Below are 225,901 nucleotides of genomic sequence, written 5' to 3'. Positions count from 1 at the left end.
AAAATCTTAATAACAAAAATAAACGTTGGAAAGAAAGGCTGTATCTTAAAAATGAGAAATTCTGATGTAATATTTATAAAAATATTAATATTAAAAAAGTAAACATAAATTACTTTTCCAACGTTGAATAATTCTTTACAAAAGCATTGAAACATCTCTAATCTTGAAGAGAAAAACCACTTCCTTGATTGATACAAGCACTAACCAAAAAAAAAATAGAAAAAATATTTTATCTAAAAATTAATGCCAGAATTTTTATTGAGGATACAATATTTAAGATAAATAGCTAAAAAAATTCTCATTATGTTTAAAACAAATTTGATGTTATTTACCATTATTTATTTTAAAAGCTTGAAAGAAAACATTTTTGCTAAAAGATGCAACTGTACTAAAATTTAAAATAAATGCAACAAAGGAAGTAATTAAACATATTTTATTTCCATAAACAATAGCACATCATAATATAATAATGACCTTAAGAATGATAAATAGTAAACTTACATATACATTATTTTCTAAAAAATTTAAGGTATACTAAACCTATTAAAATATCTATGTGAAATTAAATGTATAAATTAATATTAAAATGTTTCTTAAAAACAGAAATATATCTTCTGAATACTTTCATGTAGTGTTTAGCTACAAAATTTTTCTTATTCTTTATTATGTTAATGAAATTCTAAACATTAAGTCAAATGCTGGATCTCAGGCTGAGTTTGAGAATATTAGCTGTTTTTTAGGATTTCCTGCCCTCCAGTGGTATCTGACTTAATATTTTCATTGCACTTTTCAACATCTCAAAAAAAAGACATATTTCCACATTTACATTTTGAAATTATATCACACTGTATGGCAATATCTAGTTTTTCTTCTATTACAGATTCACTCTCTGTTTGTACCCATGCATCACATCTTGTAAGCTGCAGAATGCAGTCATTATTGGCTGTGTTTTGCAAGATGCATGCTGAATTATACGGAGACTGTGGAGACTCATCTGTATTATTTTTCATTGAGAACTGGTGAAAATTCTCATTTTGTTTGTGAAATCTGGCATTGTTTTTAATAATTCTATCACACGGAAGTTTTCCCATGCTTCCCATGCTTTCTAAATAAACATTATTAGTTGTTTCTTTGATTTTGATGGATGTCCTATTTGAATCTTCAATTTGATGCAATATTTGATCTTCATCTTCAGAAGGCTAAAAGCAATTTAGTAAATTTGCTGTAAATGATGCTTAAATTTTTTAAAAAACAATCACCTCAAAGGAGACATTCTTAAAATTCACTTAGAAAATTTCAAGATATAGAAGAGACTTTGGCAGGTGGCAAATCAACTTAAATTTTTAATTTTTTTAAGTCAAGGAGGTTGTAGATTTTAAAATGACATGAACAATAATAACCCTTGAATCAAAAATGCAAAAGTGGGAGTTCCCATGGTGGCACAGTGGTTAATGAATCCGACTAGGAACCATGAGGTTGCAGGTTTGATCCCTGACCTTGCTCAGTGGGTTAAGGATCCGGTGTTGCCGTGAGCTGTGGTGTAGGTCGAAGACGCGACTCAGATCCTGAGTTGCTGTGGCTCTGGCTTGGGCAGCTCCAATTTGACCCCTAGCCTGGGAACCTCCATATGCCGTAGGAAGCGGCCCTAGAAAGCCAAAAAAAAAAAAAGAAAGAAAAAAATGCAAAAGTGCTAAAAAAAGAAAAGAGGACTTTTGTCTCTGATTAGTCTCCATAATCAAAGGTTATAACCTCCTCTACTTTTTCACATAGAGGAGATGATATATAACACATAGTATCCAATTACTTTAACAAAGTGAAGAAGCAGCATGACCTTAAAAGAAAAAGCTAACATGTGCAACTTGTCCTAATATTCATTCACTTACTTTTAAGTAAAAGAATAGCTATATTATCTGTTTCATTGGCTCAGTCTCAAAAAAAGATTAAGAAGAGTATCAGCTAACAGGAAATGAAACAGACAAAAGAAAAGTTAAAACAGCAAAAAATACCACAACTGTTACATAAAAAATCAAATTTTAAGTACTTTTAATTGATCTAGATTTTAACTTAATAGCTTGAATTTTTCAACTTCATGGAAAGTTTATATTTTAATTATTAAACTAACCAAAACTCTCTTAATAAAAATCTTACATAAAAGTTGATTATTCAAGCTAAAAATAAAAAGTAAAGTTAACACAAAAAACCTAAAATGATGGGAGTTCCCATCATGGTTCAGTGGTTAACGAATCCGACTAGGAACCATGAGGTTGCGGGTTCGATCCCTAGCCTTGCTCAGTGGGTTAAGGATCCAGCGTTGCTGTGAGCTGTGGTGTAGGTTGCAGACGCTGCTCGGATCCCAAGTGGCTGTGGCTCTGGCGTAGGTCAGTGGCTACAGCTCAGATTAGACCCCTAGCCTGGGAACCTCCATATGCCGCAGAAGCGGCCCCAGAAAAGGCAAAAAGACAAAAAACAAAACAAAACCTAAAATGATGTAACCTAAATGTCCATCAAAGGAATGGATAAAGAAGATGTGGTACAATATATACAAATATACAATGTAATATTACTCAGCCATGTAAAAACATGAAATAATGCCATTTTGAGCAACACAGATGAACCTAGAGATTATCAAACTAAGTGAAGACACAGAAATAAAAATATCATATGTATCACTTATATGTAGAATTTTAAAAAATGATACAAATGAACTTATTTACAAAACAGAACAGACTCACAGACTTCAAAAACAAACTTTTGGGTTACCAAAAAGGAAATGTGTCGGGAGGGATAAATTGGGAGTTTGGAATTAACATATACACACTACTATATATAAAACAGATAATCAACAAGGACCTACAGTAAAGCACTGGGAACTCCACTTAATAGTCTGCAATAACCTATGTGGGAAAAGAATCTGAAAAAGAATGGATGTATGTGTATGTATGACTGAATCATTTTGCTGTATACCTGGAACTAACACAACATTGTAAATCAACTACACTTCAATATAAAATGAAAATTAAATTTAAAAAAAGATGCCCTCAAAAAGAGGTGGGGGGGGGAAATATAACGTGAGATATAATAAGCACCAGCTGATTGGCATTAAAGTGGGAAAAGTAAGCCCAAGAAACAGCATTGAAACTGGCTGGGCACAAATTAGAGAAAACAAGATCAATACATATATTTATTCAAGAAATAAATATTCATTTAGCATTTGCAACGTGAATGAGGCAGACATGGTTGCTGCCCTCCTATAGCACACATTCTCACAAGTAGAAATGATGTTAATTGAATAATTACACACAAGCATATGTAAATATAAGTTGAGAAAACTATCAGGAGGAGCAAGTAGGAAGCACTTTTGAGAGCATACTGAGGGGACTAATTCAGATTGAAGAGCCAAAGGGGCTTTCAAAAGAGACATATTTAGACTGAGACTTAAAGGATAAATAACAGTAAGGTAGAGAAAACAGGATATATAATGTTCTGAAGCAAAAAAAAAAAAAAAAAAAAAAAGAGAGACCAATAAGCTAAGGAACGTGGAATGTCAGTATGTGCAAAGTATGGTGAGAAAGGGAGAATACCACAAGTTGGAAATGTAGCCAGAGGAAGAGGTCACAGGTGACCTGTAGCCACTGTAAGAAGTTTAGATTAGATTCTAAAGTAAAAACAGGAATCTATTGAATTGTTAAAGATAGAAATAATATTCAATTTAAGTTTTCAAAAGATCACGATGACTGCTAACTGTAGAAAAAGTGGGGTAAGACTGGAAGAAGAGAGATCTCTTAGGCAACAACCACAACAGTCTAAAAATAAGACGATGGTAACTTAGGCTAGGATACTAACACCAGAGGTTGAGAGAATTAGATAAATACTCAATTTATTTTGGAGGTAGAATTGATCGGATAACATGATGGAATGAATGTGGTTAAGGCAGGTGAGACAGCAAGAAATGAAAAACTGAAGTTTCTGGTGTGAGCAACTGAGTGGACCGCAAAGGTACCTACTAATGAGGGAACTATCAGAGAAACTGATCTGGGGAGATCAGGGAGTGTCAGTTTGGGCTACAAAAATGAAAAGATTTTTATGAAATATTCAAGAAGATATCAATAAGAAATTGGAATCTAATTAAAGGTCTGGGCTAAATTCATGAAGTTAAGAATTATCATCAACCAAGTAGTAGTATATAAGGTCATTGGAGCATGTAACATCATCTAGAATTCCAAGTGTAGGTTAAGAAAAGGGTCTTGGTGCAAATCCTAAACATTACAACATTTATATACAAACAATGGTTGAAAAGAAGTGGGCAAAGGTATAAAGTAGCAGAGAGGTATGAAAGAAATTAAGATAATGCATATCACAAAAGCAAAAGAAGAGGAGTTCCTGTTGTGGTGCAGTGGTTAATGAATCTGACTAGGAACCATGAGGTTGCAGGTTCCATCCCTGGCCTTGCTCAGTGGGTTAAGGATCTGGCATTGTTGTGAGCTGTGCTATAGGTTGCAGACAAGGCTTGGATCCCTCGATGCTGTGGCTCTGGCGTAGGCCGGCGGCTATAGCTCCAATTAGACCCCTAGCCTGGGAATCTCCATATGCCATGGGAGCAGCCATAGAAAAGGCAAAAAGACAAACAAAAAAACAAAAAGCAAAAGAAGAAAATGTTTCAAGAAAAGAAAGTAACCATTTCTACTAACAGTATTAGGAATTCTTATAAAATAAAAACTGAAAAGTATCCAATGAATTTGGCACCATTAGAAGTCACTAGTGTCCTTCCTTAGTAAGAGTAATTGGGACAGCAAGCTAGAGACAAAGGCAGATGAAATGAAGATAGAGAATTAATGGAGAATTCCAGTTAAATGTGATTTGTGAGAAGCTCACTCAGAATACTATGTCATCCCAATTATTCAGACTACTGTTCCCACTCAGCATTAAACATGCCACTCTAATTATTCAGATTATAATCATATTTTATAGTTTTCCTTGTATAGGCCTTGAGACTTTCTTTTTGTTATGTATTCTTGGTTGTTTTAGGTTTTCAATTATTACTAATGGATTAGTTCTTTTAAAAAAACTTTTTGGAATTCCTGTTGTGGCTCAGGGGGTTAAGAACATGACATAGTGTTAGTGAGGATGCAGGTTAGATCCCTGGCCTACTCAGTGGGTTAAGGATATGGAACTGCAGCAAGCTGTGGCATAGGCATGCAGCTGCAGCTCTGATTTGACTCCTAATCTGGGAACTTCCACATGCCACAGGTACAGCCATTAAAAAAACAAAACAAAACAAAAAAAAACCCCCCACAAAACCCTTTTAAAAGAAACACGACTTTATCATATACATATACACACACATTTTGATAAGAGCAGCTTCTGTAAATAACAATTCACCATCTTCATAAACATAAATGAATGATGCTTATTTACATTTTAATTTACTTTCTTCTTATATTTTTAATATTTTCAATTTTTGTTCACATTTATTTCCCCTATTTATCTCAATTAATTTTTCAGAATGAGATATAAGCTATGAAAATAACAATTCTAAATTAGCACAGCATATATTTTTATTATAATTGGTTTACACTGCTCTCTGTACAGTATATATTAATAAGCACAAAAAAAGAAAATGCTTAACTTACCATCTCTGAACTAGAACTGAAACAACTATCTGTTGGCATTGGAGAGTAACTGGTAGTTTGACTACTCTGTGAAGAATCAAGATCTGAAAATAAAACATTTAATTTGTGAAGAATGGTATTTATTTATATATAAATATATATATAAATATATAAATATATATATAGGCAGAAGACAGCAGCCAGTAAAATAAGTTTAGCTAACATACTATAGACCATTTTAAAGTGTGCCAAAGCCAAAACTAGTTAAATTTTTGGATACTTGGCGGCTTGCATGTCTGATGGTTTTACAGGTTTAGTCTACACATAAAGGATGTACATCTATAAGTAAAATAGAGGAAGTAATATAAGAGAAGAAAGGAGAACAGAGAAAGTTGAGTTGACTTTTATCCAGTACATTAACTACTTTTTATGAACAAATAAACTTCAAAAATTTGCTAAATTTAAAGTGTCAACTTGAGGGAAGGAGGAATAAGCCAAGTTTATGAGGTACCAAATATTTGCTAATCTAGTAAATGAATCTTCATCACACAATCAAAACTGTATTTAACTTATAATATGATTTCATAAGTGAAGAATTTTAAAACATTTAAGCATTCAAAATAATACTATTATATAATCTATTGACATTTGATACTGTCTATGATACTGCTAAATTTAATTTTTAAAAAACTATTTTAAAAATCAATTCAAAGTATCCAAAAGATTATTCTTTCATTATCTGCTAATTATGTTCTCTTAGGATTATAAGTAAAGTTTAAAAATGGGCTTGAGAAGCAGGCCACGACTCCCTAGAATGCATAATACTATAGATCAACAACAGCTTCAACCATTCCTCTCCTTGTTTGTAAAAAGGATTTGCTATACAAGAAAAAAAAAATAAGCAAAAGATAATGGATATCAAATCACATGTCCTCCTAAATACAACAGACCATGAGTACTACGTATTCATGCCTCAGCTCAGAATCAGGCCCTCTGTAACAAAATCTAACTAAGTATCAGCTGGGAGGTAGAGAGAACTTAGGTGAACTCAGTTACCCTTGGTTCATCACTCTACAAGGAATTTACACTCTCACGAAGCAGGTTCTCATCAACAGCAGAAAGCAGAGTCCAGAAAAGTGACCAGGAGGATTTTACTAATAATATGACCTAAGGGCATTCTTCCACAATAAGGTTCATTCAGGTCAGAGGTACAAGTAAATCCATAGTTATCAGTTGAGAAGACAAATGTCTGTTAGAATGAATTCTTACCTCTAACAGTGTAAGAAAGAACATGTAGATTAAAATGTAAATTCAATACTTATTGAGTAATTTCCTTATAAAAGTCACTGTAATAGTTTTGAGGAAAACATGGCCACAGTGCTCAAACTGTTCAAAATCTTGAGATGGAGAAACAGACACTTTTTTTTTTTAATGGTCACAAAATTATATGCAACAATAGAAGTCATAGAAGGTACAAAAGCAATAAAGATCTAACTGTGATTAGCTCTAGAGAAAGAGACTTGGTGAAGAGTAATAGAGAAAACACAAATATAAAGAACAGGTTTTGGAAGATGAATAAACTTTCCTGAAAGACAATATGAAAAAGAGCATATGGAATAGAGGAAAATAACACGTAAGAGCACACTTTGATATTAAATGAATTTTAGACTGTCTACAAAGGCACATAATTGTAGAGGTATTAAAAAGGGGTGAAACTGTATGAAAGTAAATCAATTAGGGAATTAACTCAGTAAAAGTTATGAAGTGATGAAGATCTGCACTAAAGCAGTGACACTAGTGAGTTCCCATTGTGGCGCAGTGGTTAATCAATCTGGCTAGGAACCATGAGGTTATGGGTTCGGTCCCTGGCCTTACTCAGTGGGTTAAGGATCTGGTGTTGCCGTGAGCTGTGGTGTAGGTTGCAGAAGTGGCTTGGATCCTGCATTGCTGTGGCTCTGGCGGCTACAGCTCAGATAAGACCCCTAGCCTGGGAACCTCCATGTGCCAGGGGTGCGGCCCTAGAAAAGACAAAAAGACAAAAATTAAAAATAAAATAAAATAAAAATAAATAAATAAATAAAAATTATTAGGTGAACCAAAAAAAAAAGTTAAGTTTCAAAAAATATAGAGTTGCTTCAATTTGCAGACAGTTCAAAACCAAGCAATTAGAAGTCTTGTGATATCACACAAACAAAAAAATTCAGGATAAAAGTTACCTCTAGGGGGCGGGATAGGAAATGCAATTGAGAAGATACACAAAAGAATTGATTTTGTATTATTTCTTAGAGCTACAAGCTAAGGACAAGGGTATCTGGGTTTTTAAATTATTCACTAAGTTTTATATATACATTATATATACTCATTATGTATAACGTTTGATAGAAAACGCAATTAGGAGTTCCCGTCGTGGCGCAGTGGTTAACGAATCCGACTAGGAACCATGAGGTTGCGGGTTCGGTCCCTGCCCTTGCTCAGTGGGTTAACGATCCGGCGTTGCCGTGAGCTGTGGTGTAGGTCGCAGACGCGGCTCGGATCCCGCGTTGCTGTGGCTCTGGCGTAGGCCGGCGGCTACAGCTCCGATTAGACCCCTAGCCTGGGAACCTCCATATGCCGCGGGAGCGGCCCAAGAAATGGCAAAAAAAAGACCAAAAAAAAAAAAAAGAAGAAAATGCAATTAATTTTAAAGAGCCAATTGCATCATATTATATTCTAAGAGATCTATAAAATACATTTGCTGGCAAAAATCTATAAAATACTTAATATTTAACTTATTTACATTTCAATGTCAATTTTTTAAAAGATAAAAATTCACTTATAGTTATACTGACAGGTTTTCTTAGCAGATGTTGCCCCGCCTTTTAAAGAAAACATTCCTCCTTCTTTCATCAGGATCTAGAAGGAAAAAGTTTAACAACTCTTAAGTATATGCAATAATATCCACTTTCAACTGTATCAATTAATCTTAGAGCATTCTTCTTCGTATTACTTTAACAGATGATTTTAAAACCACAAAGAAAAATTTGCCTGTGATGAACAATAAAATGAAAGAAAATTTAAATTGATTTAGAAACAACAAGCAACATAATCAACATTTACCAAGAAGTGGATTACTGACAAAAAGAAAGTCTTCAAGTAATCTTAGCAAATCCTGTTGAAAAAGGACAAATATATTATAGCAAGTTGAATATCTATTTTGTTATTTTTTTCCAATTTTTTAACTTGGATATTAGTTCATTGTCAGGGTTTTTTAATAATGATTTTTATTTTTTGTATTATAATTGGTTTACAGTGTTCTGTCAATTTTCTATTGTATAACAAAGTGACCCAGTCTCTCTCTCTCTCTCACACACACACACACACACACACACACACACACACACACACATTCTTTTTCTCACATTATCCTCCATCATGCTCCATCACAAGTGATTAGATATAGTTCCCTGAGATATACAGCAGGATCTCATTGCTTATCCACTCCAAATGCAGCAGTTTGCATCTGCTAACTCCAAACTCCCAGTCCATCCCTCTCCCTCCCTCTCCCTGTTTTGCAACCTTAAGTCTGTTCTCCAAGTCCATGAGTTTGTTTCTTTTCTGTAGAAAGGTTCATTTGTGCCATGTATTAGAGTGCAGATATAAGTGATATCATGTATTTGTCTTTCTCTTTCTGACTCACTTCACTTAGTATGAGAGTCTCTAGTTCCATCCATGTCACTGTAAATGGCATTATTTTGTTCTTTTTTTATAACTGAATAGTATTCCATTGTGTATATACATCATATATTCTTAACCCCATTCATCTGTCGACGGACATTTAGGTTGTTTCCATGCCTTGGCTATTGTGAATAGTGCTGCAGTAAACACAGGGGTGCATGTGTTTTTTTCAAGTAAAGTTTTGTCCAGATGTATGCCCGGTAGTGGGATTGCTGGGTCATACATTAGTTCTATAGTTTTCTGAGGTACCTCCATACTGTTTTCCATGTGGTTGTACCCATTTACATTCCCACCAACAGTGTCAAGGGTTCCCTTTTCTCCACGCCCTCTCCAGCATTTGTGATTTGTGGACTTATTAATGATGGCCATTCTGACTGGTGTGAGGTGGTATCTCATAGTAGTTTTGATTTGCATTTCTCTAATAATCAGTAATGCTGAGTATTTTTTCATGTGCCTGCTGGCTATCTATATATCTTTTTTGGAGAAATGTCTATTCAGGTCTTTTGCCAATTTTTCAATTGGGTTGTTGGTTATTTTGCTGTTGGGTTGTGTAAGTTGTTTGTATATTTTAGAGATTAAGCCCTCATCAGTTGCATCATTTGAAACTATTTTCTTCCATTCCTTAGATTGTCTTTTTCTTTTTTTCTTTTGTTTTTATGGTTTCCTTTGCTGTGCAAAAGTTTGTCAGTTTGATTAGGTCCCATTGGTTTATTTTTGCTTTTATTTCTGTTGCCTTGAGAGACTGGCCTAAGAAAACATTTGTAAGGCTGATGTCAGAAAATGTTTTGCTTATATTCTCTTCTAGGAGTTTGATGGTGTCTTGTCTTATGTTTAAGTTTTTAAGCATTTTGAGTTTATTTTTTGTGCATGGTGTGAGAGTTTTTTCCAGTTTCACTGAAAATTAGAAACATGTAGAACTGGACAGCTACATGTAAAAGAATGAAATTAGAACATTCTCTAACATCATACACAAAAATAAACGTGAAGTGCTTTAAAGATCTAAATATAAGGCCAGATACTATAAACTCCTAGAGAAAAATATAGGCAGAACACTCTTTGACATAAATCACAGCAATATCTTGTTTGATACACCTCCTAGAATAATGAAAATAAAAATAAATCAATGGGACCTAACTAAACTTAAAAACTTTTGCACAGCAAAGGAAACCATTAAAAAAAAGAAAAGACAACTCACAGAATGGGAGAAAATTTTTGCAAATAAAGTGACTGACAAAGGATTAACCTCCAAAATACACGAATATCTCATGGAGCTTTATATCAAAACAACAAAAAACTAACCAAAAAAATGGGCCAAAGATCCAGGTAGACATTCCTCCAAAGAAGACAGAGAGATGGATAAAAAACATGAAAAGATGCTTAACATCACTAGTTATTAGAGAAATGAAAATCAAACCTACAATGAGGTATCACCTCACAATGGTCAGAATGGCCACCATCAAAAAGTCTATAAACAATAAATGCTAGCAAGGGTGTGGAGAAAAAGGAACCCTCTTATGCTGTTTGTAGGAATGTGAATTGGTGCAACCACTGTAGAGGACAGTATGGAAGTTCCTTAAAAAAAATAAACATAGAACTACCATATGAGGAGTTCCCATTGTGGCTCAGTGGAAACGAACCTGGTTAGTACCCATGAGAATGCAGGTTTGATTCAGGCCTTGTTCAGTGAGTTAAGGATCCAGTATTGCCATGAGCTGTGGTGTAGGTCACAGACACGGCTCAGATCCTGCATTGCTGTGGCTCTGGTGTATGCCAGTGGCTACAGCTCCCATACAACCCCTAGCCTGGGAATCTCCATATGCCGTGGGTACAGTCCTAAGAAGACAGAAAAAAAATTACCATAAGATCCAGCAATCCCATTCCTCGGCATCTATCCACAGAGAATCATAATTCTAAAAGACACATGCACCCCAATGTTCACTGCAGCACTATTTACAATAGCGAAGACATGGAAAGCAACCTAAATGTCCATCAACAGAAAAATGGATAAAGAGATGTGGTATACATGTACACTAGAATATTATTCAGCCATAAAAATAATGAAATAATGGCATGTGCAGCAACATGGATGGACCTACAGATTATATAGTGAGTGAAGTAAGTCAGACAGAGAAAGACAAATAACATATGATATCAATTATAAGTGGAATCTAATAAAAATGACACAAAAGAACCTATTAATAAAAAGAAACAGGAGAACCTGTTGTGGCTCAGCAGTAACGAACACAATTAGTATCCATGAAGATGGACGTTTGATCCCTGGCCCCGCTCAGTGGATTAAGGATCTGGCATTGCTGTGAGCTGTGGTATACGTCAGCAGCTATAGCTCTGATTTGACTCCTAGCCTGGGAACTTCCATATGTCACAGGTGTAGCCCTAAAAAGAATAAATAAATAAATAAAACAGAAACAAACTCACAGATTTCAAAACCTGTCTTAATGGTTACCATAGGTGAAAACATTAAGAGGAGGGAAGAAATGGGAAGGTGGGAATACCATGTATACACTACAGAATAAATAGATGATTAACAAGAACCTATTGAAGAGCACAGGAAAATCTACTCAACAGTTCGTAATAATCTATGTGGCCAAAAAAAAAATGGATATATTTATATGTATGACTGACTCTCTTCACTGTATACCTGAAACTACTACAACATTGTAAGTCAACTATACTCCAATCGAATTAAACTAAAAAGAAGAGATACAGATGGCCAATGGACAAATGAAAAAACACTCAACATCACTGATTATTAGAGAAATGCAAATCAAAACTACCATGAGGAGTTCCCGTCGTGGTGCAGTGGTTAACGAATCCGACTAGGAACCATGAGGTTGCGGGTCCGGTCCCTGCCCTTGCTCAGTGGGTTAATGATCCGGCATTGCCGTGAGCTGTGGTGTAGGTTGCAGACGTGGCTCGGATCCCGCGTTGCTGTGGCTCTGGCGTAGGCCAGTAGCTACAGCTCCGATTAGACCCCTAGCCTGGGAACCTCCATATGCCATGGGAGCAGCCCAAAGAAATAGCAAAAAAAAAAAAAAGATAAGAGCAACCAGAACTCAATAGTAAGCAAAACAATAAAAGAATTTAAAAAAACAAAAACAAACAAAAAAAAACTACCATGAGATACCACCTCACACCAGTCAGAATGGCCATCATTAATAAGTCCACAAATCACAAATGCTGGAGAGGGTGTGGAGAAAAGGGAACCCTTGACACTGTTGGTGGGAATGTAAATGGGTACAACCACATGGAAAACAGTATGGAGGTACCTCAGAAAAATAAATATAGAACTACCATATGACCCATCAATCCCACTACTGGGCATATATCTGGACAAAACTTTACTTGAAAAAAACACATGCACCCCTGTGTTTACTGCAGCACTATTCACAATAGCCAAGGCATGGAAACAACCTAAATGTTCATCGACAGATGAATGGGGTTAAGAATATATGGTGTATATACACAATGGAATACTATTCAGTTATAAAAAAAGAACAAAATAATGCCATTTACAGTGACATGGATGGAACTAGAGACTCTCATACTAAGTGAAGTGAGTCAGAAAGAGAAAGACAAATACATGATATCACTTATATCTGCACTCTAATACATGGCACAAATGAACCTTTCTACAGAAAAGAAACAAACTCATGGACTTGGAGAACAGACTTAAGGTTGCAAAACAGGGAGAGGGAGGGAGAGGGATGGACTGGGAGTTTGGAGTTAGCAGATGCAAACTGCTGCATTTGGAGTGGATAAGCAATGAGATCCTGCTGTATATCTCAGGGAACTATATCTAATCACTTGTGATGGAGCATGATGGAGGATAATGTGAGAAAAAGAATGTGTGTGTGTGTGTGTGTGTGTGTGAGTGTGTGTGTGTGTGTGTGTGTGTGTGTGTGTGAATGAATGACTGGGTTACTTTGCTGTACAGCAGAAATTGACAGAACAATGTATATCAACTATAATGGAAAAAATAAAAACCTAAAAATTTTTTCAAAAAGTTTTTTAAAGAAAAATATGTAGAGATTAATTTTTCTCAATTAGATATTATTTAAATCTTGGAGAGAAAAATCAGCCCTTTCATATTTTATATACTAATTGCTAAGCAGGTTTCATTCCTTACATTTTATGTTTACTATTTATATAGAAGTGTTATAGTTCATTTATTTCCACTTTGATCAGTTTTCCTAGGGTGACATCTCTAGTCCTTTGAATTCTGAAGTTCTTCTATGTATCCCCATTTCTCTAGTGATTATCTTCCCATTTTTAACAATCATATTTAAGCCGTATTCCTCTACTATTTTAAAATCAAACAGGTTGCAGTTCAAGACAGCAATGTAGGATTCTGAACTCACCTTCTCCCATGGCATACTGACTCCATAGCTACACACAGAAAAATTTCTTCTAGAAGAATCCCTCTCCTCACAAAAAATTAACCAAGAGACTCCTAAACACTGACCAAGTGAGAAAAAACCCACATTGAAATGGGTAGGTGATGCTGAGACTCAATCTCAGACTGTTCTGAGACAAGTACAGTAACCCACAATTAGGAAGGAACTCAAAACTCAAAACTTCTCCCCGAGAAGCTAATGGTTTGAACCTCATAGTTGGTGCCCGAATTTCTAAGACCTCACCCAAGAGCTGAACCTCCAAACCATTAAACTTTGAAAGGCAGTGGGATCTGTGTCCATGAGATCCACAAGCCTCCAGCAAACTGAGAAACAGTTCTTAACAGGGTTGCACAAATTCCATGACTACTCTCCAGGGCCTAGATCAGAGGTAGCCCATGAGTCTCTCTGTGAAAACATCTTTTAGCTTATCTTTAAAGATGTGGCCTAAAAGTCTTCTAATTAAACTCACATCTAAGGGACAAGTGCAGTCCTCTCAAGAGACCTCATAGTCTAGGCACTATCTTCATGCTCTCCCTCTGCCGTGCTTCAGGTTGCCTCTATCTCCCAGAAAGTAGTTTGTGCACACATTTGTTCTCCTATTTTTGTGACTTCTGCCCAGGGGATTCTCTGTAATTGCCTGGCTCTGGTTGCCAATGGGTCTTACTTTTCAGGTCCCATGGCACTATAACAAATGGAGAAAGAGTTCTTAACCAGCAGCAAACTAAAACACACTTCCAATCTTTCTGTGAAAGAGGCCTATTTGCTTAACTTAAATCAGCCTCAGTGATGGCTTCTAAGTTGACATACATTTAGAGGAGTACTGAAATACTTTGCAAAGACCACATAGCCCAGCAGGCATCATCTTTGCACTTTCCCTCTGCCCCATTCCAGGATACTGGTGTGGATTAAGGTTGGTGCCTGCCACATCAATAAACAAAGGATGTGCCAGGCCACCTGCAGTAGTAGACACTGTAGCTACTACCCCCAACAAAGTACACCCTGAGGGGATTCAGGATAGATAAAACAGAATATTGGCCCTAAAGAGTTAAGGTACCTATTGAAAGAATGATTTCAAAGAGCCCAGAATCCTGGATATTCCTATACACAGAAAAATGCTAAATTCAATAACTTGAGATATCTATATATTTTTTAAATTAACAGTAAACATGGTTCAAGTACTTAGCATTTTTTTTAGGTTTTTTGCTTTTTTTTAAAAAACTCCTAACTCCCGGAGTTCATGTCGTGGCGTAATGGAAACGAATCCGACTAGGAATCATGAGGTGCAGGTTCGATCCCTGGCCTCACTCAGTAGGTTAAGGAGCTGACATTTCCATGACCTGTGGTGTAGGTCACAGATGTGGCTCAGATCTGGCATTGCTGTGGCTGTGGCACAGGCCAGTAGCCATAGCTCCGATTGGACCTGTAGCCTAGGAACCTCCATATGCCACAGGTGCAGGCCTAAAAAAAGAAAGAAAGACAAGATAAAGCTTCAGAAAAAGACCTTAATGAAATGCAGATAAGTGATTTGCCTGATAAGAGTTCAAAGTAATGGTCATAAAATAGCTCACTGAGGTAAGGGAACAACACATGAAGACAGAGAGAATTTCAACAAAGAAACAGAAAATATAATAAAACATCAAACAGAAATCAGAGCAGAAGAATATAATAACTGAAGTGAGAAATGTAGTAGTCAAAAGCTCAACAAAACTTCAGCTAAAGAAATGATCAGAAGCTGAAAAGCTTTTGCACAGGAAAGGAAACCAAAAAGAAAAACAAAATGACAACTTACAGAATGGGACAAAATAGTTTCAAATGATGCAACTGATGAGGGCTTAATCTCTAAAATATACGAACAACTTATACAACTCAACAGAAAAAAACCCAACAACCCACATGAAAAATGGGCAAAAGACCTGAATAGACATTTCTCCAGGGAAGATATATAGATGGCCAAGAAGCACATGAACAAATGCCCAACATCCCTGATTATTAGAGAAATGCAAATCAAAACTACCATGAGATACCACCTCACACCAGTCAGAACAGCCACCACTAACAAGTCCACAAATAAAAAATGCTGGAGAGGGTGTGGAGAAAGGGGAATCCTCCTGCACTGTTGGTGGGAATGTAACCTGGTACGATCACTATGGAGAAGAGTAAGGAGGTCCTTAGAAAACTATACATGGAACCACCATATGACCCAGAAATTCTACCCTTGGGCATATATATGAACAAAACTGTCCTTGAAAAAGACACATACACCCACATGTTCACTGCAGCACTATTCACAGTAGCCAAGGCATGGAAACAACCCAAATGTCCATAGACAGATGATTGGATTAGGAAGATGTGTATATATATATATATATATATATATATATACACACATACACACAATGGAATACTACTCAGCCATAAAAGAGAACAAAGTAATGTCATTTGCAGCAACATGGATGAACTAGAGACTCACATACTGAGTGAAGTAAGTCAGGAAGAGAAAGACAAATACCATATGATATCACTTACATCTGGAAGCTAATATACCGCACAAATGAACCTTTCACAGAAAAGAAAATCATGGACTTGGAGAATAGACTTGTGGTTGCCAAAGGGAAGGGGGAGGGTGTGGGATGGATTTGGAGTTTGGGGTTAAGAGAGCAGACTATTGCCTCTGGAATGGATAAGCAATGAGATCCTGCTGTGTAGCACTGGGAACTATGTCTAGTCACTTATGATAGAGCATGATAATGTGAGAAAAATACATGTATGTGTAACTGTGTCACCATGCTGTACAGTAGAAAATTGACAGAACACTGTAAACCAGCTATAACGAAAAAATAAAAATCATTTTATATATCATATATATATATAAAGAAATGATCATAAAACTTAAAACAGGAAGATGAATTTATCCTATCAGAGCTGCTAAAAAGAAAAAGGAATATGAAAGGATGAAGACAGCATAATAGGACTTAGGGGACAATAACAAGTGAACCAACGTTCACATTATACCAGTCCCAAAATGAGAAGAAGAAGGACTGGAGCTCACCTTCTTTCATAAAAACAACAAAATTACACCCGACTGCTGAACAACCTTCAACCAAATGGACTACAAACTTTCAAAAAAGATATCCAACTCCAGAAGAAAAAGAGGAGGCCACATCAAGACAGTAGGATGGGCGATTATATGATATAAGCAACCCCATACCCACCGAGTGGGCAGCCCACAGAATGGAAAATAACTACATCACAGACGCACATACAGGAGTGAGAGTTCTAAGCCCCACGTCAGGTCCCCACATCTGGAGATCTAGCACTGGGAGAAGGAGCCAGGAGCATCTGGCACTGAAAGCTAGTGAGGTTTGTGCACAGTCACTCCAAGGGACTGGAAGAAACAGAGACAACATTTTTGAAAGGTGCACACAGGCTTTCATGTGCACTGGATCCCAGAGCAAAGGAGAGACTCCATAGGAATCTGGGTCAGATCTGACTGCAGGTCTTGGAGAATCTCCTGGGAAAACAGGGGTAACTGTGGCTTCTTATAGGGGAAAGACATTGGAGGCAAAGGTCTCAGGAATATTCATCAGCATGTGGTCCTCCAGAGGTGGTCATTTTGGGAAAATCTGGCCCCATCCATCAGTACTGAGAATCCCCAAGCCAAACAATAATCTAGGTGGGATCACAGGCCCACCCACCAGTAAAAAGGCTGTCTAAAGACCCCCAGGCACACAGCCGCCTCTAATCTTATACAGAGACAAAGCCCCACCCACTAGAGGGATAAAAATCAGCCCCACATACCAGTGGGAAGGCACCAGGCCCTCTCATCAGGAAGCCTACAGCAAGCCCCCATACCAACTTCAGTCACAAGGGGGGCGGACATCAGAAGCAAGAGAGGCTACAACTCTACTGTCTGCAAAAAGGAGACAACCCCAAAAACCTATAAAAATGAAGAGGCAGGGAACTATAACTCAACAAAGGAGCAAGGAAAAAAAAACCCAGAAAAACAGCTAAGTGATTGGAGATTATCAGCCTCCAGGAAAAAGACTTTAGACTGATGACAGTGAAGATGATGCAAGACACTGGAAATAAACTGGAGGCAAAGACTAATAATTTACAGCAAACACTAAGCAAAGAAATACAAGATTTAAAACTTTAGCAAGCAGAGATGCAAAATACAACAACACTAATTAGAAATTCATTAGAAGCAACAAACAGCAGAATACAGAACAAATAAGCAAGGTGGACAGATTATTGGAAATCACTGATATGAAACAGAAAAGAGAAAAAAGACTGTAAAGAAATGAAGACAGTCTCAGAGAACTCTGGGACAAAGTTAAATGCACCAACATCAGTATTATAGAAGTGCCAGAAGGAGAAGAGAAAGAGAAAGGGACAGAAAAAATATTTGAAGAGATAATAGCTGCAAAGTTCCAGACATGGGAAAGGAACCATGCACTCAAATCCAGGAAACACAACAACTACCATATAAAATAAACCCAAGGAGGAACACCCAAGACACATAATACTCAAACTGACCAAAATTGAAGACAAAGAGAAAAGACTGAAAGCAGCTACTGAGTAGAAACAACATACAAGGGAGCCCTAATAATGTTATCAGCAGATTTTTCAGCAGAAACTTTGCAGGCCAGAAGGGAGTGGCACGATATACTTAAAGTGATGAAAGGAAAAAACCTCCAATCAAGATTACTCTATGCAGCAAGGCTTTCATTCAGCTTCGAATGAGAAATCAAAAGCTTTACAGATAAGCAAAAGCTAAGAGACTTTAGCAACACTAAACCAGCTTTACAACAAATACTAAAGGAACTTCTTTAGGCAGAAAAGAAAAGGCCACAACTAGAAACAAAAACACTGAATGACAAGGCTCACCAGTAAAGGCATATATACAGTAAAGGTAGGAAATCATCCATGCAAAAATATGAGACATTGTGAGAAGAGGAGGGTCCAAGTGGTAATGTGCTTGCAATTAAGAGACCAACATCTTAAAACAATCTTGTATATATATACATATTCCTACATCAAAATTTCAGGATAACTGCAAACCAAAAATCTACAATCAATACACACACAAATTTTAAAAAGCAACTAAAATACAACACTGAAGACAGTCATAAAACCATGAGAGAATAAGAGAAGGGTAGAAAAAAGAGCAACAAAAACAAATCCAAAACAGTTAATAAAATGGCAATAAGAACATACATATCAATAATTACCTTAAATGTAAATGGAAAAAATGCCCCAACCAAAAGACACAGACTGGCTGAAAGGATACAAAATAAGACCCATACATATGCTGTCTTCAGGAGACCCACATCACTCCTAAGAATACAGACAAACTGAAAGTGAAAGGATGGAAGAAAATATTCCATACGAATGGAAATCAAAAGAAAGCTGGAGTAGCAATACACACATCAGATCAAATAGAACTTAAAATGAAGAATATTACAAGAGACAAAGAAGGACATTACATAATGATCAAAGGATCAATCTGAGAGGAAGATATAACAATTGTAAATATATATGCACCCAACACAGGATCGCTTCAATATATAAAGGAACTAGTAAAAACCTGAAAAGGAGAAATTGACAATAACACAATAATAGCAGGGAACTTCAACACCCCACTTACAGCAATGAACAGATCAAGACAGAAAACCAACAAGGCAGAGTTTCTGTCATGGCGCAGTGGAAACAAATCTGACTGGGAACCATGAGGTTGCAGGTTTGATCCCTGGACTATGTTTTCCAGCGTTGCCATGAGATGTGGTGTAGGTTGCAGACGTGGCTCAGATCTGTGTTACTGTGGCTGTGGTGCAGGCTGGCAGCTGTGGCTCCCATCAGACCCCTAGCCTGGGAACCTCCATGTGCCAGAAAGCAAAGAAAAGAAAAGAAAAGAAAATCCACAAGGAAACACAGGCCTGAAATGAAGCATTAGATCAGATGGACTTAACAGATATTTATAGGACATTCCATCCAAAAGCAGAATACACATTCTTTGCAAGTGCACACAGAACATTCTCTAGGATTGATCACATCCTGGGCCACAAATCAAGCCTTGGTAAATTTAAGAATATTGAAATCACATCTAGCATCTTTTCCAACCATGACACTATATGACTAGAAATCAACAACAAGAAAACAACTACAAAAAACACAAACATACGGAGATTAAGCAACTTACTACTAAACAACCAATAGATCACTGAAGAAATCAAAGAGGAAGTTAAAAAATACCTAGAAGCAAATGACAACAAAGACACAACACTCCAAAACCTATGGGATGGAGCAAAAGCAGTTCTAAGAGGGAAGTTTACAGCAATACAAACCTACCTCAGGAAACAAGAAAAAGCTCAAATAAACAACTTAACTTTATCTAAAGCAGGTAGAAAGAACAGACAAGACCTAAAGTTAGCAGAAGGAAAGAATTCATAAAGATCAGAGCAGAGATTGACAAAATAGAAACAAAGAAAACCATAGAAAAGATCAATGAAACTAAAAGCTGATTCTTTGAAAACATCAACGAAACTGATAAAGCCTTAGCCAGACTTATCAAGAAAAAAAAAAAGAGAGGGCTCAAATCAATGAAATTAGAAATGAAAAAGGAGAAGTTACAATGGACATCGCAGAAATACAAAGGATCCTAAGAGACTACTATGTGCGACTATATGCCAATAAAATGGACAACCTAGAAGAAATGGATAAATTCTTAGAAAAGTACAATCTTCCAAGACGAAACCAAGATGAAACAAAAAAGATGAACAGACCAATCACAAGTACTGAAATTGAAACTGTGATTAAAAACAACAAGCAAAAGTTCAGCAAACAGAAGTCCAGGATCAGATGGCTTCACAGGCAAATTCTATCAAACATTTAGAGAAAAGCTAACACCTATCCTTCTGAAACTAACCCAAAAAAATACAGAGAAAGAACGTTTCCAAACTCATTCTATGAGGCAACCATCACCCTCATACCAAAACCAGACAAAGATATCACAAAAAAAGAAAATTTCAGACCAATATCACTGAGGAACAAAGATGCAAATATTCTCAACAAAATACTAGCAAACCAAGTCCAACCATTCATTAAAAGGTTTGTACATCATGATCACATGGGATTTATCCCAGGGATGCAAGTATTCCCCAATATCCACAAGTCAATCAGTGTGATACATGGCATTAACAACCTGAAGAGGAGTTCCTGCCATGGCTCAGTGGTTAGCGAATCTGACTAGGAATGATGGGGTTGCGGGTTCAATACGTGGCCTTACACAGTGGGTTAAGGATCCAGCATTGCCATGAGCTGTGGTGTAAGTCCCAGGTGCCGCTCAGATCCCTTGTTGCTGTGGCTCTGACACAGGCCGGCAGATAACTCCGATTAGACCCCTAGCCTGGGAACCTCCATATGCCAGAGGTGCGGCCCTAAAAAGGCAAAAACAAAACAAAACAAAAAATGTGAAGAATAAAATCCACATGCTCCTCTCAATAGATGCAGAAAAAGCCTTTGACAAAATCCAACACCCATTTCTGATAAAAACCCTTCAGGAAATGGGCATACAGGGAGACTACTTCAACACAATAAAAGCCATATATGACAAACCCAGAGCTAACATCATTCTTAGTGGTGAAAAGCTTAAAGAATTTCCACTGAGATCAGGAACAAGACAAGGATGTCCACTCTGGCCACTACTATTCAACATAGTTTTGGAAGTCCTAGCCACGGCAATTAGAGAAGTAAAAGAAATAAAAGGAACCCAAATTGGAAAGGAAGAAGTAAAACTATCACTATCTGCAGATGACATGATACTAGACCTAGAATATCCTAAAGATGCCACCAGAAAACTGTTAGAGCTCATCAATGAATGTGGCAAAGTCGCAGGATACAAAATTAACACACAGAAATCAACTGTATTTCTATATACTAACAACAAAAGATCAGAAAGAGAAATTACCATTGTATCAAGAAGAATAAAATACTTAGGAATAAAGCTACCTAAAGAGACAAAAGACTTGTACTCTGAAAATGATAAGACGCTGATGAAAGTAAGCAAAGATGACACAAAGATGAAATGACATACCACACTCTTGGGTTGGAAAAATCAATATAATCAAAATGACTATACTGCCCAAGGCAATCTACAGATTCAATGCAATTCCTATCAAACAACCAAGGACATTTTTCACAGACTGGGAACAAAATATCTTAACATTTGTTTGGAAGCACAAAAGACCCAGAATAGCCATAGCCATCCTGAGAAAAAAATGGAGCTGGAGGAAACCAGGCTCTCTGACTTAAGATTATACTACAAAGCTACAGTCATCAAAACTGTATGGTACTGGCACAAAGACAGAAATATAGATCAGTGGAACAGGACAGAAAGCCCAGAATTAAACCCATGCATCTACACTCATCTAATCTGTGAAAAAAAGGCAAGAGCATACAATGGAGAAAAGCCAGCCCTTTTAATAAGTGGTGCTGGGGAAACTGGACAGCCATGTGTAAAAGAATGAAAGTAGAATACTTCCTAACACCATACACAAAAATGAATTCAAAATGGATTAAAGACCTAATTATAAGACCAGATTTTATAAAACTCTTAGAGGAAAACATAGGCCAAACACTCTCCAACATAAAGCCACAGCAATATCTTCTCCCTAGATCCACCTTCTAGAGTAATGACAGTAAAAACAAAAATAAACAAATGGGACTTAATTAAACTTAAAAGTTTCTACACAGCAAAGGAAACCCTAAACAAAATAAAAAGACAACCCACAGAATGGGAGAAAATCTTTGCAAATGAATCAACTGACAAGGGATTAATCTCCGAAATTTACAAACACCTGTAGCTCCATACCAAAAAAAACAAACAACCCCATCAAAAAATGGGCAGAAGATCTAAAGAGACATTTCTCCAAAGAAGACATATAGACAGACAAAAAAAAAAAAAATGAAAAAAAGATGTTCAGCATCACTCATTATTAGAGAAATGCAAATCAAAACCACTATGAGGTACCACCTCACACCAGCCAGAATGGCCATCATCAAAAAGTTTACAAATAATAAATGCTGGAGAGAGTGTGGAACAAGAGAATCCTACTAAACTGTTGGTGGAAATGTAAATTGGTGCAACCACTGTGGAAAACATTATGGAGATGCCTCAGAAAACTAAAAATAGAATTAACATTTGATCCAGCAATCCCACTCCTGGGTAGCTATCCAGAGAAAACCATGGCTTGAAAAGATACATGTACTCCAATATTCATTGCAGCACTATATACAATAACCAAGACATGGAAACAACCTAAACGTCCATTGGCAGAGGAGTGGATCAAGAAGATGTGGTACATATACTCAATGGAATATTACTCAGTCATTAAAAGGAAAGCAATACCAGAATTTTTAGCAACATGGATGGACTTAGAAATTATCATGCTAAGTGAAGTTAGCCAGACAGAGAGATACCAACATCATATTCTATTGCTTATATGTGGAATCTAAAAAAAAAGGACACAATGAGCTTCTTTACAGAACAGACACTGACTGACAATAATTAGTAATAGGAAAATATATGAAAGTATAAATCTCAATGGTAAACATATATATGTAAGATTCAGAATAATCTATTGTTTTAAAGATGATGGGTTAATCACTTATAAAACTAGTATGAAGGTTAAAAGACAAAAATAATAAAAGTAACTATAATAACTTGTTAATAGATACATCAAATAAGAAGATGGACCATGTGACACCAAAAACATAAATGGGGGAGGGAAATAAAAACAGAATTTTAGAATACATTCAAACTTAAGTTTTTATTAACTTAAAATAGATTGTTATAGATAGAAGCTGTTACACACACACACACACACACACACACACACACACACACACAAAACCTCATGGCGGAGTTCCCGTCGTGGTGCAGTGGTTAACGAATCCGACTAGGAACCATGAGTTGCGGGTTCGGTCCCTGCCCTTGCTCAGGGGGTTAACGATCCGGCGTTGCCGTGAGCTGTGGTGTAGGTTGCAGACGTGGCTCGGATCCCGCGTTGCTGTGGCTCTGGCGTAGGCTGGCGGCTACAGCTCCGATTCAACCCCTAGCCTGGGAACCTCCATATGCCACGAGAGCGGCCCAAGAAATAGCAACAACAACAACAACAACAAAAAAAAAAGACAAAAAGACAAAAAAAAAAAAAAAAAAAAAAAAAACCTCATGGTTACCTAAAACAAAAAACTATAGTAGAAACACAAAAGATAAGGATAAAAGAATCTAAGCGTATCACCAGAGAAAATAATCAAATCACAAAGGAAGAATGTAAAACAAAAGGAAAAACAAAAAGGAATTATTCTTAAAAATGAACAAAATGGGAATATGTCCATATCAATCGTTACTTTAAATGTAAATGGACTAAAATTTCCAATCAAAAGACACAGTGTGGAAGAATGTATTAAAATAAAAACAAGACTCTATTATATGCTACCTACAAGATAATCTCTTCTAAGGACACTTCACAGACTGAAAGTAAATGAGTGGAAAAGGATATTCCATGTAAATGGAAACACACCAAAAACCTGGGATAACTATATGTATATAAAACAAAACAAACTTTAAGACAAAGACTGAAATGACAGATAATAAAAGGTCATTATAGAATAAGTATGAATCCAACAAGAGGATATAACATTCATAAATATCTATGCACCTGATATAGGTGCACCTAAATGTGTAAAGCAAATATTAACAGACCTAAGGGAGAAACAGCAATAAGAGAAGGGGACTTTAATACTCTACTTTCATCAGTGGATATAACATCCAAACCAAAAATCAATAAGAAAATGACCCTTTACACCAGATGAACTAAACAGACATATATATAGAACATGCTACTCAATAACAACAAAACACATTCTTCTCAAGTGCACATGAAACATTCTCTAGGATAGATAATATGTTAGGCCAGAAAACAAGTCTTAAAAATTTTAAGAAGACAAATTATATTAAGTATGTTTTCCAACTACAATAGCATAAAACTAGAAATCAATCACATGAGCAAAACTAGACAATTCACAAATATGTGGAGATTATACAACATGCTTCTGAACAACCAACTGGTCAAAAAAGCAATCAAAAGAGAAAAAAAAATCTTGAAACAAATGAAAATGAAAATACAACATAACAAAACCTATGGGATATAGCAAAAACATTTCTAAAAGGGAAGTTCATGGTGATAAATGCCTACATTAACAAACAAAAGATCTCAAATTAACTTTACACCTCAAGGAACTAGAAGGAGAACAAACTGAGACTAAAGATACTAGAAGAAAGAAAATAACAAATTTCAGAGTAGAAATAAATAAAACAGAAAATAAAAAGACAATGGAAAAAGATCAATAAATCTAAGAACTGTTGTTTTTTAAAGATAAGTAAAATCGACAAATTTATTTAGACTGAATAACATAGAGGAGGGGGGATTCAAATAAATAAAATCATAAATTAAAGAGGAGACTACAACTGATACCACAGAAATACAAATGATCAAAAGGCAATACTCTGAATAATTACACACCAATAAGTTTGACAAAATAATATAAATTCCTAGAAACTACAACCTAAGACTAATCCATGAAGAAACAGAAAACGCGAATACACTGATAATTAGTAAGAAGATTAACGTAGTAACCCAAAACCTCCCAACGAACAAAGGTTCAGGACCAATGACCTAACTGATGAGTTCTACTAAACATTTAAACAGAATTAATATGAATCTTTTTCAAATTCGTCCAAAATAGAAGAGGAGGGAACACTTTAAATCTCCTTTTATGAGATCAGCATTACCCTTGTACAAAAACCAGATATGGACACTATAAGAAAAGAATATTATAGGCCAATAAACCTGATGAACAAAGATTCAAAAATTCTCAAAAAATATTAACTAACTGAAGGTAACAATACATTAAAAGAATGGTTCAGCATGATCAAGTAAGATTTATTTCAAGGATAAGGATGGCTCAACATACACAAATAAATCAATAAAAATATGACCCATTAACAAAAAGAAGGATCATTGACATGGATGCAGAAGATGCATTTGCAAGAATTCATTCATGTCTAAAAACTTGCAACAAAAGGTATGGAGAGAATTATAGAGAGAATGTACCTCAACATAATAAATGCCATACATGACAAGTTTACAGCTAATACACTAAATGATGAAAAGATGAATCTTTTCTTCTAAGATCAGGAACAAGAAAACAATGTCCACTCTTATTCTTATTCAAAATAATATTGGTTATATTTGCTAGAAGAATCAGACAAGAAAAAGAAATAACATGACATTATATATAAAAAATTCTAAAGATTCCACTGTGACCAATAAAAACTGTTACAATAAATTCAGCAAAGTTGTAGGATATATAATCACATAACAAAAATCAGTTGCATTTCTATGTAATATAATGAACTATCATAATGAGAAATTAAGAAAACAATCCCATTTACAACTGTATCAAAAAGAATAAAAATACCTATAAGTAAATTTAACCAAGTAGGTAAAATACTTGTACACTAAAAACTATAGGACATTGATAAAAGAAAGTGAAAAGGACACACATAAAATGGAAAAACAGTCCATGCTCGTGGATTGGAACAATTAATATTGTCACTGTATCTATTCTACTCAGAGTCATCTGCATATTCAACACTATCCCTATGAAAATTCCAATGACATTTTTCATAGAAATAGAAAAACAATCCTAAAATTAGTAGGTAACCACAAAAACCTCAAATCACTAAGGCAAGCTTGAGAAAAAAAAATGCTGGAGGCACCATATTTTGCAATTCCCAAACAATATTGCAAAGATGTAGTAATCAAAACAGTAAACTATTTTTGACTGGCGCATCTAGTCCATTGACATTTAAAGGAGTTATTGATAGGTATGAACTTACTGCTATTTTATCACTTGTTTTTCTGTTGTTTCTATAGTTCTTTGTTCATTTCTTCTTTTTGTTTCTACAATTGTGGCTTTATGATTTTCTTTAGTAGTATGCTTGGGTTCTCTTCTTTTTGCTTTTTGTGTAGCTATTGTAAGTTTTTCATTTGTGGTTACCTAGGATCATATATGTTCATCCATAATTATACCTACTTGTTTTAAACTGTCATTTAATTTCAAACACATCTTCAGCCATTAAAAGGAACAAAATACAGGCATTTTTAGAAACATGGATGGACCTAGAAATTATCATGCTAAGTGAAATCAGTCAGACAATGAGACACCAACATCAAATGCTTTCACTGACATGTGGAATCTGAAAAAAGGACACAATGAACTTCTTTGCAGAACAGATACTGACTCACAGCCTCTGAAAAACTTATGGTTTCCAAAGGAGACAGTTTGGGGGGTGGGGGCTGCCCTTGGGTTATGGGATAGAAATCCTATAAAATTGGATTGTGATGATCACTGTACAACCATAAATGTAATAAATTCATTGAGTCATAAAAAATTTAAAAATTTAAAAAATAGAATTAGGAGAATCCTCATAAATTTTTGAAAAATTTATCAGAATTTTTGTTCATAAATGAACATTTCTTGTTTTTCACATATTCACTACGCCTAGTAATAATGACGATTAATAAACATTAAAAAAAATCTTAATTAAAAGATCTACATTTTTACTCCCTTCCCCTATATTTTGTGTTCTTGATGTCATATTTTACATCTTCCTGCTTATTCCTTAACTTTTTATTGTAGTTATATATGCTTTTACAATTTTTTGACTCTTAATCTACACACTGGCTTATTTAAGTAATCCTCAATCCTCACTATATATCTGCCTTTCCTACAGAAGTTTTTTCCCTTTCCTACAGATTCTTATTCTTCCATTTAGAGAAGACCCTACAGCATTTCTTTTAGGATAGGTTTAGTATTGATAAATTCTTTTAATTTTTGCTTATCTGAGAAGTATTCAATCTCTTCTTCTATTCTACATTATAATCTTGCTAGCCAGAGTAGCCTAGGTTGTGGGTTTTTCCATTTCATCACTTTGAACATCATGCTCTTCTGTCCTGAAAAGTTTCTTCAAAGAAATCAGCCTTATGAGGATTCACTTGTATATGACTCTGTTTTTCTATGGATGGTTTTAGAATTCTTTAACTTTTGCCATTTAATTATGCTACTCACAAGTGGATTCCAGGCTTCTCCAACTTTTCTATCTGTCCTAGCAGTTCTCCAACCAGCCAAGGAGGCTTGTCTCCTACACATAGGACCCCGAAACTGGGACACCAGATCACTACCAGAGGCAGCTATCTACTTGAGTGATATCTTTTTCTCCTAGTCCCCTTCCAGGGGAAAAGCATCTCACCCTACCTGATTAAGTGGTATCTTTCTTACATTCGTGGTTACACAGGAGTCCTTCTGCCAACTTTCAGTTAGTTTTCAGTGAGGTTTTTCCATATGTCCATATATTTTTTATGTGTTCACTGGGGGAGGTGAATTCTACATTCTCTTATTTCACCCATTCATCTTGATCTCTGTCCGCATTCTGTCTCTTTTTCTGGCTTCTCTTCTGCTGCACATCCTCCAACTTTAAATGTTGTAGTTTCAAAGGACTGTCAACTTTGTTCTTATTTCATACATTTTCTCTTCAGAATTATATACACAAATATATTCACTACTACATATCCACTGGATACTACACATCTCTTCTCACCTCAAGCTCTGTACATTAAAATGTCTATACATATCCTTGCATATATCACAGATCTTTTGGAAGACCCTCAATCAACTTGAACAGACCAAATTTAACTAATATTCTCTTAGAAATATGCTTCTCCTCTCAATCTGTTAGAATAATGCTAGGCATTTTTTTAATCACAAAATGTGTAATGCTCAAACAATTCTTTCTTTTGCATGCAATAATTTAAAATGCATTTTTCTGTCAGCAGGCAATTTTCTTCTATCAAGTGACTTGGAGCTCAAGACCTTCCCATCTTGTGGCTCCTATTGGTCTTCACTGACATCTAGCTATTAGAAGAATATCATGGAGAAGTAATTCCTAAATTTTTTTTACAATCATTGAAAATTATGTATATCACTTCAGATAATATTCAACTATAAGATCTAGCCACAAGGCCAAACTTGGATAGAAGCTTAGGAATTGTATTCCTTTTCTGGGTAGCCATTTCACCATAGCAGTTCTGGTACATAAAAGGGAGTGAATGGATTTTGCTGAACAGTTCATCTTTTCTGCAACATCCTTCTATGCTTTCAATCTTGGTGAAAGGCACCATCCCATAAACTACACATACACCCAAATCATAACTCCAGGTTTTCTTTGATTTCTCCCTTTTCCCCTCATCACCAAATCTATCAAATCTAGATTTCCTAATTTTTTTGTGATAGCTTTTCTCTCAGTTCCACCATTACTGCCATTTTTCAACTTCATGCCCTCATTAGTTTTCAGCCTGCCTTGAGTTTTGCTGCTTCTTAAATCTCCCCTCATTGTTGTCAGAGTCACCTTCTAATACTCCGATGTTATCATACTCTGCTAAAATTTCTTCGGTGGTTCTCTGGTAATAGAAAATTAAACCATTATATTTCATACATGGTCTTTTATGATTTAGCCTTTTACATCGCCCAGAATTATCTCCTGTCATTCCCCTACTCCTTGTAACTTATGCAATACTAGTAGCAGTAAAATAACTAGAATGAAAAAAGATATTTGCAGTTTCTAAAACAAGCTATACTCTCTCATATCTTAGTTTTTAATCTCATTTCTCCTTCATAGTTATGAAAGCAGTTTGTCCATTTGGTCAACTTACTAATTGATACTCAGATAAAAAGTTTTCTATCACGTTTTCCTCCAGGTTGCCCATAAAACTTAGAAATGTCTTTTACTAATGGATTACTAAGCTCACTGCCTTTTGTAGAAACCCCAATTGGAAGAGTTTATCTAAATGTATTTGATTTTTTTCTATTTCTGTCTAGGTACTAGACTATAGTAGTCTATAAGTACACTTTAGGTAGTCTTTAAGTAGACTTCTTAAAGATAGATTTTCATGTCCCTTAATCTCTATACCTTGCATAGTCTAGCATACAATTTGCAAGAGAATAAAAACTTTTTTTTCACCACTGTATCCTCAAGGTCTATCCTCAATGTCTAGCATATAGGAGACACTCAGTAATCAGTCAAATTTTTTTATTCTTTCAAAAAAAAAACTTGGTTTTATCACTATTGTCTACATTTTATCTCTATTTTATTTATTGCCTCTGTGATCTTTACCATTTCCTTCCTTCTGATAATTTTGAGATTTTTTGTTCTTTTTCTAATTCTCTTAGGTGGTGAGTTAGGTCGTTTGTTATTTTCGTATTTCTTTTCTTGAGAAGGCTTATATTGCTATGAACTTCCCTCTTAAAAGTGTTTTTGCTAAATCTAATAGTTTTTCTTAAAGGTTTGTTTCATTGTCATTTGTCTGAAGGTATTTTCTGATTTGCTATTTGATATAATCATTGACCCATTGTTGGATTTTTTTTTTTTTGGCAAAAAATAGATCTATTAAGATAGGATGCTTGTGGAGTTCCCACTGTGGCTCAGTGGCCAACGAATTTGACTAGGAACCATGAGGTTGCGGGTTCAGTCCCTGGCCTCGCTCAGTGGATTAAAGATCTGGTGTTGCTGTGAGTTGTGGTGTAGGTCACAGACATGGCTTGGATCCCACAGTGCTGTGGCACAGGCCAGTGACTACAGCTCCAATTGGACCCCTAGCCTGGGAACCTCCATATGCTGCAGGTGCGGCCCTAGAAAAGACAAAAAGACAAAAAAAAAAAAAAAAAAAAAAAAGATAGGATGCTTGTGAGAGGTGCAAACAGGCAGGTAAGGAGGCTCTCCCCATTGGTTTTTTTAGTAGAATGTTGTTTAGTCTCCATATAATCATTTTATCTTATTTTTCTTTCTGGGATTGATGTCTAGTTTCATACTGCTGTGTTCTGAAAGAAGACTGAAATAATTTCTATCCTCTTAAATTTGTTGAGGCTTGTTTTATGTTCTAGTATGTGGTCTATCCTAGAGAATGCTATGTGTGTACTTGAATAGAATGTGCTTTCTGTATCTTTTTGAATGAATCATACATCCTTATTATGAACAGAAGTTACAACTAATGTTTATATATGTTTCAAGATTCTTTTTTTTTTTTTTTGTCTTTTCTTGTTGTTGTTATTGTTGTTGTTGTTGCTATTTCTTGGGCCGCTCTCGCAGCATATGGAGGTTCCCAGGCTAGGGGTTGAATCGGAGCTGCAGCCACCGGCCTACGCCAGAGCCACAGCAACGCGGGATCCGAGCCACGTCTGCGACCTACACCACAGCTCACGGCAACGCCGGATTGTTAACCCCCTGAGCAAGGGCAGGGATCGAACCTGCAACCTCATGGTTCCTAGTCGGATTCGTTAACCACTGCGCCACGACGGGAACTCCTCAATATTCTTAAATATATAATTATGTTTACCTATAGCACATTTAAACCTAAAGCAATTTTATTTTGAAAGAAATTTTACAGGAATTATAGAAAGAACTTTAAATGTAACGGCTTTTCTGGAATAAGGCACATTACAGTTTCTGAAGAGTTTTTAATTTTACTTTTGGATCTAAGCTATAATTTTCCCAGAATGAAAATACTATAAAAAAAGAAAAAGTTAGCATAAAAGGACATTTTTTTCAAAAGAAATTAACCTTAAAGAAATTTTCAAATACTAAAATATGACATGATAAATCAATTGACTTAATTGGAAATATAATGTAAGATGTACTTTACCTCACCAAGTCCAAAGTCCCATGACTGCTTAGAATGCAATTCTTCCAAAGGGATGTTACTCCTGCAGGTTATAAATATGACAGTGTTAGAGTTTGCTTTACTCCCTCTGAAAACTATTGTTCTCAATTATGTTTCCCAAAGTTGGCAGCAGTAAGAATTTTAAGGAAGCTTTTTTTAAAATATGATTCTATGATTCATAAGGATTCTATCCTAAGCAGCCTATTGATTATGTGTAGGTCAAACTTGATATTTTGTATATCAAAATCACCCATCAAATGATAAGGATCTGCCAACAGCTTTTAGAACCATGTTCTAAATCACTTTAATAAAATACATTTTAAAATTCAAGGCTTAACATCCTTTTTTCTTCATAAGTCTCTGGGAGTTCACATCGTGGCACAGCAGAAATGAATCCAACTAGGAACCATGAGGTTGAGGGTTCGATCCCTGGCCTTGCTTAGTGGGTTAAGGATCCAGCGTTGCTGTGAGCTGTGGTATAGGTCACAGACATGGCTTGGATCCTGCTTTGCTGTAGTGCAGGTAAGCATCTATAGCTCCAATTTGACTCCTAACCTGGGAACCTCCATATGCTGCAGGTGCAGGCCTAAAAAGCAACATAAATAAATAAATAAAATAAAATAAAAATAAAAATTAATCATTCATAAGTCTCTGAATATTTGCAGGTTTGACCAAAAAAACCCTAATTTGTTGATTTTATTAAATAATTTCCGGGGAGTTCCCGTCGTGGTGCAGTGGTTAATGAATCCCACGAGGAACCATGAGATTGTGGGTTTGATCCCTGGTGTTGCTCAGTGGGTTAAGGATCTGGTGTTGCCGTGAGCTGTGGTGTAGGTCGCAGATGGGGCTCGGATTCTGTATTGCTGTGGCTCTGGCGTTGGCCAGCGGCTATAGCTCCGATTAGACCCCTAGCCTGGGAACCTCCATATGCCATGGGAACAGCTCAAGAAAAGGCAAAAAGACAAAAAGTAATAATAATTTCTGAATGTGTTTTTTAATTAATTTGCTGTGTTAATTCCATAAAAATGGCATCCAATTACTCTCTGTGTTAATATAATATATATTAAATAGTTACATACTTCATAGAGAAGTGCTTCCAAGGTAAAAAAAAATCTATTTTAGTTTATGATTTTCAATTTCCAAATTTTGACTAAATTGTAATTATTACCAAGAAAGTCAGGCTTATAATGAAACTATGTTTTCTTTCATTACTATAATTACAGTCCCATAAATTATTGATATGCTTGTTTATGCCATTAACATTTGAATTCTATTCCTCTCCTGTTCTGATTCTCTACTAACCAAGCAACCTTCCCATGGAGAGCTGCTGAAATATAAAAAATATGCTCATCATGCCAGTAAGCATTCTTATATATGTCAACCCTTTATTTCTCACTGTAAATTAAACTGACATTCATAAGTTTTTTGAACCCATAAGTCAGTTTTCTCAAACATAATTAATGCTAAGATTCAGATAAGAAGATTTTTTTTTACTGGCAAATATGAGGATCAAACTCTAAACTACAGTGATATTCCTAAGGGTCTGATAACTGATAAGGCTTTTTAGGGGCAGTGTGCCCACCCTCAGACAGCATAACCTCACTTTGCATCAGTTCAGCCCTTCAACATGCATTATACTAGACCCTGATTTTACATTCCCCAGATTTACCTAAAAACTTACGTATGGTTCACTGAATATTTCTTCTGAGGTATTTTCTTCTGTGGTGTCTTATCTTGGTAATCATTTTCAAATTTCCCTTTAAAAATTAAAAAAAAAGCTTTAGCATAGGCTGTTTTTTTAATTTGAAGCTTATTGGCATGACTCATATAGAGAGATATCACTGGTGTATAGTATAACAGAATGTCATCCTATTTTTAATTTCATATTCCTCCAAATACACACACACACACACATATTCACTAAAACTGAAAACAAACCAAAAAACCCAATAGATTAGGTTTTTCCATATATAAAACTAACCTTTTTTATCAGAGCTGGCTGGGTAATGATCCTTCTCAAAAGATGTACTAAAATTATTTCTTTCATTATTGTACTCATTCTGACAGTTCTTATTTGGCTGACAATTTTCTGGATAACTTGATTTATTAAAAGTAGAATTACTAAAATTCAACTCTGGATCTGTAAAAATACTTCTAATGCATCTATCAGTGAAATGGTTTTTATCAGAACTAATTACTGTACAAATACCTTCCATAGTGTCATAATCACACTTGTCAAAGGTTTTCTTTATCTTTTGTTGATCTATGTTTAATAAATTGATCATATTTTTACTAAAGAAAGAGTCACAATTCTCTGATAGAAGGCTGGGGATTTGCTGATTTACATCTTCATTTGAAATTTCTTTTCTATTTTCTCCCCAAATACGTTGTAAAGATTTTTTTTCAGGAATGAAGTCTGACTGTCTTCTCTCATCTATACTTCCACAATCTTCATCCATAACTACAGCAGCTCTCCTAGTAAGAAAAGTTTTATTTCCTAGACTTTGGGATGAATAAAAAACATATTTAGCAAGAAAAGCATATAACATTCTCATTTAGAAACACTTAAATTTTTAGAGAATATACTGAGTAGCTACTAACATTTAAGTAGACTATGTTTTCATTTTTAAATATTACTTCGGGTGGAAATTTGTCTAATATGCTCTTCTAATGTTTTAGTGAGTAAAAAAATAATCTGCATTTAGCTGAATACTTCAACATGCAAAACTAGTATGTGGTTCAATTTACTGTTATATTAACAGAACAAAATATGACCAATCTATAGTATGTCTTCTGTAATAATACCTAGAGGAGTTCCCATAACAGCTCAGTGATTAATGAATCCGACTAGGAACCAAGAGGTTACAGGTTCTATCCCTGGCCTTGCTCAGTGGGTTAAGGATCTGGCGTTGCCCTGAGCTGTGGTGGAGGTCGCAGACGCAGCTCAGATCCCATGTTGCTGTGGTTCTGGCGTAGGTCAGCAGCTACATCTCTGATTAGATCCCTAGCCCGGGAACCTCCATATGCCACAAGAGTGGCCCTAGAAAAGGCAAAAAGATGAAAAAATAATAATAATAATAATACTTAGAGAAAAATCTATATAACCACTGTACATACATGCAGCTCCATTTAACCAGAGAAAGATATTTTGAAGACTATACAGAGAGAAAAATCATCCCCAGTGTTAAAATATTAAATAAAATAATTATAAGAATGTTTTATCAGGTATTTTTCAACCTAAAAAGGAACTCAACCTAACAAAATGATTCTGAAGTTCCCAAGAAAGATAATATAGATAAAATGCATACATAAGTAATAAAGCCAAGATATAAGATGAATTAGATGAAAAGATTAGACTACATAGCTTATAAGTTCACTTCTAATGCAGAAATCATAATTCTAAGTTATGTACAACTTGCAGAAAAGAATCAAAACTACCATAGAAAATAATTAGAAATCAAGTTATTCTGAATTTTGTTGCCTTTGACTATCTACAAATTTATTTCAGGTTGGGGTTGTTCCAGATATTGAAGGTACCAAGGAAATTTAGAAAAGAAACATAGACTACTAAAATTCTGATTTATTTCTAATTTTACTTTAAATTTATTAAATAATTAGCAGGTAAACCTACTTTGTTCTAGGTACTGTGCCATGTGTTAGGGACACAGAGATAAAATATTTCAGGTTGCTTTTAAGGAGAGAAAGATGTTTTATCCATGAATGCTCATAAATCATAATCCTACATTACTTCTCACTATGGGCATTACTGGTGTTTTGAGGAGAATAATGCTATTCTGTTGTACCAAAAGGCATAATCTATAGTACGTAATAATATACACCATTAGCACTGGAGAAATTTCTAATACTGTAAATGAGAAAATAAATGTAAAAATATTTTATAAATTAGAAAGCATACCACAAATATAAATCATCATTTTAAAAAAGTATTTTAGGGAGTTCCCGTCGTGGCGCAGTGGTTAACGAATCCAACTAGGAACCATGAGGTTGCGGGTTCGGTCCCTGCCCTTGCTCAGTGGGTTAACGATCCGGCGTTGCCGTGAGCTGTGGTGTAGGTTGCAGACGCGGCTCGGATCCCGCGTTGCTGTGGCTCTGGCGTAGGCCGGTGGCTCCAGCTCCGATTCAACCCATAGCCTGGGAACCTCCATATGCCGCGGGAGCGGCCCAAGAAATAGCAACAATAACAACAACAACAACAAAAAGACAAAAGACAAAAAAAAAAAAAAAAAAAGGATTTTAATCATTCAAACTCAGAAGAATCACTAAAAAGATATGGGCAATAGAGAAGTATGTAATGCAGTTATGACTTACACGAAATAGTCTAGAAGAGGCAAGAAAAAATTAGAAAGTGGTATTCTACAGCCTATTGTTACCACAGTAAATAGAAAGAAGAAAATCTTTTATTTAAGAAAAATTAGGCAGTTGGCATTAGAGTTGGGGAATGAATGTTAAGACGGTTTGCTACTTGTAGAAACTACAGAGAGAAATGATGCTTAAAATTTTAAAGTCCTATTAAGACAAACCAATCCAACTTTTTTTCCTGTAAATATAAAATTTATTAAAATTACTTACCAAAAATAGGAATAAATCATTATTTAAATAAAGAGTTTAACAGATATTTAATGTATGCCTACTATATGGTAAGAAGACAATAAAACTTATATTCTAGTGGAGAAAATATAATAAGTAAGATAATTAGCTATTAATAAGTACAATGGATAATATAAACAGGGAATTAAACAAATAAAAAGATAATTATAGCACGTTTAGAAGTGCTACACGATCATCGATGGAATAACACTTTGGATATCGTGTGTCAGATAGTTTGGTCAGACAAGTCCCTAATAAGGAAGTGATAAAGAAGGTAAAGATACAGAGTGATTAGATATGTGAGGAGAGTAATAAGCAAACCCCAGGGGGATGGAATAATAAGCACAAATGCAAGATATGCAGCATGTTTGGGACACAAAAAGAAGAGGAATAAAGGTAGATTACAATCAGTAAAACTTATGACCTAAGGCTTAAAAGGTATGAAAGGACCAAAATCATGAAAGTTTTATTTCTGAAAAGAGCAATAAGAAACATTGAAAGGTTCTGGAGTTCCCATTGTGGCACGGCAGAAACAAATCCAACTAGTAACGATGAGGTCGTGGGTTCGATCCTTGGCCCGCTCAGTAGGTTAAGGATCCGGTGTTGCTGTGAGCTTTGGTATAGGCAGCAGACATAGCTCAGATATGGCGTTGCTGTGACTGTGGTGTAGGCCGTAATCTGTAGCTCTGATTTGACCCCTAGCCTAGTAACCTCCATATTCCATAAGTGTAGCCCTAAAAAGAAAAGAAAAAAAAAAAAAAAGAAACATTGAAAGGTTCTAAGTACAAAAGAGAAGTTGAGTGCTTCCTATCTTGGAAAATACCAGTCTAAATGGTGAGTGAATATGAATTTCGGGAATTCTGACTGACCAAAATGTAGTACGAGGGACCAGATTTAGTCTCCCAACTGACATAATTAAAAAACAAGGCAAAATAAATGAAACAATGATTTTCAGACATGTGCATTGGGGAGAATAGAATGATGATTCCTGAGAGAGAGAAAACAAATGAGTTGAATCAGATGACTGCTTCTAGGTTACTGCCCTTGAGATCATATCCAAGCTGCAGAATAGAGAGGGGAAATCTAGTTAAGCTTGCAGATTCCCCTTGTTAAGGAAACAGAGCTAGGGGTTCAGGGAGACTAGAGAATATAGAGTTCACAGAGCAGAGTATGATGAAGGAGGGGGTTTCAAAAAGAGTGAGCTTCACGACTGGAGGAGGAGGGATTAAGATGGTGGAATAGAAGATGAGAGCTCACCCTCCCTCATAAAAAAAAACAAAATTAAAAACTGCTGAACAACCTTCAACCAAATAGACTACAAACTTTCAAAAAAGATATCCAACTCCAGAAGAAAAAGAGGAGGCCACATCAAGACAGTAGGATGGGCGATTATATGATATAAGCAACCCCATACCTGCCAGGGGGGCAGCCCACAGAATGGAAAATAACTACATCACAGACGCACATACAGGAATGAGAGTTTTGAGCCCCACGTCAGGTCCCCACACCTGGGGATCTGGCACTGGAGTAAAGAGCCCCCAGAGCATCTGGCATTGAAGGCCAGGGGGTTTATGCCCAGGAGCTCCATGGGGGCAGGGGGAGAAATAGAGACCCCATTCTTGGAAGGCAAACACAGGCTTTCATGTGCACTGGGTCCCAAGGCAAAGCACAGACTCCATGGGAATCTGGGTCAGACCTGACTGCAGGTCTTGGAGAATCTCCTGGGAAAACAGGGTAACTGTGGCTTGTTGTAGGGGAAGGTCTCAGGAATATTCATCCACATGTGTTCCTCTAGAGATGGCCATTTTGGGAAAATCTGGCCCCATCCATCAGTACTGAGAATCTCCAGGCCAAACAATAATCTAGGTGGGATCATAGCCCCACCCATCAGTAAACAGGCTGCCTAAAGACCCAACCACCCCCAGGCACACAGCCACCTCTAATCTCACCCAGAGACAAAGCTCCACCCACCAGAGGGATAAAAATCAGCTCCACATACCACTGGGCAGGCACCACTCCTTCCCATAAGGAAACCTACAGCAAGCCCCCATATCAACCTCAGCCACAAGGGGAGTAGACATCAGAAGTAGGAGAGGCTACAACTCTATTGTCTGCAAAAAGGAGACCACCCCAAAAACCTATAAAAATGAAAAGGCAGAGTTTTTTAATAAGGAAGCAAGAAAAAAAAAAAAAACACACAGAAAAATAGCTAAGTGATCTGGAGATTATCAGCCTCCAGGAAAAAGACTTTAGACTGATGATAGTGAAGATGATGCAAGACATTGGAAATAAACTGAGAGGCAAAGACTAATAATTTACAGCAAATATTGAGCAAAGAAATACAAGATGTAAAACTTAAACAAGCAGAGATGCAAAATACAACAACTGAAATTAAAAATTCATTAGCAGCAACCAATAGCAGAATGCAGGAGGCAGAAGAACAAATAAGCAAGGTGGAGGACAGACTAGTGGAAAGATGTGGAAAAGAAAAGAGAAAAAAGACTATAAAGAAATGAAGACAGTCTCAGAGAACTCTGGGACAATGTTAAATACACCAACATCTGTATTATAGGGGTGCCAGAAGAAGAGAGAGAGAAAGAGGACAGAAAAAATATTTGAAGAGATAATAGCCAAAAATTTGCCTAACATGGGAAAGGAACCACTCACTCAAATCCAGGAAGCACAACGAGTACCATATAAAACAAACCCAAGGAGGAATACCCCGAGATACATATTAATCAAACTGACCAAAAAGAGTGAGCTTCAGTGACCTAGAGAGTTCTCTAATCTTTAGCTAAGTACTGTCCAGCACATGCATACGAAAAATCACCCAAAGACAGGAAAAGAACCACCCAACATGAGCAGAACGAAAAATTCCAGGAACTCACACAAGGATGGGAAAATTTTGTGTTCCCACCAGCCAGAGTGGAAAACCTTACAATTCAAAGAAAACTGGAGAATACTCAGTAGAGTACTATCTCAGTAGGGGGCAAATTAGCCATAGACTGAAGGTATATCTGTTCCTGCCTAACAAAGTTTAAAGAAAGCCTCAAAAAAATCTACTGTTTACAAGTAACCAAACTATACCCCAGAACAAAGCTTAGAATGATTTATTGGAATACAAGATATCCAGAAACCAAAGAGATGATTCACAATGTATAGAATCTAAATAAAATTTCCAAGAATGCAAAAAAAGCAGAAATTTACAACCTGTAATGACAAGGAAAATCAATTATTAGAAGAAGAAATGACACAAAATAATAGAACTTATCTACAAAGACATTCAAACAGTTATCCTCACAATATTTCCTATATGTAAGAGGGCAGAGGAAAGATGGACCATGTTGAATAGATACACAAAAAATTAAAAGAAGAATTAAGTCAAACTTCTTCAGATGAAAAATAAACTGAATAGATTTACCAGTATTAGATACCAAAGCAGATATAATTAGTGAATTTTAAGTTCTGGCAATATAATCGATATAAAATGAAAGGAAAGGAAAAAAATTGAAAATAAATAGAGCATCAGTAAAGTGTTATACAACTTTGACTGGACTACTTTACATGTTATTTGGGTCTCCAGAGAAGAGGGGAGAGTGATCTGAAAAAATACTTGAAAAATTAACGGCTGAATTCTTTCCAACTTTGATAAAAACAATCCACAGATTCAAGAACTTCACACAGACCAAACACAAGAAAAAGGAAAAAAAAAAATGAACCTAGTCAACAGACAGAAATTCACAGTAGAAAATCTGTCATAGAGAACCCATGATAAAAAAAAAAAAAAAAATCTTAGGAGTTCCTACGATGGCACAGTGGAAACGAATCCGACTAGGAACCATGAGGTTGTGGGTTCCATCCCTGGCCTCGCTCAGTGGGTTAAGGATCCGGCATTGCCATGAGCTGTATAGGTTGCAGATGCAGCTCAGATATGGAGCTGCTCTGGCTATGGTGTAGGCCAGCAGCAACGGCTCTGATTAGACTCCCAGCCTGGGAATCTGTGCATGCTGCAAGTGTGGCCCTGAAAGGACAAAAGACCAAAAAAAAAAAAAATCTTAAAAGAGAAAATTATACTTTGTATATAAAGATATTAAGAGTGACAGCAAACTTCTAGTTGGAAATAATGCAACTCAAAAGAGAACACGAAAGACAAATATACAAAAGATGAATTAATCACTGCAGACCCACACTACAAAAAACATTAGTCTTTTAAACAGAAGGACAACATCACCAGGTGGAAATCTCTATTTATATGAAATAATGAAGACAACCAAAATGATATATAGATATATATATGCGTGTGTGTGCATGAGTGTATATATATATATATATGTGTAAAATGTATATATATATATATATGTAAAATGTATGAATATAACACAATGCCAGAGGAAAGTAAAAGAAGCATACCTTTCTAAGGCTCTTATATAATACCTGAATTTATAAGTTGAATATAGTTGGTGATAAATTAAAATATACACTATAAAATCTAAAGCAACCACTGAAAAGCAAGAGTTATATCTAATAAGCCAACAAAAGGAATGTTATGCCATAAAAAATACTTAAACCAAATAAGGCAGGAAAAGAGGGAAGGGGAACAAAAATTATATGGACAAATAAAAAAACAAATAACAAGAACAGATTTAAACTCAACTATATCAATTATCATATTAAATTTAAGGCACATTCTTTTTTTTTTTTTTCGTCTTTTTGCCTTTTCTAGGGCTGCTCCTGTGGCATATGGAGGTTCCCAGGCTAGGGGTTGAATCGGAGCTGTAGCCACTGGCCTACGCCAGAGCCACAGCAATGCGGGATCCAAGCCGCATCTGCAACCTACACCACAGCTCAGAGCAATGCCGGATCCTTAACCCACTGAGCACGGCCAGGGATCGAACTCGCAACCTCATGGTTCCTAGTTGAATTCGTTAACCACTGAGCCACCACGGAACTCTGTAAGGCACATTCTTAACCATAACACAAGTCTCAATAAATATGAAAGGATTCAAATCACATAAAGGATGTTCCTGGCCCACAATGTAATTAACTTAATTACAAAACAAACAAACAAAACAGGATTTCAAGGAACCAAAGAACTAATTTCTAAATAACTCATGGATTAAAAAAGAAAACAAAAGGGAAAATTAGAATGTTTTTAACTGAATGAAAATCAAAACACATCAAAATTTGTAGGATGTAGCAAAGCAGTGATTAATGAAATTTATAGCACTGAACACACACACATACACATATACATATATATGTGTACATATATATATATAGCTAGATAGATATAAAAGAAAAAATGTCCTCAAATCAATGACCTCAGCTTTTACCTTAAGAAACTAGAAAAAAGAATAAATTAAATCCCAAGTAAACAGACAAAAGGAAATAAAGGGCAGAATTCAATAAAATGAAAACTAAAAAAATAAGAAATATGTAAAATTTAAAGATAATTAAGAGAAGATAAATAAAGTTGTTAAATCTCTAATCAGAATGATGAGGGGAAAAAGGGAGAAGATACACTTACTGTGTTAGCAATGAGAGAAAATATAGCACTTCAGATGTTAAAGATTTTATTTTTTTAATTATTTTTTTATTTTTTTATTTATATATATTTTTTTCTACTGCACAGCATGGTGAACCAGTTACATGTACATGTATACATTCTTTTTTCTCACATTGCATGTTCCATCATAAGTGACTAGACATAGTTCCCAGTGCTACACAGCAGGATCCCATTGCTAATCCATCCCAAAGGCAACATTCTGCATCTATTTACCCCAAGCTCCCAGTCCCTCCCACTCCCTCCCCTTCCCCCTTGGCAACCACAAGTCTGTTCCCCAAGTCCATGACTTTCTTTTCTATGGAAAGGTTCCTTTGTGCCATATATTAGAGTGCAGATATAAGTGATATCATATGGTATTTGTCTTTCTCTTTCTGACTTACTTCACTCAGGATGAGAGTCTCTAGTTCCATCCATGATGCTGCAAATGGCATTATTTTGTTCTTTTTTATGGCCGAGTAGTATTCCATTGTGCATATTTACCAAGATGTCAAATATTTTAAATGCATGAGAGGATATTACGAATATCGATAAATTCTTCAACACAGATAAACTGAATACATTCTTTGTGTGACACAAATTACCAAAGCTCACTTAAAAATTAAAATTTAATCTGACTAGCCTGTATCTAGTAAAATATGTAAATTATAGTAACGAAAAAAATTTTCCCACATAAAGAACTCTATATCAAATGGCCTCACAACCTCTACCAGACATTTAAGGAATAAAATATACCAAAGCCACATAAACTCTTTCAGAAAATTACATAGGAGCGAATACCTCCCAACTCATTCTCTGATAACAGTATTAGGTTTATATCAAAACCAGTCCAAGACATTAAAAAAAGGAAATCTAAAAAACAATGTCTCTCAAAATTCCTGACAAAATTTTAGCAAATAAAGTCCAAGAATGTCTAACAAGGATAGCATATTGTGGTCAAGTGGGATTTACCTAGGGAATACAAGGCTGGTTTAACATTTAAAACTTAATTGATACAGGGCAGGATATCTGTAATTAACAGAGAAGTTTGGGAAATTCTGTCTCCCCAAAGTGACATCAGAATCAAATAACATTTGTAAAACAAGTATTTCAGAACCTAGGGAGTGACCAAAGGTATGCAATTAACTGAGAAGCAGTTCTTCAAGTAAAACTACCAATCCTTGGTAGGAACAATGGGAGTGTGTGGAGTTGTAGCCTCCAGCTGCTACTTCCCCTCATTCCCAGCTCCATGGTTGGTAGTTCTACCAAGGCTGAGCAGTCTAGAGGTGGTATGGGGGAGTCCCATGTCCAGGGAATTTGCCAAAAGTAATCATTATCTTGGTGGCAAACCATGAGGATAGGCCAACATTGCAGCTATCTGAGGCTGAAATACTTGGAGCAAGAAAAGAAAAAATCCAGAAATTTCATACAGAGATTGAGAAAAAAAAAATTGGCTTTGATAAACTCTCAGGCATCCATGTCTGGAAAAGTGCACACATGTGTAAGGCTCTGTGCACATGCAGGAGAGGGCAGAGAGGACCTCGAGTATCCATTCACCCCTAGTCAAATGTGAGGTCCTGTGCACAGGAGGAAGTCTTATTTATCTCAAGGTGTTTAAACACAACCTGAACTAATCACTGTTTGACCTTTAAGCACTGCTTTACAGCTTTAAATGTCTACATTAGAAGAGAAGAAAGATAAAGAATCAGTAAGTTAACCTTATACCTAAAGAAACTAGAAAAAAGAAGGGCAAACTAAATCTAAAGTAAGTAGGAAAAGGAAATCAAACATTAGGGCAAAAATCAATGGAATTGAAAACAAAAAAATAATAGGGAAAACTGATTAAATTCAAAATTTAGCAAATAAAATTAGAAACTCTTTAGTTATACTAAACAAGAAAAAAATTAAAAAGGACATAGATCTGAAATTAAAGAAGGGACATCAACATTGACCTTACAGAAATTAAAAGGATTTCAAAGGAATATTATGAACAACTTTATGCTAATAAATCATACAATTTGGATAAATTTTTAGAAAAAACACATTACTGCAAATGACTCAAGAAGAAATTTTAAAATGCGAATAGATCTCTAACAAGTGAAAAATAAAAGAACTATTTGTTAAAAGCCTTCTCACAAAGAAAAGCCTAGGTATAAAAACATTTAAAGGAAAAATAATATCAATCCTCCACAAATTTTTCCATTTAATACAGGAGGAAACACTTTCCAACTTGTTCTGTGAGGCCAGTGGCATTACTGTGGTACCAACGTCAGACAAAGATATCACAAGAAAAGAAAAATTCAGACCAATATTCCTCATGCAGAAATCATAAACAATATATTAGGAAACTAAATCCAGCATTATATCAAGAGGACTATATAACACAGCCAAGCATCTTTTATTGGTTTAACATCTGAAAATAAGGTAACATACTGTGTGTGTGTGTGCGTGTGTGTGTGCGCGTGTGTGTGCGTGTGTGTATAGATTGAATAAAGAAAAAAACTACATGATAATCTCATGGGACACAGAAAGAGCATATGACAAAATCCATGATAAAACTTTTAATAAACTATGAACAGAAGGGCAACCTGATAAAGGGCACCTACAAAAAAACCAAAAGCTAACATCATACTTAATAATGAAATTCTAAATGCTTTTTCCCTAAGACAAAGAACAATGTAAGCATGACCACTCTTGCCACTACTACCCAACTCTAAACTAAAGGTTCAAGTCAAGGCATTCAGGTGAGAAAAGAAAGAAAAAGGCATCCAGACTGAAAGGGAAGAGTAAAAATATCCGTATTTACAAACAACATAATCCAATATGGTGAAAATCCTTAAGAACCCACAAAACTACTAGTAAAACTAGTAATAAATTCAGCAAAATCAAGGGATACAATATCAATATATAAAAACTGATTGTATCTCTATATATTAACAATCCAAAAATAAAATTAAGAATTCCATATACAATAGCATAAAATAATAAAATGCTTAGGAATAAATTTAACAAAATAGGCATGAGCCTTACATATTGAAAACTACTGTACATTAATGAGGAAAAGATGTTTAAATACTTTTCATCCATAAAAAAGGAAATTCTTCCATCTGTAACAACATGGGTGAACATAAAGGACATTATGCTAAGTAAAATAGCCAGACACAGAAAAACAAACACTGTATGATCTTACTTATATGTGGAAACTAAAAAGTCAAAACTCAAAGACAGAGAGTAGAATGGTAGTTGCCAGGGATGAAGAGTAGGGGAAAAGAGGAGATATTGGTCAAAGAGTACAAACTTCTAGTTATAAGATGAATTAAGTTCTAGGTGTCTAATGTACAACATGGTAACTACAGTTACTGATACTAATACACAATGTATCATATACTTGAAATCTGTTAACAGAGTAGATCTTAAGTGATTCTACCACACATACAATAATGGTAACAATGTGAGGTGATGGCTGTGTTAATTAGCTTGACTGATTTTATTTCAATTTTAAAAATTTAAGTTCTTTTTTAAAGGTGGAGAGAAAGAGAAGTACACTTCAAGCACACTGGAAGTTTTTCTCATGCTCCTCATTCAAGTCCATACCTCCCTAAAGTAACCACCATTCTGACTGCTGTCATGATACATTATTTCAGTCTGCCTTTAAACTTCATATAAATTGAATTATACAATGGTTCTTTCTGTGTTAAGATTCATACATGTTGTTGCTTGCTATTGCATGTATTAGCAGCTCATTTTTTTCATTTCTGTGTATTATTCCATGGTATGAATATTATACAACATTCTATTCTTAATGGACATCTGGGTTAGTTCAAGTTTGAGGCTAATATAAATAAAGCTGCTGTAACACACAGAAAATTGATTAGGAAAGGCATTTCATGCTCATGGACTGGAAGAATCATTGTTGTTAAAATGGTAATTTCCCACAAATTAATTTATAGAGTCAACATGATCCCTATCAAAAATCAATTAAGGTTTATTTTTTCCAGTAACTAGCCAGACACACAAAGACAAATACTGAATGATCTCACTTATATGTGGAATCCTAAAATTTATATGAAAATTTAAAAGGCTAAAACATTTTTTAAAAAGAAATGGAGGACAACACAGTTCCCAATTTACAATAAAGCTATAATAATTTAGACAGTGTAATAAACACAGACAAGATTGATCAATGGAGCAGAACTGAGATTACAAGAAAAAAACTTTATTTTGGGTCAATTTAATTTTCAACAAAGATCTCAAAGCACCGAGAAAAAAGATATTTTCTTTCCACAAGGGCAAATGATGAGATTAGATCCTTACCTCAAACCATATATAAAAAATAACTCGAAATGGATTACAGACCTAAATGTTAGATCAAAAACTACAAGATGGAAGAAAACGTAAGAGAAAATCTTTTTTTTTTTTTTCCCACTGTACAGCAAGGGAATCAAGTTATCCTTACATGTATACATTACAATTACATTTTTTTCCCCACCCTTTGTTCTGTTGCAACATGAGTATCTAGACAAAGTTCTCAATGTTATTCAGCAGGATCTCCTTGTAAATCTATTCTAAGTTGTGTCTGATAAGCCCAAGCTCCCGATCCCTCCCACTCCCTCCCCCTAAGAGAAAATCTTTATGACTTTGTCTTAGGCAAAGATTTATTAGCTTTGAGACCATATGCATGATTCGTAAGTGAAAAATCAATAAATTGGATTTCATTAAAATTAGAACCTTTTTTTTTTTATTTCAAAAAGACACCATTAAGAAATGAAAAGGGGGAGTTACTCTTTGTGGCACAGCAGAAATGAATCCGACTAGAAACCATGAAGTTGTGGGTCTGATCGCTGGCCTCGCTCAGTGGGTTAAGGATCCTGTGTTTATGTGAGCTGTGGTGTAGGCCATTGGCTACAGCTCTGATTCGACCCCTAGTCTGGGAACCTCCATATGCCATGGGTGCAGCTCTAAAAAGAAAAGAAAAGAAAAGAAAGAGAGAGAGAGAGAGAGAGAGAGAGAGAGAGAGAGAGAGAGAGAAAGAGAGAGAGAAAGAGAGAAAGAGAGAAAGAGAAAGAGAGAAAGAAAGAAAGAGAGAAAGAAAGAGAGAAAGAAAGAAAGAAAGAAAGAAAGAAAGAAAGAGAAAAGGGTAAGCATTTCACCAAAAATACACAAACGGTTTAATAAGCACATGAAAAGATGCCAATATCAGTAGTCATTAGGGAAATGTAAAATTAAAATCCCAATAAGATACCATTACATTCTGACTGGAATGGCATAAATTTTATTTATATTTATATTTATTTATTTGGCCAGGCCCATGGCATGTGGAAGTTCCCGGGCCAGGGACTGAACCCACACCACAGCAGTGACCCAAACTGCTGCAGTGACAATGTTGGATCCTTAATCCAATGTGCCACAAGAGAACACTTGGAATGACATAAATTTTAAAACACTGACTATAACAAGTGTTGTCAGGATGTGTTGTAACTAAACTTTCATACATTGTTGATGGGAATGTAAAATGATAAAACCACTTTGGAAAACAGTTTGCCAGTTTCTTAAAAAGTTAAACATACACCTACCATATGACCTAGCCATTCTGCTTGTAGATATTTACCCAAGAAAAATGAAAGTGTATGTCCAAAGATTTCAACATCAATGTTCATAGCAGCTTTATTTCGAATAGCCAAAACCAGAGAAAAAAACCCGTGTCTATCAACAGATGAATAAACTGTTTTATGTCCATACAATGGAATACTACTCAGCAATAAAAAAGTGTACTTATTGATACACACAATAAACAAAACAGATAAATTTCAAAATAAAGATGAAGAATGAAAAAAGCTAAACCAGAAAAGGGAGAACATACAATATGATGCCACTTACAGATTTATCAATAGTGACAGAAGCAAATCAATAGTTGCCTTCAGATGGGAGCAAGGGATGTGAAGTGACCAGAAGAAGGGATGACAAAGGTGCCCAGGAAACTACTGGAGATGATGAATATATTCATTATTTTTAACATACATCAACCCTTATCAAAGTGCACATTTTAGATAAGTTCAGTTTGTTGTATATTGATTATATATTAATAAAGTTTAAAAAATTATCTCAGGATAAAGAGGAAACAAAAAGAACTGTTCTGTGGCTATCACAATTCTCTATGCAAGAGGCACTGATTGCTTAGACTGGGAATCCTTAGAAATGAAAATGAAAGTGGGTAATTTTAAAGTTTACTAGAATACAGAAATGACAATGCTTTGGTGATGAAATGGATACTCAGAGATGAATAAAAGAAAGGAATCAAGTACAACTTTTACTTTGGCTTAATTAAGCAACTGAGTGAACAGTGATGTCATTTATTAACATGAAGACTGGGATAGGATCACAGAATCAAGGATTACAAATCTTGAACCATAAAGAGTAATTCAAAGTGGTTTGACAAGTTCAATGGACTATTTTATTTTTTATTTTTATGGCAGTACCTGCAGCATATGGAGGTTCCCAGGCTAGGGGTCTAATCGGAATGGACACCACAGCCTGAGACGTTCATGTGGGGGCTGGGTGCTGAGACTTAGGCTCCAGAAGTCAGTCCCCAGGAGAGGACTAGGGATGGTGGTGTGGAGACAGCCTAGGGGCTAAGGAGCAGTGCACCACGAGCAGGGGGAATGGAACTCCATGGCAGCGGGAAACCAGAAGGTCCAGACCCACAAGAGAGGCAAGGTACCATTCATTGTTGGGGAGGGCAAGAGGAGGAGGGGAGGACTGTCACAGGAAACTGCCTGTGCCCAAGCGTGCACATGTCCACAGGTTCTCAGAGGGCAGGGTGGCTCTGGCTCAGGCCACAGGCAGTAAGAAGCTACTTGCTAGTCTACAGAAGACTGGGTGGCTCTGGCACAGGCTGCAGGCAGCAAGAAGCCTCTTGCTCATCTATGGGAGACTGGGGGCTTCTTGTGCAGGCTACTGGTGGCCAGGCACCTCTTGTGTGGCTAAGGGCATCAGGGGACTAAGTGCGACATGGTGCCTATGAAGCACCATACGCTATTGTTCTAACTCCTCTGGGAACACACCCGCCCTGCAGCTGCCACTGCCAAACACACTGGGCAGCACCAAGACACTTGGACACTGTCCCTTCCCAAGACCCTACAACTAGGAGTAGCTGGTGCAACACCTCCTGCTTGGGCTAAGTGGGACAGGGTGCTCCTTGCATGGTCTGCAGGTGGTGGGGGAAAACCACCACAGTTATCACAGACTCCAGAGATGGTCACGGCCTGCTACAACTAGGGGTCCCTGAACAGGCACCACTTGCGATTCCAATCACCTCAGAGGAGGGCATTGCAAGTGAACACTAGCTGTTGTAGCTCTCACTTCCCTGGGAACTCACGCACCCTGCTGCTGCTCCTGCCAAATGCTCTGGTCACCTGGTAGATCTGCTTAGAGCTCATTACTACTACCCAGGGCCCTGAAACTAGGAGCATCCTATGCCGCCTTCCTGCAGGTCCTTGCTGCTGTTGAGAGCCCAGCAACCAGGCACTGACTGCTGGCCCTACCCATTGCCTCCTTCTCCCTGAAAACACACTGAGCATCCTGGAGACAATAGCCTGCTCACACTGAAGAAAGAGACAGCAAATATTCAAACTCCCACACCAAAAATAAAGACTCCCCCCCTCCCCAAAATACAAAGGGTTGTTCTCGCATAGAAGGAGCCTTACAAGACTACAGTTTGGCTTCCCCAAACTCACAGAAAAAGAAAAACATAAGCAAGATGAACAAGCTCAGAAACTACTCCCAGTAAAAGGAATAGGAGAATTCACCTAAAGCAGTCTACAATGAAACTGACCTCTGCAGACTGACAGACATTGAATTCAAAAGGGAGACAGTGAAAATACTGAAGGAATTAAGGCTGAATATCAAGGAATTAAGAGAATATACAAACAGTAATGCAGATTCCCTTAGAAAGGAACTAGAGAACATAAGGAGGAGCCAACAAAAACTAGGAAATTCATTTGCAGAGATGCAAACTGAGCTAACAAAGGCAATAAAGAGCAGAATGAATAATGCAGAGGAACAAAATAGTGACATAGAAAATAGAATAATGGAAATCACCCAATCAGAACAGCTGACAGAAAACCAAATGAAAAAACATGAAAGCAAGACAAGAGATCTACGGGATAACATAAAGTGGGCCAATCTACACACAATAGGAATTTCAGAAGGAGAAGAAAAAGAAAAGGGGGTTGAAAATATATTTGAAGAAATTATGTCTGAAAACTTTCCAAATCTAAAGGATACCAATATCAAGATACAGGAAGCACAGAGGGCCCCAAACAAGCTGAACTCAAACAGGCCCACACCAAGACATAGTATAATAAAAATGGCAAAAGTTAAAGAGAGAATTCTAAAGGCAGCAAGAAAAAAGCAAAGCATTAATTTTAAGGGAACCCCCATAAGGCTGTCAGCTGATTTCTCTATAGAAACACTACAGGCCAGAAGGGAATGGAAAGATATATTTAAAGTGCTGAAAGGAAAAAATTTGCAACCTAGAATTCTCTATCCAGCAAGAATATCATTTAAATTAGAAGGGGAAATAAAGAATTTCTCCAACAAACAAAGGCTAACCAATACAGCAATACTAAACCCATTCTAAAAGAAATACTGAAAGGGCTTCTCTAAATTAAAAAACAAAAAGATGTAAGAATAAATAGAATGGAGGAAACCACAATTGGAAAGCAATCACCTAAATAAGCCAGCATACAGATCTAAACATGAAGATGTTAAAAATAAATAAATAAGAAAAAGACATCAAAATCAAAATGTGGGGAAGGAAAGTAAGAAAATACAGATTCTTTTTTTTTTAATTTTAATGATGTGTTTGAGCCCACATGACTATCAGACTAAAGCAAGCAGATATAAGAAGGGGTTAACATACTTGAAAAACAGGGCAACCACAAATCAAAACCAAACACTACATTCACAAAAACTGTAAAGAAAAGTACTCAAGCATAAAATAAATGGAAACCATCAAACCCAAAAAAGAAAGGAAGAGAAACATAGAATCAACTGGAAATCAAGGTTAAAATGGAAATAAATACATATCTATCAATAATCACCTTAAATGTCAATGGTCTGAATGCTCCAATAAAAAGACAGGATGGCAGATTGGATAAAAAAGCAAAAACCTTCAATCTGCCATCTACAAGAAACTCACCTTAGGGCAAAGGGCACATATAGATTGAAAGTGAGGGGATGGGAAAAGATATTTCATGCCAATGGACAAAAAAGGAAAGCAGGAGTTGCCATGCTAATATCAGACAAAATAGACTTTAAAACGAAGGCCATAAAGAAAGACAAAGAAGGACACTATGTAATGGTTAAAGAATCCATTCAAGAAGAGGATATTTCAATTGGTAATACATATTACCCTAAAATAAGAGCACCCAGATACATACAACAAATACTAATAGACATAAAAGGAGAAATTGATGGGAATACAACCATAGTAGGAGACTTTAACACCCCCCTCACATCAATGGACAGATCCTCTAGACAGAAAATCAATAAGGCAACAGAAATCCTAAATGGCACATTAGAAAAGTTAGACTTAATTGACATTTTCAGGATATTACATCCAAAAAAAATCAGAATATACATTCTTCTCAAGTGCACATGGAACATTCTAAAGAGTTGATCACATAGTGGGGTACAAAGCTAATCTCAACAAATTTAAGAGCACAGAAATTATTTCAAATATCTTCTCTGACCACAACGGCATGAAACTACAAATCAACCACAGGAAAAGAAATGAGGAAAAACTGACTACATGGAGATTAAACAACATGCTACTAAAAAACCCATGGGTCAATGAAGAAATCAAGAAGGAAATTAAAAAATACCTCAAGACAAATGATAATGAAGACACAACCACTCCAAATCTATGGGATGCTGCAAAAGCAATGCTCAGAGGAAAATTCATAGCAATACAGGCCTTCCTCAAAAAAGAAGAAAAATCTCAAACTGACAACTGAACCCACCACCTAAATGAATTAGAAAAAGAACAAACAAATCCTAAAGTCTGCAGAAGAAAGGAAATCATAAAGATCAAAGAGGAAATCAATAAAATCGAGATTCAAAAAGCAATAGAAAAAAATCAATAAAACCAAGATATGGTTCTTTGAAAAGGTAAATAAAATGGACAAACCTCTGGCTAGACTAACCAAGAAGAGGAGAGAAAAAATCCAAATAAACAAAATAAGAAATGAAAAAGGAGAAGTCACAACGGATACTACAGAAATACAAAAAAACATGAGAGAATACTATGAACAACTGTATGTCAACAAATCTGACAAGCTAGAAGAAATGGACAACTTTCTAGAGACTTACACCCTGCCAAAACTGAATCAAGAAGAAAGAGATCAGCTGAAAAGAACGATCACTAGAAATGAAATTGAATATGTCATAAAAACATTCCCTACAAATAAAAGTCCAGGACCAGATGGCTTCACAGGCAAAGTCTACCAAACATACAAAGAGGAACTTACACCATCCTCCTTAAACTTTTTCAAAAGGTTGAAGAAGAAGGAACACTCCCAAAAACATTCTCTGACACCACCATCACCCTAATTCCAAAAACAGATAAAGATACCATGAAAAAAGAATACTATAGGCCAATGTCTTTGATGAATATAGACACAAAAATTCTCAACAAAATTTTAGCCAATCAAATCCAACAACATATAAAAAAAGATCATACACCATAACCAGGTGGGATTCATCCCAGGTGCACAAGGATGGTTCACCATATGCAAATCAATCAACATCATACACCACATTAACAAAAGAAAAGTCAAAAACCACATGATCATCTCAATAGATGCAGAAAATACATTTGACAAAGTACAATGTCCATTCATGATCAAAACTCTTACCAAAGTGGGTATAGAGGGAACATACCTTAACATAATAAAAGCCATTTATGACAAACCCTCAGCAAATGTAATACTCAGTGGAGAAAAGCTGACAGCCTTCCCACCAAAATCTGGAACAAGACACATTTATTCAACATGATACTACAAGTCCTAGGCACAGTGATCAGACAAACAAAAAAAAAAGTAATAAAAGGCATCCAAATAGGAAGAGAAGAGGGAAAACTGTCACTGTATGCAGATGACATGATACTATATATAGAAAACCCTAAGGACTCAACCCAAAAACTACTTGAACTGATCAATAAATTCAGCAAAGTAGCAGAATATAAGATTCACATGCAGAAATCAGGCACATTTCTGTATACTAACAATGAGACAGTAGAAAAGGAATACAAAAATACAATACCTTTTAAAATTGCACCCCAAAAAATCAAATGCCTGGGAATACGCCTGAACAAGGAAGAAAAACATTACATGCTGAGAGCCATAAAACATTAATCAAGAAAATTAAAGAAGACGTAAAGAAATGGAAAGATATTCCATGCTCCTGGGTGGGAAAAATTAATATTGGAAAAATGGCCACACTACCCAAAGCAATCTACAGATTCGATGCGATCCCTGTCAAACTACCCATGACATCTTTCATAGAACTACAACAAACAATTCAAAAATTTATATGGAACCACAAGAGACCCAGAATTGCCAAAGCAATTCTGAGGAACAAAAACCGAGCAGGGGGCATAACTCTCCCAGCCTTCAGGCAATATTGAAAAGCCACAGTCATCAAGACAGTGTAGTACTGGTACCAAAACAGACAGACAGACCAATGGAACAGAACAGAGAACCCCAAAATAAACCCAGACATCTTTGGTCAATTAATCTTTGACAAGGGAGGCAAGAACATAAAATGGGAAAAAGTCTTTTTAGTAAGTATTGCTGGGAAATCTGGAGAGCTGCATGCAAATCAATGAAATTAGAACACATCCTCACACTATGCACAAAAATAAACTCGAAATCGCTGAAAGACTTAAACATAAGACACGACACCATCAAACTCCTAGAAGAGAACATAGGCAAAACATTCTCTGACATCAGCCTTACAAATGTTTTCTCAGGTCAGTCTCCCAAAGCAACAGAAATAAAAGCAAAAATAAACCAATGGGACCTAATCAAACTGACAAGATTTTGCACAGCAAAGGAAACCAAAAAGAAAACAGAAAGACAACCTACAGAAAGGAAGAATATCATTTCCAATGATGCAACAGACAAGGGCTTAATCTCGAAAATATACAAACAACTTACACAACTCAACAGCAAAAAAAGCCAACAACCCAAAATGGGCAAAAGACCTGAATAGATATTTCTCCAAGGAAGATATACAGATGGCCAAAAAGCACATGAACAAATGCTCAACATCCCTGATTATTAGCGAAATGCAAATCAAAACTACCATGAGATACCACCTCACACCAGTCAGAATGGCCATCATTAATAAGTCCACAAATCACAAATGCTGGAGAGGGTGGTGTGGAAAAAAGAGAACCCTCTTGCACTGTTGGTGGTAATGTAAGCTGGTACAACCCCTATGGAGAACAGTATGGAGGTACCTTAAAAACTATACATAGAACTTCCATGTGAGGAGTTCCCATCATGGAGCAGCAGAAACAAATCCGACTAGGAACCATGAGGTTGCGGGTTCCATCCCTCACCTTGCTCAGTGGGTCAAGGATCCAGCATTGCTGTGAGCTGTGGTGTAGGTTGCAGATGTGGTTCGGATCCTGTGCTGCTGTGGCTGTGGTGTAGGCTGGCAGCTATAGTTCTGATTAGACCCCTAACCTGGGAACCTCCACATGCCACAGGTGTGGTCCCCCCACCAAAAAAAAAAGAAAAAAAAAAAGGAACTACCATATGACCCAGCAACTCAACTCTCGGGCATGTATCTAGACAAAACTTTCCTTAAAAAAGACACACGCACCTGCATGTTCACTGCAGCACTATTCAAAATAGCCAAGACATGGAAACAACCCAAATGTCCATAGACTATCGGATTAGGAAGATGTGGTATATATACACAATGGAATACTTCTCAGCCATAAAAAAAACAAAATAATGCCATTTGCAGCAACATGGATGGAACTAGAGACTCTCATACTGAGTGAAGTTAAGTCAGAAAGAGAAAGACAAATACCCTATGATATCACTTATATTTGAAATCTAACATATGGCACAAATGAACCTTTGCACAGAGAAGAAAATCATGGACTTGGAGAATAGACTTGTGGTTGCCAAAGGGATGGGGAGGGAGAGGGATAGACTGGCAGATTGGTGTGAATAGATGCAAACTATTGCCTTTGGAATGGATTAGCAATGAGATCCTGCTGTGTAGCTCTGGGAACTATATTTAGTCATTTATGATGGAGCATGATAATGTGAGAAACAAGAATGTATACATGTATGTGTAACTGGGTCCCCATGCTGTACAGTAGGAAAAAAAATGTATTGGGAAAATAACAATTGATTACAATTTAAAAAAATAGATGTTCTATACAGTATATTGTTTCATAATTGAATAAAAGTTCATTAGGACATAACATATAATAATGTCAGAGTTCCCGTTGTGGCTCAGTGGTTATTGAATACAACTAGGAACCATGAGGTTGCAGGTTCAATCCCTGGCCTTGCTCAGTGGGTTAAGGATCCAACATTGCCTTGCTGTGAGCTGTGGTGTAGGTTGCAGATGTGGCTTGGATCCCACATTGCTGTGGCTCTGGTGTAGGCCAGCAGCTACAGCTCCCATTTGACCCCTAGCCTGGGAACCTCCATATGCCACGGGTGCGGCCCTAAAAAGAAAATAAATAAATAAATAAATGATATATAATATTGTCAACTTGACCTCAATTCAAATTAATAAATTTTAGGTATCTAAAAGCTTCTGGCGGACGTTCTCATTGTGGCTCAGCAGTAAGGAACCTGACCAGTATCCATGAGTATGTGATTTCAATCCCTGGCTTATGTCTAGTCACTTATGATGGAGCATGATAATGAAAGAAAAAAATCTATACATGTATGTGTAACTGGGTCACCATGCTGTACAGTAGAAATGTGATAGAACACTGTAAACCAGCTATAATGAAAAAAATAGGAGTTCCCGTCGTGGCGCAGTGGTTAACGAATCCGACTAGGAACCATGAGGTTGTGGGTTCTATCCCTGCCCTTGCTCAGTGGGTTAACGATCCGGTGTTGCCGTGAGCTGTGGTGTAGGTTGCAGACGTGGCTCGTATCCTGCGTTGCTGTGGCTCTGACGTAGGCCGGTGGCTACAGCTCCGATTCGACCCCTAGCCTGGGAACCTCCATATGCCGTGGGAGCGGCCCAAGAAATAGCAAAAATAAAAATAAAAATAAAATAAAATAAATAAAAATCATTATATTAAAAAAACATACTTATATAGCTTTCTTTCAAGAATAATAGTACTAATACTCTTATATTTATATTGTATTATCTACATTATTTTGAATCACTATATACTACCAATTCTTTCATATTGGGTTTTCTTCACTTGTGTTTTGTTTGTCTTGGACCATCTTTCAATTGGCTGTATTAAGAATTCATGTATTTTTCTTGCTCAGTGGATTGGGGATCCAGCGTTGCCATGAGCTGTGGTATAGGTTGCAGACGTGGCTTGGATCCCACGTTGCTGTGGCTGCAGCTATGGCATAGGCTGGCAGCTTCAGCTCTGATTGGACCCCTAGCCTGGGAACCTCCCTATGCTGCAGGAGCAGCCCAAGAAATGGCAAAAAGACAAAAAAAAAAAAGAGAGAAAGAAAAAGAAACTAGTAATTTATGGAGATTATAAAAGAGATGCAAAACACTTAGGCCCAAAATATTTGTTAAAAAAATGAAAAGTTAATGTGAACATTAAAAAATAACTACTTAAAACCGTTTTACTTAAATGCCACATTTTACTGCTGTTTTTTTCTAGACATAATACTTAGGTCTGTTTATATTTCTAAGTAAAAGACTGCGTGTCTATTGAAAGTCAAATTAATAATTCGAAGGAAGAATGTTACAGGTCCTTTATTACCTTCAACATCTTTTCTTACCTGTTAGATCTTTCGAATAATGTTCCAAATTGTGCTCTTTCATAGGATGGACTTAGAGCATCTTGACTTTCATTTAATTTGGAAGCCAAGGAATTAGAATAATTAACATTATTTAGCTGAAAAAAAAATAATGTACCAAAATGGTAAATGTACATATATACAATTTATTTACCATAAAATGCCACTTACGTGAACATTTAATATTCAAAAAATAATTTTTAGTCTAAAAGAAAGTAATTGTGTCCTTATTGAAAACAAAACAAATGCTATTCTACCATGAAAGTAGTATTAGAGAGATTATTAAAATAACAGAGTTGATACTATGATGGGCTAACCATATTTTCAGAGGTTAAAAAAAAAAGATTTAAAAAATACCCAGATGCCAGGATCTTGAGTAAATAAAAATTAAATTTCTGACAGAAAATATATAATCCCTCTCAAAAAAACAACTATACTTAGCCCATTTTTTCTAGTTACAGAGTAATTTTGACTGCTACTTTAATCTTTCTGAATATTAATATCATTGAGTACAAAACAGGGAGTGTTGGATGAGTACTATAAAAAGCAGGGGAGATAATCCATTTGTTAACTGGATGTAACATATAAATTTAAGATATTACACTTGCTTGAAACCAGTCTATCCAGCAATAATCATCTACATCTGTAGTATGTGGTGTTTTTGTTTTTTGGGTTTTTTTTGTCTTTTTGCCTTTTCTAGAGCCACTCCTGCGGCATACAGAGGTTCCCAGGCTAGGGGTCTAATCGGAACTGTAACCACTGGCCTACACCAGAGCCACAGCAACGTGGGATTCGAGCTGCATCTAAGACCTACACCACAGCTTACGGCAATGCTGGATCCCTAACCCATAGGGCAAGGCCAGGGATCAAACCCACAACCTCATGGTTCCTAGTCGGATTCGTTAACCACTGCACCATGACGGGAACTCCCCTGTAGTACTTATTTACAAGTCATAAACTATAGAAATGGGAAGTCCAAAGACAGCCAATGACAGAAATAGGCAAAAAAGAGGGAGACGAAAAGAGATACTGAAAGTCTTTTTTTAAAAAAGGTTTAAGGTTGGGGAGAGCTGAAAATAAAAGTCCTATAGTACATCTCACATTTCAGCCTCAGAGAGACAATGACAGAGGTGCAGAGACAGTCATCCCTTGAAGTGAGACATACGCAAACAAATCAAAATAGAAGGGAATATTATAAATGGGCTCAAATACTACTTCTTTAGGAACCAATGAGCACCAATCCACTTTTTCTTCTAATATGTTTTTTGACTCATTTTCCTTTGTTTCTTATCATTTCATTTTAATTCTTCTCACTTTCCTTGAAATCTCTCCAAATAAACTATTCAATACTTCCCTCATACTTCACAATGGGACAATATGCCTTGGACAAGGACATTAGCCCCTCTTCTGCCACATTAAGTATAACACTCCTCTGAAGATGAAACTTTTTAAAAACCTGTAATCTGTAAGTAAATTATTTAAGAAGAGATTACAGAGAGTTTAATTCTCTATGCTATAAACTCTTTGACAGAACAAGGATGAGTTATAAGTAAGCTGATCTAGGATGCAAGTTTTAGACTTGTAAAAGACAAACTGAATAGGTAATTAAACATTTTGCATTGCATCTTTCAAAAATTAGTGGGTCTTTAAATTAATAAAGCTAACACATATCATTGGAATACTTCATTTTCTCTTTTCTGAAAAACAGAAAACATACTTTAATAAAATTGAATCACATCATATATTCTATATAACCATAATATAGAGCTATAATTTATAAATTTATAATTATAAATTAATTTATAATGAATAAAGATATAAATATGACAAAGTCAATACATGCTAAAAATGGGAGAAATTCAAAACTAAGTATTTCTGTTAATAAGACACAGTGGTGTTTGTTTGTTTTGCTTTTTTAGGGCCACACCCTCAGCATATGGAGGTTCCCAGGTTAGGGGTCAAATCAGAGCTATAGCTGCAGGCCTACGCCACAGCCACAGTAACACAGCATCTGAGCCGTGTCTGCAGCCTATCCACAGCTCACGGCAATGCCGGATCCTTAACACACTGATCGAGCCCAGGGAACAAACCTGTGTCCTCATGGATGCTATTCAGATTTGTCAACTGCTGAGCCACAACAGGAACTCCAAGACACAACGTTTACACGACCATTTTCCTCACTACCATTATACATTTAGTATTTAATAATTTTATTTTTAACTCTATATAAATTTAATAAAAGATCACTTCTTGGTATGTTCTATGGCAGATATATGTCAGAATTTTAAAATATGAATATTTTTAATATTTTTAACTTTAGAGCATACAATGTTAGCACTACACATCTCTATTTATATAAACATATTCGTATAGTTATAATTGAAGTGCATATAACCAGTTGTCTTCTGACAAATCGTAAAATGAACAAAGCCCATTATAACTTAGACTTTAACAGGCTACTATATCACTCAGATACTGCTATTCACAAGACCCTTTCCATATCACGCCTACTGGACCTCCAGGATATCACCAACTAGTTAATTGCTGTGATAACAATCATCAAACAACTATATAACACACTGAACTATTTTATTTTATTTTTTTAGGGCCACACCCATGGCATATGGAGGTTCCCAGGCTAGTGAACAAATCAGAGCTACAGCTGCTGGCCTACACCACAACCACAGCAACGGGGTAATCCGAGCCATGTCTGCAACTTCTACCATAGATCACAGAAATGCTGGATCCTTAGCCCACTGAACAAAGACAGGGATCGAACCTGCATCCTCATGGATGCTTGTCAGATTCATTTCCACTGAGCCACAATGGGAACTCCACACTGAACTCTTAAATTTTACTATAAATTTTTGAAAAATTTTTTTCAAAGATTTTTAAAGAACACTCCAATTTTAAGATTCATAATCTTCTACAGTACAAAAATTAAAGTTTTTGACCCAGGAAGAATTATTATACTTAATTTATATCCTATTTCAGCTATACCCATAGTAATTTACAAGCAATATTTTTAAATCTATAAAAAGTGAAAAAAGAGTATATCATAAAAATATAATGATATGAAAATGTTAAGAACTTCATGATTCAAAGGTACCTGTTCATTCTGCTTCTTTTCATATGCAACTTTCTGAGGATTCTGTGCTATTCTGGGAATGAAATTTTGTTTTATAATATTTCTATTAGAAGATAATTCTGCTAATAAAGATGGTGGAGTGAAACTGCAGTTTTCTGTTCTGTTGAACAGTGACTCAAAAATTCCATATGAGTCCTTGACTTGTGATGACTATAGGAAAGAAGATACAATCATCTGATTGCCAAAAGTATAAACTAGAGAAAAGTCAAAATAGAAGTGAAAAAGGTCATGGGTTGCAGAAAAAGTTCCAAGGAAAGACAAGCCGATCAGTAACTGATAGGACTTATTAAGACAAGAGAGGTTATCAATTAAGATTATACTTAAAACATTCAGAAGTCAGTTGCATTTCTGTATACCAGCAATGAAATATTAGAAAAGGAATACAAAAATACGATACCTTTTAAAATTGCACCTCACAAAATCAAATACCTCGGAATACACCTGACCAAGGAGGTAAAGGACCTATATGCCGAGAACTATAAAACTTTAATCAAAGAAATCAAAGAAGATGTAAAGAAATGGAAAGCTATTCCATGTTCCTGGATTGGAAAAATCAATATTGTAAAAATGGCCATACTACCCAAAGCAATCTACAGATTCAATGCAATCCCTATCAAACTACCCAGGACATTTTTCACAGAACTAGAACAAACAATCCAAACATTTATATGGAACAACAAAAGACCCAGAATCGCCAAAGCAATCCTGAGAAACAAAAACCAAGCAGGAGCCATAACTCTCCCAGACTTCAAGAAATACTACAAAGCCACAGTCATCAAAACAGTGTGGTACTGGTATCGAAACAGACAGACAGATCAATGGAACAGAATAGAGAACCCAGAAACAAACCCTGACACCTATGGTCAATTAATCTTTGACAAGGGAGGCAAGAACATAAAACGGGAAAAAGAAAATCTATTCAGCAAGCATTGCTGGGAAACCTGGACAGCTGCATGCAAAGCAATGAAACGAGAACACACCCTCACACCATGCACAAAAATAAACTCCAAATGGCTGAAAGACTTAAATATACGACAGGACACCATCAGACTCCTAGAAGAAAACATAGGCAAAACACTCTCTGACATCAACATCATCAATATTTTCTCAGGTCAGTCTCCCAAAGCAATAGAAATTAGAGCAAAAATAAACCCATGGGACCTCATCAAACTGAAAAGCTTTTGCACAGCAAAAGAAAACAAAAAGAAAACAAAAAGACAACTTACAGAATGGGAGAAAATAGTTTCAAATGATGCAACCGACAAGGGCTTAATCTCTAGAATATGTAAACAACTTATACAACCCAACAGCAAAAAAGCCAATCACCCAATGGAAAAATGGGCAAAAGACCTGAATAGACTGTTCTCCAAAGAAGATATACAGATGGCCAGCAAACACATGAAAAAATGCTCAACATCCCTGATTATAAGAGAAATGCAAATCAAAACTACCATGAGATACCACCTCACACCAGTCTGAATGGCCATCACTAATAAATCCACAAATAACAAGTGCTGGAGGGGCTGTGGAGAAAAGGGAACCCTCCTGCACTGCTGGTGGGAATGTAAACTGGTACAGCCACTATGGAGAACAGTTTGGAGAGACCTTAGAAATCTATACATAGAACTTCCATATGACCCCGCAATCCCACTCTTGGGCATCTATCCGGACAAAACTCGACTTAAAAGAGACACATGCACCCGCATGTTCATTGCAGCACTATTCACAATAGCCAGGACATGGAAACAACCCAAATGTCCATCGACAGATGATTGGATTCGGAAGAGGTGGTATATATACACAATGGAATACTACTCAGCCATAAAAAAAGAAGGACATAATGCCATTTGCAGCAACATGGATGGAACTAGAGAATCTCATCCTGAGTGAAATGAGCCAGAAAGACAAAGACAAATACCATATGATATCACTTATAACTGGAATCTAATATCCAGCACAAATGAACATCTCCGCAGAAAAGAAAATCATGGACTTGGAGAAAAGACTTGTGGCTGCCTGATGGGAGCGGGAGGGAGTGGGAGGGATGGGGAGCTTGGGGTTATCAGACACAACTTAAAATAAATTTACAAAGAGATCCTGCTGAATAGCATTGAGAACTTTGTCTAGATACTCATGTTGCAACAGAACAAAGGGTGGGGAACCATGAGGTTGCAGGTTCGGTCCCTGCCCTTGCTCAGTGGGTTAAGGATCCGGCGTTGCCATGAGCTGTGGTGTAGGTTGCAGACGCAGCTCGGATCCTGTGTTGCTGTGGCTCTGGCGTAGGCCAGTGGCTACAGCTCTGAATAGACCCCTAGCCTGGGAACCTCCATATGCCGCGAGAGCAGCCCAAAGAAATAGCAAAAGGACAAAAAAAAAAAGAACAAAGGGTGGGGGAAGAATGTAATTGTAATGTATACATGTAAGGATAACTTGATCCCCTTGCTGTACAGTGGGAAAATAAAAAATAAATAAATAATAAAAAAATTAAAAATAAAAAAAAAAGATTATACTTAAGAGCTCCTTTCCATTTGCCTTTAGCCCCCTTGGTCCCCTCCATTTACAAGCTCCATTCTCCTATATGCCACCTCCTAAAGATAGAAAACCTATGTTTCACAAACCCACAATTCAGATGAAAAGATTTCCAAGAGATTTTAGTATCACTGTTGTTATTTACCTTTCTGTAGTTTAAATTTGGCAATTCAAAGGAAAGAAATAATAACTAATAATATGACATTAGCTTTAATCTCAACCCATGCATTTTCTAATTGATTAAAATTTTATTTACTAGGAGTTCCTGTCCTGGCGCAGTGGTTAAAGAATCCAACTAAGAACCATGAGGTTGAGTGTTTGATCCCTGGCCTTGCTCAGTGGGTTAAGGATCCGGCATTGCCATGAGCTGCGGTGTAGGTCGCAGACGCGGCTCAGATCCCGAGTTGCTGTGGCTCTGGTGTGGACCGGTGGCTACATGTCAGATTAGACCCCTAGCCTGGGAACTCCATGTGCCGTGGGAGTGGCCCTAGAAAAAGGCAAAAAAAAAAAAAAGACAAAAAAAATATATAAAATTGTATTTGCTAAAAAAAGAATCATTTGTAATACTTTGAAATACAATTATCTTGGGACCAATGTGAATACTGAAAATCACAATTTGATATAAAATAATCTGGTCACTATGTTTGAAGCAATGAATTACTCAATGATCACATGAACCCAAAGTAGGAATCCCCAAATGAATTATCCTTTGCTGCTTGTCAGGAACAAGCAGAATCAAATATTATGCACATATAGACCTCTATACTACAAGAACTCTAAAATGTTTCTTATAAGCAATTATTTAAAATATTCTTACGGAGTTCCCGTCATGGTGCAGTGGTTAACAAATCCAACTAGGAACCATGAGGTTGCGGGTTCAATCCCTTGCCTTGCTCTGTGGGTTAACGATCCGGTGTTGCCGTAAGCTGTGGTGTAGGTCGCAGACGCGGCTCGTATCCAGCGTTGCTGTGGCTCTGGTGTAGGCTGGCAGCTACAGCTCCGATTAGACCCCTAGCCTGGGAAACTCCATATGCCGCGGGAGCAGCCCAAGAATCGGCAAAAAGACAAAATAAATAAATAAATCATTTATGAAAATGGGGAAAAACATTTTAAAAAAATAAAAAATAAAACATTCTTACAGTATAGTTTCCTTAAATTAAAAACCTTTAAAAGGATAATTTTCAAGATTACAATTTTCCCCAATATTAGAAAAATTTATATCAGTTTGTGGCATGTCACAATTGTTAAAATAATTAATAAAATTAAAAAGTACTTCACCTGGACTTGTTCTTTAAGTTCTTCCTTGCTTCTTAGTCTTTGATGGCATACACTAATGAAAATAAAACTTTAAGATGAAAACACATCTGGCAATAAAACTGACCCCATTATTTATATCTATATTAAATTCATGCTGCTTTACACAAATACACAAAAACATACAGAACTCTAGGTAAATCATTCCAGGGTCAGAATATTACTGAGTTTTCTACAAATATATTATCATAGGAGAGACAGTTTTATGATAAGGAAAGTCAAACTACATATACAAAAAAACTTACTATAGACATTTGGTCATTTGATAAAGGTCTTAATAGTTTAATAATAAGTTTTTGTTTGTAACAGCCAAACAAAAACTGGATCTAGAAGGATAAGCCCTTTGCACATTTTCTAAAGAATAAAAGAGTGTCACTAATGACTCATTTAAATATCTAATAATATACAGCCTAGCTGAAACTTACTTGTTTTCTATATCATCAATGCAGAGATTAGATGGTACACAGTGAGGTGACATTGGAAGTTCTACATCATGCCTTCTTAGCGGCATTTTTATGTCTCTATTCATATTCACATGGGTTGGTTTTCTTACAGTTTCTATAATGAAAAAAATTGTAAGAAAAATAATAAAATCTTTTAAAAGCATTATTTGATATTCCATGTGCATTAAATAAATGCACATTTTAGAAATTTACTGAAACCTATATTCCATATACACTAGAAGAACTCATATCAAATACTAATAACTATCACAGATAATTCAAGTCATCTCTTTCTCTTCATCTTCCATAATCCTCCTGAAAGGGGCTTTAATTACTCAGTTCTACTTTTTTCTCTCTCCAAGAGATTCCCCTGACCACTAGACTATATCACATGCTCTGTTTTACACATTCCCATAGCACTACATAAGTTCTCTATTATTGCACTTCAAGTAGCTTGTTGTACTTAACTCTATTTCCCGCAGTAGTACATTTTTAGACCTCATAGAAGCCGATCCTCTCTCTCTTTACAGAAGTCATTATTCTGTTTGTTAAGTACTTTTAACAATTCTGCTTTTCTGGAAAATGCTTTTTATATGCACCAACTATAAAGTGTTCTAATAGAGATTTTCTATCTTAAAAACCATGCCTTTCTGGACAAATATAATTGGTGACGGGATTGCCATCTGCCCCAAGATGAATCAGTAATTGTATCCCATCCCCCTAGTTACTCCTAAAGTCCATAAATAGTGTATTTACTTTTACTAAAGTATAAGTAAACTTGTGTAAATTGCCATTTGTAGAGGGAGACACAAAAATGGAGGAAGGAAAAGAGGGTATACTAACAATACTATGATCAATTTGTGTCCATCATTTATGATGTCTTATTCCATAACTTATAAAGTTAATTTTATATAATACAACTGAAAAAAAATAAAAAAGAATAAAAGATTTTTAAGCAAAATTAACAAAGCTCCTTATTTAAGTAGGCAACTAAGTTTTAAAATGTTTAATTTCCACATAAAATTAAATCTCATAATCATATCAGAATCAAAACAAAATGATATTAGAAAAATTTACCTACCAGGCATTTTCTTCTGGCAAGATATCTGATTTACCATATACAGGTTAAGGAGGTCTAAACTGACAGTAGAATTTTTGACAGGGGATAAAACTCCCAGTAATTTCATTTTTGATTTTAACCTTTTCTTTTCAAAATATTCCTAAAAGTAATTATAAATAAAAAGTTATTTCAGCAATGATGTGGTTTCAGGCAGAATCATAAATAATAAAAAGCAATAATACAATAAAATAATTGACTTGATATTTTTATATTCTTGTGACACTCTATGTTTAAATATAATTTAAAATCAATCACAATGATTTATAGTTTGCATAAGGAGTCTAAATTTAACAGCCTCATAATCTTTCTTTTCTTAAATGCAATGACTTTTTTTGTTGTCTTTTTAGGGCCGCACCCAGGGCATATGGATGTTCCCAGGCTAGGGCTCGAACTGGAGCTATAGCTGCCAGAGCCTATCACAGCCACAGCGATGCCAGATCCAAGCCTCATCTGAGACCTACACCACAGCTCACGGCAATGCCGGATCCTTAATCCACCGAGAGAGGCCAGGGGTCAAATCTGGGTCCTCATGGATGCTAGTCAGATTTGTTTCTGCAGAGCCATGACGTGAACTCCTAAACGTAATACATTTAAACAGAACTTTATGAAGTCATTCACAGGTATCAAAAGATTAAAAATTATCTGAACATAGAAAGTATCTAAAAATATGATAAAACTGATCTGACAGGAGTTCCCATGTGGCACAGAATAAACAAATCCACCTAAGAACCATGAGATTGCAGATTCAATCCTTGGCCTCACTCAGTGGGTTAAGGCTCTGACGTTGCTGTAAACTGTGGTGTAGGTCGCAGACACAGCTTGGATCTGGCGTTGCTGTGGCTGTGGTGTAGGCTGGCAGCTGTAGCTCTGATTAGACCCCTAGCCTGGGAACTTCCGTATGCTGCAGGTGTAGCCATAAAAAGAAAAAAAAAATTTTTTAACATCAACTGAGAAGTGGGGGGGAAGCAGCTATATGAGAAATAATCTTCAGCCTAAGCCAGTTTAATTTCCTTTGTTATCCCTCCATGATTCCAATTTTTTTTAAAAACCAGACTTGTACATCATTATTTTTCCATCTAGTATTTATTTTCTTTTAAGTTTTTGAGTGTAATTATTCTTCCTTATCTTCATCCTTTTTCTTTCAGACTATATCTTTAATTTACTAAATTCAAAAGCATTTATTTGCTTAAAATTTATTTATTGAGCAATTATTATGTATTAACACTATAACAAATTATGAAAACATCTTCTCTTCTGTTAAACAGTTCATAATACAATGCCATAAACATGACTATAAATGTGAGCTATCAAAAATGAGAAAAATCCAAGATGGCAAAAAAACTTACTGAAGAGAAGCATCACTTTTCCAAGAATTAAAACATGTTCACATTAACCTTTCAGAATATTGTTCATTAGAACACACTTCTATATTGCAGACTTAAGATTATGAAAAACTTCTAAGAGTTAGAAGAGATTTGCCACTCTTAGAAGAGACCTGCCAGCTATCAAGCAACAAAGTAAATATCATGTCGTTATGCAAAATTAATCATAGATAAAAAAATATCTGTTCATACTGTATCTGAGTGACTTTCAACCCCAAATTGTACTTACATGTCTTTAAAAAGATCACACTATGGTTCAGCTATGAAATGACACGACCTTTGGGATGTAAATATTTTCCCCCTTGAAAAAAATTGACTATGAATCTTGAAATTGATGGTATCTTAGAATTAAGATGTTATTTTTTTAAGGCTCTATACTCTGTGATGAATAAGACCATGGTGAGAGAGACAATGACACAAATAATTACAACAGAGTGCAACAGAGGTATGGGATCCTCCAGAAGGGTAGTAACTTATGGGTAGGTGGTGGGAGGTCAGGCAGAGGAAGGGCAGAGGACGGTTTCTTAGAAAGTGATTTCTAAGATAGGTGGCTAAGTCAAAGGTAGCCAGAGGGTGGAAAGATAAGGTTCTAGGAATAAGGAAGAACAGTACAAAGACTATCCACAAAAAAGTAAGCCTTTATGTCAGGGGACACTGCCCAAGAGGTTGGATCTTCATACTCCACACATTATGATAACCTCTAACTTCTGTGTTCCTAGAAAGAACAAAGGTATGTGACAGACTGATTACCTGACAAAGTTTGGCTCAATTTTTCTATCAAGTTTCACTTGGTAGAGAAAAGTAGAAAATAATCAGAAGATAATTAGAAAACTTTAGAAAATAATACATTTTATTTTTTGCTTTTTTTTTGGGGGGGGGGGGTCCTGCATGCACAGCATATGAAGGTTCCCAGCTAGGGGTCCAATGGAAGCTACAGCTGCCAGCCTACAACATAGCCACAGCAACGCAGGGTCCCAGCCACGTCTGTGACCTACACCACAGCTCACAGCAACACCAGATCCTTAACCCACTGAGCAAGGCCAGGGATCGAACCCGCAATCTAATGGTTCCTAGTCGAATTCATTTCTGCTGGGCCACAAAGGGAATTCCAAGAAAATAATACATTTTAAACTTGAAAACAGCCATTTCAAAGAAACAGCTAGAGAAAAGAAATGAAATCTGGAGAATCTGTTAAAGTAAGCAAGGGAAGAGCTTTTTTCAAGATGAAGGAATGTGCAGTTCTCCAAATGGAGACTGCACACTTCATGAAGTGTTAAATTGTCTGTATCACATACACACAAATAAAGATGAAGGTAAGAGCTAATTTCAGGAGATGAGGTCATATTATAGTAAGTTGGACTGAAAAATATCCTTAGAATTGAACAACATGAAGTTCAATTTTGACATGGGCAAGAGCTGTACAGTGGCAAGTACTGAGAGGCAAATGGGAGATAAGAGTGAAGGGACATAGTGGAAAAGAGGCAGGATTCAGAGAGAGCTTTTACTTGTTTTAACAGCAAGAGAATTGAGTATGTTTGAATATCAAGGCAAAACCTCCAGAATAGTTGAAGATAAAGGAAAGGGATGAAGTAATTGACACAGTGAAGTCCCTGAGAAAGCAGAGGTAAATGGAATTCAGATCACAGATGGAGAGACCTTCTTTTGACAAGAGGAAACTACTTCCTTAGTTACAGGAGGGAAAGAGAAGATGCGTGAAGATGTAAAATGGTTTATAGAACTAGTGGTGGATATTTGAGATAATTCTCATCTGATAGCTTCTATTTCCTCTGAAAGATGAGACAAGGTCATCTAATGAGTATGAAGGGATAAAGAGTAAGGGCTGGGGAAGAGAGGCTTGAGGAGGCAAAGAAGGTGTGAAATTTTCAAAGAATAGGAAAGTGGCATGACTAGAGATCAACACTTTGGGAAAGAGCCATGAGTCTTTTTTTTCCTTATGAATATTGAAAAGAATAATCCAAATAGAGTTAGATTTTTTAATAGTCTAGGGACAGACTACATTCACAGATTACTTATTCCTGAGTACCTATGTTATTGTTACACACAACTCTAGGCACAGGAGATACAGAATAAATAAAAGTGATAAGATCCCTTTACTCATGAATATACTTTTAAGAGGCGGCTAGGGAAGAGAACAGAATAAACAAGTATATAAGAAAATACTAGACTTTGAAGAGAGTGATAAATAAAAGTACCAAAGAGAGCGTAAATGGAGGTTGAAGAACCATGCTTTAGATATAATGATCAGAGAAAGCCAATCTAAGAGATAATTTAGCTGAGACCCAAATACTGACAAGGCAGACACGCAAATATCTCAGAAGAGTATTCCAGAGAAAGGGAAGAAGAATGGCAGAAAGAAGGTCATGTGCCTGAAATACAATGAACAATAGAGCAAGTAGTGAAAAATAAGGTCAAAGAAGCAGACGGGATGCAGATTCTTCAGGTCCTTTTAGATTATGGTTCAAATAGATTTATTCTAAAAGCAATGAAAAAGCAATTAAGGCTTTTAAGCAGGGAAATGATAGATTCTGGTTTGTACTTTTAAAAAAATCATACTACCCACTGTGTAAAGAATAGAACACGAAAGTAAATTTGAAGCAAAATTTTAAAAATGATAAATCCAATGACATTAAAATTAAGAACTTTCCTTCAAAGATCTTATTAAGAAAGTAAAAATAAAAGCCAAAAAGTACACATATGAACAATGAAGAATTCCTAAATATATAAAGACACAATAAGAAAAGACAAGCAATCCAAATAAAAAAATGAAAAAAATACTTGGTAAAGTACCTCATGAAACAGGAAATCTGAATGAAAAGATAGCCTCATCAGTAATCTAGAAAATACAAGTTAAATTTACAATGAGGTATCATTTCACTGAGTTCACAACTATCCTGCTTTCATCACAATCACTGTCCTACTTTTCCTTAAATTTTACTAACTTTGAACAAATTTTTACTGTTTTGGAAGTTTTTGTAAATGGAATCTCACTGAGTTCTTCGGTGAGTTGCATTTGCTCAACATTATGTGTTTGAGATTCATCTACATTAATAACATGCAGCTGACACATTTTCACTGCTGTACCATTACTTGGGTAGGCCACAGCTTGTTTAACCATTCTATTGTTCATGGACATTTGGGTGCTCCCCTTTCTCTCCCTTGTACTCTGCCCTTCTTCCTCTCTTTCTCCTTCTTTTGTTTGTTTGTTTGTTTGTTTGTTTGCTACTTAAGAACGACAGTGATCCAAACAAGCTTGTACCTATCTCAAAGTACATATCTAGATGTTTCTCTAGGATATACACTGCTCAGTTGCAAGGTATATACATGCTTAACTTTATTATGCAATATATCAATACAATGATTTTTTAAACACTTTTAAAAAGCAGGAGATAGATTATAAGGCCATTATAGTACTCTGGGCAATAAATGATGATTTGAATCAGGGGCTTGAAAGTACAGTTAGTAAGAAGTGATCAGACTTAGGATATATTGGAACTAGAATGACAAGAATCAACAATGATCCTTAACTCTCTGCCAGAGCAAAGTGAGTAGCTAATTAGGCTATCTATAAGGCTGAAGAAGTCTAAAGAAAGATGGCCTTCCAGTTTCACTCAGGTGAATTTTTTAACCTTGGAAAAATGCTTCAGAAGATCACTGTTCTTATGAGGCTAGGAGACACAAAAAATATATTTTTTCTTTACCTTCTGCTTTCTCCTTTCCTGCTTGACCAGAACCCTGGTCCTGAAAAGGGAAATAGGATAAAACATATAATGATTAAAGAAATGATCTCTAAAATGACTGCCAGACTTGGAATCAATATTTAAAAGGGTAGTGATATTTACATTATTTTCTGAAAAGAAATTATGAAAATGTTCTTAAACTATTTATGAATTATTTATAAAGTATATACTGCTTCACAAAATTTTTTCAGAGAGAAAATCCAAGAACTAATAAAAAAGACTCCAGACCAATGATAAATAATTAATCATAAAATAAATCTGTTATAAAAATCAAGATAAGCAGAGAAATCAATGCATTGGAAAGGCTGTATCACTAAAACATTCTCATCTGACAATAATATTCTTGGTCAACACTCTATTTTCTCTACCTTTCCTTGTATTTTAATATTCTACTAAAATCAACACGAAATAAAGTGAAGATCAAAATCTATATGGGATCTAAGTAAATGTTGTTTATTATTAGAGCAACTTCAGTTACATTAATTGTATCAGCTAAGTGTGCCTGAAACCTCACAACTTCTTTAAAAAAAAAAAAAAATAGCTAGTCATTACGGATGTGCTTCAAACCACATGATCTTTGTGCCAAACACTGCAATGAATCCCAGTGATAATGCAGTATTTAACAAATATAAAAGATTGGCTCTATTAATAATAGCAGAACATTTATTAACACTATAAGCATATCTGCACAATACATCTTTTGGATGTATATGGAACTATGGTCTCAAATTCAAGATTTGTGCAAGAATTATAAATAAAACTACAAAATGGATCTTAGCTATATGAGATTATGTAATAATTACACAAAAATAAAACTGCTAAATGATAAATCCATATATCTTGCATCATTCTGGATACTTTGGATACTTTACATGTTTAAACTCATTTAATCTTCATAGCTACTCTGTAAGTTAAGTTCTAATTTTACTGACGAAGAAACTAAGACACAGAGAAGTTAAGAAATTTGCCCGAGATTGCACTGTCAATAAGTTGTACAGTCAGTATTCAAATCCAAGAATTCTACTTTTGAAGTTTTTACCAGTGCATTTTACTGCTCCCCAAGTATGCCAATTGTGAATATACAAAGCGGTATATTTTTCCAAATAATTTTCATAAACTACATAAATAACAGTTACTGAATATCCCCAGACTCTGCTACTTATTAAACTTTTTCTTCAACATATTTCCCAATAGCTATGTCTTACATTGACCGTTTTGAAGTCATTAAACAATAAATACAATCTATTCTGCTCTATGCAGCATCATAAGTGTACTGCTGGCATTCTAACCTTAAAAAAAGAAAAAGTAAATAAATTACATTTTATTAATTCATCAAATGCTAAGACTGGAGGGTACCTTAGAGATTAGTAACTCTCCATCATTTTGAAACTTAAAAAGCTTAGGCACAGAAAGCGAAGTGACTTTTCAAAGTTCAGAAATATAAGTATGGCAGAGGCTGCAATAATACTAAACAATTCAGATTATAAAGAGAAAATAGAAGTATCAACTATATAAGCAGTTCTTACACTATAAAGAATTAGGGACAAGTCAAAGTCTACATACAATCTTCACATATGTATAAAGCAAGTTAATTTATTCTAGGCTGGTTTTCCATTATCCAGGACATTATCTTATGGCTTTCACCAAACTCTATGTACTACATAATCCCCTTTCCTATTTGCCAAAGAAAAAATTAATTAAGAATTCAAGGCCAATTGCTAGATCAACCTACTAATCACTAAACCACAGTGAAAGTGACAAAGGATCCTGATGTATAAATCAAAGATAATTTCTTAAACAGAACATTTTAGACTATTATTGTCAACCAATCCTACTAAGCCATACTCTATGTCTAAATGTTTTATTAAATAGCATTTTCAATTACCTGCACTGAAGAAGAAGTTACATCAGTTAGGATACTTAGTTACAAGAAACAAAAGTATCTTTAGTTAATTTAAACAGAAAATACATTAAGAGGAAATTACGTAGCCAACAGATCTGCCAAGAAGGCTGAGGAAGCTGGTTTCGCAACAGTCAGGAACAAGGAAGTCAAGGCAGCTGTGGCATCACAGTCAAAATTATGCTGTGATTAGTCTCATAAGGACACCACTGCTGGCACTGGCAAACACAGGACACTACTAACTACAGCATTTCTACTCCTGGACAGTGAACACTGCCTCTTCCAGCATCACTGGCATTATTAACCCTGAAAATTCAGTCCTGTTGCAGCTTCTCAACGACCTGCAACTATCCTGTAGGCCTTATTTTAGGACATCACTTATTTCTGATTCTAAGTACAGGACAAGTGCATAAAAGCCTGAGCTTAGACCATACACCCATTCGCTAGCAGTAAAACAGACTGAAACCGGTATTTGTGTTTTCTGTTGGTTTTTTCCATTTTCTGTTGGTTTTTTCCATATTCTATAGGTGGAGGTGAGTTGTGCCTATCATAAAAATTCATAACATGGGGAATATCTCAAATATAGATAAGCAGCTCAGATGCTGGGCTGCCCAAGGGTATAAATGTCCACTAAAGAGAAGCAAATAAAATTAAAATAGTTGATGATCCAAGAGTAACTTTTTATTTGGCTATGTCAGGGATGTATTTGTGTATATGTATTTATGTGTGTGCATGTTGGGAGATATTAATAGTTGCTTCTAATGGTTTTGCTTAAATTAACATTAAAATAAGACAGTAAAGTTGTTTTTTTCCTCCTAAGGTTAACCTAGATGTAAGAGAAAGAAATTTTCTTCTGTTCTTCTAGGTTCTTCTGACTGGTTTAAGAATTAAATTGACATGAGACAGATTAACAGGAGAAAATCAAACAAAAGTTTAATAATATGTATACATGAGAGAGACCCAGGAAATATACAGGAGTAGCTCATTGAAATAGCCACAGTCCTCACCTTAAATACCATCTTAAGCTAAAGGCAAAAGAGGATGTAGGGAGCGGTGGTTTGGGACTTTAAAGGGAAGGAAGGCAATTCACATGGAGATGGAAAAGCAAATGTTTGGAAAATAAATGTTTCCTGGGCCTGCAGAGACAACAGAACACATGCAAATTCTGATCTATAGGCCCTGCCAAGTTTCCCACACCACACCTAACCCATAGTGTTTGCAGATATCTCTGATGATAGCTCTATTTTGGGAACAAGCCCTCTATCTAAATTCATGCAGTTAGGAGGAAGGTCAGTGTTTCTCCCTGAGTCTTTTGGACCTAGAATATTTTCAACTTGAAATAATCTGTATGCCAAAGAGACATTTTGGAGTGGAAAATTTTGCTCTGAGTGGCAATACAGGAGGCTCCTGAGCCTCCTTCTTCCCACGGACACACTCATTGTATAGCTACACATGGAGCATTCCCTCTGAGAGAGATTCAGAAACTAGCTGAGTGACTCTTACACATTAGACAAATGAGAACATACCCACATTATAAATGAGAAGGAAAGGCTGAGACAAACTCTCACCATAAACCCTACTTTAGCACAATGCTCCAACTCCTAGCTTCTCCCTGAGGAGCAAAAGGTTTGGACTCCACATCTACCACCCTAACCCACAGCTAATATCATAGGTGATGGTGAAATGCTGAAAACTTTTCCTCTTAGAAACAAGGGTGCCCACTCTCACCACTTTAGTTCAATATAGTAAGGAAATTCAAGCCAGAGCAATCAGGCAAGAAAAAGAAACAAAAGGCATCCAAAACAGAAAGAAACAAGTAAAATTGTCTTTATTTGCAAATAACATGGTATTATATATAATAAACCCTAAAGACTCAACACAAAACTGCTACCAGTAATAAATTTAGTAATGTTTCAGGATACAATATCAACATACAAAAATCACTTATATTCCTATGCATTAGTAACAATCAGAAAGAGAGGTTATAAAAGAAATTCTATTTATAATAGCAGTAAAAAGAATAAAATACTTAACATTTGTATATTAAAAACTGTAAGACACTGATGAAAGAAACATGCAGATGGTAAAACTAAATGGAAAGATACGCATTAAATCATGCACTAAAATAGTTAATATCATTTAAATATCCATACTACTCAAAGCAATCTGCACGTTCAATGTGATCTCTATCAAAATTCTAGCGACACTTTTTATTAGAACAAACCATCCTAAAATTTGTATGGAACCACAAAAGACCCCAAATAGCCAAGATAATCTTGAGAAAGAAGAACAATGCTAGAGGCATTACACTTCTTGATTTCAAACAATATTACAAAGCTATGGTAATGAAACATTATGGTATTGGCATAAAAACAGACATCCAGAACAATGGAACAGAAATAGAGCCCAGAAATAAAGCTATGTACCTATGGTCAATTAATTTATGACAAAATAATCAAGAATATACAATGAAGAAAGGATATTCTCTTTAATAAATTGTGTTAGGAAAACTGGACAGCCACATGCAAAAGAAAAAAATTAGACTATTTTACACCGTGCGCAAAAATTAAATTAAAATAAATTAAAGACTTATACGTGAATATTACAAAGCCACAGTAATCAAGACTGTGGTACTGGTTCCAAAACAGACATACAGACCAAGGAAACAGAATAGAGAACTCAGAACTAAACCCAGACACCTACAGTCAATTAATCTTTGACAAAGGAGGCAAGAACATAAAATGGGAAAAAGACAGTCTTTTCAGCAAACAGTGCTTGGAAAACTGTACAGCCACATATAAATCAATGAAACTGGAACACACCCTCCACCATGCGCAAAAATAAACTCAAAATGGCTTAAAGACTTAAAAATAAGACAAGACACCATCAAACTCCTAGAAGAAAACATAGTCAAAACATTCTCTGACATCAACCTGACAAATGTTTTCTTAGGTCAGTCTCCAACGGCAACAGAAATAAAAGCAAAAATAAACCAAAGGGACCTAATCAAACTGACAAGCCTTTGCACAGCAAAGGAAACCAAAAAGAAAACAAAAAGACAACCTACAGAATGGGAGAAAATAGTTTCAAAACAATGCAATTAACAAGGGCTTAATCTCTAAAATATACAAACAACTTACACAATTCAACAGCAAAAAAGCCAAGAACCCAATGGAAAAATGGGCAAAAAATGGACAATAGACATTTCTCCAAAGAAGATATACAGATGGTCAACAGGCATATGAAAAAATGCTTAACATCACTGATTATTAGAGAGAAATGCAAATCGAAACTACTATGAGGTACCACCTCACACCAGTCAGAATGGCCATCATCAATAAGTACACAAATAACAAATGCTGGAGAGGGTGTGGAGAAAAGGGAACCCTTGTGCACTGTTGGTAAGAATGTAAATTGGTGGGGAGTTCCCGCCGTGGCGCAGTGGTTAACGAATCCGACTAGGAACCATGAGGTTGCGGGTTCGGTCCCTGCCCTTGCTCAGTGGGTTAACGATCCGGCGTTGCCATGAGCTGTGGTGTAGGTTGCAGACGCGGCTCGGATCCCGCATTGCTGTGGCTCTGGCGTAGGCCGGTGGCTACAGCTCTGATTCGACCCCTAGCCTGGGAACCTCCATATGCCGCGGGAGCGGCCCAAGAAATAGCAACAACAACAACAACAAAAGTCAAAAGACAAAAGACAAAAGACAAAAAAAAAAAAAAAAAAAAAAAAGAATGTAAATTGGTAAAACCACTACGGAAAACAGTTTGGAGGTACCTCAGAAAACAAAATATAGAACTACCATATGACCCAGCAATCCCACTCTTGGACATATATCCAGACCAAACTTTCCTTGAAAAAGACACATGCACCCATATGTTCACTGCAGCACTATTCACAATAACCAAGACATGGAAAAAGTATAAATGTCCATTGACAGAGGAATGGATTAAGAAGATGTTGTATCTGGGGTTCCCATCGTGGCTCAGTGGTTAACGAACCCGACTAAAATCCATGAGGATGTGGGTTCAATCCCTGGCCTCACTCAGTGGGTTAAGGATCCAGCATTGCCATGAGCTGTAGTGTAGGTCGCAGACATTGCTCAGATCTGGCATTGCTGTTGCTGTGGTGTAGGCTGGCAGCTATAGCTCTGATTCAACCCCTAGCCTAGGAACCTCCATATGCCACGGGTGTGTCCCTAAAAAGACAAAAGACAAAAAAAGAAGATATGGTATTTATACACAATGGAATATAAAAACTCAGCCATAAAAAAGAACAAAATAACACCATTTGCAGCAACATGGATGGAACTAGAGACTTTCACACTAAGTGAAGTGAGTCAGAAAGGGAAAGACAAATACCATAGGATATCACTTATACCTGGAATCTAATATTCAGCACAAATGAAACTTTCCACAGAAAAGAAACTCATGGACTTGGAGAATAGACGTAGGATTGCCAAGGGAGAGGGGGAGAGGGAGGGAGTGAGATGGACTAGGAATCTGGAGTTAATGGATGCAAACTATTGCATTTGAAGTACATAAGCAATGAGATGCTGCTATATAGCACTGGACACTATATCTAGTCACTTACGATGGAGCATGATGGAGGATAATGTGAGAAAAATAATGTATATTTTTTTGTGTGTGACTGGGTCACTTGGCTGTACAGTAGAAAACTGACAGAACACTGTAAACCAACTACAATGGAAAAAATAAAAATCATTAAAAAAAAAAAAAAAGATTTGTACTTGAGACCTGAAACCATAAGACCCACAGGAGAAAAGAGAGAAAAAAAACTCCTTGATATTGGCCTTAGCAATAATTTTTTGGATATGGCACCCAAAGTGTGAGGAATAAAAGCAAAAATCAGTAAGTGGGACTATAGCAAATTAGAGAGCTTCTGCACAGTGAAGGAAGCCACCAACAAAACGAAAAGCCAACTTATGGAATGGGAAGAAATATTTGCAAATATTATTATCTCATAAGGTGTCAATATCCAAAATAAAAAAAAATTAAAAATGGAAAATGGACCTAGACATTTTTCCAAAGAAGACAGACAAATGGCCAACAGGTACATGAAAAGGTGCTAAGATCACTATCATCAGGAAAATGCAAATCAAAACCATAATGATTTATCACCTCACATCAGGTTGGATGATCTTTATCAAAAAGAAAAAAGATAACAAACGCTGGGGAGGATGTGGAGACAAAGGAACCCTTGTGTGCTCTTTGCTGGAATGTAAATTGGTCCGGCGACTATGGAAAACAATGTGGAGTTTCCTCAAGAAATTAAAAATAGAACTACTGTATGATCCAGAAATACTGGATACTATATACGGCAATACTAGGTATGTATCCAAAGAGAAATCAGTTACCTCAAAGAGATAATCACATATCCACAGCAGCATTACTCACTCTAGCCAAGATATAAAAACAATCTAAGTGATTCTAAGAGATCATCAATGAATGAATGGACCAAGAAAATGTGGTGTATATGTGTGTGTATACACACACACACACACACACACACAGGAACGTCATTCAGCCTTTAAAAATAATGAAATCATGTCATTTGCAATAACATGTGTGAACCTGGAGGGCATTATCATAAGTTAAACAAACCAAAGACAAATACAACATGGTATTATTTTCATGTGGAATCTAAAAAAAGGCAAACTAATAGAAACAGAGAATAGAAAAGTAGTTGCTCGAAGGTGGGGAAAATAGGAAAAGATCTGTAAAAGGGTACAGATTTTCTGTTACAAGACAAGTAAGGTCCGAGGAGCTAATGTACACCATGGTAACTATAATCGGTAACACTGTATTGCATAATTGAAATCTGCTAAGAGAGGAGAACTTAAAAGTTCTCATCAAAAGAAAAAAAAAGAAAGAGAGAAAGAAAGAGAAAAAAGAAATCTGTGAGGTGATGGATGTAGTAATTAACTTGATGAGAGAAATAATTTCACAATGTACACATATATCAAATCATGCATTACATGTTAAATATCTTATATTTTATTGTCAATTATACCTCAATAAAGCTAGAGAAAAATTAAGTAAAGTAGGAGAGATTGGAGAACAAAACCCCTAAATAATGGTGGAAACTAGATAAAATTTTGTATCTGACAAAAAGAAAAACATCCGCAAAATTAAAATGGCTTGCTATATATTAAATGTGAATCCCCTGAAGTCATTTGCTACTTTGACTACTGCAATATTAAATCTGTACTTAACTACTATAATTATATTTTAAAGAGTCTCCTTGATTTTATGCAAATGTTCTCCAATACATTTTACTACAATGGTAAATAAGCACAATAAAACACAGCACTGATTATTACTCAGGGACATGACTTCCACAGCCTGTCCATAACTTAGTTATCAACCTTGTTTTCCATTCCTCCACTTCATGTATGCCAACGCCCACCAAACTAAAATACATACTTCTCTTCAAAAATTTCAGTACCTTCAAGACCCCATTCAAATGCCAGTTTCTTCATGAAAGTTATATCCACTTTATAAAAATTGAGTTTTTCTAATTTTGTCTTGAAATTGTAACTATCAGAGAATTGGGAGTGGGGAGGTAGAATTGAGCCTCATCTTTTAAACAATTACAATTTATTCTGGAAAACGGATTTTTAAAGACATGTTGATTGTAACCATCTCTTTCAATAAAAGTTTGAATTAACAATATTAGTTGCCATCATGCCTACATACTAAAAAGAAGTAGGTCGTAACCTCTTCATAAAACACTATAGGCTACCAATTCCAGGAAGCAGGAATGTAGATTTTTTTTGTTACATTACTTTTTGTTAAGAAAAAAGAATAAAGTAAAATAGAGAGGTGTAAAGAGGTTAATTAAGGAAGGAAGGAAAGGAAGGGAAAAGAAGTAAGGGAGGGAGTGGGGTGGGGCAAAGAGAGATAGAAAGAAAATCATACAGACTACAGAAATGTTTCAGGGCATTCTGCCCTTGCTATTCTTTCTAGTAAGGGAAGATTTAAAAGAAAATGTTAAATACTTTATTTTTTTTAAAAAGACATGAAGGCAATAAGGTTATCCAATAATTATCAAAAACAACAGTAACACATTTTACATGAAGTATGCAGGAGATAATTAAATCTACATTAGGGAATAAAACTGTGGGTGTCACATGCCTTAACTGTCAGTCTTTAATTGTTCTTTTTCATTTATTTTATTTTGTTTTGTTTTTTAGTTTGCTGCTTAGTTTACTTTTTAGTGGCATGATGCCACAAAAAAGAAACTGTTTCCAGATTGTTAAAATCTTATAATAATATCTTAAGTGTGATTAAAAATGAAAATGTAAAAAATTAACAGGGCAATAATTAACAAAATAATATTTTTGGCTTGTGTACACTGAAATATTAACCTAAAACATCATAATCTAGCATCGTTAGCTAGCAGACTTATTAAAATTCAGGGCAGTAACTAGCCTAGAAAAAGTACTTACATGGACTTTCCACAAAACTAAAACAGGTCTAGCTGATGTGTTAGGAATAGTAATGATATATGCTAGAATGTTATAGCTTTAAATAAATTTTTCTCTTATGTGTATGAATTAGAAAAGGCACAGTGTTATGAAAAAAGCTGGCAAGTCAATAGGCAGAAATCCATCTAATACTCAGAATACAGAACCTAATTAAAATAAGTTCTTAGAGACTGAATTCTTACAGTACTTTCGCACAGAAAACAATGCATCACATTATCAGAACATAATGATAAACATGAGCAGCCATCTCTTAAGCCACACAGAAGAGATTTTAGAATGTGAATAAGCCAACATAGGTATTCACGCTGTTTTTAAAATTTTATTTTCAATAATTATAATTCACTAAAACCTTCAAAAGTTGGACTTTTTACTCCATGTAGAGAATACTTTGAAGACAGCCAACATTTTGTTTTTGAACAAAATTTTTGTTCAAAATAATATGACATTTTTAAACAAAATGTCATAAGAATTTGAGGACTTGCTTCAATAAGACTGTAGGATACAAAGATTAATTTATAAAGTAATTCCTCAAGAGCTCAAATGTTTGTGAATTCAATTCATAAAAAGCGGCAAAGAAAGAAAGCTTATAATGACACACAGAAGTGTTCTTTTTGTATTCAACATTAGCATTGGCTCAAAAATCATAATTCAGTTACATTAACTGTGCATGTATAAACTTTGAAATTTTGACAAGTACAGCTTCTGTTTGGTAAAATATGAAACTTCTTTGGATGCAGCTATGAAATATATGTAAACCATAACCAATTCCAGCTATGTCCTGGCTGCATAGGTTACATATTTAATAGGAACCCTGTTTTACCCACCAAATTTGTATTCATATTATCATCTCAGATTACTTCACTTACACCTAAACTAAAACGTCCCACGTTTCCTATTGACCCCAACCCCAGACACAGTAAGAATACAAACCTCTCAGACTTTGGCATGCAATGGTACAACTAGCTGGTACAACAAGGGGTCAGCAGGGACAGCAGCATTAAATACTTCTCCCACCCCATCAAGCAAGTTAATTGTCTCTAGTTACTTATGTACTAACACACTATTTTTATTAGCAAGTGCTCCTTTCACACTGTCTTAAAAGGAGTTATGAGTTATTTTCCATCTGGAAAGTGTCGGGCCTGGATTATCATTGGATGTCTTCAGATTCAACCACATGTAACAGTGAGAACTCTCTTCACTCAATGCAAACATGGCTCTCCCACTAATTAAGACCATGACAAAGGATTAAAAAAGAAAAAGAAAAAAAAAAAGGATGTTCACTGAATTTATCTGGGCTCATTTTAACAGAACTATTAATAGTTCTTTATATTTAGTTAAAAAAAACAAACTCTAGATTTCCTGCTCTGGCTCAGCGGTAATGAACCCAACTAGTTCATGAGGATGCAGGTTCAATCCGTGGCTTTGCTTGATGGGTTAAGGATCTGGCATTGCTGTGGCTATTGTGTAGGCCGGCAGCTGCAGCTCTAATACCTAGCCTGGGGAATTCCATATGCTACAGGTATGGCCCTAAAAAGCAAAAAACAAAATAAACAAACAAACCTCCAATACAAATGGGCATGCCACTAGGACCACAGGCATAAACCATGACTGTCCCAAGCACCTGAGATAATGTTCGAAGTACATTTAAGTATTATCTCCATTTAACAGATGAAGAAAGAGATGCATAGAAACAGAGGCTAATTTACTGGAAAGAAAATTTACTGAAAGCTTAACTTTCAGAGCATTTCACTTGAATATTCCCCTTCCAAACTCTGTACATAATTTTGTAGTCACAGTTTTGTATTCTTTTTCCTTCCATAAAGAGGGTTCATCACAACCTGGATCTGTCCTTGTACAGAAAGGTTTAATAATTAACCCAAATTGCATAGCCCATGATACCTATAAAGGAATTAGCACTTGTGTTGCTTTGATTTGGAGAATATATAATCATGCCAGAAAATAAAAAAAAAAAAATAGTATTGGTTTGTTTTTCTTTTCAAGCAGAATCCTAACTGGTATCACTCTCTTGAAGTCTTTCCCTGCTATTCTCCAACATAAGCACCACTAACACCACAGACAGTCGGAAAATACCACTTTCATTGTTTTACTTCCGAATCTGAATGACTCTTCAATAACAGACATAACAGATCAAATTTCGACTTCTCAGTCTGTCTTTCAACCTTACCAATCAAATAGACACCTACATATGTTTTAAAATATTTAAGCATATAATCTTATCTTCAATTACTTATGTGTATTTTCTTTGTTTTTTTCATTTATCCTTGTTTCTGATTTGCCAAACCCTATCTAAAACTATCCTATTGTCTACTATAGTTCACAGTATCAATTTTTAAAATCATATTTTGGCCTCTGATCATAAACATTTCCAAACTTAACTACATATAATATTCCCCCTCCCCCAATAAACTATAAACTGCTCAGAGAGAGACTAAATTTTAGTTATTTTGTACCCTCACATGGCATAGCACTTGATGTATAGCATTCAATAAAAGTTTTACACAGGTGAATATTTTAGGCCTACACTTACAAATGCCTCTCCCTCATTTAAATTTAAACAAGATTTGCCTATGTCTTTCTTACGACACTGATTGCATTCTTCTAAGTTATAAAAATGCAATCTCTAATATCACAGATAATCCTTTTTCCTAAATTTGTTCCATTGAAGAAGCCCAAATTAAAATAACAAAAGAATTTACACATGACTTGATAAAAATTAAGAAATAAAAAGTTGATCTCATTCCAAATAGCATACTGTGGCCCAAAGACTGTCTATATCTTTATTTTCTCCTCTTTCCTATCACCTTCATGTCTGAGGTAGCTATGAATTTGGTGTAACAAGTCACTAAACAATCAACAAGAAAAATAAAAGAGAATCCTCCAAATTTAAAAAAAATCAGTGTTATACCTATCTTCTCTCAATTTACATCTTAACCTGACTAGGAAAATACAGAGTCTCAGTGGTGACTTTAAAAAGTACAAAACAAAAATTAAGACTTCTAGGTCAGTGATTCCCAGGCAAGCAAAAAAAAAAAACTTTTTTAATTGGTAAAACTGACAAATTATTGGTATTTAAATTTTGACAAGAAAGGACTCAAAAGGGAAGGAGCACTTTAAAAACAAGAATACAATTTTAGAGCAGTCCATTAAACTGAAAAACCTGACTTGATCACTGATTAACAAGTTTCAGGGACAGTAGATTAGGAAGTACTATCATGGGTGTGTAAATTAGTTTCAGCTTAGATCAAATATCTTTATCCAAAATGAAACCTTGTTTGAAATGAAATTTTATGACATCTTGCAAAGATGTCCATAGACCATAACACTAAAGCCCAACCAAGGAAGAAATTTAAAAAAGAAAATAAAGGAAACTTCTTTCCTAGCCCTTTTCCCTCACCAAAGAAAAGACATTTGGAGTTCCCATTGTGGCTCAGTGGTTAACAAATCCAACTAGGAACCATGAGGTTGCAGGTTTGATCCCCGGCCTTGCTGAGTGGGTTAAGGATCTGCGTTGCCATGAACTGTGGTGTAGGTCGCAGACGCGGCTCGGATCCTGTGTTGCTGTGGCCCTGGCGTAGGCCGGCAGCTATGGCTCTGATTAGACCCCTAGCCTGGGAACCTCCATATGCCACGGGAGTGGCCCTGGAAAAGACCAAAAAAAAAAAAGACATTTTATGTTTAACTAGTAGAGTCCCTAAACTGAAGAAGAGCAAAAAGTCAAATGCCAAGTTTGTTTCATGCCACGAAAAACTATAAAGACCCCTGCAATTATGAAGAAGCTCCTATCAAATGATTCTGCAATTAAACTTAATATACATCAGGTTCCTACAATAGATAAGAACACTCTGCTTCAATTAAATGTAGACAATCAGGTTGCTATGACCAAAACCTGAATTTGCTATAGCCTGCTTCATTCATTCCCTTGACAATATACAAAGCCCCTTATTAAATGTTTTCTTGTCTTAATGCAGACCTACTTGCTAGCTGCCAAACAATCCTTTCGAGTTCTTTAATACCTCCCCCCACCATGCATCTAAGAAGTCATTAAAAATTAGGTCTCCAATTTGATCAATTATTTATTTCACCTCCTTTCCTACTTTTTAGAACCTGTATTTCATTGCTTCTCCGTGGTGTTTATTCTCTGGAGTACTGCTATCTTTTAAGGGCTAACATAATTTCCTGTTTCTTGGCTCTTTAAATATCCACAGCCCTTTATTTATCCACATGCCACTTTTACAGTATTATTTCTACATAGCACAGAGTAGTGGTTAAGCAGATTGTTCTTAATTTGTAATTCTGCCCCTGATTAGCTAGGTGACCTTGGGCAAGTCACTAATGTTATTAACAGCTGCCCCATCAGTAAAATGGGGATAACATTTGTATATTCCTCATAGGGTTCTTGTTTATCGTAAATGTGCTAACATACAAAAAGCACTTCAAACAGTGCTTGTTATATATTAAGTGCTATTTAACTATCTAACAGTCATTTACCTGATTCTAATCTCACCATTCTACTGTATATTCTTTTTGTGGGCCAAAATTATATTTTTCTTTTTTGAATCCTAACAATATCCTATACAGGCAAGCATGTAAAAATGTATTTGTTGAATACTCAGTGTTGAATGTTTTGAGGGAGTGTCATCTTTGCTCAGTGGTTTCTTAAGCCCCCTGCTACCTAATACCTCCAGGTACAGCACTACCTCACTTTGACAAACAATCCTTGAAATTCACAAACAATCCTTGAAATTCACATAATGCTTTTACATCCTCCCAGTAGCAACTAAAATATTACTGCTTGAATAACCAGAAGCTTGAAATATATAACAGAGTAAGACTAATGCCTACATTTTCATACTTAAAATGTAATAGATTAAATGCTTGAGCATTTGTAAAATGACTTCATATCACATTTAATATCTGCATTTTAAAGAACAAAAATCAACTAAACTTTGTGAAGCCTGTAAATGAAGTATGATGCTAGCCGGGGATAATTCAGATAAATTTCTAAAATACAATGCTAACATATTCTTCAACAGAACAAATACACCTAAAATTACTGGGCATAGTTAAAATATTTGGTGAACATAAAAGCTGTCTTTCCTCTTATAAAACTCATTAGAATTAAAATGTGTTATATTCTAACCATATGCCACTCTCCCGGGTCTACTCATGACAAAAATTGTATTTAACCATTTGTATTTTCAATCAAAACAAATACCTTCATCAAGGAATTTGATTAAATGGAATTACAGGCCCACATGATTTCCACACTAGTGGACCTCCAGGTCAAGAGCAATGAATAACTTATATAAACTGAACTGTCAACATATTACGTTCTATGTGATTACCCCTAAATACAAAATAAATTGTAAATTATGTTAGTGAAATAAAAATTGTTTATTTTACCTCCCTTTAAAACAAACTATATTGTATTTTCATAGTTGATACTGCCCCATCCCCATCAATGGATTTAAGGGCAGCAAGGAATGACCTTTTCCATAATATTTTGCAAATTCATGCTAAGATTATATACCAAACCATAAGAAATCCCTCCCAAGAAAGAGGGGCAGGGTGGGAAGAAAGGAAAAGAGGGCTCAGGTGCTCAGAGGCCTCATCAGAGGAGGTTGTGGGATACAGGGTGAGAAGAACCTCACCCAGAACAGCCGCATACCTGAGGCCTTTGGAAGCATAATAGGGAGAAGATGGATTGCTCCTGGTTTAAGATTAGAAACATGGGAAAAGGGTCTCCCGTTTTAGATAACGGCTAAAAGATCCACTCCTGGCAAATTCTTTCCAGCTAAGACTCTACAATCCCCTCCTGGGCCTAATTTGAAAAGAGGTGCCACTATGGGAACGAATGTCCGGGAATTTAAGAGCTATAGTCTCAAGCTCCAATTGCACAACTCACCGGGACCCCCCGACCCAATTCATTTTCCCAAAATTTTAGAGCAGGAAGGCGGTGGGGGTCCGACCGCTGGTGCCCAATCGTCTCTGTCTTGCGGCGCGACTGGTTCCCAAGGCTCCGCAGGCTCCTTTTCCGCCCAGCCCCCCTCCCGACAGCCTCTGCGGCTTGGGGTCGACGCCTTCCGGGCCTCCCAACAGCCTCTGCGGCTTGGGGGTTGGCGCTGGCCGTGCCTCCCAATAGCCCTTGCGGCTCCTGTGGAGACCCTTGTACTGACAGTGCCGCAGCTGAAGCTGTTGGGAAATAATCAGCCCGCCTCAAGGAGGAAGAACAACAGTTTTAACCACTCAAGCAAGGGAAACCTAAGTAAATGAAGTATTGGCCTGTGGCCACAGGGTTAGTGTTTCAAACCACCTACATCATAATTTTATTTAGTTCTGTATGGATCTCAGCTTTTTTTTTTTTTCCCAGGTCAAAGACCAGACTTGGTGGAGAAAAAGCAAGGACAAGGTTATAGATCCATAATCCTAAAAATAATATTTCTCTTCCACTTACCATTCTTTATCCAATTCCTTTAATATATTTCACATGCAGTTTTCATATTCCGTATACAGTTGTTTATCAGAAACATTGCACTATAGTAACTTCTGTAACATTTAGTTAGTTTTTGAAAGAGTTTGATCAAAACTTCATTTAGCGTAAAGGCCCAAAGGTACTGAAAGAAAAAAATCTCAAAACAAAAATTGGATTTCGCTGTTCATTTCTGTTATGTTTGCATGTCCTTACAAAACGTTTATTTTACAGACGGTTGTATGATATTTTGGTTACAAACTAGAACTCTCCTATGCCAAACAAATGCACAAAGTACTTTTTTTTTTTTTTCAATTGTCATGATTGTTTTCCATTTTTTAACCTGGGGGAGCATCTCATAATTTCGAATATAGTGCATTTTCCGTTGTCATTGAGAACTAGTCTCTAAATTAGGATTATGTCCCAGGATAGATATCTTGGTTAGTCTTTTAAATACTGATTTTTATAACAAAAATTCAGTGAAGTACACCTAGCATTGGTTTCAATTAGACCAGCTGCTAAGCAGTTATTTGTAACAGCTGAAAAGTTGACCTAATTTCTCATCTTCAATGTTGTTAAGCTTCACATGAGTAAGACTACCACGGCTGATAGATAACAAGAGTCAAAGAGTGTGTGATTTTAGGGCCAGAGGGCAATTAGGTAATCTCTTGTGTTAAGGAAACATTTCAAGAAAGAAAGCGCAGATAAAATATTACTTAGCATTTATTGAAAAGGAAATCCATCTGTTTTTCTATCATCTCTGCCTTTCCTGAAGGTTTGAGCCTGGTTTCAGACGCTTTGATTAATCCTGACCCATGAGGCAGGGTGGAATGAAGAGTGGGAGTGGAATTTAAGTGGTTAAATTAGGTCTCTTTTTTTTTCTTTTTTTTTTTTTTTTTTTTTTTTTTTTTGTCTTTTTGCTATTTCTTTGGGCCGCTCCCGTGGCATATGGAGATTCCCAAGCTAGGGGTTGAATCGGAGCTGTAGCCACCGGCCTACGCCAGAGCCACAGCAACGCAGGATCCAAGCCGCGTCTGCAACCTATACCACAGCTCACGGCAACGCCGGATCGGTAACCCACTGAGCAAGGGCAGGGACCGAACCCGCAACCTCATGGTTCCTAGTCGGATTCGTTAACCACTGCACCACAACAGGAACTCCAGGTCTCTTTTTTAATGGCTCAGCAACAAGTCAGATCTTATATTGACCTTTCCCCCAGTTCTAGTAACGGCTTCAACCCTCCTTGTACCACATTTCAAGTAGCCAAATTTCTATCTTAACTACTTTATTTACACCTAATCCCTCATTCTAACAAGTCTTTCATGCCAGGCATTAAAGTCTTTTTTCTGTATGCCACCTTCATTATCAGTTGGTAAACTGACCTACCTAAAACTGTGTATTTACACCTCTAGCTTTCTTTGTTTCTAGATTTCCCACTGCCCTGCTCTTCCCTTGATCTTATCCTATGCCAGTGATGGCAAGCCACTTGCCTTGACTTCCAGCTGCTTCCTGACCTATGTATCCCTCTGTGTATTATGTTCTGCCAGCCGAACATCCTCCTTTTACCCTAGTTAAGTTTACCCTTGCCCTCCACATGACCTACAACAGTCAGGAGATGTGACATAAAGAATTAAAATTTATAAAATGTAAGGTAGCCTTGGAGTTCCCGATGCGGCTCAGCAGTAATGAATCTGACTAGCATCCACGAGAACAGAGGTTTGATCCCTGGCCTCGCTCAGTGGGTTAAGGAGCCAGCATTATTGTGAGCTGTGGTACAGGTTGCAGATGCGGCTCAGCTCTGACATTTCTATGGCTTTGGTGTAGGCCAGCAGCCGTAGCTCAGATCTGACCCCTAGCCTGGGAACCTCCATATGCTGTGGGTACAGCCCTAAAAATATAAAATAAAAATATTTTTTAAAAATGTAAGGCAGCCTTATTTCAACATATGAAAAGCATGAAATTAGGAATAAAAAGATTTCGATAATAACTACTATGACAGTATGATCTCTATGTGTGGACTTAGAAAATCTTAATGAGGAGTTCCCGTCGTGGCGTAGTGGTTAACGAATCCGACTAGGAACCATGAGGTTGCGGGTTCGGTCCCTGCCCTTGCTCAGTGGGTTACCGATCCGGCGTTGCCGTGAGCTGTGGTGTAGGTTGCAGACGTGGCTCGGATCCCGCGTTGCTGTGGCTCTGGCGTAGGCCGGTGGCTATGGCTCCGATTCGACCCCTAGCCTGGGAAACCTCCACATGCCGCAGGGGCGGCCCAAGAAATAGCAAAAAAAAAAAAAAAAAAAAAATAGAAAATCTTAATGAATGATAGATTGTACTGTAAATATGGCCAGCTATCAAAGAATCTTGCATGAATTTGCCACTCATATATTAAGTAAATCTGCTGAATTGAATGCAAAGAAGCAAAAAGAGATCTGTGATGATTCTTGGAATTCATATAGTTGTCTGGGAAAGGAGGAGTTTTTCGTTTTGTCTTGTTTTTGTCTTTTGGGGGCTGCATCCAAGGCATATGGAAATTCCCAGGCTAGGGGTAGGTAGAATCAGAACTGCAGCTGCCCGCCTACACCACAACCACAGGCCCAGCAATGCGGTATCTGAGGCCTATGTTTATGCCAATGCTGTGGCAATGCCGGATCCTTAACCCACTGAGAGAGGCCAGGGACCAAACCCACATCCTCATGGATACTAGTTGGGTTCTTAATCCACTGAGGCGCAATGGAAACTCCCGAGTTTTAAAGTTTAAGTATATGTTTACTTTAAAAATTAGGGAGAGGGAGGGTGTGGGAGGGATCAGGAGCTTGGGGTTATCAGATACAACTTGGAATGGATTTACAATGAGATCCTGCTGAGTAGCATTGAGAACTATGTCTAGATACTTATATTGTAACAGAACGGTGGGAAAAAAAATGTATACATGTAAGTGTATCTTGGCCCCCATGCTGTACAGTGGAAAAATAAATACATAAATTAGAAAAAATTGAAAATAGTTCTTTATTCATAGTAAGCAGAAAAATGATGATCATTTAACACCAAGACAGGATTCATGTTCTAGGACAGGGATTGGCAAACCTTGGAAGAGGGCCAAATAGTAAATATTTTGGTCTCTAATTCATCTAATCAATTCTGCCACTGTGGCTTGAAAGCCATAGACAATAAGTTAATAAATGGGTATGGCTATGCTTTGGTAAAACTTTATTATGGATTCAGAAATTAAAATTTCATGTAATTTTCATATGTCACAAAGTATTATTCTTCTGTTGATGTATTTTCAACCATCTTTTAAATGTAAAAAACTGTTTTTAACACACAGGCTATATAAAATTAGGTGGTGGACAAATGGGCCTACTGGTTGGGTTGTAACTTGCCAACCTCTGTTAATTTAACGCATATCTTCCCAGGCTTCCAGTTGCCTAGAAATGTGTAGGGGTGGGGATGGAGAAACAAAAATATTTTTACATATTTTAGAATAACTCATCTTTGCCTAAAAATATGCCCTTTTTAAAAAATATGCAAAATTTTTTCTTAATTGTTTAGCATTAGGGATGTAGAGAATTCTTTCAAAAACACTTTTGATTTTTATCAAAGAACCAACATGGAAATGGGAAGTAGATTATCTCTAAACCTAGACAAAACAAACAAAACAGAAGCTTACGAAAGACAAGAAACTCTTGCAAATGAAGTAGGTTCCTGGAGAAACTATTTCTACCATCTAACTCAACTTTGATTTCCACCCAAATGGTTAACTTTTCTAACATACCTCCAAGTGACAACTTTCTAAAAGACACAAGGGGGTGCTAGAAGTGAAACACTGCTCTTATTTATTTAATAGTCACCTTGTAAATAATCACCAGTGCATCAGATGCATCAGATCTTCATTTGCTAAAAGTAGCAGTTATGGGGCTGGAAGATTTTTTATCATAAGGACAAGTAAACTTTGTTATGGAAGCATAGCAAAGAATTATTATTTATTATACAGAATTTCTCTCTTGTATTTATTTACCAAAAAAAAAAAAAAAAAAAAAAAAAAAAACCTCAATATAGTTTGTCTGATACGTTCTGGGATTTCATGGGAAATCACGGACAGAAAAAAAATTTTTTTTTAATATGGGAAGGGAGAGAATGGAAAACAGATCCAAGTATTTGATAATTTGTTTTTTCTAAAGTCCCTCCCACTGTCACTTTCTTCTCCCTTTCAAATTCATTCCACATACCCTTTTCATATTCATTTTACGTCGATCCTCTGGTTCTTCCTCCCTTACCTTCCCCTTTTTTTCTCCCTCATTCAGCTCCCTTTCTTTTTGCTATGCCCCTCTGGTTTCTACTAAAACCTTCGAGAAGTGATGTATTTTCTGAACTTCTGTAGGTTTTTAAGTGACGCTGAGCATGCTCAGTCGGCAGGGCAGGTTTTGTCACCAGCAGCTGCCCTGATTCGACCTCTCCAAAAATAGACATTTAACTCTCTGAACTGTTTAAGGATGTAATTCGTTTGGCTCTCTTCATTTTCAAGGTTCGAAGGAAAGCCGCAAGGATTCCAAGGGTCCAATCGCCCTCGTAGCCAATGAGGGGCCCAGGAGGGAGGAGCTTGGGGCTGCTTGGTACAGCTTGAGCTTCAGAGGGAATCATTCCCAGTAGGTGCAGTGGAGTCTGAGCTCTGCTGTATCTGTCACGACAGAACAAAATTTTTGAAAAGAAAACAAACGAAAAAAAACACAGAAGAAGAGAAACGCTTCAGACTATGGAACGCTGTAGAAGTTTCTGAAACATTTGCTGGGGATTCTCGTGGAGCATGATCTTTTAAAAACAATTCTTTTTGAAGCCGGTTTGGCTAACTGGGAAAATGATACATATGCTAAATGCAGCAGCTGATCGAGTGAAATGGACCAGATCGAGTGCTGCTAAAAGGGCTGCCTGCCTGGTGGCTGCAGCATATGCTCTGAAAACGTTCTATCCCATCATTGGCAAGCGTTTAAAGCAGTCTGGCCACAGGAAGAAAAAAGAAGCTTACCCGGCAGCAGAGAACAGAGAAATACTGCATTGCACCGAGGCCACTTGTAAAAAACCTTCGCCTGGAGTGAATGCAGATTTTTTCAAACAGCTGCTAGAACTTCGAAAAATTCTCTTTCCAAAACTTGTGACCACTGAAACGGGATGGCTCTGTCTCCACTCCGTAGCTCTAATCTCAAGAACCTTTCTGTCTATCTATGTAGCTGGTTTGGATGGAAAAATCGTGAAAAGTATTGTGGAAAAGAAGCCTCGGACTTTCATCATCAAATTAATCAAGTGGCTTATGATTGCCATCCCTGCCACTTTTGTCAACAGTGCAATAAGGTACCTGGAGGGCAAGTTAGCCTTGGCCTTCAGAACTCGCCTAGTAGACCATGCCTATGAAACCTATTTTACAAATCAGACTTATTATAAAGTGATCAATATGGATGGGAGGCTGGCAAACCCTGACCAGTCTCTTACTGAGGATATTATGATGTTCTCTCAATCTGTGGCTCACTTGTATTCCAATCTGACCAAACCTATTTTAGATGTAATCCTGACCTCTTATACGCTCATCCAGACTGCTACATCCAGAGGAGCAAGCCCAACTGGACCCACACTATTAGCAGGGCTTGTGGTATATGCCACTGCTAAAGTGTTGAAAGCCTGCTCTCCCAAATTTGGTAAATTGGTGGCTGAAGAAGCTCATAGAAAAGGCTATTTGCGGTACGTGCACTCCAGAATTATAGCCAATGTTGAAGAAATTGCCTTTTACAGAGGACATAAGGTAAGAAAGAAATTAAGGTGATGGGTGAAATGTGAGACTCTTCAAGCTGCTACTGCAGAGCTGGATACCATCTGTTGTACTATTGACAGACCCACTCCTTTAGCGTTTGAGAGTCTTATGACGTTTAAACCTGTATTAAAATATATGCTTCATTACCTTTCTAATCAGAAGCTGTTAAAGAATTATATATAGAGTGCAAACTTTTTTCAAGTTTCATGAGAATCAAATTTTCAACACTCTAAAAAAGTCTCTTGAACCTCAGTTATCCAAATGTGCTCAGAATTCTCTCTGTAGAATTTTCTTAAAACTTAAATCCTGACTTAGTAGGTAGTCCTAGAGCACAGAAAAAAATATGTTTAGAAACTTAAGTTTCCATTGAGATGGAAAATTTAGAATGATATTCTTTGTTTCTCAAGAGAAAAAAACATGCTTTCTTATGAAAGACAAGTTTGACAATTTTGCACATCTAATTGAGTTCCTCACTCCTAAGAAGTGTCTTACAAATGGTACGTCCTTTACTTTTAATGTTCAGCACCACATATTGACACAAATAAAAAGGGACAGTGGAATGAAATTTTGTCTATCTTTGAGGGAAAAGCTAAGAATCACAGATAATAGTATACTAAGTAAAACAAAATGATATGTAATTATCTGTAAAGAAAGTCCTCAAATATACATTATTTTTGTAGTTCATATTAGGTTAATTCTTACCTCTTTTTCTCTCTATAGGTAGAAATGAAGCAACTCCAGAAAAGTTACAAAGCTTTAGCAGATCAGATGAACCTCATTTTATCCAAACGTTTGTGGTACATCATGATAGAGCAGTTCTTGATGAAGTATGTTTGGAGCTGCAGTGGACTAATTATGGTGGCTGTACCTATTATTACTGCAACTGGCTTTGCAGATGGTGGTAATGACATTTATGATTAATTTCTAATATATGTTTCAGATTATTTCTTTTGAAGGTACTACTGCTGGTCCTGTGTGAACAAATTGTATAGCCATCATTCTATAGTCATTAATGGTCAGAAACAATGGCAGACTTTGCAACATCCAACAATTAGACCAGCAATATGAAAGAAGGAAAGAAGTGACTCAAAAGATCTAATTCTGAGGTATTTCAGAGATCTCTGATGCAGTGTTTCGGAGTGTTGACCTTGTGCAATTTTAATTGTACTACCTAATAAAAATGATTCTCTAGTTTACATTTAAACTCAACACAAATTAATACCTTCAAAAAGACTATAATAGAAGTTCTCGCCACGTATTACAAATTTCATTTCTGCACTTAGCAAGCATTTGGTCTATAAATATTCTATAACTGCACCTGCCTTGATTTGTGATTTGAATAATTGGTTGACTACATTTGGCAACCAGGAAATTGTTTCAGGGAGTTGCTTCATGCAATGGAACAAGGTCTCCTTTACTTGTAGGTAATATAGATAACCTCCTATGTGGCATGATTTGGTGGTACTGTGGGGATGGGATTATCAAATTGCAGGTGTCTAATTTTACCCTATCACTGTCTCAATGGTTTTTACCAATATTTTTCATTCTTCGGAATAACTAAGAAAGATAAGGGCAAGAAGGACCATATTAAAATGCCGTGTAGTACCTGTGATGGGAGTTGGGTCTTAATTGGCAGGACAGAGGAGAATTAATTAAAGAAGCAGCATTTTCTTCTCTTTCTGCAAAATAAAACATTCCCCATCCTCTTTAAAAATCACTTGACCAAAATCGGTCTTAGTGTTGAAAGAGCAGGACAAAAAGATGGGCTTTGGTGTTCCCGTTGTGGCTCAGTGGTTAACGAATCTGATTAGAAACCATGAGGTTGCGAGTTCGATCCTTGACCTTGCTCAGTGGGTTAAGGATCCCGTGTTGCCATGAGCTGTGGTGTAGGTTGCAGACGCGGCTTGGATCCCATGTTGCTGTGTCTCTGGCGTAGGCCGGCAGCTACAGCTCCTATTCAACCCCTAGCCTGGGAACCTCCATATGCCACGGGGGCAGCCCTAGAAAAAGGCAAAAAGCCAAAAAAAAGAAAAAGAAAAAAAAAGTTGGGCTTTATGGTGACACAGAGCTTTGCTCAACTCTTGGCTTTCCTTCTTTCTTATCTGTATCCTCCTTAGTGATGTTAATTAAACTCAGTTTCCTTATCTGTAAAATGAGAAACAAAAAGGCTACTTCAGAGTGTTGCTGCTGAGGATTTCATAAAATAATAAGTGTACTAGTAGAATAATGTTTATAAAGTATGGAGCATGCTCTTGAGGCTCTTGATACATGGTAACAATTATTACTGAGAAAACAAAAAGCAACACTAAGAAAAATGTCACAGAATTCATACTATTTTATAGTTATTTGGTGTAGAATTAAGGATTAAGAGTTATTTGTTTGAAGTCATCCAATGAAAACAAGTAAAAATTACCATATGCCTGACATTTTTAAAACAGTGCTTCAATGGTTTAACCAATTCTTACAAAAACACTTGTCAAATTTGAGTCATTCTTAACCTAAACTTATTCCTTTTAGTAAATTAGGATTTTTCAACCCCTGGTGATAAGTGCTATAGATTTACCAAATGTACTGTACAACTCAACTGTCTAATAAACTGTCTAATGTAGTCAGGACACTAGGAAAACCGAATTTTATCTGTCAATTTTATGTTTTCAAAATTAAATTTGTTTTAATTACTAAAAAAAGTTTATATTGAAAAAGGCATTGTTAGTGATAGTATTTTTAGACTTAATCTTTTCATAATGAAATAAGTTGCTTTCTCAAAAGAGAAAAAAGACACTTAACAATATATGGTCTTAAGAGTAAAATGCTAAGAAATTTGACAAAATTGTCAGATATTCATAGTAAATACCAATATGTCTTTGAATGTTTTTAAAGTTTCATGTATACTGTATATTAGGGAGTATCCCAATGACAAAATTATGGTGTTGTCTTTGGAAGAACTTGTCTTATTAGAAAACTCTAGCGTATTCAACATAGAACAGAGAAAATGCAGCTATTAATGGTGACAAATTATCCCCACAGAGACCAGTAAGAAGTAAACAATGTATGAAAAAAAAAAATCTAACAGTCTTACTTCTGTAGGTGATGTAATAAAATATTTAAAATAAATCTCCTGCATATCCTGAAAATACCATATTAAATTAGAGAACATTAAAATTTTGGATTGCAATTATGATAATAATCACGTTGATGCACATGAAACTTAAAATAGTTATTAAAGCTACTTTTCAAAAGAAAGTTTTATAAAGAGAAAAGCAATATAGGAGAACAGAGGAATAAAGTGAATTTGTATGATAACATTGTTATGAGAATGTGTTTTAATGTTTTCTATATTTTTAAATTTTTTATTGAAGTATAGTTGATTTACAATTTTTGTGTTAGTTTCTGATATCTATGTGTATGTGTGTGTGAATATATATATATATATTCTTTTTCATATTCTTTTCCATTAGGGTTTATTAAAGGATATTGAATATAGTTCCCTGTGCTGTACAGTAGCACCTTGTTTATTCTATATATAATAATTTGCATCTGCTAATCCCAAATTCCCAGTGCATCCCTCCTGCACCTCCCTCCCCCTTGGCAACCACAAATCTGTTTTCATAGATAAGTTCATTTGTGTCATATTTTAGATTCCACATATAGTAATATTTTGTGATATATGCCTTTCTGACTTATTTCACTTAGTATGATAATCTCTGTGTTCATCTATGTTACTGAAAATGGCATTATTTCATTCTTTTTATAGCTTTTATATTTTGTATCCATAATCTGTCCATGGACATTTAGGTTGTTTCCATGCCTTGGCTATTGTAAACAGTGTGACTATGAACATTGGTGTTCGTGTATCTTTTCTAATTAAGAGTTTTCTCCAGATATATACCCAGGAGTAGGATTGCTGGATCATATGGTAACTGTATTTTTAGTTTCTTAAGGAACTTTCATGCTGTTCTCCACAGTGGCTGTACCAACTTGAATTCCCACCATCAGTGTAGAGGAGTTCCCTTTTCTCCTCAACCTCTTCAGCATTTATGATTTGTAGACTTTCTGGTGATGGCCATTCTAACTAGTGTAAGGTGGTACCTCATCGTAGTTTTAATTTGCATTTCTCTAATAATTACTAGTGTTGAGCATCTTTTCATGTGCCTACTTGCCCTCTGTATGTCTTTGGAAAAGTGTCTACTTAGGTCTGCTGCCCATGTTTTGATTGTGTTCTTTTTTTTTTTTTTTAATTGACCTGTCAATCACATTGTTCCCATTCCATAGGTCATCTTCTTGTTTTCTTTATGGTTTCCTTTGCTGCACAGAAGCTTTAAGTTTGATTAGGTCCTTTTTGTTTATTTTTGCTTTTAGTATTTTTAACTTGGGAGACTGACCTAAAAAAAATTTGCGTGATTTATGTTAAAGAGTGTTTTGCCTATGTTCTATTCTAGGACTTTGATGGTGTGATATATTTATGTTTAAGTCTTTAAGCCATTTTGAGTTTATTTGGTATGTGGTATGAGGAAGTACCATTACAAGTACTAACTTCATTGATTTACTGTCCACTTTTCCAACACCACTTGCTGAAGAGACTGTCTTTTCTCCATTGTATATTCTTGCTTCCTTTGCCATAGGTTAATTGACCATAGGTGTGTGGGTTTATTTCTAGACTCTCTATTCTGCTCTGTGGATCTATGTGTCTGTTTTTTTGCCAATACCAGACTGTGTTTTTTTTTTTGTTTTTTGTTTTTTTTTTTGGCCACCCCACAGAATCTAGAGTTCCTGGGCCAGGGATCAGGTCTCCCACACTGTTTTGATGACCGTAGCTTTGTAGTATTGTCTGAAGTCTGGGAGGGTTTTGCCTCCAGGTTTGTCCTATTCCTCAGGATTGCTTTGGAAATTATGGTTCCACATAAATTTTAGGATTAGTTGTTCTAGTTATGTGTAATTTGATAGGGATAACTTTAAATCTGTAGACTGCTTTGGTAGTATGACCATTTTAACAATTCTTCCAATCCAAGAGCATAGTGTATCTTTCCATTTCTTTGAATCATCTTCAGTTTCTTTGATTAATGTTCTATAGTTTTCAGCATGTAAATCTTTCACCTCCTTAGTCAGGTTTATTCCTGTGTGTGTGTGTGTGTGTGTGTGTGTGTGTGTGTGTGTGTGTGTGTGTGTGTATTTTGTCTTTTACAGCCACACTGGCGGCATATGGAGGTTCCCAGGCTAGGGGTCAAATTAGAGCTGTAGCCACCAGCCTATGCTAGAGCCACAGCAATATGGGATCTGAGCCACGTCTGTGACCTACAGCACATCTCACAGCAATGTCAGATTCTTAACCCACTGGGTGAGGCCAGGGATTGAACCCACAACCTCATGGATGCTAGTCGGGTTCGTTAACCACTGAGCCATGACGGGAACTCCATATTCCTAAGTATATTATTTTATTATTATTAAAAGAGATTTTTAAAAATTTCCTTTTCTGATATTTCATGGTTAGTTTAAGAATACAACTAAATTTCTGTATGTTGGAGTTCCTATCATGGTGCAGCAGAAACAAATCCAACTAGGATGCTGTTCAGATCTGGCATTGCTGTGGCTCTGGCGGAGGCTGGCGGCTATAGCTCCGATTGGACCCCTACTTAGCCTAGGAACCCCCGCATGCCCCGGGTGCAGCCCTGAAAAGCAAAAAAAAAAAAAAAATTCTTATGTTAATATTGTATCCTGCTACCTTGCAGAATTTGTTTATCAGCTCTAGTAGTTTTTATGTGGAATCTTTAGGGTTTTTTATATAGAATATATGTCATCTGCATCTAATGACAACTTTTCTTCTGTAATTTCTAAGGTTCCTATAGGTATGCGTATAAAGTTTGTATTCATGTATTTACTAAATATATTTGACTTACAATGACCTAACACATGAAAATATTGTTATTTTACTCAGACAAAATAATTAGTTTTTTTAGATAATGATATTGTCTTTGAGAGTTTAGGTCTTGGAATTAAATACTATATATACTAATCTAATCTTCAATCTTAAGTTACACTATGCCTTGAGTTGTCTCATGTGTTAGAAATAAATTAAGTGCCTGATATTATATATTTTGATGCAAAAATAGATGGGGAAATATATGAATAAAAGGAATGGCAAAGTGAAAAAGGATGAAAAAGTAGAATAAACGAAAGAAGTGGAATAAAATGAAGGAAGAAGCAGGCCATTGTTTGAGTCTTGATTCTGCTATTTAGTAGATTTTCATCCTTAAGAAAATTACATAAACATCGTATGCTTTAGTTTTCTGATATTTACTACAGGGATAGTAATATATGCTTTGCAGAATAGTTATGAAATTAAATATACTCAATGTGCTTTGAAACAGTCCTTGGCAAGTAGTAAGAATTTAGGTGGAAGCAATTGTTCACATTTATTATATTCTTACTATGTTAGGCTCTGGTGTCAGATTGCCTGCATTCAAATGCTAGCTTTTTTTCTTATTAGGCTGTGACTCTGGGCAAATCATTTAACCTTTTTGTGCTTCATTTTCCTCATTTCCAAAACAGGGGGATTTATGGTACGGTTGTTATGAGGATTAGAGAAGGTCATGTGTGTAGAATTTAGAACAATTCCTACATCGTAGTAAATGCTCAACAGATGTTTGCTAGCATGATTCTGTTAAAGGAGCAAGGCATTTGAAAGTGATTAGAAGTCAGAGGTAATGATACAAATAGGAGAAAGAGCTTGCATAAGTTTTTTGGAGGAGGAAAGAAAATAGTTCTGTAGTAAATTTGTTATACTATGTAACTACAACTTTAAGTAAAATATTATGGTTAGGGCAGGATTACATTTATATTCAAGTTCACACTGCGAAACTGAATATGGAATCATGTCATTTTCACATCAGAAGAGGTGCTTACAAGTAGTCATCTAGTCTGGAGCACCAGGCCTGCCTAAGGTCACACAGATGGTTAGTGGAAGCACTAAGAATAAAAGACATTATGTGATTTCTTGTGCATTGCTTTTTTCCTTTCACTATGTTTCTTCCATATTAGCTACATTGGACTTATTCTATAGGGACTTAACTTTATTTGAGACCAAGTAATCGTAGTACAGTTCATAGACTTGAAGAAATGTACAATGATGAAACCTTAGTTTTTAAAATCTTTTCTCACCTTTTCTGTGAAGTAGTAACAGATCGTGTTTTAATATATACTTATCAGAGCTGAAAAGTAGCAGCAAAATAAGCAGAAATAATATTAACTATTAAATCCTGAAATGAGAAGCTTTTGACAAAATATTTAAAGTATTTGATGAGGAAAATTGAAATGGGTTAACCGAGGATACAAAATAGATGAGTGCTTTAGTTCATGAATTTATGTCTGACACTAAGGAATCTGGCCTTTCATAGAAGTTATGCAGCTGGCTGTTGTGTGTATGACAAAATACTACAGCACTGGTCTTTAGTACCTGCCAAAGGACGACCAGTGGAATAAAAGTCATGAGATCTGTTCAGAGCTATTTGTAATTTTGTTGCTAAAAGCATGGAGAAAATCCAGTAGGTATTAGTTTGACAAAGCAACAAAGAAAGTACATGCCATATCAAACACCAGTCCATCTGTAGTAGTATTATTTCTTCTTAACAGAGGCTGTAAGCAAAAGCTATTATTCAAGCCCCTTTTAACCCAATTCGTAAAATCCCATAATTATTTTACATCACCAGCCAGATTCCCTGAGCCAAAACTATTCTTAGCACTTTAACCGATACAGCAATCACTATTTTGGTAACTTGCTGAGAATCCTTTGGCATTTTTTTGTGGCTATCTAAATTTTATCACACATTTAAATGTGTTTAAGAATATCTACATTCTGTTCCCATACTATTTATCCAATCACATCTTTATTTCTCACTTAAACCAATGCTCAAAGCCTTTCTTTTTTTATTCTTCAAGGAAACTAACTAACTTCAAGGGAACTAAAAGTGTTCTCTAGAGCAGTGATTAACTGTCGAGCTAGGAGGGACCATACTGAACTATCATAAAAGGTCCCCATAGACTCATGATTATTATTTTTTCTTTCTTTCTTTCTTTCTTTCTTTTAAGGGTGCACTTGCGACATATGGACATTCCCAGGCTAGGGGTCGAATCAGAGCTGCAGCTGCCAGCCACAGCCACAGCCACAGCAGCACCAGATCTGAACTGCATCTGTGACCTACACTACAGCTGTGGCTCTGCTGGATCTTTAACACACTGAGGGAGGCCAGGGATAAAACCCACATCCTCCTGGATCCTAGTTGGGTTCTTAACCTGCTGAGCCACAATGGAAACTCCATGGTTAATCCAATACTCAAGTAAAATCAATGCTTGACACCATAATTCTTCATTGACAGTAATTTAGGGTGTTCATCTATCTATCTATCCATTCATTCATCCATGCATCCATTCAAAACACATTAAGGAGTATTATGTTCCAGACACTCTACCGAGCACCAGGAATAAAGAATAATATACAGTTTTTCCCTTTAAGGAACTTAAAGTCCATTGGAAAAGCCAGACTGGTTTTTAGGAAAACTTGTACTAAGAAGTTTACTCTTGAAGAAAGAGCTTGATAAGAAGAAAGGTATATTAAAATCAAAAGAAATCATATTTGCAAATGCCAGAGGATAAACAGTATTTCATGTTGGTGGTGCTGCTGAACTATAGTGTGAAAGCTGAAACAGGTAGACAGAGCTAGATTATGAGAGTCAGCTACTTTGCATTTCCATTAAAGAAATCACACCAGAAATATTTGCTTAAATTGCAGTTAGTCGTATTTTATTGACTGGATCAGTAGTATTTTATTATCTAGCTATAATAAAAGCAGGGAATTGAATTTGGAAAGGGTTGAAAAAATGCTAAATAAAAATAGCCTTAATTCCTATAGATTTAATTCTTCTAACTTTCCTAGAAAAATGATAGAGCAAAGGAATTTAAATAAAATATAGCACAAATAATATACTTTAATACTTCATTAATTCCTAGGAAATTGCTGATAGTAACGAAAAATTTGCATATGGTTGTTTTAGTTACAATTTCGTTTGTATAAAATAAAGCGTTTAGTAATTTGAAAAAAACTCAATAATTCTGTAATTTGCTTTTAGATCTAGAGGATGGTCAAAAACAAGCTATGGTTAGTGAACGGACAGAAGCCTTTACCACTGCTCGAAATTTATTGGCCTCTGGAGCTGATGCTATTGAAAGGATTATGTCTTCATACAAAGAGGTACTTGCCTTTCTTATTGTCAACTTGATTAAAATAAGATATATAAAAATGAAGCAAACATAAATTACCACATATGCTTATTTTTTTGGAAACATCTTTTCTCTGCCAAAAATTGCTAAAAATATAATCAAGATAAAGGATAACTCCCAAGTGTATTATTGCTAATACCTTTTAATTTTTACACTTTCTATTGTTAACTCCTCTTTTTCTATCTATAGTACAACATATTTATTTTTAAATTCTACAAAAAGGGTCTGCAGTATAGCTTCTGAGCCAGAGAGCCTAAATTTAAATTCTTGCTCCAGTATTTACAAATTATGTGAACTTGACCTGTGTCTATTTCCTCATCTGTAATATGGGAATAATGATAGTGATGACTTTGTAGAGTCATTGCAAATTAATACCTGTATTTTAGACAATACAGAATAAGCACTCGATAAATGTTAGCCAATAATATTGCATATATGCCTTGCAAACCTTTACATATCCTTCAGGACAAGTCAAAACTTAACACCACATTTTAAAAAACTAGTCTGTGATTCCACTTTTTTTTTCTTTTTTCTTTTTAGGGACACACCCGTGGCATATGGAGGTTCCCAGGCTAGAGGTCGAATTGGAGCTGCAGTTGCTGGCTTATACTGCAGCTCACAGCAATGCCAGATCCTAAACCCACTGAGCAAGGCAGGGATCAAACCAGCATCCTCATGGATACTGGCGAGTTTGTTACCGCTGAGCCACGAAGGGAACTCCTGTGATTCCACTTTCTTCCTGACTTCCCTGCAGAGTCTGGGTTTGCCTTCTGTGTTCATAGTACATCTGGTGCTTTACCAATTATAATTGTCTGTTTCCTGTATGAGACCCTGAGTGGAAAGCAGGAACTATCTTATTCACTTCTAATGTCTATTTTAATGCTTGGGATATTGTATACTGTCAGTATATATTTCCCGAAGATATGGTAATAAGACCTACAGATATCACAGGATTAAGATTAAAAATCACCTTATTCAATTCAGATATTAAGCAATATTCTCATGAACAGTCTCACTATTAATTACTCTTGTGGCTTTTGTGTCGATTCCTTACCTAAGTATCATTATAAATTAAGCTGCTTATTAAATTTGCCTTGAATAAATTATATAAAGTTGTTGCAATTTGTGTTTTGCTGACAAAATTTTTCAATCTCATTCAACAATTGATTTATTGAATTGTTTGGTTTTTTTTTTTTTAATTAAAACCAGTTGTTTAGGCCACATACCAAAACAAGTCAATCGAATTTTTTTTCAAATAGTAATTTTGGTAATCTCGAGACAAGTTTTGGGGATAAGTTTTTTTGATACAATAAATTATTTATTATTGAAATTAAATGAAAAATCAGAATTTTTGCCATCTTGCATTGAAATACTGGCTAAGTCAGAGAGAATATCAATTCATTTTTCTAGATTGTCTCCAAAAATTGATTGCATTTCATTTTATTTTGCTTGTATGTGCATTGAATCATAGAAATTTTCCTTATCAAAAATCTCATTACTGCTATGAAAGCACATGAAAGCATCATGGATTCTCCACTAGTTCTAGAGGGAACGAGGCTTCTTTTTAGTGTCCTAGAGCAATCTACATGTCTTATATCCCAAAGCAATTTGTCCACAGTCACATTCTCAGTTTTTTTTAAAAATTGTTTTTTGCCCATTCCTCCTTGCATCTTGGTCTACTAACTTAGTGCCTCCTGCCTTTCTTTAATTACCTCTACGTTTGGTTTTGGATTTTTTTTCTCCTTTTTAACAGTCACACCTGCAGCATATGGAAGTTCCCAGGCTAGGGGTTGAATCAGAGCTGCAGCTGTTGGCCTATGCCGGTAGCCACAGGAAAGCCAGATCTGAGCTGTGCCTGTAACCTACACCACAGCTGTGGCAACACCAGATCCTTAACCCACTGAACGAGGCCAGGAATAGAATCTACATCTTCACAGACACTCTGTTGGGTTCTTAACCCACTGAGGCACAGTGGGAACTCCAGCTTTGCATTTTTTTTTTTTTTTTTTTTTTGTCTTTTTGCCTTTTTCTAGGGCCACTCCCACGGCATATGGAGGGCCCCAGCTAGGGGTTGAATTGGAGCTGCAGCTGCCGGCCTATGCCACAGCCACAGCAACGTGGGATCTGAGGCACATCTGTGACCTAAACCACAGCTCATGGCAATGCCAGATCCTTAACCCACTAAGTGAGGCCAGGGATCGAACCCGCATCCTCATGGATACTAGTCAGTTCCTTAACCACTGAGCAACATTGGGAACTCCCTGGATTTTTTTAAATGCAAATATATTTACCCTGGTTTTTTTCATTTGTTTGTTTATTTATTTATTTTGTCGTTTTGCCTTTTCTAGGGCCACTCCCACAGCATATGGAGGTTCCCAGGCTAGGGGTCCAATCAGAACTGTAGCCGCTGGCCTACGCCAGAGCCACAGCAACTCGGGATCCGAGCCACGTCTGTGACCCACACCACAGCTCGTGGCAATGCCAGATCCTTAACCCACTAAGCAAGGGCCGGATTCAAACCCTAAACCTCATGATTCCTAGTCGGATTAGTTAACCACTGCGCCATGACGGGAACTCCTACCCTGGTTTCTTTTAGACCCATATTTTGTTACTTCTTAGCTCAGTTTTCCTCTACTTGGGAAATCAAGAGATTCTTCTAGATGACATTTTAGAAATTACTCTATATAATGCCTTTAACATTAATATATAGAAATAAAATACTAATCTAATTACAGACTTGTCACACAGTAGAGATATGTGGTTGAAGCCTTTTTTTTTTTTTTTTTTTTTTTTTTTTTTGTATTTTCTAGGGCCGCTCCCGTGGCACATGGAGGTTCCCAGGCTAGGGGTTGAATCGGAGCTGTAGCCACCGGCCTACGCCAGAGCTAAAGCCACGCGGGATCCGAGCCGCATCTGCAACCTACACCACAGCTCACGGCAACGCCAGATCCTTAACCCACTGAGCAACGCCAGGGACTGAACCCGCAACCTCACGGATCCTAGTTGGATCGTTAACCACTGCGCCACAACAGGAACTCCAGTGGTAGAAGGCTTTTAACAATAATACCTGCTTAAGTTTTGCACACACAAAAATCTTACACAAATGTCGAAATTGTTTATTGCTTAAAAGACATGTCTTAGTAACATGCCTTGCTTATTGACACCAATTTCCTAGTAGACATTTATGTAAGAGAATGGTTTTTGTGCTTTCCTTTTCACCGACAAAGATTGTCTTGACAGGATGTGAGTCACCTTTCACAGTACCCCGATGATAAGGTGTTCTTTTGATAGAAAAGCAGCTGGAGTTCAACGTAAACTGGACAACCAGAGGAAGAGGAACAAGACGCCACTGTATTAAGCCTTATGTACTAAAGTGGAGATTTATCTCAATTTATAATCTCATCTAGAAAAAAGTCATAGTTAATGTTTTTCTTTGGGCATATGAATCATGTTTGGCTTGAAAAGAAGCTGAATTGTAGGATATAGACCAAAATGAATTTAGAGCTTTTCACTGCGCTCACTCCCACTATTGGTATTCTCTAGCAGGGCTGGCCAAGCTTAGAAATTTTGACAATCAACTTGACTCAGAAACGTCATTTCATAATAAGAAAAATACATTCTCTATTTAAAATCTTCTATTTTAAATTGAGAAAAGATATCAAAATAAAGGATCATTATTTCACTGAATGAATTTAAGCTTTTCCCAATACTTCCAATTTCTGGAAATGAAATTTGTCACGGTAACAGGGTCAAAGTCAGAAATTTTATTGAAAGATTTTTAAGTCTCTTTAATATTATGAAATCTTTACATTTCTCTTTGAACCCTGATTTGAATGAATATTTTTTACGTGTTTTATAATTCCAATCAAACTTAAACTAATGGTTTGCCATGCTGCTTTCTTGGGAAGATTTTTTAGTGTTATTTGTATTAGTTGTCAGATGTATTATCTGTTTTTCATGTATAATAAAATAGAATCCTCAACATTAAATCAAAAAGCTTATATGATTGTATATTTATTTAAAAGTCTGTCCTGAGTATATTAACTCTATTTTTCTCCATGTCTTGGTTTTAGATCACTGAATTAGCAGGCTATACTGCTAGAGTATACAATATGTTTTGGGTCTTTGATGAAGTAAAAAGAGGCATTTATAAGAGATCTGCTGTCATGCAAGAGTCTGAAAACCATAGCAACAGTGGAGCTAATAGGGACTTACCCCTCAATGAGACATTGGAAATCAAAGGTATTAAACACAAATGTTTTTATATTTTTCCTATATTTTAAGTGTTTATCAACAGAACCAATGTTTTTTAGAAGATAGCTTTAACCAGTTATAAGGAATCAATATCTAATATTTAAATAGTTATTCCTAAAGTTAGTGCTGCATTTTGAGGAGTAGCGACTAACATTATTATAAAAATATTATGCTTTGATTTAGGACAACATTTCTAGAATTATTTTTGGAAACTGCACACCTGGCACATATTTTTGGAAACTACACATTGTTTACTTTTAAAATGCAAATAGCAGAATTAGAGTTAATGTCATATTGCTCATCTTTCTATCAATTAGTTTGGTTATTATAGTTGTAAAAATTGTATTATTCCTTTCTGCAGCACTGTTTTGTTTGTTTTGTAGGAAAGGTTAATTTAGAGAAATAAATAGTTATATATAGTGTGGCTGGGTTATACTAGATAGAATTTAGCTTTGCTCTCATGATATTGACATTGTGTTATTGTAAAATAATATTTCTGAGATAAATTTTTCAAATAGATGTATCAAAATGTGAAAATTTACATTAGATTTGGCTTCAAATATGGTATCTATACTTACATTTGTTTCTATGATTTGTTACTGTGAATTATCTTTATAGTGCATTTATCTGTTATGCTGCATTACACTTTTAGTTATTTAATTAGCAATAACACGTGATAGCTTTTGAAACTTAAACTGTTCCTTAACTTGTAGGGAAAGTTATTGATGTGGATCATGGAATTATTTGTGAAAATGTTCCCATAATTACACCAACTGGAGAAGTGGTGGCTTCCAGGCTAAACTTCAAAGTAAGGTGATATTCAAGAATCTTCTGATTGTTGCCAACACACTAACACAAAACAACTCAGAATTCATGTACCTTATGTTAAATACTTGGAGGCACATATAGAAAGGAGGGGTAATCAAGAAAGGTATGCACAGTGTCTCAGTCACAGAAGCAGTTACTTCCTCAAAAAGCAGAGGAAAAAAAGAAATTTGATTGCTACTGCTTTATTGCCAGGTTGAAAATCAAAATTACAGTTTTGAGAGCCTATACAAGGTAAATTTGGGGAATAATAGGAAACGTCCTCAGAAATCTGGAAATAAATTTTTAATTTTTTTCCTTACAGGAGTTATTCAAAAAATACAAGCCTATGTTTTATGTATTTACTAAAATATGAGGGTAGAGGTCATCAACAAGTTTATTTCCTTTAATATACATTCTCTAAATTTAATTCATATTACCAATAATCACATCATGGATTAGGAAAAAATAATCAGAAGATTCATGAATTGGAATTTAGTGTTTTATTCTGCTGAGAATAATAGTTGCGATTTAATATTCTTTCTCAATTACAAAAACTAAGATGCAAAAATAGGTAATACATCTGAGGCTGTGATTTAAAGCATTGTAAAATTTAAACTATTTTGGGATTCAAGTACAAAATAATTTGCTAAGTATAAATTAAGTTATCTGAGCTTAGTTCAAACAATGACATGATTGGACTTGATAAAAGAATTACAAACAAAACAGTACATGTGCATTTAATGATTTTAAAATGGATTTTAGTTTTAGGTTTAGTTATTAAAGATGTATTTGCAAATGCATAAGGCTGCTGGAAGAGAATGAAACGTACTAAATGGGGGGAATTCTGTGTTAATAAATGTAAGAGAAATTGTGTTTTAACTACAATTTGGTTGGACTTTATTCTTCCACTTACAGACCTACAGAGTAGCAATTAGGTGCTAACTATATAGCATAATCTTTTTATTTTATTATTGTTGATTTACAATGTTCTGTCAATTTCTGCTGTATACAAAAGTGACCCAGTTATACATATAATATGATAATTCATATATATACACTTTCTTTTTCTCACATTATCCTCCATCATGTTCCATCACAAGTGACTAGATAGATAGTAGTTCCCAGTGCTATACAGCAGGATCTCATTGCTCATCCATTCCAAATGCAATAGATTACATCTACTAACCTCAAACTCTCAGTCCATCCCACTCCCTCCCCCTCCCCCGTGGCAACCACAAGTCTATTCTCTATGTCCATGAGTTTGTTTCTTTTCTGTAGATAGGTTCATTTGTGCCATATGTTAGATTCCAGATTTAAGCGGTGGCATATGGTATTTGTCTTTCTCTTTCTGACTTACTTCACTTAGTATGAGTCTCTAGTTCCATCCATGTTGCTGCAAATGGCATTATTTTAGGGTTTTGTTTTGTTTTGTTTTGTTTTTGCTGAGTCGTGGTCCATTGTGTATATATACCACATCTTCTTAATCCATTCATCTGTTGATGGACATTTCAGTAGTTTTCATGTCTTGGCTATTGTGAATAGTGCTGCAATGAACATAAGGGTGCACATATCTTTTTCAATGAAAGTTCTGCCTGGATATATGCCCAGGAATGGAATTGCTGGATCATGTGGTAGTTCTACATTTAGTTTTCTGTGGTAACTCCATACTGTTTTTCATAGTGGTTGTACTAGTCAGCATAGTCTTAAGTAGCTTTAAAGTAAAGCCTTTGAAGAGACCTACATGGGATATTGAACTTATTTACTAATACTTTAGCAATATATAATTTATGACTTTTTGTATAGAGGTTCTTCATCAGGTTAGTTTTCATAATATCAACTTCTGTGGCTCCATTTATTAAATGGAGGAAGATTCCAATTCTTCTACCTACCAACCCCATTATTCGGGACACATCACACTCTTTTTGTGAAAAAACTCAGAGCCAAGTTGATTTTATGTACAACGAATTTTTAAATACTTAATCTAGTAAAAGCGTCATAAATTTTGAGCCTTTACAAAGCTACATATTAATATAGTATGCTGTATGATAATTGTTTTATTTCTGAGTCAGACAAGCAGTTTTATTTGAAGTGTCAGGTCTATAAAATATAATAGAAAGTTCTATTTCCTCTGGATGGATTGGCAAATAAGCAGGTTTCTAGAGGAAAAGGTTCCTATTCTTATGTTGGCCTTTCAGAATTGACAAACCTTTGGAGAAGAAAATTCAGTAAATATGGGAATTCTTTTGCTTCACGCTATCTGTTTACTAAATATGAGAAAACCTATTCTGAAAAATAATATTAATGTAGTTGTAATGTTATATTACAACTCAAAATGTGTTAAATTTCTGAGAATTCCTAATAGAGAATGAACCTATTAAACTATTTTGCCATTTACCTTTTGCTGTGGCATATATCTTTAAAAGGTCATTTGAAAAGTATTTATGCTTCTATAAAATTAAACTTTCTTAGTCCCCTCTCTCCTGAAAGAGCAGAGCAAATCATGAAATTAATTCTTTCTGGGTTCTTCCCAGGATTTTTTTTTTTAAACTTTATTCTCTCAAAATGGTGTTTCAGTTGGGCTATAATTAGGGAGATAAATATCTGTGGATACATTTTTACAGACTCAAGCCTGCTCCTGTCTTATGTCCTTGTGGTAGCTATCTTCACTGCCTGGAAGCTCTTCCTCCAGATCTGACTGGTTGCCTCTTGTCACCCAGGCTAAGCCAAAATGTTACCTCCTCAAAAGAGGACTTTCCTGACCATGCAATCGAAATAAGTCTACCCCTCCTCCAACCTCATGGTGCTGCCATCGTTCCCTAAAACATCTTCCTTTTTTGCTATCATAATAGCATTTATCGCTAGTTCATTTTTTGTTCATTTATTTATTTTTTATTTATTTTTGTTCATTTATTTATTGCCACCTTTCCCATTGGAATGTAAGCTCCACGAGAACAGGAACTTTGTCTTAGGTGACAATGTATCCCCTGTGCCTAGAAGAATGGCAGGCACATGCAGATACTCAGTCAATGTCTGCCAAGGAAAGATCTAATTATTTACGCAGAATATGAACCTGAACCATTTTTTGCTCTTCGTATACTTATTGCATACATTCTTAGTTCCTTTATCTAAACTTCCATCAACACTCTTCCTTTTATTCCTTCCCTTCCTCCCTTCCTCTCCCCATTGCCCTCTTTCAATAAAAGATTTAACTTATGTTATACACAGCAAATGAATAATGTATATATGTGGAACTGACTTTGTATATTGACATGATTACAAATAATATAATGCCCTTTCATCTTTGAGTTTCCAAAATAATGTATTCTACATCATTGACACGTAGATAGTTGTATCTATACTACACAAAGATACATCTACAGACATACTGCAGATTTCTACTTCTCATACTTTCATACTATACTCATTTTAATCACTTATTATAAAATATCACTTGTTCTTGGAAGTAAATCAAATCTTTCAATGGTGTTCGTTTTTCCTTGATCTTCACAATACCTTTTCTTTTTTTTTCTTTCTTTTTCTCTTTTTATGGCCGCACCCATGGCATATGGAGGTTCCCAGGCTAGGGGTCTAATTGGAGCTACAGCTGCTGGCCTACGCCAGAGCCACAGCAACGCCAGAGCCACAGCAACGCCAGATCCAAGCTGTGTCTGCGACCTATACCACAGCTCATGGCAACGCTGGATCCTTATTCCACTGAGCGAGGCCAGGGATCGAACCCACAACCTCATGGTTCCTAGTTGGATTCACTTCTTCTGCACCACGACGAACTTCCCGCAATATCTTAAATACCACACTGACAGGAGTTCCCATTGTGACTCAGTGGTTAAATACTACACTGAGGAGTTCCCATCATGGTGCAGTGGAAATGAATCCGACTGGAAACTATGAGGTTGCAGGTTCCATTGAATCAAATATTATTATAAAGACAATAAATTTAATCTATTTAAATTTAAGTTTACACAGTTTCTTATTTCCATGTGGTTGTGTTCCTACATATATGTGTAATATCTGACGATAAGACTTCAATTAAAATTTTGGAAAGTCAGTGACATTCTAAGATCCATTTATTTCAGAATTGAATTATTTTATGATGCTTTTAACTTTAGAGCATAGTCAAAAACCAGATTTGATGTTCTCAATCCTGATATATTTTTCTTTGATTGCTTGCCCATCCTCGGTTATCATGTTTGAATTTTTTTTTAAATCGCTTTTAAATGCTGTCAAATGAAAATCATTTTAAAATATTATAATTTGTAATTTTATTTCTTACTTTAGGTAGAAGAAGGAATGCATCTTTTGATAACTGGTCCCAATGGTTGTGGGAAGAGTTCTCTCTTCAGAATTTTAAGTGGTCTCTGGCCTGTGTATGAAGGAGTCCTGTATAAACCACCTCCACAACACATGTTCTATATTCCACAAAGGTAAATAAGAAATTTTATATTGCAAGCAAACATTTCTTTCTGCTTTTAAATTATCTTTATTCCTTAAACTGTTTTATAGATAATCCTTAAGCATATTTTCATTAAGAGAAGCTATTAAGGAAATAAAATTTCAATTATCCTAAAAAGTTTTATACTGCTTTGATTATAATAGTTTCCAGGACAATACTACTTTTCATTTTCACATATGTCCAGTTGTAATGAACACTCAAAGACTACAGATGTTAGTCTCAAGGAATAGCAGGCTAGTCCAAAGAATAATTATATTTCCTTTATATGTCAGATTATCTCTTCTCACAAAAAAATAAATAGTACTGGATAGTATACTAATGTTTCCATCAAGCAGCATACAAATTTCTAAAATTGTTCACTTAAGTTTTAAAAGCCTTTGTAAAATAGTCTTTATTACAATTCTATATAATCAATTAATGATTTGAAACTATCTTAATTAAAAGTATTTTACTCAAAGAATGAGTGTAAAAGTAAGCACAGAAATATTTAGCAGGAACGTTGTTTCTTCTCTAGTTTTTAGCTATCTTCCTTAAAAACAGTTTACAAGTATCTAAACAGAAAGTTATACTTGAAATTTTGGAATATTCATTATGGTTGAGAGAAAATGAAATCTAAAGAAGAGACATACAGATCTCCCACTGTGGCACACTGGAACTGACAGCATCTCTGTAGTGTCAGAACTCAGATTCGATTCCCAGCCGGCACAGTGGGTTAAAGGTTCCAGCATTGCCACAGCTGCAGTGTAGGTTGCACCTGAGACTTGGATCTGATCCCTGGTCTGGGAACTCCATATGCCAGGGGGTGTCCAGAAAAGAAAAGAAAAAAAAAAAACATAAAGAAATAAGGAAGGAAGGAAAGAAGGGAGGAAGGGAGAAAGAGAGACACACCTTGGGCTCATCTGACTCATTAATTTTTTTTTTTTTTTTTTTTTTTTTTTTTTGTCTTTTTGCCTTGTTCTAGGACCACTCCCGCGGCACATGGAGGTTCCCAGGCTAGGGGTCTAATTGGAGCTGTAGCCACAGGCCTCCGCCAAAGCCACAGCAACGCAGGATCCAAGCCGAGTCTGCGACTCACACCACAGCTCACAGCAACGCCAGATTCTTAACCCACTGAACAAGGCCAGGGATCAAACCCACAACCTCATGGTTCCTAGCTGGATTCGTTAACCACTGAGCCATGACGGGAACTCCTGACTCATTAATTTTTCTATCTGACCTCACCCTGGGTTAGGTCAACATCATAAAACTACTCCTACTGTGTTAGAAGACTATTCTGTGGAACCTAATGGAGCACCTAGATTGAAAGTATGGTTCAAGAGCAGATGGAAGAGTTACATCAAATATAGTGCTATTACATCTCTCCTTTTCCTTTGTCAGAAATATTTATACCATCTTGCCCACTGGTCTAATTGTTAGATCATAAGTTTTAGTTAGGCAGATGAGGCTTTGTTGGACTTTTTCTTAAAGTAAGACCTGTGGTAGTGACAGGAAGCTATCTGAAGTGTAGAAGGATGAAGAACTGCACTGGCAGTAAGAAAATATTGAATATAAGTAGTGCTATGAATACTCATGTTTAACACAAAATAGGTAACATATTGTGATGCCAGAATCATTGACCCTTTCTGTCTGTGCTTTAGAATTCTTTGGGAAAGTCCTGGATCTGAAAACTAAATAATACAGTCAAAGTTTAAGTTGCAGACATTAATACATTAAGTAGACTGATTTTAATTTCTTATTTAGGTTATAAGGCATAAAATCATGAGGAAAAATTTCTAATGCATCATAGAATTCTAATCTCTTATTGCAAGTAAAATTATATACATAAGTTATATATCTTTAGCTATTTCTTTATGGTTGCACCCTCAATATATGCAACCCAAGTCGCAGCTACAGCAATGCCAGATCCTTTACTGCAAACCCACACATCTACAGTGACCTGAGCCACTGCAGTTAGATTCTTAACCCACTGCTCCACAGTGGGAACACACTGTTTTAGATTTCATTTATAATATAGGTACAGTTCTTGAATATAGCTGTGACCTGAGCTATAAAATACTTTTCTACGCAAAGTCATCCTTCAGAAATAAAGGAGAAATAGAGACTTTCCAAGACAAACAAAAGCTGAGGGAATTCATCTCCATTGGACCTGCCTGAGAAGAAATGCTGAAATGAGTTCTTCAAATTGAAATGAAAGGATGCTAATTATTAACATGAATACCTATGAAAATATACCACACTGGTAAAGGTAAATATGTAGTCAAATTCAGAACAATACTGTATTATGTTGGTATGTTAACTATTAATACAAAGGTTAAAGGACATGAATATTAAAAATAACTATAGCTGGTATAATTTATTAATGAATACATACTATAAAAAGAGACAAATTGTGACATTGAAAACATAAAAGGGAAAAAAAACATAAAAGGATGCAATTGAAGTTAAGTTGTTAACAACATAAAACTTATAGATGTTTTATACAAGCTTCTTAGGAACCACAAAGCAAAAGCTATAGTAGATTCACAGTAGAAAGAGAGAAGGGAGTCAGAGCATACTACTACAGAAAATGACCAAATCACAAAAAAGGCGACACAGACAAAAAAAGGAACAGGAGACAAAACAATCAGAAAACAATAAGATGTCACTAATAAGTCCTTACGTATCAATAATTAAGTGTAAATAGACTGACTTCTCCAATCAAAATGCATAGAGTGGGTGGATGGATAAAAAAACAAGACTGGGAGTTCCCACTGTGGCACAGCGGAAATGAATCTGACTAGGAACCATGAGGTTTTGGGTTCAATCCCTGGCATCGCTCAGTGGGTAGAGGATCTGGTGTTGCTGTGAGCTGTGGTGTAGGTCGCAGATGCACCTGGAATCCCACGTTGCTGTGGCTCTGGTGTAGGCTGGTGGCTACAGCTCCGATTAGAACCCAAGCCTGGGAACACCCATATGCCATGCGTGTGGCCCTTAAAAGGACAAAAAGACCAAAAAAAAAAAAAAAAGACTGAACTATATGCTCATACAAAAGACTAATTTCAGCTTTAATGATAGACATACACCAAAAGTGAAGGGATGAAAAAAATATTCCATCTAAATAGAAACCAAAAGAGAACAGGGATAGCTACACTTATATCAGAAAAATAGACTTTAAGCCAAAAATGGTAAAAAGAGAGGAAAGTCATTATATAGTGAAAGTGGGTCATTTCATCATGAGGAGTTAACAGTTGTAATATATACACACTCAAAGATGGAGCACCTAAATATAGTAGGCAAATACTAATAGATATGAAGTGAGCTAGACAAAAATACATTAGTAGTTGGGGCCTTCAATATCCCACTTTCAACAGTGAGTAGATAATCCAGACAGAAGATCAACAAGAAATATTTGGCTTGAACCATACTTTAGACCAAATGGATATAGTAGACATAAACATACATTCCATGCAAAAGCAACAGAATATACTTCTTTGCAATCATATATGGACATTCCTTAGGAATATCGTATGACAGGACACAAAACAAGCCTTAGAAAATTTAAGAAGATTGAAATCATACCAAGTATTTTTCACACTGTAATAGTATGAAAGTAGAAATCAATAACAGAAGGAAAACTGGAAAATTTACAAATATGTGGCAATTAAACAACATATTCCTAAGTAACCAGTGAATCAAAGAAGAAATCAGAAAAGAAATTTCTTTTTTTAATTTTTTTTTTCCCCACTGTACAGCAGGGGATCAAGTTGTACTTACATGTATACATTACAATTTCATTTTTTCCCCACCTTTTGTTCTGTTGCAACATGAGTATCTAGACAAAGTTCTCAATGCTATTCAGCAGGATCTCCTTGTAAATCTATTCTAAGTTGTGTCTGATAACCCCAAGCTCCCAATCCCTCCCACTCCCTCCCCCTCCCATCAGGCAGCCATAAGTCTCTTCTCCAAGTCCATGATTTTCTTTTCTGAGGAGATGTTCATTTGTGCTGGATATTAGATTCCAGTTATAAGTGATATCATATGGTATTTGTCTTTGTCTTTCTGGCTCATTTCGCTCAGTATGAGAGTCTCTAGTTCCATCCATGGTGCTGCAAATGGCATTATGTCATCCTTTTTTTATGGCTGAGTAGTATTCCATTGTGTATATATACCACCTCTTCCGAATCCACTCCTCTGTCGATGGACATTTGGCATGTTTCCATGTCCTGGCTATTGTGAATAGTGCTGCAGTGAACATGCGGGTGCATGTGTCTCTTTTAAGTCGAGTTTTGTCCGGATAGATGCCCAAGAGTGGGATTGCGGGGTCATATGGAAGTTGTATGTATAGATTTCTAAGGTCTCTCCAAACTGTTCTCCATAGTGGCTGTACCAGTTGACATTCCCACCAACAGTGCAGGAGGGTTCCCTTTTCTCCACAGCCCCTCCAGCTCTTGTTATTTGTGGACTTATTAATGATGGCCATTCTGACTGGTGTGAGGTGGTGTCTCATGGTAGTTTTGATTTGCATTTCTCTAATAATCAGCGATGTTGAGCATTTGTTCATGTGTTTGCTGGCCATCTGTATATCTTCCTTGGAGAAATGTCTATTCAGGTCTTTTGCCCATTTTTCCATTGATTGATTGGCTTTTTTGCTGTTGGGTTGTATAAGTTGTTTACATATTCTAGAGATTAAGCCCTTGTCAGTTGCATCATTTGAAACGATTTTCTCCCATTCTGTAAGTTGTCTTTTTGTTTTCTTTTTGGTTTCTTTTGCTGTGCAAAACTTTTCAGTTTGATGAGGTCCCATGGTTTTATTTTTGCTCTCATTTCTATTGCTTTGGGAGACTGACCTGAGAAAATATTCATGATGTTGATTTCAGGGAGTGTATTGCCTATGTTTTCTTCTAGGAGTTTGATGGTGTCCTGTCGTATATTTAAGTCTTTCAGCCATCTGGAGTTTATTTTTGTGCATGGTGTGAGGGTGTGTTCTAATTTCATTGCTTTGCATGCAGCTGTCCAGGTTTCCCAGCAATGCTTGCTGAATAGACTTTCTTTTTCCCATTTGATGTTCTTGCCTCCCTTGTCACAAATTAATTGACCATAGGTGTCAGGGTTTATTTCCAGGTTCTCTATTCTGTTCCATTGGTCTGTCTGTCTGTTTTGATACCAATACCACACTGTTTTGGTGACTGTGGCTTTGTAGTATTTCTTGAAGTCTGGGAGAGTTATGCCTCCTGCTTGGTTTTTGTTTCTCAGGATTGCTTTGGCGATTCTGGGTCTTTTGTGGTTCCATATAAATGTTTGGATTGTTTGTTCTAGTTCTGTGAAAAATGTCCTGGGTAATTTGATAGGGATTGCATTGAATCTGTAGATTGCTTTGGGTAGTATGGCCATTTTTACAATATTGATTTTTCCAATCCAGGAACATGGAATAGCTTTCCATTTCTTTACATCTTCTTTGATTTCTTTGATTAAAGTTTTATAGTTCTCGGCATATAGGTCCTTTACCTCCTTGGTCAGGTGTATTCCGAGGTATTTGATTTTGTAAGGTGCAATTTTAAAAGGTATCGTATTTTTGTATTCCAGAAAAGAAATTTTAAAATATTTTGAAAGAAATGAAAATGGAAGTGTAATATACCAAAACCTAGAGGATGCAGCAGTAGCATTTCTAAGAGGAACATTTTTTTTTTTTTTTGTCTTTTGTCTTTTGTCTTTTTGTTGTTGTTGTTGTTGTTGTTGCTATTTCTTGGGCCGCTCCCTCGGCATATGGAGGTTCCCAGGCTAGGTGTTGAATCGGAGCTGTAGCCACTGGCCTTCGCCAGAGCCACAGCAACGCGGGATCCGAGCCGCGTCTGCAACCTACACCACAGCTCACAGCAATGCCAGATCCTTAACCCACTGAGCAAGGGCAGGGACCGAACCCGCAACCTCATGGTTCCTAGTCGGATTCGTTAACCACTGCGCCACCACGGGAACTCCAACAGGAACATTTATACCAATAAATGCTTAGATTCAGAAAAAAAGAGATCTCAAGTAAACTTATCTTTACACCTCAAGGAACTAGGAAAAAGAAGAACAAATGAAGGCCAAAGTTAGCAGAAACAAGGAAATAACAAAGAGAAGAGCATAAACAAATGAAATAGAGAGCCAGAAAAACAATAAAAAAGATGAACAAAACCAAGAACTGGTTGTTTGTAAAGTTAATATTGATGAAGCTTTAGCTAGACTAAGAGGAAAAAAAGAATAAATAAAACTACAAAGAAAAGAGGCATTACAAATGTTACCATAGAAATAGGATAATGAGACTTTACTATGAATGACTATATGCCAACAACTAGAAACTAAATGGAAGGTAGAAACCTAGAAGAAATGGATACTGCTTAGAAAAATACAGCTTACCAAGACAGAATCACGAGGAAGTAAAAAGTATCAATAACTAGTAAGGGGACTGAATCAGTCATCAAAAACCTCCAAAATAAAAGCTCCAGACCATGGTTTTACTGGTGAATTCTAACAAACATTTAAAGAATTAATAACAATATTTTCAAACTCTTCAAAAAATTGAAGAGGAGGGAACACTTCCAAACACATTTTATGAGTCCAGCATTACTCTGAAACAAAGCTGTTAAAGACAGTACAAGATAAGAAAACTACAGACCAATCCCTGATGAATATAAGTGCAAAACTTCTCAACAAATATTAGCAAACTGAATTTAACATCCCATTAAAAGAAACATACCACGGTCAAGCAGGATTTATCTCTGGGATGCAAGAATAGTTCAACATATGCAAATCACTAAACGTCATACACCGCATTAATGGAATGAAAGGCACAATAGATGCACAAAAGCATTTGACAAAATTCCACACCGTTTCATAAGAAAAACTCTCTATAAATTGGGTATAGAAGGAACATACTTTAACAATAAAGGCCTCATATGACAGACTTAGAGTTAATATCCCATTCAGTGGTGGAAGTTTGAAAGCTTTCCAGTAATTGTTCACTGTAAGTTGTTAAGAGAGTAGACTTTGATGTTCTCACCACAAAAAGAATGTGGCAATTACGAGGGGCGATAGAAGTGTCACATAACACTACAGTGATAAATATTTTGCTATATATAAGTGTATCAAATCAACATGTTTATAACAAACTTACACAATGCTGTATGTCAATTTTATCTCTAAAACTGGAAAAAAAGATTACTGAAATGTACACTTAAAATGGTTACTATGGAAAGTTCTATTTTATCACATTTTTTTAATGTGGGTGGGGAAGTACATAAATTCAAGTCTTTGCCTTGTTGTTATTTTGCAACAAACATTAATCACTGGGAAACTTTGTCTTAGTTGTGAAACTTTTTCTTAGTTGTTGCCTAAGCAAAAAGTCAACTATAAATTAGTTAAGGAGAAAAATGAGAATAAAAGTCTGCTTTTTTTAAAGCTAATTTTTTTTTTTTTAAATAGCCATTCTTTTTTGCCCTTTGTCTTTTTAGAGCTGCACCAGCAGCATATGGAAATTCCCAGGCTAGGGGTCTAATTGGAGCTACAGCTGCCAGCCTATGCCACAGCCGCAGCAATGCCAGATCCAAGCCGCGTCTGCGACCTACACCACAGCTCATGGCAATGCTAGATCCTGCTGAGTGAGGCCAGGGATTGAACCTGCAACCTCGTGGTTCCTAGTCAGATTTGTTGCCACTTCACCACAACAACTCCTAAATAGTCATTCTTAAAAGTCACTTTATCTTATACAACTTCTAGAAACAAAATTTTGTATTTATGTTTAAAACCTTTATAGGATCAATATCTTGCAAAAAAAGTATAGAATTTATTTAAATGTATATATGAACTAAGAAGGCCTAAATGTAGTATTTATGCCTTATATTCTAAAAGCTGAAAATTATCTTGTCTTTGTTTTAAAAGAAAGTTACTATAATTTCAAAATATTTGTCAGTAGATAATCTTAAACTTTTCTTCTGAGGATATATTCTCATGAATGTGTACTACCTGACATTTCATTGCATTAACTTATAGCAATAGAATATTGGTTAAGTACTAGTTTGGCAGAAAAAACAAAACAAAACAAAAAAAAACCCTGTAACTTAAATATAGAGTTGAGTCTTATGTACCTACAGAATAAACTTCATAAATCACAAACAGACCTTTATGATAATCCCCCATTTTACATTTTGTGATTAAAAGATTCCTTGGTAGAGGATGGATCTCTTTATGTAATGATCAAATGTAGATTCATTATTATTTTTATGGGGAAAATAAGTGGGTTTTGTTAAAGTGGATTTCTAATAATGTCATGCAGTATGCAGAAGAAAAAAGTGAACTACTGAAGGAAAAAATGTTCTGATCAAGTATATTGGGACTACTTTTCTTTTTTTTTTTTTTTTAAACCAAATCTTCAGAGAATTTGAAGAGCTGCTATGGCTCAGTTCGCAAGTTTGGAAACCTAAAATTCTTAAGAAATTGTGAAATCACCTCAATGTTTTCTCAGTTAATGTCTGCTGATACTTCAGCAATGTTAATAAATGAAAGTCAGATGAAAGAGAATCTGGGTCATAGTTCAAAAATACAAATAAAAAGCTGTGTTAGGAGTTCCCGTCGTGGCACAGTGGTTAACGAATCCGACTAGGAACCATGAGGTTGCGGGTTCGGTCCCTGCCCTTGCTCAGTGGGTTAACGATCCGGCGTTGCCGTGAGCTGTGGACACGGCTCGGATCCCACGTTGCTGTGGCTCTGGCATAGGCTGGTGGCTACAGCTCCGATTCGACCCCTAGCCTGGGAACCTCCATATGCCGCGGGAGCGGCCCAAGAAATAGCAACAACAACAAAAGACAAAAAAAAAAAAAAAAAAAAAAAAGCTGTGTTAGATAAATTAGCTTCAAAACAGCTTTCTGTCCTTCCATTTTCATTAATGATTGGATATATAACTACTGGAATATTTGATAAGTTTTAGCAAAGAACATTTTCTCCAAAATATAAATTTTGCAACTCTAAATTTAGTTTTGCTCAGATATTACTTAAAAAATTGTTTGGCAATTTTAGGCTACTTGAGACTTCATTTCCTGAGCAATGTGACTACAGTAATAATTGAAACTCTGTTTCTTTACAGTATTGGCTTCAGGAAGTACATCATCAGATGACCCTCAGGAAAATTCTTACACATGAATATAGATCCTGAATTTCTTTTGTCAATCATAGGTGCAGTTTCTCTGTCTTCCCAACCACACAAAAATAGATTTAGGATCTCTTGCTCTTGTTTTCACAAATCCATGGCTGATTAATCATTTAGTAATTTCCTAGTATATCTGTCTTCAGCCATTAAGCCCTCAGAAGCCCAGTCTTTAATTTGTTTAGTTCACTGGCTAATGAAGTAAGCTAATACTCACCAAAATAGGAGATTGAAACGTTTGGTGGGGGTTAGGGAAATAGGGAGTGAAGGTAAGGAAGGAAGGTAGGGAAGAAGGAAAGAGTGAAGGAAGGGATGGAGGAAGGAAGGATGAAAGGGAGGGCAGGAAGAAGGAGAGAAAATAATAGGTGTTTACTGACCAAAGTAGCAAGATCTTGGGTTTCTTTGTACTCCCTTTTTTTTAAATCCTCCAGGGTATCTCGTTTGTATATATTACATATTTCTCCTCAGCAACAGTCTCCAGTTTGGCAACAACCCACCATGTAATTCTGTTCCCAAAGCTCCTACTGTCACTACCTTCCTTGGCAGAAATACCTGGGGACAAAAATTTTAACCATGATCTTCTTACTACTGTCATACACCAAGGCCCAAATAATTACAATAAGGCCAACAAATCTAAAATTGTGGGATCCATGTTTCCCGCAATTTTATATGAAAAGATAATTTGTACAAATTTCTATTCATCCTTGACTTTGAAGTCTAAGAAATAAAAGGTTAAGAAAGTGACAGGATTAGGAGTTCTCATCCAGGCCCAGCAGAAACGAATCTGACTAGGAAGCATGAGGTCGCAGGCTCGATCCCTGGCCTCAGTGGGTTAAGGATCCGGCGTTGCCTTGAGCTGTGGTGTAGGTCACAGACAAGGCTCGGATCCGGTGTTGCTGTGGCTCTGGCACAGGCTGGAAGCTATAGCTCCGATTGGACCCCAAGCCTGGGAACCTCCATATGCCATAGGTGTGGCCCTAAAAAGACCAAGGGAAAAAAAAAAAGATGACAGGATTATAATCTAAGGACTGAAATAAATTTGACTAAGCATTTTTTTTTAAAAAAAGAGAAAAAGAAAAAAGAAATGGGGGTGTGATAGCAACGATAACTGTACTTCATATCTTGGGGAAATTATTGTTCTTTATATTTTGGCAATGCTCTACTCTTTTTTTTAAATCAGTGTTTATTAAAGACAGCGAATAAAGACACAGTCACTCTCAATATGTGCTGCTGTCTAAGTTGGTTATAAACAGAAACATGCAATTACTTAACTAAAAGCCAGAATAAATGCCTCAAGAAAGATAATAAGTGCTATTGAAATGTTCAAAATGAGAAAAAATGTTGACCTTGGTTTTGAAAGTTAAGATTTTAACAATTGTCATAAATTAGATGTTTCTCCAATGTCTAAGTAGACCAGAAATGCCACGGATTCAAGTAAGCATGAGCTTTTCATTTTTGTTTTTTTTGAGACTTCCCTCTAAGCAAGGGTGGCCTATCCACCCTCTCCCTAATACACCAGGCTGAGAAAAGCAAATGTTTATCAGACTGAGCTCTGGTAATCTCATGTCATTAGTACTTACTGAAAATAATAGTGTCCATTTCCTAGGTTCTTCAGCATTGGTAAGGTGTTCTTTCGGCTGAAGATCTTAGAATTACTTCTTAAAGTCCTCTAGTGCTTTTGAGGGGCTGCCATTTCCCTGTTTCTATCTAAGAAGCGCATCTCCTTTTTTGAATAAATGACAAGTCTAAACAGTTTAAATTTTAACCTGTTAATACTTCTTCAAAAACATAGCAAAAGAAGATATCAACTTGTTTCACTTTTTTTTTGTCAGAATATATTCTGAAATTATAAATAACATATATTATTTGTCAGCTCAGTATATGTTTACTAACTAAACCCCTTCATTCACAGGGTAGTATATTGAAATACCATGTTACTTAATCTTCTATACTGAATGTAAATGCTGCTTAATAAAGTAGTTAGGAATCACATTTTAAAATTAAATACAACATAAAAATCCTAAATTTGGTTGTACACAGGAATGATAGCATGACTAATGAGAATGTGTAGAAAATTAAAAATAGATAACTTTACTTCTGACTATCCTTTAATGTATGAATAGTACCTATTGATTATGCTCTGCAGGAGTCATGCTAAATAGAATATTTTAAATTGATTAAGTTGGAGTTCAAAGGGATTAAAAATACAAATCCTCTGAATTCATCTGCCTCTTATTTCAGGTTAATAAAATAATAATCATATGAAAAATATCTACCTCTGATTTTTTTTAAAAGCCCACTACTTGACCTTAAATATTTTCTCAGTCTTAATTATTAAACCTTCTCTAATCATTTTGTCCCAAATTTATGGGGAATAACAAACCATCATTCCTTTATAGTTCTTACTCACTTTCAAAAATTTCTGTGTTCTTCAGCTGTCTTTCTTAGAAAAGCTTATGACATGAAATCTCAGCTTTTAGAAGTGCCAGCATTTAACCCATGTTTTCTTTGATGGCATTTCTACTCATCCCTTTAATGATATAGGTTATATATCTTTAAAATCAAATGAGTACGAGGAGTGTGTTCATTTAAGTAGGATTCAGGCTAGCCAGCCCTTGTTCATCTAAAAGCATTCTGGAATAAAGGAAAAATGTGATATGGGTTAATCCAGGAGTACTCCTGGAGCCCCATATCTAAAAGGTTACACATACAGTGGCCTTGCTGCCCTCAAAATAGATAAATCTGGACCTGAGGAGAGGGAGTTGTTACTGGGACAGATTTTGCCATTATTGAGTCTCTGTTTATAGAATATAAGCTAGAAAGGGCATCTGTATGTCTCGGGACAACACTGGGAGTATTCTTCTAAATCTGTAGTATGCCTATTGGCAAGTTATAACTGTACAATGAACATCTGATAAATGATTGATTAAAGGAATGAATGAATTTCCCTACTGGTTTGGTTTTTATTGCCAAATTGGCCTGCCTTCTTCTAATAATTAGGAAGCAAACTATTTAACCCTCTTTATGATGGTGATAAATATTTGCCACTTAACATGTCTCTTTACAAAGAAACAATTTTAGCCATGGATAAGGCTCAGTAATATTGTTGTAGTTAATTCATTTCTATTCCTTTGCTTTCTGACTATTAGACTCAAAGCAAGTAAACGTTGCATAAAGATACTTGGACAATTGGCTAACAGAATTGTAAATTATACGTTTTAGTACCTCCTATGTAGTAACTGGTGCAGTTTTGGTTTTTAAAAATCTCTTAAAAAGATCTATAAATATGAACACGATTTCTTGTAGCTTTTTATTTTTATTGCTTGGGAAATTTTTTTCATATTTAACTCTGTTATGGGCTAATTTATAAGAATAATAATGGAGAAAATCTTCCTTTGCCTCTAAGTTTTCATCATGAATCCATTATTAGGTTAAACTATATGGAATTGTAATTTTTTTTTGGTCAACAGGTAAAGTATCAGGAATTTCATACAGTAATCTAATGTAATGATAAATACTCAATGAAGCCGAAGTTTGCATTCTTACAGTTTGGGAGTACTTTGGGAGTATTAACAAACGGTATTCTTATTACTTGGAAATAAACACAGTCACTACTTTTAAGAGGCTGTGCACATCTCTGCTCTGGTACCTAGAAATATCTTATCCTAGATATATAATTTTAGTAATCATGAATCTATCTTTTCAGGTGAATATCTTCTTTTTGCTGCATACTTATTCTAAGAATATTAGGAATGATTTATGCAGTGAGAACTCAAATCGAATTCTTGATGTTCATATCTGATGACATGATAGGTCCCAGCATGTATGCTTACATGAATTATTAATAGCTAGATTTTATGGTGTTCAGATTACTGATTTATTACTATGGCAACAGAGCAGTACTTAGCTGTACCTTATTCTTAAACTTATCTCACACCCTAAATACAGTTAATATTGCTGTATATATATAAAAATATGAGTATAAACCCTAATAAATGGCAACACATTTTACCAAAACAATCACATATTGTCAGATACTGAACACAGAAAAGTAGGGCATATATAATGCAAATTATAAACGTATCCTGAGTCATTTGTAATATAACTATAAAAAACCATAATCCATGGGAATGGATTTGATCTTAAATAATTTCACTATTAAAATTAACAGTTTTGGAGTTCCTGTCATGGCGAAGCAGAAACTAATCCGACTAGGAACCATGAGGTTGTGGGTTCGATCCCTGGCCTCGCTCAGTGGGTTAAGGATCTGGCGTTGTCTTGAGCTGTGGTGTAGGTTGCAGACAAGGCTTGGATCCCTCATTGCTGTGGGCCTTTAATGAATATATAATTTTATGAAAAATTTTTGTGTAATTTCATCGAGTCCCTTCACCTGTATTTTCAAAGTAGCAATTTTCTTTTTTTTGTGATGAGATTTTTTTTTTTTTTTATGTCTTTTTGCCATCTCTTGGGCCACTCCCGTGGCATATGGAGGTTTCCAGGCTAGGAATGGGAGCTGTATCTGCTGGCCTTCACCAGAGCCACAGCAACACGGGATCCAAGCCGTGCCTGCGACCTACACCACAGCCCACCGTGATGCCAGATCCTTAACCTACTGAGCAAGGCCAGGGATCGAACCCGCAACCTCATGGCTCCTAGTGGGATTCGTCAACCACTGCGCCATGACGGGAACTCCGAGAATGTTTTATATTTAAAAATAAAGTCGACAAAGTAGCAATTTTCATACTCTATTTTATTTAAATCTTACACTGATTGAATTTTTTAAAACTTAGTTACCTAAAAATAATGTTTTCTTTTTTGTCTTGTCTTTATTTTTTTAAATCAGGAACACATGGTCAACATAGTATTAGGCTTATAAACTCAATAGGAAATTAACCATTGCAAAAACAAAATTTAACCATAATTAAAAATCCTTATGAGATAAATTTCTTTCTCTTCATCAAATAGACTTGACAGATTTTGAAAGGCACCAAGAAATAATATTAAATTAACATCTCTAAAGTAGTTAAAACATTTTGTTTCTCAAAATTCCTCTTACAAAGAAAACATTTGGCAGCTTTATACATACTAATAGCTTCAAGTTCTCATAAACAGCGCCATTAAACTAAAATGGTGCTCTCGTTACTAAAAGAAATACTTCTGGATAAACTTGAGTTACTTTCTTAGGTGTTTAACAGAATACACTGTCTAAAATCTAGAAATTAGGTACTTTATTAGTTATGTTGAGAATAATAAAAATTTACTATGAAGTAAAACCACACATCTCTTGGTTGGCCAAATAGAAATTCTTTTGCATCTGCTCTGTTTTAAAGATACTGCCTTTTCTCATAGGTAGAGAACTTAAAACTAAGTAGAAATGAACTTTTTTGTTTCCATAATGATTTGTTGAATGCCTATTATGCTTGTACTATAATAAGTGCTCTGACAATGTTGCTTCATTTAAGTTTTATAAAAAACCTGCTGTTTTGTTTAGTCCTGAAAACAAATGCAATAAAGTAAGCTTTACTTTGCAAACGAGACAACTATAGCTCAGAATTTGAGATATGTTGCTAGTAAAAGATGAAATCAGGATTCCAGCCCAGAATCCTCTTTCTAGAGCCCATTATCACAACCATGCCTTTATACTATCTTCCTTGATATGTAGATATAAAATATAATTTCATCAAATATTCCCAGTTAATCAAGTCTTATGATGGAATCCTGTAGAAATAATTTTGAAATGAATGTTCAGATATATTTTAATCATTGTAGTCTCAGTTATGTATTGCGTCATGGCTGTTCTGTGGTTTGAATTATATCTGGGGTTTATGCTAAGGAAATCTGTGCTTCTGATTTATGTTAAATTGGAACTGGCATCACTATGGAAGTTAGCAAAAGTACTGACTCCTAAGATTTCTTTGTATTTCTTTTTCTGAGTAATCTCAGGGTACTAACTGAAAAATTGTTCAATGGCCGTGGGGGGCCAATATCTATTTTATGCTACTGTTACTATTACCAGATATTAAAGATATTATAACAGTATATGAATGCTTAAAATGATGGAAATAAATGTGTGTCCTAATTCTATTTTTTTTTTGTTTTTTTTTGTTGTGTTTTATTTTTTATTTTTTTATTTTTCCTAATTCTATTTTTAAACAAGCTATGGTTAGACTGGAGAGGGAAGATAAAGAAGAGAGTAGGAGAGTGAAACAAGCATATGGTAGAAGTGACTAGAAATGATGCAGCCACTTGGGAAAAAATTGTTAACTTCCTCAAAAAGTTAAACATAGAATTACCATATGCCCCACTCCTAGGTGTATGCCCACTATTCATAATAGTCAAATAGCGGAAACAACTGAAATATCCAGAATAACAAATTTTGGCATGTCCATACAATGGAATTTAATTCACTCATAAAAAGGAATGAAATACTGTTAGATGCTATAGCATGGATGAACCTGAAGATATTGTGCTGATGGAAGGAAAAGACCATATATTATATGATTTCGTATATAGGGAGTGTCCAGAATAAGCAAATCCACGGGGACAGGAAGTAGATTAGTGGATGCTGGGGCCTGGGCGGAGGGAAGAACCAGGAGTGTCTGTGATTGGCTATGGAGTTTCTTTTTAGGGTAAAGAAAATGTTCTTGAATTAGATAGTGGTGATGGTTAAAAGGTTGAATTTTATAATATGTGAATTATATCTCAATTTTAAAATGTGACCAGAGATTCCTTACAGTTGTAAAGACGCCATTGAAAAATCTTATTATATAAATGCATATATGTAATTGAAATATAAATATTTTTATTTTAAAATGTTAGTTAAATATGTTATGAAATAACCCTGTGCTATCTATCCTTCAACTAAATTATTTGCATATTATGGGAAAACAGGTAGATAATTGATCTACAAAACACATTCTGTATTTAAAACTTTCAACTCTCTCTCTCTACACACACACACACACACACACACACACACACACACACACACACACACACACCTAAGTATTTTTTTATGTAAGTTGCCATAAATAAATCTTCACCCTTAACTTCTTTAGGGTATACAGCTGACCTTTGAACAATGCAAGGGTTAGAAGTGCTCACCCAGCGCAGCTGAAAATCCATGTATAATTTATAGTCAGCCCTCCTTATCTGCGGTTCCACATCTGCAGATTCAACCAACTGCAGATTGTGTAATATTGTAATATTTACTATTAAAAAAAAATCTGCATGTAAGTGGGCCTGCGTACTTCAAATCCATGTTGCTCAAGGGGCAACTATATTTTCAAAGAGCAAGAATAGTCTCTAACATATCCTTAGTACTAGGATCAAATTCATAAAAATTAGCATTGATATATTATCATCTAAACATACTTTTGTTGATTCTCAAACTGGCCCCTGTACACAGAAGGCAAGAAGAGACGGAAGAAAGAGGCAGAGTACTCCAGATTGGCGATTGGCAAGTTTGTGTATGAGGCTTGTCTTGGGTGGCACCAACATGAGTTGATCTCTACCCCTGTCCATTAGAATATTAAAAGGTTTACATAGAGGCCTTAATGGAACTCAGTCATGTATACCATCCAGGTGCTCTCAGCACCACACTGAACTCTCAAGGCTGCGTCCCTGAAAGTAGTTGCCGCTGAAATAATCCCTCAGCCTTTTTTGATTTTGTATGACATTGATATTTGTAATGAGAGCAGGACTAGTGTTGTTGTTGGTTTATAAAGTCCCTCAATTTGGGTTTGTTTCCTAATGATACATTTCAGATTACGCATTTGTTTTGCAATGGTACTACCTGTATTAATTTCCAAGATCTGCTGTAACCAAAAACTTGGTGGTTTGAAACAACAGAAATTTATTTTCTCACAGTTCTAGAGGCCAGAAGTCCAGTCAAGGTGATGGCAGGTCTACTCTCTCTCTGGAAGCTGCTGGGGAGAATCTTTTCTTGCCTCTTCCAGCTTCTGCTGATGCCAGGCATTCCTTGGCCGGTGACAGTATAACTCATATCTCTGCCTCAGTATTCATATGACTTTCCTGTGTTTTTTTCCTCTTCTTTAAAGGCACTTTTTGGATTTAGGGTCCATCTGGTTAATCCAGGATGATCTTATCTCAAGATACTTGATTTAATTCCATCTGCAAAGACCCTTTTCCAAATAAGGTCACATTTCACAAATACCAGGCATTAGGACTTGGACCTATCTTTTGAAATCCACAATTCAACCCACTATACCATCTAAATGATGATGCTTCCTTCTCAAAGGATGAGTATCAGAATGTATCAAATGTAAAGAGAGATAGAAAATAGATGCTTTGTTTAAAAAATTATGAATTCATCCTGATACTCTAAAAATTATAGGGTTTTTTGGAGTTCCTGTCGTGGCTCAGTGGTTAGCGAATACGACTAGGAACCTTAAGGTTGCAGGTTCAATCCCTGGCCTCGCTCAGTGGGTCAAGGATGCAGCGTTGCCGGGAGCTGTGGTTGTGGGTCACAGACATGGCTCGGATCCCTCGTTGCCGTAGCTGTGGCATAGGCCAGCAGCTACAGCTCCGATTAGACCCCTAGCCTAGGAACCTCTATATGCTGCAAGAGTGGCCCTAGAAAAAGCAAAAAGACACACACACACAAACACACACACACACACACACACACACAAATAGGGTTTTTTTTCTTGCCTTCCTTCATTCCATTTTATTATCCCCCTTCCACAGTAAGAACCCTACCTGTAAACATTATCAACATGCTTACACTATTTGGATAATCCTATAACACAAATTAATAGTTTCAGAATTGCTGTCGCTATATCACTAGCAACAAGAAACTTGACAAATAGGTTTCAAGATTTCTTTGTAATTCTTTTGGTCTTCAACTGAAGTTATATAACCAAATCTAAAAGTTACCTGGACCAGTCCCTTCCCTTCCTCTTCTATGTCATTATGTTATTCATTTGACATACTGTTCACTTGTTCTTATTTGTATTCAGTTTTAGGGTTTCTTCCTTCATCGTTATCAGTTTAATTTTTTGAATTATAACATTAAGATGATTCTAAAAGTAAACACTTTAATGAAAGGGTAGAGTCTTCACTCCCTCCCCTGTCTGTTTTACCATGTTCCTCCCATCTCCTATAGAGAATTGATTTCATTAGTTTCTGCTTTACTGTGTTTCCTTTTGTAACTATAAGCAGATAAATGTGTATTTTCTTATTTTGCTTTCATTTTACATAAAGGTAGTATGCTGCATGTCAATGCTTCTATCAAATGGGGATAGTTTTTGCCCCTAGAGGATAATATCTGCAAACCATTATTGCTATTATTACTTTTTTTTTTCTTTTTTGGTCACTGCTGTAGTGGATGTCATATCTAATAGGTTGAAACCAAGTATGCTGCTAAAACATTCTGTAATACACAGGCTAGACCTCAATAACAAAGAAGTATCTGGTTTAATATACCCATAATGCTTCTGCATTATACAGAGAAAACCTGCTAGACATCTACTTTGCACTTCACTTTTCAATTTAACAATATATTATAGAAATCACTCTACATCGATTCAGAGATCATTCACATGCTGTTTTATGGCTGCATAGAATAGGTACCATATTTTATTCAGTCTGTCTCCTTTGTATGGGCTTGTTCTCAATATTTTGCAATTACGAATAATGTTGCAATGATAATCTTACCCACATTTTTGGTGGTGGTGGCGATTTTTTGGAAGTGTATCTTCAGAATAAATTCTTAGAGGTAGGATAAAGGCCGGATGATGCATTGGTTTGCCAAATCCTCTTCCAGGGGTTGTACCATTTTGCATTTTCAGTATTATGAAAGTATCTGTCCACAAACTTGCCAACTGAGTTGTCTTTTGAACTTCTGCCCACCTGATAGGAAACTCAGCATAGTTTTAATTTGCATTTCTCTTACCATAAAGAGTATAGATTTTTTAAAGTTTTGTTTGTTCACAATGCTGGGTCAAAACTTCAAATTTTATAGTATTTAACCCAAATAACTTTAGATGAAATACAGAAGCAACATTTATAAAATACAACAGAACAAATATGTGTTTCTGTTCTGGAAATATCCAAGCATTTCTTGTAGAAACGTTGCCTGTGGCTCTGTCTGCATATGGTTTTTACATGAATATAACAGTGTATTATCCTACCACGTCTGAGAGAGAAATACGCATCACCAGGTAATAAATATAATCCTAGAAATACAATATTTAAAGTCTACTCTGGAGTTTTCAGACCACCAAGATGTCACACTGAGTAAACTAAACCTATATGCTTGATGTTTTACAGGCCATACATGTCTCTCGGAAGTCTTCGGGATCAAGTCATTTACCCTGATTCAGTGGATGACATGCATGATAAGGGCTACACAGACCATGATCTAGACTGTATCCTACACCATGTGCATCTCTATCATATAGTTCAAAGAGAAGGAGGTAAAATATATCATCCAGGTTTTTTTCATTCATTTAACTTCATTTAAAAAAAAATAAACTTGAGTTTAATTTGAATACATGCTATTATTGGGAACATAAGCACACAACATGGAGTTTATAGCTTTTATTGCTTTTCCATTACTGACATCTTCTTTTCTCCTTGTGTTATATTTCATGTAGCACACTAGACTTTTTACTGTGTTGCTAGCATTTGAGAACAGTCCTTTTTCCTATTTGAATGAACATGTGTCCATAAGGCCACAGTCAGTCTAAATGTATATTATTAGTCCATAACAGAAATATTCTATCCAGCTATCTGTCCCAGGCTACGGGTCTAATCGGAGCTGTAGTCACCGGCCTACTCCAGAGCCACAGCAACACAGGATCCGAGCCGCGTCTGCAACCTACACCACAGCTCAAGGCAACACGGGATCCTTAACCCACTGAGCAAGGGCGGGGATCGAACCCCCAACCTCATGGTTCCTAGTCAGAGTCGTTAACCATTGTGCCACGACGGGAACTCCAGGAAACTTATTTTTGGCTAAGTTTGAAATCCAGTAATCCGAATAGAAATTTATAATAAACATAGAATATTCTGTTCTTTTAGAAGTCATCAAGAAGTTTTGAAACTATTTTTAAGACTGTGCCAATCTTAGTAATGTAATAGTAATTATTACAGTTTACTGAGTGCTTACTATGCAGAGTATAACATTAAGCAGTCATCTTATTTAATGTTTGTAACTGTCCAATGATGTGGGTTTTACTAACCCCTTTTTAGAGGTAACATTCAAAAGTTTAGTATCCCCACCCCCACCCCAGGGGCCACAGTGGTAGGACAGGCTTTCAAACACAGATCTGACTTGGGATTTGATGTTTTATATCAGGCTATGCCCCTGCGCTGTGCTGTCTCAGCTTCTTCACTGCTAAGATTGTTATATCCTTGCACATTAAAAAAAAAAAAAAAAAAAAAAAGCAGCCCAGGAAATTCACTTATCTGATCCTTAAAACATGTTTCATTTCTGTTTTTTTTTTTTTTTTTTTTTTTTTTTTATGGCCGCTCCTGCGGCATATGGAGGTTCCCAGGCTAGGGGTCCAATTGGAGCTGTAGCAGCCAGCCTATGCCACAGCCTACAGCCTACAGCCTACGCCACAGCAATGGCAGGATCGGAGCTGCATCTTCGACCTATACCACAGCTCATGGCAACGCCAGATCCTTAACCCACTGAGGCCAGGGATGGAATCCACAACTTCATGGTTCCTAGTAGGATTCGTTTCCGCTGCGCCATGATGGGAACTCATGAAACGTTTTTAAACAAAGCAAGAAAGCATTTAAATTTGCAAGGACGTCACTTGAAAGAAGCCTGCTAAAGTTCTAGTTTGATTAGCTTCTAATTTGCTTAGAAGAATGCTTTGCTTTAATAAAAGATGGATTTCAAAACTATGTTTCATTCTATGAAAGAGGTTACAAAGTAGAAAGGAGTAGAAGTGTTAAATGGGCATGAACTAGAGCAGTTTGTACAGTTTTAGGAAGCAGGAAAATCATTCACTTCTTAGCTGGCTTAGTCTATTTCAGCATCAGAGGGGGTAGTATATGACTCAGAGATTTGATTTATATGTTCTGTGATCAAGAAATATTGTCAACTAAAACCTTTGGGAATAAAGGACATGATTTATTTAACTGTAAAATTGAAGGTTCCTTTGACCCAAATACTTTTCTCTTGTGCCTTCTCGGTTGGCAGGGGGAAAAAACAAATGAGCCCAGAATATTTCTCCACTGTGTAGCAATCTGAGCCTATTTTTCAAATCCTCATTTTTGTTTCATAAATGCTATAAAATTAAGTCATAAAGAAAATTTTGTAAGTTTTCACTTGAAGCAAGAATTTTGAGTTAGGTCGTATTTTGAGATTTATTTTTCCTAATATAAAATTATAAATAGATAGAATATTCCTGGAAGTTTGCCCAAGAATGAACACTGGTCCCTACTGGGAAGTATTGCTGGGAAATATGAAAATTTTTCTTTTCAATCCAGTGCACAAAAAAACATGAAACTCTTATTTTCTTTCCCTTTGACCACGTTTACTTAGAAATTTTAATAAAGGTGAAAATTCAGCTGAAAGAGAAAAAAGAGGGCAAAGGCCTGCATTCTTTCCAAATAAGAAAATTAAGCCTTGAATACTTGGGATTCAGAAATGTTGGGGGGGGGGTGGGGAGGAGAGACTGTGTGTGTGTCTGTGTGTGAAATTTTGACAGTCATTGTCTTTGAAAATCAGGCTTTGCCTAGTTTGCTCCATTTTCTTATATTCCTACTTCAGAAAAATATTTGATATGACTGTCTTTCTAACAGACTCCATGGTTTTGTTTCTAGGTAACTCTTTTTTCTTTTTATAAAATTAAGAAAGACCATAAAAGTAATTTAAAAATCATAAAATTTTCAAATATAAAAATGTATAACCTAAAAAGTAAAAGTCTAATTCCATTCACAGAAATGTGTGTTTATTTATAGAAATGTGATATTTACTTATATATGTGTATGTGTTCATGTTTCTAGTGAAAACTATTAAAATAAAATTTTTCCATGACTTTATTTTATAGGATTTATGAAGCATAAGTAAAGATTTGAAAAACAGGTGCAGATTGCTACACAGTGGAGAAATGCTCTGAGCTTAAAAAAATTTCCACCTGCCAACTGAGAAGGCAAAAGAAAAAAGTACTGGAGTCAAAGGAACCTTTAATTTTGCGTATTTAAATAAATAAGGTTCTTTGTTCCACTCAGCTCCAAAGTTTTAGTAAGCAATTGAAAATCTACGTATAACCATAGTAAGGTCTCTGTACCCAAGATTCCTCCATATCTGCCATTCTGCATTTGCAAATTCAACCAACCACAGATTGTTCAGTACAATCACAATCACTATTGAAAAAAGATACATGTATAAGTGGACCCTCCATAGTTTAAATCCATGCTGTTCAAGGGTCACCTGAATCCCAACACACACACCCAATTCTGAAATTTGTTTGTTCATATAAAACATATCCTGGGTACATTTCTATAGCAGTATGTATTGATCTAACTTATTTTTTTAACAGGAGCCTTGCTCTGTGAGTAAATATCCAACAGAAAGTCAGTAAGATATTGTAAGAGATGGCATAGACAAACTGTAAAAGCATGTAGACCTACATAGAAATCCTAGCTCTAATAGCTAGCTATGTAAACTTGATATGTCAACTGCTCCATGAATTTCAGTTTATCCACTTATAAAACTAATTATAGCTAGTTCATAAGGTTGTGAAATATGCGCTTCGAAAACTCAGATAAAATGTCAGGTACATAGAAGCCATTTATTTTGCAGTAGGCCCTTGCGAATGTATTCATTTTTTTCTCCCAGCACCATCCAAAATAAGTATACTGACTCTTTGAAGATATTCAGAAATGAACACATTTTCACAATGTCAGTATTTAGAATTCTTAAATGTTTTGTCAGTATGAGTAATTATTACCATTAGAAAATATCAAATCTGAAACAGAAGGTTTAAACATGAGGCTCTCCAGTTTATCCAAGCATGTTCTCTGAAATATCAATTTCTTTGTATTAATAACTTAAACTTGCTAGGAATCACTTGTCTAGGTAAAAAGAGTAACAATTAAAAGATGCTTTATAAAATGTGTGTTTTTTTTAAAGGATGGGATGCAGTTATGGACTGGAAAGATGTCCTGTCAGGGGGAGAAAAGCAAAGAATGGGCATGGCTCGTATGTTTTATCACAGGTAAGTGCATCATACTCAAGTAACTACTATTCCATTGTTGTAACCAAAAACCCTTTGGACAGGATGCAGCATCCTCATCTTTAAAGATATCTTACTAAAAAACAAATACTTAGAATTTACAGTTTTTTAGTATCTTAGTTTTTTTTTTTTTGATGTGTCAGAAATCTCCAAGTATTCTTTCTATTTCTTTTATGTTGAGTAATGCTAGATGACAAAATTACTTTTTTTTCTGCTGAATTGAGTATAGTAGTTTGATTTTTTAAAATTGTATTGAAGTATAGTTGATTTACCAAAATTAAGTTTTTGTGTGCTGTGCCCTAAGTTTGAAAGTAGGATTATTACTATTTTTATTACTATTTTTAAAATGTGAAGAATATAATAACTACTTGTATGCTGTTGTGAACACAGTGGGTAGGCATTCAGTAATACTTAAATAATTAAGAAATATTAAAACTATTCTGATTTGTTTCTTTTATTTGCCCTATTCTGTGAAAAAAAAAAATCTCCCCTTTTTAATATTAGACCTCTGGCAATGAGAACCTGTTGGGCAAAAAACACTTAAGAGTTATGTATATGAATGCCTGAATATACCATAAGGTGGGGCATATGCAACATTTTTGAAGCAGTTGCAGTGGAAGCAATAATACTTTATTAGGGAATTTTTTTTTTTTTTTTGGTCTTTTTAGGGCTGCACCTGCAGCATATGGAAGTTCCCAGGCTAGAAGTAGAATTGGCACTACAGCTGCCAGCCTACACCAGAGCCACAGCAATGCAGGATTTGAGCCACATCTGTGACCTACATCACAGCTCATGGCAATACCAGATCCTTAACCTGCTGAGCAAGGCCAGGGATCAAACATATTCATGGATACTAGTTGGGTTTATTACCACCGAACCACAAAAGGAACTCCCTAGGGAACTTTTTAAAGCTGATAAAAACAGAAAAAAAAAAAAATATATATATATATATATAAATATATATGTCAATATCAAGTGAGCCTCATTAAACACTTAGCAACTGGTTTGCTATAAGTTTTTTAAATATCTTTTATTACGAAAAAACAGTAAAACCTTTATCAGAGAAGAGAAAATCATAAGATGCACCTCATATTCCCATCACACTGTTTCAACAGGTCTAACATTTTATAGCAATTGATTTATCTGTTTTTTATTTATGAGATATTTTAAAGCAAATCCAAAATCATGGTTTTTTTTCATTAAATATTTTGGCAACAATCTCTGACATATTAAAATATTCCTAACATAATAACATGCCATAATCATAACTGAGAAAGTTGATAATAATCATTTAAAATCATCTAATACCTGGTTCATTTTGTTTCCCTGATTGTCTCAAAAATATCTTTTTATACTTGATTTGTTCAGACCAAGATATAAACTTTACATACCAAATTTTGTTGTTGTATATCTCTTAATTATTTTTTAATTTAAAGAATCCCTGCTTCTCCCTGCCTCTGCCCCCCACCTTGCCATTTTTTATGCCATTGACTTGTTAAAGAAACAGGTCAGCGCTCCATGGTGGCCTAGTGTTTAAAGGATCAGATGTTGTCGTTGCTGTGGTACAGGTTCAATCTCTGGCCCAGGAACTTCGCATGCCATAGGCACGGCCAAGAAAAAAAAAAAAGAAACTGGGTCAGTTGTCCTCTGTTAGAATGCTGTCCTCTCTAGACTGATGTGATTGCTTCCCTAGGAGGTCCCCTTACCTCCTTCCTCAGTCTTGTATTTTTCTTATAAATTGAATATTAGAGCTAAAAGCTTGGTTATATTTAGGTTCAGCCCTTTTTGATAAGAATATAACAACATTTATAATTGAAAAAAGGAATGCATCATTTAAACAAACTTATTAAATATAATTATATGTTTATTTTATAAAAATAGAAAATTTAAATAACTAAAAAGAAAAAAATCTGTTATATCATTCTCTGTACACATAAAATTTTGATACAGTTTTTTTCTGTGTTTTGGTACACAAAAGTTGGCTGTTTTATAATGTAGCTATTTTCATAAAGTACATTAGTTTATGTCTTTTTATTTTGTATGTGTATTATTATGTAATAACTAGACAGTTTATTATTATTATCATTACTATTATTCTAACATTTACGTTCAATGATTTTTGGTAAATGTATATATATTGTGTAACCAACACCCCAATTAAGAAAAAGAACGTTTCTATCAGCCTAGAGTTCCCTCTGCCCCTTTCCAATCACATCTCCCCATAGACAAATTCTGCTCTGATTTCTATCCTCATAAATTAGTTCTTCCTGTTCTACAACTTCATATAAATTAAATCACAAAATATGTAGTATTTTTGTGTTAGAGCTGGAGTTTTTAAGGAGAAAAAGTATTGTGTAGTAATACGGTATTTGTATTTGTGACAATCTACATGGTTAGTTCAAGAATATGGCAAACTAAAAAAGTGTGACCCAAAGTTTGCTAACTCAGAATTTTTAGTGAAGCGTATTATGGAATGCCCTTTCTCAGATGATGTGGTGAAGATTCAAGAGTAAACTTTATGGTGTGACATTTATGACTAGTTGTTACACACTACCACACTATCATCTGAGCTTTGTCCATAAATGTTCAGTAATATGATCACCAGCATAATTGGTGAACTACAATATATGAAATGTAAAATGTGATTGTAAATTTCTCACTTTGTCAGTGTGTTAATAAAATAAACCCTGTAAGAAAAAGCAAGAGATACTAACAAAAGATGCTAACCTAAAAAGATTTTAAGGAGTTCCTGTCGTGGCTCAGAGGAAACAAATCTGACTAGCATCCTTGAGGATGCAGGTTCGATCCCTGGTCTTGCTCAGTGGGTTAAAGATCAGGAATTGCCATGAGCTGTGGTGTAGGTCAGCAGCTATAGCTCTGATTTGACCCCTAGCCTGGGAACCTCCATATGCTGCAGATGCAGCCCTAAAAAGATCCCCCCCACAAAAAAAATTAAAATCGTCTCAAAAAAAGCATACTATTGTGACACTCAACACTCCCAAAGTTCTCCATTTTAGTTTGCTCAAATCTTTTACATTTCAACTCACATCATGTTATTAATTCTTTGAGGATGAGGAGAGGCAGTTTCTCATTACTATAACTTTCCCTCACTGGATTTAATATCTCTATTTCATCGGAGCTGTAGCCGCCGGCCTATGCCAGAGCCACAGCAATGCCAGATCCAAACTGTGTCTGTGACCTACACTCAGCTCACAGCAGCACTGGATCCTTGACCCACTGAGTGAAGCCAGGGATCAAACCCACAACCTCATGGTTCCTAGTCAGATTCATTTCCGCTGTGCCACAATGGGAACTCCTGGTTTTTAATTTTAATATTTAAAGCATGATCAGAAAAGCCCCACCTTATGGGGGGTAGATTAGATGCTTCTTGAGGCTGACACACCAAAAGAAAAAGAAAGGAAAATCTGAGAGACAATGTTATCTAATGTTCTACTTAGTTATACTGGTTCCAGATGACAACTATAGCTTAATATATTTTTGTACATGTACACACACACACACACCAGTTCCACCAAGGAAACAAAAGTGTTTGATACATCTTACATCTGCTAGACTAGGGGTTGCTATGACAACAGAGTGTAAGAAATATACTTTTCTAAATCTAAAATGGTATCTCTTCTGTTTAGCTCAAAGCACTCTAAAAAATAAGACAGTAAAATACATAACTTAATTACTAGAAAGAGGTTTTTACAAAAAAAGAAAATTTTACTCTAGACCTCTCTCTTTCATCCTTCCTTTCTTCTCCCTTGTTTACATTTAAGAAAATCATCCGCAAAGAGAAACCTACTCTTAGACAAAGAAATAATGCTTGATACTTAAACCAGAACAGTTACAAAAAGCCAACCAGCAAAACTGCTTCTGTTGTCATGGGGAACCTTTAGTTCTCTGCACAGCGAGCAGTTCTTAGCGTCAACTGGGGTGTTAAAGCTGCCTTTGACTCCTGTATCTATTATCCTTGACTGTACCCCCCAATAGGAAACTGGATCCTGTTAATAAGCAAATCCATCATAGGAAAACAATTTGCAGAGTTAAATAATCATTTACAGTGAATGAGAAGTGACTACTGGTTTCAGTGTTTATCTTTTCATTGTAATTTATCTGAAAACATCAGAATATCTTCATGGAGGAAACTGTCCTAGGAAATGCTTGGTACTGATTTTCTACCCTGAAATGAACAATAAATGACCTTGCATAAATTGACCTTTGGTCCCATTAACAAAGCTAAGTCATGATATTTGAGTCCCAAATATATACCTAACGTCCAGACAGGCTTGAAAGAAGACAAAGAAAGGAAAAAGAAAAATCTGTGGGGGTGGGGTGGGCAGGAGAATAAAATGAAGAGAATGAACAGAAGGAAATGGTGGCAAATGATAGGTGCCTCTGATGGTAGTAGACAATCATCTCCAGAGTAAATACCGAGCTAGAAAATTACTGATTTTTTTTCCCTAAGAAAATGGTCTCAATGTTTTCAAGTTAAATACCTACTCTAAATTTGTCAGATTAGGAGTTCCTCTGTGGCTCAGCAGGTTAAGCATCTGATGTAGTATCTGTGAGGATGCAGGTTTGATCCCTAGCCTCACTCAGTGGGTTAAGGATCCAGCTCGGATCTGGCATTGCTGTGGCTGTGGCATAGGCTGGCAGCTGCAGCTTTGATTTGACCCCCTAGCCTGGGAACATCCATATGTCGCAAGAATGACCGTAAAAAGAAAAAAAAGAAAGAAAAAGAAAAATTAATTTTACAGATTAGGCATACTTACTCTTACAGTCTTGGATCAATGAAATTCCATTAATAGTGATTTGGGACCCACATTATTGATAAATTATCTTCTCAATAACTCTTTGCCAACAGGATTGTGATTTCTTTGCTGGTTATAGCTGCTGTAATGTGTTTACCATGTAATTAGTCGAAACTTTTTCACCAAGAATGAGTGTGCCTTCACAGGAAAGTTCATGCAGTAACTACCTCATTTTTCCTTATCTATACTATGCCTCATATTCGTGATTCACCTTTCTGCATAACAATAAAGCTTACTGTATTATGAGCAGGTATCAAAAATCTGTTTAAAATCTAAGAAGAATGTGATATTCTAGGGCAAAGAGGGGGGAATGACTGGTTTTTTGCTTTATCATTTATCACCTTTTAGTAACATCATGTACTCCTTTGCTTCCTTAAAGCTGTTAACACTGCAGCTCTTCTTGCCCAAATATTTATAATTCAATATGAAAATTATTGATTTATTTGTGCTTGTTTTTTAAGACCAAAATATGCATTGCTAGATGAATGCACCAGTGCTGTCAGCATTGATGTCGAAGGGAAGATATTTCAGGCTGCAAAAGGAGCTGGAATTTCCTTACTTTCTATAACACACAGGCCTTCTCTTTGGTAAGTGTTTCCAGTGCTCATTTATGATGGATCTTTATATTTTTCAATTAAAATTAACTTTGCTAAACTTTTCAACTGTAGAGCATACGATATTTTACTTATTTTCAACCTGTATTTCTGTTAAGGTTAAATTATGTCTAAAAGAGTAAAATCACTCTCAAGCTGAAAGTTGAAGTTCATGTGTTTGATGAAATATGACAGAGATTAATGGCCTTTTCTGTATACTTTTGGGAAACTATCTTTAGTGTTCTAAGTTTTCCAAAAATTTTGCCTCCCAACAGGTGGGATCCTACAAAAATTAAATTGAAAACTATGTATGTCTAGGGAAAAAATTTCTATGTCAAGGGAAAATTTTAAATGTGAAAACACTGCTATTAAAATATGAAAGATAAAACAAAAAGAATGGAAAACAAACGAAGGATGATAAGGAGTTCCCACTATGGATCAGCAGGTTAAGAACCCAACATAGTGTCTGTGAGGATGCGGGTTTGATTCCTGACCTCATTCAGTGAGTTAGGGATCTGGCGTTGCCACAAGCTGTAGTGTAGGTTGCAGACGTGGGTCAGATCCTGTGCTGCTGTGGCGCAGGCTGGCAGCTGTGGCTCTAATTCAGCTCCTAGCCTGGGAACTTCCATAAGCCACACATGTAGCCGTAAATAGAAAAAAAAAAAAAAGATGGTGATATAAAAAAAAGAAATAATAATAAACAATTTGTTTATTTCATTCTCAACTTATCTTGGACTTTCCTAACCTTGGATCTACAACCAAGAGCAATTTTAGAACATGATAGTTCAGATATTGGGCAACTTCCATCTTCAGTATATGCTGAAGGTTTGGCTCATCGCTCTGGCTCTACAACATTATTCCGTTTCTACATGAGAGAAGAAACTGTAGAAGTATTTCATGACCTGATTCAAAGGTGTGTTATATATTATGGGCTAAAATAATATTTCAGGGTTTATCGTAGAGGAATTAAAAAGAAACTACTATTTCAAAAGAGGCTCAATGGAAATAATGTACAGACTTTCCGCACAAATAAGATAAAGCATAGGACAATGGTAATTATAAAATTATAATTTTACTTAGGCATCAAATAATTTAATAAACTTCTTTAATTTTTGACTTCTTCAGATACTGGTAATAACTTTAATCTTTACAAACAAAAGTTACCCATTTGTCGTCATGGCGGAAAATATAATACATTTTTTCCTTTTCTGAAATCTTTTCAGGGAAAATAAGAATTTCATATAGGAAGAAAGAATAGTCAAAAATAATAGATTTCTTTCTTTTTTTTTTTTTCTCTTTTGTCCTTTTAGGGCCGCACCCGTAGCATATGGAGGTTCCCAGGCTAGGGGTCTAATTGGAGCTGTTACTGCTGGCCTACGCCAGAGCCACAGCAACACCAGATCCAAGCTGCGTCTGCCACCTACACCACAGCTCATGGCAATGCCAGATCCTTAACCCACTGAGCAAGGCCAGGAATCGACCCGCAACCTCATGGTTCCTAGTCGGATTCGTCTCCCCTGCGCCACTATAGGAACTCCGGAAATGATAGATTTCTGCAACCTAAAATGGCTAAACTAATTCATAAAGCAGAAGTAACATGCTTTTTAGTTCTACGGGGAAATATACGATAGGTAGCTGCGATTAAAAACATGTTTTTCTTTTTTAGAAGCTATAAAATTAGAATCATTATTTGTTTTAAAAATTGTCCACTACCGGAGTGCCCGTCATGGCTCAGTGGTTAACGAATCCGTCTAGGAACCATGAGGTTGAGGGTTTGATCCCCAGCCTTGCTCAGTGGGTTAAGGATCCGGCGTTGCTGTGAGCTGTGGTGTAGGTTGCAGACTCGGCTAGGATTCCGAGTTGTTGTAGCTCTGGCGTAGGCCGGTGGCTACAGTTCCGATTCAACCCCTAGCCTGGGAACCTCCATATGCTGTGGGAGCGGCCCAAGAAATGAAAAATAAATAAATAAATAATAAAAATAAAAATTGTCCACTACACACCTATTTGACTGGCCAAAGTCCAGAACACTGACACCGCCACCAAAAGCTGGTAAAGCTATGGACAAATAGGAACTCTCTTTCATTGTGAGGGGTAACGAAAAATGGTACAGCTACTTTGGAAGACAGTTTTGCAGTTCTTCACAAAATAAACATACTCCTACCAGTATGATCCAGTAACTACAATCCTTGATATTTACTCAAAGGACTTGAGAAAACTCATGTCCACACAAAAACCTGCATATGAATGATTATAACAGCTTTATTCATAATTGCTAAAAACTTGGAGGCAACCAAGATGTCCTTCAGTAGGTGAATGAATAAACTGTGTACATCCCAACAATGGAATATTATTCAGTACTAAAAGAAATGAGCTATCAAACATCATGGAGCCATGAAACATCATGGAGGAAAGTTAAATGAATATCACTAGGTTAAAGAAACCACTTTAAAAAGGCTGTATGGGAGTTTCCGTCGTGGCACAGTGGTTAACGAATCCGACTAGGAACCATGAGGTTGTGGGTTCTATCCCTGGCCTTCTCAGTGTGTTAAGGATCCGGCATTGCCATGAGCTGTGGTGTAAGTTGCAGACGCGGCTTGGATCCCGTGTTGCTGTGGCTCTGGGGTAGGCCGGTGGCTACACCTCTGATTCGACCCCTAGCCTGGGAACCTCCGTATGCCGCAGGAGCGGCCCAAGAAATGGCAAAAAAAAAAAAAAAAAAAAAAAAAAAAACCAAAAAAGAAAAATAAAAAGCTGTATGATTGCAGGTACATAACATCTTGGAAAAGACAAAACTGTGGAAACATTAAAGATGAGTGGTTTCTAGGGGTTGAGGAAGAAAGGATAAATAGGCAGAGCACAGAGGATTTTTAGAGCAGTGAAAATACTCTAATACTGTATAATGGTAGATACATAAAATCATAAATTTGTCCAAATGTGTCCTTAGTGCAGAACACTAAATGAACCCTAATGCTGGTTATGGACTTTGGATGACAATGATGTGTCAATATAGGTTCATCAATTGTACGATTATATCACTCTGGTGGGGGAGGTTGATAATGTAGAAGGGGATGCATATGTAGGGGCAAAGAGTTTAAGGCATATTTCTGCACCTTTCTCTCAGTTTCGCTGTGAACCTAAAAAAAAAAAAAAAAAGTCTTAACAACAACAAAACTCTATTTGTTCCTTAAACTGAGGGGAAAAAAAAAAAAAAAAAAAGGCTGAATATGTTTCCATTGCCACTTTAAGGTACTGGAATAGGAACTGAATGACAGGACAGCATAATAAATACAGTGATAGAAGTCAGGGAAAAAAAAAAAAAAAGAAGAAGAAAACAGGGCTAAGAGCCAGAATAGACTCAAGAGTTCTTCTGAACTGGTTCCACTGGCATAGGTCATAATTGTCTTAAACCAGTTCCTGTTGGTTTTCTCCAAGGAAAAGTCAGAAGAATCATACTCATTGATGTGGACTTCAGCTCATCTGGGACTAGATCCAGACTGCCTCTGGGGAGAACTGGCAACTCAGGGCCCTATCCCTCCAGATGCTAATTCATTCTTTAACAACAGACAGATTACGAAATTCCATAGAAAACTTTACTTCGTGAAATTCTCTACTTTCAGGAAAACTCTGAGGAAAGACAAATATGAATGTTTAAATGAAGTGTGAACTGGATTCTTACCCTCTCAATAGACGTAGAATTCCGTGTCAGCGAACAATTAAAGCCTGATCCCAACTGAATACTCAGCTTACTTCAGTTTTAAAGTAAACATTCTCTATAAAGTAAAAGGTCTGGAAAGGCCTCAAGGATTAACTCAAAGGTTGCTACTTAGTTTGTTTGAAGTCACGTATATAATGACAGCTTTGGCATAAATGTAATCAGCCACCTGCCACAGAATGACCCAGTCAAACAGCAGAGGAAGAGGAGGAGGAGGAGGAGGAGGAGGAGGAGGAGGAGGAGGAGGAGGAGGTTTGCCTGTCCCTTGGGTATAGTTACTAACATGGCAAAAGAAAAGGTTTTGATTGATGAAATAGAAAAGTGAAAGGAGACAGTAGACTGTGGTGTGAATGCAAGTGTTTCGATGGTTTATGCATAAGTTTTGAGTTCTTTATAAGTACAGCAATATACTACAGTATAGAGAGTATGATCGTAGTAAGTTATTTTTCTAATTTTTCTAGCTCTCATTTATCTGTATAATGGGAATAATTAGACCACCTATACTTTACAGACTTGTTTAATTAGGCTTAAATAAAGTAAGCCTGTAACAGAATAGGTGCTGAATCTGAATTAGCAACAGTTATTATGATGATGAATCAATAGAAAATAGTGTCATATTTTTTAAAAAGGGAAGATCCCCTTACATTTTAAAACAGTTTTGTTCATTTTTTCCTTAAAACAACAAAAAAGATATTTTTCCTATGTTTTCCCCCAACTTAATCATTTGGGGGGGATACCAAGTTGTGGTATTTTTTTCTTAGATTTTTAATAAAGAACTAAAAAGACGATGTAAAATGATATAAATGCATTTGTCCCCAGTACATCCTGTGTGATCGCAATTATTTTCAGTTAAAAAGAATCACTGGATTTTTCTACTTCTTTTCGGAATTATTAGAATCTGATGAGCGTTTTCAAGTAACACATTAATGTTGTAATATTAGACTTGAGGTATCTTGTTTTCCCATTATTTTTTTTATTTTAGCTCTCAGATTTTAAAAGCAATATTTTCACATTTTAATTTTTCCCTTAACGTAGAAATACATTGTTTCCAACTTAATTTTTTGCAAGGTCCTACCCATTGGGAGGTCAAATTTTTGGCAAATCTTAAAACCCTAAAAAGTTACTCAAAAGTATACAGAAAAGATCATTAATCTCTGTCATATTTTATCAAATACATGAACTTCAGCCTTTAGCTTGAGAGTGATTTTACTCTTTTAGACATAGTTTAACCTAGCTTAGTATTCCCATCTTATAGCATGTTAAAGCCATCCAATCAAAATGGGATTAAACCCAAATTTCCATCAATTGATGAATAGATAAAATATGCAGTACTATGCAATGGAGGAGTTCCTGTCGTGGCTCCGTGGTTAACAAACCTGACTAGGAACCATGAGGTTGCGGGTTCAATCCCTGGCCTTGCTCCATGGGTTAGGGATCCGGCATTGCCATAAGCTGTGGTGTAGGTCGCAGACACGGCTTGGATCCCCCGTTGCTGTGGCTCTGGCGTAGGCCGGTGGCTACAGCTCCAATTAGACCCCTGGCCTGGGAACCTCCATATGCCTCGGGAGCAGCCCTAGAAAAGACAAAAAGACCAAAAAAAAAAAAAAGAAAAAGAAAATGCAGTACTATGCAATGGGATATTATTCAGCCACAAATATGAGTGAAGAACTAATACTACAACTATATTAACTTTGAAATCTTCTTGTTAGGTGGAAGAAATCCGTCACAAAAAGCCAAATTTTGATTATTTATATATAAAATGTCCAGAATAGACAAATTCAGAGACAGAAAAGAGATCGGTGGTTGGGAGGGGCTGAGCAGAAGGAGAAATTGGGAGGGACTGCTAATGGGTGTGAAGTTTCTTTTAGGGGTGAAGAAAATATTATGGAATTGGATAGTGGTGATGGTTGCATGAGCTTGTGAATATACTAAAAAATCACTGAATTTTACATTTTAAAAGGATGAACTTATGGTATATGAATCCATTTATAAAAGGAAGTTAAGAGCTACAGGAAATACCCCCACTGATCATAGTAAATAATGACAGATTAGAGGTTAAAAGGGAACAAGTGAGAAAAACTGTAAAGGAAAGACATAAAAACTGAGGACAAAATGCAGTGGCTCAGCCAGGCAAGGTCAGTTCTGCCAGTGTTACCATCTCCATTCATACCCGACAATTCCCAGAGAATTGGTGACCTTTGCCTTCATTTAGGAGCAGATGGACTGCCTCCTGTCTCATCAATAAAATTACCTCTATATCTCTCCCAAGTTCCTAATTATGAACTTGAGCTATAAGAAAAAAGATTAAATCATATGAAAACATGGAAGTATCTTTAAAATTTTTCTCAGTTCATTTTTCTTTTTTTTTTTTTTTTTTTTTTTTTTGTCTTTGTTTGCTATTTCTTGGGCCGCTCCTGCGGCATATGGAGGTTCCCAGGCTAGGGGTCTAATCAGAGCTGTGGCCGCCAGCCTACGCCAGAGCCACAGCAACGCGGGATCCGAGCCGCGTCTGCGACCTACACCACAGCTCACAGCAACGCCGGATCGTTAACCCACTGAGCAAGAGCAGGGACCGAACCTGCAACCTCATGGTTCCTAGTCGGATTCGTTAACCACTGCGCCATGACGGGAACTCCTCTGTTCATTTTTCTAGTAACATTTTTAAAACTTTAATTTTTGAGAATTTTTATTTATATTGAATAATTCATTCCCAAAGAATAATCTAGTAATGAGCTGGTATTGTATTGCCTTTGTTCTCCTTAGTTTTGTTTATTACTCAAATGAATTTATCACATCTGTAGTTGTATACTGATCATAACAATCTGATTTCACAGGATTTCCATCCCACAGCCCAAGCACATCCCCCCACCCTCTCTCCTTAGTTTTTTCAAAATAACCTTTAAATTTTTACTTTCTTCCCTCAGCTTCCTTTCCTTGTTCTCATTCTAAGTATGCTTTGATATTTATGCAGGAGCCATGCTGAATTATGAAGATAAATAGATGCAACAGCATGTCTTCCTTTGCAGTTCATATTTATTTGGAATATGAAATAAATTTAATAGAAGCAATAGAATTTCCTAGAGATTAATGACTTTTGGAGTTAAAAAAAAATCGTAATATTTAACCCACCGAGGGGTTTTTGAAAGCCAAACAAAAAATAGATACCTTACTTAAAATTTATCTTTTTTTTTTCTTTAAGGTGGAAAGTTTTTAATGATTTTTTTTTTAAATTTCCCCCAACATGCTAATCTCTGTATCATTCCAATTTTAGTATTTGTGTTGCCGAAGCGAGCACAAAATTTACCTTTGGATGTCAATGAGAATGATAAATCTATAACTAAAATGGCTTTTTGCAATTGTTGCTAATAGTATTATTTCATTTTGATTATGCAGGAAATACCACACTCATTTGTTACAGTTTGATGGTGAAGGAGGTTGGCGCTTTGAACAATTGGATACTGCTATTCGTTTAACACTGAGTGAAGAAAAACAAAAGCTAGAATCTCAGCTAGCTGGAATTCCCAAAATGCAGCAGAGACTCAATGAACTATGTAAAATTTTGGGAGAAGACTCAGTGCTAAAAACAATAAAAAATGAAGATGAGACATCCTAATTTGTTTTGACATGTTTCAAATGTTTATTTTTAGTTAAAGGCTCAGAGACACTGTTATAGTGCATGCATTGTGTTAAGCTAAGCACAGAGGAAAAAAGGGAGAAAGAAATGTTTTGTAAGGTTTTAGCATCAAGTAAATATATGATCTGACTTTTCAGAAGAAAACAAACAAATGCATTATGTAAAATTAGTCATTATGGCTTACACTAATTCCTAGTGAAAGCCTAATTGCCATGTAAAACAGGATTTTCTAGGTGAATTCATGGTGAATACTAGATTTGCTATGTGAATACGATGTGCCCGAAATTCTTCACAAATATGGGCGATAGCTTAAGAATGGAAGAGCTTAAGAGCAGCATCTGGGTAAAAACTAAGTACATAAAATTAGAAGTTTGAGTAACATTTCAGTCCATTTATGGTTATTAGCTTCAACAGCTAGAATTCCTGTTCCTTATTGCTAGAGGTCAACTAAATCTGTATACAGAGTAGCTAACAGTTGGATAAATAATTTCAATATGAAAAAAATTCTTTTAGTGGCAGTGATTGAAAGAAAGAAGCATGGCTATACATGTAGAAAATGCCATATTTTTAATTTTAGCTTTTGAGCATCTCAATGTGGGCACATAACAAATTGTTTTAATGAGAATCTTACATATTTGTTAATCAACTCTTCATTTTAAAAAGAGAATTGCCAATACAAAGAAAAAAAGAATATCCAAAAAATGATTGTCTCAGCCTGTTATTTTACTTGTCCCTAGAAATACATAGCTTGTTTTTGTACTCAGAGGAGTCCACTGTATTTTTAAAACAGCAGTGCTATAATAGAATAGGGGGGATTTTCAAAATCACAGTAGTGATATATACACTGAATAGTACTTTATAATTTATAATCCTCATTTACATCATTTCATTTTTAATTCTTGTGGCAATCTTTTGAGGCAGATATTATTTTTCCTAGTTTGCTTTTGAGAAAGTTGACACTAAGATCATGCAACTTATTTAGGAGTAGATCCAGGAACCAAATAAAATTCCCCTGTTTCAGGAAGTTCCCAATGTGGCTCAGCGAAAAGGAATCTGACTGGTGTCCAAGAGGATGTGGGTTCAATCCCTGGCCTCGCTCAGTGGGTTAAGGATCCAGCATTGCCGTGAGCTGTGGTGTAGGTTGCAGATGCGACTTGGATCCTGCGTTGCTGTGGCTGTGATGTAGGCCAGTGGCTACAGCTCCGATTTGACCCCGAGCCTGGGAACCTCCATTTGCCACAGGTGCAGCCGTTAAAAAAAAAAGAAAGGAAGCCAGGACTGCCATTTTAATCTCCTACTAACTATGCCACCATGTTGATAGGCAAAGAAAAATGGAAATGCTCAGTTATTAGCAGTTTAGGATTTTTTTTTTTTTTGCATATTTAGACATAATCATGATAGATGCCGTGAATGATTCTAAGGCTTTTTCAAGTGGTAGAGCACCTGGATGTCATTCATGATGACTGAAATAGAATGTCATGACATTTTCATATTTTCAGTTCTTCCATGCCAAGACATTTTTAATTATCAATAAATGCAACCACCTTATATGAAGGAATGTAATATAAAATCAAAATCAGGGAGTTCCCATTGTGACACAGTGAAAGTGAGTATGACTAGTATCCATGAGGATACATGTTCGATCCCCGGCCTCGCTCAGTGGGTATGGGATCTGGCATTGCTGTGAGCTGTGGTATATAGGTCACAGATGCAGCTTGGATCCCACATTGCTGTGGCTGTGGTGTAGGCCAGCAGCTGTAGGTCCAATTCGACCCCTAGCCTGGGAATTTTCAAATGCTGCATGTGAGGCCCTGAAAAGAAAAAAAAAAAAAAAAAAGATGGTGTCAAAGGTTGAAAAAAAATGTGTGGAACCAAAAGCTAAACTTGATAAAAATGATTCATTAATCTAAGTTCTATATTAGCAGTTAACCAGTTTATCCTGCTATATGGAAAAGTTTAAGTGTCTTGACTTTTAAAAGTGTAAGAAGAAAAGTCCTCGTTTGAAACATGTGCACAATTTTTATGACTTAATTTCCAAAATTTGAAAAATAAACTTTTTAAGACTCAATATATTGTGTTTTGAGACTTTGAAAGGAATGCCTAAACAAATATTACATTTATAATTAGCCCTTATTTAATATATCCTACCAACTGGTGGAAGTAAATGACTCATTATTTCTAATGTAAAAGATTCAAGGATGTTTAAAATTCTGTACTAAAAACCATCCACACTGTAGTTTAAATATTAAAGTTCTAAGAGAAATATGTTTTCATGTGTTTTGTGCCTATTTATTTTCTGAACTTTCTTCCAGGACCAATATCCTCCAACTTGGAGGGGAAAAAAAGTCATTGATTTGAATTTGTATTTATGTATCTATCATTTAACTGTTTACAAAATGGTCCCTTGAATATACTATACTTTACCATTCTTATATTCTGTGGGGGGAAAAAAATGTGAACAAAATTGAGAAGCTAAATAGCCCTCTCTGAATGTAGCAGGGAATGCATAAGGAATGTAAAAAGAAAGGATATCTCAAGTTTCAAACAAGTTTTACCATGTTATCTATTTGCCCCAATTATTTTGTCTTGTATTTATTTTGTTTTGTTTTGGTCAGAGAAAGCTGTAAGTTTATGGAGCTTGATTTTTAAATGTACTTTTGTGGTTAACTTTTAAACTGGGAAAATAGGTTGCATTCTATGAAAACATTGTATTATATTTCTACAGCATGTAATGTTATGCCGAGCATGAGTTTAAAATAGTGTGTTCCTGTAAACAAGATAATGCGAAACTCTCCCCCCAGTAATCTCAAGGAGAATGATAAATCTTGAAATTTAACCAGAGTTGACATTTGTTTCCAGGAGAAATTGTTTCCCTTGATAGTAATTTAATTTTTGTGACAATTTAGTTCTTCCAGTAAAGGTATAAATGAACAATTTTTTTTTTAATTTGAGACTTTAATTCCAAGTATAATTTCATACTTGGAAATGGGTTTAGCCTATTAAAATCTGTTGAGGAGAGTTTTTTGATTCTATAAGCCTAGAAAAATTTGTTACACATCAGAACCCCCAATTCAGAGAATGTGATACACTTATAAGATATACATAAAATGGTGATTATTACTAAACTGTTGTTTTAAAAAGATATCTTTGCCATAACTACCTTGTGAGCAAAAATCATTCTCCTTTAAAAGCGTAAAGTACTATCACACAACCCAGAATATTTGCGGGTCTGATGATATACATTTAGGTATGTTGAGTATGCTTTAGAGCTGTACTTGCCACATGAGAACTTTCAGATGGATGTATAAAGTATTTTTATTAAAAGCAAATCCCTTCTTCATACTAGTGCCTTTCTGGTTACCAAGTACCAAACAGCTTTAGAGTTTTTATTGTGAAATTTTCAAAACCAATTATCTACACTTATTAGAAGGTGTTGAGTAGAAGGGGCTGTACTAATAAAAGCGAATGAGAAAAAAATGACCTTTTTTTTTAAGCTTTTTAGGGCCTCACCCTCAGCATATGGAGGTTCCCAGGCTAGAGGTCTAATCCTAGTTACAACTGCTCACCTACACCACAGCCACGCTGGATCCTTTACCCACAGAGCAAGGCCAGGGATCAAGCCCGCAACCTCATGGATCCTAGTCAAATTGTTTCTGCTGCACCAATGAGGGGAACTTCTGAGAAAAAAAGTGTCCTTAATGGTAATACCTCTGTAGCAGCTAAACTAGAATGTGGCTATGTGTGAATACATTACAATACAGTCTCCAGCCAATATCCAGTTATTTGAGCCCAACATTACTTGTGAATGTCTAAATTTTCCTTAAAAACACTTGACTAATCAAGGGAATTACATATTATTCCAGTAACAAAAAATGTCCTATTTCTATAGTTTAAATGACTCTGTCATGTGACTATATACACCTTAGTTACAAGTTGTATGATGCACAATTTTGTGAAGTACTATGCACAATAGTCACCAAATAGTTGCTTAAATATTTATCTTCTTTATTAATTCAACGCTTTTATTTATTAAAAACCTATGCCACTATGCTAAGTTCTAGGAATAAATAAAATATGGTCCCTGTCCCAAGAAGCTTACAGTCCATTGAAAATTAGGAAAATGAGTATCCTCATTCAGAGAACATTTCAATAGCTACTGATTATTAAGTATTGGTACTATTTATTATTTGCGTTTACTAAGTAGACACAAAGCATTGCATATACATCAACTCATTAAATCTACTCCAAAACTCTGAGAGGAAAATGAGGATAGAAGAGTTAAGCAATTCATCCAACCTGATGCCGCTACTAAGCTACAGAGCCGAAATTTGAACCTAGCAGTATTTGATTACAAAGCCTTTGCAACTTCTCATCACCTTCCCTTCAATTAGTTTAGGTCATTTTTCACTATCACTGTTTTTAACTCCAAAGTTGTAGTATATTTTTTAACTGGTTCAGGGTTTCTGGTTAACCAAAAAGATACACATTTTCATCTAAAAAGGAATTCTGTCACCTAAATTTTTCATTGTTTTTATTATAAATGATGGATGTGGTCCTATGGGAGAAAGAGAACAAAGGCAAATTTCCAAATGTTTTGAGGAAAAAATTCCAGACTAGTTAGCATTTATTAATTCAGCAAATATTTATCGACATATTCAAGATGCCAGTTATCCTGCTAGGATAACCTCTTTTCAGAAGTGGAAGAGACAAACCTGGTCTCAGCCCTCAGGAAACCTCTTTGCACATCAACACTGAATGGTTGTATGCCTCTTAGATATTGCGGCTCCATCTAAATGGTCTATTTGTTTTGTAAGCTCGTCTCAATTCTTGTATCTCTTGCCTAAGATCACTCTCTGCAATATTTAAGCAATAAGCATTTTTTGGTAGCAGGATTCCCTTAATTAGACAATTAAGGGCTTCATAACCCTCATGCCCACCAACTTGGTCTAAATTACAAGGTTCAATAAAACCAGCCTGTAGGACTATATCATCCTTCACCAGTAGGTGCTCCCAGACCTTTAGTATGTGGCCTGGAAACCTGAGAGACATTAGCTTCTCAAGTTCAGGTCACGTCAAGTGAGCCAGTTTTGTACATGGAAGCATCTCTCATGTTAACACAAAATGCAGTAACTATAGCAGGAAAGTTCTAAAAAGCAAAAAACAAAAGAAAACAAAAACAACCAAAAAAAAAAAGACACCACAATAATTATACACAATAATTATACAAGTAAATAAACAAGGGTTCTAAAGTTAAGCACATTTAAAATCATAATCTCAGTAATACATTTAATACTCATTAATATTCATTTAATACTCATTTAATACTCAGTAATACATTTAAAATCATAATCTCAGTACGTGTGTCCTACTGTAGATGATAATGTGACTAAGTATTCACCTTATGTATTTTTATGTAATTTAATAACTATAAAATAGATAATGCAGCAATGAAGTAACAAAACAGTAAACACTAATCTGTAGTTGACTATCATTTAATTAGTTATTTTAATCTGAATAAAGGAAAAGAAAACCTTACATATCAAATATGCTAATTTTTATATATTGAATATGTCAAATTCAACAATTCAAATGTATTGAGTTTACACATTATGCAAATGTATAAAACTAGAAAAGTTTACACTAAAAAAGTATCCCAGAACTCACCGAGGGATGGGGCAAAGGGGTTCTATAATCAGATGATATATTGGGAAACTGATGTAATAAGACCTTTTACAACATACATATATTGATAATTCAAGAGGGATAAAGACTGATGAAAGGAGACAAAGTCCCCCTGTTTGGAACAGCTTGTTGCTCAATATGGGAAAAGTTTCCAAAACCTATACAGGTGGGGTTTAGATAAATGAGGCTGATGTAGACCCAAGCAGATACATATGTTTACCTGCAACCCAACACAGGCACACACCTTAGAAGTTTAATACAAAAGCAACATAATGATTTTGAGAACTTAAGTAACTAAAGAATTTTTTCCACTATGATAAAAAACATAAAGCTGATCGTCTTAACCATTTTCAGTAAACTTTTCGGTGATGTTAAGTGCTTTGACATTGTTGTGAAACTGGTTTCTAGGATTTTTTTTCTTATAAATCTGAAATCTTGTATTCGTTAAGAAATAACCCCTCTTTTCCCCCTCCCCGAGCCCCTGGTAACCAGCATTCTACTTTCCATGAAATTGACAATGTTAGCTATGTGATCTAGCCCGCCTACCCCACAGCCACAGCAACGCAGGATCTGAGATGGCTCTGTGACCTACACCACAGCTCACGACAATGCAGGATCCTTAACCCACTGAGCGAGGCCAGGGATCAAACCTGCAACTTCATGGTTCCTAGTTGGATTCGTTTCTGCTCAGCCACAATGGGAACTCCAGAATTTCTCTTTTGTAACTGGCTTATTTCATTTAGCATGTCCTCAAGTTTCATCCATATTGCAGCATGTAAAATAATCCCTTCCTTTCGAAGGCTAAATAATATTCCACATTTGTTTATCCTTTCATCCATTGATAGAATAGGTTGCTTACTCCTCTTGGCTATTGTGTATGGTGCTGCTACGGACATGGGTATGCAAATATCTCAAGATCCTGCTTTGAATCCTTTTGGATATATCCTAGGAGTGAGATTGCTGGATCACATGGTAGTTCTCTTTTTAATTTTTGAGAAACTCCTATTCTATTTTCCATAATGGCTGTATCCTTTATATTCACTCCAACAGTGAACAGGGGTTTCCTTTTCTCCACGTCCTAACCAACACTTATTATCTTTTGTCTTTTTTTTTGTCTTTTTGTCTTTTTGCCATTTCTAGGGCCGCTTCCACAGCATATGGAGGTTCCCAGGCTAGGGGTCTAATCGGAGCTGTAGCCGCTGGCCTATGCCAGAGCCACAGCAACTCGGGATCCCAGCCGCATCTGCAACCTACACCACAGCTCACGGCAATGGCGGATCGTTAACCCACTGAGCAAGGGCAGGGATCAAACCTGCAACCTCATGGTTCCTAGTTGGATTCGTTAACCACTGCGCCACGACGGGAACTCCCTTTTGTCTTTTTAATGACAGTCGTTCTAAGTGAGGTGAGGTTATGTGTCATTGTGGTTTTAATTTGCATCTTTCTGATTATTAGTGATATTGAGCATTTTTTCATATGCTTCTTGGTCGACTAATAGCTTCTTTGGAGAAATGTCTATTAAAGTCTGTGCCCAAAGAATTTTTTATTTTTATTTTTGTCTTTTGTCTCTTTAGGGCCCCACATGCCGCATATCAAAGTTCCCAGGCTAGGGGTCAAGTCGGAGGTGTAGCTGCTGGCCTACACCACAGCCACAGCAACTCAGGATCCAAGCCACATCTGCAACCTACACCACACCCTGATCCTTAACCCACTGAGCAAGGCCAGGGATTGAACTCATGTCCTCATGGATACTAGTTGGGTTCATTAACCACTGAGCCACCAGGGGAACTCTAAGAATTTTTAAACTAGTGTCATGATGTTTAAGACCTTAATCTGTTTCCTCCACTTCCAAGAGTTCCCTGGTGGCTCAGCAGGTTAAAGACCAGGCATTGTCACTGCTGTGACTCTGGCTGAGGAACTTCTGTATGCCACAGGTGCAGGAAAAAAGAAAAACCGCTGTCTCCCCTTACCCTCCTCTATCCTTCTGTACATCATTCCCTTGGCCGGACATGGCAGTTGTTCCCTTCTACTTCCTCCTATTCATTTTATTTCCCCTAGGCAGGAATGTCTTGAAATCAGTGAGGAAGAGATATAAAAACAGGTGTCCTGGAGTTCCTGTCGTGGCTCAGTGGTTAACGAATCCGACTAGGAACCATGAGGTTGCAGGTTCATTCCCTGGCCTCGCTCAGTGGGTTAAGGATCTGGCATTGCTGTGAGCTGTGGTGTAGGCCGGCAGCTACAGCTCTGATTAGACCCCTAGCCTGGGAACCTCCATATGCCACAAGAGCAGCCCTAGAAAAGGCAAAAAAAAAAAAAAAAAAAAAAAAAAGTGCACCTTCTCCTTCATATCCTTGTTCCTGGAGGCTGATAATCTCTAGATCCCTTAGCTATCTTTCGGGGTTTTTTTCTTGCTCCCTTATCTGAGTTATAGTTCTCTGTCTTTTCATTTTTATAGGTTTTTGGTGTAGTATCCTTTCTGCAGACAATAGATTTGTAGCCTCTCTTACTTCTGATATCTGCCCCTCTTGTTGCTAAAGTTGGTATTGGGGCTTGCAGTAGGCTTCCTGATGGGAGGGACTGATGCCTGCCCACTGGTATGTGGGGCTTTGTCTCTGGGTGAGGTTAGAGGTGGCTGTGTGCCTGGGGGGGTCTTTAGGGCACCTGTTTACTACGGGTCGGGGCTGTTATCGCGCCCAGATTGCTGTTTGCCCTGGAGTTTCTCAGCGCTGATGGGTGGGGCCAGATTTTCCCAAAATGGCCCCCTCCAGAGAAATGCCCGCTGCCGCTGAATATTCCCGAGAGCTTTGCCTCCAGTGTCCTTCCCCCACAACAAGCCACAGTTACCCATTTTCCCAGGTGATCCTCCAAGAACTGCAGTCAGGTCCAACCCAGATTACTATGGACCCTCTGCTTTGCCCTGGGACCCAATGCACATGAAAGCCTGTGTGTGCCTTTCAAGAATAAGATCTCTGGGGTTCCCATCGTGGCTCAGTGGTTAACGAATCTGACTAGTACCCATGAGGATACAGGTTCCATTCCTGGCCTCCATCAGTGGGTTAAGTATCTGGCGTTGACATGAGTTGTGGTGTAGGTCACAGATTAGGCTCGAATCTGGTGCTGCTGTGGCTGTGGTGTAGACCGGCAGCTGCAGCTCCAATTTGACCCCTAGCCTGGGAACCTCCATATGCCACAGGTGCAGCCCTAAAAAGCAAAAAAAAGGCAGGGTGGGGTCTCCATTTCCCCAAGTCCTGTGGCGCTCCTGCACACAAGCTCCACTGGCCTTCAATGCCAGATGCTCCGAGGGCTCTTGCTCCCAGTGCCAGATCCCGACGTGTGGGGGTTTGATGTGGGGCTCAGGACTCTCACTCTTGTACGTGAGTCTCTGTGAACCAGTTACCTTCCAGTCTGTGGTCTCCCCACCCGGGGAGTATGGGGTTGCTTATATCGTCCCTCCTACCTCTTGATGTGACCTCCTCTTTGTCTTCTGGAGTAGGATGTCTTTTTGAAAGTTTCCAGTCCATTTGGTTGAAGGTTGTTCAGCATTTGGTTATAATTTTGGGTTTTTTTATGAGAGAAGGTGAGCTCCAGTCCTTCTATTCCGCCATCTTAATCCCGTCTCCTAAAGGTTATTTTTAAACTAAAACAGCTGCAGCGTTCCCTTCCTGGCTCTGCAGGTAACAAACCCGACTAGCATCCATGAGGACGCGGGTTTGATCCCTGTCCTTGCTCAGTGGGCCAACAATCCGGCGTTGCCGTGAGCTGTGGTATAGGTCACAGACACAGCTTGCTTTGATCTGGCATTGCTGTGGCTGTGGTGTAGGCCGGAGGCTATAGCTCTGATTTGACCCCTAACCTGGGAACCTCCATATGCCATGAGTGTGACCCTGTGCATTTTCCAGAAACCACAGCAGTGCACCACAGAGAATAGGGTAGTTTCAGAAATTCACGTTCATTTGTTTAATAGACATTTACCAGGTGCCTGCTTCCAGCTAAAATTGAGCGACTGGGATTCAAAGGTTTTCTCACATGGTAGAGGCCCAGTACTGTGGCGTGGAGATGGGGTGGGAGAGGAGTCCTCTTTCATGTCCTTGTATACTAAACTCATATTGCTAGGTCAGACTATAATGTATATTTTTTTCTTTTCTGCTGAAAGGAAAATTGAGCATCTTGGGATTTCATGTGATTTGCTTCATCCACCTACTTTCCTTTTCTCTAGAATAAGTAAAGAAGTAATATACTGGCCTTATTCTTCCCAACAAGATGCTGATTATAAAAGTTTCACAAACATTTCCTCCAATTCACAGATTCAGTAGAAATTAGATATCCCATTGACTGTCTAATTGGATCACCTAAGTCCATGTTTCCTTCTCTCTAGATCCCGCAAGGGTACACCCTTCCTCTTTCTACATTTCTGGGTAGGTCTCAACACCTCCACATCAGGTAGAATAGGCCCAGGAATTCCTAGATCCTATACCCTAATTATTATCAATTCCCGTGACCATAAAGAGGTCTTTCCCCAAATTAGAGGCGTGAATAGACTCACTTTCTTTAATGCTTACATAAAATTCCATAGCAACAGACTACCCTTACCTTAAGGATCGCTAAGATTCCTGAGAACAAAAGGGTCCATCCAAAGCAGAAAGCAATTCAATTCCAACCCATAACAGAGCCTGTTAGAATGCAGCGCTTCTCGCCTCACCACAAGCCTCAGCTGAAGGCTATGTTGGGCAGTGATTGGTGAAATGCAGCAGGCCTGTGGGGCCCACCCAGGACAAACCCTTTCCAAGTTCCCAGGTTCTTGTTTGTAGGAAGTAAGCTTCATTCAGCTTCCTTGACCTTCCCTGAATTCCAAAGGGCAGATCCAAACAGATGCTTATCAGGGTAGGGAGAGATTGCAGAGACAAAGGAGGAAGAGCCAGAAACCATAGGACAGCCTTTTGGCAGGGTCCTCATTCCTCCTCAAGGAGTAGATAGAATACTTTGAGCTCATCTTTAAGAACTAAGGCCCCCCCGCCCAGGTGGAGAAGAGTAACTTTGGGCTGAGCACAAGGATCCTGGAGCACCGCCCTGTTATCTCACCACCACCAATTAGAACGTCTGCACAGAGCCGAAGATAAGGAAGACCCTGGCCCCCTCCCTAAATGACTCTCCCTTTAAAAACTTTCAAGGTTGAGCAGAATTTTCAGAGTCAGTTTTTGGACACAAGATGTTCTTTTCCCCAGGTTACCTGCCTCCTGAATAAAGCAAACTTTACTTTCCAACCAACACTCATCTCTCAAGTACTGGCTTTCAGGTGGTGAGCAGCCAAACCTGAGTTCAATAACATTAAGAAAACAGATTTGGGGGAAAGACGGCTTGGTTGAGTCCTGCCTCGGCCACCTCCTTGGTTAAGCTTGTTACTTAATCTCTTCACCCCTTGGATTTCTCATTTTTTAAAGGGAGAATAATAGTACTTACCTCACAGTATGTTGTGAATAATCTATGTATTCGTGAAGTGCTTAGGAGAGAGCTTGACATATGTTCATATTACCATTTATGTACATCTTGGTGTGAGTTATTTAAATAAAAAGCTAATCAGCTTCCCTCAGGAAATGGTTGGGTTTAATTGAGTCATGGAAAAGACAGGGCTAATTTAGGGGACAGCAGTGGCCATTTTGAATTGAGAGACCCCCGGTATGAATTGTTAGACAACAGCTAGCTCAGTAGTTGTACAATATGTTTGTGGAATAAATGACCAAACAACTGAATGAATAAATAAATTAGCTATTAGTGGAGGAAAGCGAAAGGGAGATGGGCATATGATGAAAATAAAACTACTTTCTTTTGCAATTTTGCCTAGTGTTCAAACGCTAGTTGGCATATCACTGAAATTGTATGTAGACTTGCTTTCTTTACAGTGGGTCCCATTGGTCACTAAAAGCCTAAAATTATGTATAAACTGATAGGTCCAAAAAGTCAAAACACGAATCTTCCTCTCAGTTTAGTTTCTCCTGAATCTGCCAGAGTCCCAACACAATCTTAGCATGTCCACTTCATGCTCATTTGTCCCACACGACCCCCCAAAGGGAAGAGGACATGAAGGGGAGAAAGGGACTTGGAGAAAAAGAACAATCAAGAGGAAGACAAGGAGAAGGAAGAGGAATGGTCATGTGTGACTGTCGTGCAGTGACAATAATAGAAAGTAAGCTTAGAAAAAGGAGTAGTAAGTCCAGAGACATATGACCTTCCTCCCACTGGCTTCCCTTCCTTATCTGTTACCTCCTCAAATGAATTTCCAGATTCCCAGGGAACTCTCAAACAGATGCACACTGAAGATCCTCTTTCTTTATGATAAGGATGAAAGGTTGGAATTTACCACAATCTCTTATTGATCTATTCTGACTTATCATATTACCCAAATACCATATTGATGTCACCTGTGTGGCAAAACTCCCATCATGTGTGATCCTGATAGGGATGGAGTAGGATAGTTACACAGGTAGTTGTAGAAGTCCCAATGGAAAACCATAGGTAGAGAGGGAAACCTAGGGAAATTTGGGAGATCACCATAAGTTAATAATCACTCAAGAAAGCCATCAGAACAAAGCAGACTTGCCTGAGATATGCTTCAGGTCATTAAGTGAAGGATAAAATGAGAGCTGAGTTCAAGTTCAGCAAGACAATGACTCTTAGGACCAAGGGCAGGAGTTTAAGGTGAAGATGACATTCCAAAGTAAGAGATCCTCATACAGAAACCTGAGATGACTCAAAATATTTTAGAATATGTTACTGCCCTTCTGCTGATTTGAATAAATATCATGACAGTCCTAGTTTGACCTCATAAGGTCAAAGAGGAAGAGGTTGTCTTTTCCCTCTGCCCCCTTCCCTAGATTGTAAAAATATAGCCCATCTAATCCTCGTGGCACAGCCTCCTTGCCCACTTGCATCTCTCACAAGCATCTTGTCTTAATAAATCTATTTCTTGCCTATCACTTCATGTCTCACTGAATTCCTCCTGTGCCCAGGCACAAAGAACCTGAACCTTAGTAAGTCCAGACACCCAGTGAGTGATTCTACCTTAAAAACCATGGGTTCGGAGTTCCTGTCGTGGCTCATTGGAAATGAATCTGACTAGCATCCATGAGGACCTTCCTCAGTGGGTTAAGGATCCAGCATTACTGTGAACTGTGGTGTAGTTTGCAGACGTGGCTTGGACCCCGCATTGCTGTGGCTGTGGTATAGGCCAGCAGTTATAGCCCCAGTTTGCCCCCAAACCTGGGAACCTCCCTATGCCATGAGTGTGGCCCTAAAAAGACAAAAACAAAACAAACACACAAACATGGGTTCAAGACTCAATCTGAGTTTTTGCTGGGTTCAAGTCCCAATCTGGGTTTAGGCTGGGTTCGAGTTCCAGCACATGGGTTCAAGTCATAAACGTTGTTGGTTTCAATCCTAATCATCAGTTTGGTTCATGTCTAGATAAGAGCAGCTGAGGATTGATGGAGCAAGTCTCTCTTCAGTGTACAATGTTAATATAAATTCATGATGATCAACTTCAAAAGATTTTTCAGTAGCCCTCTGTAATCCTATTATGTCTCTTCAGTTCATCGACTCGCCCATTCTCCACAGGTCCTGTCTGTGCTCTGAACAAATGCAACACTACCTCCTTCTCCTTTTTTCACAGCTCATTCTTTCTACACTGTCCCTCCTCACAAACAGAAGACTCACTCTTTTGTTTCCTAAATCAGTGCTCCAAGAAATAATCTTTATTTGTTCCTCATTCCTTAAGGTCCATATCTAATTCACCACTAACTCCTGTTCATTTTGCCTCCTAAAGATTACTCTTAAATGTCTCCTTTCCATCTTTACATTAGCAATGTTCAAGGAGAAATCTTTTCTCCCACCTGGGTTACCCTCATTGCTTCCTAATTAACCTCATTGTATCCATTCAGTATTATTAAATGTTAATAATTCACTATATTTTTTAAAGTAGAAAATTTTTTCGCAGTGCGATACTCTACATATACTGAAAACTGCACAAAGCACGAATATATACAGTGCAATACATTGTCACAAATCCAACACCTGTTTAACCATCACCTAATAAATCAGGCATTGCCAGCACTGAAGCCCACCTAATTCTTCCTACTAATAACTATTCCCTCCTTCCCCACTCAGAGTATAACCACTATCCTGACTTCTAAGACCACACATTAGTTTTGGCAGCTTTTAACTTTATGCAGATATAATGATACCATATGTGTTTTTCTGTGTCTGGCTTTTTTCATTTAACATTATGTGCTTGAAATTCATCCAGGGAGTGGTGTGCAGTCATAGTTTGTTTATTCCCAATTTATACAGAAATCCACTGTATACTTACATGGAAAATTTACCTATTCTACTCTTGATGATCATTTGGTCTGTTTCTAGTTTAGGACCATTAAGAAGAGTAAACTGTTATAAACATTTTTCTGCATGTCTCATGCTACACATGTGCACATATTTCTCTTGGGCCCGTCCACTCTAGTCACAATAGTCAGGATGACTTTTTCAAATGCAACGCTGATCCTACTGTTCTTCTCTCAATGATTTTCAATGACTCTCAGTGACTCTTGGCCAAAACTAAAATCTTAACTTGGCCTACAAACCCCTGCACAATCTGAATTCTCTCCTTCCAGAGCCTCGTCTTGAACCATGTCTTCTTTGCTCCGGGTTCTTCTTTCATTTCCTGAAATGGGAAACACACCTTCCTGTCACAAAGTCTTCCATAGTTTCTTCTACTTGCCTGCAAAACTACTCTTCTGCCTCCTCCCCTAGCTTAGTTTTTGTTGCGATCGAAACGCTCTTTCAGTCCTACAAGGAAGTTTTCCCTAACCCTCCTTTCCAGTTAATTTTTATAACATCACAACAATCTTCATATCACTTCTCACAGTTGCGATTTAATCCTCTTTAACATCTATTTCTAATACTCTCTCCCAACACTAGATCATCAATTTCAAGAGAACAAGGGCTATGGAATTTGTTTCTGTTTGTTTTGGCTCTCGTGTCCTAGCCTTCTGCCCGTCCGTAGTAACAACTCAAGAAATATTTGTTCAATGAATACATGAATGAATGGTCAATCAATCAAACTGACACTGTTCACTATGTGTAAAGGCTGTAAGAATTAATGTCAATTACCACCGAATTCATATGTCACTAAATCATTTTCTGACTGGATTATTAAAACAAGGGCAACAACAACACAGAATTCTCCCTATTTTTCTAACTTCAAGAATCTGTTGCCATGCTCAACTACCTCATTTAAAATCGAGTTTAATTTGTTTCATTTATATAAATTTTAGTTTTTTAAAAACTGAGGTGTAATTAACATATAATATCATATTTTCAAGTGTATAACATAATGATTGACATTTGTATACATTGCAAAATAATCACCCCAATGTCTAGTTAACATCTGTCACCATACAAACTTACATTTTTTTCCTCATGATGAGAACTTTTAAGATTCTGTTAACAACTTTCAAATGTGCAAGACAACATTACTGACTGTAGTCATAATGGTGTACAAAATTTATTGTTTTATACTTCTTGACTCCCTTTACCCATTTCACCCACCCCCATCAACAACTTTCCCACAGGAAATCAACAATCTGTCCTCTGTAAGTTCTGCTTTGTTTTTTTTTTTTTTAATTTGTTTTGTTTTTTAGATTCCCCATGTAAGTGAAATCATATGATATTTGTGTTTCTCTGTTTATTTCACTTAGCATAATACCCCTAAGGTCCAACCATGTACTTGAAAATGGCAAGATTTTATTCTTTTTTATGGCTGAGTAGTACTCCATTATATATATAATCACACTTTTTTTTTTTTTTTTTTTTTTTTTTTTTAGGGCTGCACCTGTGGCCTATGGAGTTTCCCAGGCTAGGGGTCCAATTGGAGCTGTAGCCACCAGCCTACGCCACAGCTATAGCCACAGCAATGCAGGATACAAGCCATGTCTGCACCCTATAACACAGCTCACAGCAATGCCAGATCCGTAACCCACTGAACAAGGTCAGGGATAGAACCTCATCCTCATGGATGCTAGTCAGGTTCCTTAACCACTGAGCCAGGGCAGGAACTCCCTTAATCACACCTTTTTTCTCCACACATCCATCAGTGGATACTTAGGTTGTTTCTATGTCTTGACTATTGTATGTAGTACTGCAATGAACATAGGAATGCATATATCTTTTTAGTGTTTTTGTTTTCCTTGAATATATACCCAGAAGTGAAATTACTGCATCATGCAGTAGTTTTATTTTTAATTTTTTTAAGAATCTCCATACTGTTTTCCACAATGGCTGCACAGTCCAATAAAGCACAAAGATTCCTTTTCTCTACATCCTTTCCAAAACTTGCTATTTCTTATCCTATGATAATGGCCATTCTGACAGGTGTGAGGATTTGATTTGATTTGCATCTGTGGTTTTGATTTGATTTACATCTGTGATTTTGATTTGCATTTCCCTAATGACTAGTGATGTATAGCATCTTTTCATGTGCCTGATGGCTGTCTGTATGCCTTCTTCAGAAATACATCTATTCAAATCCTTTGCCCTTTTAAAAATTGGATTTTTTTTTTGTTGTATAAATTCTTTACATATTTTGGATAGTAACCACTTATCAGGTATAAAATTGCAAATATTTTCTCCGATTCAGTATGTTGATTTTAAATTTGGTGATGGTTTTATTTGCTATACAGAAACCTTTTAAAGTAATTCCACTTGTTTACCTTTGCTTTTGGAGTCAGATCCCTCCCCTCCCAAAAAAAAGCATTGCCAAGATTGACCTCAAGGAATACATTACCAGCTATATATTCCTCTAGGACTTTTTTTTTTTGGTCTTTTAAGAGACCAAAGTATAGAAGTTCCCAGGCTCAGGGTCGAATTGGAGCTATAGCTGCTGGCCTATGCCACAGCTCATGGTAATGCCAGATTATTAACCCACTAAGCAAGGCTAGGAATTGAATCCATGTCCTCATGGATACTAGTCAGGTTTGTTAATCACTGAGCCATGACAGGAATGCCTGGTTTTAGGGATTTTTGTTTGTTTGTTTGTTTGCCTTTTCTAGGGCCACTCCTGAGGCACATGGAGGTTCCCAGGCTAGGGGTCCAATCGGAACTGTAGCCACCCACCTACACCAGAGCCACAGCAACATCAGATCCGAGCCACCTCTGTGACTTACACCACAGCTCACGGCAACGCCAGATCCTTAACCCACTGAGCAAGGCAACTTCATGGTTCCTAGTCAATTCGTCAACCACTGAACCACAACCAGAACGCCTGGTTTTAGGTTTTATATTCAAGTGTTTAATAAATTTTGAGTATGGTATAAGATGGTAGTCTAATTTTATTATTTGAATGTGGCTGTTAAGTTTTATCAACAGCAGTTAGTGAAGCTATTCTTTCCCCATTATACAATCTGCACTCCTTTGTTATAATTGTTCATGCATGGGTTTACTTCTGGGCTCCCTATTCTGTTCCCATTAATCTATGTTTGTATGTGAATACCATTCTATTTGATGACTAAGGCTCCATAATGTCATTTGAAATTAAGAAGTGTAGGACTCCAGTTTTGCTCATCTTCAACATCACCTTGGCTATTTGGAGTGTTTTATGGGTTCATACAAATTTTAGGAGGTTTTTTAAAATATTTCTATGAAAAAGGCTATTGGAACCTTGATGGATATTGCATTGAATCTTCAGATTTCTTTAAGAAGTAAGGCAATTTTAATAATATAAATTCTTTCAATCCATAAGTACAAAGTACCTTTCCATTCATTTGCGTCTTCAATTCCTTCATCAGTGTCTTCTAGATTTTAGTGTACAGGTCTTTTATTTCCTTGGTTAAAATTATTAGCTAATTTTATTCTTTTTTAACCAATTGTAAATGGCATTGTTTTCTTAATTCTCTTTTGATAGCTTGCTATTAGTGCATAGAAATGCAACTGATTTTTGTATACTGATTTTGCACCCTGAAACTTAACTGAGTTTCTTTTCTGTTTTTTCTTTTTAGGGTTGCACCTGTGGTACATGGAAGTTCCCAGGTTAGGGGTCAAATCAGAGCTGGAGATGCTGGCCTATGCCACAGCCACAGCAGTGCAGGATCCATCTGTGACCTACACCGCAATTTGCAGCACCTCTGGATTTTTAATCCACTGAGCAAGGCCAGGGATAGAACCCGGATCCTCACAGACACTATGTCATGTTCTTAACTGGGTGGGCCACAACAGGAACTCCTACTGAGTTTGTTCATTAGTTCTAACCAGGGTTTTTTGGTGGGGACTGTAGGGTTTTCTATATATAAAATCATGTCATATGCAAATCGTGACAGTTTTACTTTTTTTTTTTTGTCTGCTTTCTGTGGCTAAGACTTCCAGTACTACGTGGTATAAAAGGGGCAAGTGTGGATATCTTTGTCTTCTTCCTGATCTTAGGGGAAATGTGTCCAGTAATTCACTACTGAAAACAATGTTAGCTGTAGGCTTGTCATATATGACCTTTATAGTGTAGAGGTATGTTCCTTTTATGTCAACTTTGTTGAGAATTTTTACCATAAATGGGTGTTGAATTTTGTCAAGAGATTTTTTTTTGCATTTATTGAGATGATCATATGATTTTATTCAATTCGTTAACCTGTATCATATTGATTTGTGGATGTTGAAATATTCTTACATCCTTGGAATAAATCCCATTTGATCATGGTGCATGATCATTTTAATATATTGTTGGATTCAGTTTGCTAGAAATTTGTTGAGGATTTTTGAATCTATGTTAATCAGTGATATTGGCCTATAATTTTCATTTTTTGTAGTCTCTTGCCTGGTTTTGATATTAGGTTAAAGATGGAAAATTAACAAAACAAAACACGGAGTTCCTGTGGTGGTGCAACAGAAACAAATCCCACTAGGAACCATGAGGTTGTGAGTTCAACCCCTGGCCTCATTCAGTGGGTTAAGAATCCAGTGTTGCCGTGAGCTGTGGTGTAGGTCAAAGATGCAGCTCAGATCTGGTGTTGCAGTGGCTGTGGTGTAGGCCAGCAGCTGTAGCTCCAATTAGACCCCTAGCTTGGGACCCTCCATATTTGTCTAAAAAGACAAAGTACAAAAAAAAAAAAAAAAAAAGCTGGCTTCATCAAACGAGTTTCAAAGTGTTTCCTCCTCTTCATTTTTTTTTTTTTTTTTTTTTTTTTTTGTCAAGAGTTTGAGAAGAAGAAGTGTTAAATCTTCTTTGATCATTTGGTAGAATTCACCAGTGATATCACCTGGTCTTAGATTTTTTTTGTTTGTTTGTTTGTACAATTTTGCGCATTGCTTTAATCTCCTTGCAAGTAACAGGTCTATTCGGATTTTCTATTTTTTCCTGATTAAATAGTGCAAGATTACATGTTTCTAGAAATTTATCCATCTCTTCTAGGTTGTCCAATTTTTTTGGTGTATAATTTTACATAGTAGTCTCTTAAGATCCCTTGTATTTCTGTAGTGTTGGTTATAATTTCTTACTAGTTTCTCAAAAAAGGGCCCTCCCTTTTTTCTTAGTGAGTCTAGCTAAGGCTTGATCATTTTGTTTATCTTTTCAATGAACCAGTTCTTGGTTCAGTGGCTCTCATTGCCATTTTATAACTGTTTTTAAAATATAGTTAATGTTGCCAATTGTAGTTAATGGACAAATGTATATAACTGCCTTTTATTAAACTATAACTTAAGCATGAGAATATATTTGAATACTTTCATCCTGATGGAATATTAATCTTGGAGTTTCCAACATTTAGTCCTCTCTGGTGCAGCTCTAAGGTACAGACTCTCTGCTAACAGTATTTCTGTGGTAGAAATGTATGAGGTATGGATTATTCTCAAAAGTACCAGGGCAACCTTTTTTAAATGAGAGAATAATGAACAAATAACAAACAGAAATACAAAGTACCATCCCAGAAATAAGGCTTTGGATATATGTGGGAAAAGTAGATGAATAAATGTGAGGTTTAAATTCTGGATTGGATATTTTACATAAATTTTTCTTTATTGTTTATACTTTCAATTTATACTTTTAATAGTATAGAGTATTTGCTTGAGGTTATTTTTCAGTTATGGCATCATAGCATCTCTCAGTTTCTAGAGGTAAGTATAAATATTTCTTTGTATATTTTGTACATATGTTAGAAAGAATGGGTATTTGAAGTTGAGAACTTGCTTTAATGCTTGAAGTTATTTGGATATAGAAGTAAAAACTAATTTCAATTTGTTAAATATTAAAGCAGGAAATTTAAGTCTATCTAAGATAAATCACATTTAGAGTTTATACATTTTTAATTGAATACATGGATTTATTTTAGACTTTAAATTGAGTGAAAGAAAACAGCCTACACACAGGCTTTGCTGGTAAATGTTTGCCCTCTCATGTGCCTTTGTCTTTTTTTTTTTTTTTTTTTTAAGAAAATGGTTTAAAAGTAAGAAAATTTTCAAGGGAAAATATTATCTTTTTAACTACATATATTTGTAGAGGTAGTGATTTGAAAAATATAACAATTACATGTTCATATTTGTATAACTATCTAGTGCTCTCATCTTTAATATAATGTATTTGTTTAGATATCTTATAATATCTCTTCAAAATTCTATAGTTATTTGATTCTTTGATTTTCTGATTTAATCTCCTGATCCCAATGTGATCAGGGTGAATGGAATTATATCTTAATATGTAGCCCTCTAGTGGATAAAATTTAAAAGGGGTGCAACGTTAAGGAAGAGAAACAATCACCATTGTTCCAGAGAAAGAATATCCATTTAGAGTAGGAAGAGGGCCAAGAAGGGTAGAAAGTAAGTGCATTAGCGACTGAGTGAAAACTTAAATGAGAAGTCAGGGTTAGGCAGGGTGAAATAGGAAGAAGAGAGGGAGATAAGGAGTGACAATTTTCCAAACAGACAATTGTTCCAGGAACTTATGTATTTTCTCACTTAATGTTCACTAAAGTTCTACAAAGAGGATACGGTCACTATTTTACAAAGAGCTTGAAGCTTAGAGGATGAAACAACACGCTTAAATCATATAATTAGAAGCTATAGAGTTGGAATTTTGTTCCAAAGTCCCTACCCATAAATACACAGTGAAGTTGGAAACATTGAAGATTAGGTGGATGAAAGTTTTCCTTTATTCCTTATAGGGTGGCAACTTCCTGTTGGCTCAACAACTGGATGAACAGGGGTATGATAGATGGATGTGACAGGGCCACCACCCTAATACACACCTATCCACCTACTTACGGTTCTTGTGGAACTGGAAGTAAGGGGTGGAGTTCACTGATGACGCCCAGGTTCACAGCTCCAACTATGATGCATTAGCTTAAGTGGGCCGAAGGGAAAAAAAAAAAACCAGCAACACCATGACAATTTGGGCAAAAGAAAGTTTGTATATCCCATTTCAGCAAAACACAGTATTCACATGCAGGAATTTTTCATGACCTTGGGTTAAGAGATGTAATAGCCTTCATCTCTCAGGTTTGCCTGCTGTTTCTTATTTTCTTTATCTATTTTCAAGACATATAATAGCGTATCTATAGCTGAAGGCTAGGGCTGAGCTGTGTTTAATAAAATACTACACTGGTTCCAGGCAATATCTAGACACTGTGAATAGTTTCAAGGATCCATCCCAGGCAATGAAACAAGACATGTGCCAGGGAGTGCCTGTTAAATTCTAAATACAATTTATCAAAATCTAGAGATTATTACTTTCTAATTTTTTTTAATGTTTTGAACAACTAACACATACAAAGAAAAAAAATTTCCTGTGAGGTATATCTCACAGTAATACACTGTCTACATAAATATCTGAATTAGAATCTTGAATAGGTTGATTATTTTTTTTCTTAAAAATATCATTAGAGAATTCCCTGGTGGCTTAGTGGTTAAGGATCAGGCATTGTTATTGCTACGGCATTGGTTCCATCCTTGGCAGGGAACTTTGAAATGCTGTGGGTGCGGCCAAAAAAAAAAAAAAAAAAAAATCATTAGGTATGAGAAAAAATTTCTTGGGGCTCTTTCCTTGACTATGCATTCAATGTATTATTTATTGATATTTCAAGGTCCATTAATTGTTATGCCTCTTGATCCCATTTATATACTTCTCTTATCCTTTTATAAGATTCTAATTTCTTTGGAAGAAATGGTTTTATTTACTACGATAATTTTTTTTTTTTTTTTTTTTTTTTTTTTTTTTTTTTTTTGTCTTTTTGCTATTTCTTTGGGCCGCTCCCGCGGCATATGGAGGTTCCCAGGCTAGGGGTCGAATCGGAGCTGTAGCCACCGGCCTACGCCAGAGCCACAGCAACACGGGATCCGAGCCGTGTCTGCAACCTACACCACAGCTCACGGCAACGCCGGATCGTTAACCCACTGAGCAAGGGCAGGGACCGAACCCTCAACCTCATGGTTCCTAGTCGGATTCGTTAACCACTGCGCCACGACGGGAACTCCGATAATTTTATTTTTAAAAGTAAAGGTAGTACTTACAAGTCAAAACATTCAAAGTGTAGAGTTCCTGCTGTGGCACAATGGGATTGGTGGCATCTTTGGAGCACTGGGACGCAGGTTTGATCCCCAGCTGGGCACAGTGGGTTAAGGGTCCAGCATTGCTGTCAACTGTCATGACATCTGCAGCTCAGATCTGATTCCTGGCCTGGAACTCCATATGTGGTGGGGCAGCCAAAACAAAAAAAGTTGAAGTGTTTAAGGAAAGCATTCATAATCTCAGTCTTCCCCCTTCAATTCTATCCCATGATATACCCCAGCTGAAAAAATTGATAGGTGATCTCTTCACCTGTCTCTATTTTTATAGCAGTGTATATAGGATTTATTTTTTATTGATTACTCTACATCTAATTCTTTAATTATAAAAAATTTTACTTACTATAGATATGTGCTCTTAAAACACTTACTTTTAACTTGTTTTTTTTTAGCAGGAATATATCATTTCATGCTATGGATGTGCTATCCTGCTATTGATAGATATTTGTTACCAATTTTTTAACACTACCAACAACATTGCCATAAACAATTGTACTCAACCAAGAACTATTAGAACCAATAAATGAATTCAGTAAAGTTGCAGGATACAAATTTATTACAGAAATCTATTGCATTTCTATATACTGATAACAGATTGTCAGAAGAGAAGTCAAGAGAACAATATCATTTACAATGCGTTAAAAAAGTAAAATACCTAGGAACAAATTTACCCAAGGAAGTGAAAGACCTGTATTTGAAACTGCAAGAAAGAAAATGAAGATGACACAAATAACTAGAAAGATATTCCATGTTCTTGGATTGAAACAGTATTGTTTAAGTGCCCAAACTAGTCAAAGCAAACTACAGATGCAATCAACTCCTATCAAAATACCCATGTCATTTTTCAAGAACTAGAACAATCCTAAAATTTGTAATGGAGCCACAAAAGACCACAAATAATCAAAGAAATCGTGAGAAAGAAGACCACAGCTTGGAGGTATCATGCTCTCTGACTTCAACATACACTACAAAGTTACAGTCATCAAAAGAGTATGGTACTGGCACAAACACAGACACAAAGATAATGGAATAGAATAGAAAACCCAGAAATAAACCCATGTTCATATAGTCAATTATGTCAAGGGAGATAAGAATATTCAATGAGAAAAAGACAGTCTCTTCAATATATGTTGAAAAAAACTGAACGCTACATGCAAAAAATAAAACTGGACCACTTTCTTTCATCATATACAAAAATAAACTCAAACTGGATTAAGGACTTAATGAAATCATAAAACTCCTAGAAGAAAACATAAGCAGTAACTTCTTTGACATCAATCTTAGCAACATTTAAAAAAAAAATTGTTTCTTCAGGCAAGGACAACAAAAAGCAAAAATAAACTAATAAGACTTAAAACTAAAAAGCATTTGCACAGCAAAGGAAACCACCAGCAAAATGAAAATGCAACGTACCTAATGAGGGAAGATATTTGCAAATGATACACCTGCTAGGAGGTTGATATCTAAAATATATAAATGCAGGAGTTCCCGTCGTGGCGCAGTGGTTAACGAATCTGACTAGGAACCATGAGGTTACGGGTTCGGTCCCTGCCCTTGCTCAGGGGGTTAACGATCCGGCGTTGCCGTGAGCTGTGGTGTAGGTTGCAGACGCGGCTCGGATCCCGCGTTGCTGTGGCTCTGGCGTAGGCCGGTGGCTACAGCTCCGATTCAACCCCTAGCCTGGGAACCTCCATATGGCACGGGAGCGGCCCAAGAAATAGCAACAATAACAACAACAACAACAACAACAACAACAAAAAAGACAAAAGACAAAATAAATAAATAAATAAATAAAATATATAAATGCATAAAACTCAGTATAAAAAAAAAACAATGAAACCCCAACAACTCAATTTAAAAAAGGGCAGAGGATCTGAATAGTCATTTTCCCGAAGAAGACATATAGATGGTCTCAAGCACATGAAAAGGTGCTCAACATCACTATTCATCAGTGAAATACAAATCAAAACCCCAATGAGATACCATCCTACAACTGTCAGAAGTTATTATCAAAAAGGCATGAAACAAGTGCTACAGAGGATGCAGAGAAAAGGATACCCTTGTCAGTGCTAGCGGGATTTAAATTAGTGCGGCCACTATGGAAACAGTATAGAAATTCCTCAAAAACACTAAAGATAGAATTAACATATGCTCCAGCAATTCCACTTTGGGGAATTTACCTGAAAAAAAAATGAATTTGAAAAGACATATACACTCCTATGTTAACTACAGCATTATTTACAATAGCTAAGATACTGAAGCAACCTATCTGTCCATCAATAGAAGAATGGATAAAGAAGATGTGATAGATAGATAGATACAGAGATTGATTGATCAATCTCACAATGGAATATTCCTCAGCCATTAAAAAGAATGAATGAATCCTGCATTTGAGGCAACATGGATGGATCTTGAGGGCATTATTCTAAGTGAAATAAGAGAAAAAAATGAGAAAAGTATATGATTTCATTTATATGTGAATTCAAAGAAACAAAACAAATAAAAGAACAAAATGGAAAGACTCAGAGATACAGAGAATAAACTAGTGGTTGCCAGAGGGGAGATGCATGGGGAGGTTTATGAAATAGCTAAAGGGAATTAAGTGACACAAGTTTCCAGCTCTAAAAATAAATGAGTCATGGGGATATAATACATACAGAGGAAATATAGTCGATAATACTACAACAACTTTGTATGGTGAGAAATGGTAACTGAACTTCATTGTGGTTATCACTTCATAATGTGTAATATATTGAATCATTATGTTGTATATATGAAACTAATGTAATATTTTACATTATTATAACTCAACCCAGATTTGTGCATTTGGCCTTCCACATTGCTAAGTTCCTGCAGAATAGCTTTTCAAAAATGGGTTGGAAGGAGTTCCCGTCATGGCGCAGTGGTTAACGAATCCGACTAGGAACCATGAGGTTGCGGGTTCGATCCCTGCCCTTGCTCAATGGGTTAACGATCCGGCGTTGCCGTGAGCTGTGGTGTAGGTTGCAGACGCGGCTCGGATCCCACGTTGCTGTGGCTCTGGCGTAGGCCAGTGGCTACAGCTCCGATTCAACCCCTAGCCTGGGAATCTCCATATGCCGCGGGAGCGGCCCAAGAAATAGCAACAATAACAACAACAACAACAACAAAAGACAAAAGACAAAAAAAAAAAAAAAAAAAAAAGGGTTGGAAGAATTAATAGATATTTTCAGGCCTCTAATTAAAAAGATTAGAACATTCTCTTTAGGGATACATCAGAGTATCTGTGTGTTGGAATCCCTGTCATGGTTCAGTAGTAATGAACCCAACTAATATCCATGAGGATGTGGGTTTGATCCCTGGCCTTGCTTAGTGAATTAAAGATCTGGTGTTGCTGTTAGCTGTGGTGTAGGTCACAGATGTGGCTTGGATCGCATGTTGTTGTGGCTATGGCTGTGGCCAGCAGCTGTAGCTCCAATTCAGCCTCTATCCTGGGAACTTCTTATGCTGACAGGTGTGGCCCTAAAAAAAGAATATCTATTTGCCGACTCAACCCCCACTGCAGAATATTTTCAATCTTTTAATATTTGTCATACTGGTGAAAAGTAGTACCCTATTATTTTCTAATTTGCTTTTTCTTCACTATTGGAGATGGAAAATATCTTCTCACATGTAGCAGGCTCCCAGGAAAATGGAATAGGTCCTTTAAAATCTGGAAAAGATCCGCAAAAATAAGTATGATCGCATTTAGCATATCAACAATGGTCATAATCTGATTAAAAAGAAGAATGCAAAGGTACATACTTTTATTTTTCTGAGTGAAGGGGTTCTACTGACCCTTGAAGGCCATCAATAGAGCCCAGATGAAAAGCCTTCCATACGCCAAAGGTGTGGCCCTAAAAAAGAGCAAAAAAATAAAAAATATATAAATAAAAGCCCTACATAGTAGTTCCTGTTGTGGCTCAGTGGGTTAAGAACCTGACATAGTGTCTATGCCACAGGTGCAGCCCTAAAATAAATAAATTAAAGGCCCTCATGAACTAGATACTATTTAAAAATATAATTGGCAGCATTCAACTGTTTCAAAGCTTCCTCATGTTGTTGATCTTTCTGCCATGCTTGAAGCCCATAAAATAAATATACTACTCCTCTTTTTCTGTCTTTTAGGAAAGTCTAATTAAGCATGAATACAAGGAGTTCCCGTTGTGGCACAGTGGTTAACAAATCTGACTAGGAGCCATGAGGTTGCAGGTTCGATCCCTGGCCTTGCTCAGTGGGTTAAGTGGGTTAAGTGCGGTGAGCTGTGGTGTGGGTCGCAGACGCGGCTCGGATCCCGCGTTGCTGTGGCTCTGGTGTAGGCCGGTGGCTACAGTTCGGAGTAGACCCCTACTCTAGGAATCTCCATATGCCTTGGGAGCGGCCCTAGAAATGGCAAAAAGACAAAAAAAAAAAAAATGGGAAAGTTATTTGTTCTCTTAAATTACATAAATAAAAGCTGCTTTTAGATTACATAAATAAAAATTGCTTTTAGGAGTTCCCGTTGTGGCTCAGCACTAATGAACCTGACTAGGATCCTTGAGGACATGAGTTTGATCCCTGGCCTCATTCAGTGGGTTAAGGATCTGGCATTGCTGTGAGCTGCAATGTAGGTCACAAATGCTGTGTTGCTGTGGCTGTGGTGTAGGCTGACAGTGACAGTTCCAATTCAAACTTTAGTCTGGGAACTTCCAAATGCCGCGGGTGTGGCCATAAAAATACAAAAAAAAAAAATTGCTTTTTGTTATGTCATCTCGTTTTATCTCTCCATATGCCTTCCCTCCCTTTGCTTCTATTGTGTTAGGCTACTCACTATTTCCTAGATTTGGAGTAAAATTCCACCCTTCTCTGCCCTTTGTCATATTGTTTTTTGGCTCATTATTCTATCATTAACAGAAGCATCCTTCAAAACCCTACTTTTGTTCATAAATTCTTTCCTGATTAACTCTAGTCAGAATTATTTAGTGTTTTTTTTTTCATTTATACATTACATACTTTTACGTTTTTATGGCTTTATTTGATTCTGTAACATGTAGTTAATTATATATTAAACACATACCTTCCATTACTAGTAAACTCCTGGAGATCAGAGCCATGTCTTTTTCATATTTGGGTCCATGTCTCACAGGACACAGCACCATACCTTGACTACATCTTTTAAAATAGCTGCCTTTTCATTATTTTAACAACACCCTATCCATTTCCTTTCAGTAATTATCATAAGCTGTAATTATTTTTTTTCGCATACACACTTATCACCTGAATTGTTCAATATAATGTAAAGTCTGTGAGGAAAGGGACCATGTCTATCCTAGTTGTCATTGTTACATATCCCGTAGTATAAATCTTACTGTTCTGTCTGTGCCTCTCCTTTATTCCCCTCCACATGTATCAGAAACTTGACATGGCTACAGAATCAGGAGAGACAGCCTAATTAATGTCTACCAACTTCTTTAAATTAGCCAGAGGAAACAAGCTATAAATATATGGTGGCATGATTTTTATAAGAGCATTTAACCATATCATTTAATTAGAAATGATCATTCTAAACCATAAAGATGATAGTAACCCTCTTGGTAAGGAAGATGTTTGGATTATCTAACTAGTGATTGTAGAGTGTTATTAAAGCACTGTGTAATTATTATTGGATCTCTCTTCTATGCTCCTGCGGCATATGGAGGTTCCCAGGCTAGGGGTCTAATCGGAGCTGTTGCTGCTGGCCTATGCCAGAGCCACAGCAACGCAGGATCCGAGCCGCATCTTCCACCTACACCACAGCTCACGGCAATGCCGGATCCTTAACCCACTGAGCAAGGATAGGGATCGAACCAAAACCTCATGAATTTGTTAACCACTGCACTATGATGGGAACTCCTCCCATTACTTCTTTAATTTGGGAATTTTATTCCTCATAAAAGAGACTCTGGAATATGATCTCTTCCTAAATCTGATGGTTTTCTTTTTCTAACTACCTATTGAGAAATAATTGTTGAAACTTCTATGTAGACACAGAGGATACTACAAAATACAAGAACTGTGATAAGAGGTCCTTTGCTAGTTGAGGATTCAGTAAATTGGTTCCTTGACCCAATCACCAAAGGAACTGTTATACTTAATTTTAAAATCAACTCCCCAAATCGATAAGCTAGTATTTCTTTCCTACATACAAACTGGGATTATATCAACGTTTTACAATGAAAAATATTGAAGTCAGGAAACATTATTTAATCAATAGAGCACTGAAACTAAAGCTCCAACTCCAGCAGTTTGTATCTGTATATTTGGTAAAGTGACTCCCTAATGTTTCTCTCTTTTCCTTTTCTTTCCTTTTTTTTTTTTTCTTTTTCATTTTTAGGACCACATCGGTGGCACATGGAAATTCCCAGGGTAGGAGTCCAATCAGAGCTGTAGCTGCCAGCCTGCACCACAGATTATGGCAACTGTCAGATTCTTTAATTCACTGAGTAAGGCCAGGGATTGAACCTGCATGCTCATGGATATCAGTCAGATTCATTACAGCTGAGCCACTCAGAAATGCCTGCATTTTCACAGAAATCAAATAAATAAAATACAGGGTCCTGAAGTTCAAAATGTAAGACAGCATTTTCAAAGCCTTTTCTAAACTGTAAAAAAGTGTTACATAAATGTTAGCACTATTATTGTTATTGTCATCTCATGATGCTTGCCAAAAAGTATTGCTTAAGGATCACTGTCTATTTTCTGTTAGTCTCTCAGAGATAAAATTGATCCTCTTAAAACACAGTTTTAAAAGGACAGTTTTCCCTGAGTAGTGAGCTTGAGACAATGCTCCTATGTAGAATGTATCTCAGAACATATGACTGGCTTGAGTCCAGAGAATGCAAATTACTATACAATACCTACAATAAATGAATTACATGGACTCAGGATTGAAAGCAAATGCATGTACTTCAGGAAATCTTCAGTCATTTGTATTTATTTATTTGTTTGTCTTTTTAGGGCCACACCTGTGGCATGTGGATATTCCCAGACTAGGGGGTGAATCAGAGCTGTAGCCACTGGCCTATGCCACAGCCAGATCTGAGCCACATTTTACTACCTATGTAACAGCTCACAGCAACCAAGAATCCTTAACCCACTGAGGCCAGGGATCAAACCTGCATCCTTATAGATACTAGTCAGATTTGTTTCCACTGAGCCACAACAGAAACTCCCTTCCCAGTTATTCTGACGGATAATAGGGATGTAGCCTCTCTTACTTCTGGCGTCTGCCCACCTTGTGGCTGAAGCTGGGGGGGGGGCTTGCTGTAGGCTTCTTGCTGGGAGGGGCTGATGCCTGCCCACTGGTAGGTGCAGGTGATTCCTATATTTCTGGTGGGTGGGGCTTAGTCTCTGGATGGGATTAGAGGCAGCTGTGTGCCTGGTGGGTCTTTAGGGTGCCTGTTTACTGCGGGGCGGGGGTGTGATTGCTGTTTGCCCTGGGGCTTCTCAGCGCTGATGGGTAGGGCCAGGTTTTCCCAAAATGGCCGCCTCCAGGGAACCGCACCTGATGAAGATTCCCGAGAGCTTTACTTCCAATGTCCTTCCCCCACAACAAGCCACATTCACTCCAGTTTTCCCAGGAGGTCCTCCAAGAACTGCAGTCAGGTTTGACCCAGATTCCTATGGAGACTTTGCTTTGCCCTGGGACCCAGTGCAGGTGAAAGTCTGTGTGGGCCTTTTAAGAATGGGGCCTCCGTTTCCCCAGTCCCGTGGAGCTCCTGCACACAAGCCTCACTGGCCTTCAATGCCAGATGCTCCGAGGGCTCTTGCTCCCAGTGCCAGATCCCGACGTGTGGGGGTTTGATGTGGGGCTCAGGACTCTCACTCCTGTAGGTGAGTCTCTGTGAACCAGTTACTTTCCAGTCTGTGGGGCTTCCCACCTGGGAGGTATGGGGTTGCTTTTATCACATAATGGCCCCTCCTACCTCTTGATGTGGCCTCCTCTTTGTCTTCCAGAGTAGGATGTCTTTTTAAAGGTTTCCGTCCATTTGGTTGAAGATTGCTCAGCATTTAGTTGTGAATTCTGTGGTTTTTAGGAGAGACGTTGAGCTCCAGTCCTTCTATTCCGCCATCTTAATCCCATCTCCAGGACACAGGTTTGATCCCTGAGCTTTCGCAGTGGGTTAAGGATCCAGTGTTGCTGTGAGCTGTGGTGTGGGTCACATATGCAGCTCAGATCCCTTACCAGTCATTATTTTTTCTTTCTTTTTTTTTTTTTTTTTTGTCTTTTTGCCTTTTCTAGGGCCGCTTCCCCGGCATATGGAGGTTCCCAGGCTAGGGGTCTAATCGGAGCTGTAGCCACTGGCCTACACCAGAGCCACAGCAACACGGGATCTGAGCCACGTCCTACACCACAGCTCACGGCAATGCCAGATCCTTAACCCACTGAGCAAGGCCAGGGATCGAACTCGCAACCTCATGGTTCCTAGTCAGATTCATTAACCACTGCTCCACGAGGGGAACTCCCTTCCCAGTCATTGTTAATAAGTGAAGCAATTTCATTTGTTTGCTTTATTTTACAATCCAGTTAACATTCATTGATATTTCAGAGTTTAGTCTTTTCTTCTGGCCTTATTGAGAAATAATTGATATATAACATTGTGTAAGGTTAAGGTGTACAATGCGTTGATTTGATACATTTATATATTGCAAAATATCTACCATTATAACATTAGCTAATATCTCCATCCTGTCACGTAATTATCATTTCTTTTTTATGATGAGAATTTTTAAGAGCTGCTCTTTTCAATTTCCATGTATATGATATAGTACTATTAACTATAAGCACCATGCCGTATATTGGATCCTCATAATGTATTCATCTTATAACTGGAAGTTTGTATCCTTGGATCAACATCTTCCCATTTCCCCCACCCCCAGCCCTGGTAACCACTACTTTACTCTGAATTTCTACACATTTGGCTTTTTAGAGTCCGTGTCTAATGGATATTTTACATTATTTTTCTTTCTCTGCCTGACTTATTTCACTTAGCGTAATGTCCTTAATGTGCATCCAAGTTGTTGCAAATGGCGGGATTTCCTTCTTTCTCATGATTGAATAATGTTTCATTGTATGTATTTCATTGTACACACCGCATATTCTTTACCCCTTCATCTCTGATGGACAATTAGGTCGTTTTCATATCTTGGCTATTGTGAATAATGTTGCAATGAATATGGGAGTACAGCCATCTCTTCAAAATACTGATTTTAATTTTTTGGTATATATGTCCAGAAGTGGGATTACTTGGGTCTATCCCAGTTCTATTTTTCATTTTTGGAGGAAACGCCATACTGTTTTCCCTAGTAGCCACACAAATTTACATTCTCACCGACAGTCCACAAGTGTTCCCTTTTCTTCACATCCTTCTCCACACTTCTTATCTCCAAGAGCTTAATCTCATCCTCTGAAGGATGCAGAGAAGTGTCCGTGGATCCACCTTATCTGTCAGAGCAGAAAACTATGGGGTCAGAACTGGATTATATCCCTATGCTGACACTAAGCTTTCTGGAATAGGATTAGAGGACAACTACAGGGAATATGAAGGAAAATAGGTAAGCTCTGCAGCAGGTCTTACTCTTCCCAACTGCCCACAGCTGCTATCTTTGGTGCTCAGAGATATTATTTATGAATCAACATACACTTAGCTACTTTTTAAATTTTGTTTGTTTGTTTGTTTGTTTGTTTTGGTCTTAAGAATATTAAGATCAGAGTTCCTGTTGTGGCTCAGTGGTTAACGAATCTGACTAGGAACCATGAGGCTGCAGGTTCGATCCCTGGCCATGCTCAGTGGGTTGAGGATCTGGTGTTGCCATGAGCTGTGGTGCAGGTTGCAGATGCTGCTCAGATCCCCCGTTGCTGTGGCTGTGGTGTAGGCCAGTGGCTACAGCTCCGATTAGACCCCTGGCCTGGGAACCTCCATATGCCGCGGGAGCAGCCCTAGAAAAGGCAGAAAGACAATTAAAAAAAAAAAAAAAAGAATATTAAGATTTGTTTATTTTTTAATTGAAGAAATTATTTAAACTAGCACACAAATTTTACATGTATCTTTAAAGTAGTTTCACTTCTCCTCTAGGGATTCACATAGGTGTAAAGAAGTGTGTGAGCTCTTTTTTTGGTTGCAGCTTTCTTCATACTACAAAAGTCAATTAAATGCCAGCAACCTTTACTAAATCCTAGTGGTCCTCATAATTATCCTATTAATAGAGTCACTAGGAGAATTTCTAGGTCCCAAACCCTAAAGTTCTGCTTTAGCGTGTCTATGTGCAGCTTGAGAATTGGTAAGTGACACAGAGAAAATATTTCCCTCCTTTTTGCCTGTTTTCCTCAATATAGCATCACTGCTACCTTTATTATCACCACATCATCACCATTTACTGGTCTATTATATGCCATATGGTATGCAAAGCATTTTTCATTTAATACTTAAAAATCCTCAATGGTAAGCCAAATAAGGGTATCAAAACTGAAAAATAAATAACACAGAGACCAAATGGTAAATCTAGGATTCAAACCCAACCTGTCCATCTCCAAAGTTCTTGCTCCTTAATGCCATCTCAAACCTGATTCTCTGCAGACGTTTTTTTACTTCAGCCACCTGCTACCAGCTTCCTTCTCCTTGCAGCTGATTGCTTAAGAAATATTAACTCAGCTTTTCCAAGTAGTTTTGCTAACATTTCAAAGACATTTGTTGAAAACAATTATTAAAATGCCATCCAGAAAATTGATCAGAAAACCTTGAAAATACATAGTTTTTGAGTTGACAAGATGTGTTTTACTTTATTTCATTATTTTTGCTGTTAGCCTACTCCAGGTCAGAATTTTCTATGTATAATTTTTCCCTCCATTTTTTCAAATATAATTATTACACTAACTTAACATGTATCTAAAATGCCTCATGGTACATACAATGCTTTCATTCTGTGCATTGCAATGTTGAGGCCAAAAACACCCACATTTTTGTTCATAACTTGCACCAAAACTCAGATTCTTTGCTGATAAGAGTAACAGTAGAAGTAGCTAATAAAAACTTAAGCTGTCATGATCATGATGAACGTTCAAATACTAGTCATTGATATTTACTAATCTGCTCTATAAGGCCTTAGAAAATTTAAGCCTAATCTCAAAAACTCTTCCACTTAACAAATTAAAAGGAAAAATTAGTATGACAAGTCCTAAATATTTTGCTTCATCTTTCAGAATTAAAAATGAAAATACTTTTTTTAAAAGAAAATGCATACACAGATGCATATAGAATCAGAATTTTAAATTTGTTTTTTCTGTGTAACACTTCAATGACTTGAATTTTTGGTTTTCATTGTGGTACTCCCAATATGTGAGTTCAGCAGAATTCTTGAAGCAGTGATGCAGCAAATTGGCTGCTGTGATTATGAGACCCATTAAATTAATGAAAACTTCATGACCTTCAGTTTTCCTTACTAAGCCATTTATCCTTTTAGTTAAAAGTATTTGTTGATCTCTATGTGCCAAGTATTACATTAATTTATACTTTTGTATTATTTATCAGATAAATTAGGTCAATAAAAAAGGGAACACCACTTTGAAATTTTTATCTTGTTTTTAACGTTAGTATAGAGACTGTAACAAATGAATAAAGGGATGCCGTATTTTAATTTTTCCATCTACTTTATAACATTTCTTATACACATGAACAGAGTCCATTAATTCATGTAAATTCAATAATACAATCTCATCCTAGTAAAACAAAAGATGGAAAAAAGTAGTCATTCCAGCAAATGGCAAAAGGAAGCCCTCTATGTCAAGGCAACTTCATCCTAGTCTATACTATTTCATCTTTAAGACCTCAAACCAAATACCGCTTATACAATTAAGCACAAACTAAATAATAGATTTCTATCAGTTATTTTCTGTATTTCCTAAAAAAATATACACAGGTCCGTAGTTGATAACACAAATGGAAAAAACATCTGACATTACCTGGGGACTGTCCCATAGTTTGCCCACATTTATTTACATAATATGACTTGAGGGAAGAGAGTAATCAACTGAGGTTTTTAGTCACAAACAAAACTCCTTCTAATTTAAACAGCAAGAAACATGTTAACAGGTACTAGAAACGGCACAGACGATAGCCAGAGAGTCAGGTTTATAATCAATCCAACCAGAAACAAAGCCAAATCATATTGCAGATCCACTCCAGCCAAAATCCCATTGCTCCTCTACTAGGTAGAGACATCCCAACTCACACCACTAATCCCGGGCACTAGATACCAAAGACTCTGGCACTGTTCCCCTGAAAACTGTGTGTCTCTGCAAATACCTTCACTAGCAAATGGATTTAATATGGTGCCTGCCTCATCACATTGGTCTCTTCCAGCTGAAAATCTCACCTGGACATGTGATTAGCAGAGCCAAGGTCACTTGGCTGGGGCTTAGATGTCTACATAGGGAGAGGACGTCAAAAGATTAAGAAGATCAAAGCATGAGAAATATCCACTACAGATCTTTTCCTAACTTGTCACAGATTGGACTCATTTCTTTGTCCTAAAGATCTTTCTCAACAGTGCTAGGTCCTCTTTCAAATGCAAATATATACATTGAAGAGGCAACAGATAAAATCACGTACAATTTACTGTATTTTTTCCCCAGAAGTTCTGGGCTGTATGGCAACAAAGAACATCTAAGAAAGGCTGCAGATTCATGAATTGGTACAGAATAAGAAATCGGAATAAATTTTGACTTCCCAAATTGTTTACAACCTTGCATTCTAGAAGGTCAAAGATGTCACTACTACAATCTCATCCTTATATTATTTGGAAATATATTAATGTACTTTGATCATTTAGTTGCCATAAATGGTCTTCTAGTGATTTGTACAAATTATTACCACTTTCACACCAAAAGAGCAAGTAGCAACAAATAGTGCATACCAATAGCTTGTAGGATCTTGAGGAGCTCAATGAGTTACATTGATCCTCCAGTCCTAAACTTAGTAACTATAAAAATTCTATCCACTACAACTGCTAAATGGGGCTCTGTGCTATATTTTAGTTTCCCCAGGGATGTCAAAGGGAGCTAAAGATAATGTACCATGTCGTTTGATGCTCTCATTTCCCCTTTTTGCATCCTTAAATCCCAGGGATTTCCCTTTACTGCATTTGAAGCATCCAATGCCCTTTCACAAATATCTCCACCACAATCAAAAACACATTTCACAAGATGATTTAGTCTATGTGTTAACACAGTGACTTTCCAACTGACCATGTTCTTCCATAAAGAATACATTTTACCTCATAACCCAATACACACAAATACGACTGAAGTTAAAGTGTCCAGAAATGATACCTCCCTTACCAGGAAGGATGATATTTTCTATTATATTCCATTTATTTTATTTTATTTATTTATTTATTTATTTTGTCTTTTTGCCTTTTCTAGGGCCGCACCCGCGGCATATGGAGGTTCCCAAGCTAAGGGTCTAATCAGGGCTATAGCCACCAGCCTACACCAGAGCCACAGTAATGCAGGATGCGAGCCGCATCTGCAACCTACACCACAGCTCACAGCAACACCGGATCGTTACCCACTGAGCAAGGCCAGGGATCAAACCTGCAACCTCATGGTTCCTAGTCAGATTCGTTAACCACTGAGCCATGACGGGAACTCCTACTTTATTTTGTATTCAAGCTCAGAGCCAATAAATTTATTTCAAAAGACATAGTTTAAAAAACATTGGGCTGCTAGAGTTCCCATTTTGGTACAGCAGAAATGAATGACCATGAGGTTGCAGGTTCAATCCCTGGCCTCACTCAGTAGGTTAGGGATCTGGCTTGCCATGGGCTGTGGTGTAGGTTGCAAATGCAACTTGGATCCTGCATTGCTGTGGCTGTGGTGTAGGCTGGTGGCTGTAGCTCTGATTTGACCCCTAGCCTGGGAACCTCCATGTGCTGGAGGTGTGGCCCTAAAAAAAAAAAAGCCTCCTATTGTATACGGAATGGATGGTCAACAGGGATCTGCTGTATAACACAGGGAGCTCTACCCAATACTCTATGACAACCTATACTGGAAAAGAACCTGAAAAATAATGAATATGTGTATATGTACAACTGAATCACTTCGTTGTATAGCAGAAATTATTACAACGTTGCAAACCAACTATACCTCAATAAAACTTTAAAAAATGAAAAAAAGGAAATAGGACAAAAACTTTGACATGTATGATTCTATTGCTCCTGTCCACCCAATCTCTACTTTGCTTTCATGTTCCCTGTAGAAATGTTCTCTCTTAATATACATGTCTTGTAAGATAAGGGGAAGAGACTATAATTCACGAATTGATTAATTAAAAAGGAAAACATGATATGAAAAAGCATTGGCTTCTTATGTGTATAAATTCTTAGTGAAATGAATGTTTTGTCTTTTAGGTATGTTTTCAATATACATATTGAAAGATATCCAAGATAATAAGGACAAAGAAATGAGTCACTAAACGTAAAATAAATAAACCTATTGCAAAGACTATTTTTGAGGGCAAGGAAAAAATTTCACTGCTCTCGAGTTCCCAATAAATTTTATCTCCTCTTTTGCCTGTTCTGTTTTTTATTAATATTTTAGTCACAAAAATAATATGTTTTCAAATCATAAACCTAGGAAAATGGTGAAAAATTACAAAGTTATAAAGTTGACTCTAACCTTACCTCCCAAAGATGACCACTGTTAACATTTTACTTTTATCCTTCTGGGTGTTTTTATTTGCATATTTAAAAGACCATATGATAATCAGATTTTCATGGTAGTAATAATAATACTAATATTCCATTACAACTTGATTTTTAGTTGAAGGTAGTCGATTGTATGGATTATATATCATTATTCACTTAACCAATCTCTAATGTATAACTTTAAGATTATTTCCAGTTTTTTGACATTATAAATAATGAAGGATCAGTATGAGCACATTCCTGAGTACTTCCTTAGGTTAAATTCCTAGCAGTGGGACTCAACAATGAAGGATTTGTGCATTTAAAATACTCTGCCTTAGCTATTCTCCTTAGTCTGTGGTCAGTGACACCTAACTCTCTGCAGCAAATGGACCATCTAGAGTAGGACTCAGATTTCAGAACAAACAGTACATTTGCTGATATTTGAAATGTGATTAATAACTGAATATGAAAGGCAGTTCTAAAAGGGAAAAGGGGGGAAAGTGAGAAGTCACTGAGATGGGTGCATGCAAAGGAGTATCGTTGCTAAGTAAACATCAATAATCCAGAGCTCCTTTAAGTGCTTTAGGATGAGGAGGTACAAACTGCCTCTATAGATACATTCAGAAGCACCTGTCTATTTTAGCACTAGTTGGTATCATACTTCCTTCCTACTCTTCTAATTCTTTTCCTGAGTTCTGGGCTAGCCTCCTCAACTTTGAAATGGTATTCAACTTTTAAATGTTCAGATCCCAGATAATCTGTCAAGAACAATAATAGTTTTGCTTACAGATTGGGATTCATCTCTTTGTCCCCAATAAATATCCAATAATCTATTGGACCATGCCAATTAGTAGCTTATGACTTTGATATATGAAACCAGCAACATCTACAAGCCTTGCAATTCCCTATAATGTTGGCTCATAGCAGAAAACGGAAAGTTCCTTTTGAGAAGGAAATGAAGAAAGGGACCTGCAGTTAGGGAAAGGGCAAAGAAATAATTATTACAAAGGAGAAAATTGGCCTTATTGGTATGGTAGCAATAGCATCATCATACAGGAGGGATTTGAAGTATATTATTTCATTTCTTATTTACTCTTTAATTAATTGATTCAATGTTAATAAATGCCCATCAAACATTAGGCTATTAGTCACTGTTAGATACTTCATAGTCATTGCTCTTAAGGATCTCACAGTTTGAGAGATGAGCATGCAACATTTTGAAGTAGCATGTTCCCAGAGCACAAGCCAGAGCTAGGTAATATCTTGTGGGGTCTGTTGGGTGTCCTAGACACTGAGAACCTGGAATTGGATATTGGAATTGCATTTGAGATGCACTCATCATATGCGTTTACAGAGCTAGCACTTAATGATAAATCAAGGACATGTCATTGAACAAAGTGCTTCAAAGTAAGAGCGATTTTGCCTCAGCTTCATGAAGTTTTCATCTGAATTAGGTGGTCACTGGAACACCTAAAGAAGAGAAGAGGGATCTATTTGATGTTTGGCAAATGAGCATGAAGTAGAGCTAATATAAGATCTCTGAAGAAAGGTTATCAGAATGGATGCAGCCCAGTTGGTTTTATTCCAGAAGCCACCTACATGGGTCAAGAAGAATGGCTATGAAAAGCAAAGAGTTAAGCAGCAATTATCTTAGGTAAGCAGGTAATCTTCCTCAAGTTTCTCAGTAGTTCATCTGGAGAAGCTGTGCCATCTTGTTTGAAAACAGAATGTGAAATGGTTAGTCAATACTGGAAAGGATGACAGGGACAAACCAAGGAAAAATACAGTAGTGGAAACTGCATCGCAAAATTATGAAGAGAAACACTCCCCAGGGAAGTAATTTCTTCTGCCAACAAAATCCAGACATCAAAGAAAGAAAAAAAATCTGGCATCAGTGAAGCTTATGAATAAGCACGTCACAAAATTGAATTTTTTTAAATTTCAACTGAATCATAGGATTCTTTTTGGCAGTGATTCCAACCCCTAGTTTTGTGATAACCCTGGTATTTCCTACTATCTCAAAAGATTTCATGAGATTTCATAAATAAAAATTAAATTACTAAGATAAATAATTTGATGTAGGAAAATATACTCGACTGGAACTTGTGAGATCTAAATCCTGTCCTACTTAGCCAGTAACTAGTGTGAATTTGAGCAGATGAATTCTCTTTCTGACCCTCAATTTCTTCAGTTTCAAGTTAGGGAATCTGATGGTTTACACAGTATTGTCTAATGGCATAATTTTGTCCTTTTGCACCTCTTGGGCCCCATATATGTGCAGATGGAGGGGTGAGGGGCAGTGATAGTATTTCGAAATTAGAATTTTCCACCTCTCCAAAACTGGGGATTCATTGTTACATGCTAAAGAAACTTACATTTTATTTGGGAAGAATGGGGATAAAAATAATTGTCTTGCAGCTGGGAAGGCCCAGAGAATACTCAACAGAGCACAAGGAGAGGGATGAGTGACACTTACCAGAGGCTTGGGTCTGGCAGTGAAGACAAGAAATTGGCCAAAGAAACCCATAATAGGGGATTTTCTTGCATATCTTATTATTTATTAGGAACCTCTGTTATTTTTCTATATTTCACACTAATATCTGTCCCAAGAAGGTATCAGATTTTTCCTTTCCTGAAATCTTATAATCCTGAAGTTGCTAGTAACTTTATTTTAGCCTTGGCAGAGAAGGAGGTACCATTCCCCAACTTCGACATGGTTTATAGCTGAACAAAGCCTTTCTTTTCCCCTGCTCAATTCTTAATAGAGAACAATTGGTTTTTTGGGGGTTTTGTTTTTAATTTGAAGGAATCATTCTGAGCTGTAGCCAACATCCATTCCAGGCGTGTAGAGTCAAGTGTTTCGGCCAGTCAGCCTTTCAATGAATAGGGGAAGGTGACTTTGGGGTCAGGTATTAGCCATGGAGAGGTATACAGATATTTTACTTACTGGATTTTTAAAGACTTACTTGTGAGGAAATGCTTAAATGTGAGACATTGTGGCAAGAGCTGTGCAAATGTTTAGGCTGCTACCACTCCAAACGGTTGCTCACAACACAACCAAGGTGTGGCATTTGTACCACACAGATCCTATCTTGCTGATTATTTATAGTAATCAGGAGGTAAGCACATAGAGCAAGCTGGAAAAATAGAGATTGTGAGAGTTGAGGGGAAAGGAGAAGAGGAGAGGAGAGAGGAAGGGGTAGCCAATAAAAAGGGTGAGGTGCATGATCTGGTTTAGCTAACCATGCAGTAGGTAGATACAAAAGACTCCGAAGACTGAAACTGCTAGAAATCCTGTTTTAAGCTTTTATTCCTATTGCTTTTATAATGTACCCCATTAAAGATACATGAGAATTGTAAAGGAACCAACCGTGTTCCGTTTAAAGTAAACTAAACAAAGTTGCCATTTCTCTTATCTGAATTTTGTGTTATCAGACACGCGGGTATGTGTCATAAAACCATTAGCTGATATTTAGATATTTTTATTTATTATTATTCTGCTCCACTGCTAAGTAGTTTTTTCCATAAGCATTTAAAATTTTAAAAAACATTCATTTCAACAAACCTATTGTTTAAAGGATTTCAAAAACATTTTTTTCTCTTTTTTTAGGCCTGCACCCCCAGCAAATGGAAGTTCCCAGGCTAGAGGTCAAATCAGAGCTGCAGCTGCCAGCCTACACCACAGCCTCAGCAAGGGGGGAGTCACTGAGTGAGGCCAGGGATCGAACCCATGTCATCATGGATACTAGTCGGGTTCGTAACCACTGAGCCACGATAGGATCTCCAAGGATTTCCAAACCTTTTATTCCCTAATATTCTATTTAAAAGGGGGGGGGGTATTTCCCATCCTGGCACAGTGGAAACGAATCCGACTAGGAACCATAAGGTTGCAGGTTTAATCCCTGGCCTCACTCAGTGGGTTAAGGATCCAGCGTTGCGGTGAGCTATAGTGTAGGTTGCCGATGCAGCTTGGATCTGGCATTGCTGTGGCTGTACAGCTCCGATTTGACCCCTACCCTGGGAACCTCCATATGCCACAATGCGACCCTAAAAGGACAAAAGACAAAAAAAGGGGGGGGGATATTTTATATTCTGCTTTTTATGCCTTATTTGAGTATCTATACTTCAACTTTAGTGTTTATTTGAGAAATTTATTAAACTGTCCAAGCTTCAGTTTTTTCAGCAATAAAATAGGACTTGAACCTCCTCAAATTTGTTGAAAGGATTAAATGAATCAATTTATACACATCATCTAGCACAGACTCTGAATGTGGTAATCAGTTAATGTATGTTGTTAGCTGATAAACAGTCGAATCTTCAGAATTACATGGATATCAAATTATTATTTATACATGGATATCAAATTATCAAAGGATAATTTATAGATATGAATTATAAATCTTGAGAGTTTCACTGTTCAAAATTCTGCATCTGTTCACTTAATTTATTCATTGTGGTCAAGAAAGGCTTCCCAGTAAGATAAGACCTGTAGGATGAGGAGTTCCTGTCGTGGCGCAGTGGTTAACGAATCCGACTAGGAACGATGAGGTTGCAGGTTGGATCCTTGGCCTTGCTCAGTGGGTTAAGGATCCGGCGTTGCCCTGAGCTGTGGTGTAGGTCGCAGACACGGCTCGGATCCCACGTTGCTCTGGCGTCCGGCGGCTATAGCTCCGATTGGACCCCTAGCCTGGGAACCTCCATATGCTGCGGGAGCAGCCCTAGAAAAGGCAAAAAGACAAAAAGACCAAAAAAAAAAAAAAAAAAAAATCTGTAGGATGAGTAGGAGCTAGGCAGCTTAGGTGAAAGAGGTAAGAATAAAGAAAGCAGGGATGGGGATTGGGTCAGGGAGAGGAAGAAAACGCATGCACAGATTTTCAGGGGCTCGCAAACCTGTCTGAACATTGGACTTGTCTGGGGAGCTTTAAAAACATATCGATCCCTGGGTTTAATGTTTTTATGTCACATTTTTTTTGTGTGTGTGTATTTCTTTTGTTTGTTTTGTTTTGTTTGTTTTGTTTTGTTTGTCTTTTTGCTAGATTTTTTTTCTTTCACAATTTTTTTTTTTTTAATAAATAGTTATGGCCTTTTCTTTTCTGTTTAAACATCCAACATTTCTTGTAAGAGGGTTTTGTCATGATAAAACTTTTTTAGCTTTTGCTTCCCTGGGAAACGCTTTTATCTCTCCTTTGGTTCTGAATGATAACCTTCCTGGATAGGGTATTCCCCTTTGAGAATTTTTCCCTTTCAGCACTTTAAATATGTTGTGTCACTGCCATCTAGCCTATACAGTTTTCTGCTGAAAAGTCAGCTGATAGTCTTTTGGGAGCTCCCCTATATGTAACCAGTTGTTTTTCTCTTGTTTCTTTTAAAAAAAGTATGGGGGGAGGGGTTAAAAATGTGGTGCTTTTAGAATTCACTCAAACTTAAGTAACCATCAATTTAAAATAACTTTCATATACATAGACTGTTATATAAAGTTTGTTGGAGTTCCTGTCGCAGTGCAGAGGAAATGAGTCTGACTAGGAAGCATGAAGTTGTGGTTCGATCCCTGGCCTCACTCAGTGGGTTAAGGATCTGTTGTTGCTGTGAACTGTGGTGTAGCCTGCAGATGCGGCTTGGATCTGGCATTTCTCTTGCTGTGGTGTAGGCTGGCAGTTGTAGCTCTGACTAGACCCCTAGCCTGGGAACTTGCATATGCCGCGGGGGTGGCCCTAAAAAGTTAAAAAAAAAAAAAAAGGTTGTTATATAAAAATCTTATGGTAACCAAAAATCAGTAATAGGTAGACAAAAATTAAAGAGAAAGGAATCCAAACAACACTAAAGAAAGTAATCAAATTGAAAGGGAACAGAGGAAGACAGAAAGAAAGAAATAGGAAGCTACAAAAACTACCAGAAAACAAGTAATGAAATGGCAATAAATACAAATCTATCAATAATTTAATTTTTTACTTCTATTTTGGAATTGTATAGTAAGTGTTTAATATCTTTTTCAAAGGCTTTTTTAAATTTACTGTTCACCTGGCTTGAATTGATTTTTCTAACTTTTGAACAAAAGAATCTTCACACAAAAGTTGAAAGCATGGAGATACAAAACATCAAGCAGCTTAATATTCATCAAGTCTCAGTGGGAAGCAGAGCAGAGTAGGGAATTAAGTCGGAGGGGTAGTTATGCTCCAGGTCATGGTTGTCCAGATATATATCCAAGTTCACCAAAGTAACAACCTCAGGTTATAGAAATAATTGAGTGCAAATCATCCTTCTCGCTATAAAGTTATATGAGGATGAAGCCTCTTAACCTTTCATTTTGTAGCAAAAGAGCCTTGAATATTTGAAACATTTTCAACTTTTAATTTTGAACCTAGTCCAGATTTAGTAGTAGGAAAATGTGTGAACATGTTCTTAATAAATACTACCAGCTGATCAGTATCAACTTCTAAATCTATAAACACCCTAATTAATCTTTGATATGATGTAAAAGAAAATGACAGTGAACTCAACAAAGATATTTAAAACATTTATGGAGTTCCCATTGTGGCTCAGTGGTTAACAAATCCGACTAGGAACCATGAGGTTGTGGGTTCGATCCCTGACCTTGCTCAGTGGGTTAAGGATCTGGCATTGCTGTGAGCTGTGGTGTAGGCTGCAGACGTGGCTTGGATCCCGCGTTGCTGTGACTGTGGTGTAGGCTGGCGGCTACAGCTCAGATTTGATTCCTAGCCTGGGAACCTACATATACTGCAGGAGCAGCCCTAGAAAAGGCAAAAAGACACACACACACACAAAAAAACACATTTAGATGCTTATACAATAAAAATATGCCATCCAGTTCATGGAAACCCCCAGGGAATAAGAAATAATACCTTATTTCTATTTAACTATGGTTATCATAATGTACTGCCAAAATTTTTTATTTTTATTATTTATTTATTTTTATTACTCAGTGAATTTTATTATATTTATAGTTGTACAGCAGTCATCAAAACCCAATTTTATAGCATTTCCATCCCAAATCCCCAGCACATCCCACCACCTCATAACGTGTCTCACTTAGTAACCATAAGTTTTTCAAAGTCTGTGAGTCAGTATCTGTTATGCAAAGAAGTTCAGTGTCCTTTTTTTAGATTCCACATATAAGTGATAGTATATGATGTTGATGTCTCACTGTCTGACTGACTTCACTTAGCATGATAATTTCTAGGTCCATCTGTGTTGCTGCAAATGCCATTATTTCTTTCCTTTTAATGGCTGAGTAATATTCCATTGTGTATATGTACCACATCTTCCTTATCCACTCCTCTGTTGATGGACATTTAGGTTGTTTCCATGTCTTGGCTATTGTAAATAGTGCTGCAATGAACACTGGAGTACATGTACCTTTTCAAGTCATGGTTTTCTCTGGATAGATGCCCAGGAATGGGATTGCTGGATCAAATGTTAATTCTATTTTTAGTTTTCTGAGGAATTTCCATACTGTTTTCCACAGAAGTCGCACCAATTTACATTCCCACCAACAGTGTAATAGGGTTCCTTTTTCTCCACATCCTCTCCAGCATTTATTGTTTGTAGACTTTTTGATGATGGCCATTCTGTTTGGTGTAAGATGGTACCTCAGAGTGGTTTTGATTTGCATTTCTCTAATAATGAGTGGGGTTGAACATCTTTTCATGTGTTTTTTGGCCATCCATATATCTTCTTTGGAGAATCATCTGTTTAGATCTTCTGCCCATTTTTTGATGGGGTTGTTTGTTTTTTTTGTATGGAGCTGCAGAAGGTATTTATAAATGTTGGAGATTAATCCCTTGTCAGTTGATTCATTTGCAAAGATTTTCTCCCATTCTATGGGTTGTCTTTGTTTTGTTTAAGGTTTCCTTTGCTTCGCAGAAACTTTTAGGTTTACTTAAGTCCCATTTGTTTATTTTTGTTTTTATTGTTATTACTCTAGAAGATGGATCTAGTGGAGTTCCCATCGTGGAGCAGTGGTTAACAAATCTGACTAGGAACCATGAGGTTGTGGGTTCGATCCCTGCCCTTGCTCGGTGGGTTAAGGATCCAGCATTGCCGTGAGCTATGGTGTAGGTCTCAGACGTGGCTCGGATCCCGCGTTGCTGTGGCTCTCGCGTAGGCTGGCAGCTACAGCTCCAATTAGACCCCTAGCCTGGGAACCTCCATATGCCACAGGAGCAGCCCAAGAAATGGCAAAAAAGACAAAAAAAAAAAAAAAAAGAAGGTGGATCTAGGGAGAAGATATTGCTGTGGCTTTATGTTAGAGAGTGTTTGGTCTATGTTTTCCTTTAAGAGTTTGATAGAATCTGGTCTTATAATTAGGTCTTTAATCCATTTTGAGTTCATTTTTGTGTATGGTGTTAGGAAGTGTTCTAATTTCATTCTTTTACATGTGGCTGTCCAGTTTCCCAGCACCACTTGTTGAAGGGGCTGTCTTTTATCCATTGTATACTCTTGTCTCCTTTGTCATAGATTAGTTGACTGTAGGTGTGTGGGTTTAATTCTGGGCTTTCTATCCTGTTCCACTGATCTATATTTGTCTTTGTGCCAATACCATATGGTTTTGATGACTGTAGCTTTGTAATATAGTCTGAAGTCAGGGAGCCTGATTCCTCCAGCTGTATTTTTCTCTCTCAGGATGGCTATGGCTATTCTGGGTCCTTTGTGCTTCCTAACAAACTTTAAAATATTTTGTTCGAGTTCTGTGAAAAATGTCCTTGATTATTTGATAGAGATTTCTTTGAATCGTAGATTGCCTTGGATGGTATAGTCATTTTGATAATATTTATTCTTCCAATTCAAAAGCATGGTATGTCTTTCCATTTGTTTGTGTCATCTTTGATTTCTTTCATCAGAGTCTTATAGTTTTCAGAGTCTGCCAACATTTTTTAAATGAAGGATTTCCCCTCACCACTAAAAGCCTGTACACTAAAAATCTGTATACTTACTCACATTTAGATTCCATGCAGTTATAAATAATCCCCCAGTTTAAAAATTATTTTATATCTTCAAAGTGTGCAGGGTCAGTTAACCATAACAGTAATTTTTACCTATTTGTGTTGCAAAATATGACAAATCCAAGGCAATTTATAGAAAAATGCAGATGTCACCACTATGCAGGTTAGAACATAGAACATTGCTGGTAACCTACAAGCCCACCTATGTATGTATGTTTTCTAGGGAATGTCTTCCTCCCACTTCTACAGATATAACCATTATGATGATTATAATAACTTTCTTGATTTTGTTATAGGATTTTTTTAACCATCTTTATATACACCCTTCTTTCTGAACTTTATGTAAAAGGATATACACTAATAGTTTTCTTTTATATCTTAAATCTTTTGCTCAACATTACAATTATAAGGTTTATTCATAGTTAGGTATACTATAATTTGTTTGCTTCCATTGCTGAGTAATATTCTAGTATAAAAACATCATTTTTTGTTGTTTTGTTTTTGTTAGACAAAAAAATCCAAGAGAAAATAAAACTTTTGCTGTGAATCTAATAATTTTATCTAAAGCTCTGTTTGAAACTATATTTTTATAAAATAGAAATAGCTCCAGAGCAATATTTTTCAATAGAACTTTCCATGATGATGGAAATGGCTCAAAAATCTACTTTCTCTCTCTATTTTTCTCTCATCTTTCCCTTATAATTTTTTTCATTCCATGAGATCTTTTATAAAGTTATTCTGCCTTTATAAATCAGCTACACTTCATTACTTTTCCACAAATTAAAGATGAAAGGGTAGAATCTCTCACAGAAAAATTCATTGAGGATAGTTAGACCTGATGCTTTCCATAGGAATTCTTAAGACAGCAAAGAATTTGCACCTCATGTGAGAGAAATAACTACTGAGCACACTCCCTGCATGTTTTGTCTCTGTTAGACTGTCACTACAACTGTGCAACAGGTGCACAAACTTTTTGTTTCCTTTTTTAAAGTAATTGCAAATAGCCTTTCTGTCTTCACCCACTGAGTAGGTGGTCCTGAGCCTTAAACACAGCAAGGAAATAGTTGCCGTGTCACTGGATTCTGCTTCTTAGGTAGTAATGATCATGTTGCAGAATTAACTCAGCAAAAATAATTCCCATTTTGTATCATTGCAGAGTTGAAGCACTTGATCTACTTTACTGCTTGGCAAAAATAAGTGAACAAATGCTCAAAACTTGGAAAGTGTTTGTGTAATGTGTTCCTGAGAGCATTAGTCAAACACTGGAGCAAGAAAACCTTACAAACTTAGTGGCAATGAAATAAAACATGTTTGGTGACTTAAAAATGCTTAATTCTATGTTAACCTAAGGTGCAAATATAACAGTAGGTTATTCTCTATTTTTGTTATGTAAGGAGGAATTTTGTAATAAATTATAAAAACTCTAAATAATAAATGATCACAGGAGTTCCCGTCATGGTGTAGTGGTTAACGAATCCGACTAGGAAACATGAGATTACGGGTTCGATCCCTGGCCTTGCTCAGTGGGTTAAGGATCCAGCATTGCCGTGAGCTGTGGTGTAGGTTGCAGACGCAGCTTGGATCCTGCATTGCTGTGGCTGTGGCGTAGGCCAGTGTCTACAGTTCCGATTAGACCCCTAGCCTGGGAACCTTCATATGCCTCAGGAGCGGCCCTAAAAAGGCAATAAATAAGTAAATAAAATAGATTCAAAATCAAAATTCTTTTGATGTGAAGATACAAAGTATTAAAAAGGTAAAAAATCACCGAATATAAAAATGAGAAGTTTTAATTTATAGGAAAAGAGTCTATATTTAAGTATCTCTTGAGTCTTATACCCTAAGTTTCAACTCCACTGAAATATTTGGAAGCTATTCTCACTGAGCTGGCCAATTCTTGTAGGGGATGAATAGAACCATCTCAGTTCTGGTTGAGCAGAGTGATTTTCAAAACCGGAAACAATTTGCCTGGGACATATCAACACCTGACACAACAGTTTCCTTTTCTGAACATATGTATATGTATTAAACTGGAAAATATTTCTGAACATGGTTTAGTAGCAAGAAAACCTTGCTCTTAGTAATGTTTCAGTTTGATGGCATTAAATGAGAGCAAACATAACCTATAGAAAACTCTTTTCAACTTAATCCACTTTTCTCACCCTCAATCTTTGTGAATAATCAATCAAGAAAAATATTTTTTGTACACTATATCTTGAAGTTTATCACAAAGAGAAACAGCAACAGGAATACTGCATATTTATTATTAAATATGTACCAATATTATGAACTGAAATTGACTGTATATTAGAATAGATAATTCAGAACTTCCAAATCACTGAGCATAAACTGGGTTATCTTCAGATTAAATTATCCTTATTCCAAAACTGAAGATAAACACTTCAGAGTTTGACGGATTTTATAATGCAAGAGTACTTATCCAGCTGAATATCTGAGGTAATAAGTATGGTGGTTGCACAGTACTATCTGTGAGTTTTCAATTTTATCTCATCCATGTAAAAAATATGCACTTAACAATAACTGAGTTTACACTGGGAGAAAAAATGATATGTAAACTCTTATAGGTATAATACCTTGATAAGCAGTGTATATCATAGGATTAATTTTGCTTTAATTCAAAATTTACCTCAATAATTTACCTCAAGAAATTGGTTTATAAGGGATAATTCATTCAGGGCTTCGGCACAAAACTGTATTATTAAAGTAAGTCACAAAAGCCCTTGATAATAAAGGGGTAGATTTTTTTCTTCCTTTCAGCCTCCATGAAGAAACAAATAAATAAATAAATTACTAAGTACTGGAGAATATGGAGATGCTTCCATTTATGTGCAGGGGTGGGGGGGGACGGGACTGTATTGACATTTGAACCAGATTATTTGTTATGCTAATGATCTGGAAAATTTGACAAAATTAAATTACCTAATAAAACTAAATTAAATTTGATAAATGTTAGCTAGTTATTTCTAGGCAGAAAAACCCACACCCTAAATATTAAGTGGTTAAGCAATATATACAAAGTGCTTTGCTGTTGGAAAGCTTGGAGTAAGTGCAATAGTTAATTAGGTTAACTTGCTCTTCTTAAGTAGAATGCCCGGTTTCCCTTTTCGGCAGTTAAGGTCAATGGGCTATTGTCTGTGAGTGCGTGGATGCATCATATCAAAGTACAGGAAGGTGCTCCTGTTCTAGGCAGATTCTCACTAAGGTATTGTTGAACCTCCATAGAGGAAGAAATCAGTGAATGGAAGTATTCTTCAGTGTCACAAAGAGCTGGTAATCTACTTTGTTGGCTTCCACATTCAGATTTGTCATTGATTGGCTCTGACAAAACAGCTCCAGTTCACAGTCTAAAATAAAGGCAGCTTTGGTGCAGAAATGGTAGCAGGTTTTGTTTGTTTTTGATTTTTTATTGGAGTAGAGTTGACTTTACAATATTATATTAGTTTCAGGTGTACAACAGTGACTTGATATTTTTATACATTACATACCATACAAAGTTATTAAAGTATTATTTACTGACTATTTCCCCTGTACTATACATTACTTTCAAGCATTCAAGTATGACTTAATTTATTACTGAAAGTTGAGCCAGATTATTTATTATGCTAACGATCTGGAAAATTAGACAAAATTAAGTCTCCTAATAAAATTAAATTTGATAAATATTAGCTACTTATTTCTACGCAGAAATAATCCCCCTTCACTTATTTAATCCAAAGTAAACATACAGAAATCTGTTGCATTTTTATTCAATAATAACAGAGTATCTGAAAGATAAATTAAGAAAAAATCCACTTACAGTTGCAGCAAAAAGAATAAAATACCCAATAAATTTAACCAAGGAGATGAAATATCCATATTCTGAAAACTATTAGACACTGATGAAGAAATTTATTTATTTATTTATTTATTTATTTTAATTTATTTTTATTTTTTGTCTTTTTGCCTTTTCTAGGGCTGCTTCCCGCAGCACATGGAGGTTCCCAGGCTAGGGGTCTAATTGGAGCTGTAGCCGCCGGCCTACACCTGAGACACAGCAACACGGGGTCCAAGCCACGTCTGTGACCTACACCACAGCTCATGGCAACATCAGATCCTTAACCCACTGAGCAAGGCCAGAGATCGAACCCACAACCTCATGGTTCCTAGTCAGATTCGTTAACCACTGTGCCATGATGGGAACTCCTGATGAAGAAATTCAAAATGAAACAAATAAATGAAAAGATATCCTGTGTTCTTGGATTGGAAGAATTAATAATTTGAAATGTCCATACTACTCAAGCAATCTACAAATTCATTGCAACTCTTATCAAAATACCACTGGCATGTTTCACAGAACTAGAACAAATAATTATAAAATTTGTAATGGAACCACAAAAGACCCCAAATATCCAAAGCAATCCTGATAAAGAACAAGGCTTGTAGGTATCATGCTCCCTGATTTCAAACTATGCTAGAAAGCAGCAGTCATCAAAACAGCATGGTATTGGCACAAATACTGATACATAGACCAATGGAAAAGAATAGAGAGCCCAGAATAACCCACAAACATATGGTCAATTAATTTATGATAAAGGTAGAAAGTTTAATCTTCTTAAGGATCTCCAAAATCCCTGGCTATGTGGCTGTGGGAAAACTACATAGTTAAGAATTCTGGCCTTCCAGAGAGGGAGAACAGCAGGCTGTCTTATCGTAATGAATGCATACCAGAAATGTGATAACTAAGTGTTATGTACAAAAGTTAATAAAGATAAATTAGGAGTTCCCATCATGGCCCAGAGGTAATGAATCCAATTAGTACGCATGAGGACACAGGTTCAGTCCCTGGCCTCACTCAGTGGGTTAAGGATCCGGTGTGGCCAGGAGCTGTGGTGTAGGTCACAGAAGTGGCTGGGATCCCCCATTGCTGTGGCTGTGGTGCAGGCCAACAGCTACAGCTCTGATTTGACCTCTAGCTTGGGAAATTCCATATGCTGCAGGTGTAGCCCTGAAACCCTGCCCCCCCCCAAATAGCCTAGAAAGAACTATTGAGAAAATATTGCCACTTGACGATCAGCATTGGTTTTGCTTATTTGAAATATAAGGATCTATAAATACCTGAAAACTTAGAAGGCAAGGATTAGTTATTGTTTAAAAGGCAGTAATATAAGTAGTGCCATTTATTGAGAGCCAACTATGTATTAGGCATTATCTGGATGCAGTTTATACACATTATTACATATACACATACATTCAAAGGTAGGAATTATTAACTTCTAAACTCATTAGCAAACTGTGGCATTGTAAGTTTCCTTAATTTTCCCACAGTGACACAGCTATTTAGTGGCAGAGTCAGCATTTAAATCCAGCTATATCCTGACTCCAAACCCTAGAGTTGTCGCTCTGGGTTACATGGTATTGAGGTAGTCTGGGTCTTGATACTATTCCAAGAGGAAGATTTGTTTAATAATGATCATAAAGAAGACAATTAATGCCCTGGATGCTTTACCCAGTGAGATTTTTATTCCTTGGGTTGAGGAGTCAGATGCTGTTCATAAGTGAAAAGCCCTACAGAATTCCAAGAGAAAGAGTCATTTCAGGGGCTGTGCTCCCTAAAGAAGTTAAGGGCATGTGATCATCATGAATTTCATGCCAGGAGAGTCACATGAAAAATATTCAACTCTACATGAACAGTCTTAAGAACTGTAATGGCTAAGGCTGCACAGACTGCTTAAGAGAAATGAAATTATAACTTCAAATTATATTTGCATGCTGATATAGTCATTAGAAAGAATTGGGCTGTTAGTTTACTGTACAATGAAACAGTTACCTGTGATGCTGTAAAAATATGGAGACATTTGTTAATGTCCATATGTTTTATGCTTAAGTCTAACATTAAAATAAGGTCCCAGGCTACATTCCCTAAATCAGAAACTGACGTTTCACTGAGTGGCATTAATTTCACTTAGTATTTTAAAATAATTTAAATATAAATTTTTACTAATTGACATTTTGTCTGGAGAGGAAAAACAATTTTTTTTACGTATTTTAAAAACTGAATATATACAATTACATCAAAAACATAAAGATAGGAGTTCCCGTCGTGGCGCAGTGGAAACGAATCCGACCAGAAACCATGAGGTTGTGGGTTCTATCCCTGGCCTTGCTCAGTGGGTTAAGGATTCAGCATTGCCGTGAGCTGTGGTGTAGGTCGCAGATGCAGCTTGGATCCCGCATTGCTGTGGCTCTGGCGTAGGCCGGCAGCTATAGCTCCAATTAGACCCCTAGCCTGGGAACCTCCATGTGCCACGGGAAGCAGCCCTAGAAAAGGCAAAAAGACCATAAATAAATAAATAAATAATAAATAAATAAAGATAGAATTGAAGAACTTTCTCACAAGGAAACAAGTGCTTGGAAAAATACTTAATTACAGAAGGAAGAGAAGTGATATAAATAAATTCACTTAATTTTACATCAGATAAGTAGGAATCAATATCAGGTAGTGAAAAGGACAGAAAACCTGGGCTTTAGTTCCAGTTCTTCCACCAACTAGATCCTGGATAAGTTTCAAAAACATGAGCATTGGACTTGGTGATCTCAAATGTTTTGTGTAGTTAATGTGTCTCAACTTCCTAAGACACAGATGAGTAGCTTACAAAATATTTTCTCAAGCAAGAGGAGAATCATTACTGCTTGAATCATTGAAATGTTCACTGGACAAGCTATTCATGGAGGAACCATATGAGAAGATCCTTTCTTGGCTCAGTGTGTGCAGCATGATGTAATGTTTTAATAGGCTCCACCTTCGTCTGGTGAAATCACTTTATCAGTTGAGTTCTGGGCCGACAGCTCTAAAAGGGTACTCGGAGTGGACTGCATATGAATTTTAAAGTTGTTTTATTATGCTGCATGAAGAATTTGGAAAAATCAGAAATTCAATTGAATTGAGAATTTTAAAATATTACTATCTATCTCTACTTATGGCACTTAGTATAACAGTATGTGTTATGCAAAACATGCAGTTGTGCAGATAAAGTTTTACTTGGCAAGGAATTAACAACCATTGAGTGGGGAAGAAGTTTTAATAAATCTACAACTCTTATTATCATCACCCAGTGAGTTTCTTTAAGGAAAACTTCTTGAAACGTCTTCCAAGTAATGTGGAAAGATTGGCATTTAGTCACCGTGGAAGAGTCACCATGTAACAGTTTTCTATGTGGGTGGGAAAAATTTGCTTTGCTACAAAGGCAACTGAAATATTCACTCAATGTAATAATAGGGTGAAATAAAGTAAATAAACATGTTTCTCTGATACTCCTTTCTCTCTCTTGCTGGTTATCTCTTACTGTACCTGTATTACTTTTAAAACCAAGAAGTATATGCAAAGAAAAACAAATCTTAAAACATGCAAGTATTCTTGCTTGACTTTTGCTCAAATTTCAACTTTCTCACTTTGAAGTTGTAAGCCAATTTCCCCAGCTTTCAAGATTTGGAAATTTAATTTTTAGTTTAGAGATACAGACCAGACAATCAACATTTAAGGTTCAATAGGCCAAGCATATTGTTTCCTCCCTGCATTCTCCAAAGCAAGAGATGAGGAAAAATGAAGAACATTTATTTTTTACATTTGTCCCTCTAGATCATAAACATAGTTCAGTTCAACAAACATGTACCAAATACTATGCTAGATACAAAGCTTAAAAAAATAATCAGTACTGGGAGTTCCCGTCGTGGCTCAGTGTTTAAAGAATCCGACTAGGAACCATGAGGTTCAGGGTTCGATCCCTGGCCTTGCCCAGTGGGTTGGGGATCCGGCGTTTGCCATGAGCTGTGGTGTAGGTCGCAGACTTAGCTCGGATCCTGCGTTGCTGTGGCTGTGGTGAAGGCCGGCAGCTACAGCTCTGATTAGACCCCTAGCCTGGGAACCTCCATATGCCGTGGGTGCGGCCCTAGAAAAGACAAAATAAATAAATAATAATAATCATTTTTGCTCTCATGGAGCTTATTATGAAATAAATATGTTATAGTAGTAGTAATAATAATGATAATGCCTAACATTTATTAATTTTTATGGTGCCAAAGAGCACTATTTTAGAGGAAGTATCTCATTTATCACCCCCTATAGCCCTCTAGAATAGGGATTATTACTATTCCCCTAATAGTAATAGTATTATTACTATTACTTACAGATGAGAAAATTGAACATTGGAGAGGTTTAGTAACTTGTCCAAGGTCACACTTGAAATAGTGAATAAAGCTGTATTCAAACTTTAGTCTACCACTCTGGAAACTTATCCTCTTAATCAGCAGCTTAAAACCCTCTAGGAGCACATCTAACAAGATAGGAAAGAGAAGCGAAGATATTCACAGAAGGATCCTCCAGTGAGCCATGGCTCTGGAGATTTGTCCTGTTAATTCTATAGAAGAAGCAGGGAAAGAAAAAGGCAGTTCATGAATTCTAGGTCTTCAAAGAGAATCAGACCAAGCTTTGATCAAAAAATTATATATTCTTTCTTTTAATTTTATTCTCCAATTTAGATATTTACAGAGCTCAGAGTGAAGTGCTGGGAGTTCATACCCCATCCTCACAGATCTTAATTCCAGCAATTCATACATAATTCAGAAACTTCAGATTTCCAGGAATTTGTAAAAGAAAAAACAACAAAATACAAACCAACAAAATCCTGCAAATATCCAGGCAAAATTAACCAGGCATAATAATTCTTATTGCTGTCTTTAGAATATTTTTTAATTAAAAAATTTTTTTTAATTATTAGTATTTTTTTTTCTTGTAAAAGATGCACCTGTGGCATATGGAGTTTCCCAGGCCAGGGTTCAAGTTGGAGCTGCAGCTATAGGCCTATGCCACAGCCAGTTTCGACACCAGATCTGAGCTGCATCTGCAACCTACAAGGCAGCTTGAGGCAATGCTGTACCCTTAACCCCCTGAGCAAGGCCAAGGATTGAAACCACATTCTGACAAAGTCAGGTCCTTAACCCCCTGAGCCACAATGAGAACTCCCAGAATATTTTTTTTTAATTGGAGTATTTGAGCTCTTTGGAGAAAAGATGCAAAGAATGTGTCTACATAGCAAAGTGAAGAGGTGAATTGAGATATATCTCAACACATCTTAACAGTTTTTATAGCATTTAAGAATATGTGGAGTTCCCGTCGTGGCGCAGTGGTTAACGAATCCGACTAGGAACCATGAGGTTGCGGGTTCGATCCCTGGCCTTGCTCAGTGGGTTAACGATCCGGCGTTGCCGTGAGCTGTGGTGTAGGTTGCAGACACGGCTCGGATCCCGCGTTGCTGTGGCTCTGGCGTAGGCTGGTGGCTACAGCTCCGATTCGACCCCTAGCCTGGGAACCTCCATATGCCGCGGGAGTGGCCCAAAGAAATAGCAAAAAAAGACAAAAAAAAAAAAAAAAGAATATGTAATTGAGGAAGACTCATTGGAATTTTTTTAATTTCTAGAGATGATAATTTTTTAAAAAATTTTGACTGCTATGACATTTTCAAGATATATCAACACTACACACAGAAGAACCTATTTTTTGGGAAAAGCCTGACAATGAGAAATCATACACACACACACACACACACACACACACACACACACACATTTATTTTATTTTATTTTTATATACTCTTGTTTTGTCTTTTTAGGGCTGCACCTACAGCATATGGAGGTTCCCAGGTTAGGGGTCAAATCGGAGCTGGATCCTTAATCCACTGAGCAAGGCCAGGGATCGAACCCGTGTTCTCATGATCCTAGTCGGGTTCATTAACTGCTGGGCCACAACGAGAACTCCAGAAATTATATTTTTGAGATGAGACCCTAACAAGCTTGGTAATTCAAGGAAGGCTATTTAGAATCAAGACCGAAAAGCAAAGACAGAACAAACTTTTTTTGTAGTTGTTCGTGAGAGAATAGACACAATTTTCATCTTGATTATAATTCCAAGTTCATGACTGTTTTGTAAAGACTGGAGAAGAATATTCAATTTTAACTATAGTTGTAAAATTTACTAAAGTAGCATTTAATATTTGGTTTGAACACAGTTTGCTGCTTTATTATTTTTTTTTTCCTACAGCCAAGTCTAACAGGTGAACAGTTCTTTTTTTTTTTTCTATTTTATTTTATTTCCTTTTTAAGGCCATACCTGCAGCATACGGAAGTTCCCAGGCTAGGGGTTGAATTGGAGCTGCAGCGAGTACCTACACTACAGCTATAGCAATGCGCCATATCCGAGCCACATTTGTGACTTTCACCATAGCTCACGGCAATGCCAGGTCCTTAACCCACTGAGCAAGGTCAGGGATCGAACTCGTGTCCTCGTGGATACTAGTCAGGTTCATTTCTGCTAAGCCACAATGGGAACTCTGTGCTTTCCCTTTATTTTTGAAGGATAGTGGGGTTTTTTTTTTGTTGTTGTTGTTGTTATTTTGCGTTTATTCGTGGGGTTTTTTGTCTTTTTAGGGCTGCACCCATGGCATATGGAGGCTCCCAGGCTAGGGGTCGAATTGGTGCTGTAGCTGCCAGCCTACACCACAACCACAGCAACGCTAGATCTTAGCTGCATCTGCAACCTACACCACAGCTCACAGCAATGCCAGATCCCTAACCCACTGAGCAAGGCCAGGGATCGATCTCTCGTCCTCTTGGATGCTGGTCAGGTTTGTTTCCTCTGAGCCATGACGGAAACTCACAAATGAACTGTTCTTTATTGTACACAGAACACTTTGGGATATATAAAAATAGTATATATTCTTTTAAGTGAATAAATAATGAGGTGGAGTTCCCATCATGGCTCAGCAGAAACGAATCTGACTCGTATCCATGAGGATGCAGGTTGGATCCCTGGCCTTGCTCCAGTGGGTTGAAGATCTAGTATTGCCTTGAGCTGTGGTGTAGGTCGCAGATGTGGCTCAGATCCCTTGTTACTGTGGCCGTGGCATAGGCTGGCCTCTACAGCTCCGATTCAACCCCAAGCCTGGGAACTTCCATGTGCTGTAGGTATGGCCCTAAAAAGACAAAAATAAATAAATAAATAAATAGCGAGCTACGGTTACAGGCTAATTTTTCTTTTCTTTTTTTTTCTGGCTGCACCGACAGCATGTGGAAGTTCCCAGGCCAGGGATCAAAGCCACCCTTGCCCGTGCCACAGCAGTGACACCACTGGATCCTTAACCAGTAGGCAAAGAGGGAAGGCTGATTTTTCTTAAATGACACTATCAGAATGTAAACATTGCTGTATTTATTATTGTCTTCCACATGGATCACTGTATGTCATCAAGCTCGATTACTTGATCTATTGACACCACTGCTACAAATAATTTTAGAAATGCTCATTTGAAAACAGCCTTCTCATTCTTAATTGCACTTTTAAAGATTTACTATTTGTCAAAATTTACCATCTGAAGGTAGGTTTAATTTTTGGAGTAAAGCTAAAATCATTGAGCCAAGTCTTATAAGCAAAAAGGGTTATTTGAAATCCAACATCAACTACATCTTTAAAGTAAGAAGACTAATTCTGATATGAGGCTCTGGAAAGTGGAGGAGTTATGATAGGAGAGGCATGTTGCAACAACAATTTGTTTGGTTAACAATGTTAAGTGGTTGATCAGCTAGATTACCAACCTAGAACAGAAGAGGTTTGAATAACATGTTCATGGTGAACTCAGCAGAACAAACAGAATCTATAGTTGAGCTTTTATTTGAGGATATACTCACTCACCTAGGTGGAGCAATCACTGCTTGTCTGGACTGGACTAACCAAAAGGACAAGTTTTATGGTGGAACAAAGAGCAAAGAGAAGTGCAAGGAATTATGGTGGTAAAGAGGAAGTGCTGTGTATTTTTAGATTAATGAATAACATAAATTTCATTTTTGCTGAAAAGTCTGAGACCAAAACTTTCTGTTAAAAGCAAAATAGTTTATTCAATTATGTATGTTAAATGATGAGGGGAGGAGTTCCCGACGTGGTGTAGTGGTTAATGAATCTGACTAGGAACCATGAGGTTGTGGGTTCGATCTCTGGCCTTGCTCAATGGGTTAAGGATCTGGTGTTGCCATGAGCTGTGGTGTAGGTGGTAGACGCAGCTTGGATCCCGTGTTGCTGTGGCTCTGGTGTAGGCCAGTGGCTACATCTCTGATTAGACCCCTAGCCTGGGAATCTCCATATGCCGCAGAAGCAGCCCAAGAAATGGCAAAAAGACAAAAAAAAAAAAAAAAAAAAAAAAAAAAAAAAAAGATGAGGGGAAATAAAGGATGGCACTGTTTTTTCTCCCTTTTCACTTTTGCTATTATGTTGATTCACAAAATAAGTAATTGAAATAATTGTTCATGAGCATCATTCAACTCGTCCCCCACTGTTGTTCCTTTTGCATCTGGCATTTTTGTCCAAACTACTACTTACTGTGTCCCTTGACTAGAATTTTACAGAAATATATTTGCATTCATCCATTTAAAATACATACGTGAGAAGTTCCTGTCATGGCTTAGCGGAAACGAATCCGACTAGGAACCATGAGGTTGTGGGTTCGATCCCTGGCCTTGCTCAGTGGGTAGAGGATCTGGTGTTGCCCTGAGCTATGATGTAGGTCTCAGACACAGCTCGGATCCCTGTTGCTGTGGCTGTGGTGTAGGCAGGCAGCAACAGCTCCAATCAGACCCCTAGCCTGGGAACCTCCATATGCAGCAGGTACAGCCCTAAAAAGACAAAATAAATAAATAAATAAAATAAAATACATACATGAGGAGTTTCTGTTGTGGTGCAAGAGAAACGAATCCAAATAGTAATGATGAGGGTGCGGGTTCAATCCCTGGCCTCGCTCAGGGTTAAGGATCCGGTGTTGCCATGAGCTGTGGTGTAGGTTGCAGGCGTGGCTTGGATCCTGAGTTGTTGTGGCTTAGGCTGGCAGCTGTAGCTCCAATTCCATCCCCAGCTGAGGAACTTCCAGATGCCATCGGTGTGGTCCTAAAAAGCAAAAAAGAGAAAGAAAGAGGAAGGAAGGAAGGAAGGAAGGAAGGGAAAAAAAGAAAAGAAAAGGAAAAAGAAAAGAAAATACATACTTAAGGAGTTTTGCTATGGAACAGTGGGTTAAGGATCCAGCATTGTCTCTGCAGTGGCTAGGGTTGAAGCTGTGGCTCAGATTCAATCCCTGGCCTGGCAACTTCCATGTGTCATGGGTGTGGCCAAAAAAAATAAAATAGAATAATAAAATAAAATATATACTGAGATACATTTGGATACATTTGGATAATAACTTAAATTGGCATGGCACTTTGAAAATTTCAAATTATATTCCTATTTCTGTAGCATAGTAGTAGGATTTCCCAGAAAAACTAATAAGATATAAATAGGATAGATAGATAGATAGATAGATAGATGACGGATAGATTTTAAAGAATTGTCTTACACAATTATGGGGACTGCCAAGCTTGAAATTTCTAGGGCAGGCTGGAAACTCAGTCAAGATTTGTATGTCTTAAGGTAAAATTCTTTCTTTTCAGGGAAACCTTGGTTTTCATGCTTGAGGCCTTTAAGAATGGATAAGTCGCACCCACATGATCAAGGGTAATCTACTTAAGTCAACTGATTGTAATTGCTAATCACATCTATGAAATACCCTCTTGGGCTTTTTCTTTTTTTTTTTTTTTTTTCTGTCTGTCTAATTTGTCAGTTGAGAAACCAAGGCTCGGTAAAGTTAAGCAACCCAAAGTAAATCATATAGGAACCAACAGAGCCAGATTAGATTTTCTATTCCACCTCCTTGGGGTTTCACCACTGCAGCCTACCACCTCCCTGGAATGTTTTCAACAGGGCTCATTGCACTTAGTATTTAACAGGGAACGTATTTCCGCAAACACAATGACTTTTAAATGTTTCGTGAATATTTAACTAAGAGAAAGGTTTTATTCTTGATTGATAAGATCATTTTCTTGGCTTGCAACAATGTCTTTGTTCTGTCATTTATTGACTTCACCTGAACTATGCAGTCCCAAAGAATCCAATAGAGTCTTCAATTACGTCACATGGGAAATTACTTTGATTTAATAGTAGCCTCCAAGTACATTACCAGATGAACTATCCCAGGCATTGGAAAAACCCCTGTTACCCATGGAACAGAAAACCTCAGAGAAGAAATTAAGTTCACATTAAAGTTGGTTAAATAATTTTAAAACATCAGTGTGAAACCAGAGAAAACAGATGGACTAGGTAAGCATGCTTAGGAAAGGTTATGAGTGGAAACACGACACTACCTGAATCCCTTATGCAAAGTTCCTATGTCCTATCTCTGCTGCATCAGGTCTCCTGGCTTATGACGTGAATGTGAGGATCACATCTGAGGTTTGAAAAGGGGCTTACAGATGAGAGGTGTCTGGGGCAATGATACACACTTGCTCTATCAGAAAATGCTGACCAATTAGCCTGATGAGCCCCTATAGCTTTTTTTTTTTTTTTTTTTTTTTTTTTTTTGTCTTTTTGTCATTTCTTGGGCTGCCCCCACAGCATATGGAAGTTCCCAGGCTAGGGGTCAAATGGCAGCTGTAGCCACGGGCCTACAGCAACGCAGGATCCGAGCCACATCTGCAACCTTCACCACAGCTCTCGGCAACGCTGGATCCTTACCCACTGAGCAAGGCCAGGGGATCAAACCCACAATCTCATGGTTCCCAGTTGGATTCATTAACCACTGAGCCACGAGGGGAACTCCAAGACACTATAGCTTTTATTTCTTGGGTTGAGAATAAAACACCTGGAACTAGAATGGGCTCATAATATGTGTTATCATTGCCCAGGACTGTCATGATCATTAATTGGTCTTTACACTTCTATTTTTAAGTAACAATTTTTCCATCGTATTTCTATTGATTCCATCTATCTTTGGCATATCTTAAAGATTATTAATTTATTCTTGATCTTTCATATATATTATGAGTTTGCCTATGTTGCACGTGTTATATTTAACACATCCCATACCATACTATCTGAATCTCTCATGCAATTCCTTGGTTCCTATCCTGTGAGCTTCAACTATATAGCATAAACTAAGAGTTTACGTATTATCTATGCTTGACATTTTTAATGTTTCACCATTTTTCCTTTATAGCATAATTAGTTGTTCTCGAATAGTGTGCACATTACAATATTAGAAGAAATAATCGAACTTTTATAAAACCAAAGATCAATGGAGAATGTTAAGAAAAAAGTTACTGTGACAGTAGAGCTCTAATGTTTTCATCATAACAACAAAATAGTAAAGATGTGTTATTGTTAACACACCTAAAATTTGTGTGATTCTAATGCCCAGTTTCAATGTTCAGGGAAAGAGTCCCACATACCAAGTAGTTCTCAAATATCTTCTGGGTGTCCTACAATTCAGTGAAAGTCTGACACTACCTACCCAGATATGGCATCAGATTCTACAGGTTAAGGGCTCTGCCATACAAGACCTCTCTCTCTTCAGACACCAGTTGCAAGTCCAGGTTGTCACCTGTGCTTCTCTGACCAACTGGCTATAAGATATGAGACTCCCCAAACTCCCTCTTTGGGTTTGATTAATTTGTTAGAGTGTCACAAACTCAGAGAAACATTTTACTTACTAGATCACCAGTTTATTATAAAATGGTACAACGCAGGAATAGCGTGATGGAAGAAACGCATAGGGCAAGGTATACGGGAAGGGGCAAGCCACTCTCCCCAAACCTCCACATGTTCCTCATCACAACAGCTCCCAGGACACAATCCTTTTGGGTGCTACAGAGGGTTCATCACTTAGGCACAGCTAATAAAATCATTGGCCACTGGCTATTGACTCAACTTCCAGTTCCTCTCCCCAGTGGGGTGGGACTGAATAGTGTAATCCTCTAATCACAGGGTTGGTTCTCCTGACAACCCCCCTATCCTTAGGTGTGTTCCAAAATTCACCTCATTAACATAACAAATGACACCTTTATGCTCTGGTTGCTTAGAGATTTCCAAAGATTTTAGGAACTCTATGTTAGAAACAAAGACCAAATATGTATTTGCTATTATAAATCACGATGTCATAACACCTTAAATATATGCAGTGTCATATGTCCATTATAACTCAATAAAACTGGAAAAAAAGATTAAATACTAGATTATAACTCCACTATGGAATTCTGCCTCTAACATCAAATTAGACTGTTATAATGAAGAGGTCTTGTACTATTATTGAAGACAAGACAACTGGTCCTGCTTTTGAGGCTTAAAAGGCTTATACATTGGATTCTGAAGATCCAATTTATAAATACAGCTTCTCATGGATTAATGCAATTTTTCAGATTTTTATTTATTTATTTTATTTTTTTACTTTTTAGGGCCGCACCCACGGCATATGTAAATTCTCAGACTAGGGGTTGAATCAGACCTACAGCTGCCTGCCTACACCACAGCCAAAGCAATATGGGATCCAAGCCATATCTGACCTATACCACAGCTCATAGTAACCCCAGATCCCTGACCCAGTGATGGGGCCAGGGATCAAAACTACCTCCTCATGGATATTAAGCAGATTCGTTTCCACTGTGCCACAAGGGGAACTCTGATATTTATTTTTTATTTTTTATCTATATTTATTTATTTATTTATTTATTTATTTTTGTCTTTTTGCCATTTCTTGGGTCGCACCAGTGGCATATGGAGGTTCCCAGGCTGGGAGTTGAATCAGAGCTGTAGCCACCGGCCTACGCCAGAGCCACAACAGCGCAGGATCCGAGCCGTGTCTGCAACCTACACCACAGCTCACAGCAACGCCGGATCGTTAACTCACTGAGCAAGGCCAGGGATCGAACCCACAACCTCATGGTTTTTAGTCGGATTCATTAACCACTGCACCAAGACGGGAACTCCTGATATTTATTTTTTAAAGAGGAATATTATTTCTATTAGGATGGAGCTCTTTCTACCGCATGACTTGGATCCAAAAGTCAATACAAACACAAACATGAGTATGATGTGGTCTCTGAGTCTGACTGGCTCTAAGTAGACGGGGGAGGAAATCCTAGGAATTACTACCAGAATGAACAATGTCACAACATAATGGAAGAGGCAATGCTATCTCTAAGATAATAGCAAAAACTTTCTAAAATGAGCCATTAAGGTTGGGTTTGATGAATAGAAGTTTGAAAAATGGTTAGTGGAGAAGGAAAAAGCAGACATACAGACCATGTAAGAAACACATGGAGAAATAAAAGAACGAAGCATAAACAGAGCATGGGTCAAATTTGGAGTGGATGGAGTACATATTTTCTTAGAAGATGAATAAAGTAAGGTAACTTGTACCCATAGCATGAAAGGCCTCAAAGGACTTTATTATGGGGCCCAAAAATAAAAATAAAAGAAGTTTCTAACCTGGGTGTGACATAATTGGGTTTATCCTCCCAGATATCTCTGGGTCAGACAGCTCAGATTCTGATGTTGGTTTCCACCTCAAGGCTTTGAGTAACTATTGTTTCCCTCCAGCCTCTATAGCTTATGTCCAAGAAGACATAACACAATTGTTGCAGATACGGCTTGCAACAAAAAACAAGAGAGCATTCTGGTAGAGTTCTGGTAACAGGTTCAATTAATTGAACTCAAACTCAAGGCACTTCTGTTCATTACTGAAAAGGTTCTCTATTTAATCACTTGCCTGAACACATGGAAACTCTCCTTTTGTTGTGAATGGCATGTATTCATTCAGGTGTCACTCAGAATTGGAAAACAGCCCTTTTGACTGCTGCCTAGGAAATTTTCAGGGCTTCTGGACTGAACAAAAGAGTTGTCTCCAAATACAAAGGTTCACACATCTGTTGTTAACTCACAGTCGCTCAGGAAGCAACTACTATTATAGTAATTTAAAACAAAAACAAAAATAAAAAGCCTTTGAACTCTGTTAGTAAAACAGAGAGTTATAAGAATTTGTTATACTTATGATTTTATTTTACATTTGCTTTATTCACTAGTGGGATATTACAATCCAATTTTGATTTTAAGCATTGAATTAAAAAATTATTTAGATAATTCAAATGGCAAAGTTTAAAATTTGACTATGAATTTGAAACTGTTTTCAGTAACATTTACTCAGTGGGCTTATGTACATGGCACTATTATAGGCAATACATATTTCTAAGTTTTCAATGAACTCTGTGCATTGGTTTTATAATTAAATCAAGAAAAAAAAACAGCAAATAATGTCAGAGTCTTCAAAGCTTGAAGTACAGGAAAAAGCGCCTAGAGAAAAATTATGGGGAAAAAGGATTTGCCAAAATTCGTTTTTATTTATTTATTTATTTATTTATTTATTTATTTATTTATTTATTTATTTTTTGGTCTTTTTGCCTTTTCTAGGGCCACTCCCCCGGCACAGGGAGATTCCCAGGCTAGGGGTCTAATCGGAGCCATAGCCACCAGCCTACACCAGAGCCACAGCAACGTGGGATCCAAGCCACATCTGCAACCTACACCACAGCTCACAGCAATGCCAGATCCTTAACCCACTGAGCAAGGCCAAGGATTGAACCCATAACCTCGTGGTTCCTAGTCAGATTCGCTAACCACTGTGCCATGACAGGAACTCCCAAAATTCGTTTTTAAAAAATGGTATATTCAACTAGAAAAACACCTTAAACTTCTGTACAACAAAAAATCCATAAAGAAACTAAAAAGAAAATAACAAAATAAAAATATTTACAACATACATAACTGAGAAAAAGCAAATTTTCTTAACATACAAAGGGCTCTTAAAATTCAATAAAAGGACAAAAGTTCTGAAGAAACACTTCATACAAAAGGAAATACAAATGACCAATAAGCATATAAAAGATGGTCAACCTCAAACACATTAAAGAAAGGCAAAATAAAATATTTTTTACTTATCATATTGGTAAGGATGAAAAAATGTGCTCATACTCCGTGTTCATAAGACACTCTCGAACACTATTGGAGGATAATATATATAAAAATATATATAACATCACTGAGGATAATTTGGAATATCTCTCAAATTTTTTAATACAAATGCTCTTCTTTTTTTTTCTTTTTTTTGTCTGTGCCATTTCTAGGGCTGTACCCACGGCATATGGAGATTCCCCGACTAGGGGTCTAATCAGAAATGTAGCCACTGGCCTACACAAGAGCCACTGCAATGTGGGATCCGAGCTGCGTCTGCAACCTATACCACAGCTCACCCAACGCCGGATCGTTAACCCACTGAGCAAGGCCAGGGATCGAACCCACAACATCATGGTTCCCAGTCGGATTCGTTAACCACTGAGCCACGATGGGAGCTCCCCCAAATGCAAATGCTCTTTAACACCACACTGTTACAATTAGAAACTTACTGTGTGTATATACATGTGTATAAAGATATGTACTTTCATACATTCTCAGGAATATTTGCTGTGGCACTATCATAGCAATAAATTGTAAAAACCTCGAAGTCTATCAGTGGAGATCTTGTTATTTACTAAAATAAAATAAGATGATCTGCAGTCATAAAACATACATAGTATAGATTAAAAGTACAGAGTTCCTGCTATGTTGCAACAGAATCAGTGGTGTCTTGGGAATGCTGGGACGTAGGTTTGATCCCCTGCCCGGCACAGTGGGTTAAGGATCCAGGGCTGCCACAGCTGCGGTTTTAGGTTGCAACTATGTCTTGGATCTGATCCCAGGCCAGGAACTCCATATGCCACTGGGCAGCCAAAAAAGAAAAGAAAAAATAGATAGATAGATATGACAGAAAGATAGAGGTGAAGATTTCCAAGAAATATTATTAAGAAAAATCAAGTGGAAAAGTTATGGGAATAGTATGATTGCACTTGTATCTAAAAAAAAAAAAAAAAAAAAAAAAAAAGTAGAGGAAAAAAGCACAAACAACAAAAGGGAAAAAAAAAAAAGGCACAAAGAACTTCATCAAAATTAAGGAATTTGGGGAATTCTCTGATGGCATAGTGGTTAAGGATTCAGCACTATCGCTGCTGTAGCAGTCCAGGACCTTCTGTAGGCCACAGGCACAGCCAAAAAAAAAAATTTAAGAAATTTTGTGTTTCAAAAGATATCATAAAGAAAGGAAAAAAACACCCAACATACTGGGAGAAAATGTGTGCAAACCATCTGTATAATAAGGGATTTGCATACAGAATGTATAAAAAAAAACTCTTACAATTCAACAGTTAAAAAACAACCCAATTAAAAATGGGCAAAGGATCTAAACAGACATTTCTCCAAAGATATGTAAATGGATAATTAGCATGTGAAAAGATGCTCAGTATCATTAGTCATTAGAGAAATACAAATCAAAATCATAATATAGTACCATTTTACCCACATCACAATAGCTAAAATAAAACGTGGGCAATAAGTGTTTGTGAGGATATGGAGAACTCGAACTTTCAAACACTGCTGATGAGGCTGTAAGATTGCACTGCATGATTCTGTTTATGTGAAATGTCCAGAAGAAATAAATCCATAGAGACAGAATGTAGATTAGTGGTTGCCAGGGTGAGGGTGGCTGGAAGGAGAGTGACTGATAATTTGTATAGTGTCTTCTCTTTGGTGGGGGCAGAGGGGGTACTAAAGTATTCTGGAGTTAGATTGTAGTTATGGCTTTACAACCTCATGAATATACCAAAGTCCACTGATTTGTACACTCTAAACATTTGAATAGTAAATTATTTGAGTTATATCTCAGTAAAACTGCTATTTTAAGGAGGTAAAGGGAAAGAGATTTATGTATAATCTGAATTTGTTTATTGAACTTGGTAAGCAACTTCATTTATTCTCCCTATTAGACTTCAAACAAGTTTTATAAAATCTTCCATTTTGGACAATTATCTCAAGCAGAGCCCTTTAGCTTTTCCCTGTCATTAACATGAATTCCCAGGGAGTTCCTGGCATGGTACAGTGGAAACAAATCCGACTAGGAACCATGAGGTTGTGGGTTCGATCCCTGGCCTTGTTCAGTGGGTTAAGAATCTGGCGTTGCTGTGAGCTATGGTGTAGGTCACAGACATGGCTCGGATCCCACATTGCTGTGGTTGTGGTGTAGGCCGGTAGCAACAGCTCCAAATAGACCCCTAGCCTGGGAACCTCCATATGCCATGGGTGAGGCCCTAGAAAAGACAAAAAAACAAAAATAAAAACAAAAACATGAACTACCAAAAAGCCTGATTTGTAGACATCAAAAGGTCCAGACCAATCTGATATCAAGGATTTAATCTTTTCCAGTTCAAAGCTGCCCTCCTCCTCCTTCATTCTTCAGTCTTCTACTTTATGCTTCTACCCTTTCATCTTTTCTCTCTCTACTACCTCCAGCACCGGCTTTTGTGATGCCGTCATCAACTGGCAGTGTTCAGATGCTGGCTTGTCTCTCTCAGGCTGCTTTTGTGAGCTCTCTAGACACCTCTCCCCATTCCTACTGCCCAGAACCCCCTTGTTCACACTGTGCCCCCTCAGACAGACTGCAGCTTCTGAAATCCTACTCACACACTCTCTTTTGGTTGGGGTTCCTTCACCTTGCCTGACTGTTCTTTTGGGTGGGATCCTTGCAGGATGATTCAGTCTTCTCTGGCACACGCTTAACTCACAGAAATCTTCTGGAAGTACAGGTTTCTCTTCCACTTTAGAGACTCTGTTCAGGGTCAATCTATTTTAATCTTTTTTAAAAATTGAGAAATATACCCTACCGAGAAAGATCACATACAATGGATATGTACAATTCAGAGATGTAAGAATAATAACGAAATTGACACCCATATACACACCTCCAGGTGCTCTCTTAAGAAAGAAAATGATGCTAAAAGTTCTTTTATTTATTTATTTATTTTGGTCTTTTTAGGGCTGCACTGCGGCATATAGAGGTTCCCAGGCTAGGGGTCAAATTGGAGCTGTAGCTGCTGGCCTACACCACAGCTACAGCAACATGGGATCCAAGCTGAGTCTGCAACTTACACCACAGCTCACGGCAATGCCAGGTCCCCAACCTACCAAGCAAGGCCAGGGATCAAACTGGCATCTTCATGGATGCTAGTCAGATTCATTTCCGCTGAGCCACGATGGGAACTCCAGATGCTAACAGTTCTCATCACAAGGAATAAATACTTGTTTTCTTTTCTTTTCTTTTTCCTATCTTTTTTTTTTTTTTTTTTTTTGATCTGTAAGGAATGACTGGTGTTAACTAAACTTATTGTGGTAATCATTTCACAATACACATAAGCCAGGTCATTATGCTGTACACCTTAACCTTAATGGTATATGTCAATTATATCTCAATAAACCTGGGGGGAAAGGGAGGACACCATTGATAATTTCTCTGAATTCTGCTGTGTTTTGTATTAACCTTTTTTTTATATTTTGAAATAGTTTTTGCCAGGAGTTCCCTGGTGGCCTAGCAGTTAAGGATTTGGTGTTGTCACTGCTGTCACTCAGTTTCGACCCCTGGTCCAGGAACTTGTGTATGCTATGGAAGTGGCCAAAAAAAATTGTTTTTAATGATTTTTTAAAATTATTAAAGGGAGTTGCCTTGTGGCACAGCAGGTTAAGGATCTGGCATTGTCACTATAGTGGCTTGGGTGGCTGCTGTAGTGCAGGTTTAGTCCTTGGACTGGGAACTTCCACATGCCACAGGCATGGTCAAAAATAATAATAATAATAATAACAATAATAAAGTAAAATATAATAGTTTTTGCCATATGTGTATTTCTAAACAATATGTTGTTTAATTGTACCTGCTTTTGAATCTCGTGTGAATGGAATTGTACTCTAGACCCTGGAACCAGATTGCCCATTCCCATGATACTAGATGTGTGACACTGGGCAGTTACTTGACCTGTTTCTGCCTCAGTTTCTGCATCTGTAAACTGAAGCCGTAATAGTAGTTACACTGTTGAACTGTTTAGAGGATTAAATGAATTAATATTCATAGAATACCTGGTTCAACACTAGTAATTATTTGTTAAATAAAATGAAATACCTTGTGGATATTCTACTACGTATGTGTATTTGTCACTTGAAATATTTACATGTTATACCCAAGGCTAGGGTGCATTTTTAAATTTATCTGTTTAATATTCTAGTGTATTATAAATTATCTATTCTAGTCTCCATTAACATTTGAGATATTTCCAGATTGAGGCTATTTAAAATATTCATATTTACCATTTATGGCTTTTTCTAAATAAATAATAGGTATACCTTGCATATACCTTTTATTGGAATATGCCATCCTAATTTATTGTCAGTTTTATGTAAGCAAGTAACTTTTCCCAGCTTTTGGCTTATCTTCAATTTTTTTTAAATAATGTGTTTGAAGTTAACAAAGCAAAATTTCTTAAAAATTTATTTTGGGATAATTATAGATTCACTGATTCTGTGCTTTAATAAAGAAGGTCTTAATTTTAATATAGTTAAATTTTTCAATCTTTACCTTTATGATTAGTTAGTGCTTTTTTTTAGTCCTATTTAAGAAATTCTTCCATGAAATCATGAATACCATCTTCTATATTATCTTCTAAAATATTTATAATTTTGCCTTTTATATTTAGCCTTTAAAGTGCCTGATTTTATTATGTTTTTACTATACTGTGAGGTTGGGGTCCATTTTCATATTTTTCCTTATTCATATTTTTTTTTTTTTTTTGTCTTTTTTTTGCTATTTCTTTGGGCCGCTCCTGCAGCATATGGAGATTCCCAGGCTAGGGGTCTAATTGGAGCTGTAGCTGCCAGCATACACCACAGCCACAGCCACGCAGGATCTGAGCCGCGTCTGCCACCTACACCACAGCTCATGGCAACACTGGATCCTTAACCCACTGATCAAGGCCAAGGATCAAACCCGCAACCTCATAGTTCTTAGTCAGAGTCATTAATCACTGCACCACGACGGGAACTCCCAGAGAGATATTCTTATACTGAACAAATTCCTATTCTTCTAATAAACCCAACATTGACTTGATATATCACCTTAATAACATGTTAGCTTAATTTACTAATATCTCCTTTAGAAATGATTCTTTAGGCAGGAGGGAGATTTGGGCTATAATTTCCTTCTTTTGGGGGATCCTTGTCTGGATTTGGTATCAATTTCATACTACTTTCATTAAAGAATTTGGGGAATGTTCTCCTTTCTATATATTCTAAAAATACACTAAGATCAAAATTATATGTTTCTTAATTGAAAAATACCTCGAGACAAATGATAATGAAAACACAACCATTCAAAATCTGCGGGATGCCACAAAAGCAGTGTTTAGAGGGAAGTTCACAGTGATACAGACCTTCCTCAAAAAAGAAGAAAAATCTCAAATTAACAACTTAAGCTACCACCTAAAAGAATTAGAAAAAGAAGAACAAACAAAACCTAAATTCAGCAGGAGGAGGGAAATTATAAAGATCAGAGAGGAAATCAATAAAATAGGGATTCAAAAAACAGTAGAAAAAATCAATAAAACCAAGAGCTGGTTCTTTGTTTTTTTTTTTTGTTTGTTTGTTTGTTTTTTTGTCTTTTGTCTTTTTGTTGTTGTTGTTGTTGTTGCTATTTCTTGGGCCGCTCCCGTGGCATATGGAGGTTCCCAGGCTAGGGGTTGAATCAGAGCTGTAGCCACCGGCCTACGCCAGAGCCACAGCAATGCGGGATCCAAGCCGCGTCTGCAACCTACACCACAGCTCACGGCAACGCCGGATCGTTAACCCACTGAGCAAGGGCAGGGACCGAACCCGCAACCTCATGGTTCCTAGTCAGATTCGTTAACCACTGCGCCACGACGGGAACTCCTGGTTCTTTGAAAGGGAAAAAAAATTGACAAACCTCTGCCAGACTCATCAAGAAGAGAGAAAGAACCCAAATAAACAAAATAAGAAGTGAAAAAGGAGAAATCTCAATGGATGCTACAGAAATACAAAAAACCATAAGAGAATATTATGAACAATTATATGCCAACATATTTGACAACCTAGAAGAAATGGGATAACTTTCTAGAGACATATAGCCCACCAAAAATGAATACAGAAGAAATCGATCATTTGAACAGACTGATCACTAGAAATGAAATTGAATTTGTAATAAAAATACTCCCTACAAAAAAAGTCCAGGACCAGATGGCTTCACAGGCGAATTCTACTAAACATACAAAGAACTTTTACCTATCCTTCTTAAACTTTTCCAAAAGGTTGAAGAAGAAGGAATTATATTTACTTTTTTTCTCTGCTCACCACTCCTCTTGCATCTCAGATGTTTCTGGGATTACTTCTCTCCCTCAGATTTCTCTAGAGTTTCTGCAAAAAATCAAAGATGGGGCTCTTAAAAGTAGAGAAAAGAAAATTCAGCAAATCTACAAAGTAATAACCATTAAATTGACAGCTGGGTACCAAAAGATATTGGAATGACAGTTTCAAAATGTTGAGAAGAAATAACTAGTATATGTAAAATTCTTTATTTCAGTGAAACTCTTTTAAAAGGAAGGGAAAGTTTTTTTAATTTTTTTAGAAAATAAAAACTGAAAAAATTATCTACCAACATAGGAAATATTTTAAAAGATGAAAAACTAATAATTTTCAGGAATTATTAAAAGACATTTTTTTTCAGATTCAGGAAGCCAAAAGATCACAAGCAAGGTAAATAAAAATCAATCCATAACTTTCTCATTCTCTCTAATTGTTCTGGGCCTGAGAATGAAATATATACAAAGCCTTTTCACTTTCTTTCATAGTTCTTAAGATTTCTTTAATTTTATTTCATTTTTTTGTCTCTCTGTGCTACATTTGATGGGGTTTTTAGATTTATTTTCCATCCTTCTTTCTTCAACTAGGTATAATTGCTTTTGATTTTTTTTTTTTGAGTTTTCAATTTTAATTATTAATATTTACATTTCTAGAGCTTCTCTTTGGTTCGTTTGCATATCTGGTTAGCCAGCTTCAATCATCTTTTTTTCTATCCTCTTATTTTCATTTATATTTACTGTTTCTTACAGCATATCAAACATAGTTATTTTGTGTTCTCTTTCTCATAATTTTTGTAACTGCCATCTTTGCATATCTGAGTCTCTTTAAATTGCTGACTTGGAGGTTTATGGACCATATAGGTAGAGCTCAGGCCTATATAGAATTAGGAAATTTCAGAGTAGGTATTATTTTTTTCTCTTCTCTCTAGATCCAAAACCAAAATACATACATAAGGTCACAATCTCATGTTATGCGGTGGGGTTTCCCCTAGTTTACTAGTGAGGGTATCACACTTTTGCCAGATCTTGGTGTTATGTGAGTTTCCTTCTATCTGATATCTCACTGTACTCAGACTCCAGACTTTGTCTCTTCTTTGTGATACAGGTAACTTATTAAAACTCAGATTCCATCCACAGGCAGATAGTCCTAGGTTAAATGCCAACTCCAGTTTGCTTTTACTCCCATAGATTTATATTTTCTTTTTGTTGTTTCTGACCTCAGTTCAGTCATGAATTTAAATTTTTTATTTTATATATATTTTATTCCAAAAATACTATTTTGGGGAGTTCCCTTTGTGACTCAGTGGTTAACCAACCCAGCTAGTATCCATGAGGATGCAGGTTCGATCCCTGGCCTTGGTTTTGTGGGTTATGGATCCAGAACTGTGGTGTAGGTCGCAGACACAGATCAGATCCCGCATTGCTGTGGCGTAAGCCAGCAGCTAGAGCTCGGATTTGACCCCTAGCCTGGGAACTTCCACATGTCATGGGTGCGGCTCTAAAAAGACAAAAGACAAAAAACAAAAAAGGTGATTTTTTAGAGCAGCTTTAGATTCACAACTAAATTAAGAGAGAAAGGGACAAAGATTTCCCATATAATCCCTTTCTCCCTTCCTCCCTTCATCATGTGTGATGCATGATCTCCCCCACAGAGTGGTATATTTGTTTCACTGATGAACTTACTCAGGCACATCATAACCACCCAAGGTACATAACTTACATTAGAGTTCATTCTTGAGGTTGTACATTCTATGGGTTTAAACAAATATATAATGTATAACACATAAAAGTACAATTACATCTATCCATCACTATAGTCTCATACAGAGTATTTCCTCAGACCTAAAAATCTTCTCTGTTCCTCCTATTTATCCTCCCTCTTCACCCCCCACCTCCTCACCCACATACACACATAATCCCTGGCTACCACTGTTTTTTTGTTTTTTAACCATCTCCATACTGTTGCCTCTTCCACAATGTCATATAGTTGGAATTATAGAGTATGTAGCCTTTTCAGATTAGCTTCTTGTATTTAGTGATAAGCATTTGTTTCCTCTATCTCTTTTCATGGCTTGATAACTCGTTTCTTTTTAGCACTGAAAACTATTCCATCATCTGGATATACCATAGTTCATGTATATACCTACTAAAAGATATCTTAGTTGCTTCTAAGTTTTGGCAAATATGATAAAGCTGCCATGAACTCCTGCATTCAGATATTTGTGTGCACATAAGTTTTCAATTCCTTTAGGTAAATACCAAGGAGCATAATTGCTGGATCACATGGTAAGAGTATGTTTTGTTTTGCAAAAATACACCAATCTGTCTTCCAAAGTGGCTGTATCATTTTATATTCTCACCAGAAATGTACAAGCATTCCTGCTGCTCTACATCCTCATTAACATTTGGTGTTGTCAGTGTTCTGGATTTTGGCATTCTAAGAAGAATGTAGTGGTATCTTGTTGTTGTTTTAATTTGCATTTTCCTAATAACGTATGAAGCGAAGCATATTTTCGTATCTTATTTATTATCTGTATATTTTCTTTGGTGATGTGTCTGTTAAGGATCTTTGGTCCTTTTTTTAAGTAATTTTTTTTTAATCTTTTTAGGGCTGCACTGATGGCATATGGATGTTCCCAGCAAGGGGTCAAATCGGAGCTCTAGCTGCTGGCCTACACCACAGCCACAGCAAATGCCAGATCCAAACCACTTCTGAGAACTACACCACAGCTCACAGCAACACCAGATCCTTAGCCCACTGAACAAGTCCAGGGATCAAACCAGCATCCTGATGAATACTAGCCAGGTTTGTTAACTGCTGAGCCATGATGGGAACTCTATCTTTGGTCCACTTTTAAATAAATGGGTTATTTATTTATTTTTTTTAAACTTATATTTTATTTTATTTATTTATTTATTTATTTATTGTATTTTTTTGCTATTTCTTGGGCCACTCCCACGGCATATGGAGGTTCCCAGGCTAGGGGTTGAATTGGAGCTGTAGCCACCAGCCTACGCCAGAGACACAGCAACGAGGGGTCTGAGCCGCGTCTGTGACCTACACCACAGCTCACGGCAACGCCGGATCCTTAACCCACTGAGCAAGGGCAGGGATCGAACCTGCAACCTCATGGTTCCTAGTCGGATTCGTTAACCACTGCGCCACGACGGGAACTCCCTATTTGTTTTTTTATTGTTGAATTTTAAGAATTCTTTGTAAATTTTGAATAACAGTCATTTATCAGATATGTCCTTTGCAAATATTTTTTCCTAGTTTCTGGCTTGTCTTATCATTCTCTTTATATTGCCTTTTGCAAAGCAGAAGTTTTTAATTTTAATGCATTCCAACTTCTCAATAATTTCTTTTATAAATTATGCCTTTTGTATTATATCTGTATGTATGGTTTTTTAAAATTCAAGATATTTAAGGTATTTTATCACACAGGAGTTCACTGAACCTCTAGCATACCACACAGCTAGAAGCAGAAATCCTCTTCATTGGGTTTTTGCTAGGTAAAAGTCACACATTTGCATCTATATCAATTCGGTGGACATCAGTCAACTTCTCCTATATTCTGTCACCAAGTTCCACTCCTGCCCTGCAACACTTGTTCAGCAAGTTTCTGCTGCTCAGTAAGCAAGTAGATAGGCAGGGTGGGAAGGAAAGGGAAAAAAAAGGCTATATACCATGTAGGTTCCCCTGATAGCAGCAATTCCTAGTCTCAATAAATACATTTCTTGATGCTCTTCTTATTTGTCTTGTTATGAGGGAGAAGTATACACAGTAACAATGATCTTAAAAGTAAGCTTCATTTTCCAATTTCTCTAGCTTTCTCACATATAGACTGGAAATACCTAAGCATAATCTGCATAGCACATCTCTTTGAATCAAAGGAGTACTTAAACATTACATCTATGATTATCAGCTGTGGAGCCTCAGCAGAAACTAGGAGTAGCCCTATTTAAATTCCTGTTAAACATATATGTGTTCGCACATTAGTATAAGCATACATGCATAGCAAATTTCTGAAAGGCTAAACCTGAATCAGATACTTGTGACTAACTCTGGGCAATGAAAATCATGAGTTGGTAAGGGAAGGGGTGTTGTTTTCCTTTATATCATTTTATGTGTTTTTTTTTTCCTTGTCTACCATGAACATATTTCAAATTTAGTATTTAAAACCTTGAAGACGTCTTGACTGTTTAAAAATTAGTGTTTACAAAGAAGTGGTTCAGTTTTATTGAGACTATATGAGAGATGAAGAAGCAAAAGGAATTTTGAATACATGCTTTGTTCATAAAACTTCATTTACCAGACATCTGTTGTCTGCTTACTACATGTTAAGCACTAGGAAATGTAAAGATAAATAAACCCTTCAGAGATAACCTATAGTTGAATAGGGGAAGTTGACATGCATCTAAATAATTGAAGGGAGTCAACCAAGGCTTTGAAAAAGGGGGAAATTGCAAGTGTGTCTGAGATTTCAAATTAGAAAATATGTCTGTTCTGCCCTGAAAATTCTATTCTACAGGTAAACTTCCTGTATCATAAAGATGTTGAAGGACCCTTTCCACAGCAAAAGGAAAATCTCTCCACTAATGGCACAGATTTTCTGTAACAAAATAAAATTGTCAAGTCTTTCTTCCCCATATATGTGCCATGTAGATGTCAATATTTGCTTTGTGTTCTGCACATAAGTAATTTCATTCAACACTCTCCCAATGGTTTCATTCAATTATATATCCTTGTTCTTTGTGATGATATTATTACGTGGCATCTACATTTGCTATTTATAAAATAATTTCCCAGTAGTTCAGGGTTTCTTGTAGCTGATTTTATAAGTTTCTCAGACAAGGTGTGGCTTATAAATATTTTGCTTTGAAAAATGCAACTTTATGGAAGAGGCAAAACTATAAAGACAGTTGTAAATGACTAGTAGCTGCCAAAGGTTTATAAAGGGGGAAGATAAATAGCTGAAGCAGAGGGGATTTTTAGGGCAGATAGACTATTTACGTGATACTATAATGTGGATATACATCATTACACGTTTATCAAAACACATAGAATGTAAAATAAATACAGAGAGTGAAGCCTAGTGTAAACTCAGGACTTGAGTTAATAGTAATGTGTGGAGGAGTTCCCTGTATAGCTCAGTGGTTAACAAATCTGACTAGGATCCATGAGGATGTGGGTTCAATCCCTGGCCTCGCTCAGTAGGTTAAGGATTTGGCATTGTGGGGAGCTATGGTGTAGGTTGCAGATGCCACTCAGATCACATGTTGCTGTTGCTATGGCTGTGGCATAGGCCAGCAGCTGAAGCTAGGGTTGGACACATAGCCTGGGAACTTCCATATGCAGTGGGTGTTGCCCTAAAAAAAAACAATACTACTACTACTGCTACTAATGTATCGATATTGGCTCAGTGATTGTAACAAAGTACTCTACTAATGCAAGACTTTAAAGAGTCTGGGGAGGGTTAAGAAGGAACATGGGAACTCTGTACTTTCCACTTAGATTTTCTGTAAACCTAAAACTGCTAATTAAAATTAAGTCGATTAATTTTTTAAAAAGCAATTCTGAATTTAAGTTACCTCTGAAGTTTTGCTTGCTTTTTCACTTTATATACAAGTACTTCAATTTAATAGTGGAAAGCATCAATGTTGCCTTTTTTTCTGTAAAATTTGATTTTTTTAAATCAGAGAGGTGGTTATTGTTTTGAAAGTGTGACAGTTTTTATAATAGCTTATGCACTGACATCTAGATGTAAATGGAGAGCTTGAGCAATACAATTTAATTTTTATATATTATTCATCAAAATTCCAGTTCTCACATTTAAATTTTGGCTGCTAGTGTTGTCACTGTCCTCTCAGATTCAGTTGCCCCAGTGTGTAAGGATTCCCATTCTAAAAGAGAATAGTTTTTTGAAAAGTATAACTTCAACTTTCTCTTTTATAAAGTACAGAGTATAACTTTCTCTCTCTCTCTCTTTTTTTTTTTTTTTTGGCCTCTTTCTTTTTTAGGGCTGCATTTGAGACATGTGGAGGTTCCCAGGCTAGGGGTTGAATTGGAGCTACAGCTGCCAGCTGCAGCCACAGCAATGCAAGATCCAAGGCACGTCTTCGACATACCACCAGAGCTGATGGCAATGCCGGATCCTTAATCCACTGAGCGAGGCTGGGGATCAAACTCTCATCCTCATGAATGCTAGGTGGGTTGGTTAACCACTGAGCCATGATGGGAACTCCCAACTTTCTCTCTTAAAGCCTGTTTAAAACACATTTTCTAGAAAATCTTTTCTGATATACACTTTATGAATCAATACCTGATTTTCTGAAGAGTGCTCATTTGTCTACTTTTATTTCTAACTACACTTTGCAGGTGGAAATAATAGCACAAGCACTTACTTTATGCCAGATACTGTATATTAAGCATTTTACTTACATTACTTTAACCTTCAAGACAACCCTTTGTAGACAGTATAATTTCTATTTTAATGAAAGTAAAAGGGTCAGAATTAGGACGTTCCCGTCATGGCACAGTGGAAATGAATCCGACTAGGAACCATGAGGTTGCAGGTTCAATTCCTGGCCTCGCTCAGTGGGTTAAGAATCTGATGTTTCTGTAGCTGTGGTGTAAGCTGGCAGCTACAGCTCCAAGTTGACCCCTAGCTTGGGAACCTCCACATGTGGTGAGTGCAGCTCTAAAAAAAGTAAAAAAAAAAGTCAGAATTATGAATTAGGTCTTGTCTGACACCAACAGCCTTTTGCTTTCAAGGACTTTACTGTAACTTTGCATTTGGTTTGCATATTTTAATATGAAATCTGTTACATGTTGCTATACGGTTTTATAAATGTCCTTGCATTTGTAACCCCAAGAAAATGATAAATTCTGAAGGAAAAGCAGTATGAGTCCTCTTTCTCTGTTGTCTGTCACTTCCTGCCCCCAATGAATTCTTATTTTAGTATTTAGCTTTGAGCAAATGTTGATGATCAACTCCAAAATTTAAAAAAAAAAAACTACAGGAATTATCAAATTGAGAAAGACTACTCCACAGAACTATTTTTACTCAGTAAATGCAAATGCTCATGTACCAGGAAGAGGTGCTTCCCTAAAGAACAAACATTTAGTAAAATGATGAGACTATCTTACAGTGTTTTCAGTGCTTTTAATATACATCACTTATTTTAACTCTCACAACATGCTTACATTGGAAAAATTATATAACCACTTTAAAATGAAAATTCATGGGACCCAGAGATGTAAAGTGACTTATTTAAGTATCAGCGGGGTTCAGATTCCAACCTAAGTCTTTTAATTCCAGATCCCAGACTGCTCAGGACTCCAAAGTTTGTGTGTCCACTTAAAATTTTTCATTATACCCAAATTACCATCCAGAGAGACTGCTGTCTATTTATAGGCAGTATAGTCTAATGGTTAAAACTGCTGACATGGGAGTCACTTACCAACTGTGAGAATTTGATGTTAAGTCACTAAACCATGTCCCTCAGTTCAACTGTAAAATGCAAATGACACTATGACACCTACAGAGAGGGTTACTATAAGGATTAAATAAGTTAATATATGTGAAGTACTGAAAAAAGGGCTTGGCACATTGCCAGAAATACCTAGGCTCAGCAAACCTTTGCTGGC

The 225,901-nt window shown here is 36.6% G+C and overlaps 2 protein-coding genes across 3 annotated transcripts; one reads left to right on the top strand and one right to left on the bottom strand.

The window, feature by feature from the left end:
• Positions 1–322: 322 nt before the first annotated feature.
• On the bottom strand, positions 323–85,932 carry REDIC1 (regulator of DNA class I crossover intermediates 1). Its single transcript, XM_084957210.1, has 12 exons — positions 85,788–85,932; positions 70,416–70,455; positions 65,276–65,414; positions 64,177–64,309; positions 63,716–63,767; positions 56,743–56,858; positions 33,557–34,077; positions 33,257–33,332; positions 31,558–31,618; positions 8,438–8,501; positions 5,631–5,713; positions 323–1,199 (listed from the first exon to the last, which is right to left on the bottom strand). The coding sequence occupies exons 1-12, from the start codon at positions 85,808–85,810 to the stop codon at positions 798–800; spliced, it is 1,710 nt and encodes a 569-aa protein (XP_084813336.1). The 5' UTR covers positions 85,811–85,932; the 3' UTR covers positions 323–797.
• Positions 85,933–90,981: 5,049 nt separating this feature from the next.
• ABCD2 (ATP binding cassette subfamily D member 2) lies at positions 90,982–149,342 on the top strand. Of its 2 annotated transcripts, XM_021092531.2 has the most exons (10): positions 90,982–92,136; positions 92,866–93,046; positions 101,265–101,386; positions 105,489–105,657; positions 106,383–106,477; positions 110,773–110,918; positions 130,398–130,543; positions 134,221–134,305; positions 139,602–139,727; positions 146,839–149,342. In XM_021092531.2, exons 1-10 carry the CDS (start codon positions 91,201–91,203, stop codon positions 147,056–147,058), a joined length of 2,226 nt encoding a protein of 741 aa, XP_020948190.1. In that variant the 5' UTR covers positions 90,982–91,200; the 3' UTR covers positions 147,059–149,342. The 2 variants fall into 2 exon arrangements, with proteins under 2 accessions (XP_020948190.1, XP_084881300.1); XM_085025174.1 differs by lacking the exons at positions 90,982–92,136; positions 92,866–93,046 and adding an exon at positions 93,086–93,251.
• The last annotated feature ends 76,559 nt before the right edge of the window (positions 149,343–225,901 follow it).

This window comes from Sus scrofa, chromosome 5, assembly GCF_054392235.1.
Source record: "Sus scrofa isolate SSC_HxYL_T2T_F1_AM1 chromosome 5, Sscrofa_HxYL_maternal_Yorkshire_Landrace_v2.0, whole genome shotgun sequence".
Taxonomy (NCBI): domain Eukaryota; kingdom Metazoa; phylum Chordata; class Mammalia; order Artiodactyla; family Suidae; genus Sus; species Sus scrofa.
This window is presented reverse-complemented; position numbering and strand designations above follow the sequence as displayed.

Bases quoted from the DNA above. Each gene is read 5' to 3' on its own strand.
- REDIC1 (XM_084957210.1), bottom strand. From the start codon at position 85,810: ATGAATTGGGTCGGGGGGTCCCG. The intron at 65,415-70,415 runs GTAAAGAAAAAA...AATTACTTTTAG, and splicing joins AGGAAAGGAGAAAGCAGAAG to GAATATTTTGAAAAGAAAAG. The intron at 64,310-65,275 runs GTAGGTAAATTT...TTTTCATTATAG, and splicing joins TTGCCAGAAGAAAATGCCTG to AAACTGTAAGAAAACCAACC.
- ABCD2 (XM_021092531.2), top strand. From the start codon at position 91,201: ATGATACATATGCTAAATGCAGCAGCTGATCGAGTGAAATGGACCAGA. The intron at 105,658-106,382 runs GTATTAAACACA...CTTAACTTGTAG, and splicing joins TGAGACATTGGAAATCAAAG to GGAAAGTTATTGATGTGGAT. The intron at 110,919-130,397 runs GTAAATAAGAAA...GATGTTTTACAG, and splicing joins ATGTTCTATATTCCACAAAG to GCCATACATGTCTCTCGGAA.